Source organism: Pipistrellus kuhlii, unplaced genomic scaffold, assembly GCF_014108245.1.
Source record: "Pipistrellus kuhlii isolate mPipKuh1 unplaced genomic scaffold, mPipKuh1.p scaffold_m20_p_3, whole genome shotgun sequence".
NCBI lineage: Eukaryota > Metazoa > Chordata > Mammalia > Chiroptera > Vespertilionidae > Pipistrellus > Pipistrellus kuhlii.
Window position 1 is genome coordinate 41,309,918 of NW_023425529.1, and position 243,992 is coordinate 41,553,909.

At 42.4% G+C, this 243,992-nt stretch overlaps 10 protein-coding genes, 2 long non-coding RNA genes, 4 other non-coding genes and 4 pseudogenes across 34 annotated transcripts; 9 read left to right on the forward strand and 11 right to left on the reverse strand.

Moving 5' to 3' along the window:
- Window positions 1-9,290: 9,290 nt before the first annotated feature.
- LOC118730160 (olfactory receptor 8S1) lies at window positions 9,291-11,006 on the reverse strand. The gene has a single exon (XM_036457914.2). The coding sequence runs from the start codon at window positions 10,847-10,849 to the stop codon at window positions 9,908-9,910; it is 942 nt and encodes a 313-aa protein (XP_036313807.1). The 5' UTR covers window positions 10,850-11,006; the 3' UTR covers window positions 9,291-9,907.
- Window positions 11,007-12,139: 1,133 nt separating this feature from the next.
- Window positions 12,140-24,016, reverse strand: LOC118730159 (condensin-2 complex subunit G2). Of its 2 annotated transcripts, XM_045589011.1 has the most exons (3): window positions 21,394-24,016; window position 20,790; window positions 12,140-13,150 (listed from the first exon to the last, which is right to left on the reverse strand). In XM_045589011.1, exons 1-3 carry the CDS (start codon window positions 23,979-23,981, stop codon window positions 12,458-12,460), a joined length of 3,282 nt encoding a protein of 1,093 aa, XP_045444967.1. In that variant the 5' UTR covers window positions 23,982-24,016; the 3' UTR covers window positions 12,140-12,457. The 2 variants fall into 2 exon arrangements, with proteins under 2 accessions (XP_045444967.1, XP_045444966.1); XM_045589010.1 differs by lacking the exon at window position 20,790 and having other exon boundaries at window positions 12,818-13,152.
- Window positions 24,017-36,529: 12,513 nt separating this feature from the next.
- CUNH12orf54 (chromosome unknown C12orf54 homolog) lies at window positions 36,530-47,877 on the forward strand. Its single transcript, XM_036455621.1, is given in 8 exon segments — window positions 36,530-36,594; window positions 40,656-40,686; window positions 41,168-41,206; window positions 44,195-44,227; window positions 46,067-46,115; window positions 46,299-46,422; window positions 47,761-47,831; window positions 47,834-47,877. Coding segments are annotated over 8 exon segments (456 nt in total).
- Window positions 47,878-52,476: 4,599 nt separating this feature from the next.
- On the forward strand, window positions 52,477-55,711 carry LOC118728784 (olfactory receptor 8S1). The gene is made up of 2 exons (XM_036455622.1): window positions 52,477-53,249; window positions 55,549-55,711. Exons 1-2 carry the CDS (start codon window positions 52,477-52,479, stop codon window positions 55,709-55,711), a joined length of 936 nt encoding a protein of 311 aa, XP_036311515.1.
- A 3,331-nt stretch (window positions 55,712-59,042) lies between these two features.
- On the reverse strand, window positions 59,043-61,932 carry LALBA (lactalbumin alpha). The gene is made up of 4 exons (XM_036459311.2): window positions 61,037-61,932; window positions 60,568-60,723; window positions 60,060-60,135; window positions 59,043-59,329 (listed from the first exon to the last, which is right to left on the reverse strand). Exons 1-4 carry the CDS (start codon window positions 61,167-61,169, stop codon window positions 59,269-59,271), a joined length of 426 nt encoding a protein of 141 aa, XP_036315204.1. The 5' UTR covers window positions 61,170-61,932; the 3' UTR covers window positions 59,043-59,268.
- Window positions 61,933-80,962: 19,030 nt separating this feature from the next.
- Window positions 80,963-81,087, forward strand: LOC118731099. The gene has a single exon (XR_004991793.1). It is a non-coding gene; the product is annotated as a small nucleolar RNA SNORA77 (small nucleolar RNA).
- A 3,432-nt stretch (window positions 81,088-84,519) lies between these two features.
- Window positions 84,520-87,277, forward strand: LOC118730614 (lysozyme C, milk isozyme-like). Its single transcript, XM_036458661.2, has 4 exons — window positions 84,520-84,756; window positions 86,050-86,211; window positions 86,780-86,858; window positions 87,211-87,277. The coding sequence occupies exons 1-4, from the start codon at window positions 84,618-84,620 to the stop codon at window positions 87,275-87,277; spliced, it is 447 nt and encodes a 148-aa protein (XP_036314554.1). The 5' UTR covers window positions 84,520-84,617.
- A 17,078-nt stretch (window positions 87,278-104,355) lies between these two features.
- On the reverse strand, window positions 104,356-127,549 carry KANSL2 (KAT8 regulatory NSL complex subunit 2). 7 transcript variants are annotated; one of them, XM_036458014.2, is made up of 10 exons: window positions 127,413-127,549; window positions 126,361-126,619; window positions 124,886-125,064; window positions 124,341-124,455; window positions 116,723-116,886; window positions 116,341-116,507; window positions 115,478-115,574; window positions 110,882-111,135; window positions 105,723-105,842; window positions 104,356-105,053 (listed from the first exon to the last, which is right to left on the reverse strand). In XM_036458014.2, exons 2-10 carry the CDS (start codon window positions 126,609-126,611, stop codon window positions 104,922-104,924), a joined length of 1,479 nt encoding a protein of 492 aa, XP_036313907.1. In that variant the 5' UTR covers window positions 126,612-126,619; window positions 127,413-127,549; the 3' UTR covers window positions 104,356-104,921. The 7 variants fall into 7 exon arrangements, 5 of the variants coding, with proteins under 5 accessions (XP_036313907.1, XP_036313908.1, XP_036313905.1 ...); XM_036458015.2 differs by lacking the exon at window positions 127,413-127,549 and adding an exon at window positions 127,087-127,406; XM_036458012.1 differs by lacking the exon at window positions 127,413-127,549 and having other exon boundaries at window positions 110,984-111,135.
- Window positions 105,252-105,388, reverse strand: LOC118731061. Its single transcript, XR_004991760.1, has one exon. It is a non-coding gene; the product is annotated as a small nucleolar RNA SNORA2/SNORA34 family (small nucleolar RNA).
- LOC123653296 lies at window positions 106,071-108,441 on the reverse strand. Its single transcript, XR_006743028.1, has 3 exons — window positions 107,848-108,441; window positions 106,383-107,551; window positions 106,071-106,339 (listed from the first exon to the last, which is right to left on the reverse strand). It is a non-coding gene; the product is annotated as an uncharacterized LOC123653296 (long non-coding RNA).
- LOC118731060 lies at window positions 106,405-106,538 on the reverse strand. Its single transcript, XR_004991759.1, has one exon. It is a non-coding gene; the product is annotated as a small nucleolar RNA SNORA2/SNORA34 family (small nucleolar RNA).
- On the forward strand, window positions 107,322-107,784 carry LOC123653297. Its single transcript, XR_006743029.1, has 2 exons — window positions 107,322-107,465; window positions 107,713-107,784. It is a non-coding gene; the product is annotated as an uncharacterized LOC123653297 (long non-coding RNA).
- LOC118731059 lies at window positions 115,252-115,388 on the reverse strand. The gene has a single exon (XR_004991758.1). It is a non-coding gene; the product is annotated as a small nucleolar RNA SNORA2/SNORA34 family (small nucleolar RNA).
- Window positions 127,550-127,552: 3 nt separating the features above from the next.
- Window positions 127,553-178,021, reverse strand: CCNT1 (cyclin T1). 8 transcript variants are annotated; one of them, XM_045589014.1, is made up of 9 exons: window positions 177,648-177,907; window positions 170,957-171,038; window positions 155,381-155,509; window positions 147,663-147,723; window positions 145,406-145,468; window positions 144,160-144,205; window positions 142,991-143,154; window positions 142,757-142,827; window positions 127,553-127,773 (listed from the first exon to the last, which is right to left on the reverse strand). In XM_045589014.1, exons 1-9 carry the CDS (start codon window positions 177,803-177,805, stop codon window positions 127,558-127,560), a joined length of 990 nt encoding a protein of 329 aa, XP_045444970.1. In that variant the 5' UTR covers window positions 177,806-177,907; the 3' UTR covers window positions 127,553-127,557. The 8 variants fall into 8 exon arrangements, 6 of the variants coding, with proteins under 6 accessions (XP_045444970.1, XP_036313900.1, XP_036313902.1 ...); XM_036458007.2 differs by lacking the exon at window positions 127,553-127,773 and adding an exon at window positions 136,892-139,989 and having other exon boundaries at window positions 177,648-178,021; XM_036458011.2 differs by lacking the exon at window positions 127,553-127,773 and adding an exon at window positions 142,386-142,673 and having other exon boundaries at window positions 142,709-142,827; window positions 177,648-177,905.
- LOC118728414 lies at window positions 172,167-175,429 on the forward strand (annotated as a pseudogene).
- On the forward strand, window positions 175,926-176,304 carry LOC118728415 (annotated as a pseudogene).
- Window positions 178,022-183,063: 5,042 nt separating the features above from the next.
- On the forward strand, window positions 183,064-209,316 carry TEX49 (testis expressed 49). The gene is made up of 4 exons (XM_036458016.2): window positions 183,064-183,142; window positions 205,292-205,414; window positions 208,518-208,662; window positions 209,124-209,316. Exons 1-4 carry the CDS (start codon window positions 183,064-183,066, stop codon window positions 209,170-209,172), a joined length of 396 nt encoding a protein of 131 aa, XP_036313909.1. The 3' UTR covers window positions 209,173-209,316.
- Window positions 190,733-191,474, forward strand: LOC118728416 (annotated as a pseudogene).
- Window positions 206,149-206,239, reverse strand: LOC118731015 (annotated as a pseudogene).
- A 415-nt stretch (window positions 209,317-209,731) lies between the features above and the next one.
- ADCY6 (adenylate cyclase 6) lies at window positions 209,732-233,364 on the reverse strand. 5 transcript variants are annotated; one of them, XM_045588995.1, is made up of 22 exons: window positions 233,347-233,364; window positions 227,664-228,522; window positions 223,450-223,599; window positions 222,950-223,071; window positions 222,738-222,849; window positions 222,445-222,572; window positions 221,775-221,933; window positions 221,557-221,698; window positions 221,326-221,454; window positions 218,209-218,234; window positions 217,838-217,985; window positions 217,514-217,611; window positions 217,215-217,302; window positions 216,935-217,051; window positions 216,573-216,731; window positions 216,093-216,271; window positions 215,221-215,256; window positions 215,008-215,137; window positions 214,449-214,712; window positions 213,489-213,693; window positions 212,371-212,495; window positions 209,732-212,164 (listed from the first exon to the last, which is right to left on the reverse strand). In XM_045588995.1, exons 2-22 carry the CDS (start codon window positions 228,519-228,521, stop codon window positions 212,039-212,041), a joined length of 3,501 nt encoding a protein of 1,166 aa, XP_045444951.1. In that variant the 5' UTR covers window position 228,522; window positions 233,347-233,364; the 3' UTR covers window positions 209,732-212,038. The 5 variants fall into 5 exon arrangements, with proteins under 5 accessions (XP_045444951.1, XP_036313894.1, XP_045444954.1 ...); XM_036458001.2 differs by lacking the exon at window positions 233,347-233,364 and adding an exon at window positions 232,529-232,679; XM_045588998.1 differs by lacking the exon at window positions 233,347-233,364 and adding an exon at window positions 229,012-229,269.
- Between the last annotated feature and the right edge of the window lie 10,628 nt (window positions 233,365-243,992).

Here is a 243,992-nt window from a genome sequence, read left to right on the forward strand (position 1 = left end):
ACCCCATCGCCCATGCCACACTGGCCATGGCAGTGCAGAGACCTGTTCATGACCATGGTGTAGAGAAGCAGGTAGCAGACAGCAGCATAGGAGTCCTAAGCATGGGAGAGAGAAGATGGGTTTCAACACACCCAAATAGAGAAAAAGGATACTTCCAAGCAGGCCTCACTAATTCTGTCAGTGCAGTTTCTCAGGAGACTCTGAGATACCTTTTGTATGAGGCAGGAAGTTCTATAGCATTTGGGGCATAATAACTGAAAGTAGATATCTAGGATGGACAGGTGGGCAAAGAAGAAATACATGGGTATTGTTGTGGGGTCAAACCCTGGGTTCAAAATAAGACCACCGGAGGCTGATTAATTAACTAAAAAGAGGAGGCAAGGATTTATTGAACTGGCCAGGACAGCCGCGAGAGCACCACACGCAGGTGGTCTCACAGGGCTGCACCGTTTCAGGGGTAGGCAGTCCCTTTTAAAGGTTCAAATCACAGGAATTTTCCTTTGTTCTAAATCCTAAATCCTAAAGACTAAATTCTAAAAACTGGGGATAGCCCGCAGGGTTGGTTCCCAGTCATATCCTGTTGGACATTGGAATGTGGCCCTATCTTGTGATAGCCAATAACACAGAAGCAGAGCTCAGTGGTTAGTCTCTAAAGGTTATCTACAGTTTCTATCCCTGAAGCTACTGAGTCAGTGGGAATTAATCTCCTGTGGTCCTGGTCCCAGGCAAGGGAAAATTGCCTTAGCCTCCAGGTCTCCACCTGGAAGCTGAGGTAAGTACCCAGTATTTTTTTTTTTTTTTAATAAGTTTTTATTGTTCATATTATTACAAATGTTCCTTTTTCCCCCCCCCACCATTGCTCTCCTCCACCAGGTTCCCACCCCACCCTCTGCCCTTTCCCCTCTCCCCATTGTCCTCATCCATAGGTGCACAGTTTATGTTCAGTCTCTTCCCACGCCCCCCTCTCCCCTTTTCCCCAAGAATCGTCAGTTCACTCCCCTTCCATACCTCTGATTCTATTATATTCAACAGTTAATATTGTTCATCAGATTTTTTTTTAATTTCCTTGGTTTTTAGATTCACTTGTTGATAGTTACGTATTTGTTGTTCATAATTTTTATCTTTGTTTACCTTCTCTTCTGAAAGAACCCCCTTCAGCAATTCATATAATTCTGGTTTGGCAGTGATGAACTCCATTAGCTTTTTTTTATTAGTGAAGCTCTTTATCTGGTCTTCGATTCTGAGTGATAGCTTTGCTGGGTAGATTATTTTTGGCTGTAGGTTCTCGCTATTCATCACCTTGAATATTTCTTGCCATTCCCTTCTGGCCTGCATGGTTTCTGTTGAGAAGTCAGCTGACAATCGTATAGGTGCTCCTTTATAGGTTACTACCTTCTTTGCTCTTGCTTCTTTTAATATTCTCTCTTTGTCTTTTGCTCTTGGAATTTTAATAATGATGTGTCTCGGTGTGGTCCTCTTTGGATTCCTTTTGTTTGGAGTTCTGTGCGCTTCCTGGACTTGTAAGTCTAATTCTTTCACCAGATGGGGGAAGTTTTCTATCACTATTTCTTTCAGTATGTTTTCGATATCTTGCTCTCTCTCATCTTCTGGGACCCCCATAATTCTGATGTTGGTTTGCTTGAAGTTGTCCCAGAGGTTTCTTACATTATCTTCAATTTTCTGGATTCTCTTGCCTTCTAGCTTCTGTGGAGGAGTGTCTTCTGGCTCTTTATGTTCCAAATCTTTGACTTGATTCTTGCGATCTTCCCTTCTGTTTTTAGGACTCTGTAAAATATTTTTTATTTCAGACAATGTATTCTTTATTTCTTGTTGATCCCTTATCATTTCTTGTTGACTCCTTATTAATTCTAGTTGATCTCTTTTCATATCCTCATAGGCCTTATCCATCTTTTCTAGGAAATTCTTGAAAAACCTTGTAAGCGTAGATTTGAACTCTATATCCAGACGCTTTTTGTCCTCCATTTCTTTCATTTGTGATCTATTTTGTTGTCGCATTTCGCAGTTACAGATGGGGCGGGGTTTCAGGGTGGAGCCTACAGCCTTGGCTTCTGTCAGCCCCGCCCTATGCGGAGTACCCAGTGTTTTAATCAGATGCAAGAGCCAGACTTAGCAGGGTTAAAATTCAAACAGCAGTTTTTACCAAAGTATGGTTGCCACTATATTTCAGATATGTGGAGGTGATAGTCCCCTCTGATCACCAGGATCAATGTCAGCAGGTAAAACCCTAGGAGCAGCACAAAGAGCAGAGCCTGGATGAGGAAGGAGGTAAATGTGGCACTCAATGCCTTCCATAACCACATCAAAATTACAACTGAAACACAGAACAACATCATTCAGAAATACCTGAAATCCAGCTGAAAGGAGGCAGGGATGAAGTTGAGGAGCCAGCTGGGCAAGCGAGGACACACACACACACACACACACACACACACACACGTGGTGGTTTAAAATCTGGAGGGATAGCTTGACTGTGGAGGTTTTCCTGAGGAGCGAGGGGTCCCAGCCCCACACCAAGGCCCCCAGCCCAGGGTTCCAGTTTTGGGAAGAGAAGTCCCCACAACTTCTGGCTGTAAAAACCAGCAATATTTGTGGCTGAGTGGCACAGAGACTGCTGGAGCCCTAGGCTGCTCCTCTTAAAGGGTTCTCACACCATTTCCCTCCCTCAGAGCTCTACCACTGAGGAAGCAGCTTGAAAGGAACATGGGACATCTGGGAAGGAATTAACTTGTCTGGAAACAGAATGAGAGCTATAAGGGCAGCTTTCTCCCAGACAGAAGTGCTAGCAGAGGCCATTGTTCCTTTGCTGAGCCCTCCCCACCACAGAGGCAACAGGCATTGCCATATATGAATCTTCATCAAATTGGCTCATACTTTTCACCCCACCTTAGTGGGTCCCTGAAACCCTGTCCCTCGCTACTTGTAGGCTCAACCAAGCCATTTTCAGTGTCTTTTCCATAAAATCTGTCTCTCTTGCCTCATGCTTCAGACTTTCCTAAAAATCTCTCAAACAAGCAGGAGCCAGCTCCAGCATGCCCCAGACCTCTCAATAAGTGGCCCAGCCCCAGCACTATTGGCAGCGTGCTTTGGTCCACAGCTTGGCCTCTCCTGAGCACCCCCAAGCCCAACACAAGAAGCAGCCATCTGCAGATTGCTTTGTAGTTCATACTAGGTATCCCTGAGCAAGTCAATGGGAGTGACTGACTTTACACCTTCCAGGAGACTCCAGAGTCAGTGCACCTGGTGGTCAGCTTTGACCATGCCAAACTACAACCTACCACCTTCATGAGTGACACACTCAAGAGGCGAACTCAGTGAGCACCAAAGTTCCACTCAAGCAAGTCCTACTCCATAGGGTCAGCTCCTGCACAGCAGTTCTTCTGCTATAGTTGTAGACAATCTTTTTAACCTGGAGATCAATCCCTCCTAGTCATGACAATATCAAACAAGGCTCAACTTTAATAGGACTGCACTCAGCTCACACATGGGTGCACCTGAAGCACCCAACTCACAAAGGGGTGCACCTGGAGCACCCAGCTCAGATGACTGAGGAGGCTGAGCCCCTGGGCCTTATAGGATACTTTCTACACAAGGCTACTCCATCAAGTTCTGGAGACATCACAGATCTACCTAACACATAGAAGCAAACACAGGGAAGCAGCCAAAATGCAGAGACAAAGAAATGTTTTACAAATGAAAGAACAGTAGAAATCTTTAGAAAAAGAACTAAATAAAATGGAAGCAAAAAAAAAAAAAAAAACAACAAAAAAAAAACCCTACCATATACAGAGTTCAAAATAATGGTTATAAGGATGACCAAGGAACTTACTGAGTACTTCAAGGAACTTAGTGAGAACTTTAAGGAACTTAGTGAGAACATCAACAATATAAAAAAGGACCTGTCAGAAATGAAGGATACACTAACTGAAATAAAGAATAATTTACAACCCTAACCAGTTTGGCTCAGTGAATAGACCATTGGCCTGCAGACTGATGTTTGAGTCCAGTCAGAGGCATGTACCTTGATTGTGGGCACATCACCAATAGGGGGTGTGCAGGAGGCAGCTGATCGATGTTTCTCTCTCATTGATATTTCTAACTCTATTTCTCTCTGTAAAAAATCAATAAAATAAATAAAAAAGAAAAAGAATAATTTACAGGGAATCAACAGTAGAATAGAAGGTTCTAAGAATCAAAGGGAGAATTCGGAATATATGGAAGTAAAGCACACCCAATCAGAACAGCAAAAATAAAAAAAAGGAATCCAAAAATATGAAGATAGTGTAAGGAGCCTCTGGAATAACTTAAGAATACCAATATTTGCATAATAAGGCAGGGGAATGCCAGAAAGGAAAAAGGAGGGACCAAAAAATTGAAAACCTATTTGAAAAAATAATTTCAGAAAACCTCCTATACCTGGTGAAAGAAATAGAGATGCAAGTCCAGGAAGCACAGAGATTCCAAAAAATAAAAAAAGATGAATCCAAAGAGGCCCACACCAAGACACATCATAATTAAAATGCCAAAGGTTAATGACAAAGAGAGACTCTTAAAAGCAGCAAGAGAGCTTTAACCGGTTTGGCTCAGTGGATAGAGTGTCGGCCTGTGGACTGAAAGTCAAGGGCATATACCTGGGCACATTCCCAGTAGGAGGTGTGCAAGGGCAGCTGTTTGATGTTTCTCTCTCATCAAAGTTTCTCTATCCCTCTCCCTTCCTCTCTGTAAAAAATCAACAAAATATATATATGTTTTTAAAGAGCAGCAAGAGAAAAGCAGTTAATTATCTACAAGGGAGTGCCCATATGATGCCAGCTGATTTCTCAACAGGAACTTTACAGGCCAGAAGGAGTGGCAAGAAATATTTAAACTGATGAAAAGCAATAATAACCTATAACCAATATTATTCTACTCAATACAGCTATCATTTAGAATTGAAGGTCAGCTAAAGAGCTTCCAGACAAGGAAAAGGAGTTCACCACACCAAACCAGTATTATATGAAATGTTAAAGGATCTTCTAGAAGAAGGAAAAGGAGGTGGAGGAGGAAGGGGGCCGGGGGGAGGGGAGGGGCACAGAGATGAAATGGGAAAAGGAAGAGGAGCAGGATGAGAAGGAGAAAAGGAAGACAAAATGGGAAGAGGAGGAGGAGAATAAGAAAAAGAAGCAGAAGACACAAAAAGTATGAACAATAAAATGGCAATAAATACATATCTATCAACAATTGAATCTAAAAATCAAAATAAATAAACAAGCACAACAGAACCAGACTCATAGATACAGAGAACATTTTGACATTTTTTAGATAGGAGGGGGTGGGAAGATGGGTGAAAAAGGAGAAGGGATTTGGCAATACAAATTAGTCATAGCTCATGGACACAGATAATAGACAGGTGAAGGCCTGGGATGGGTGAGAGATAAGTGCAGGGGGCCAAGGGAGAAAAATGGGGGACACGTGTAATACTCTCAACAATAAAATAAGATTTAAAAAATATCAATGAAGTTTAACACATTATATGAATAATAGACAAAAATTACAAATAACTAAAATTTATTCATGAACAAATATCAAACCCAAATATAACACTAATCATTAAAGGAATTAAGTTGTCAATCAAAATTTTCCCTACACAACAACAAAAGACAAGAAGTATTCAAAATTTTATAGATGAGTTTTATAAAGCCTTGAAGGAAATAACCCATTTTTACTGAAAATATTTGAAGGAAACACAAAGATGAAGTAACATACTATTGATGTCAAGGTCAGATGTCTGAAATGAGCAAATCTACAGTATATGGGCAAAATACAGATTAGTGATTGCTGAGGGGGAGGGTTTGGAGTGTTACTGCCTTTAGTTATGGGGATGATGAAAATAATTTGGGATTGGCTTGTGGTGATGTTTGCACACTCTGTGAATGTGCTAAAGACCATGGCATTGAATTGAACAGATAAACTCTGTGATGTATGAAACATAATTTCAATAAGCTGTTAAAAAGAAAAGATCAGATGAATGCAAGAAAAAATTATACTATCTCACCTATGAACATAAATAGGAAATTCTTAAGTTAAATATTGATGAAAGTTAATTCACTTTTTACTATTCTAAGTAGCATTATTTCTTTCTTTTTTTAAAATCAATCTTTATTGTTCATATTACAAAAGATCCTCATTTTTCCCCCCTCCACCAGTTCCCATCCCACCCTTTACCCTTTCCCACCCCCCATTGTCCTCATCCATAGGTGCACAGTTTATGTTCAGTCTCCTTCCGCACCCACCATTCCCCTTTTCCCCGAGAATTGTCAGTCCACTCCCCTCCCATATCTCTGATTCTATTATAATCAACAGTTAATATTGTTCATCAGGTTTTTTAATTTCCTTGGTTTTTTTTAATTAATAAACTTTTATATTTTTAAGAATAAATTTTAAAATCTAATAATTTTAAACCTTGTTTTTTCTGCTCTGGGAACTGAAAAGCAAACTTGTTTACACTTAAACTTGCCCTTGGGCTATCAAAAGGCATAGCTATTCAAATGTAAATGAACACGTTGTTTAAAGATAACTGCTGGCTGGAATTGGATTACCTGTTCTGGGTGGGAAGGGCATGTCCTCCCCTTTCTCCATTAAAATTAAGGTGTTAGCTTTAAAACCTCTTTTTGGCAAAAGACCTTAAACTTTCAGAACTTTAAATTTTTCAGGTAGCAAATCAATTACTTAGCATTTTCTCAAATCAATAATACCTCCACATTCCCAAGTATACACTTCAAACAAAAGACACATCCAAATAGATCAACCAACCTCATCCAGACCCCACACAAGGCACTCACAGATCAACACCCCAGCGCTACAACAACTCAAACACATCCAGATCTAAGCCTTCATCACTTGATTCAGCAGACCCTCAAGTTCCCCCAAAAGTTTCCAGTCAGGTCTGAGAAGCAGCCCTGGGGTGGGGGCAGGCAAGGAGCAAGCTGTTCCGGCCTGGTTGCTCCGGGTCTGGCCGCTGTTGCTCTGGGCCTGGTTGCTGCCACTCCGGGCCTGGATGCTGCTGCTGCTCTGGGCCTGGCCGCTGCTGCTCCGGGCCCTGCTGCTGCCATTCCAGGCCTGGCTGCTGAGTAGCATTATTTCAAGAATGCAGCAATTGTTCAACCAGAACACCTACTGTAACAATTTATTATTTTAAAAATCAAATAATAAGAACCATATGACTATTTTGATAAAATTTTTTTATTAAACAGGTATTTATTCCATGCTTAATATGTATAGACACTATATATTAGTAAACAAAAAAGAAAAAGTTCCGGTAATCAATAGAAATAAAAAACACACATATGAGCCCACCTGGTGTCACTCAGTGGTTGAGCATCTACCTATGAACAGAAGGTCCCGGTTCATTCCTAGTCAAGGCACATGCCCAGTTTTCAGACTCAATCCCCAGTAAAGGGTGTGCAGGAGGCAGCCAATCAATTATTCTCTTTCATCACTGATGTTTCTCTATCTCCCTCACCCTTCTTCTCTGAAATCAATAAAAAATATATATATTCTTAAAAAATAAAAACAACACATTTGATAAAATTTTACATCAGTTCTCATGTACTAAGTCAACAGTATTGATCAAAACCAGAACAAACATTCTTAATGCTGAAACATGAGAAGTTTTCTCACTAACCCAATAAAAAAGATGTCCATATTATAGACTGATGTCCAATAAATTAACTTTACAATATGAAACATAAAAATTGGGATGAAAAATAAATTATTTTCCTTATTTAAGGTAAAATAATTAGACTATATTTTAAGATAAAAAATTAAAATGTAATTTTCCTTTATTTATTATGAAGTAATTAAAAACCCAATAGTATCTTAAGCCATTAGAACTAAGAAAATAATTCAACAAACTTGACAGGTACAAGATCAGTGTACAAACCACCAAGCAATCCTACATACTAGAAATAACAAAGTAATCACTGTAGTTGAATTTTAATTCATAATGAGAACAAAAATTAGAATGTATTTGGTAATATAGCTAACAAAGTAGTGTATGACCTTTATCAAAATAAAATTCTTCAGTAGCAACAGCAGAACATCCTTCATGCATGAAAATCTTGTTGAACTTTTGCATAACCACCACATTGCCCAGCCATGACCAAACTGTGAGTCCATAGCCCAGAACTAGGCTCACAAGGAAGGAAGAGATTTGCATTCACATAGTAGGCTATTCTACTCATATAATTATTTCCAACTTCTTTGGCAGTGAGGTCCCTCTGGTGAGACTCCATCCTAGATATATTCTCATTTCTTTGCTCATAATTGACATATTCAACATTTATTTATTGTACAGCAAGCATATTTTTTAAAAAATTATTATTAAAAATGTAGTGCGGGTGCCAAAAAATGTCCTTGATCTCTTTGAGTTTATATTCTCTGCAGCTGAGAATGCAAATCGAAGGGAACAATGACAGTTGATAGGTTGTAAATAAGCAAAAACCAAAGATAATTTCAAAAAGAAATAATAATTAATTTTTACCACAATTTTCACCCACACATCTCTCACAAACTTCCTTTTCACTAATTCTCCAACTGTGTTTCATGATCTAAGAGACCTCTGCTGAAATTCTGTTGGCTGCTTTTTGAAGTTGCTACAGGCCTTGTGCAGCAGTTGCTCTGCTATTGATGCTCTCCTGTTCTGCCATTTCTACCGCATCACTGGGCTGAGTGCCAGAGCAGGTTGTCGAGCAGTGCACACGAGCTGGGGAATCTTTTTTTTTCTTCCTTTTATCATGGGGCCCTCACAAGATTTTTGGCTATTATTAATTGGCTTGAAGAGGATAAACAAATGTGCTATTTGTGGTCTTTATTGGACATGCATAAAGTCAACAATCACTTTCAAATTCTCCATTGTCTATACCTGCAATGCCATCCATGCTGGCACCAATATATGTCTTTTAGGTCATTTCCTTGCAAATGACAGAATATAATTCTGACTTGCTTAAACAATGAAAATTAAGACAACAACAATAATTAAAGAGGGAATTCATGAATTTGGTTTGGGGTAGCTCACAGCATCCAGGGGAGAGTCAGAGTGGCAAGTTGGTAAAAAAAAAAAAAAAAAAAATAGACTTGGTGTAAGTCCATTTGGTTCTAAATTCCAACCCCACCACATAGCCCTCTGAGTCAGTTTCTTCCCTCTTTTTAAAATAATGATAACTGAAGCCTTTACATAAAGCACTTGTGGCTAAATACACATCATGTACATAAAATGCTTGGCACATTCCCTGACATCATACAAATATCTGATCATGTGTTCTTATTACAATTCATGTTTATGTCTGCCTTGAAAAGGAAGAAGCTAGGATAACACTAGTGATCTTATCAGTGGGCCGCGGGGATTGGCTGTCAGAGTACTGCAAACAGAATGGCTGACCTCTGCCTCTCTGAATCTCTCCTCATTAAAATTCCTACAGAGTGAATGGTTTGACATTGACCATATACTAGACACTGTGCCAGGAAGAATGAACGAATAATGAGCAGGGACAGGGAGAACTAGGGGTCACCATGGTTAACAAAATCTATAATTAACAGTCTCTCTGGAACCATATTGATCAAGTGGAATTTAGCTGCTAGAAGCATGGCAAAGATAGACGGAGTATAATAAAAATGTGTACCATACTGTGTGTAATATTTTAAATATTTTTCTAGGAAAAATACCTAGGACCACTTATCTCTGACTCAGACTCAACTGATAACATTCTAAGAAACTTAACTCCACCTCTGCTTAAGTATTCTTAAGAAAAGCTGTAGGGAACCTTGCAGATCCTGACATCAGAAAATTCTTCTGAATATCCAGGCACTACTTATTGCACTTCTACCAAGAATCCTCATCATTCTGGTGCTATTATTTGAAGCACCAGAAACATTTCCTCAACATTCTTTTCACAGCGTCCTTCATCTCCTTGTTCTTCAGGCTGTAGATGAGGGGATTCAGCATGGGGGTGATCACACTGTACTGCAAGGAGAAGAATAACTCTCGAGTGGATCCAGAATTGGGCATGAGATAACGGAGAAGTCCCGAACCGTAAAAGAAGATCACTGCAGTGAGGTGGGAGGAGCAGGTAGAGAAGGCCTTGCTTCTGCCTGTGGTGGAGCTGATGGCCAGGATGGTGGACAAAATGCGAACGTAGGAGAAAAATATCAGGAGAAAATTTCCAAAGAAATGCAGGATGCTGGAGCAGAGCAGGGCTGTAAAACTTGCAGTCACATCAGAGCAGGACAAAGGGTAGAGAGAGGGCAGCTCACAGCAGAAGTGGTGGATATTTTGAGCCTCACAGAAGTCTAAATTGAGAGCTACAAGGATATTGATGAGAGCATCCAGAAAAGCCAAACCCCATGAGGCCCACACTAGCCCCATACAGAGCTGTCTGTTCATCACCTGGCCATAGAGCAGAGGAGACCTAATGGCAACATAGCGGTCATACGCCATCACGGTGAGTAGGCAGGACTCAGTGCCCCCAGAGGCAAACAGAAAGAAGACCTGAGCCAGGCAGCCTTCTACTGAGACAGTTTTCTCCTCAGACAGCAGATTCTCCAACAGCTTGGGCACAGTGACAGAGGAGTGGCAGAGATCGAGGAAGGACAGCTGCCTCAGGAAAAAGTACATGGGGATGTGAAGATGAGAGTCAAACCCAATCACCAGCAGCAACATCAGATTGCCCATCAGGGTCAGGAGGTAAATAACAAGGAACAGCACAAAGAGCAGAGCCTGGGTCTGGGGGTCCGCAGACAGCCCCATGAGGATGAACTCAGAGATGACACTGTGGTTCCTCATTGCCTTCAGCATGTTCCTGGGAATGTCAGAAATAAACTGGGGGAAGCCTCTGCTAATGTCTGATATCTCAGTGTTTTAACCCTATTCTCCATTCACAAAGTTTCATGCCTACTCAAAAGTGTATTTCTGAAATGCTAAGTCTCTAGATTTCCTAAAACCTGTTATAATCTTTTCTATCGAATCCCAATGATAGATCAACTTCCTGTCCACACTTATTGTTCTTTCTGTAAAGTCTTAGAGTTAATTTGTTGTTGTTTTATTATTAAATCTACAGAGGGATGTTTGTAAACAGTTGATAATAATCCAGCAGAAAAAGAAATTCCAGGAGGAATGAGATACAATTGCAGAAATGTCTATGAGAGCAGCTGGGTTTCAGAGCAGAAACAGCATGGATGGTCTTAGGTGAGAGTGGGTTTACTTCATCCACAAAACATTCATGAAGTCAGTAGATTTGGTGTTAGGAAGGAAGCGCTTCTCATCTGATTGCTTTTGTTATTCACTGAGATCACTAATGGAAAGTGAAGAGGGGTAGTGGCTGGACATTTGCCCAGTGAGGAGAAATGGGGTTAATTAGAGACAAAGCAGCACAGAGCTATTCCAGATACTATGTAATTTATCACACAAAAAAACACACACATAAAAAACTGCTGACGGATTTGAAAACATACTCTGGTCATAATCTCCATGCCCCGTTTGTGTGATCTATTCAGAATCAGCTCTTGTCAGAGCCTTCATGCCACTTGTAAATATAGACTACACTCTAACTTTCAAAAGCTTGACCCTTTTTACCATCTGACAACCCAGATTGCAACTATCAGCTCAGGATAACCCTTCAACACTATTAACACACCATCTTGACCCTAATGTGTTCATACTACAAGACCGGCACATTCGGTTTCTCAAAAGCCATGATTTTTTCCCACTGTTTTTGTTTTGTTTTGTTTTGTTTTTAAGGTATTATATGTGTACATATCTTTCCATTGCCCCCTTTCCCCACTGTTTATCCAAACAACACACAGCACTAAAGCTGCTCTTAAAAAACAATTCCACATTACCTGCATTTCTTGCCTCATTGAGCAATAACTAACACTGAGTTAAAGAAAAACCTTTGAAAATCCAGTAGTCCAGAAGATTTAAATATCAGTGTGAGAATATTATATTAAGGTGGAGTTTAAAAATTCCTGTTGATATAGATCTCCTCCTTGATTTCTAAAAGAGGAAAATACATGGATAAATTGTAAAAGCCTAAATACTTCCAGTCATCTGGCAATTGCATTATCTTTTTTTTTTTTTTTAGATGTTTTCTTTGCTTTATTACAGTTTGCAAGCAATAGTATATATACACATATATATGTGGCATTTTAAAACAACCAGGTGTGCTAGAAAGGTGTCTTTTTCTTTGCACCCGGATTTCCTGAGCCCTTTATATTAACTGTATTATTGGGCAGGCACTAGGCAAACATTTAAAAACCTTTGAGCTTCCTACTCACACTTCCCCAAATCCCACCTTCTCCATTACATGAGATATTAATATTAAAAACACGAGGGAAATACATATTCATCTCATTTCCTGTAAGTTCCTTTTCTCTGTTTTTTACATAACCAAAGATGATGGCTCGGTTATGAATTCAAAAATGCTCCCAACGTTCTTGATGATGATTCGTAGAGAAATCTTTCCCTGCTGTCCTCTTCCAAAGTGATCTCCATGAATGTCTGCAGTTTCCTGTGAACGGCAGCTGCAACATCCTTCACTCGGGAGCTTTTATGCTTACCTTTATTGATAACCAAAATAATATGCATAACAGCCGTGAGACACACAATTCCTTCAATATCGTCAGAAGTAACACACATCTTTAACTCATCTAAAAATGACCTGACCACATTCGGAGATTTTATGATTATTCCTATTAAACACCTTGAAAATGGGGGCAGGTCTGAAAGATACTCTGGGGGGGAAAGGTCTTCTACATCAGAAACCCGCAGGCCTTCTTCCGGTTTCTTCTTAAAGCTCCAGGCCATACACTCCAACATTTTCTGAAAGACTTTCTGGATCATATCAAACAGCGTTGCAACTTCTTCGTCTGAATCTGTTTTCTGCTTTAAGGAACTTTCAGTTACCTCTTTTAGAATGCCAAGAAGTAATGAAACATAAAAGAATCCCTTCACTGTGTGCATGATTCTGAGACTCCAATGTAAAAGCTGTATCTGAAACTTGCCATCTCCAAGGCCGACCATCACCACATCTTTGCCCACAGTCAGGTAGGTCTGGATGATCTGCTGATAAATAAGCCGATGGCGTTTCAGATAGTCTTCCTCTTTGTGGGATCCCTTAACACGACCCGCGTGGTTCAGGGCCCACTCAGGGTCCGGTTTCTGGAGAAGGCCGCACACTAAAATGAAGAGAGAGACTGGAAAAGAGTTAATTTGGGAAAATGGGGGCCAGGCGGGAAGTCTACCTCTAGTGGGAAGACTAACCGCTCTTTGGCCTTTTACCATTCCTTTTATTGAGATTCTGAAACAAAGATATCTCTTAAGGAGGAAGTTCTAACAGCAGAAAATCAACTTACATTTACATATGATTAACAGATTAAAGTTGCCTCAAGCACTACTATCTCAACTATACAAAGAGTTAATGCCTCTGACCATTCAGAGCCATCAAGGTCGCATAGCTCTTTTTACATTTTATCTCCAATGACAATGCTAGGTTTTGGTTCCCTGTTCCTGGTTCCTGGTTCCAGGTTCCCGGCATCTCCCCCCAATTCCTTCCTTTAAAAAATCTTGCATTTATGTACCAGGAATAAAACATATAAGAACAAAAATTGTTTATGAGTCCCAATTTCAAAGTTCAAGAGTTCTAAGTCTAAGTTTCAATGTCTAAAAGTTTTGAGTCCAGGCTTCAATGTCCAAAAGTTCTGAGTCCAAAAGTTCTTCACGTGTACATGTCACCAATGGTATCTGCATGGTGGACAAATGGTGGTGATACAGGTCTGATCGTCTCTAGTTTGGTCCTGGACATCCTGCAGGACACACAGCTGCTGACTGCTGGCATGGCAAGGTGTAGTCAGCATCTTCCATGTCTGGACTGTTTCTCCTCCTGTCTTCATGGCTGGAGCATTCCTGCTAATTACTCTGTTGCAGGAATCCACATGGTCTTGGAGTTTTCTGAAAATATACAAACATATCTCGACCAAAATTAATAAAGGAATCTTTTCTATAAATTTTACTTGGGATCCTTTTAATTTTTTGCCCAAACAATTTTTCTTTGACTTATTTTGATACTATGTGTATTTTTCATGGCTGTCTTACTGTTATCATTACAAATGAAAATTGGTTTTCAAAAGAAGAAAAATTTTTCTAGATGTAATTTACTCACAGGACATTTTTTCTTACATGGTATTTTCCACTATCCCCCTTTTTTCTATTTAATTGTTAGGAGGCTTTTGAAAAAATTTTTATAATGCTGTTTTGATAACTTTTAAATTTTAATTCTTTGTACAAAAACTATGACTGCTTTAGGGTTTATTGTATGTTAAACAATTTTACCATGAAATGGACTACCAATAGAAATTTTGGTTAATACTTTAGGAACAGCCTGTTGTACAATTAAATTTTCTTGAATATTAACTCATTTCATTTAACCAATTTAAATTAATCTGAAAACTTGACTATTTTACTGTAACAACAATTTTAGTAATTACTCTGTAAATATTAATGGAAAAGATTATATGCATCCTTGAGGAAGCCCTGAGCACTCATAGATTTAGGCTGGATTTAGATGTAGGACAGTCGCCATCAGCCACTTCTCTGTTGCTTGGGTCTCAATATGAGCTGTGCTAAGTCTCTTGTTTGTAGCTGGGTCTCAATCTGAGCTGGACCAAATCTGTTTGTTGCCTGGGTTCCAATCTGAGCTGGGTATGGGAAGCATGAAGCAGCCATGGGGCAGGAGACATCCCTCAAAAGGGCAAGTGTTCAGCGTTGGGGGGGTGAGGATCTGTGCCCCACCTCTGTTGGCCCCCAAGTCCTCTCCTGATGGCCCTCTGCGGCTGTGCCTGTCTTAGGTTGTCCCTCCCTTGAGGAATCTTACCCGTCATTGGCTAACCAGCCATCCTCCGGGGCCAAGCAGGGTGATGTGAGGTTCAATTCTGTCTCCTTGGTAGCCTATGCCCTTATGGCCTCCATGCCCAGTATCTGCCTTGGGATCCCCTCACCTGCTGGCGGGGCCCCGGCATTGATCACATATCTTGGGGAACCCAGGTTTCTTCTCCAGGGAGGTCCCAGCTCACGCCATTGTGCGAGAGACGGATCCATGGTACCAGCCACCACGAGGCTTTAACCTCAGCATGAACTGAAAAACTCAAGCAACAGCTGTGGGCGACTGGATTGTGACAAGAGGGTCCCTCCTTGCAAATAAGGCAAGAAAGGCCAATATAGAATCCTCAAGTGCCTTCCCAGTGAGGCTTTCCACACAGTGGAAGGGATTAAATCTTTTCATGTCCTTTTAAATTGCTGCCAAACATTCAAAAATTAGATTTTTAATTTTGTTTGGAATAATTGTACAATATGCTGTTGTAAAATATCAAAAATTATAAATGACATTGTAGAATAATACCATGCAAGGATATTCTTTGCTCGAAGCCAATGGCAATTCAAATTCAAACTGGCTGTCAATTTCTTTTTGTATAGACAAGGTCTTAGTTACATTCTCTGCACCTCTCCCAGGAGCAAGTACTGATATTCCTAATTATACTTCCTTGCCCCACCCATTTTCTTCCTGGATGACCAACGTGCTTAGTATTATTGGTGACTACATTGGCAAGGGATCAGCCCACATAAGGGCTTTTACCCATGAAGGATCAGGAACATAAGTCCTAAACACTTCCACATTTGTCCCAGGTAATATTACTGTACAGATGATTACCGCTAACATGGCAAGAAAGACATTCTCAGGGGTCAGGCATCTATACCGTCTTCTTTACCATGCCCCAGGTGTTCTCCGGGCTGTTTGCTGTCCGGCTCGTCCTCCTGCTCATCTTCAGTGGACTGCTTGGAGTCACTGCCCTCTGTAGCTGGAGTAGTTGATTGTCTGCAGCTGCATGGTGTGGCTCCAGACGCAAGGTCCTTATTAGTCTGGCTAGTTTCTCTCCTGGATCCCTGTTGCAGTTTAATATTTCTAGCAGGAATCCACACTGGTTTGGAAAAATTTTCTGGGAATATACAAGCATACCCTCTGCCAAACGTTAACAATGGATCAGGTCCCTTCCATAAACCAGATTCGGGATCCTTCCATTTAACTAGACCATTTTCTTTTGTTTTACTCTGATGCCAATGTATTTCCATAGGCGTCCTTCCTTCATCATCACAAGTGAAAAAGTTTAAAGTAATTAAGGCTTGGTGCAGCCTACCTGCAGGTGATTTCTCCATCATCCCACCTTTTTGTTTTTCAAGTTGGGATTTTAGCCGCTGATGCTGTCGTTCAATAATGGCCTGTCCTTGGGAATTATATGGTATTCCTGTAATATGCTGAATTTTCCACCTTTTACAAAATTCCTGGAATTGACAGCTTGTGTAAGCAGGCCCATTATCAGTTTTAATAATTTTTGGAATTCCCATGACGGCAAAAGCAGCTAGGCAATGATTAATAACCTGTTTTGCCGTTTCTCCTGTAGCTGCAGTAGCCCATAGGACTTTTGAAAAGGTATCTACGGAGACATGTAATGCCCCAAGGCGTCCAAAGGAATTATAATGTGTTACATCCATTTGCCAGATATGGTCTTTTAGCAAACCTCTGGGGTTGACTCCTGTGTTAGGTCCTTGAGGTAGATGTAACATGCAAGTTGGACACTCCTTAATAATCTGTTTTGCCTGTTGTCGAGTGATTGAGAATTGTTTAGACAACATTTTGGCAGGCTGATGTAAAAGCTAATGAGATTCTAAAGCTTCTTTCAATAAAGCAACCAGTTGATCAGCCTGTGCATTTCCTTTTGTTAAAGGACCAGGTAAGACACTATGAGCCCTGATATGAGTGATATAAAAAGGATATTGTCTCTGTTGTACAATCTGCTGAACTTGTTTGAATAGTAAAAATAAACTTTGGTTACTAAGCCATTTCAATCTGGCAGTTTCAATTCTATTCACTAAGTTTGCAGCATAAAAGGAATCAGAGACAATATTAAGAGGTTCTTGGAAATCCTGCAATGCAGCCTTAATAGCTTCTAGTTCAATTCTTTGTACAGAAGTATGACTGGTCAGTATGACTCGGTCTGAATCTATTGTATGATAGGCAGCTTTCCCATTTGATGATCCATCAGTAAAAACAGTTAAAGCTCCAGGAATAGGTTCCTGCCTAGTATTTTTTGGTATAATGATGGAGGTATTATATAAAAATTGTAATAATTTATCTTTTAATAGATGACAACTAAGTTCCCCTGAATATCCACTTAACCCAATTTGCCAATTTATATCAGTCTGAAATAACATTTCTAATTGCTTCCCAGAGAGGGGGAGGTAGATACACTGGGGCTCATCTCTTCTAAGCTGTTTACAACGTTTCCTAATTTGAAATAATAATTGGGACAATAATTCTACATATGTAACTGCAGTTTTAGAGGATTGATGTCCTAGGTGGACCCATTCAATAATGGCAGGAGAATTTTTATTTTGAAAGATGACTCCAGTGGGACTATTTGCAGTGGGGTTAATTTGTCCCAATAAAGGCAATTCGGGCTGTACCCGTGCTACTTGAGCTGAGGAAATTGCCTGCTCAACCCTTAGCAATTTATTCCTAGCTTCATCAGTTAAAGTTCGGGGAGAAGAAAGATTAGAATCACCTCTGAGTAAACTAAATAAATTTGTCATTTCTCCTGTAGATATCTTCAGATAAGGTCTTAACCAGTTAATGTCTCCTAATAATTTCTGAAAGTCGTTTAAAGTTTTAAGACAACTTTTTCTTATCTCCACCTTCTGAGGCCTAATGCTTTGGTTTTCAATTATGGTTCCCAGATATTGGAAAGGCACTTCTTTTTGTACCTTCTCTGGAACGATTCTTAAGCCCCATTTAGGGAGCTCCTCTTCTAACTGGGAGAACATGGCCAAGGTCTGTTCCTCCTGTGGGCTTGCTAAGAGCAAGTCATCCATGTAATGAATAATGTAACACTGGGAATATTTGTCTCTTAAAGGCTGAACAGCTTGAGCCACATATTTTTGACACAAAGTAGGGCTATTGGCCATTCCTTGAGGTAAAACCTTCCATTGATATCTTTTCATAGGCTCTATATTATTAATAGATGGCACTGAAAATGCAAATCTCTTTTTATCTTGAGGTGCCAAGGGAATTGTGAAAAAACAATCCTTAAGATCTACTACTATGAGGGACCAATTTAAAGGGATTTGTGAAGGCGCTGGAAGTCCAGGTTGTAAGGCTCCCATGGTATGCATAGTAGCATTAACAGCTCTAAGATCATGTAACAATCACCATTTTCCTGTTGCCTTTTTAGGGATTGTAAATATAGGCGTATTCCAGGGACTATTGGAAGGTTCTATGTGGCCAGCCTCTATTTGTTCTTGTATTAATTCCTGAATTTTACTTAATTTCTCCTTGGTTAATGGCCACTGATCCACCCATACAGGTCTATCATCTTTCCACTGTATAGGATCAGCATGAGGGTGAAGAGACTGAGCAGTGACCACTCCTAAAAAGGTTGATATCCTATTTGAGTTACGAGCTTCTTTCCTTTGCCAGTAACAATACATGCTTGTAAACCTTCTAAAATATCTCGGCCCCATAAGTTGACTGCAATTCCAGAGATGACGTAGGGCTGAAACCATCCTGTCTGTCCTTCCTCATCTTGCCACCTTAACACTGCTGCACTACGTTGTGTGTCATTAGGAATTCCTACCCCCTTAACTGAGCCCATAGCTTCTACCGTAGACCAACTTGGAGGCCAGAACTCTTTGCTGATAACACTTACATCAGCTCCAGTGTCCACTAGACCCTTAAATTGTTTTTCCTCTATCCTTAAATTAATCATAGGACGGTTTTTGCTAATTTCATGTATCCAATAGATGTCTGAACTTGCCAATCCTTGCATTCCTCTTTTTCTATTTAAAGCCTCACCTTGCTGAACATAAGGTAGAAGTAATATCTGAGCAATTCTTTGTCCTACAGTAATTTGCACAACATGATTACATTCTAATATAACTTTAACTTCTCCTTTATAGTCTGAATCAATGACTCCAGGCAGGACAGTTAGTCCTTTTAGAGTGTTTCCACTCCTCCCTAAGATTAATCCTAAAGTTCCCAGTGGTACAGGTCCCCAAATTCCTGTAGGAATAGCTTGCCGAGCCATGTCAGGGGTCAAAGTGACCGCTATAGTGCTGTTAAGATCCAGGCTTGGGCTTCCTGGGGTTGCTCGGATGAGGGAATCCACTGTGGGCCTTGCAGGGCAGATTTCCCCTATTGATGACGGGGCTGGGGGTCGCCCCTCTGGCCGTTTCCCGGTAATTGACCATGCCCTCTATCTTGATCTAGAGGCTGCCCGTTTCGATGAAATTTTGATCTACACTGACTGGCCCAGTGGTTCCCTTTCTGACATCTAGGACACCGAGAGACTGAATCTGGAGGCTGAGTGTTTATGCCTCTCCCAAGCCTTCTCGGCTGCCTACATTCCTTCTGAAGATGTCCTCCTTTTCCACATTTATAACACCTCTTATTTCCACTTGTTACTGCAGCAGCAAGTAAATTCGCTTGAAAAGTGCTTGATCCTACATTCTGACATGCTTGGATCATTTCTGTAATGGTACTATTTTTTTCTCAAAGGCATCAGGCATTTTTTACAATCAGCATTGGCATTTTCATAAGCTAATTGTTGAATTAAAATATCTCCTGCAGCCTCATGTTGAATCTGTCGTTTCACTGCTAGAGTGAGACGAGCCACAAAATCAGAAAATGGCTCTAAAGGTCCTTGCATACATTTAGTAAAAGATCCCTGTGGATCTCCTTTTGTTGGTAAAGCATACCAGGCTTTTCTACCACAAAGTCTAATTTGCTCATACGCCTGTTGCACATAATGTAGCTGACTTTGTATATCCATATACTGTCCCAGTCCTGCCAGCATTTCATGAGTTATTTGAGCATTTGGCCCTCCGTTTGCGCGGGCTTGCTCTTGACATTGTTCCAAAAATTCTCCTTTCCATAGTAAATAATCTCCTCCATCCAGAGTTGCACGAGCCAGAGAATACCAATCATAAGGAGCTAAGAATGCTTCAGAAATACTATTCACAATTTCTCTTGTAAAAGGAGCCGTTGGACCATTTTGAACAACACTTTCTCGCAAAGCCTTTATCATTTTAAAGTCAATTTTTTCATGGTATCTTATTATCTGATTTTGGACCTGTGGGTCAGCTACTTGTACAACAGGAAAAGCAAGCCTTTCTTCCACAGACATGTCCTTCATTCCTTTTCTGATGGCTCTCTGTATAGATGATTCTATTGGTGGTGAATTAAATGTTCCAGGATTAGGACATGGAGGTGAAGGGGGCCGTAAAGGCCATTCCTTCAAGTTTTCTTCCTTCTCCTCTCTAGGAGGAGCAGAGGGAAGCAGGCGAGGAGCTTCCTCCTCAGCCTTTCTAAAAAGCTCTAATAATCTAGATACTGCGTTCCCCATGGAAAAACAGTTTTTCTGAGGTGCCTTTTTTCCTGCTGCTAAGCCCCTTTTCTTCAAATTTTTTTTTTTTACCACCTTTTGCTAAACACTCAAGATCTAATGTACCTTCTTCAGCAAACAAAGGGTTATATTCTAAAACAAAAACTATAAAAGAATACCTTCTGAAACTTTTAATTCTTTAAGCATACAAATCAAAATTTTATAATAAAACTTACTTTAAATTTATAACCTAATTCTTCCCCATTAGCCTGGTTAAAAAGGACGTTCCCACCCTACTTACAGTTCGCGACTCTGCAGCTGGCCGTGGGCTTTTGAGTGCGGTGAATTTCCCTCACCTTTTTCTGGTGAATTTCCCTCACCTTTCCTCGGTGAATTTTCCACACCTTTTCTCGGTGTATTTTTCCTTCTTCGCTCTAGGCGAAAAATACCTTCTCCTCCAGAAGTCCCGCGTTGAAGGCGCCAGATGTGGGATCCCTTAACACGACCCGCGTGGTTCAGGGCCCACTCAGGGTCCGGTTTCTGGAGAAGGCCGCACACTAAAATGAAGAGAGAGACTGGAAAAGAGTTAATTTGGGAAAATGGGGGCCAGGCGGGAAGTCTACCTCTAGTGGGAAGACTAACCGCTCTTTGGCCTTTTACCATTCCTTTTATTGAGATTCTGAAACAAAGATATCTCTTAAGGAGGAAGTTCTAACAGCAGAAAATCAACTACATTTACATATGATTAACAGATTAAAGTTGCCTCAAGCACTACTATCTCAACTATACAAAGAGTTAATGCCTCTGACCATTCAGAGCCATCAAGGTCGCATAGCTCTTTTTACATTTTATCTCCAATGACAATGCTAGGTTTTGGTTCCCTGTTCCTGGTTCCTGGTTCCAGGTTCCCGGCACTCTTGATCATGAATAAAAGATAAAACCTTGCTTTCTAACCAAAACCCAGTGTCTTCCAAAGTAGTCAGGTAAACTTTTCCTTCTGTGCAGAACTTGTGCTGAAGGTGGATGCTCAGCCGGCAGTGCAGGCTGAAGGCTCGCAGGGCAGCCGTTTCACCGAAGTACTCAGCTTTCCCACCAGGCGGCTGAAGAATTGATTCCAGATCCATCTTGGACATTCCAAGTGCTCTCAGAAGGTGGCTTAGCTTCTTCCGGGGCGCAGAGAGCAGGCATTCTCGGTTCTTTGGGTGGGTCAGCAAGTACTCTATGTAAACCAATGCCAATTCGGGCTTCAAGGGGCGTGGGTCATGGATTTGAACCTTCCGCTTAGATGCTGAGTTAGTCTTTCCCTGGGGGGGCTCCTCTGGCAGCCAGTCGCAGACCAGTTCCAGAACGTGCCCGACGTGTCCCCAGGAGCAGAGACAGTCCAGCAGCGTGCAGTAGCTCCTGTCCGCAGCCCCCTGCTCTTGGTTTCTCAGGGTGGAAATCACGCCGCAGCTGAAGGCGGACACGGAGGAAGGCGGCATGAAGGACATCAGCATGAAGAGAGGGATCTTGCAGCGGTCATCCTGGAACACCTTCAGGTACTCAGGGAGCACAGAGGCGAACTTGTCGATGGTGTAGAGTCTGGCCTCTTTGTTCTTCTCCATGCTTCTGTGAATGCTCTTCCAGAGAATCACGATGATTTCTAGCAAACCTGCCATGGAGGCAGCATCGCTAACGGACAGGGTTTTATCCAGAACACTCACGTTCTCCTTCTCCCGCTCCTCGTCCTCCTCCTGGCGCTCTCGGATTGTCTTCCGGATGCAGGCATTTAAGCAATGGCGAATCACATGAATCAGCTTTGCTATGTTGGTGCAGGCGGTGTGCTCGTGGGCGTACTGGTAGAACCTCCTGGCAGCAGCGTGGTTCATCTGCAGCAGCGTGACGCAGCGCTCACACCACACCTCCTCCGGCAGGTTCACGGGCAGGAAAGAGTTAAAGATGAGGCTCACCAGGCGCCGACACACAGGCCTGGAATCTGATTCCAGACGAACCAAAATATGCTCCATGGGGCATATCTTCCAAAACTTGGCAGCCCTTACGGCTTTAACTTTCAAGAGCATTTCCACAAAAGCCACTCTCACTTTCTCCGAATTGTCATGGAGACTGTATTTTAGGGCTGGCAAAAGCTGTTCTAATAATGGGTGGCTTAATTTGTTATCCAAAATTATCGGTAGACACTTAAAGACAGAACAACGCACATCGGCTGAGCTTGCATCAAACGCCAGATCCCCCATCACTTTCTTGAGGAGGTCAATGAGAATTGTCGGAGGCATCATCTCCCAGTATCTGGAAGTTATCTTACAAACTCCAAGGATCCCTGCGGATCGGACCATTGGATATGGATCTTCTAAAAGGCTATAGAGCTCTTCAAACTGCTTCTGAATTTCACTGTCCATTTCAATAGCATTGAAGTTTGGATCCCTAATAGAAAATGCTTCCACGAACAGCAGTGCAGCATTGGAGCGAACCTCTGAGTTCCTGGCCTTCAGGCCTCTCCAGAGGATGGGCTTGTACAGCCGGTAGAGCATCTCCTCCACGCCTTGCCGAACTCTCTTCTGATGGTGAAAGTAACTCAGCACCTCCCGCACTCTGGCGTGCACTGGAGACCTCCGCGGGAGGTGAATCCCGTGGTACATGAAGACCTGGATGCAGTCACTTTCGATCGTCTCCAATATCTTCCCGGAAGCCTTTCTCCAAGCTCTGAAATAGACTTCTGCAATGTGTACCATCAAGGATTTCTGTAATCCCTGTAACTGATTTTTAATGGTTCCATGGATCATTTTAATAAAATTTGAATTCCAACTGAAGAGAGAACTAAGAAATCTTCTTCCCTCTTCTTTCTTGATATAATTAACACTTATGAAGCACTCAAGTAGCATATTTTTAATTTCTCTACTTTCCTCCAAATTATAATCAAAGCAATACAAAGCTTGATGAACATGCCAAAGCCGACTTATGTCTGCACCGGTTTTCGTCTGGAGGCTCTTCCTGAGCAGCAAGGTGAAAGCGGTCTTCCCCATGTCCTCTTTGGCAGGCAGGCCCTTCTCCCACCACGTCACGCACAAGCCCTGGATGGAGCTCTGCAGCTTTCGTTCCGATTCAGGTAGTGCATACAAAATACCATTCAGTATAACAGCACACTCCAGCAAGGCCTCATAGTTCTCACTCTCATTGATGACAGACACAGAAGCAAGAATCACAGATGTAATTGCATGGGTTATTTCTAGGGTTTTTTTCATTTTTGAATGGCGGTCTGTTTCCATACTGCCTTCCCCCTGGGCTTCCAGGGCCCCCCATCCCTCCACGGGGCTTTCTAGCAGCACATCTGTTAACAGAGTCTTGAGCCTCTTCCAGAGCTCCTCTTTCTGTTTCCTTGATAATTCATCTAGTAATTCATTTAGGCTGAAAGGGTCAGAAGCATCTTCATCAAGTTGAATGAATTGCAAAAATTCTCCAATCAGCTCCTTAGACACAGCATGCACAAATATTTCACGTTTTTCCATGACAGATGAAACGGCGCATTTATTCTGTGACCCTGCCCCTCTCGCGAGAGCCTCGCATTATCTTTTGTTATTATTTTATTTTTCTTCTTTTACTCACCACTCATGTTCTAGCTACGTGACTGGATTCATCCGGAGAACAGTATGCCAGTGGCAGAAAATGCTGGAAAAACAAGGAATCAAACCATGAAATACAGACAGAGAACCGCCTGTTATCATTTCAGAGGGCACAGAAAGCAAGCTCCCCTCTGTTCTACTCATCTCCAAATGGGGCCCCACTACTAGCACTAGAAATTCCCTGAACTCTAAGGAAATGTCCCCTCTTAGAAATAAAGGACAAAGCAGGAAACTCTTGCAGAGGATAAACCTGGAATTGCATCCTGTCGGGCCAGACTCCCTCATAGGTAGAGGTGGACTATATTAGCTGTTGGAGGGGCCACAGAAGTAAATGAAATCATCACTTTCACCTGCTGCTACAATTTTACTGTTCTTGATGCTTCTTACTCAGACTGGTGAGTCCGGGTGTGGAATGGAAACAGCTCTGAGAATGCTGCCACTTTATGTTTTCAGTTCCTGTCACAATTAGGTGGAGTTAGCTGACTAGGTCATTTCCAAAGAAAAGCTTCCCAAGAGGAGTTCATCTCAGAATGAGAAATGTAGAAGCACCTAAAATTGTAACTGCCTCAAAAGAGTTGCTCAAAAGTGTTGTTTAAAAACAGAGTGAATTTGTGCACGAGTAAGGGAATGGAAGAGACTCAGGAGGAGAGGAGTCACAAAGATCTGATTAGAAACCAGGAAGGGACTTGGATACCCTAGACTCCCATGAAATGAGATGTAGAAAGGGTACTGAATAAAATGTTAACCACTGGAAAGGTTTGCCCCAATGCTGTGTCTTTTGCCCTGTTCTGAACTTCCACATACCACAGAATACATAATTAGGGGGGATAACTATGACTAAAGTATCTAATATGTTTCTGGACCCTATATGCTTGAAGTGCTTGGAGAGGGTTATTTTTTAGTCACGAGGTGCCCGAAAGCTATCACTGATATTCTGATCTCCTCCCAACTCCTACAGACAGTTCTCAGCAATCGGCCTCCCCAAATGGCCAGATTTCTGGTATAATGTGGGCTTTCAGCACCAAAAACAAGGAATATAGCAAAAAGACTTGCCTCAATTGTCCCATGTATAAAATGAAGACTAAAAATAATTACCTTGGAAAGTTGTGAGTTCTTAACTTAGTGCTGAAGACAACTGAGGTGCCAAAGAATTATTAGATTTTCTTGTGCTCACCCCCAATCCAAGTGTGTAATTTTCCCAAAAGGAGAAAAAGAAGTGGTTTTGAGGAGCAGTCCAAAACATTTAAGGTAACAGAAACAAATACTCTGTCAGAGAGAAATGTTCTCCTCCTCCAGACCAGGAGAATAAAGGTAAGTTGAGAGGACTGAGGGGGAACCGAGTGCCTGATGAGGAATGACGAGAAGTGGTGGGAATGAGGGTGAAGGGGTGCTACAGGGAACACAGAGAAAACCATCAGAGAACAGAGAAAACATTACCTGGTTTCTGTCTTTTCCTGTCACTGAGTGCGTCTTGTTTTTCCAGTTGGTGGACATGACTCTGAGCTCAGGAGAAATTCACAAGACAGAAAATGTTCCACAACATTGAATCATGTGAACTGACATTGCTTTCTCTATGGGAGACTTTTTGTGCAAAAATAGAAATATGTAAGCACAGTTCTCAAAAGCCTCTGCAAATAAAAACTTCAGCAAGCTCTTCTAAACTTTGACAGCATTTTTACCCTTATCCCCTCATGTCTCCACAAACTGACAAAGAAAAGCTTGAAAATTTCAAATGACTAGCAAGTAGTACAGCAACTCTTTCATACCTCCTCCAGCACAATCACACAGTCTGAGACTGTTACTGCATTGCTGAAAGCACCTTCCTAAGAAAGGCGGCTCAGGTGTAGCCATTCATACGGGCTTGCGGTGAAGGTGCCCAATAGGTTGGCAAGGTAAGACCTGAAAGCCCAGGGGAGGTCTAGGTCCATCCTGATTGCTGGGAAGCTCAGCCAAAGCACACTTTGTGCTCATTAGCCAAAAATGAGTGCTGGAAGATCCCAGTGCGAATTCCCACTGAAACTCAGTGACTCACAGCTTACTTTTAGATCATCTTGCTAATGTTTGTCATGAGTTTAATTATTATATACAGTAAAGACATGTATTATTATTAGAAACACTATCAGGTAAACAGTAATTTAAATTTTTCTACATATTTGACTTTGTTGCTCAGGTTTTTTTTTCCATCTGCAATTGCAAATTCAAAAGCTGAAACTAGATGTCAATGAATGAGTTTAACACAAGTTAGACAGACTTAAAAAGTATTAGTGAATCAGAAAAGTATTAGCGATAGATCAGAAGAAAGTAAGAGCCTCCATCGGAGAGCATTTTCTTTCTCCTTTAAGAGCTCTTTTTCATTATTCCTTTAGTGAAAGTCTTCTGATATATTTATCTCACCTTTATTCTTAAAGGACATAAAATCTTAATTTGTTTAAATCCAGTGCTTTAAAGATAATATTTCACTGTCCTCTGTCTCTTTGTTCATCCAATGTTTCTCCTGAAGTCAACTATTAGTCTAATTCAGTGATTTTCAACTGATGTGCTGTAGCACACTGGTGTGCTGCAAGAATTTTGAAACTAGCAATACCTGACTATTTAGTCAAGGGCACTGACCTTTTTTCCCTTAGATTATCAAATAAGAAAATGACAACAATAGCCATCCAGCGTGAATGAGTAAAATTATATTAATTATTTGTCAGATTGGCAAAAAATATAATAATTTAGAGGCTCAGTGCATGGATTCATGCACTGGTGGAGTCTCTTGGCCTGGCCTGTGCCCTCTCAGAGGATGTCTTATAGCTGGTTTCAGCCTGATCCAGACAGAAGGGAGCCTGATCCCTTCAGACCCAATCCAGACAGGGAGGCAGCCCAATCCTGTACATTGAACATGTGTTTCCTGATGGTCAGTGTGCATCATAGCAGCGGGTTGTTCAGTCATTTGGTTACTTAGACTTTTATATATATAGATGTTCTATGTGCTACAAGATGAAAAGGGTTGAAAAATCTCTGGTCTAATTGTACTTTTCTGGAGTTGTCTTTTTTTTCTTGCCACTTTCAGTATTAATGTCCTTTGATTTAGTAATTTTATTATGATGTGAAAATGTGTGGTTTTCTTTTTATTTATCATATTTGGAATTTATTTATAGGACTTCTAGCATTTGTAATTGACATATAGTATGTCCCAAAAATCTATACACACACTTTGAATAATTAAAAAGGCAGCATTTATTAAAATACACTTTATTTTTTTATTAAAATACATTTTTAAATTGAGCTATCAGCTGTTAAAGTATGTATATATTTTTGGGGACACCCTGTATTTTTTTTCAGTTTAGAAAAATTTCACCCATTATCTTATATATTGCCCCATTTTCTCATCCATTACTCATTCTTTCTCTCTTCCTTGGAATTCCACTTACACGATGGGTATGACTCTGATCTCAGGAAAAATTCACAAGACAGAAAATGCATTCTATACATTATGTATGTCATACTGTATTTTTTTAAAATTTTCTCTATGCCTTGCTGTACTTATTTTCTTCTTACCTATCTTACATGTCACTAGCATACTCCCAACAATGTCTAATCTCCTTTAAATGTATACATTGAGATATTAATTTCAGCCATTGAGTTATTTCTAGAATTTTCACTTAGATATTTTTATGGTTTCCAAAAATAATATGCTAAAATTCTCAATCTGTTTTCAACCTCCATAAATAGTTTAAACTTTAAAGTAGTTTATCTGGATCTGTTTCCAATGACTCTAGTTTTTGTTTCCCATAATCTTGTTTAATTTTTTTCTATTGAGAACAGGATATTAGTATGAAATTATGGAAATTAATCAAGACTCTGGATTGCAGTTTCTTCTTCCAGAGCAAATTTTCATTTGACATGGATATCATCAATTCTGGATCATTATTTGTAACTTCAGGGGCTGAGATGAAGCTGGGTTTCAGCCCATGCCAAGTCAGCCAGCTTCCAATCCATTTGTACTTCAGGGTGTTGTCCTTTGAGTTTCCAACCCATACCTTTGGTGGTCCCTGAAATCCATTTTTTTCCATTAACTTTAGGTTTATATAATTAGGTTTACATGAGGTCATAGGAGTGGGTCCCTCATCATGGGATTATCTCCCTTACAAGAAGAGACCAGAGAAGTTGCTTTCTGTCAATCTTCACCACCCAGTCTATGGTATTTTTTATGGCAGCCTGAGCTAATGCACTACAGGAGATGTTCCTTCTCAGTCCAAGACAAATGCCTTCATCTATGCTTTAGATATTATTTCATTCTGCTTCCTCTGAGACCTAGCGTCTTCAAACTTGTTATTTCTCCAGTTGATATTTTTCTTCTTCCTTTGTGTTTTGCATTTAATAATTAGCACATTCAAACTATTTGCTCCATTTGTGTGTATCATAACATTTTTTTTTTCTAAAAAGACTTTCCCATGCCCTAGCTGGTTTGGCTCAGTGGGTCTGCGGACTGAAGGATTCAAGGTTCAATTCCGGTCAAGGGCACATGCCTGAGTTGAGGGCTCAATCCCCAGTGGGAGAGTGTGCAGAAGGCAGCCAATCAATGATTCTCTCTCATCATTGATGTTTCTGTCTCTCCCTCTTCCTTCCTCTCTGAAATAAATATATTAATTAATTAATTAATTAAAATAAAAATACTTTCCCAGTCCCACATACCCTTGTAGCTTCTGACTAAATTATCTCATTTTCTCACACCTAAGTATATTAAAGTAATAATTGTATTACCTGGCTATCATTTTTGCATCAACCACTCTACTGAAGCATCTCTATGGTTTACTAATGATCTCTGAAACCAGTATGAATTTGCTCTCAACCCTGAGATTTATAAAACAGCATTTTCTATATTTCCCAATGTTTTTGTTGTTTATTTTTAAAAAGTTTTTATATTATGTAATTTTTCAAACATGCATAAAGACTTGAAAATATAAAGAACCTCCATTATACCATGCATACTTAACAATCTTAACTTTTACCATATTTGCTTTAAATTCCTTTAAAAAAAATAGGACAGTATAGAATTGTATTCTTGAGAGCTTGTTTTGAGGTTCTGACAGGGGAGCACAACTACCTGTATATGCTTGACTGAAGACTGGTCTTCTTCTCTGGGGGTAAGGTAATCCTCTTCGACATGCTGAGTGAGCAGCTTTGGGAGGAACACACATGGATCAGCGAAGGAGGAGAGGGAACACCTGGCGAGCCAGCCAGATCAGCCTAATAAACCCTGGCAATCAGTGGGGTGACAGATGTCACAGCCAGATCACCCTCACATCCTGAAGTTTTCTTTATACTATTCCCTGCCTGTACCCATGGAAAGCCACTACCTTAAAGTGGGAACATAGCCTTCTATGACAGGCCGAATGGCTCCGTAAGGATGCCCACTCCCTAATCTTTGGAGCCTGTGAATATGTCACTTTACATGGCAAAAGGGACTCTGTAATGTCGTCAAGGTTACAGACTTTTAAAAATGGGAAATTATCTTGGATTATCCAAATAGACCCAACTTAATCACATGAGCCCTTAGAAGCAGAGAACTCCCATTGGTGTGAGAGAGATGTGGCAGAAATGGAAGTCAAAGAGATTCAAAATATGAGACTTGATCCATAGTTGCTTGAAGAAGGAAATACAGAAAACATGAGAAGTCATGCAACCAGCTTCTAGGAGCAAAGCCCAAACAACAAATGATAGGCAACAAAGAAACAGGGACTTCAGTCCTACAATTTCTTTTTAATTATTTATTTGTTTGTTTGATATTTAAATCTTTATTGTTGAAAATATTACAGATGTTCTTTTCTCCCCTCAATGACCTTCTAGCCTGCATCCACCCCCGCCCCAGACCTTCACCCTGGATTATTCATATATGCATCAAGGTCTTAGGTTAACCTCTTCCCTCCCACCCACCCCTGCATTCCCTCTGCGATTCTGCAGTCTGTTCCATGCTTCAGTGTTTCTGGATCTATTTTGTTCATCAGCTTATTTTGTTCTTTAGATTCCAGGTATGAATGAGATCATGTGATATTTGTCTTTCTCTGACTGGTTTATTTTGCTTAGCATAATGCTCTCCAGGTCCCTCCATGATGTCTCAAAGGGTAAGAGATCCTTATTTTTTACTGCTGCATAGTATCCCATGGAGTAAATGTACCTCAGCTTTTTTTTACCCACTTATCTACTGATGGGCACTTGGGCTCTTTCCAGATCTTAGTTATTGTAAATTGTGCTGCTACATTATTTCTGATTGGCATTTTGGGTTTCTTAGGATATATTCTAAGAAGTGGTATCACTAGGTCAAAGAGAAGTTCCATATTTAATTTTTTGAGGACCCTCCATACTATTTTCCATAATGGCTGCACCAATCTGAATTCCCAGCAGCAATGCACGAGGGTTCCCTTTTCTCCACATCCTCGCCAGAATTTGTCATTTGTTAATTTGTTGATCGTAGCTATTCTGACAGATATGAGGTAATACATCATTTTTATGTTTTATTTTGCATCTCTCTCTAATGCTTAGTAACTTTCAGCATTTTCTTTCATATGTTTCTTGGCCATCTGTATGTCCACTTTGGAAAAGTGTCTATTTAGGTCCTTTGCCCGTTTTTTAAAATGGGTTGTTTGTCTTCTTTTTGTTAAGTTGTGTGAGTCCTTTATATATTTTGGATATTAATCCTTTAGCAGATGTATCATTGCCAAATATGTTCTCCTAGACAGTGGGCTCCCTTTCATTTTGTTGATGGTTTCTTTTTGCTGTGCAGAAGCCTTTTATCTTGATATAGTCCCATTTGTTTATTTTCTCTTTTGTTTCCCTTGCCTTAGGAGATGCATTGGTAAACATATTGCTATATGGTCTGAGATTTTGCTGCCTATAGTTTCTTCTAGGATTTTTATGGTTGCACGACTGACATTTAAGTTTTTTGTGGGTTTTTTTTTTTTTAATCCATTTTGAGTTTATTCTTCTGAATGGTGTAAGTTTGTGGTCTAGTTTCATTTCTTTGCATATTTCTGTCCAATTTTCCCAGCACCATTTATTGAAGAGACTATCTTGACTCCACTGTATGCTCTTGCCTCCTTTGTCAAATATTAATTGAGCGTAATGGCTTAGTAGATTTCTGGGGTCTCTGTTCTGTTCCATTGACCTATATGTCTGTTCTTATGCCAGTACCAGGCTGTTTTGATTCCAGTGTTTTTGTAGTACAACTTGATATCTGGTATTGTGATTCTTCCATGCTTGTTCTTCTTTCTCAGGATGGCTGTGTAGGGGGTGGCTATAGGGCTAAGCCTAGGACTGACCTGTTGGCAAAGTCACAAACAAGTCACAGCTTAGAGGGCACAGTCCTCTTAGCATAATTAAGCTTGACCTTTTGACACTCCCTAGATCCTTCCTGGGTAATTAATGGGCTGTGGGAGGTGCAGCAAGTGCTGTCAAAACAAGTATAACTCACAAGAACATTGTAACTATGTTGACCACCAGCTTGTTTACCTTTGACTATAAAATAAAGGCTCAGCTTGCCTTCTGGATCTTTTCTCTGTGGCCTTAGCCAAGCATAGGAGATCCAACTATATCCAGCTTATTCTCTTTGTCTATCTTTTCCACATCCTTCGCTGCCCTCCCTCAGGCTCGCCGAACCCTTGGCTGTGCTGGCACAGCATATGGCTGTAGCTATTTGGGGGATTTTGGGTTCCATATATCTCTGAAGTATACAGTTGGTATTTTAATAGTAATCACATTGAACCTATAGATTGCTTTGGGTAGTATGGACAATTTAATTATGTTAATTCTACCAATACATGAACATAGTATATTCTTCTACTTGTTTATATCTTCTAACTGACCTTGCCTGGAGGGTAGAAAGTTGCTACTCCCTCCCCCTCCTGGAGCTGAAGGCCAAATCAACAGTCTGGGTTAGTCAAGGCTGAAGATATCAGAACAAACCAAGAAGGGAGATTAGGCCATCTGGCCGAGAAACTAATCAGCTTCAGCCCCGTGGACCTCCACCCCCCCCCCCCCCCCCCCTTGTTTGGAATGTGCTTGTTTGAAGAATGCTTAAAAAGGAGACCGCTTTGTAACGGCTGCTGCTTCTGGCTGCGCCATTGCCGCCGCGGCAGCCCAGATTCGAATCTGCAATAAAGTTTGTTATTTGACTCCGCAATTGGCTAATTGGAGTTATTTCCTGGGTAGGGGTCTCTGCCTCTTGGGTGGTTTCGTCTCCATTCAACATCTTCCTCTATCTCTTTTTTCAATGTCCTGTAGTTTTCCAAGTATAAGTCTTTTACTTCCTTGGCTAAATTTATTCCTAAGTATCTTAATTTTTTTGTTGTTGTTGCAATGGTAAATGGGATTGGCTTTTTCATTTCTTTTTTTGAGAATTCATTATTGGTGTATAAAAATGCCATCCATTTCTGGGTGTTAATTTTGAATCCTGATACATTGCCAAATTTATTTATTAAATCTAGTCATTTTTTGGTGGAGTCTTTAAGATTTTCTACATACAATGCCATATCATCTGAGAATAATGAGAGTTTTACTTCCTCCTTTCCAGTTTTGATGCTTTTATGTTTTCTTCTTGTCTGATCACTGTGGCTAAGACTTTCAGTGCTATCCTATATAATAAAAGGGTAATATACAAATTGACCCTAATGGTAGAATGACCAGAACGACCACTTGACTAATCATTATGAGGTTCACTGATTATGAGGTCCTTTCCCCGGCCTGCAGACTCTGATCACCCAATGGTGAACGAGGAACTGAGGTGGTGGTGGGTGGCGAGGCTGGCGAGTGGACGGGGATGGCCAACATCTCAGTCCCTTTGCCCGGCCATCAGACTCTGATCACCGGATGGCTTACAGGGAACTGGGGTGGGTGGTGGCAGGGGATGGAGCCAGCTGCACGCCACTGGGGAAGATGGCCCTGATCGCAGGCTAGGCCTAGGGACCATAACCATACACGAATTTCGTGTGCTAGGCCTCTATTGTGGAATAAGAGTGGTGAAAGTAGAAATCCTTGCCTTGTTCCTATTCCTAAGGGAAATGCTTTTAGCTTTTGCCAATTGAGTGTGATGTTGGCTGTATATTGTCATATCTGGACTCTTTATGTTGCTGAGAGATTTTAGAAAAAATGGGTGTTGGATTTTGTCAAATGCTTTTTCTATATTTATTGATATGATCATGTGATTTTTGTCTTTGAATTCGTTTATGTGATGTATCACATTAATTGACTTGCAAATATTATATCAGCCTTGCATCCCTAGAATAAATCCCACTTGGTCATGGTGTATGATTTTTTTTAATATATTGCTGGATCTAATTTGCTAATATTTGTTGAAGATTTTAGCATCTATGTATACCAGGGATATTGACCTGAAATTCCCTTTCTTTATAGTGTCTTTATCTGGTTTTGAAATTAGGATAATGCTGGCCTCATAGAAAGAACTTGTTAGTGTTCCTTCCTCTTAGATTTTTTTTTTTAATAGTTTGAGGAAGATAGGTGTTAGTTCTTCTTTGAATGTTTGCAAAACTCCCCTGTGAAGCCATACTGACTAGGGCTTTGTTTGCTAGGAGGCTTTTTTTTTTTTTTTTAATTGCTGCTTCGATTTCATCAGTTATTATTGGCCTATTCATGATTTCTGATTCTTCCTGATGATGTGTCTGTGTATGGGCCTGTTTGGGTTCTTTTTTCTTGGGGCTCTCTGTGCTCTCTGAACTTGTGTGACTTTTTTCTTCACCAGGTTAGGAAAGTGTTCTGCCACTATTTCTTCAAGCAGGTTTTCTATCTATTGCTCACTTTATTTACCCTCTGATATATAGTTAGGTTTCATGTTGTCCCACAGCTTCCTAAAGCTGTCCTCCTGTTTTTTAATTGTCTTCTCTTTTTGGTTCTCTGGTTAAGTGATTTTTTTCTACCTTGTCTTGTAATTCACTTATCCTATCCTCAGATTCTCCTAATCTGCTGTGTGTTCATTCCAATGTGTTCTTTATTAATACTATGTCATTCTTCATTTCTAACTGGTCATTTTTTTAATAGTTTCTGTATCTTTTTCTTTGCTGTTGAACATCCTTGTAATCATTATTCTGAACTCTATATCTATCATATTCTTAACTTCATTTCATTTAACTCTTCTTCTGAGAATTCTTTGCTATTTCATTTGGGACTTGTTGTTTTTGTCTCCCCATTTTGACTGCCTGTTTGGATTTCTGTCTGTGTATTAGGTAGATCTGCAACAACTCCCAGTCTCTGATGCAGGACAATTTCAGATGCTGTTTTTGACTGGCCTTGAGTACCATATAGAGCTATCAGCAATCTACAGCTTGTGGCTCTGTATGTCTTCTGGGTCTGGGTGCCTTTGGAAAGGACCAAGATGTGCAACAAGGTCTGCTTTTCCTTGTCCCTGACCCCAAATTAGATCAAGCAAAGACTCAAAACCTCTAGAGACCTGCCTTTGCTTCCTATCTGATTATTATTCAGTCTTGATTAGCCTCAAGCTATCTACTACAGCAAGGTTTAGACTCCACAGGGTGGGGTGAGAGGTTTTCCAAGCGGGTGGGGAAATTGCTTCCCCACAGGCAAACACTGCCTGGATGGTAAAGATCTACTGGAGAAAGAAGTCTTCTGTAGTATGAGGGAATGATTCAGCACAGGAATCCAGGGTGGCTGCTTTCTGAGCTTTAACCCCAGAGGTACCAAACCTACTTTACCTTCACACAGCTCAGTCCACTCTCCCAAATGTGAGTGGCTTCATATAAAATTTTGAGTGTTGGCCCTCTAAGACAATGTCTGAATTTCCAGCCATCTCTTCCTGGCAGACAACTAGATGTTATGTGGGAATCTCTCTTAGTTCTGGTGCTCTGGGCTGGGGAAACCAGCTTGGAGTTTAGATCCCAGAGTCCTTTGTGGGAACCTCCCCACACACACACACAGCTGAAATGTTTCTCTGGAACTTCACTTCTGTCTCTCTGTGGTCTCTGCTTTCTATACTTGGTTATCAGGGTTCTCTCCAGCTAGTCTTCCTTGATAATTCAGGATGGCTTTGCTGTATGTTAGTTTAATTCCAGTTTGGTCCTGGAAGAGTGTCAGTGTAGCCTCCACTTAATCTGCTGCCATTTTGGAACCTGTCTCAGTCCTACAATTTCAAGAAACTGAATTATCCTGTCAATCTGAGCTCGGAAGTAGACTCCTCCACCAGAACCTCAAGAAAGGAATGCAGCCCTGCTGACACCACAATTTCTTTCAGTTGAGACTCTAACTGACTTACAGAACCTTGAGATAACAAATAGGTGTTGTTTATTGTTTCAATTTGCTAAATTTGCAGTAATTTTTTAGACATAAAGCCAATTTTTTGGTACCCTGTTTTGAAATCCAAAGTAAAAAATTGGTTCTTTTTCTGGGCTTATTCCTACTGTGTCACAGAAGCAGTGTGTGTCTAACACAATGGGTGGAGGTCAGTGAAGCAGCAAACATTTCCAGAAATTAACATTTCATAACATTATCTCATTATTTTACCGTTATCATTTGGATTGAATGGAGCCTGGCCTGAGAGAGTGGGAGGGAGAACCAGTTGTTCAAATCTATGAGGTCACAGTTGAAATCACAGAAGAGTTGAAAAGGGCAAAGTTGATAGGGAGCAAATGAGATGGGGCTGTTGTGAGATGTGACTCAAAGAGAAGTTCTAGGGGGAAAGGGATGGGGTTCAGTGGGATGGGGCACCTAACTGGTTAAGTTTCTAGGCATAATTGCTTAATTTGTGACGGGTTTGAAGGTGGGGAAGGACTGGAGGAGGAAACTGGGAGGCAACTTCTCATATGTCACTGCTTTGACCTCTCAACCTCGTGGGTTTTTGACAGTCAACTATGGGGTTTCTCTCCTCTCCACAAAGCACTTGAAAGCTGGAGCTAACATCCATCAGCCTGTAGTACTACACTTAATTGACCATGAAGATTCTGTGCAGTGAGACAGGATGGGGCATTTGTCATTGTGACTTCATTATACTCTGTTTCCATTCCTTGCCAGACAGCCCTCCTCCACCTCAAGGAGCCTTCGGCTGACTCCCTAGCCCCAGTCTCAGCCAGCTATTATTTTTTACTTAAGATTCTCTCTTTTTTTTTTCACCCAGTACCTTCTCACTGGAATTTCTGTTCTTACTGAAAAATAGGACTAAGACTTCACCTGGGGCAAACACTTTCTTCTCTCACCCTATTTTTCTTTACATATATATACACACACACACACACACACACACACACACACACATATTCAAAACACAGATGCTTCCTGAACTACTGAGACATCAGTCCTGGTAATTCTCCTGTGGGTAAGTGCTTCTCTTTTTACTATTAACCTTCCCTCTCCCTATTCATTTATGCCTCCCCAGGGTCTGGAGGCACCTCTATCTTTAGCTCCAGAGTCTGGTTTCTGCTCAAGGACAAATGGCACAGTATCCTTTCCATGATTGAGAACAAAAAGCAGGAAGGACATTCAAGCAACAGATTAGGTAAATGGGCTATTATTACCTTCAAATGTCCTTAGATTTGGATATGCTTTATGGAAGAAAAAACTAGAGTCACCTGTTTCCCATCCTCTTCCAGCTACACCTAATTCCTGGATGAGTAAGGTGGGGTCTTTCATGTGTCCTCTATCCTCTCCACCTCCTCAATGGAAGGGACAATAGAGAATATTTATCATTCTAATTTAGAGGGTGGGCATCAATCTGAAATTCCTCTAAGAGTTAGTTGAATATACAACCCAGGAACATTTGTTTATCTGAGGGTCAACTTTCTAAGAAGTCCTTATGTCCTCTACAGTATAAATCAACGCCAGCAGTCCCAAACCATGCTTCCTTTGGACCAGTTGGAGAGGGGGACCAGAATCTGTTGCTTGAAACTGAATAGTAGACCCAGACAGTGTTATCCATAAACCAGAAAAATGGGCTTACTATGAGCTTATAGGACAGGAAAGTTTCTGAAAGGAATTGGGACTTTGCTTGAGGTTTTGGAGTATGCAGTATGTTCTAAGAGTTTATAGGAATTCAGGAATAAAGAGTTAGGAAAATCAGAGGAGCTGAAAAAAAGCCTAAGGTATGGAGACATGCTGCGCGCCCGCACGCATGTGCGCGCGCGCGGAGAGGTAGCAGCCGGAGAGGAGGAGAGGGCTGGGTGCTGCCTGGCGTTCCCTAGCAGGAAGGAAATAAAACCCCCAGCCTGGGCTGAACCCCCGAACCGGCAGCGCTGAGCCCCAGTTATGGGCCAGACACTGGGGACCCAGGCTCGGGCCGGGGGAGATGGGGCTGTGAGGCAGAATCCCAGGGGAGCGACAAAAAGCAGGGCCCCCGGAGTCGCGTGCACATTGCGCGCAGAGGACGGAATGTTGACTCTGATGCTGGATTACCCTGGAGGGAAGGAAACAGCAGCCCCGGCCGTGTTGGGCCCCAGTTTCAACTGCTCTGAACCCCAGTCCGAGGCCAGACCCTGGGGACCCAGGCTCAGGCAGGGGGAGACGGGGCTGTGAGGCGGAATCCCAGGGGTGCGGCGAAAAGCGGAGACCCCAGAGTCACACACACTGTGCACAGAGGACAGTCTGTTGACTCTGATCCTAGACTCCCCTAGCGGGAAGGAGGAAAAAAGCTCCAGATTGGAGGAACGCGACGAGGAGCAGGAGCCCCTGCCGGACACTGGCCAGCCGGGCACCAGCAAGGAGCCGGGCGACGGGGCCCCCAGGAGGGGGGGTGCCCCTGAGCCTTCGACTGCTGAGCACGGGCAATGGAGCCAAGGCCGGGGGCTGCTTCCTGGGCGGCGCCGACCCCGGCAACAGGCTGAAGCAGCGCAGGAGCCCGCGGAGAACAAAGGGGTGCCACAGGCCAACCTGCTGAGCTCCCAGGACAAGGAGGAAGAAACCAAAGAAGTTCTCAATGTGAATTAATCAAGTGAGAGCAAAAGATAGTAAAATTACTTAAGAAAGAATACAAAGAAGATCTTGAAAAATCAAAGACTAAGTCAGAACTCAATGTTGCCAACATTGCAACATAAATGCTTTAAAAAAAAAAAAAAAAAAAAAAAAAAGGACAGAATGTTGGAACAGCGGCGGCCAAGCCTAGAGTGGCCAGGCACAAGGCAGTGGCAGCCAGGCCTGGAGCAGCAACGGCCAGGCCCCAGAGCAGCAGCAGCCAGAACCAGAGCATCAACAGCCAGCACTGGAGCAGCCAGACTCGGGGCAGTGGCAGCCAGGCCTGAGGCAGAGGCGGCCAAGCCCAGGGTCACCAGTCCAGGAACACCCAGACCCGGAGTGGCCGGGCCCGGAGAAGCCGGGCCCAGAGCAGCCAGGTTGGGAGCAGCCAGGCCCAGATCAGCAGTAGCCAAGCCCGGAGCATCCAGGCTGGGAGCGGCCAGACTTGGAGCGGCCGGGCCCGGGGCAGCCAGGCCCAGAGCAACCGGGTCGGGTGTGGCCAGGCCCGGAGCAGCAGCTGCCAGGCTGGGAGCGGCCAGGCCCGGAGCAGCGGCTGCCAGGCTGGGAGCAGCCAGGCCCGGAGTAGTGGCTGCCAGGCTGGGAGCGGCCAAGCCCGGAGCAGCCGGGTCTGGTGCGGTCAGGCCCAGAACAGCAGCTGCCAGGCTGGGAGCGGCCAAGCCCGGGAGCAGCGGCTGCCAGGCTGGGAGCAGCCTGGCCCGGAGCAGCCGGGTCGGGTACGGCCAGGCCCGGAGCAGCAGCTGTCAGGCTGGGAGCGGCCAGGCCCGGAGCAGCCGGGTCGTGTGCGGCCAGGCCCGGAGCAGCAGCTGCCAGGCTGGGAGCGGCCAGGCCCGGAGAAGCAGCAGCCAAGTCCAGAGCAACTAGGTCGCGAGCGGCAGTGACCAGACCCAGAGCAGCTGGTTGTGGAACGAACCAGAGCAACAGAGGCCAGGCCCGGAGCAGCCAGGCCCTGAACAGCTCGCTCCTCGCCTGCCCCTGCTCCACAGCTGCCTCTCAGACATGGCTGGAAACTTTTGTGGGAACTTGAGGGTCTGCTGAATCAAGTGATGAAGGCTTAGATCTGGATGTGTTGAGTTAGTATAGCGCTGGGGTGTTGATCTGTGAGTGCCTTGGGTGGTGCCTGGATGAGGCTGGTTGACCTATTTGGAAATGTCTTTTGTGTGAAATGTATCATTGAGCATGTGGTGGTATTATTGATATGAGAAAATGCTAAGTAACTGATTTACTATCTGAAAAGGGATTTACTATCGGGGAAAAGGAGGGAGGAAGAGACTGAACATAAACTGTGCACCTATGGATGAGGACAATGGGGGAGCGGGAGGGGGCGGAGGGTGGGGTGGGAACCTGGTGGAGGGGGGAAGAAATGAGGAACCTTTGTAATAATATGAACAATAAAGATTGATTTTTTAAAAAAAGTATATTTCTTCCTTAAGTTTTGCTAATACAGGGTGGAGCAAAAGTGGGTTTACAGTTGTTTGTATAGAAAAATAATACAATGATTAATAAATAATAATGCAAGAATAGACTGTTTCATACACCTAAACTGTAAACCTACTTTTGCCTCATCCTGTGTTCCAATATTGGGTGTATATATTTTTAGAATTTAAACCATCAGTTTGTTCTCTGTAGCTATGAATTTGTTTCTGTTTTGTTTATTTTGTTTTTTAGATTCCACTTATAGGTGAAATAATATGGTTTTTGTCTTTGCCTAATTTATTTCACTTAGCATAATACTCTTAAGGTCCATCCATATTGTCAAAAATGGTAAGAGTTCATTCTTTTTCATGGCCAAATAATATTTCATTGTATATATGCACCACATCTCTTCATCCATTTATCTTTTGATTGGAGCATTTAATCCATTTGCATTTAAAGTAATACATTAAGTATATATAATAGTTATTACCATTTTATTGTTTTCTGATTATTTTTATAGTTTTTCTCTGTCCCTTTCTTATTCTCTTGTAGTGTTGACTTTCTATAGTGTTGTGTTTAGATTCCTTTCTCTTTATTTTTTTGTGTACTCCATGGAGTTCATGGGCGGGCCTCTTGGTGGAATCTGCAAACCAGCTAATAGAATCTGCAGCTCGTTTCTAAGATCCATGTAGTGGTTGCTATGAGTGCCTACACCCTTTTCTCTGCTGCCAGCTCCCCTCTATGATTATTCAGCTGTGCTGATCACCTCTGTGATCTGAATAGGGTGAGGCAAAAGTGGGTCTCTTGGGCAATGTCTTAATAGGCTGGGAAGCAGGGTGTTCTTTTCACTCTCACTTTCCCTCAGGGGAGAACCACTGGCTGAGAGGTTCTCTCTTGGCACTGAGCCATGCTGCCTCTGAGGAGGGATGACATGGGTAAAGTGAAACTGTTCATTCTTACCCTCTCCAATGCATCTATTCATGGACAATTTTGCTTAAACGAGGTGATTGGATTTCTTCACTGGACTCCTGATTTCCTACACAGGTATTCCCATCCACAAATAGTTGTCAAAATTAATGTTTCCATGGGGAATATGAAGATTGTAACCTCCTTTTCTGCCATCTTGCTGATGTCACTCACTCAGTGCCTCATCAGAATTATATCGTCCTTTCTTTCCAGAAAATCCACAGAAGGAACAATGGAGCCAAAGGTTGGTAAGACTTCCAAATACACTGGTTCCTTTGGGGCTGATTCCTAGGGAAAATGGAGGAGAAGAAGCTGTGACTAGAAGGCAGGAAAGCTGCCTAATAAGGACTATGTATTGAAGGACTTGGGCACTGTAATTTGAAGTGCTTTTGACTAGCTGGTGGGTCACTGGCTACAAAGACTAGTAATATCTTCAATGCCCCTACACTAGAATCCATGAGAAGACAGGCTATGTGGATATTGATAAGGTAGGTAAATATATGAATCTTTTTCTATCTGTCATCCACCAGATAGATCAAGAGATGACAAGAGATGTGGGCTGAAATTGACCCAGTTGGGCTTGAAGGAGTCTTGGGGCTACCTGACAAATGAGGTTTCTATCTCAATTCGAAAAATGCCTTGTATTCTATCAGTTTCACATGTCTCAGTTCAGATTCTGGGAGAATTAAAGTAATATTACCAAGATTTGTCTCTTATTTTAATAGGAAATATAGGTAACGCTCACCGAAACCCTGTGGAACCAGGTGAGTACAGCTGTCACCAGCTTGAAAGCATGGTGAGAAATGGGAGGAGGGAGAAAGGGCTTAAGAAAGGAGCAAGTTTCTTTCTCTCCCCTTGAGTAATTCACTGACTGATGGTGAAGAATTACCATACTTTGTCCCATCTTGTTCTATTACTCATCCAGTCTCAGAGATTCCTAGTGTCTACAACTCAGCACCCCTTCTTGACATCTACCAGTCCATTAGATATTTCCCTGTCAAGCATGTTTTCTCTGCCAGCCTTTTAAAAAACACTGTATAATAAAAAATAAATAAATCTGACCCACTAGCCAAGTACCTTAGGGCACGTACCAAGAAAGCATCTATTGTACTTTAACTCTTAGATGAGAAGGCAAAGTTACAATTTTGTTATGAAAAGTAAAGACCTTAATTCCATTTCTTATTGGAAAGAAAGTTATTTTACCTCTGGTGCCATTAAAATTGTCTGAAAAATACTTGGCTGTGATTCTTGATTCCTGCATCCTAAGACATAATTTTCTGAAAGATTTCATCCCTCCAGAATGAGTTAGCTTCAAAATAAAGCTCTCAAAAAAGAAATGAATCAACCTAAAGAGTAGACGTATTTAATTTCATCCATTTGGATACCAAATAAGTTGATAAAAATTATCAATTTTTGTTTAATTGCTAGTGAATTGTTGTTTCTAACAGTAATATGCCAAACAGTCCCTTTGCTTCTGAAAGTCTTGCCTGGGACCTGATTAGGATCCTGTCATTAGCACAGAGGAGAATTGTTTTCTTTCACTGGCTATAGCTGACAGTCTCTATCAAGACATTAAAAGACATAAAAATTGGATTAAGTTATTCAGATATAATTCCAGCATAATTTTAATAGTTGGAACACCATTCTGCTTTGCATTATTTATAATGGGAAATTGTTTTGTTAACAAGGCATTTCTATCTATCTGAATTTCTTCAGGGTATTTTAATGAAGATTCTGAATGGGCATAAATGCCATATTTCCTCTGTGGCATCACAGGTTGCCAACAACGTTTTTTAAGTGCTTCAAGATATCCTACATCTTCCCAAATTTATTGACAACAGTTTAAATGAGAATAACAGCTAACAGTATAAAGTATGGCTTGGGTTTCCTGTTCTTTAATTTATTAGGTTTGAGAGACTCAGAACTGCTATTTGTTGGAGAGTCCTAAGTGTTGAGAAGAAAATAAAAGAATAATAATAATCTGTACTTTGGATATAAAGAATTGTCCTTCCTGTGGTTAAGAAAAATATAAAATTTTAATTTCAAGGAAATTAGATTAAATCATTTAAATTGGTTTAAAGAAACCTAGTTCCAAAAAAAAGTCTTCCTTTGCAGAAGACAGTTAAATTAGATGTTTGATAATGAATAAAATTGTTGAATCCTATCAAGAGAGTATTCTGAGATCTGAAAAACTGAGTTGAAAATGAAAAATAGATTCATTAGGTCACCAATGGGAATTTGTTACCTTCAGACATCTAACTAAAGCAATACTATGAGAAGTAAACTTCATAATCTATATGATTAAACCGTGCTTTTTGAAATTGTTTTAAAATACACAAATTTAATGAATTTGAAATTAGCTTCTTTTAATTCTATAAAAACTGATCTTTTACATTTTGACAAAATGTCCTTGGTTTTCCAGGTACCTGAAAATGACAAAGTAGCCAACTCTCAAACATGAAAATGCCTGATTTCACTTATTTTAATGGTATATCAATGCAGAAGCTAGTTATGCCCATAAAATAACCAAAGCAAAGTGTTGCGAATTTTCACAACACAGACATTTACTTAGTTTCTGAAGCCTTTCCCAAAACATTAGCTACTTCAACTTCTCAATCTTAGCATTTTCATTGCATGTACATTTAAACTCTTGGGTAAGAGTAAACAAGAAATACATTATAACTGATCACTTCTGAACCCACAATATCAATTTCCCACATGGAGTCAAGCAAGGAAAGTCCGTTTATTAAATCAATTACTACAATTTTTTATTAAAGATGAGGGAAAGTCTCCACAGCCACTCCTGCAAGCCCTCATTGAACAATACTATATGAAATGAGTAATGTACTTCTTAATTTTCTGTGATTTTCAATGACTCTTCCTATAAGTTTTATAGCAGAAAATAGTCTTCTTAATTAAAATGCTATATTAGAATAACTATTTAATGGTCTTATAATTATTTTATTAGCTAAAGAGTGAATTGCTTATGTAAGGGTCAGAAAACCATTCTTTTGGGAATCAGCACATAATTGGACACTTATGACATAATAAAGGGTGGATATGATATAACAGAGTGAACGAAAGGTGGCGGAGAGGCAATAAACTGATAACTGATACTGTCTACCCCACTGACTATTCTTCCATATGCACCCTTATACACATTAAAACTCCTGAATATCAACAAAAATAACTCTATTTCCACCAAAGAAGATACAGCTATCTGTCTTAAAGTCCTCATCTTTTCCTCAATGAGGCAACTGAGGTTTCCAAATGTCACTGTTTTCATATTTTGTTTTACAAGAGACTGCCAGAGCTTCTCCCAGAGTGATCATACAATTCTACACTCCTCCCAATCGTGTATCAGAGCTCTAGCTACTCTATATCCTTGCCAACATTTGGTGTCTTCTTGTATATTATACTCGAAATACAAATATGTCTTTAATAGCTATGTTTAGCTTCAGAACAAGAACCAATTAAACAGAAGTGAAATATAATAGTGGGTTTCATTTACATTCCCTTTACAACTCAGCCCTCTTTAAACAACTTTCTGTATTTCACCCATTTCTCACATGAAGAAATGGTGGCCCAGAAACACATGTAGAGTGAAAGTCAATGGGATTTACTGCTAGGAAGCCATAGTCTCTGGGCATTCACACTCTATAACCTAATGACTGGGAAATTCTATTATCTAGAGTCCCTTTGTAAGAAAGTCTATAATATTAATTTTTCCATTATATTTTGTCTTCTTTCAGGTAATGGTGGCTTTTAGGGATATACAAAAGGAGGTAAGATTAAATATCAATTCTCTAACTTCACTTTCCTTTGCTCCCGTTTTTTTCCATTACCTACTGTGATGTTGACTCTGATCAGGTTTTCATGTCTTCGTCCAGTCCAGGAAGTTGAGGCAAGAAGATGCCTAAGCATTCCCTTGTGGAAACATGATCACATAGAGAGAAAACTGTTTCTACCAGAAATCCTCTCAGCAAGAATACCCTATGTGGTTATAGGAAATGCTGATAAGTGACTGAGTTGGGAGGAGTCCCCAGGTGGCATGGTAAATTGCCTTATTAAGAGAGTACATCTGTTACCTGCAGGGAAGTGCAAATTAAAAGCCAGAGCTAAATTTCTTTGCTAAACAGAAACAACCCTCCTCCTTCTGCTGCTCCTCCATACAGATTTCAGTCTTTCTTCTATATAAATCCTGATAAAATATTTTAAAATATAGTCAAACATGCACTAGATTACTGGCCTGCCCAAGCACTGAGTTATAATATTAGCTTGCTCACGGTATTGCTATATCTTGGTCCTATCAAGTCTTGCCTTTTTCTTTTTCTGTTTGGTACAGTGGAGAGCAACAGGCACTTTCTATACAATGGGCTTGTATTTTATACAAAACTTAGAGCAAGTACTAGTATCATAAAATGGGAAACATCTGCACAGATTTCTTCACTTGTGTTCCTCTGAATAAAAATATAGCTTCATTTAAATTAAAATATAATATAAGCCTCTTGTGGTCTTAAAAACAGTAGTCCCCTCTTCCTGATTGGGGAAAATGATAGATAAAGAGATTGAGAAGCCACTGAAAATAAACTCCACTATTTCACTATCTCAATCACTCTTGGCCTTACACCTGCATCCCTTTCTAAAGTTCAAGAAGCCATGTCATTGTATCCTGTTACTGTGTCTGGGACTTACTCTAGGAAAAATTATAGCAGCCTTCTCTCCATATGGCTGCAGGTAAGAGTGCAGTAGGTAGCGATCAGAAGCTTCATATTTCACCCAAGTTTTACCTTGGGGTTAGGCCACCTCCAATCTACCCAGCACTTTAGTCCCCTGAGTCATGAGTCTCCTCCAGGAAGGACTTGAACTAGTGGAACTTGGGTGTGTTTGATTCCTATCCTCAGGGCTTATGTAGCAATGAAAAGTCCCATCTGGCATCCTCAGTGCTGAAGCGATCTTCTGGTGCTGTTTCATAGAGTCCATCAGATACAACCTCTACCCTCATAGGTCCTCCAGGCAGGTGCAGACAAAATAGACACCCCAACCCAGACTTATAAGGGCAATTTTGTACTTAAATACTAAAAGAATGGAAAGCAAAAGATAGCAGGGAGAGGCAAGTACTTTCTTTCTGATGATGTAAACATTAAGACCCAGCTCCAGAGCACTGCTATATAGAAAGACCATCCAGCTGGCTCCTGAGAGCTAGGGGTCCCAAAGTGTCTCATAAACAGCAATGTATTGGGATGAGTAAGAAGGATTTTTTAAAAGGTCCTTCACAGATACTTAAAGCTTCGCCTCAGAGAACCACTGGAGACCCAACGGGGAGGGTAAAAGGGCCAGAGTGTCTCCTGCCCCTGAAGAGGCCAGGGCTCATCCCATTTCTTTATCCATCATTCAACAAACTTTCTGACCATATGCTGTATACAGGGCATTATGTCAAGTGGTTTGGTGCGAGAGAAGCAAAACAACACAAATTCTGCTTTCTGGAAACAAGAATTTAATTCCCTTCCCAGGAAGCCCATATCTCCCACACAGACACCTCTGTGTCTAACCAAGTCTATAGCCAGAGGAAAATGGCCCCTGAGTCTCTGACTGACCTCCTCTGAATTCTCATTATTTTTCAGCTACAAGATGCTCGGACTCGAGGTATTAATAAAAAGGCAGAATTTCAAGGTTTGGATTAACCAGGAGTGGTGGGAAGATATAAGGAGGAGTTCATCCCAAAGTATCATCATTAGACCTTCCACTAGGCTGAGAGCTAGAGTCCAGGTCCACTTTTCCTTTCCCCCTTTAACTAAGCTTGACATTGGCTTTCCTTGATCTTTCATGATCACTGCCAGTCTCTCTTATGTCCAGGCCAACTAGACAGGCACAGCAAGAACCCTTTCTCCCTTGGGATGGCTGTTGAGGACCTGGGGACACTCTCAGCCTTCAGTCAGACACGGGCTTTTTCAGTAGAGGCAAGGGAGCAAACACAGAGGTGAGCAGCTTCCCAGCTCTGCTATAAGGACTGAGCAGAGCTGGCATAGGGACTGAATAGTGGGAAGGTCACAATGGAATGATTATTCAAGATGGCCAAGTTATAGTTCTCAAATGCCCAAATGCAAATTCTAGTGTTTCAGGGATATACTCAAAATACCCAGGAGCCTACAAGGTCATAGTTGTATCACCTTCCTTCACCCACCGAAGAAGGTACTTATAAATCAGGGCTTTTCAAACTTTTGTATGTATACAAATCCAGTTAGGGTGGATTTCTAAAGGGGCAGGAGTTGGCCTTCCATCACTCTGAACAAATAAACTACAGAGCCAGGGCTTCCTCCTCCAGCCTCATCCCCAACAAAAATCCCTGGAATTGTAGAATCAGTCCTGGATTTCACCATAATAAATACTGGGAGATCCTCTTCATTCAAGTCAGAGAATAATGGAATAAAAAATGATGGATGAGAAAAGAAAAGCCATGAAAATGGAGTTAAACATCAGGGACTTAGAAGAAGAAAATCAATAAAATGAGAGTCCAGTGCCCCAACATTGGGAGATGTTTATTTATTTACCATAAGAAAAAAGACTAAAAGAAGATCAGGCTACAACACTAAAGATTTAATTTAGACATTAGAAATGACTTTCCCATTAGTGACTACTGAGAAGCAGAGGTCTGGGTAGTCCAGAAAGATAGAAACACCACGTTCTGCAGAGGACTTTGGGAACAGTTTTTTTAAATCCCTTTGATGTGTTTCAGGAATGGTCCCACCTGAACCAGGAAATGGAGAAGGTGAATTCCCTAGACCCCTGTTGGAACCAAATTTGATCCTATCTTAGAGAGTTGGCCCTACTAAAATAAAATCCATCCCTCATAAAGAGATAAACCTTTATACTATATTTAAATTGATCAGTGTTGAAATCATCAAAAGAATGATGACAGAAAAATGTCATATTTACATAAATTTTTAATTTAATTACTGTAAACCTTTGCATTTGAGGAACACTTTTGATTGCTTAAACTATATTAGATTTATGCTTTTACTTAATTTTAATATTCCTCTGAGGCAAGCATTAGAAATATTCCTGACTTTCCTCATGAAAACACAGGAAATTACTTTTCCTCTGAAAAGCAATGACACTATGTCTCCCAACACTCAGCAAGAGCTCTTTCCTTCGGGCCACATGATTATCAGGGAATTGCAGCTCCCAGAGCCAGTAATGCAATTCCAGGTAGAGAGTGATAACAAGATTCCTAAGGACAGGGGAGGCAAGGCAGGGGAGCCCCAGTGGTGGGGTCTCTCTCCTTCATACACTCACAACCTCCTCTTCTTTGGTACAGAAGCATCAGGCCTCCAGGTTCCTGGACATCCCAAAATTTGAGAATGTTACCGCCCAGCACTGAAGAACAGCCATAGAAGTCCAGGCCCACAACCTGAAAAGCCAGCACTCTGATTAACCAGCTTGCTACCCTGGACCCTAATCATACAATAAAGGAAGAAGACCTCCTTGGCTTCTGCCAGGTGTTTCACCCCGATGACCTGTCCCCTGAGCTCCAGTCTGCCCCACCTACTGTAGTCAGGAACCCAGGCTCCTTGGATCATCACTCCAACTTGGTAGAACAGCACCACCAAGCAGGTAGGATCCAATACAAGGAGTGAAAAGATGGAAGAATGAGGGCAGGGCCACGCCAGGATCTTTAGGGCTCTGGGATCAAGGCAGAGAGCCAAGCGAGAGTGTCAGCTGTGGATAGTTCTGTATAGGGAGGAGCATTCAGGAATCAGAGAGAGACAATTATGGGATAGAAAGATGAAAAGGTAGAAATTTTAAAAACACACTAAGAGCTGTGTGGCCATTATTCCCTTCTGGAAAGTGTTCTGGAAACTTACATTACCCGTGGGGCTTAATTCAGAATCAAGAGTCAAACACAATAGGTTCATAATAAACTCCATTGTCAGAATTTTCATTAATACAGTACTTGAATGTGCTGCTCTCAGAGTAAGTGATGCGCTATTTCTTCCATCTTTTTATTAGGTCTAGTAATAATTAATGTCGTTTTCTAATACTTTTTTAAATCGAATTTATTTAAACAATACAACAAAATTTAATCAACAATATAGTTGCCGTTGTTTTCTACTACTTGTGCCCAATGCAAGGAAGCATTTTAATCCCCCTGTTGAAAAATTCTTGTGATTTTGATGCAAAAAATTCGGTCAATGCATTTTTGAGGCATTCTTCATTATTAAATTTTTTTCCAAAAAGAAAGTTTTGCAAAGAGAAACAAATGGTAATCGGAAGGGGCAATATCAGGAGAATATGCAGGTTGAGGGAGAACTTCCCATTCCAACTGGCGCAGTTTTTCAGCAGTGATTCTTGCAGTATGCGGTCGTGCGTTATCGTGGTGAAGAATTACGCCCTTCCGATTAATCAGCGCGGGTTCTTTTTCTATTAAAGCTTGGGCTAACCTTTCCAATTGGGCACTATACACTGCACTTGTAATGGTTTGGTTAGATGGTAAAAGTTCATAATGAAGAATTCCTTTAAAATTCCACCAAACACACAACATCACTTTTTTCGCATGCAAGTCAGGTTTTGGCGTGGGCTGCGGAGTCTCATTTTTGTCCAACCATTGAGGCCGCCTTTTCAAATTAACATACAGTACCCATTTTTCATCTCCAGTAACAATTTGCTCTAAAAACGGCAAACGGTTTTGACGAGAGAGGAGCGAACTGCAAATTGTGACTCTTTGATTACAGTTGTTGTCGGTCAACTCATGAGGAACCCATTTTCCAAACTTTTGGACTTTGCCAAGTGCACGCAATTGATTGGAAATTGTTTTTTGTGAACAATTTAAAGTTGTCGCAAGCTCTTGGGTAATTTGAGGATTATGCACCAAAAGAGCTTGAAGAGCTTCTTGATCAAAATTGGACACACGGCCTCGACCATTCTTGTCATCTAATGAAAAATTTCCCTCTCGAAATTTCTCAAACCAACGCTGGCATTTTCTGGCGCTAACTGCATCTTGACCAAGAGCACTTGACCAAGATGTTTTTTGCAGCCTCACTTGCTTTTCTTCCTAATTGAAACTCGTAAAGCATGCAGTGCCGAATATGCTCTTCATCCGCCATCTTCTTAGCCCTAGTTTTGCAACAAAAACCAAACCAAACACAAACTTTTTCAAGCAAAACTTGTTAATTGCACTTCACACGTTCTGTAGATACCACGTGTTTGAAGGTTATGTCAATACAAGTCAACGCCAAGCAAGATTTTAAACGAATGTTTAAAAACGACATTAATTGTTACTAGACCCGATATATAAAGGTTGGTTAAATACTGAATGGCTAAGTTTCCAAGCAAAGTATCTGCAGTGTTATGGTCTGTGAAAAGAGAACAAGTAATCAGCAAAACCTTTAAAATAGTCAAGGTGGTACTCCAGTTATATTTAATCAATTCCCTGACTGTTGATGTTGCAGATAAATTCTGGAGAGAAAAATAACCTTTGGTGACTTACATGCATAATTGGATGAAAATGTAATATCCAGAAAATACACACCACTTACATATACTTTCTACTTCTGTATATATCTAAATTTGTTCATAATAAAAAGTTTTTAACCACAATAAAAATTTTGTTTTAAAGTTTTTAATGTATTTGGATTTTATTTGAATTGCAATAAATTATGCCACATTTTTATTTTCTCCTTTTATCATTAAAGTATATTTAATATTTTTTTTTAGGTTTAAAGTATCTTCATTAACTTTTTTTCATGTTTGTCTTTTATCATTATCTTATTTTTATAATGACAGATATAAATTTAAAACATAAGAAAATGGGAAGGGAAAAGGGAGAAAAGAAGAGAGGAAGGAAGGGAGACAGGTAAAGAAGGTGGGGCCAAAACTGGTTTGGCTCAGTAGTAGAGCATTGGTCTGTAGACTGAAAGGTCCCAGGTTCGATTCCGATCAAGGGCATGCACATTAGTTGTGGGCACATCCCCAATAGGGGGTGTGCAAGAGGCAGCTGGTCAATGTTTCTCTCTCATTGACATTTCTGTCTCTCTATCTCTCTCCCTTCCTCCTCTCTGTAAAATATCAATAAAATATATTTTAAAAATAAAAAAATAATAATTTTTAAAAAAAGAAGGTGGGGAGGGAAATTCAACCTTTAGAACTAAAAGGCCTTAGAATACTATATTCTTATCTTTAGAAATTACTGGCCATCCCAGGGCCCCAGTTATATGATGCAACCCACTGAAACGAGAGTGATACAGGAGAGGAATGGCCCTGGAGAACTCATTCAGACTCAGATCAGACCTCCTGCTAAAAGCCTCTCCAGGGACCTCCCAGACTCCCTAGATCAAGTCCCTCCGGCCATTGTTATTTGGGCAGCAGTCTAAAAGGCTTCCCTTTGGCTTTCACCCTGCTCAGAAGTTCCTCTCCGCATCTTCTAAGGAAGGACAAGGTCAGGAAAGCTGCAGCGCTCTGACCACTTCTCTGGCTTTGGTTCCGGTGTTGGAACAGATACCATTCAGGTACCCTCCGCTGAGAGCAGCTCTGGTTGGTCTGTGAAGACAAATCTCCATCTCACTGAATGCATCTTCTTCCAAAACTACCCACTCTGGGAACCTGTGAGTGCACAATTCATGACCAGAAATCAGATGCTCGCTTATCATCTTCCTGTTATCTCTCAGGAAGGGAGGGGTGACCAGTTTACCTCCCTCTGATTTAGACTAAATCCCATAACTGTACGTTTTTCCAGGTGTCCTGGGAGTTCTTTTTATGTTTTGTCTCTCCTTTTTTATTTTGGCTTTACCAGCCCTGTGATGTGGAGGAAAGGGTCCAAGTTTGGCTTGGCTCTATCCAAATCTCCTGATACCAACTCAGAGAATAACCCAATCTTTGTGGACCCTCATGTTAAATCCTGAGATTACAGTGCAAACAGTGGACGTTGTAATTTCACAGAAACTCTGACAGGAAGCCTTGGAGTAAGTGATGTGCACAGCCCTCGTTTCCACTCTGAGGATTCCTTCATGCCGGGCTTCCATGAAACCAGCAAGCACCCCCGTGTGCCACTTCTGCTTGGGTTGACACGGAAGGGGAGAAGGCATTTCTACTTTTATGTTTCTTTTTTTTAAAATATATTTTATTGATTTTGTACAGAGAGGAAGGGAGAGAGATAGAGAGAAACATTGATGAGAGAGAGAGTCATCAATCCGCTGCCTCTTGCACACCCCCTCCTGGGGATGTGCCCGCAACCAAGGTACATGCCCTTGACCTGAATCGAACCCGGGACCTTTCAGTCCCCAAGCCAACGCTCTATTCATTGAGCCAAACCGGTTTCGGCTCATTGATGTTTCTAACTCTCTATCTCTCTCCCTTCCTCTTCGTACAAAATCAATAAAATATATATATTTTTTAAAAATCATTACTTAGTACCAGAAATACACAAGAAGACCATTCCTCAGTGGTTAGGATTTCTAAGCTGAAATGGACTTTAGAAACCACATGGTTCTCCCAGATTGTTTTTTATTTTTTATTTTTATTTAGTGAGGCTATTTTGTTGTTTTTTAATTCACAAATTGTGGCAGGAAAGGTCTTGTACCATCATCAGGTATCCAAATGCCGCAGCAATCATTCAAACATTCATCATGGTCTGTCAGCCGGATGCCAGCCAAATGTTTATTACTGACTCACTGTGCCAGCCAAGCCCTCCTGTGGTTCGAACGCGGTTCCTTTAGGAGTGGGAGAATAGCACTTCCCAGTTCTTGGGCATCTGTTCCCAACTCCCTTCCTTTCCTTTTCCAGTCTGGATAATCGCTGCTCTCTTCTCTTTCCTTCCCAGGTCTGATTCTCTACACGCCTCCTCCCCACCTCTCCACCTTAGGCTGGGAAGGGCTGATGAGATCTCACTCGGCAGGGTTGCCTTTGCTGCACGGTCTGTTCTGTGTTAGCCAAGAGGCTTTACTCACAATGCCTCACCACCAGGCATGTTCCGGGACTGGTAAGCAGATTCAGCATTCGTTTCCGTTCTTGTCCCTCTAAAGGAAAACTTGACTGCTCCATGGAAATTGGCAACATAACCACAGTCACCGAGTTTGTTCTCCTAGGACTGTCCCACAACCCCCAGATCCAGGAAGTGCTCTTTGTGCTGTTCCTGGTGGTTTACCTCCTGACCCTCACAGAGAACCTGCTGCTGCTGCTGGTGATCAGAGCTGATTCCCACCTCCACACCCCCATGTACTTCTTCCTGGGTCACCTCTCCTTCCTGGACGCTTTCTATTCCTCAGTCATCGTGCCTAAACTGCTGGAGAACCTTCTTTCCAAGTGGAAGACTATATCCCTTCTTGGGTGTTTCACCCAGATTTTCTTGGTCATATTTTCTGGAGCCGCTGAAGCTTGCCTCCTTTCAGTCATGGCCTACGACCGGTTCCAGGCTGTGTGCCACCCGCTGCTGTACATGGTGACTATGGACAGGAAGGTGTGTACTGGCCTGGTGGCAGCATCCTGGGCCGTGGGAATGGGGAGCAGCCTCGTTAACACTCTTCTCCTGGCTCAACAGAACTTCTGTGGCCCCAACTTCATCCACAGTTTTGTCTGCGAGCTTCCTCCAGTGCTCCTCTTGGCCTGTTCTGACTCCTACGTCAGCATCGCCTCCATCCTGACAACCGTGGGGGTCCTGGGCTTTGGCACCCTGGTCCTATTGCTGGGTTCCTACACCTGTATCATCATGACAGCCCTGAGGATCAACTCTGCCACGGGTCGGAGCAAGATCTTCTCCACCTGCTCTTCTCACGTTCTTGTGGTCACCGTCTTTTACGGTTCAGGAGTTTTCAGGTATGTCATACTCTATCACCTGAATAGAAATGCAGGATATTCCATGTGGCCTTGGTCTGTAGAACAAGCATTGCAAAAATAGCAGGGTAATAATCGTGATGTGATTAAGAAGTCTGGGCTCTAGTCCTGGTTCTGCTGTGAACAAACCATATGAATTATGAAAAATCCATTTTCTTTTTGAGTCCCCAATGGCCTACGCTGAAAAATGAGCTTATTCAAGGACTAATCCATGTTCCTAATTACTTTAACCTATGATCTGGGAGTTCTCAAAGGGAAATCAGGGAGCCTTTTGTAGATTTTTATTCAAAAAATGAAAACATATTCTTGAAACAGATCCCATCTTTCTTTCCTGCTGAAAAGTGATGTCTCCAATGCTTATTTATGTTATAACTATGTATTAGGCACCTACAAGACACAGGGTGCTTTACATGATTTTGGGCATGTATCATACTACAAGAAAAATATTGGTATCTCCATTTTTATATAAAAAACCCAAGTTCCTTGGAGTAACCAGGTAATTTCTCAAAGGCCCCAGAACAAGTTAGTCAGGGAGCCGCAATTTAACACAAGTCTCCCTGACTTCAAGCCTCATGCTGTTTCCTACCATGCTTCTCTCAAACATGAACAGCTACAGCTGATGAGTCCTTACTTATGGGAGACACAGTAAGGACAGCCTGAGCTCTCTGTTAGTGAAATGCAGATGAGTTTGCACAAATGGCTCTGTACTCGACTCACCTGTTTGTGACTTGGAGAGAAACCAGAGGTGGGGGGAAAAAATGATAAAGAATCATCTAGGAGAGCTCACCTGAGCCTGTGGACAAATCTCCTCATTTCTCTCTGTCTCTGTATCCTCATGTGCTGTAAGAGGACAATAAGATTTCTCCTGCCTTCCTCACAGAAACGTCAGGAGAGATAAAGTAGGTGATGAAAATCATAGTAAAACAAATGCCTTTTTTAACCAAGCATACCAGAACTCACAAAGAACATTTCAATGATGATGGTACCGTTGCTTAAAAATAATAATAATAATAATAATAATTAATGCTATTGTGGGGAATACTCCCAGTGGCACTTTAACAGGATACAGCCAAATTTTTAATCTTGTTATTTTAAACTTATATATTGTGCTTAACACATTTTTATCCTCCACTTTATGTACCAAGCTTGGGAATGTTGGGAACAACCACAGTTTTATTGGATTAAGCTTACAATTTTGCAAGAAACAATGATCACAGGATGAGAACATGTTCAGGCAGTCCTCGGGTTACGGTGGACTCAATGCATGTCGTTTCGAGGTTACATCACCATCTCCCATTTATTTATTTTAAAAGAAAAAGTTCCAACATTTCATAGTATGTACATATGTGCTTTATGTTTTTTATTATTTATTTACCACAAGTAAAGGTCAGGAATTGTTCTCTTTCTTTTAATTTTTTTTTTTTTTTTTTTTACTGTTTCACTTCATTACTGCTGTGTTTGTGCTCCATGTGAGTGATGTATGTGCTTTGGTAGGTAGATTTCGATTTACGGTGAAAATCATGTTACATTGGGCCCCGCCTTAGGAACGGATCTCCGATGAAACCCGAGGACCTACTTTAGTTGTATATATAGGGAAGAGAAGATAAAAATTCCTCACATTATCATCACAGCTATTAAAGAAGGCTGCTTTGGGGAGTATGAAGTGCTATGGAAATGCATGCAATTGTCATTAGTTCTACTCTAACCTGCAGCACTTGATCTGCTGCAGAACTTTTTTGCCCAGGGCAGTTCCTGCAATATTCTGCATAAGATCACTCATATTTGGCCCTGGCTAGTGTGCTAAATGGTTAGAGCATCAGCCCACACACTTAAGGGTCATGGGTTCGATTCCTGGTCAAGGGCAAGTTTGATCCTCAACCCTGGTCAGGGCACTTGCAGGTGGCAATTGATGGATGGTTATTTCTCCCCCCCTCCTCTGTCTTTCTCCCTCTTTCCTTTTCCCCCTTCCTCTCTCCCTCCCTCCTTTCCTTCTTTCCTCCCTCTTTCTACTTTCTTTCTCTCAGAAATCAATGGAAAAAATATCCTCAGTTGAGGATTAATAAAAAAAAGATCACTCGTGTTTGAAGGCATTCGAAGGCAGAAATGCTCAACTTCTCACTCACTGACCATACAGTTATTTCTAGGTGCTGCCACCAGTGACAGTTGGCTCAGCCCGGAGGACCCTTTTCACAGCGCCTCAGGGGTGGGATAGACGGTGGCTGCCAACAGTGCCGTGACCATTGTCCTGAGCTGTTTATCCCTTTGTGCACTTGCCTTCCAGGTACATGACCCCAGCCTCTGGTTCAGTCCTGGAGCAGGTGCTCTCCCTGCAGTACAGTGTGGTGACGCCTCTGCTCAACCCCCTCATCTACAGCCTGAAGAACCAGGAGGTGAAGGCAGCTCTGAAGAGGATGCTGGCCAGGCAGCCCAGGCTGACCTTCTAACCCGGGCCCCGCCGCCTCACCCGGAGGAAAGGTCATGGGAGAGAAGAGGAGGCAAAAGAGCTGCCACCACTCAGTGATCTCAGCATTCATTTTTTTCCAAAACAGAAGTCTGCGCTTTTCTCACCCCAGTGCCCTCCCCAGGCAAGCGAGTTTGGGAAACTTCCACAAACCAGAAGACACCATCCACAGGGGCCCAGTCACCACACCAGAAAGTGCTCACCACTTCACTGGCCATTTCTACAATGACCACTTTCCCCTCTCAATTCTTGTCCTTTCTACCCCTCCCCTCTCTGTTTCTTCCTCACTCTTTAGTTCACAGGCTGATGCTCTAGCCACTGAGCCAAACTGGTAAGAACTCTTCCTCATTCTTTTATTTTTGTCTATGCACAAAGTGTAAATCAACCTAGCTGGCCACCAGCAAACATCCCACTGCATTCTGGGGAAGTCCAGTCTTGGAACTGTGAGACCCACCTTCTCCTTTGTTCCCTTCCCACAAAATTCCTGGCAAGATCTACAGCTCCATAATAACTCAGAAAGAAAGAAATAAAATACATGCACCTCCTCTTGTCTTTGTTCTTAACTGACATCTAGAGTAAAGCCTAAAAAAAATAATAATAATAAAGCCCAGCAAATAACAAATCCTCAATAACTACTTGTTGACAATTTAAGGAATGAAGGTTAAGTTCGTCTGAGGAGTCCTTTCTCTTAAATGACCCTTGAAAATGGGAGGAGGTGAATATTGTCCTCTGACATGTAAGTCTTGAGAGCAAAGCTCCTGTCTAATAGTTTCTGTATCCTCGGTGTCTAGAATAGTCCTGTCATCTAATAGATGTTCAGTTAGCATTAGATAAGTGGGGGAGATGAATGAATGAAAGAGAAGGGGGAGTGAGATAAGGAACATATTAAAAAGAATATTTAATTTTATTCAGTAAAATTCTTGCATTCGCAACAATATAGATATCAGAGGAAAAGTAGCAGAGAGAAAAAAAATTGGGATAAAAAGAGAGGAAAAATAATCCATATTGCTGAAATTGGTTTGGCTCAGTGGATAGAGTGTTGGCCTACGGACTGAAAGGTCCCAGGTTCGATTCCAGTCAAGGGCATGTACCTTGATTGCGGGCACATCCCCAGTCGGGGGTGTGCAGGAGGCAGATGATAGATGTTTCTCTCTCGTCGATGTTTCTAACTCTCTATTCCTCTCTGTAAAAAAATCAATAAAATATATGTATTTTTTAAAAGAATCCATATTTTGGGCCATTGTCCTGAGTCCTCCTCACATAGAGCTCTGTGAATGGCATGCACAGTGACAGCCCTGCCCTGAGCCTCTTCACAGCCCCCCATAGCCTGGACCACTTCAGCTCCCTGCCTCTTCAAGACATCCCAGCCTAAAGGAATGAGAAGGAGTTGGAGAGAGCTGAGCAAATGCTCAGCTGCCATCCCATCTCCCATTCAGCTAGCAAGAAAGTTCTCAGGAAGAGAACAATAGCTGTTTCCCTCTTGTTTCTACCTAAAAGTCAAAATTTCTACATCAGTCCAGACTACCTCCATGCCAGCTCCGTCCTTGACCCTCTGACCCCAGGCTAAGAGCCTCTCTGAAAATAAATGTATTGTCAGTTTCTTTCTGCAAAGGCCTCTGAAGATTGTGGCCTTATATATAGTAAACCCACAAGTGAGATTTCTTAATATAAGGAAAATATAAGGGCCAAGGCTATGGGGCTGAGCCAGCCTCAGTTTTAGTTGTATTTCTGCTCTGACCACTTGATGGAGCTGGGCCCTTATATTTTCAAGAGCATATGGCTCCCTGAGCATGTAACTGAGGCAGAGTAATAAGTAAGTAGATGTGTGAGCTCAATGGGAGGAATGGACATCCAATCCTGCCCTTACATATACCCATACATAGGGATTATTCCTAAAACTCTGTATACTTGGGGGAAAGTTTTTGTCCCATAATTAGGAGGAAAATAACATGCAATGCATTGGAAGATTCATCACATTGTATTTAAATTTACACAAAAACTTGATATGAAGAGTATCAGGTTATTTTCTGAGAGCTTGTTTTCATTAAGTATAGAGGAGGGATGGTCTCCCCACCCCTGCTTAGCCCCATAGGTCCCTAAGTAGGCCTATTATGGAGCTGTAGATCTTGCCAGGAATTTTGTGGGAAGGGAACAAAGGAGAAGGTGGGTCTCACAGTTCCTCATTTGGAAGCTGCTAGTCTTTGAGATAAGTGAAGTCAGATTGCCTAAAGCCCAGTGGGTAGAGGGGGTGGAGGCAGTATAATTATTAGATATCGGAGGAAAGCAGGAAGAAGAAGACAGGAATTAGAAGATAACTCAGCTAATTCAAAACTGTGGTAGATTAAATTGGAGTTTTGGAATGTTGGATTGTCAAAGAAGGAAGAGATTTCTAAAAAAACCACCGAGGTCAAAACCCTCATTTTAAGAGAGGAACTTGGGATACAGAGGACAGAGGTAACCTGCCCAGATTTGAACCATCAATGAGCAGCACAAACAGACATTAGTACTCAAATCTCCTGATTTTCCTTCTTTCACATTTCTCATAATCATTGGCATAAATAAAGTTCTGTGAAAATCCTCCTTAAAAACAAGTGAAGCGGCAAGGAGGGGTAATGGAAAGCAGGGTCCAAACCCAAAGGCCCCGGTGTCGATTCTTCTATTACTGAGCTGACTGTAAGGGTCCTCTGTTTTTAGCTCTAGTTTCCAGAAAGACTTCCTCTCAGCTCTTTGTGAAGAGGATTTCCTTCTCTCAAATACAAAGAAATCCCTCAACCCTTTTCAGATGCTTGAAGCCCCTGCCCTTGCTGTCTTTTTCCCACCCCACATTTCCATCTGTCAAAATCCCACCCACATACAAAGCCAACTCAAATGCTACTCCTTTCATGAATCCTTCCTTGATCCTTTTTCCCATACATACCCTCAAATATAAATGATCTTTCCTTTTATGGATAAAAGGGCACATTTTAGGGCACATTTCTAACCTTACCCATGATGTTCATGATACTATTCCTTGTATATTATTATTTATTAGTGTTTATTCCATCTCTCTTACTAGTTCTTTTAGCCAATTTTGGATCCCCTCTATAGTTCCTTGAATATTCTAGGTGATCCATAGAAGTTTTTTGACTGAGTTGGCACAGAAAGTAAATCCATCTTTCTGTTATAAGTGCAGCCTATTTCTTTTTCGGCAGAGAAAGAAGGTAGCTATGATCTATGGCTTCAGTATCCACCCAACACCCTAGTCCCTCTCCCTCCAGGAAGAAAATACAGCCAGCCATTCAAAATCAGACCCTTTATTTAGGACAGAGGTAGAATCCATTCTTGTAGTGAAAGTGCCACCAGGGGCATTCAGCATGGGACAAAAGTCTAGTGCACCAGTCACATATCCCTAGAGAACTGTCCTCACGTGTCCAATGGTGTTACTACCAGGCCCAGGTCTCAAAGACAAATTAGCTTCAAGTTGAGTACAAAGATGCAAACTGGGGTATCTATGAGGAGTTCCAGGAGCAGAATAAAAACAGAAGCAAGGACAGTCGGTGTTCACAACTTCTTGCAGAGCCACTGTTCCAGCTTCTCAGAGCAGAGTGGCTTATGCGGCAACCTGATAATGGAAAGGAGACAGAGCAAGTTGGCTGAATGGGTCTTAGCTTAACCTTCCATCTAGCTTTATCCCCAGGAGAGCTAAGATATAACAGTATGAGTGAAAATTACAGAAAGACTTTTCTAGCCAGATGAGTCACCTTGTAGAATAGAGTATATTTTTAAAACTAAAAACAATAAAATAAAATAAAAAACTTCAGGGCTAGAAAAGGTATACAGAGGTACTGAGGGTTCACTTCAGGGTCAAGGACTATACAAGTCAAATCAGATGTGCAAGTCTAGCTGACAGGAGGTTGGGTCTCAGCCTTCTATGGGGAATTCCTATTAGAACAATTGCCAAACAGGAGTGGAGTGATGGAGGCTTAAAATTTGGAAACCTGAATCTGCTCGATGAGTGTTGCTTTGGAGACTATAGTCTATTAGGGGTGTCGAACTCAATCAGAGAAGGGGCCAAAATCTAAAATCCAGCCTAAATCGCGGGCTGAATAGTTTACTGAACAGTCATAAACTGTCATTGTGATGGAAACGCAGCGGAGTGCAGTGATGACAGCGCGGTGCGGGCCACATTGCAAGGCCTGGCGGGGCAGATTTGGCCCGCGGGCCTTGTGTTTGACACATGTGGAGCCTCTAGATTAAATGGCCAGAAGATAGAGAGGGGAGAAGTGGTGCAGGAGCTAAAGGGGTGAGAAAAAGAAAGGGAATGGGGAGTAGAAAATAGAATAGGGGCTCACCAGTAGTCAATTCCTTCACTATCCAGGATCTTCTTGGCACACATCATGTCATCAGTAAGGTCATCATCCAAGAATTCTGGAAATAGTTAGAGGGAACAAAAAGAGAGCTGAGTATTATCCAGAAAAGTAGTAAGTGTTTCTCTTCCCTGTATCTAGTAGGTCTGGTCCTTCTCTGGAGGCTTATGCCTATTTCCTTTCTACATAAGAAACCCAATACAGAAATCCAATGCCTCCCCTAGTCTGGAGGAATTATCAACCTCATCAACTGACTTACTCTGAAAATGTTAGGTATCAGACTTCAAGACTCCCAGACAGCTCAGATCATCTACCCATAAACTTGATGGGACTGTTCGGGGATTTGATGATGATGAAAATTTTTAGCAGCCTCCTACATAGTATTCTCAATCCAAGTCCCCAAAGTTGATGTGGAGTCCAAGGCAGTGAATCCAGAGATCATAAAGGAGGAGGCTCAGAAAAACAGAGAAATGGGATAAAAGAGGCTACTCACTATCACAGGAGATGTCACAGATGTTCTTTGACTGTATCTGATTGTCCCTGCACCAAAGTTTATTATTGATCTGGAAGAGTCCATATTCTGTCTTGCCATTGTTATTGACTATGGTTTGTGTGTCGAAACCACTGACATGAAATATGTTACAGATCCCTGGTAAAAGAAGAGAAAGGTATCACAAGAATGTCCAGGCATCGCATAAATGAGGACCTGTATTCCTAGAGAGAAAATGGCTCTCCAGCAAGTTCCCAAATATGGCAAAGCAACAGAGTATCTTGATGAGATAAAAAGAAACGTTCCAAAAAGATCAGACAATGGGATAAAGAAAATATAGGAGAATAATGTATTAAACATGTAAATAGATCAACAATAGGGTTATTAGTTTGATGAAAGTAAGGATAAAGGAGTGAGAATAGAGAAGAGAAACTGATGAAGAATAGGATGAAGCAAGGCAGCAAAAACTCACATTCAGGTAGAGTGACTCCTCCATAGCCATCCATGTCTTTCAGCACCTGGGACAGCTCACATTTTGTAAATTCCTTGGCCTGAAGGGTAGGGAACAGAATGCCCAGCAGGAGCAGAGACGCGAAGGACATCATGTTGGCTTCCCCTAATAATTTGAAGTGGACGCACCACTCGTTCTCCACCTCCTTTTATTCGCGGAGAAAGCCTGGCACCAAGCCCTACTTCTAGGAAAAGGTTGAAGAACAATGAGTTGTGCCACACAGAAACACTGAACCTGCCAACTTCCTTCCGTAATTTCACCCCACTTTTCCTTCCCCTTCCCTAATCTCTAGTCCATACCACGTATTGTTTTTCCTCTGTCCAGAGAGAGTTCCAAGCATGATCCTGTTCCCCAGTTGGCTTTATTTATACTTTTGTTTCTTGTGGGGTTGGTTCTAGGAAGGAGGATGTCCCCAGCCAACCTCAAGAACAAAGGAGACCTCACAGGTATTATGAGTGAGGCAATCAGAACACGGGATAAAAGTCCATGGCCAATGCCACTTTCCCTCCACAGACATACAGAGTAAGTAAAAGGAGTATATGTTAATATACGCCATGGTCCCAGGATTAGAACTCGCACTTGTCCAGTCCACCCAGTACAAAGCCAAGGAAGAATCCCTTGGTGTAGTGATTTATGGCTGAGGGCTCAGGAATGGTTATAAAATATGGCAACACAGACTTTAAGAATCAGATATGACTCGGATCTAGAGACTTACTACTTCAGGAAAACAGAGAACTTGAAAAGTGTGTGTGACGGTACATATTTATATATCCTATGCACTATTATCAGGCTCCCACCTCCAATCCCCAAACCTGATTCTGCACTGAAAATAATTGAAACATTATGTAAATCCAAAACTAATAACTTGTAGCAGATTTGTTCATGGGTATACTAGTAGAAACTTGTAGACACCCTCAGAATTGGCTTCTGTAGATTAAAAATAGAGTGACCCAAGCCAATAAAAAAAATTTAAAAAATTAAAAAAAAAACTGAACTTTAGTCAAAATCGGTTTGGCTCAGAGGATAAAGAGTCAGCCTGCAGACTGAAAGGTCCTGGGTTCGATTCCAGTCAAGGGCATGTACATTGGTTGCGGGCACATCCCCGATAGGGGGTGTGCAGGAGGCAGCTGGTCAATGTTTCTCTCTCATCAATGTTTCTGGCTCTCTATCCCTCTCCTTTCTTCTCTGTAAAAAAATCAATAAAATATATATTTTTAAAAAACTGAACTTTAATCACTTTAAGATTAGGCTAGGATATAAATGGATCCTATAAAACCAGATTCTACGTCTGAGCTTTAAGATCAGTGCCTCTGAGCAAGTGGAGGTGATGGTACTAACTCTGAATAATTCCTTCAACTTGTTGGCAACAAGCTTCATGTGCCAATAGCTGTTAGCCTCCTTCATGCCATGGCTCATCCTCTAAACATACTTTCTTATATTGCAGAGAGGTATCCTTCCCAACTAAACTAGTTAAAGACTTCCAAACTTAAGGCACTGCAAACTGTTATATTCTACAACTCTTCAGAATCAGGGAAACTCTTCTTGGTTTTATTCCATTTCTGTACATGGATAACCAGTATACGAAGTAGCAGAGTGAAATGAGTATGGAAATCTTGGAGTGCCAAGAGAGAGGAGGAGAAAGTCCTGATAGCAAAGAGATACATTTTCAGAAACAGAAGAAATGCTGCTACTGAATTTCTCCTCCACTCCACCCAAAGGCATTGGGGGAGGTACATGAAGGACAGGAACAGGAATTCTATACACTAGTAAGCAAGTATGGTTGAGAATGTGACTGGGAATGAGAGGATGTGTGATAGGGACTCATTTAAAAAGCTAGTCCTGCCCTGCTGGTATGGCTCAGGTCACGGTTCGATTCCCAGGCAGGCACATGCCCAGGTTGCAGGCTCGATCCCCATTGTGGAGTGTGCAGGGGACAGCGGATCAATGATTCTCTCTAATTGTTGATGTTTCTATCTCTCTCTCCCTCTCCCTTCCTCTATGAAATCAATAAAAATAAATTAAAAATTTTTAATTTTTAAAATCTAGTTCTGAGGACTAGTCTTTCCAATAGTGGAGTCTAGTGTAAAATGCCTTCTGTCCTGGGCAATGAACTAAGTACTTGCGATAGAATAAACAAGTGGGTCAGGAATCACAGGGACTTTCTACACATCTAGTCAAGTCAAGACTTATGGCAGTAGCCTGCTTGCCTATAATTTGACTAGAGCCTGGTGCACAAAATTCATGCATAGGTGAAGTCCCTACACCTGGCTGGCAATCAAAGCATAACCATCTGGAGTGAAAGGGCAGGTGCCAGCTGACCTCTGGGCCCTGAGCAGTACACTCTGAGTGTGACCGGACACTGTGGGCTGGGGCACAGCGTGGGCCTCTGGGCCACCCAGCAATGCCACACGGAAGCCAGGTGGGCAGTGAGCTCTCTCCGGGCCAACCTTGCAGACCAGCTCCTGCGTGAACTCACAGGGAGCCCGACCAGCCCCTGCAGTCCTGACAGCTGTGGACCAGACTCACTCAGAAGAGGCCGTGTGGGTGTGGGGTGGGCTCCGCATAGGTGCCTGGCACCTGAGCATAGGGGCTTCCCCAGCACTCGAGGCCTGGCATCCCGGGGGCAGGGGGAAGTAGCAGAGGGAGTGAAAGCAAGCTCTGCAGACACCCTGCATTCTCACCACACCTTCGTCCCCATCACTCCCACCACCAGGTAGCCGGTGAGAGATTGCAGTGCATCACCGACACCCACCATGTTCCACGCCACCGCCTGGTGGTCAGCACACATCATAGCAAGTGGTCGAATGACTGCCCACAGGAACAATTTGCATATTAGGCTTTTATTACATAGGATTACCTCTGTCCTTTCCTATGAGCAATAAAAAGCAGTGTTCAGATCAGAAATCACAGCCAAGTGCAGGGGGGTAAAATATGACTCAGATAAGAGGAACCATTACTTTCCTAGAAATGTTTATACAATAGTGTTTCTTGAGGTCATCTGGAAAAGATCGATATCTAATGGCTACAGTCACATTCAGAGAAAGATGTAGATTCTTAGAAGTAGACCAAAGAAGGACAGCAAACAATGATCGCAGCCCTGGAAGAGAGAGTGTATGGCATGATGTGCACAGGTCGTGGAGAAAAGCTCCTGCTAAAATCTCCCTCTCCAGAGAGGCTGAGTGAGGTGGTCTGCTTGCAGGCTGAGATCTGAGTCAAGGCAGTGAAGGGGCATTTACAACACACCAGATTTTTCAGAAACACACTAGGAAGCTATGCGCAGTCTCTCAGGGGCTACAGTAAAAACCAGGGTTTCTCAAACTGTCCCTTTTAGAGAATGTCTGGAGATGAAGGAATCAGAAGCATCTATTTCAAAGGACATCTGGCAGTAGCCATCCGAAACTATGGTTTGTAGGTGAGCAGTAGTTTAGAGACAGAACCAAGGACAACCCTTTGGAAGGACACCCTTGGAGCCACAATGGTATTGAACATGACTTCTTCTAGTTAATATTCTCACCTTGGTCTACTTCCTCTCATAATTCAAGTAAATTATCACTAGATGAATAAAGCTAGATCTTGAATTTAAAATCCAAATTTCGGACAAAATCTTACATTAGAGAGTTATTTAAATTAAAGAGTTATTTAAGAGTCTCATGCTCTACCGACTGAGCTAGCCGGGCACCTAAATTAAAGAGTTATTTAAAGCAAATAAAATGTGCAGAGGGGGTGCTCTCTACTGGCACTTTCTGACCTGGTTTCTTAATCAAATGTCCTTGCAAAGTCCCTTAGCACTATTGATTCACATCCTATACCCACACCAAAGGTCTGCTCTCCATTTACATGGAATTATTTTAAATTGTTGTGCTGCATTACTATATCTATACCTGCTTTTTTGCTTATATGAACCATTAATTAATTTATTTTTTATTATTTTGTGTGTGTATGTTTTAATTCGCACCTGTGAATATTTTTTCATTGATTTTTAGGGAGAGTGGAAGAGAGAGGGAAAGACCAAAAGAAATATGGATGTGAGAGAAACACATGAACTGGTTGTCTTCTGCATGAGCCCCAACCAGGGCCCGGGACAGGGAGGAGCCCGCAACCAAAATCTGTGTCTTTGACAGGAACTGAACCTGAAACTCTTTGGTCCACAGGCTGATATTCTATCCACTAAGCCAGACCGGCTAGGGCCATTAATTTATTTTTTGGATTGAGAATACTATCAACAAAAAATGCAAATATACAAATGTAAATCAAAACACAAATGATTTTCAAATGCTAATTAAAATTACCTTTTAATTTAATATTAGCTTAAAGAAATTGATATGCATGTAATTACCAAAATGTAGTAAAATATCTATACATATATCAATAGATTTTTCATTCTTAATTTACAAAATTTCTATTTTTAAATAAACAAATATTTATATAACTACATCAACACTTTTGATAGAATCTTATATCCTGCTTTTTGTTAATATGGTTCTTGTTCTTCTTTCATTTTTTGGATTGGTTTTATCTCCTTTCATATCCTCCCTGCCACACATTGTCCCATTAATGTGTATTAACAGGTTACCATATACCCACCCATATTTTTATCAATTATTGTACATATATATATATATATATATATGTTTTGCTGTTCATTTTTAAACTATTAGCCCATCTGAAATTATATCTGGGTTCTCTCTTCCATTCAACTTACCATATTTGTATATTCTGACATAAATACCTGTTGTTTTCATTGTAGTGGCTTTTTGGTATGTTCTGATATCTGGTATGACAAGACTTCCTTCTTATTCTCTCTCTTTTAGGAAATTAATCAAACTTTTTAGTTTCAAAAAGAATTCAAACCTATATAAAGTTGTAAAAATAGGTATTTTCAATATCCTTTTTAAAGGGTTAATGTAATTCAAGGAAAAGTAGACATTTAAATTGCTGATAATATAAGCATTTAATGCCACACATTCTCTTCTAAGCGCTGCATTTTAATTTACATACAATTAAATGACTTATTTTAATGTTATATTTTTATTTAGTTCAAAATATTTCTTAATTTTCTTTAAGATATCTTCTTTGACCAGTTGGCTATTTAAAAGTATGTTCTCTAATTTCAGAATATTTGGGGGGATTTTTCATACATCTTTCTGTTATTTTTTAAGTTTGATTCTACTATAATATTTTAATTCTATCTTTGCTTACATGTAAGTTTATTATTCTATTTTGTTTCTGTTGAAATTTATAGAATATATTTTTATTTTTATTAGTCAAACTGAAAATATTACTAATACATTTTAAATAAAGTTAATTAATATCTTTTTAAAATATATATATTTTATTGATTTTTTTACAGAGAGAAAGGGAGAGGGATAAAGTTAGAAACATAGATCAGCTGCCTCCTGCACACCCACTACTGGGGATGTGCCTGCCGGCAACCAAGGTACATGCTCTTGACCGGAATCAGTCCGCAGGCCGACGCTTTATCCGATAATTTTAGTTTTGAATAGCTAACCGGACAGACTAAATGTTGTTATTATTATTTTTTGTTACAGGTCAGGTTCCCTAGGAAACAGCGTCTGAAATGGAGATTGATACGCAGGAAGTTAAGGGAGAGTGCTTTTGTGTGTGCATATGTTGGGGTGGGGCGAGATGGGAAGCAGTAGGGAGGAGGATAGATCAGAGGGACAAGCCGAACTGTGGTGCAGTCACAACAAAGGGTTCTGCCAAATTCATGGGAAGTTGGAGCTGAAATGGCCCTGAGTTCCTATTCTTAGAAGTGATAAGAGCATCTTTAAGAATTGCCAGGCTGGTGTGGGTCAGTGGGTGAATGTTGACCCATATACCAAGAGGTCACCTCTGAAAACAGCACCCAGTAAGGGATTAGTTGCAATAGTGCTCTCCTGAGGACATTCTGAGAATAGCACTCTAGGGGTTCAATTCCAGGGAGGGCACATGTCGGGGTTTTGGGTTTTATGCCCAGCAGAGGGAGTACTGGAGGCAGACAATCTATGTTGATGTCTCTCCTCCCTTCTCTCTAAAATCAATAAGAACGTATTTTTAAAAAAGAATAAATAACAGTGATAGCTCTGACAGGTCAACTTTTCCTCTATCCAGAAGACCCTACCATACATTGGCAAATACTTTCATTGAGGGAAAATTTACATACAATTAAGTGACTTATTTTAAGTGTACAGTTTGACAAGTATTAATAAATATATACTACACCCATGTAACACCACAATCAAAATACAAAATATTTTTCTCACTCCAAAATTCTCTCATATCCTTAGCAGTCAGTGCCTCCTCCCCAGCACCAGGTAAACTTTAATATTATTTCTATAACTACCGTGTTTCCCCGAAAATAAGACATCCTTCGAAAATAAGACTTACTTACAGGTTTCCTTCTGAGTGAAATATAAGGCATCCCTCGAAAATAAGGCCCCCCTAGGCTAAACATGGGAGATTCGGTCCACTGATTCTGACAGAAATGGAGTCACAAGAAATTCACCAGGAAATTCAGGAATTAGATTGTTATGATGATGTTCCAGAAAATGATGACATGATTGTCATTGAATAAATGAGTAAAGTCTTGATACTGTAGGATTCACAGTTTGTCTGGTTTGTGTTGACAACTACCATACTACCGTACCATATACAGGTAATAAATTTCCTTTATTTTCATTTAACAATAAATGTGCACCGTATTCTTCTTCATGGAAAAATAAGACATCCCCTGAAAATAAGACCTAGCGCATCTTTGGGAGCAAAAATTAATATAAGACACTGTCTTATTTTTGGGGAAATAGGGTAGAAGTGGGCTTGCCTATTCTAGAAATTAACATAAATTGAATCATACAATATTATGTTTGGTGCCTAGCTTTCTTTTTTTATTATTTTTATTGATTTTTAGAGAGGAAGGGAGAGGGATAGAGATAGAAATATCAATGATGAGGAAGAATCATTGATCAGCTGCCTCCTGCACACTTCCCACCCCCACTGGGGATCGAGCCCACAATCCAAGCATGTGCCCTTGGCCGGAATCGAACCTGGGATCCTTCAGTCCACAAGCTGATGCTCTATCCACTGAGCCAAACTGGCCAGGGTGGTGCTAGCTTTCTTTACTCAGTATATGTTTTATATCCATCAATGTTACCATGTGTAATTATAGTTCATTCCTTTTTACTACTGAGTAGTTTTCCATTATATGAACATGCACAAATATTATTTACTTGATGGTGGACATATGAGTTATTTCCACCATGGGCTACTATAAACAAGGCTGATTTGTACATTCGAGTGCAAATCCCACTGTGAACTTATGCTTTCATTTCTCTTGGATCAATACCTAGGAATGAAGTTAATGTGACATTTGAAAGTATATGATTAGTGGGGAAAGGGCAGAGGGTGGGGTGGGAACCTGGTGGAGGGGAGCAATGGAGTGGGGGGAAATGAGGAACATTTGTAATAATATGAACAATAAAGATTTATTTTTTTAAAAAGTGTATGATTAATTTATTTTTAAATGTCAGACATTTTTGTCCAAATGCTGACTCATCTTTGCATCCCATCAACAATGAATGAGAATTGCCATTGCTCCACATGCTCAGCAATGCTTGGTATTATCAGTCTCTGATTTTGACTGCTCTATATAATGACATCTCACTGCTCCTGAATATCTCTATATGTAACAACTGGCTGATCCTAAATCATCTTTTGTAAAACTCCTGTTCAAATCTGTTGTCTATTTTTCATTATATTTTCTATTTATCTTTTTTTTTTAAATCCTCAACCTAGAGGATTTTTTTTCCCATTGATTTTTTTTTTTTAGAAAGTGAAAGGAAGAGGGGAGAGGGAGTAAGAGGAGAGAAACATTGATGTCAGAGAGACACATCCATTAGTTGCCTCACACATACCCCAACCAGGGCCATGAATCGAACCTGCAACCTTCTGGTGCACAGGCTGGCGCTCTAACCAATGAGAAACACCCAGCCAGGGCTGTGTATTTGTCATTATGTTGTCAACTCTTTCAAAGTTAGAGAGTTTTTTGTATATAATAGATACAAATTATATTTCAGATACATTTATTGTAAATATTTTCTCTCAATCTATGGCTTGCCTTTTTTTATTTATAGTAGCTTATGAGTAGCTTAATTTTTTTTTTCTTGCATAATGAGAAATCTAGAAGCAAATAGTGCAGATTTGGTGCTTTGAATAACAACCAAAGGCTAAATTGTGTGAAACGTCAGATTTGAATTCTGACTCCACAGTTTAATAACTGTATAACCCTGGCCAGTGTATTTGCCCTCTCTGTGCTGTAGTTGCCCGATACAGATATAAATTGTAGATCATGATAATAACTACCTCCTAGGATTCTTGTGAGGCTGCAGTGAGATAATTTTATAAAACTCTTATATCAGAGTGCCTAGCAGAGTGCATATTCAGCAAATGGTCTCTTTTGAATTGTTATTTTACTACATCCTCTTCTTTATAGCCTCTCCATTCATTCTTTTTTTTGGGGGGGGGGGGGGGAGGTGAAAACATTTATTGATGAACAAGGTGAAGCAGGGTTCAGAGGCATCAGATATTAGCTGCAGGAATATGGCCCAGGTTCAAGGTCAACAACAAGTGGAAAGTTTAGAGTCAGCTAAGAAGATGGTTCCAACAGTCTCTGGGGGGAAGTGGGGATTCACAGGACATGTGTGGAATCAGCTGGATGACTGTAGGACTGTAGCTGGGTCTCCAGAAACAGCCCAACTATAGCTGGGATGCTAGAAAGTGTTGTACAATTGTAGCTGAGTCTCTGAAAACTGCTAGGCAACAGTGGCTGGGTCTCTGGAAACAAGTGTTGTATGAGTGCTCCAAGGAGCTGGTGGATTGTAGGAGGGGCCACCTGGTTAATGAACCTCCTCAGTGTTGCGTAGGGGTCCCCAGACTCCAGCTCTTGCCTCCAGGAGAAATGAAGAGATGACTGTCAAGAAGGGGATGATTCCACGGGGAGGCCCTCCTAGTGGTGCTTCAAGCCTTTGCAAGAGTGCCTTGTGTTGGGAGTGGGGGTGGCTGGGGAGAGGTCATTGGGGGAGGGGGAGGAAACTTATGTAATACTTTAAACAATAAAGAATTTACTTTTATTTTTTTATTTTATTTTATTTTTATTTTTAGAAGGAAATTTCTTTATTGTTGTAAAGTTACTTATTTCAAACCCAGGCCATCTCCCCCACCTACTTTTATTTTTTAAAAGAGTGACTTGTGTCTCTACCCTGTTTCCCCGAAAATAAGACAGTGTCTTATATTAATTTTTTTCTCCCAAAGTTGCGCTAGGTCTTATTTTAAGGGGATGTCTTATCTTTCCATGGGCTAGGTCTTATTTTCGGAGGATATCTTATTTTCGGGGAAACATGGTAGTTGCAGAGGCCAGGTGGTCCCGAGTCAGCGTCTGGGAAGTTCTGCGTATGTGCTGGCATCAGCTGAGGGCTCCGTGGGCTGAGGGGACACAGCTTGGGCTGCTCTGAGGGTGAGGGCCGGCTGGTCCAGCTGAGGATATGTCACCTCCAGGGCGTCACCTGCAGCAGGGCTTGGGCCCTGCATCTCCCTCTCTTTCTCAGGAAGTGCACAGACTGTGGCCTCATCTGGTGGGCTCCCTGTGATGGCAGCAGCCGGGCTGAGCCTCTCCTGGGGCCTCTGCTCCTCGCCTTTGCTGTGGAAGGACTCGTGTTTTCTCTGATGCTGACGATGGACTTGGATGCAGGCTTCGCATCCCCTTATGCCCCCTCCAGCGGCCCGGGCCCTGGTCCTGGCTTGTGTAGGAGGTAACCAATTAGTGTGTTTCTCTCACATCGTTATTTCTCTGTCTCTCCCTCTTTCTTACATTCTCCCTAAAAATCAAAGGAAAAATATCCTCTGGTGAGGATTAACACAAGAAAAGAAAAAAAGATTGCTCTGTCATTTCATTTCAAGCAAGCTTTTATACAGGGTTGGGGGATGCAGTAAAAAGCTCCTGGGAAGGCATATGACAATAATTTCTTTAATTATTCTCAGGGGAATCCAGTGGCGTTGGCAAAGCCATGTCCTGGAAACACACTTTGCCAAAAGGCAAGAGTATTGTCAGCTTGACCTTCAGCCCATGTGCCAGAGGGTGAGTTTTGTCATTTAAGTCCAGCCAAGCACCAGGAATGAGTATGACTCAGGCCCACCCAAGAATGCACATAAGAGAGAGGAGACAAGATGGCAACCGAACAGACGGACTTGTTCTGACCCTGGTCCCAGAACAGATAAAAGCAGCGTCTGAGTCGCTCAGGGAATATTGATTGGCAGCTAAGGGGCAGCGGAACTCTAAAGGAAGGTAAGGAAGAGTCCGCTGGACAGGATTTCCTGACCAAGCAGCCAGCACTGCGGTGGCGGAGACCTCTCCCGGAGCTACGGGCTCAGAGGGAAGGCTGCGCCATCTTACCAGGAAAGGAGGATCTTCTCTGAGGCCTGGAGTGCCCACAGCGGAGGAGACTATCGAGCAGCTGTGATGCCCCAATCGGCGCAAACACGTGGATTCAGGGGAGTTCTTCCGTCACCCACGGAAAGGTCAGAGTTTGCGGGGATAGTGTGAGGGTTCTGGGTCCCCGCTGCACCAGCAGCAACTGCAGCCGTTGTGCGCCTGAGCGGCCCCCACGCCGAGCTGCCAAAGAAAGGCTGCGGCTGCAGCGAGAATCCTGCCCTGCAAAACCCAGTGCTGGGTTTGACGTAATCTTCCCCAGAAGCGGGACTTTTTTTAAAACGCCAAGGGACACGGGACAGATTGTTAAGAATCGGGGCTGTCCCACCAAAGGCAGAACATCTGGACACCTTGGTGTCTGATCCCCTTCACCCCCTTGCTTCTGAATACTAGGGAAGGACTGCTCAGTTGGGCATATCCTGGGGACTGCAAGGGGAAATTGCCTTCCTGGAAATGGGGGATCGGAGCCAGAAGAGATAGTCTGAGAGCCAGCCGGCACCCTGGCAGCTAGAGCCATAGAGAAAGAAGGCCAGAGCAACTAAAAAGACTGGGAGGTCAAACCAGAAACACTGCCACCTAGGGGCTGAATTACAAACTGCCTTTTTTTGTGTTTTTTTATTTTTACTTTTAATTAATCAAAAATAAATGGACACAAATAACTAAGATATAGCCTACTTAAAATTAAGGACTACCTTACAAAACTGAGGTGCAGTGGAATGCTGGGAACTGCAAGACTGTCTGGTCCGAGAATCAGGCGTACCAAATACAATAACAGGAAGTGAATGACCACTACTGGACATTTTTATGCTAATTTTACTATTCTTTATTTTATTTTCATTTTTTACATCTTTTACTTAAGAAACAATTTTTTTTCTTTTTTCCTTACTTGATTTTACCTTTTCAATTATTACATTTTTCAATCTCAATCATCACTATTACTACTGCTATTTTGCATTTTTTGTTTCTTTTTTCTTCTTTTTTTTTTCTCCAGTACCATTTTATTTTCTCTTTATTTTACATTGGGATTAGTCTTCATTCTATTTTAATCTCTACAATAGCATCGTTCAACCCTATCTCTACTCGACCTTTACATCATCACTCTCTTAATAACCTTTACCTTTTTTGTCTCCTGTTTATCCTATCCCTTTCAGGCTTTAGTTTTTCCCGTATTCTTTATGTATACCCCTGCTAAAGCTCTCACCATACTTATAGATCTAATTTCCAACCCCCTGATCAAGTGTATAAATACCACTCTCTTCACTATATTAACTAGTTTAAAAAAAACAAAAAACTGTTCTCCTCTCTATTTTTTTGTCATTGTTTGCATGAATGTTGATTATAGTGAATTTTTATGCTTTTTAGTGAAATTGTTTTGCTTATTCTTGTGTTCTTATTGTTGCTTTGTATTTTTTAAAAATCCTTTGTTTTTGTTTGTTTTTTACTTCTGTATATCATAGCCTTACTTAATAATAGTGGATATTGTAGTTTGTATTAATATCCAAGTATTGTTGCTGGCATTGGCTGGGATTAGTGGTTGTTCTAGGGGAATTTTCTCCACATATATATATAGTTTGTTTCCCCTTTCTCTCTTAGTCTGCCTTCTCTCTCTCTCTCTCTCTCTCTCTCTCTCTCTCTCTCTCTCTCTCTTCTTTTCTTTTTCCCCTGTTTTCCAACTTCATTTTGTCATTACTTATTTTCTTCTTTTTCTATCTCTTTATTTATCCCTCTTCTTTTTATTTTTTTTATTTTTCTTTATTTTATTTTTACCTTTCTTCCTTCTCTCCTATCCCCTAATTTGCCTTTCTCTAGTGGTCACCTTTATTAGAGGTTATTAATATCGTAAATACATTCCTGTTAAGTGCCTCTTGTGTTGTACCTGGTAGTGTTGTATTTTGTGCCTTTAAATCAATGCAGGAGAAGGAGTACCACATAACCAGAAAAGAGAGGCCATGGGGAGACAAAGAAATAGCCCGCACATGAAAGAAAAGCAGGCATCACCAGAAAAAAGAAGTAAACGACTTAGTGGCAAGCAACCTACCAGAGCAAGAATTCAGAGTAATGATCATCGGATGGCTAAAAAGAATGGAAGAAAAATTTGACAATAACCAAAAAGAAATGAAGAAGAACCATGAGGAATTGAAGAAGAACCAAGAGGAATTGAAGAAGAACCAAGAGGAAATGAAGATGAACCAAGAAGAAATGAAAAATGACATCGCTACCATGAAGAACTCAATAGAAAGCATCAAGAGTAGACTAGATGAAGCAGAGGACCGCATCAGTGAGCTAGAAGACAAGATGGAAAAAAATACCCAATTAGAGCAGCTTCGAGAAAAAAAAAAATTAAAAAGCAGGCGGAGAGCCTATGGGAGCTTTGGGACAATACAAAACAAAACAATATTCGAATAATAGGGGTTCCATAAGGAAAGGAAACTGAGGGAGACATGGAAAAAGTATTTCAAGAAATAATGACAGAAAACTTTCCTGAGATAGAGAAGAAAAAACCCACACAAATCCAAGATGCTCACAGAGTACCAAGCAAAATGAATCCCAGAAGACCAATGCCAAGGCACATTATAATTAAATTGGCAAACACCAACGACAAAGTAAGAATCTTAAAAGCAGCCAGAGACAAAAAGTTACATACAAAGGAACCCCCATCAGACTAGCAACTGATTTCTCAACAGAAACTTATCAGGCCAGAAGGGAATGGGATGAAATATACAAAGTCATGCAAAGGAAGGGTCTGAATCCAAGAATACTGTACCCAGCAAGGCTATCGATCAAAATAGAAGGGAAAATTAGGAGCTTCACAGACAAAAAAAGACTGAAGGAATTTATCTCCACCAAACCAGCAATGCAAGAAATGCTAAAGGGTCTACTGTAAAAATAAAGAAATAGGAAGCAAAGAAGGAACACAGGGGTATAGAATAAAAATGGCGTCAAATGAGTACCTGTCAATAATAACATTAAATGTAAATGGATTAAATGCTCCAATCAAAAGACAAAGGGTAACAGATTGGATAAGAAAACAAGACCCATACATCTGTTGTCTACAAGAAACCCACCTCAGAAAAAAAGATGCACACAGACTGAGGGTGAAGGGATGGAAAAAGGTTTTCCAGGCGAATGGAAATGAAAAAAAAGCTGGGGTAGCAATACTTATATCTGACAAATTAGATCTCAGAGTGGAGGACATAACAAGAGATAATGAAGGCCACTTCATAATACTAAAGGGAGCAATCCAATAAGAATAAATAACCCTGATAAATATATATGCACCCAATACGGGAGCACCCAAATACATTAAAAATAAAAAATAAAAAATAAATAAAAAATAAAAAAACCTGCTGGAGGACATTAAGGGAGAGATTAATAGCAATACAATCATAGTAGATTTTAATACCCCACTGTCACCCTTGGACAAATCATTTAAACAAAAAATCAGCAAAGAAATATCAATCCTGCCGAAACCGGTTTGGCTCAGTGGTGGAGTGTCGGTCTGCAGACTGAAAGATCCCGGGTTCAATTCCGGTCAGGGGCATGTACGTTGGTTGCGGGCACATCCCCAGTGGGGGGCGTGCAAGAGGCAGCTGGTTGACGTTCCTAGCTCTCTATCCCTCTCTCTTCCTCTCTGTAAAAAATCAATAAAATATATATTTTTAAAAAAAAAAAGAAAAGAAAAAAAAAGAAATATCAATCCTAAATGACTCACTAGACCAGATGGAATTAATCGACATCTTCAAAACATTCCACCCCAAAGCCACAGAATATACATTCTTATCAAGTGCACAAGGGACATTCTCAAAGATAGACCACATTTTGGGACATAGGCAAAGTCTCTTCAAGTTCAAGAAGATAGAAATCATATCAAGCATCTTCTCAGATCATAGTGGCATAAAACTGGAAATTAACTACAATAAAAATAACCCAAAGAAATCAAACACATGGAGACTAAACAACATGTTATTAAACAAGGACTGGGTTACCAGAGAAATCAAGGAAGAAATTAAAAACATCCTAGAAACAAATGACAAGGAAAACACAACAATCCAAAATCTATGGGACACAGCAAAAGCAGTTTTGAGAGGGAAGTTCATATCTCTACAAGCCTATTGCAAAAAACAAGAAAAAATGGTAACAAATTATCTAACTCTACAACTCAAAGAGTTAGAAAAAGAGCAACAAGAAAAGCCCAGTATAACCAGAAGGAAGGAAATAACAAAAATCAGAGAGGAGATAAACGACATAGAGACCAAAGAAACAATACATAAGATCAAAAAAACCAAGAGCTGGTTCTTTGAAAGGTTAATCCAGATAGATGAACCTCTAGCCAGGCTAACCAAGAAACAAAGAGAGAGGACTCAAATAAACAAAATCAGAAACGAAAGAGGTGAAATAACAAAAGACCCCACCGAAATACAACGGATTGTTACAAAATACTACAAACAACTCTATTCCAACAAAATGAACAACCTGGAGGAAATGGACATATTCCTAGAAAAATACAAACTTCCAAAACTCAATCAGGAAGAACCTAAAAATCTCAATAGACCAGTGACTTGGGAAGTCATCAAAAAGCTTCCAACAAACAAAAGCCCAGGGCCAGATGACTTCACAGGAGAGTTTTGCCAAACATTCAAGGAAAAACTAAAACCTATCCTCCTCAGACTATTCCAAAAAATTCAAGAGGAAGGAACACTTCCAAACTCCTTCTATGAAGCCAGCATCACCCTAATACCAAAACCAGATAAAGACAACTCAATGAAAGAGAATTACAGGCCAATATCCCTCATGAACATAGATGCCAAAATCCTCAACAAAATCCTAGCAAATCGGCTCCAGCAGAGCATCACAAAGATCATACACCATGACCAAGTAGGATTTATTCCAGGAATGCAAGGATGGTACAATATCAGCAAATCAATAAACGTGATACATCACATAAACAAATTGAAAGATAAAAATCATATAGTCATATCAATTGATGCAGAAAAAGCATTTGATAAAATCCAACACCCTTTCCTGATAAAAACTTTCAACAAGGTGGGAGTACAAGGATCATACCTCAACATAATAAAAGCTATATATGATAAACCCACAGCCAACATCATACTCAATGGGCAAAAACTAAAACCATTCCCTCTAAGAACAGGAACAAGACAGGGATGCCCACTCTCACCATTCCTGTTTGACATAGTACTAGAAGTACAAGCCATTGCAATTAGACAAGAAGAGAAAATAAAAGGCATCCAAATTGGAAAAGAAGAAGTAAAGTTATCCTTATTTGCAGATGACATGATATTGTACATAAAAAAACCAAAAGACTCCATTAAAAAACTAATTGACTTAATAAATGAATTTGGCAATGTAGCAGGATACAAAATTAACACCAAGAAATCCATGGCATTTCTATACATCAACAGTGAAATTACAGAAACAGAGACTAAAAAAGCAATTCCATTTACATCGCACCAAAAAAATTAAGATACCTAGGAATAAATTTAACTAAGGAAGTAAAGGACCTATATGCGGAAAACTACACGACACTGAAAAAAGAGATAGAGGAAGACATAAACAGATGGAAGAACATACCATGTTCATGGATTGGTAGAATCAACATCATCAAAATGTCCATACTTCCTAAAACAATCTATAGGTTCAATGCACTCCTCATTAAAATACCAACGGCATATTTCACTGACCTAGAAAGAACTCTCCAAAAGTTCATTTGGAACAATAAAAGACCCCGAATAGCCACAGCAATCCTGAGAAAGAAGAGTAAAGTATGAGGAATCTCAATACCAGACTTCAAGCTGTATTACAAAGCCACTGTTCTCAAAACAGCCTGGTACTGGCACAAGAACAGACATATAGATCAATGAAATTGAATCGAGAACCCAGATATCAACCCAAATCACTATGCTCAATTAATATTTGACAAAGGAGCACGAATATACAATGGAGTCAAGACAGTCTCTTCAATAAATGGTGTTGGGAAAATTGGACAGATACATGCAAAAGAATGAAACTAGATCACCAACTTACACAATACACAAAAATAAACTCAAAATGGATACAGGACTTAAACATCAGACGGGAAAACATAAAAATACTAGAAGCATCCACAGGCAGCAAAATCTCAGACGTATGCCAAAAGAACTTCTTCACTGATACTGCCTCTAGGGCAAGGGAAGCTAAAGAGAAAATAAACAAATGGGACTACATCAAAATTAAAAGCTATTTTACAGCAAAAGAAACCATCAACAAAACAACAAAAAAGCCCACTGTGTGGGAGAACATATTTGCAAACATTACCACTGATAAAGGTTTAATCTCCAACATCTACAGACAGCTTATACAACTAAATAAAAGGAAGATGAATGATCCAATTAAAAAATGGGCAATGAACCTAAATAGAATATTTTCAAAAGAAGACAGAAGGAAGGCCAAAAGGCACATGAAAACATGCTCAAAGTCACTAATTATGCAAGAGATGCAAATCTAAACAACAATGCGGTACCATCTCACACCTGTCAGAACAGCTAACATCAACAAATCAACAAACGACAAGTGTTGGCGAGGTTGCGGAGAAAAAGGAACCCTCGTGCATGCTGGTGGGAATGCAGACTGGTGCAACCACTGTGGAGAAGAGTGTGGAGTTTCCTCAAAAAACTGAAAATGGAACTCCCATTTGACCTAGTAATCCCACTCCTAAGAATATATCCCAAGAAACTAGAAACACCAATCAAAAAGAATATATGCACCCCTATATTCATAGCAGCACAATCTATTGTACAATAGCCAGAATTTGGAAACAGCCTAGGTGCCCCTGAGCAGATGATTGGATCAAAAAACTTTGCTACATCTACACAATGGAATACTATGCTGCCATAAAAAAGAAGGAAATCTCATAATTTGCAGCAACCTGGATGGAATTGGAGAACATCATGCTGAGTGAAATAAGCCAGTCAATGAAAGAGAAACACCACATGACCTCACTCATTTATGAATAATATAGAACATTATAAACTGATGAACCAAAAGATAGATAATAGAGACAGTAAAGCAACAAGCAGACTGTCAAATTATAGGAGGTAGGGTAGGGAGATCTGGGGGAGATAATAGATCAACCGAAGGACTTGTATACATGCATATAAGTACAACCAATGGACATAAAACTCCGGGGAGCGAGACAATGTATCAGGGTGGGGGGAGAGGGGGGGTGGGCAATGTTAAAATGTGTACACAGATAATAATTTAATAAAAAATGTAAATAAATAAATAAAATAAAATAAAAGAAGCACCCTGCGCCATATGACTTGGAGATAAAACTCATTAAGGTCCCTTTTCACTTATAATGAGGCCCGATACAGAACACTTAATCATTAGTTATGTCTCAATAAAGATGAACTGTGCTCTTTGCCTCCACTGATCAATCACAATAAAAGTCTTACAAGTAAACCTTAAGAAAAGAATGCACATAATCTCCTTTGTCTTGACTTTTAGTAAAACTTCCTGGTTTGGGGGGGGGGGGGTTTGCTGTAGAAAATAAACATGCTGTGTTGGCTCGGGGTCACTGTTCCTGTCCCTGTCCATGTCAGAGGACAGTGGCCCCACCGGCCCAAGCTTTTTCCTTCGAACTGTGTCTGTCTCTTTTTTTTCTTTTCTTTTTTTTTCATTTTCTCAATCCCCAGCTGCCCCTACTCAGGAACTGGATGGTTCTCTAGCTTCGATGGACGAAGAAAAGAGAAAAATATTTATTGGGGGGGGGGAGGGGGAATCTACAGTTGGTGATTTCCCAGGTTCTGCCTTCTTTCATTGCCCTTTTAAAGATCTCCATTCATTCTTGATGCTTATACCAGTGAGTTGGAGATGAGGATACAAGAAGCTAGTTCTATGAAGGTGAATTTTTTCCCCAGGCAGGATTTTTGCATTCAGAAAAGCCAGCTCTGAATGAAGGGGGTATCTGATCATGGTAATATGGACCCTTCATTAAGATATGGATAACTGAAAGTAGTAGATAGATAACTCTACTAACCAAATTTTGTTTTTTCACTGCTATATTCCTACCTAGAGTCTAGACCAGTGTCTGACAGGTTATAAATCTTGATAAATATTTCTTTTTTGCCGGGACCGGTTTGGCTCAATGAATAGAGCGTCGGCTTGGGGACTGAAGGGACCCGGGTTCGATTCCGGTCAAGGGCATGTACCTTGGTTGCGGGCATATCCCCAGTAGGGGTGTGCAAGAGGCAACTGATCGATGACTCTCTCTCATCGATGTTTCTAACTCTCTATCTCTCTCCCTTCCTCTCTGTACAAAATCAATAAAATATATTTTTAAAAAAATATATTTCCTTTTTTTCTGATCCTCACCTGAGAATATGTTTATTGATTTTTTTAGAGAAAGGGGAAGGGACAGAAACATTGATATGAGAAAGAAACATTGATCAGTTGCCTCCTTTACATGCCCCAACCGGTAATCAAATCCACAACCTAGGTATATGCCCTGACTGGGAATCAAACCTGTAACCTTTTTGGTGTACAGGATGATGCTCCAACCAACTGAGCCACCCAGCCAGGGTGATAAATGTTTCTTAAATTAAGGTCATGGCACATTTTTATACAAAAACTAGAGGCCCGGTGCATGAATTTGTGCATGAGGGTGGCCATCAGGGTTGGGCCTAATGGAGGCCATCGGGGCTGGGCAGGCTGGGGGGGAGGGGCTACTGTTGGGCAGGGGAGGGCCAATCAGGGCCCCCATCAGGCCAGTTGGCCACTGCAGTATAAGTCATTGCAACCGGTTGTTCTGGTGCTCTTGTCACTTTGTGTGTGTGTGTGTTGTGTGTGTGTGTGTGTGTGTATACACTTAAAATATATATAAAACTTAATACCAAATATATATATATCACTTCCTTTAAATTCACAGATACCTCAGGAAAAAAGCTAAAATTTAAACAAATTTTTAAACACAAGTTGGATATTTTTATTACTATTATCATAAACTCTAAGTCAGTAAACACTGGCTTTCCTTTCTACCTAGAAAAAAACTTTTATTCTTCCCTTTCTTATCTATTATCTCACCCAGGCTCTTTACACAATCCAAGACCTAGGCAGCCATATTTTATTCTCAGCTACTGCCTCAAAATGAGTAACTTCATTTTTTCTAGTTGGAATGGAGTAGGGATCAAAAATTGTATGCCTGGTATAGTGCTTAAGTACTATAGGCACTCCATAAATATTAGTTGAAAAATGGGTTAAGTAAATAATACTGAAAAGAATGCAAGAGGGAGCAGAGCATAACACGAAGTGGGGAACAGTTGCAAACCATTCATCTAAGGTGGCAAGGACTGAGGCTGGCAGATTGAGAAAGGAGGGCTAGGGAGATGGTAATAAGAAGCATTAAGACTGCAGACTCACTCTGCACCCGGCTGCAGTCCCAGGCGGGTGCTTTTTCTGTCTGCCACAGAAACATTCCGGGGGCTGCGACCACCTTGCCCTGTGTAGGGTGATGCAGCTGCCTGGGGACATGGTAAAAAATAAAAATTTAAAAATTTAAAAAAATAAAAAAAAAAAAAAAGAAGCATTAAGAGTCGAAGCCGGTTTGGCTCAGTGGTAGAGCATCGGGTCTGCAGACTGAAAGGTCCTGGGTTCAATTCTGGTCAAGGGCATGTACCTTGATTGCGGGCACATCCCCGGTAGAGGGTGTGCAAGAGGCAGCTGGTCGATGTTTCTCATCGACATTTCTAGCTCTCTAGCTCTCTCCCTTCCTCTCTGTAAAAAATCAATAAAATATATTTAAAAAAAAAAAAGAAGAAGAAGAAGAAGCATTAAGAATTAAGGTATCTTTACCTGACTGGTTTGGTTCAGTGGATAGAGCATCGGCCTGTGGACTGAAGGGTCCCAGGTTCGATTCTGGTCAAGAGCATGTACCTTGGTTGCGGGCGCATCCCTAGTGGGGGGTGTGCAGAAAGCAGCTGGTCCATGTTTCTCTCTCATTGATGTTTTTATTGATTTTCTTACATAGAGAAAGGGAGAGGGATAGCCCTCTCCCTTTCTCTATGTAAGAAAATCAATAAAAATATATTTTTTTTAAATTACGGTATCTCAAGAAACCTTTGACAAAACAACCAGAAAGACTGCTGCATGGGAGTACATTTTTGCCAATATTATCTCCGATAAGGGTTTTATCTCCAAAGTTTACAAGGAACTCATAACAAAAGTAAGATAAATAATCCAATCAAAAAATGGGCTGAAACTGGTTTGGCTCAGTGGATATAGCGTCAGCTGGGGGGTTCCGGGTTGGTTCCGGACAAGTGCATGTACCTTGGTTGTGGGCACTTCCCTAGTGGGGGGTGTGCAGGAGGCAGCTGATCCAATGGTTCTCTCTCACCGATGTTTCTAATTATCTCTCTCCCTTCCTCTGTGTAAAAAAATCAATAAAATATATTTTTTTAAATGGGCAAAGGACCTAAATAGACACTTTTTGAAAGAGGACATACGGAATGCCAAGAGACATATGAAAACATGCTCAAAGTCACTAATCATCTGAGAGATGAAAATAAAAATGACAATGAGTTCAGAATGGCTATCATCAACAAGTCAACCAACAACAAGTGCTGGAGAGGATTTGGATAAAAAGGAACCCTTGTGCACTGTTGGTGGAAATGCAGATGGGTGCAGCCACTGTGGAAGACAGTATGGAGTTTCCTCAAAAAATTAAAAATTTAACTCCTATTTGACCCAGTAATCCCACTTCTAGGAATATATCCCAAGACATCAGAAACACCAATCAGAAAGGATATATGCATCTCTATGTTCATAGCAGCACAATTTAATAGTTAAGATTAGAAAACATGCTAAGTGCCCATCAACAGATGAGTGGATCAAAAAACTATGGTACATCTACACAATGGAACACTATGCTGATATAAAAAAAAAAGAAGAAACTTTTGCCATTTGCAACAGCATGGATGGACCTGGAGAGCATATGCTAAGTGAAATAAGCCAGTGGGAGAAAGATAAATACCACATGACCTCACTCATTTATGGATAATAAATAACATTATAAACTGATGAACCAAAAGATAGATATGGAGACAGTAAAGCAACAAGCAGACTGTCAAATTACAGCAGCTAGGGTAGGGAGATCTGGGGGAGATAATAGATCAACCGAAGGACTTGTATACATGCATATAAGTACAACCAAATGGACACAAAACTCTGGGGAGGGAGAGTGTGTACGGGGAGGGGGTGGTCAGGCAATGTTAAAATATGCACACAGATAATAATTTAATAAAAAATGTAAAAGAAAAAATAAAATAAAATAAAAGAAGCACCCTGCCCCATATGACTTAGAGATAAAACTCATTAAGGTCCCTTTTCACTTATAATGAGGCCCGATACAGAACATTTAATCATTATTTATGTCTCAATAAAGATGAACTGTGCTCTTTGCCTCCACTGATCAATCACAATAAAAGTCTTACAAGTAAACCTTAAGAAAAGAATGCACATAATCTCCTTTGTCTTGACTTTTAGTAAAACTTCCTGGTTTGGGGGGGGGGGGGGTTGCTGTAGAAAATAAACATGCTGTGTTGGCTCGGGGTCACTGTTCCTGTCCCTGTCCATGTCAGAGGACAGTGGCCCCACCGGCCCAAGCTTTTTCCTTCGAACTGTGTCTGTCTCTTTTTTTTTCTTTTTTTTTTCATTTTCTCAATCCCCAGCCGCCCCTACTCAGGAACTGGACGGTTCTCTAGCTTCGATGGACGAAGAAAAGAGAAAAATATTTAGGGGGGAGGGGAGTATCTACAGTTGGTGATTTCCCAGGTTCTGCCTTCTTTCATTGCCCTTTTAAAGATCTCCATTCATTCTTGATATCAGTGAGTTGGAGATGAGGATACAAGAAGCTAGTTCTATGAAGGTGAATTTTTTCCCCAGGCAGGATTTTTGCATTCAGAAAAGCAAGCTCTGAATGAAGGGGGTATCTGATCATGGTAATATGGACCCTTCCTTAAGATATGGATAACTGAAAGTAGTAGATAGATAACTCTACTAACCAAATTTTGTTTTTTCACTGCTATATACCTACCTAGAGTCTACACCAGTGTCTGACAGGTTATAAATCATGACCATGTTGGCAAGAGAGGGCAGTTAGGGACAACCAAGGGAGGGCAATTGGGGGCGATCAGGCCAGCAGGGGAGAGCAGATGGGGGCAACCAGGCCAGCAGGGGAGGGCTGTTGGGGGCAACCAGACTGGCAGAGGAGGGTAGTTCGGGGTGACCAGGCCTGCAAGGGAGGGCAGTTGGGGGAGATCAGACCAGCTGGGAGTGACCAAGCCACCAGGGGAGCAGTTAGGCATCAATCAGGCCAGCAGGGGAGTGGTTAGGGTGCAATTAGGCTGGCAAGTCGAAGCAGTTAGGGGCAATCAGGCAAGCAAGTGAGCAGTTATGAGCCAGCAGTCCCGGATTGTGAGAGGGATGTCCGACTGCTGGTTTAGGCCTGACCCCTAAACCAGCAGTCGGACATCCCCCAAGAGGCCCCAGATTTGAGAGGGTGCAGGCCAGGCTCTCCTCCCCTCCCCCCAACTGTGCACAGATTTCCCGCACCAGGCCTCTAGTGTGATATAAATGACAGAGAATTCAAAATGCAACAAAATGTGAAACGATACAGACAGGCAAAGTTCCACAAAGCATGTATAATAGGACAACCTCCTTTGGGGACACTCCAACAAAATACAAGCCTTGAAAATCACACTTCTTTCTCTTATCATCTCCTTCTTTCCCCTTTCCACCCCCACCCCTTACCACCCTGCACTGGCCCAAATCTAGGACTGCCTGCTTCCCCATTGAAACTTTATTTATGGTACCATTCTTGGTTACATTCCCTTCCTTGAAATTCACACTGGCAAGATCAGCTTGGGTAATTAGCCTTGGCAGCCAAGTCTTTCTTCCTGGCACAGATGCCAGCACAACTGTTCACTCAGAGACACCTTTGTGTCTACAAGGTATAAGAGATAAGAGTGCCCTGGACATACCAGTTCTTGGGTTGCACTAGCTGCAAAAATGAGCGCAATCCTGATCATCTCTCTCTTCAGCTGCTTCTTTGCGGCTTACAATGCCAAAGGCTTCTCCAAATGTCAGATGGCCCACCAGCTGAAGGCTCATGGAATGAATGGCTACTATGGCTATAGCTTAGCAGACTGTGAGTATGAAGTATTCATTCATCGCCCCCAAGTGCCCTCTTTTGCAGGCCCGGTCACCCCCTACTGCCCTCCCCTGCTGGTCTGGTCACTCCCAACTGCCCTTCCCTTCTGTCTCTGTTCAAAGTGGCTCTCTTCTCCAACCCAGCAAACTTTTCCCAAACCAGCTTTCTCCCACTACCCTGTCTGTTCTTCTTGTCTCTATCTCCTCTGTCTTGTAATTCCTATTTGGTTCTCCTTTTCTCTCTTTCTACCAGGAGTTATCCTATCATATATTTTCTTTAGCTTCTCCCCCAAATCACCTTCGCACCCAATGGCTTGGAATATTTCCTTGGACATACGCAAAACCTAACCTACCTACTTTTAGTTTTGCAGCCATCATCTTTGCTTTCCCCTGCATTCATTTTAGTCCAAGTCATTGTAGCACAATAGGTGTTGCCTCCCACCCTCTCCTCTACCAAAAATAACCTACATCTGCTGGGTTTATCTAAGGTTGTTCTATTAGTGTCACAAGGGAGTTAAATGGGGATCATGAGAATAGAAGGCGAGGCAATGAAAAGGATTGAGAATCATCACATTGAGAATCATCAACTATTTTACCTTCTCTTGAATAGCTTCAATTTTCTCCATGCCAAACCTTTTCTTTCTTATTACCCCCAAATATAGTCTGTCTAGAATTCCTTCCTATACCTCTTCTCTTGCATATACCTTGGGATATAGAGCAAAAGTGCATATACATGACAAGAATTAGATATTTGGCTGGAAGGTGAGGCTGGAAAGGTTAGATTGTGGAACAGACCGTGATTAATGATTGGGCATTCCAAATATTTAACAAATTGTTATTACATGCTTACCATGGCCTCATTATTGCTTAAGCCTGGGGATACACCTGGATTACAAATGACCTCTAACATTGAGGGTCTCATAGTCTTTGCATTTCAGTCTTTTAAAAAAAAAAATATATATATATATATATATATTATTGATTTTTTTACAGAGAGGAAGGGAGAGGAATAGAGAGTCAGAAACATCGATGAGAGAGAAACATTGATCAGTTGCCTCCTTCACACACCCCCGCTGGGGATGTGCCCACAACCAAGATACATGCCCTTTACCGGAATCGAACCTGGGGCCTTTCAGTCCGCAGGCCGATGCTTTATCCATTGTGCCAAATCGGTTTAGGCTGCATTTCAGTCTTAATGGACTTTTCTTTCTGGTAGCTCTAGTAAAGCACAAGTTGAATCTTATTATGGAGATCTCTTTTTTATCCACATCTTTTGCTCTCTCTAACACAGGGGTCTGCATGGCCGAGTATGCGAGTAACCTCAACACCCTGGCTTTTTATGGAACAAACTCCAATGGCAGTCGTGACTATGGGATCTTCCAGCTGAACAACCAGAGGTGGTGCCAAGACAAGAACTATCCCTCAAAAAACGGCTGCAACATAAAGTGCAGCGGTAAGGACACTATCCCCTCTGAGGGCCGGGTGGAGCGGGGGCAGATCAAATAAGTGCCAAATTCAATGCACTACTCCCTCACACCTGACCCTCAGCATGCACTGTGGGAGCTGAGTATACAAAATAAAAGGGCCCTGAGTAGTCCTCACACTAAAACAGGATTCCACAGAGACCCTTCTGCTGAAAAGCGGGGAGGGAGATACACTGACCCTTGACTAAGCCTCGCCTTCATGAGTCCCCATCTCTCAAGATATGCTACCCCACTCCTGACAGGACACTCTGCACCACCATTCCACAAATGCACATAGCACCCGGGACACACTAAGCAGATGCCTGAAGCAACGTCTCTCTCTGGTCCACCAAGTCCTGGATGCCTTCTGGAGAGAACAGGACCAAAAAACCCAGATTCTTAGCAAAGGCACCAGATCCCGGCAAATGAAAGGCAAACCCTCTGAAAGGGTTTCTGAATCTCAAGTTTCCTTTGGGACTCTTCGAAAAATGATTAATGATGAAAACAGGAAAAGGGATTTTTCTCTCTCTCTCTGCACTCATCCCCTTTTCCTTTCAGAACTTGTGGATGATGACATCAGTGATGACATCAACTGTGTCAAGAGGATTGTGAGCGAATCCAAGGGGATGCCTGCTTGGTAAGGAGACTGTGCAGGGCAGAGACCTGCCCTTCTGCCGAGGATGGGTCCGCACTGTGTCTAGGATGCTGATGTGAGCAGCATCTCTGTGGTAGGGTTTTCCCTGGGCTTTGTAAGGAGTCGGGACTATTCTGCTGAGGTGAAATGAGGCAGAATAATATTGTGATGTTTTCACCCCAGGTATCCCTGCAGCACCCACCCACTTGTGCCTCAGGTGGGCATGCCTTCAATGCCTAGGACTCTCCCACAGCATAAACAGACTCCAGCCTGCAGGCCCTGCATTCCCTCTCCATCGAGCCCTTACAGACTTCTGACTCTGGCTTTGATCTATGTCTTATTTCTCTATCCTTAGGATGCCCTGGGAAAAGAACTGCAAAAATAAGGATTTATCCAAATACCTGGCCAAATGTGCGCTGTGAGACTGTCCTTGAACGTGGCTCATGGAGAAGGTGGCCCAGAAGGCAGGGCAATTCTTCAAGGTCCTAGGAAGCTGTGAATGTTCCCCCATCTTTGCATCCAAAATAAAAAATTACTGAAATTCAGCTGTCTTTCAAGTAGCTATGTTTAAAGGCTCGGTCATGATGGAGATTTGCTACATGGAAATCCTGTTCTCTCTAAGCCCACCATATCTCCTCTGGAAAGATACTTGAGGGAAAATCCTCGCCTGAGAAATGGGTTACCCATCTAAGCGAATTGACAGCTGAATATAACATTCTAGATGCCAGCTTCTTTGAAATTCATTTAGTAGAGGTGGCTAATCTTATTCTCCATAACCATGAAGGGAAGTTCAAGATAAAACAGAAGAGAATTGTGGGAGAGATTTGGTTTAGACATGGGGAAGAATTGGCAGAACGTCAGGATGATTATGTTGGCTAGGGTAAATGACCAAGCTATTATAATAGAGTCCCAAAAATATGATCCTCTCACAAAATAGCCCAAGATCGGTAGAAAAGCTCCCTTGTCCCACACAAGACATTCAGAAACCCAGATTTTTTTCCCCCTGCATCTCCACCGTACTCTGCAGTGGTACACCTCCAAGTGTGGTCTGAGGACTAGCAGTATGAGCTTCACTTGGGAGCTAGAAATGCAAATTGTTGAGTCCACTGAAGACCTACTGAATCCTAGTTTTAACCTCTGTTTTATTGAACTCCCTGGGTGATTCTTATGCAGAGAAACATTTGAGAAGCACTGCCCTGGGGTAATATCTTTACCTACTTGAACAAAGCTGGATTGAAGGCACTCCCTACTCTAAATTTCAGGAAGAGGAATAAGTGTGGAGAAACACATATGCTATGTTTTAAGGCCTAGAAAAGGCACATGTCACTTCCATTTATAGAATTTAATCACATGCCATTCCTAGCTGCAAGGGGGCCTGGAAAACATAGTATCTACATAAGTACTACTTTTGTTCTACTGCAGTGGACAATTAGCAATTTCTGCCATAGTAACTAATAAATCACTTAATAAAGTAAATCATAATCACATTCCAGTAATGTGTTTCAAATATTCAGTCTGATTCATGGGATATAACCATATAAGAGCATTTTTTTTTATTTTTGTCCCATCAGACCTTTGCATTTATTCTGTGGGGTGGGTTCCTCTCTTGCCTCTGGATTAAAAACTCAGGCAACTACCATGGCTTCTCCAGTCACCCTCAGATCATGAAAGTACATGAACTCTGCCTCAGGAAGCCATCCCTCTTCTCTCCAGCACTTTTCCTTAACTCTCCCACATCTTTTATAAACTGACAGTGGAATATCAACTAAAGATGCAAAAGTATCTTTCTCTACTCTCCTTTTGTAAATATGTGTGGTCTTCCATTTCGCTTTGAAATGTGGCATGTATTGTCTTAAGGCTTCAGCTGAAACTAAAACGAAGAGTCTCCCATTTAATCTCCTATATAGTGTCTTTTAACCATTTACAAAGTATTTTGGAGACTGCTTATTTGGCCACACTCTGTGTTATGGGAAGCAGGACCCTGAGGTCTCATTCTCTGATTGCCTCTGCCATGGCCTTGCTGCTCCTGCGGTCGCCGGCTCTCTGAATGGATAGCCACACTCCTGCAGCTGTTGCTACAGCTGCTGGCTGGACCCCATTCCTTGTCTGATTGGCATCACCATGGCTGAGCCCCAGTTGAAGAGTGCTAGGTAGGAGAAGAAGGGAACAGAGGAACAGGAAGGTACAGCGAGGAGGAAATAGAGAGGCCAGCTTGTGTCCTGGCGCCAGTATAACACAGCTCCTTATCAGGACTCATCCTCCCCCAGTTTCTTTTGGAGCAAGTTCTCTGTCCCTCCACTTCCCAAGAGGCGGCAAGGTAAGTCCTCACAACCACCCAAGAACCCTGTGGCTTCCTGAGGTAGAGTGAATTACGCCTTCATCTGTCATGTGATCTTCCAGAGCACTGCAGTGGACAAGGATTATTTCCCCACCACATGGATGTTGAAATTGGCCATGGAACTTGCTTTGCCAATGGGATGTTAGCCCGTGTGACAGAGTAGACGCTAAAAATGTGCTTGCATAGTCTTCTTTGGCATCTTGTGCTCCAGTTATTGTCAGAAGAGAGCATGCCCCGGGTAGCCCTGCACCTCCACCCCCGGGCTCCAGAATGAAACATATGGAACAGATTCGAACCCTGTCTAAGTCCTGGCTGCTAAAGTAGATCCTCCCACCCATTTAGTCAACCGACAATCCACCAGCCCCAGGAGCACGTACCAGGTTCAATCCCTGTTGGGGAGCATGTGGGAGGCAACCAATTAATGTGTCCCTCTCACATCAATGTTTCTCTGTCTTTACCCCCTCCCTTCCACTCTCTCTAAAAATCAGTGGAAAATGTCTTCAAATGAGTACCACACACACACACACAAAAAGGAGAACAAACTATTGATACAAACAATAATATGGTTGAAGCTCAAAATAATTATACTGAATGAAAGCCAGGCAAAAAACAAAACAAAAAAAATAGAGTACATACTGTATAATTCCATTTATATAAAACTTTAGAAAATACAAACTAATCTACATATAGCAAAGAAAGCAGATCAGTGTTGTTTGGTGTGGTTTAGTGTTTGGGCATTGTCCTATGAACCAGTTTGATTCCCAGTCAGAGCACATACCCAGGTTGCAAGCTCGATCCCAGTGGAGGGGTGGGGGGTGGGGGGGTGCAATGTGCAGGAAGCAGCCAACCAATGATTCTCTCTCATCATTGATGTTTCCATCTCTCTCTCCCCTTCCTTCCTCTATGAAATCAATAAAAATATTTCTTTAAAAAGAAAGGAATGTGGGGGTAGCAGGAATGGGAAGGAGGCACTTCACAGGAATACAAGGGAAGTTTCCATAGTACTAAAGATGCTTACTGTATTGAGGTTCCATGAATTTATACATATGCCAAAGTCTACAGGGGACTCTTTCTGCCCCCCCAGATGGGAGTCCGTACTTGTTCTTCAATAAATTTCCACCTTTGCTACAAAAAAATCTACAAAATTTCATACTTTAAATATGTACAAAATATTGAACATCAGTTAAGCCTCATTAAAGCTGTTTAAAAAATAAGACTGGTAAGGGTCAACCATAAGCAAAACAACAATATAAATCACTATAAACTACACTCTCCTAAAAGAAAAGTTCAACTAAAATTTAGAGTTATATCCAATGCATGTGAGATAAATGCATTATAAGAATACAGACTAGCCGAAGCCGGTTTGGCTCAGTGGTAGAGAGTCAGTCTGCGGACTGAAAGGTCCCAGGTTCAATTCCAACCCATGATGGATGGAAGTCTCTGGGACTAGCCCAACCCATGATGGATGGAAGTCTCTGGGACTAGCCCAACGTTGGTTGTGGGCACATCCCCGGTGGGGGGTGTGCAAGAGGCAGCTAGTCGGTATTTCTCTCTCATCGACGTTTCTGGCTCTCTATCTCTCTCCCTTCCTCTCTGTAAAAAATCAATAAAAAATATATTTAAAAAAAGAAAAAAAGAAAAAAGAATACAGGCTTGTTTAGGGCACCAAGTAAAGGGTTCTTGCACCAGCTCTGACACTAATTACTTGGTGTTAATCGATTGAATTTTGACCTCCCAGAAAAATACGTTGATGTCATAACTCTCAGAATGTGAGCTAATTTGGAAGTTGGGTCATTGGAGATGTAATTAGTTGAGGTTATGACGTTGCAAGCGAAGAAATACCAAAAATTCCTGATAAACCTTCAGAAGCTAGGAAGAATCAAGGAAGGAATTCTTCCCTTCAGGTTTTAAAGGGAGCGTGGCCCTGCAAACATGAACGTAGTGATTACTTATGACCACCAGAAGGCACTAGAGAGACAGTGTGAGCTTCCTTTTCAATAGTGAAGAGGTGAAAATGGAAAGGGGAGGGAAAAGGGAAGAAAGCAGTCAAGTGGAAGTGTGGAGAAGGAACAGAACCCATGATGGATGGAAGTCTCTGGGACTAGCCCAACTTCATCAGCACTTTTCTATCCATTTCTTACCAAGTTTATAGTCATTCTAATTCATGACACTATCTCATCTCACCTGAAAGACTACAATACCTTTTCATTGTCTCCTTATGGCCATGCCTATCTATCCCCTTGTCTATTTTTCACACTGCCACCCAGGGAATCTTCAAAAAATGGAAAACTTATTACTCCTTCACTAAAAATTCAAAATTTAAAAAGCCTCAGAAACTCTTCCTCGGACTTAGGGTAAAGACCATACTCCTCACTTTGGGCTACAGTGGCTACACATTTGTACCACCTTCCCTCTGCTCCCGGGCTTTGCATATGTCTTCCTTCTGCCTGACATGTTTCCTCCAACTTCTCTTCAATGCTCTCATTCTTAGTTAACTTCTCCTTGTCCTGCAGATCTCATCTCACTTCCCCAGGGAGGAGGCATCCCTGAGCAGTGGGATGGGTTCTGTCTTTGTCTCTGTAACAACCTCACAATTGTAGTGTGAGTGTTTGTGAGTGTATTTAATCTTTTTTTTCTTTCTTTCTTTTTTTGTGTATTTAATCTTTTTCTCCCCTTTTAGACTCTAGACCACACATGTCAAACACAAGGCCCGCGGGCCAAATCCGCACCGCGCTGTCATCACTGCACTCCGCTGCGTTCCATCACAATGACGCTCGGTGACATAGGAGGCTTGTGATCTCGCCAGCTGCCTCGCCGGCCGCCGTACTTGCTATCTATTACGCATGCGCATAGATAACAAGTCACGCGAGATTCAGGAGGCGTGACCTATAGTCCGGCATCCGATGTGGTTGTGCGGGTGGCAGAGCAGAGGAGAGAGTGAGTGTGCGGGCATAAAAAATACACAGCAGAAGCTGCCAGTTCCTGGCATAAAGTGCAGGCATAAAAATCGCAACAGAATCTGCTATCTTACCCAGTCAGGCATTTATTGACTGACTTTTTTTTTTCTCCACTCCATCTGCCAAATCAAGCTATCCCTGTGCAGTTTTCAACTTTTTCCTTCTAACGCAGATTTCCAATAAACTACATCTTTTACTGCCAATATTGATCCCAAAATGTCCAGGAAAAGAAAAGTTGATGGTGAAGGCAGACAATTTAATGACAAATGGGAAAATGAATACATGTTTGTGCTTAGAGAGGGCAAACCAGTGTGTATATTGTGTTATGAGACAGTGTCGGTGATGAAAGAGTACAATATACGTCGTCATTTTGACACCAAACATAATGTTAAGTATGGCAAATATACTTTGGAAGAAAAGCATAAAATTGTTAAAGAACTAAAAGGCAAACTACAATCACAGCAGCAAATGTTTACAAAGGCTACAGCGAAAAATGATGCTGCAGTGAAAGCAAGCTTTATAGTGGCTGAAGAAATTGCCCGTACTTCAAGGTGTTTTTCAGAGGGTGCCTTTTTGAAGCAATGCATGCTAAAAGTGTGTGAGCAAGTATGCCCAGACCAGATACAGAGTTTTCAAAATGTCAGTTTGTCAAGAAACACCATTGCAGATAGAGTTCAAGAACTCTCAGGAAATCTATCATCACAGCTGGCCGAACAGGCATGCAGTTATCTTGCTTTTTCACTTGCTATCGATGAAAGCACAGACAACACTGATACAGCGCAGCTGTCCATCTTTATACGTGCTACGAAGACCGACCTCTCTGTCACTGAGGAACTTTTGGATGTAGCTGCCATGCATGGGACGACAACTGGTAGAGATATATTTGAGGCTGTGGAGAAATCTATAAATAATTTTAAATTACCCTGGGAAAAGTTGGTGGGGCTAACTACCGATGGCGCACCTTCAATGTGCAGAGAAAAGAAAGGCTTGATTGGACTAATGAAGGAAAAAATGCAAAAAAGTCACTGCCACACACCCTTGATCATTGCATTATCCACCAAGAGGCTATGTGTGGAAAAGTTCTGGACATGAATGACATAATAACCACAGTCATTAAAACTATTAACTTTATACGGGCACGTGGCCTGAATCATCGCCAGTTCCAGCAGTTTTTACAGGAGGTGGGTGCAGAGCATGGAAACATGCCATACCACACAGAAGTAAGATGGCTGAGCAAGAGCGCAGTCCTCAAAAGATTTTTTGAGCTCAGAGAACAAATTGCTCTTTTCATGGAAAGTAAAGGAAAGCCCTTGCCTGAACTGTCGGATCCCACCTGGCTATGTGATTTTGCTATGATGTGTGACATATGCGAGCATCTCGCCCAACTGAATCTGAAGCTGCAGGGACGCAAACAAGTCATCACGAAGATGTCTGACATGATCACAGCATTCCAGCATAAACTTCAACTATGGAAGTCCCAACTGGAACAGGACAATCTTGCCCACTTTCCCGTTTGTTTGAGTATCTCAACCACTATTTCTGGTACTTTTCCTTGCAGTCGGCTGGCTACCAAAGTTAGCCGTTTACTAAGTGAATTTGAGCGGCGCTTCTCTGACTTTAGAACACAGCACTCAGGCTTTGACATCTTTGCCAATCCTTTTACAGTTGATGTCAACAATGTGCCCCATCACCTTCAGATGGAGATAATCGAGCTTCAGTCTGACAGTGGCCTGAAATCAAGGTTTCAGGATGTTGAAACTGAGGACTTCTACCCTCTACTGCCCCCTTACTCAATGCCAGAGCTCCGACTTCATGCTGCCCGTATTCTATCCATGTTCGGGAGCACCTATCTTTGTGAACAGATGTTTTCAATAATGAATCTGAACAAAAACAAGCACAGATCACGCATTACCGATAACAACCTCCATGCTGTTTTGCGGGTTGCTACAGCTCAAGAAATAAAACCGAACATTGACTCATTGATCCGGGGAAAACGGTGTCAGACATCTAGCCAGAAAACAAAACAATGAGCATTTTAGGTACATTCCAATATTACTGTTTTGCTTGATACCAATATTACTGTTTTGCTTGATAGCATGTGAGTTGGTTAACAGCACTGTTAAGGAAAAGATTGTTCCACTCATTTTAAATTCACATTTCTGGTTAACATTGTCAGTTTATGACTGTTCAGTAAACCATTCGGCCCGCGATTTAGGCTGGATTTTAGATTTTGGCCCCTTCTCTGATTGAGTTCGACACCCCTACTCTAGACTGTAAGAATAGGGATTGTTTCTGTTTAACTCACTGCTATATTCCTACCCCTCCATAGTGCCTAGAGTTTATCTGCATTTGATAAGTAACTCCTATTACCAGGAAAAGTGAGTAAAAGTGGGTGGCACTAGGAGTCCCCAGGTAGTGGCTGGAACCTGGGTGGGAGGTAGTGTTCTGATTCCTAAAGGGGAATTGCCAGGGTTGAGATAGACTTACAGTGACATATAAAGCATTAGAGGGGATGGGAGGATCCATTACTCTAAGGATAACCCTTCCTATCTCTGTCTGACCCTTTGTCACAGCAAGTTAGGAATTCGTTTGGCTTATTCTGCCCTCACACCTGCTAAGTTCTCTTTCTAGAATTCATTGGATACTTAAATCCCAAATCCTTTGAGTTTGGTTATGCACCATAGACTGCAGAAATGGGAGAATTAATACCGAGAAAAAAAGAAAGACTGCATTGTTAACCAGTAACAAAAATTAAAAAAGAGAATCACTAAATACAATTCAGTCTTCAAGTAAAGATTATAGTATAAACAACTTTGTAATAAATTTGAAGATTTATGTGAAAGGAAAAATTCCTAGAAAAAATATAACTTACCAAAACTGACACAAGAAACAATAAAGTATAACAATCAGATACCATTAAATAAATTGAATCAGAGCCTAAACCGGTTTGGCTCAGTGGATAGAGCGTGAGCCTGTGGACTGAAAAGTCCAAGGTTCAATTCCGGTCAAGGGCATGTACCTTGGTTGCGGGCACATCCCCAGTAGGGAGTGTGCAGGAGGCAGCTGATTGATGATTCTCTCTCATCGATGTTTCTAACTCTCTATTCCTCTCTCTTCTTCTCTGTAAAAAATCAATAAAATATAATAAAACAAAAAAAAACAAAATATATTATAAAAAAAATAAATAAATTGAGTCAGGAAACAAAAATAAAAATAAAAACACCCTCCAGCCCCATATGACTCCATAGGCAAATTTTATAAATATTCATTGAAGAAATAACTTTAATCTTACACTAGTCCAAAGAATGGAAAGAGATGATAGAAATTCAAGTTATTTTCTGAGAATAGCATAACCATGACAACAAAACAATAAAAGAAAATTACTGGCCAATTTCACTTGATAAACCCAGATGCAAAAATCCCAATAAATACATACATTTACAAAATTGGGAAATAGGTTTACATATAATACAAATAAATAATGCAATAATAAGTACTAATACAAGAATAAATTCTAGCCAAGACTGGTTTGGCTCAATGGATAGAGCGCGGCTTGGGAACTGAAGGGTCCCGGGTTCGATTCCAGTCAAGGGCATGTACTTTGGTTGCAGGCATATCCCCAGTAGGGGGTGTGCAGGAGGCGGCTGATGAATGACTCTCTCTCATCAATGTTTCTAACTCTCTATCTCTCTCCCTTCCTCTCTGTACAAAATCAATAAAAATATACTTTTTAAAAAAAGAATAAATTCTATTTCATATACTCATAACTGTAAATCTACTTTTATTCAACCCTGTATATTACTTATACAACTAGCGGCCCAATGCATGAAAATTCATGCACTGGAGGGAGGGGGTCCCTCAGCCCGCTTGTCCCCTCTCACAGTCCTAAAGTCCTCAGGGGTGGGAGGTGACCCAGGGATCAGGGGAAGACAACGCCCCCATCACATCTCTGCTGCTGCCACTGACAACAGCGCAAGCTTTGGCCAGCCCTGGTTACCTGAGTCTCAGGCAGCCCTGGGCAGCTGGGCAGCCACCATCTGAGGCTTGTCTGCACGTTGGGCATTGGCTGAGCAGTCGCCATATGAGGCTTGTCTGTGCCTTGGGCTAGCTCTGAGTGGCTAGGGGGCTGAGGGGCCTGGGCGCCACCAACTTGTGGCTATGGGCCCCACCATCTTTAAGGGTGTGACAGTCAATTAGCATATTCTTTCCTCATTGGCTGTGGGCATCGCCATCTTTTTGATGGCATGAGGATCAATTAACATATTCCCTCTTTATTAGATAGAATAAAGCAACTATGCAATTAGATTATTTTTTAAATAAATATTTATTGCTCAGATTATTACAATTGTTTCTATTTTTCCCCCCATAGCTCCCTTCCACCCAGTTCCCATCCCACCCTCTGCCCTTACCTCCCCCCACATTGTCCTCAACCATAGGTGTATGATTTTAATCCAGTCTCTTTCTGCACCCCCACACCCCTTTCCCCCTGATAATTATCAATCCACTCCCTTTCTTTGCCCTGCTTCTATTATATTCACCAGTTTATTCTGTTCCTCAGATTTCTAATTCACTTGATTTTTAGATTCACTTGTTGATATATATGTATTTGTTGATCATAATTTTTATCTTTTTTTCGTCTTCTTCCTCTTCTTAAATAATACCTTTCAGCATTTCATATAATACTCGTTTGGTGGTGATGAACTCCTTTAGTTTTTTCTTATCTGTGAAGCTCTTTATCTGCCCTTCAATTCTGAATGATAACTTTGCTGGATACAGTAATCTTGGTTGTAGGTTCTCGGTATTCATCACTTTGAATATTTCTTGCCTCTCCCTTCTGGCCTGCATAGTTTCTGTTGAGAAATCAGCTAATAGTCATATGGGTGCTCCCTTATAGGTAACCAACTGCTTTTCTCTTGCTGCTTGTAAGATCTTCTTTTTGTCTTTTGCCCTTAGCATTTTAATTATGATGTGTCTTGGTGTTGTCCTCTTTGGATTCCTCTTGTTTGGGGTTCTGTACTCTTCCTGTACCTGTAAGTCTATTTCTTTCACCAGGTGGGGGAAGTTTTCTGTCACTATTTCTTCAAATAGGTTTTCAGTATCTTGCACTCTCTCTTCTTCTGACATCCCCATAATTCTGATGTTGGTACGCTTGAAGTTGTCCCAGAGGCTCCTTACACTATCTTCAACTTTCTGGATTCTCTTTTCTTCTTGCTTTTCCAGAGGAGTGTCTCTTGGCTCTTTGTATTCCAACTCTTTGACCTGATTCTTGTGTTCCTCCATTCTGCTGTTGTATCTCTGCATAATATTTTCCAATTTAGTCAGTTTATGTTTAATTTTTAGTTGGGTCTCATGAAATTAATCGACCTTTTCTAGGAAATTCTTGCATAACCTTAAAACCATGGTTTTGAACTCATATCCTCCATCTCTTTCGTTTGAGATCTATTTCCTTTTGTCGGCATTTTCGCTGCTTCCCAGAGTTGGTAGGATGGCTTTGTGTGTTTGGTGTCCTATGTGGCCCAGTGGGTCAGCCTCCTCAGTTACCTGAGGTAGACACTCTTGGTGCTCCCCTTTGTGGACTGCATATACAGCCTTGTTGTAGTTAAGACTTGATTGTTGTTGGTATCTCTGAGAGGAATTGACCTCCAGGCCAACTGGATGTATCAGTTGCATCTACTCTGGAATACCTTCTGTATTGGAGACAGTTTTATAGGATCAGACTTGCAAAGTTTCAGAAGCCTCTGTGCTCAGCTTGGATGGAGAGGAGTCTCAGAGCTGAGCTGACAGTCTTGGCTTCCCGTCAGCCCTGCCCTCGTGCGCGCACCTGTTACGTTAAGGTCAGGGCCTGATTGGAAAAACTTGGAACTCTAATATACGGGATAAAAACATCGGAGTGGAAGCCCCTAAGAATATTGGCACTGCAGACCTTCCTGAACTCTTATAGTCTGCAGGGTGTCCCAAAGTGCCAGCACTAACCCCATGTAGGAATTCACTAAGCATGTGCTGTAATGAATTCCTCAGTTCTTACCATTTACTTTTATGACTGTATACTGAGGGAAAGGAAATAGTCTTTTCAAGGATTATTGGATACTAGAGGCCTGGTGCATGGGGGTGGGGTGGGGAGGGGTCCCCCTCAGCCCAGCCTGCACCCTCTCCAAACTGGAACCCCTCAAGGGATGTCTGACTGCTCGTTTAGGCCCGATCCTGGCAGAATCAGGTCTAAATGGGCAGTTGGACATCCCTCTCACAATCCCAACTGCTCACCTGCCTGCCTTCCTGATTGCCCCTAACTGCTTCTGCCTGCCAGCCTGATCACCCCTATCCACTCTCCTGCTAGCCTGATTGCCCCTAACTGCCCTCCCCTGCAGGCCTGGTCACCCCTAACTGCCCTCCCCTGTAGGCTTGATAGTCCCCCAACTGCTCTCCCCTGCCCTCTCCTGGTCCCTCCCAACTGCCCTCTCCTGCTGGCTATCTTGTGGCAGCCATATTGTGTCCACATGGGGACAGCCACCTTTGACCACATGGGGGCAGCCATCTTGTGTGTTGGAGTGATGGTCAATTTGCATATTACTCTTTTCTGGGTTGACCCTGAAGTATCATCATGGTCCCACATCATACTGGGGGCCCTTTCACGAGCTCATTGAAGATGGGTACCCATAAGACTAATTGAAGGAGAAAAATACCCAGCCTGAGCTCCTAATAAGGCACTATTCCTCAACTGCTTCAATGTCTTCTTGTTAGCAAGTAGTTTATAATTATATTAGGTGACTTCCATCCTAGAAGAGTGAGGCGTAGATACATCCTCACAGGGATGCCTATTTCAGGTACAGGTTTCACCTTTCCTGTTCACAGAACAGGCATGAGATTTCACACAACATAGCACCTGACCAGCAATTCACTGCACAGCAAAGGAGGTCCACATGCATCCTCCCGAAGCAGTAGGCCTCAGAGAGCCCTGGAACAACCCACTGACAGTACAGCTGAAACACCTGCTTGGAAGAAATACTTTGCAAGGATGAGTGCCATCCCTTAGGACACAGTGCATGCACTCAATCAGAACTCTCTATAAAGTGCTAATTTCCATTCATTAGAAAGAATAAATGGGTTTAGAACCAAAGGCTGAAAGCAGAGAAGACCTATTTATCACACCCAGTGACCAAATGGGGTATCCCACCTCACAACTTTAGGCTCTGCAAGGTCAAGGTCCTAAATGGGTGCACTGTTGCCAGGAGACATAGCAAGGACCCAGTTGAACTCTAAGCTACAGCTGTTAAGAGGCCATTTTACATTGTGTCCAGGAACTAGCAGAAAAGAACCTCCATTTTTGTTTCTTTTTTTAAAAAAATATAATTTTTATTGATTTTTTTTTTTTTTACAGCGAGGAAGGGAGAGGGATAGAGTTAGAAACATCAATCAACTGCCTCCTGCACACCCCCTAATGGGAATGTGCCCACAACCAAGATACATGCCCTTGACCGGAACTGAACCTGGGACCTTTCAGTCCACAGGCTAATGCTCTATCCACTGAGCCAAACTGGTTAGGGCAGAACCTAAATTTTCATAGGGTAACTGATCAACAGAAGTATGGCTTCTTTTATACAAAAAAAAAAAAAAAAAAAAAAAAAAAAAAAGGAAAACCCCAGGTCATCAACTTGGGTGTGATATTGGTTTTCTGTTGCTGCCATAACCAATTACCATGAACTTATGGCTTTAAAAAACCAATGTATTATCTCAACTCTATGTTACAAGTCCAGTACAGGTCTCTCCAAGCCAAAATTAAGATATGGGTAGGTTGTAGTCCTCTCTGCAGGCTCTGGGACAGCCTGTTTCCTCAGGTGTTGGCAGAATTCAGTCTCTTGCAATATAGGACTGAGCAGGCTGTCAGCTGGGAACAATATTTAGAAACTAGAGACCTCTCCCCAGTCCCCCTGCATGTCAAAACCACCATTATCCTTCTCACACTGTCATTTTTCTCTGATGACAGCTGAGAAACACTTTTAAGGACTTGACATCAGCTTGGCCCCACTGGAATAATCCAGGATACTTTCTTTTCCCATCCAAAGATTTTAACCATAACCATGTCTGTACAATCCCTTTTGCCAAGTAAGGTAGCATGTTCACATGACCCAGGGATTAGGACATGGACATCTTGGGAGATGTTTATTCTTTCTACCATAGGAACAGCTTAGCACTACACTGTCTACTGTAACGGGGCAGGCGTGGCAACCCTGGCCTGAGAAAGGTGTGATTACCAAAGGCTCAAGACAGGAATGAGTTAGGTTCATACCATCAAGCTACATGATAACCAACGATGAAGGGAATTGATCAATTTTAGTGAAGGGAGGTGACAAAGTTGTGGCCCAAAGACGAACTGCAGCATTGGGGATTATAACTTGCCACCCTAAGCTATCTTAAGAAGCCCCTCAGGAATTGTGAACATACATGGAGAAATGAATCTGGCACAAGGCAGAATGCAGTGGCCATTAGAGTATGCCACCCAAATCTCGAGAGCATGAACTGCAGTTAACAGCCCCCAGCTCCCTCACCTTTAGGTGTCACACTAAGGCCACACTTCCCTCAGGCTGCTACATGACTGAAAACAGAAGGGATTCTAAGTCATTACTTCCAACAGGGAAACGTCACCTAGAACTCATCAGCACTCTTATATAGATAGGATGCAGTCTGAGGCTCTTCCTACAAATCCTTTTCCTTGTGCCTAACAGAACCCAAGTCCTTGGAATGGCAACTATGTGTGGCCTTCTCAAAACTCAGCCTTGTTGCTGGGTTTCCAAGAGTGACCATCAAAAATTTCTAGAGTATTAATTCCTTGGCCTCCACTTCCCCTCCCCTATCCCAGAAAAGTGCTCATGGGCCTGTTAATTTACTATCATCTGGAGTGATGGGTGGGTGCTAATGGTTTGTATATCACTTCTTTAAAAAACAGGAATTCGATAGTCTAATCTTGTTGCAAAATCATATTCTTGTTTATGGCTGCATAAATGCTTCTCCTGTGTTATGAGTATACTACAGGACCTATTAAAGATGGCAAAAATAAATTCGATGGGCCTTCTGAGCTACTTTCACATTCTCTGGATGTAACTTAAACTACTGTGTTTCCCCGAAAATAAGACCTACTTACAGGTTTCCTTCTGAGTGAAATATAAGGCATCCCCAAAAAATAAGGCCCCCCCTAAGCTAAACATGAGATTTGGTCCACTGATTCTGAAAGAAATGGAGTCACAAGAAATTCACCAGGAAATTCAGGAATTGGATTGTTATGATGATGTTCCAGAAGATGATGACATGATTGTCATTGAATAAATCAGTAAATTCTTGATACTGTAGGATTCAGTTTGTCTGGTTTGTGTTGACAACTACCGTACTACCGTACCATATACAGGTTAATCAATTTCCTTTATTTTCATTTAACAATAAACATGTACCATATTCTTCTCCATGGAAAAATAAGACATCCCCTGAAAATAAGACCTAGCGCATCTTTGGGAGCAAAAATTAATATGAGACTGTCTTATTTTTGGGGAAACAGGGTAGTGCCAAAGTGATAGAATAACTCAGCTACAGTATTTTGGACCAAAATAAAAATTTATCCTACTACAAGAATTTTTATTTATTTATTTTTAATATATTTTATTGGCCGAAACCGGTTTGGCTCAGTGGATAGAACTTCGGCCTGCGGACTGAAAGGTCCCGGGTTTGATTCCGGTCAAGGGCATGTACCTTGGTTACGGGCACATCCCCAGTAGAGGGTGTGCAACAGGCAGCTGATGGATGTCTCTCTCTCATCGATGTTTCTAGCTCTCTATCCCTCTCTTCCTCTCTGTAAAAAATCAATAAAATATAATTTAAAAAATAATTATATATATATTAAAAATAATTATATATATAATTTTATTGGTTTTTTAGAGAGGAAGGGAAAGGGATAGAGAGCCAGAAACATCGATGAGAATCATCGACCAGCTGCCTCCTGCACACCTCCTATTGGGGATGTGTCCGCAACCAAGGTACATGCCCTTGACCAGAATTGAACCCGGGACCCTTCAGTCCCCAAGTCGACGCTCTATCCATTGAGCCAAACCAGTTCCGGCTCTTTAATTCAGTTCTTATAGTTGATCATTTAGCCTCCTTGTCATAATGCATCTCAATAAACAATTTCTAGCATAGGTAACTTAACCCTAAATTTTTATCTTAACTCTACTCTTTCAGATTCATCAAAATGATCTTGATAGCCTTGGCAGGTGTGGCTCAGTTGATTGGGCACCATCCTGTGCACAAGGTTGCTGGTTCCATTTCCAGTCAAGGCATATGCCTGGGTTGTGGGCTCTATCCCAGGTAGGGGGTGTGCAGGAGGTAGCTGACTGATGTTCCACTCTCACATCAATGTTTCCCTTTCCTCATTCCCTCTCCTTTCCCCTCTCTAAAAAAATAAAGTAACTTTTAAAAGATCTGGACAACTCTGTGATCCAGTACCAGACCCAACTTCTCTGGGAGTTTTATGTGTTTACATATATCGGGTCTAGTAATAATTAATGTCGTTTTTAACATTCGTTTAAAATCTTGCTTGGCGTTGACTTGTATTGACATAACCTTCAAACACGTGGTATCTACAGAACGTGTGAAGTGCAATTAACAAGTTTTGCTTGAAAAAGTTTGTGTTTGGTTTGGTTTTTGTTGCAAAACTAGGGCTAAGAAGATGGCGGATGAAGAGCATATTCGGCACTGCATGCTTTACGAGTTCCAATTAGGAAGAAAAGCAAGTGAGGCTGCAAAAAACATCTGTAGTGCTCTTGGTCAAGATGCAGTTAGCGCCAGAAAATGCCAGCGTTGGTTTGAGAAATTTTGCGAGGGAAATTTTTTGTTAGATGACAAGAGTGGTCGAGGCCGTGTGTCCAATTTTGATCAAGAAGCTCTTCAAGCTCTTTTGGTGCAAAATCCTCAAATTACCCAAGAGCTTGCAACAACTTTAAATTGTTCACAAAAAACAATTTCCAATCAATTGCGTGCACTTGGCAAAGTCCAAAAGTTTGGAAAATGGGTTCCTCATGAGTTGACCGACAACAACCGTAATCAGAGTCACAATTTGCAGTTCGCTCCTCTCTCGTCAAAACCGTTTGCCGTTTTTAGAGCAAATTGTTACCGGAGATGAAAGATGGGTGCTGTATGTTATTTTGAAAAGGCGGCCTCAATGGTTGGACAAAAATGAGGCTCCGCAGCCCACGCCAAAACCTGACTTGCATGCGAAAAAAAGTAATGTTGTGTGTTTGGTGGAATTTTAAAGGAATTCTTCATTATGAACTTTTACCATCTAACCAAACCATTACAAGTGCAGTGTATAGTGCCCAATTGGAAAGGTTAGCCCAAGCTTTAAGAGAAAAAGAACCCGCGCTGATTAATCTGAAGGGTGTAATTTTTCACCGCAATAACGCACGACCGCATACTGCAAGAATCACTGCTGAAAAACTGCGCCAGTTGGAATGGGAAGTTCTCCCTCAACCTGCATATTCTCCTGATATTGCCCCTTCCGATTATTATTTGTTTCGTTCTTTGCAAAACTTTCTTCTTGGAAAAAAAATTTAATAATGAAGAATGCCTCAAAAATGCATTGACTGAATTTTTTGCATCAAAATCACAAGAATTTTACAACAGAGGGATTAAAATGCTTCCTGAGCGTTGGGCACAAGTAGTAGAAAACAACGGCAACTATATTGTTGATTAAATTTTGTTGTATTGTTTAAATAAATTCGATTTTAAAAAGTATTAGAAAACGACATTATTACTAGACCTAATACATATGCAATTTACATACAGAAATTGACATAGAAGACAGATGGTTAAAGATACGTATTTATGGATATACATTCCTAGTCCTAGAGAATTTTAAAATGATAGTCAGGCATTGTGAGGGAGAAATGGGAGAAGTAGGGGGCACAGAGGAGTGAAAAGGAAAATATCTGGAACTGGTAAGCTTTAATAGGGAGGTCCTACTCCTTTCCGTTTACTTCTAACAAATCTTTATCTTATCCTGCAAACCAAAACTAAAGTATGTTACTGAAAGTATATTTACTTCTTGGGATGGAAATATATCTTGTCCTATTTTCCCTTTCCCATAAGAAACAGCTCCCTAAGGATCACCACCCAAATGTGTGTGTGTGTGCACTCTCAAATACAAATAACACATACATTCAAGTGATTTATATTTTCATAACATTTTAACATTTAATAGAAACTATATACAATAACTTTTTATGGCATCTTACATTAGGATAGTCACTGCAGAAATTTACATAGTTTGAAGATGGACAGTTGAGGACCCAGTCCTGTGGGCTTATTTTCTGAAGTTACAGTAGAAGGGAGTTCAGATTCCCCAGTTAGGTGAGAGGTGAGAAAAGGCTAAAACACAAGCTGCTAGATAGCAATGGCCAAACATTGGGTCCATCAATATCCACTTAAAGACTTTGGAAACCCCCTTACCAAGATGTCTCTCCTCAGAGCACAGAGTCCCAAATACTTGCTCGATCTCAGCAGCTCTGACAAGTATCACCTATCTTTCTTACTTGCCCAGAGTGGGAAGACACAACTTTTAGACACTACTACTGGTCCCTTCCCCCAAAGTTTGGTGTATGTTTGACTATAGCACTCAGTAACCCAGAAGGAAAACATAGTAGTCTAGGTTGTCCTTTAGAGAGGTCAGAAATACTTGTTTAAATAACAAGAAATTCAAATCCTCCAAAGTCAAATGGTTCCCAAAACAAACTATCAACTCATAGAACTGTGTTCTGGCTTCCCATTTGCAGTAGTCACTCCACTCTGAGGCAATGGTGCAGAGGCTTTTTCAGAGTTTCGAGATCCCTGCAATCTGCACCCATCTCCAGCCATCTGCATCTGGCCCTGTTAAAAGAAAGTTACTTTGGTTACAAATCCATTTGTTGTGATCTGAAAAGCATGAATCTGACTTATCAATGCCCATATATCATAGCAACAAGAACAAGACAGCAGAAATAAAATAATACTGGGCAGTTGCTCTTCCCCATACTTGTCATTACTTGAAGCATTCCTAAGATTCTCCCAATGGGAGGGAGAGCTGTGGGTTGTTTCTTCCAAGTGAAACAGCCATTCTGTGCTGAATTTCCAGAACAGCCAACATATCAAAGGAAGATGGTCCTTTGGGCCTCTGCTTGAAACCAACAGCTATAGTGTAAGTGCTGGTCTTCAGTCAGGGCCACTTGTATCCCACCCAAGGCCCAGAGAAAGAAACCAAATCACATTACTCATCCTTACCCTATGATGAAAACAATTCCAGTGCTGAACTCTGCCTTAAAAGGAACAATGTACCTAGATTCCTTGTCAAGCTAATTAACTGTGTGTCCTGCTCTGAGATATGAGCACCAGAGGTTCTAAGAGCCTATCTAGAGAACCATCTGGGACACCTTTACAGTCTCCGTGTGATGACAACCCTACTCACGCTCTGGCGGTACATGTCAGCACAGCCAGCGGGGAAACCTCTGCCTGGCTACATGGCTACATGGGGGAAGCCTGGCCGGGTTATTCTTCACTTGCCAAAGTATCCACTGGGCCTTCAGCATTGTCTTTGACTGAATGATCTTCAAGGGTTAGTGAAGGATCAAAAAGCAAGGGTGAAGGAGGACACTGCATACCATCACCCACAACATCCAAGTCCTAGGAAAAGAAAGAGAAATGCCTATCAGCAATATCAAATGAACCAATTAGCTAGTTAGCATATTTTTCAGCAAACCTTAAAGCACTTCTCCCACACTTCCCTTACCCCTTGCCTACCTTAAGTCAAAAAAACTTTCCCAAAACGTCCAACAAATGGGATAAGATCCAAAAGCACTAAAATTTTTTCTTTGCTGCCAAGTATAAAGCAGGGACCACCAGTTACTTAAAAAGGAGTATTTTTCAATCAGTCTAATTAAAAATTAAACTGAAATACTGCCTTAAAATATTGGGTAATATGAGATTGTTTTATTAATGTCCTCACAACCACAAAGCAAGTCAGTGAGCAAAAGAGGGAAGGGAGAAAAGAGAAATGAATAAGTAAAGAAACTCAAAGTCTCTCTTAACAGCTACAAAATACTATTTTGGTTAAGTCCTTATCCCCACAGAATTATTGAGTTCCTGATTCTTAAACCTAACAACTAAATGTAAACAAACATCTGTATAAAAATCAATAAAATATATTTTTAAATGTAAACAAACAAAAAAATATTATATTTACAGACTATGTTTCTTCCAATTGAATTGGCTATTCCCACTGGGTCCTGAATGGCCAACAAACCACAGGAAGGCATTGCTCTTGGCTCCTGTTTGAAACCAACAACTACAAAAAAACCACTGGTCTTGATTCAGGGCCTAAAGCATTGCAAAGGCTCAGACGAGGTGTCAAACAGACTTGCATGTCACCCCTTTCTAAGAGGCTATCCCTAACTTCTCCTAAGAGTGAAAATTACCCAAGGGTTTGTACTCCCTTATGTCCAAACCACTCTATAGAGGCTCTATGCTTTCAGTAATCTAATTTCACAAGAAGCACACTTAGTTCTATGCTCTTAAACAGGTCTTAGCGAGTCCAAAATTATTTCCCTTTCTTTGGTGTGTGTGTCACAAAAAACAAGAATCACATCTTCAAAATAATTAAGGTTGAAAAAAGTAAGTAAAGAACATTGGACTTAAAGCTGGTTAATTTAAGCAGAAACACAGAGAAGAGGATAGTCAGATACCTAAAAGGATATATTCACTTCAAATATGTAATATCCACAGAAACCAGTGTTCTCATATGGTTAAGACAACAGACTATTTTCTTCAATTCTTTTACTATGCACATTTATTATACAAATAATTAACTTGGAATTTAAAAATACCCATTTAAGTAGTGAGGCAAAAGGTTTCCAAGTCTCAAGAATGAACAAGAACTAAATTTGGAGAAAGGAACCTAAAATAAGAGGAGGGGGGAAGAATCAGCAGGAAAGCCTACCATAACAAGAATATTTAATCGCAAAGTATCAAACATTGAGAGAACCCATTTTTGTTCTAATCTCAAAACCACAAACAAACAGAGAAAACTCAAAATAGGAATAAGTTATGAGGTTATTATTTGCAAAACATCTTTGGATCAAAAAAAACATAGAAAACAGACAAGTGTAATACCCAGAATGACAGGCTCATCGTGCCTTAGCCTTTTGTGCAGAATTTTTACCCATATTAACAGCTCATACCTGGCCCTCCCCTGAATTAAGTTATAAAAAGTTATTAGTAATTTATAGAAATTTATCTAAAACAATACAGGTGCTGAAACTGGTTTGGCTCAGTGAATAGAGCGTCGGCCTGTGGGCCGAAAGGTCCCGGGTTCGATTCCGGTCAAGGGCATGTACCTTGGTTGCGGGCATATCCCCAGTACAAGGTGTGCAGGAGGCAACTGATCAATTATTCTCTCCCATCGATGTTTCTAACTCTCTATCCCTCTCCCTTCCTCTCTGTAAAAAATCAATAAAATATATATATTAAAAAAAAAAAAAAGTTTAAAACAATACAGGTAACAAAACTGTTTAGTGAAACTCATATAATTAAGAAATCATTTTTTGCCCTAGCCAGTTTGGCTCAGTGATAAAGCACCAACCGGCCTGTGGACCAAAGGGTACTGGGTTCAATTCCGGTCAAGGGCACATACCTCAGTTGCATGATCCTCTCTGGCCCGGGGCCCTGGTTAGGGTGCGTGCAGGAGGCAACCAATAGATGTGTTTCTCTCACATCAATATTTCCGTGTTTCCCTCTCTTCCCCTCTCTAAAAATCAATGGAAAAATATCCTCCGGTGAGGATTTAAAAAAAAAAAAATCATTTTCCCCCCAGCAAAAGTTTATACTAATATATCCAGAATTTGTGGGAAGACAAATTATTTTCTAAAACTGCATTTTATTTCAAATTTTCTGGAAAACTTATGTCTAAAGATTAAAAATAATAACCACATTGTCTAGTGCACCAAATCTATTATGAACACAATAGATTATCAATTACAAATAGCTATCTTAAAAACACACTGGGATTCTCAAAAGTAAAGTTTTTTTTAATATATTCTTTAAGAAATCTGTGCCAAATATAAAGATGGACAGATCTGATGGCATATATTAATATCTTTTAAAATTAAGATTTCTTAACTATCAGGTTTTTCCTACCATCACATCTTACAATATTTTTTTTTTTTTTTTTTATTCATTTCAGAGAGGAAGAGAGAGGGGGACAGAGAGAAACATCTATGACGAGAGAGAATCATGGATAGGCTGCCTCCTGCACACCCCTCCACTGGGATGGAGCCTGTAATCCAGGCATGTGCCCTTGACGGGAATCACACCCAGAACCCTTCAGTCCATAGGCTGCCTGCCACTGTATCCACTGAGCCACATCTTTAATATTTTGTTCTCACATTTCATGGATCTGTGTGAAATTTTTTCTTTTTAAAGAGCAATTATAGCTGAAACCGGTTTGGCTCAGTGGTAGAGCGTCAGTCTGCGGACTGAAAGGTCCCAGGTTCGATTCCGGTCAAGGGCATGTACCTTGGTTGCGGGCACATCCCCGGTAGGGGGTGTGCAAGAGGCAGCTGGTTGATGTTTCTCTCTCATCAACGTTTCTAGCTCTCTATCCCCCTCTCCTCCTCTATGTAAAAAATCAATAAAATATATTTAATAAATAAATAAATAAATAAATAAATAGCAATTATAATCAGGATTATAACAAAAATATTATTATAAATGAAATAATAAAAACCATGTTTACTACACCTATTGACAGAATATAATTCCAAAAAGGAAGAGAAATTATGGAGAAAAAAATTGCAATCAGTTTCTTTTCTTTTTTTTCTTTTTTTAATATATTTTATTGATTTTGTATAGAGAGGAAGGGAGAGAGATAGAGAGTTAGAAACATCGATGAGAGAGTCATCGATCAGCGGCCTCTTGCACACCCCCTACTGGGGATATGCCCGCAACCAAGGTACATGCCCTTGACCAGAATCAAACCCGGAACCCTTCAGTCCCCAAGCCGAAGCTCTATCCATTGAGCCAAACCGGTTTCGGCCAGTTTATTCTTTTTATATATATATATATATATATTTCCCCCTCCCCCCCAATTGATTTCAGAGAGGAAGCAAGAGGGAAGACAGAAACATCAGAGAGAACCACTGACTGGCTTCCTCCTGCACACCCCCTACTTAGGATCAAGCCCACAACTGGGGCATGTGCCTTGACTGGGAACTGAACCAATAACCTCTTGGTTCCTAGGCCAGTGGCTCAACCCCTAAGCCACCCCAGCCAGGTCATTTTATTCTTAATGCTATTCCCCCCCTTCACATATTATCTAGTGTATCTTTTTTAGTAAATTTGGAGGCTATCCAAACCTTACTTCCACCTAATTTTCCATTTAAATTTGTCCCCTTAAACATGCCATGGTTAGACACAAGACACCTTTATTATGAAATTCAAAAAACTTTCTTTAATAATGAGGATCTTTATCCAGAAGGCTAAAAATTAATAAGCAAAGTGCCAAGAGAGAGGTGGAATGTTAACTGCTCCCTAAAGTCAAATAGTAGGATACTGCTAACTAGGGAAACAAAATCTGAGCCGGATTTATGTCCTATGGCCAATCAAACAAGCTGAAAAAGTGTACATATTTCAAAGGATATATAAAAGTAAATACTCAGCCCTGACCAGTTTGGCTCAGTGGATAGAGTGTCAGCCTGCAGACTGAAGGTTCCCAGGTTCGATTCCGGTCAAGGGCACGTACCTTGGGTGCAAGCACATCCCCAGTGGGAGGTGTGCAGGAGGCAGCTGATCGATATCTCTCTCCCATCGATGTTTCTAACTCTATCCCTCTCCCTTCCTCTCTGTAAAAAAATCAATAAATAAAGTATTACTGTTCTAGTCCATTCACAACAGGATTATGTAATAACATCAAATTTGAAAAAACAGTAACCAAGTTTACAGTAATTTCTTGTGATACACATTAATCTGAAAATGAAACTCTTACTATGGAGCCAAAACACAAGTTCACAATGTCAGGAGTAGATTATCAGAACTCAGTATTAAGATGCTGGTGAATCCACTCACCTTGTATAATAGATGGGTAGCATATTTCCTGCTACACTAAATCCAACCATAATCTTGACTTTCTAACTTCCCTTAGTTTACAATTTTCCTTACTATTCCCTCAGAAAAATTTCTGCCAATCTAAACTGTCTCTAAATGAACATACAACCATGCATATATCATTTCAAAAACTTTATCAACTCTCCTGAGCACAAAGGTCTAACCTATACTCAACATCCTATATAAAGAAAGCCTAATATGCAAATGGCAGAGCGACCGAACAGCAAAATGGCTGGTTGGCAGAACCAGCAAGCAGGCAGGTGCCAGCGGGTAGAGGGAGGGGACAGCGACAGGTGGAATTGGAGGGGCAATTGGGGGTCCATGCCATCCCCTGATCACTCCAATGGTCACCTCCTACAGAAGGAGGCCAGACTGCAGCTTAGGCCCGCTCTCTGCCATCAGTCGGACTTCCCCAAGGGCTCCTGTTCTGCAAAAGGGCGCAGGCCAGACTGAGGGACTGCCCCTCCCACCCCCACCTGAGTGCATGAATTTCTGTGTACCAGGCCTCTAGTTAATAAATAAGGCCTTGCCTCAAAGGCCAACCAGAGTAGACTTCTCTAACTTACATCACTGAACTCCAGAGGTAAACTCTCAGTGGGCTGAAGCTCAGCAGCACTCAAGTACAGATCCATGGGGCCGGCTTCCAGATCGTCTGGCACAGACAGTACCTGCTCGGGCTTATACATCTGAGGAGGCAACTGGAAATGCAGTGGGCAGCAGGGATCTTCAGAGAGGCTTACAGGAACTGGTTTGTTGCAGGGTACCTCTTCAGACCCCTGGCAGCATTTGAAGAGAACCTGATTCGTGTCCTGACAAATATCTGCAGAAAAATGGTCAAGGGAAATAAAATGGACCTATGGGAGGTACAAAATACAGGTAGCTGCCATGTAAAACTCAAGGTCTGCACTACAAGATAATTGGTTACATTTGACACAGAACAAAATGCAGTTAGCAATTTTTCTAATTCTAGCTCTATCAGTAATTTAAAACTAGTCCCCAACCTCCATTTTAAGATCCTAGCCATTTAAACTAATCTTGTTTTCCCATATAAGACATCTAAAAACACAGTGCTGAGCAAACAGCAATAACAATCCTAGGAATCTACCCTTACTCAGAAGAGACAAATGTAAACAGTCTGCAGAGGCCTCTACCAACCCCTTCCAAGACTCGTGAGACAAAGCTGTTTCTGCTCCATTAAGATGGATAAAGCCGAAACCGGTTTGGCTCAGTGGTAGAGCGTCGGTCTGCGGACTGAAAGGTCCCGGGTTCGATTCTGGTCAAGGGCACGTTGTGGGCACATCCCCGGTAGGGGGTGCGCAAGAGGCAACTGGTCGATGTTTCTCTCTCATTGACGTTTCTATCTCTCTCTCTCCCTTCCTCTCTGTAAAAAATCAATAATATATATATATATATATATATATAAAAAAAAGATGGATAAAGTTTTTAAACTTTATTTCCAAAATGCTTACAAAATGCTTTGTTTAAAGCAGCAGAGTACTGGAACTGGAGAAAATGGAAGCAAAATAATAGTGACTAGCTATTATATCCTGGAAGTAAAAATATATTTCCATACCCCCTTTTTTTTGGGAAGGGGGGGGGGGAGGGTAGGTAGTGCTGGGGAATCCTTTTATTATCCCAAAGAGAAGAGATGATAATTTTAGGAAAGGCCGGAAAGAAAGTAATCTAGGAATGCTCCTAGGAGCTCTAACAGGACAGTCAATGTTAAGGCTAAAAGCAGAAAAGGATTATTATTTCCAAGTTGACAAAGAAACTCTGTAGGATGAATCAAAATTGAAATCATATCAGATAAAATTCCAGTTCAAGTTACTCTAGAAAGCACATTTTACACAAGTGTTATCATTTCTGAAAATCCTAACTGTATGGTTATTCTCCTATTATTTTAAATTTAGACTTATTTTTTGCCGAGACCGGTTTGGCTCAATGGATAGAGCATCGGCTTGGGGACTGAAGGGTCCCGGGTTCGATTCCGGTCAAGGGCATGTACCTTGGTTTCGGGCATATCCCCAGTAGGGGGTGTGCAAGAGGCAGCTGATTGATGACTCTTTCTCATCGATGTTTCTAACTCTCTATCTCTCTCCCTTCCTCTCTGTACAAAATCAATAAAATATATTGTATTAAAAAAAAAGAAAAAAAAGAAAAGAAAAAGAAAACATAAATTTAGACTTATTTTTAAGAAAGCAAGCACAATTTTCTATAAACTGATTGTATCCAGGATTATTGAATGTCAAGTGTAATTAATAAATTGGGGGGAAAATATTAAGGTAATTTTTAAAAACTAAAAAATGTAATGCACATTGTAATTTTTAAAACAAAAACTTTTAAATAAAGCCATTTCTTTCATTATGCTAAGACAGGATTTCACAATCTTGGCACTAATGACATCACTGGCTGTTCTGGGCATTGTAGAGTGTTCAGCAGCATTCTTGGCCTCTACCCACTAGATGTCAGTAGCACCTCCATCTGAGTCATGACAAGCAAAATGCCTCCACACATTGCCAAATGGGTCAAATGACACCCCCCCCCCCCCCCAACAATCTCTACTCTAAAGGAATAATGGTACAAAATAAATATTAAATGAAAATTATTAAATGAACAAACAAATGAATCTAATGGGAACAGACTTGCAGCCTCTATGTGCTTCAGAAAAACCCAATCTAATTTAAATTATTAATATTTATAATGTTAATCCATTAAATGCTTTAATCACAATATTTTTCATGGAACTTAAAGGACTTTCATAAGTCTCTTATTTAATACCACATATCCTAGGAAGATCCTTCCCCCATCCTCATCCACCCCCCTTCCTTTCAGCTGGGGACAACAAAGACAAAGAGAAGGGAATGGTTGACCTATCTCCTTCACTTTCATCCAGGGCTGTATCCATTAGACCAGGGTAAAGACTTAACAGGTCACCAAGGCAGTCGCATCTTTCTCTGGAATAAGGACTTAAGGAAGGGTAAGTGACTTAGGCAACTATGAAATGAAAAAGAACACAAAAGAAAAAATACTTTCCTTCTCTTTTCAAATACATTTCATTTTCAACTTTAAAATATTAATATTCTAATAAACTATGAGTATAGTACTATAACGAGTGGGGAGCGTCCGGTCCACAGGCCATAAAAGGCCCACGAAAACATTTGGTCTGGCCCTGCCAAGGCATTAGGGGTGAGTTAATTATATACTTGACCAAATATAGCAGGCAAATTTTTAAGTTGATAATTTTATATAGCCCATGAATGATGTTATAAATATACAAATAACCCTTAGCAGACAAAAGGTTCCCCATGCCTGTATTATTATACAAGAAAAATCTAAACTACTTTAATACCTGTAAATTGGCTTTTTGCCTTATAATCAAACTCACTGAAGAAAGCCTGAGAAGTATAAAGCAGAGGGAAAAGGGCATTCATAACCCCACCATCCAAAAAGTCACATTTCTATTAAACTTCCTCCTAGTATTTAGTTCCATGTAGTTAAAACACTCTACAGAATCTTATATTCTATTTTTGTTATCAAATGTTTTCTCATATCATTCATAAAGTTTATTAAATGTTTAATGACAACATATTACTATTTATGTTGTATCATAATTTTCTCCTCCCCATCTCTGAAAAATTTAAGCCTCAAAGTACAGAAATTTTATGGAATACTGGTCCTATATTTAATTATCTCCTTAAGTAAGTTCACAGAGGTGATAGTAACATAGTAAAGAATATAAATAGTCAAACTGCTTTCTAAAAAGCCTGTAACACTTTATATTCCCACTAGCAGTATTTAGAGGGTCCATTTCACCACAATGTCACCAACTTTTGAGATTCACTCATTAAAAATATATATTAGCATCAAATTTATGGATTAAAACATGTTTTATTTCCTATTTCATTTATTTTCAGTAATAGCACTATTAAACTATCAGCTATTTCTTTTTAAATCTGACCAGATTGCCTTTATTTTTTTTAATTTACTTATTATTTTTTAAATATGTTTTTGATTTTTTTTTACAGAGAGGAAGGGAGAGAGATAGAGAGTTAGAAACATCAATGAGAGAGTCATCAATCAGCTGCCTCTTGCACACCCCCTACTGGGGATGCACCCGCAACCAAGGTACATGCCCTTGACCTTTCAGTCCCCAAGCCGACACTCTATCCATTAAGCCAAACCGGTTTTGGCCAGATTGCCTTTAACCAACTAAGTGTTGAGCATTTAATTTCATTTATTAATTACTTTGCACAAGCATTTTACATTAAGGACAACAATTCTTTAGCAGATATTTGTTGTTGCAATAATTAATAAATTGGTAAAAGATTTGACAAAAAGAACAGAAGTCAGTTTTCCTTTCAAAAGACCAGGGAAGGTTCTCTTCTTCCTATTGAAAAAATATTTTACTTTCCAATATTTTTTCTTTTGTCAGGGAACTGAAATCCAGCAAGATTTATGCTTTTCATCTACTAAACATCATAATACTTAACAAAGGCTTTTATAGTAAAAGGCACTTTCTCAATCAATGTTCATATAAAGATGTACTTGCACAATAAACAGTTCAAAGTTTAGTAGCCTGATAAATATAGTCCAATAGCAGAATCAAAAGATGCTCTGATGGTTCAAAGGCAAATTAACTGGAGAGTAATTATCCCATTTTTGGAAACAGTTAAGTTTCCAGTTTAAGTTTCCAATTTGAAAATACAAGTTAAGAGCACTAACCGTACAAAAGGGTAATACTCAAAGGAAGCTCACATTTCAGAACTGTCCTTGTTACTGGTAGAAAACACACAACTTTTTTTTTTTTTTTTTTTTTTTTTGTAACTAGATTTAACAATATAATTCTAATAAACAAGTTAAATCAGGAACTTCTTATATCTGGAACCCCAGTGTTGACTACAAATAAATATTAGCCCACATCTATCACCAATTACTCAGATGTTTCTTTCTAATGAATTGACCATTACATTTCCTAAGTTCTGAAATGGCCAACAGACCATAGAAAGACATTTCTTTAGGCTCCTGCTTGAAACCAGCAGCTTCAGCAAACTGCTGGCCTTGATTCAGGGCCAAAGGATAACAAAGACCTCAATTAAGCAACTATCAGTGTCTCCCACTAGCCTTTCGGTCTAGCTAGCAAACTGAACAAAGTAAAAAGATACGAGTAATGCAGTGTCTGGTCATTGGAAGAGACTGATTAGAACAACGAACATCATCCACAAAGGCCAAGCACCTCTGACTGGAACGAGTGGTATGGGCCTAAAATGGGGAAAAACAGATTAAGTAAAAAAACACAACCAATACGCCCACAAAAGAACGTACAACCAATTATGTATGGGAGTACTTAGTTATAAAATATATGGTACATCTTTAAAAGTTAAATATTCAACATTTATATGTATACTCCAATGCTATGTAAAAATCTCATGTACAAATGAATCAACTCTAATTTGAATCTTATCCCTCCATATTATGAAAGTGCAATGTAAACTAATAATTTTCAAACTATTTTATCTTTCAGCCTTCTCGAAATTGTAAACTTATGTGAAACTTCAACAAATAAAACAAAAAATAAAATTAATCTTATTGAAGCAGAGACCAAGGGCCTGAGAAAAAAATTTAGTGATCACTTACTTCTCCTATCAACCTTTCTTCCCAACATTCATTGTTCCTATTATTCTACCTATTTTCCTGCCTTCTAAAAGAGGATTCCCAAGAAAAATGGGCTTAACCTGTACCTATTTCTGAACCGATGAACTTCTGAACCAAAGAATGCGGCAACCCCTCAATTTGCAGATGGGAATAGAGGCCCAGGGAGGCTATCAGTGCAGGCACAGTACTAGTCAGAAGAAAACCGAGGCTGGAACCTCTGTCTATGGACTTTCAGGTAAGTGCTCTTTTCAATATACCCCACGTCCAGTCAGTCAGATATCAGAGCCAAGACTACACAACAGTGCTTGGACAATTACCCTAACTTTACAAAGAAAGCAAATTTATAAATCTTAGGAATTTATGCACAAATTACCTGTTGGGCAGCACCATCTGTGGCGAGCATTCTACGTTCCTTCAGCTGCCTATGTAGTAGGGCTTCTACTCCATAGCGCTGACGATACCTCCGAAGACATTTTAGACGCTTTAAGTTATCTCGTTCTTTGGCCATCAGTCCCTCTGGGCCAGTCAGGAGACTACTACCTGTAGAGTCACAACATCCAAGATGTTATCTGACAAGCAACCAAACAAGGGCTAGCCTCAAAATTAACAAGTAAACAGAAAAATATTGGGCCATAAGATAGGCAGTTTCAAAAGCAAACTCTCCTCCACTCCAGATATCAACAGAGATAAATGTAGCTACTACTACCAACATGTAGGTTCACATGTTGAACCTACAATAGGTTGTTGCAACTTGCCTAGAGCTTCATGTTCCACTTTCCGATTATGTAAGTAACGTCGCTTCTTCTCTTTGAGCAGATGCTGAAGTCGTTTAAACTGATCAATGTACAAAGACTGTAAACGAATTAGTTTCTCACGCATAATCAGGGCCACTTCTTCGGCTGTGTAGACACCAGCATGTCTGGAATAGAAAATTCCCAGCAATGCATAAAAAAGCACAATAATAAAACCCAAGTTTAAAAGGAGAAAAGGCTAGATACTAGACAATATTTAATAAGCAATCAGTGTTTTTATAATCTTTTTTAAAAATATATATTTTATTGATTTTTTTACAGAAAGGGAGAGAGATAGAGAGCCAGAAATGTCGATGAGAGACACCGACCAGCCGCCTCCTGCACACCCCCCACCGGGGATGTGCCCGCAACCAATGTACATGCCCTTGACCAGAATCGAACCGGGGACCTTTCAGTCCGCAAACCAACGCTCTACCACTGAGCCAAACCGGTTTCGGCAGCAATCAGTGTTGAGACAATCACCTTATTAGTAGAAATCTCTTTATACATTTTACCATTCAAGTTGTTACATAAAAAAATAATCTCCAAGAATGGACACTAATGTATGATCTAGCATGATCTCACCATATGAGGAAGGGAAGAGGTTTCATTATTTTCCCCAGTTATTTGTATTATGTTTAAAAAGTAGGTACAGCTGGGACCGGTTTGGCTCAATGGATAGAGCGTCGGCTTGGGGACTGAAGGGTCCCGGGTTCGATTCCAGTCGAGGGCATGTACCTTGGTTGCGGGCATATCCCCAGTAGGGGGTGTGCAGGAGGCAGCTGATCGATGACTCTCTCTCATCGATGTTTCTAACTCTCTATCTCTCTCCTTTCCTCTCTGTATAAAATCAATAAAAAACATATTAAAAAAAAAAGAGTAGGTACAGAATGCTCAAAATTTATTAATCTACATTCTTATTCCATCTAACAATATGGAAAAACCTCTTAATAGGACAACCTAAAAGTGCTCAATTTGTTGTAAAATGATCTTAATATATTTTAATTAGAGTACAAAAAATAGGGAGAAACCAAGATGGCAGCATGGGTAAACACCTAAACTACCTCCCATAACTATTTATTTTTTTTTTGCTTTTAAATAATTTTTATTGTTCATATTATTACAAATGTTCCTTTCCCCCCTTCTCACCCCACCCTCTGCCCTTTCCCCCCCCCATTGTCCTCATCCATAGGTGCACAGTTTATGTTCAGTCTCTTCCCACATCCCCCTCTCCCCTTTTCCCCAAGAATAAACAGTTCGCTCCCCTTCCATACCTCTGATTCTATTATATTCAATAGTTAATATTGTTCCTCAGATTTTTTTTTTTTAGTTTCCTTGGTTTTTAGATTCACTTGTTGATAGTTACGTATTTGTTGTTCACAATTTTTATCTTTATTTACTTTCGCTTCTGAAAGAACCCCCTTCAGCAATTCATATAATTCTGGTTTGGTGGTGATGAACTCCTTTAGCTTTTTTTTTATTAGTGAAGCTCTTTATCTGACCTTCGAATCTGAGTGATAGCTTTGCTGGATAGATTATCTTTGGCTGTAGGTTCTTGCTACTCATCACCTTGAATATTTCTTGCCATTCCCGTCTGGCCTGCATGGTTTCTGTTGAGAAATCAGCTGACAATCGTATAGGTGCTCCTTTATAGGTAACTACCTTCTTTGCTCTTGCTTCTTTTAATATTCTCTCTTTGTCTTTTGGTCTTGGAATCTTAATTATGATTTGTCTTGGTGTGGTCCTCTTTGGATTCCTTTTGTTTGGAGTTCTGTGTGCTTCCTGGACTTGTAAGTCTAATTCTTTCACCAGGTGGGGAAAGTTTTCTGTCACTATTTCTTTCAGTATATTTTCGATATCTTGCTCTCTCTCATCTTCTGGGACCCCCATAATTCTGATGTTGGTTCGCTTGAAGTTGTCCCAGAGGTTTCTTACATTATCTTCAACTTTCTGGATTCTCTGGCCTTCTTGCGTCTGCGGAGGAGTGTCTTCTGGCTCTTTATGTTCCAAATCTTTGACTTGATTCTTGCCATCTTCCATTCTGTTTTTAGGACTCCATAAAATATTTTTTATTTCAGACAATGTATTCTTTATTTCTTGTTGATCCCTTATTATTTCTAGTAGATCCCTTTTCATATCCTCATAGGTCTTGTTTATTTTATCGGCCTTTTCTAGGAGATTCTTGAACAACCTTATAAGTGTGGTTTTGAACTCTATATCCAGTTGCTTTTTGTCCTCCATTTCTTTCGTTTGTGATCTATTTGGTTTAGGCATTTTCGCAGGCAGCTTTCCTGATGGGGCGGGGTTTCAGGGTGGAGCCCACAGCCTTGGCTTCCGTCAGCCCCGCCCTATGCAACTCCTGAGACTCAGGGTCCTTCAGTACTTGTTGCGAGCGCCTCTGAGAGAAAGGTGCCCTCGATTTTCGCCTGCTGCCAAACTGTCTATGCTCTCCCCCTATGAGTCCGGTATTGGGGTTCAGTTCAGTTGGTAATGGGATTGGAGGTGGCGTTCAGAGCAGTCTGGAGCCCCTGTCTCCTTCCCATCAGGGCAATCCCTCAGCACAGCCAGCCGGCCCTTCTCTGCGCGCAGTGTGCACGCCTCAGGGACCTCCTTTCGCCGCTTCCCCGGAGTCCCGCCTTACAGCCCGGCTCCCTATGGATGAGCCTGGGTCCCCGGGGTCTGGCCTAGAATTGGGGTTCAGAGCAGTTGGAGCTGGGCCCAGCACAGTCGGAGCTTTTCTCTCCTTCCCGCTTGGGACCGCCAGCCAGGCACTCGGCCTCCCTCCTCTCCGGCTCTGTCCTCTCCGCGCGCGCCGCGTGTCTCCGTACCTTGGGCTTTTACAGCTCCTCCGCGCTTCCTTCTGGTTTTCTCCTTGCTTCTTGTTGTAGAATTTCCAGTCAGTCGACTTTCCTGTAGTTCTGGGTAATGTCCATTTTATATTTTAGTTGTATTTTGTTGAAATTGTTGTGTGCGGCTGCGGCTAGTTGCCTACCCGAGCAGCCATCTTGGATTCTCCCCCACAACAATTTCAAAACTACAACTAAAAGACAAAATTAACATCATCCAGAACCACAGGAAAGCTGCCTGACTAGAAATCCTACAACTATCATAGAATTAAAGAGGAAAGCACACAAAGACTCAGAGGAGCTGCAAAAGGCTGAGGTTCGGAGATACAAGTGCAGGCAGCTGAGGGCCTGGCTGGCTTTCTCTAGCAGGAAGAAGACAAAAGCTCCTGACTGCGCTGAACCCCAGTTCTGACTGCACTGAACCCCAGTTCCAGGCGACATCCTGGAACCCAGGCTTATAGGGGGGGAATATGGACTGTCAAGCGGAAACTCAGGGGTGCCACAAAAGGCAGAGGTCTGGAGTCGCACGACTGACTGCTGAGTGCACTGCTGGCTTTCTCTAGTGGGTGGGAAATGGAAGGTCCCCACTACGCTGAACTCCAGTACCAGGCGAGAATCTGGGAATCCAGATTCATTGGGAAAGAAACTGAACTCTCTGGCAGCAGGCGAAACTCGAGGGTGGCTTCCTCTTAGAGGTGCTTGCAGCGATGACCAAGGGACACTGAGACCCAGGGGCCTCATAGGGCAGGGCTGACAGGAAGCCAATACTGTCTGCTCAGCACTGAGACTCTGCCCCATCCAAGCTGAGCCCAGAGGTTTTTGCAATTTTGCAAGTCTGATCCTATAAGACTGTCTCCAATACAGAAGGTATCCCAGAGTAGACACAGCTGATACTTACATCTAATGGGCCTGGAGGTCAATTCCTCCCAGTGATACCAACAACAATCAAGTCTTAATTACAACAAGACTGTTCACGCAGTCCACGAAGGAGAGCACCAAGAGTGTCTACCTCAGGTAACTGAGGAGGCTGACCCACTGGGCCATGTAGGACACCAAGCATACAAAGAGATCCTACCAACTCTGGGAAGCAGCAAAAATGCGGAGACAATTCAGAATTGAAGGTCAGATAAAGAGCTTCACAAGTAAGAGAAAGCTAAAGGAGTTCATCAACACCAAAGCAGTATTATATGCTGAAAAGGTATTAAGAAAAGGAAGAAAAAGGTAAAGATAAAAATTATGAATAACAAATGCATATATACCAACTATAAGGTTCTCCCTCCACCCAACTGGTGGGCAGAGTTATGACACTACTGGCACCTGTCACAGAGACATCTCCAAGACATTGAGCCATCAATCAGCGCCTGCTAAAGTGCCCTGGAGCCCACCCTTTCCTATTCTGCCCTGGGTCCAACCCTCTTCTGTTCCTCCCCTTAAAAGGACCCCCAGACCAGCTACCTGCTGCTGATCCTCCATGTCCAGGTGGCAGCCCGGCTGGGTCCATCTCCCCTCCCAATTCCTTCAATTCTGACTTCTCTACCTCCATAATGAGTCCCGCTCATTACTGGGGAATAAACTTTACTTTAAAACTCCTTGGTGATCAGTTTCCTGCGCCTCAAACCTTACACCAACTAGAGAATTAAAAATCTGAGGAACAGAATAAACTGGTGAATATAATAGAATCAGGGGCATAGAAAGGAAGTGGACTGAAAATTCTAAGGGGAAAGGAGTGTGGGGGGTGCGGGAAGAGACTGGACAAAAATCGTACTCCTATGGATGAGGACAGTGGGGGGAGGTAAGGGCAGAGGGTGGGGTGGGAACTAGGTGGGAGGGGAGCTATGGGGGGGAGGGGGGGAAAGAGGAACAATTGTAATAATCTGAACAATAAAGATTTATTAAATTAAAAAAAATAAAGTACAAAAGATAAACAATTTTAACTTCTAACTTAAAAATACATTCCTAAAAGAGCTCTAAATTTGTGAATAGAAAGAAAAGCCTGGACCCTTTGCCTTTCAAGGATATTGTGGTACATAAAAGGCAAAGTTTGTGGTGAATGAGAGCAGCTAAATTGAGGTCAGACTTGCTTTTGTAACGTGGAATTAAAATAATAATAATTAAAAACAAACATTCCTGCCCTAGCTGGTTTTGCTCAGTGGATAGAGCACTGGCCTGTGAAATAAAGGTTTCCAGATTCAATTCCAGTAAAGAGCACCTGCCAAGGTTTCAGACTTGATCCCCAGTAGGGGGCGTGCAGGAGGCAGCCGATCAATGACTGTCTCATCATTATTGATATTTCAATCTCTCTCTCCCCCTCTCCCTTCCCTTCTGAAATCAATAAAAGTATATTTTTTATATAAAGACATTCCTGCCATGGCTGAGAAGTTCAGTTGGTTGGAGTGTTGTTCTATACATCAAAAGGTTGCAGGTTTGATTTTTGGTCAGGGCGAGTACCTAGGTTGCACATATTTTAATGAGCCTAAAACTTATTTTGGATAATGTTCCTCACAGAACTTAAAAAAAAAAAAACCTTGTCCTATCTGGTTTGGCTCAGTGGATAGAGCACTGGCCTGTGGACTGAAAGGTCCCAAGTTCGATTCGGTCAAGGGCACAAGCCCGAGTTTTGGGCTCAATACCTAGTAGGTGGTAGCCGATCAATGACTTTTTCATCATTGATGTTTCTCTCTCTCTCTACCTCTCCCTTCCTCTCTGAAATCAATAAAAATATATATATTTTTAAAAGCCTTATATTTCATCGCCTAATCGCTGCCCTGACCTTTGGATGTTCCTTTTAGGATAAACTAACTTTGAGTGTCTAGTCCTTTTAACACTTATATTTCTCATATAACTGATATTTTGGTTGCTATAGTAGTCTCTTGTAAGTTATATTCATATGACTGTAGTATCCCCTAGACACTGATCTCAATTACTAATAATAAAATCAAGTTTCTGGACCTTTAAAAAAAATTGTGACCCGCCCTAATCGGTAGAGCTTTGACCTGCGGACTCAAGGGTCCCAGGTTCGATTCCGATCAAGAACATGTACCTTTGTTGCGGGCACATCCCCAGTAGGGGGTGTGCAAAAGGCAGCTGATCGATGTTTCTCTTTCATCTATGTTTCTAACTCTCTGTCCCTCTCCCTTCCTTTCTGTAAAAGATCAATAAAATGTATTAAAAAAAAAAAAAATTGTGACCCTACAGAGCACACACCTCTTCAATGCAACAAGTTTGGCATTTGTAGAAGTACAATGAAAAATAAAATTAACCCTTTGCACTCCAAACCATTCTGGACATTGGCTACCAGCTACTCGACGCTAACGGCGGAAACGTGCGTTGAATTAACTCAATTCCCCGTAATCACTAATAAACTGCAATGTCCCCTGAGAGGGGACATCCGAGTGACATGCTAGAATTCCGATGTCCCCTGAGAGGGAACAGCGGAGTGCAAAGGGTTAAAAATATGCTTGATATAAAATTACTGTGAAAGAATCTTGCTAGAAAACAAATATTCCTTCTCAAACTACCAAGATGGACTTTCCAAAAAAGTATTTTAGAGTTGCTAACTATACTGAAATTACTCAAGAGAAATAGATTAAAATCTACTTAGAAAAATTTAACCTTAAATTAAAATAAACCTCAGAATCCAAGGTAATGAAGAAAATTCTAAGAATTGAAGTTCAACACACTCTAGTCTAGAAATTCCTTACTCTATTATTTACATCCTTCTACCTAAATTGTCAGTGGAAGTGCTAAGAGACACAAGTCAGAGAGAAGGAAAAAAAAAATGCAAACTAAACTAAACCATGAAACATAGCAATATGAGACTTAGGAGTAGCAATGCTTAACGGTTTTTGTTTCTACAACTCCTAACATGAATATGGGTTCCATAAAGAGAGAAACCACAAGATATAATTAGGCCGATTACTCACTCTTTGGTTTCTATTATAAATCAGTTTCTTTCTCCTAGACATGAAACCAAAGGATATTCTTGAAATATCTTTTATTTTTCTTTAAAAAAATAAAAAACCCTGATGTAACTTTGCAAAGGTAGTTTTTTAAATACAATCACTTTATTATTCCTGAGTTTTATGCCAAGAATGCATCCATGCCCTCGTCAGTTTGGCTCAGTGAATAGAGCGTTAGCCTGCGAACTGAAAAGTCCCAGGTTCGATTCCGGTCAAGGGCAACATGCCAGGATTGTGGACTTGCTCCCCCCTGAGGGACTTGTAGGAGGCAGCCGATCCATGATTCTCTCTCATCATGGATGTTTCTATCTCTCTCCCTCTTCCTTCCTCTCTGAAACCAATAAAAATATATTTTAACAAAAGAATGCATTCACATTAATTACTTCTTCTCTAATTGATTTAAGCATTTCTCAACCCTCCTATGTCCAACAAATTTCCTATTTTCTCTCCTATACTTACTCAGGTGTAGAATTAAACATACAAACGTTTTCCCAAAGTACAAGACTTCTAAAAAAAGAATCAGATCCCTATGGGGGGGGGGGGGGGGGGAGTTAAAATATGTACACAGATAATAATAAATAAATAAAAAGAAGCAGATCCTGCCTCAAAGTGAAATGATGAATAATCATAACCCTTTTACAGAATCTCTTTCTGCTCACAAACAGCTAAGCTTTCTTCAACCCTTTTAGGTTATTAATTTTATAACAGTACACAGTACTACATTCCACATACTAACTACATAAAATATTTAAAAGCCTCTGTGAAATTACAACTTACTTCAAGGGATCTTCTTGATCACTGTCTATGCTATCAGCTTCACTGTCAGGGTCACCTCTCCATGTCTGATCCACAGTAATGGGTTCCTGCTCCCCATCACTCCAGCTGTCTTCATCTGAGGCAAGGAAGGGACAGCAGCCATTAAGACTTCCCACCTCTGTACCTTCACCACACAAAACTAGGTTACTTAACAAATCAACCCAAATCTTAAAACTGAGTCAACCATGCTCTCAAAAGGACATGGTCCAATTCAAAATTATTTTTGTTTCCTAAAATTACCTTCCATAGCAAAGATAGTATTATAAAAACAGCAATGAAGAAAACAGTCATAAACTCAGGCAAGTAAACCTAAGCACACACTATATTTCAAACTGAAAAGAATTGATAAACATAGCAATCCTGGAATCTCAACAATTTGCCAATGAATTAATAGTATTGTATTATCAAGTACCATATACTGGTATGTTCAAAGCACTGTGCTAAAACCAGCAAGTACTTTGTTACCTTTCCTCCTCCTTTTTCATTCTAGGAGAGAATATCCTTACCCAGAATTCGGCTGGCTTCACTGCGACTACTTTCTGGAGTCTGAGACCCCAGCTCTGACTTAGCATACGAGCTCAGCTGGCACAAGAGTGTTTCTCCCATCGGCCCTGGAGTGGTCTTCTTCATTTGAGCATGCAGTGCCAGTGCATTCCTACGGGCATGTTCAGCACAGAAGGACACCCTAAGGAGACAAATAATTAACATTTTATTTATTTATTTTTAAATATATTTTATTGGTTTTTTTTTTACACAGAGGAAGGGAAAGGGATAGAGAGCTAGAAACATCAATGAGAAAGAAACGTCGACCAGCTGCCTCTTGCACACCCCCTAATGGGGATATGCCCGCAACCAATGTACATGCCCTTGACCGGAATCGAACCCGGGACCTTTCAGTCAGCAGGCTGACGCTCTATCCACTGAGCCAAACCGGTTTCGGCAAATAATTAACATTTCATATTCAGATAAGTTCTTTCTGGAAAAAGTTCAATAACTTTCATTACTCGCTGATCTTTAGATCACTTTTAGGAAATTAAAATAACCGTTATCTCATCCTAGCTAGTTTGGCTCAGTGGACAGAGCTTCGGCCTGCGGTCTGAAAGGTCCTGGGTTCGATTCCAATCAAAGGCACATGCCCAAGTTACAGGCTTAATTCCCAGTAAAGGGCGGGCAGGAGGCAGCCAATCAATTTTTTACTTTTATCATTGATGTTTCAATCTCTATCTCCCTCTCCTTCCTCTCTGAAATAAAAATATATTTTAAAAAATAAATAAAATAAATAACCATTATCTTCCTTTACAAATATTTAAAAGTAAGGTGAAGCAGAGTAATTTATCTGGTCCAAGATCAACTCATTTGGTTTTACTGAAGGGAAATGCAGGTAGCATAATCTAGTGCTCTATCCACCAAACAAAACATCCTGACTACAAAATGCTGACATCTCAACAAATCAAAAAAATCCACTTTTATCTTTCAAAATTGGTTCTGGAAGGCAACTCTACATTTTACTTCAATATTACACATATTAGGTAATAAGATGTCGCACACAATTTTAAAAAGGTATATGAAGAATTTTCTACCCACGTTATACTCTACATGGATATCTTTGTATGTAATGAAAGCTATGAAGCCTTTCCCAGAATACACATTTTACATGTTATTTAATAAGGTTCAAAAATGGCCAAGAGTCAGGGACCCCAGGTTAAGAAAAATCTAGATTATCCCTTTAAAGATAAGAGCAAAAGATCCAAAGAGAAGATCTGAGTGATCCAATGGAAAATAGTATCATCCCAATTTTCACCAATTTGTCCCAGTTTCTACCAATTTTTTTTTTCTTTTCCAAGGATATATTATTCATAATCCCAATTCTGGAAGCATGTGGGCTTAAAAACTCAGTAGCTACATCCCAGCCCACATGATACCGCATTCCACCCCAACTTTAAAACTGAAAGAACAAACAAAAATATCTATACATATATACCCATCTTTCTTCTCAGGCTTTGGGGCAGCACTGGGGCATCTTTTTCCATTCTTCGTCGATATGTAACTACATTGCTTGAAAGGTGCATTCTTGTCTTCAAGGATATGCTTAATGCAGAACTCCTGTCCCTCCAGGCGAGGTTGCGAGCACGGGCGGGGAGTGAAGGAACAAGAGAGGGACTCCTGAGACCTGGGAACTGGGGTGATCCTCCCTCGATTGGTCGGCAAGACGTGGATCCGAATCCTGTTCATACCAAACCCTGCAGGATCACACAGAAGATCAAAAGGCCCTTACTCTTGTCAAAAATTCCTCCTCCACAATGGCGGGGCGGACCGCGAGGAACTTTCTAAAGGACAGACAGGAGACACTCTCCCTCTCTCTCCTCAGGCAATAGGGAGTCAGCCTCACCTCCTCTTCTCCCTCTACCCCATCCCAGCCACACCCCTACCCCACCACCACCCCTCCTACCCCTACCCCCACCCCTACCCCTAGCCTCACTCCCACCCCCACCACCACCCTACTCCATCGCCATCACCACCTCTACCCCATCACTACCACCCCTACCCCCCACCCCTACCCACCACCATCTCTACCCCACCACCCCCACCTCTACCCCATCACTACCGCCGCCCCTGCCCCCTCACCGCACCCCCGCCCCCACCCCTGCCCCACCGCCGCCGCCCCCGCCCCTCACCGCCATGCTAAAAGCAGTGCAGGGACTCGCACCTCCGCAGCACGAGGGGGAAGCCTCAGCGCTGGCCCCCAGCGGCGGCAGCCACGCCACAGAGCCGCGTCCCTCCTCCGCCTCCCTCCACGCCGTCTTTGTCCCGACCCGCCTCAGAGCTCGTCCTGTTCCAGCCCGTCCTCGGCAGCCCGGGAGAGCGCCATTTTGTACTAAGGTTCCGGGCACCGGAGCATCTGGGTCCGGGAAGCCTGTAGGAGGAGAGCCACCCCGACGCTGACAGAGTGAGAGGAGCAGCCCGGAGGGGGCAGAAGGGGCAAGGCCGCAACCTAACTGCGAAGACCTAACGTGAGCACCGCCGCCATCTTACCTCCGCCTCCGCGCCGCACCGTGCCGCGCGCCCTTCTGGCCCCGTCAGCTACTCTAGCTCAGCCCCGCGCCTTTCCGGGCTCCCAGCCGCTGATTGGCTAGCGCTCCTACGGCGGTGTGCCGCCATTGGCCAAAGTCACTACCTATCACGCCTGGGGGCGGGGCCCCAAGAAAATGTGCGGCTGAGGTAGGAGAGACGACCTGTCTGTCAGCAGCTCCGCCCCGCCCCGCCCCGGGGAGCGTGAGGCGGCCGTGGGGAGCGTAGAGCTGTAGTTCCACCTCAGAGCGGAGCGGGATTCAGGCCGTTTTGGGGCGCTCTGCCCGTGGTCTTTGCTTGTCGCTACCCCAGCACATCTACATAACTAGCAAAAAAATCAGACATTTGACGCTTTAGGAAAAGGCCTTAGTTTTCTTTTGTGAACAGTTTACTTACTGAAACACTTTCTGAGTATTTACTGAGTCTGAGCGATTACATACATAAACATTTAATTTCCCAAGCAACCCTATGAGGTAGAGGCTATTACCTCCATTTTACAGATAACTTAGAAACAGAATGGCTAAATGAGGGAGAGAGGCAAATCTGAAACCAGCCCTCATTCTAATTATCACCCCCTTTTGCCTCTCAGAGAGGAAAGAGCATGGGACGGAGAATAAGGAAATACTACAATAGTTGTGGTTGAGACCCTGACTGAAATTCTCTATCGTTCCTAAATAACGCGGGTATATAGAAAGAGCACACACAATCCCAATTTTATAATCCTTTAAGGATTTTTTTTTTTTTTTTTTTTTTTTTTTGTAGTTGAAAGCATCTCTTTTTTTCCCTTCTTGTGGAAATGAACTAACATCTTCCACATAAACTTCCTGGATCTTTTTTGCACCCAACCTCCCCAAGCACTCTTATCTGCTATCAGTTTAAATTTAAATAAGAGATTTCTCCACTGCCAAAACCGTTTTGGCTCAGTGGATAGAGCCTCGGCCTGGGGACTCAATTCCGGTCAAGGGCATGTACATTGGTTGCGGGCACATCCCTAGTAGGAGGTGTGCAGGAGGCAGCTGATCGATGTTTCTCTCTCATCGATGTTTCTAGCTCTCTATCCCTCTCTCTTCCTCTCTGTAAAAAATCAATAAAAATATTTTTTTTAAAAAAGAGAGATTTCTCCACTACCAACGAGGAGGTGAGCATAGAGAATCCACAAGAACAGCAGTTTAGCCACAAGAAATTATTAAAACAAAAATTGGAGAGTGGTGGGACAGGTGAAATGCTGTTTCCAGAGAGTAGGGTAGCCCTGAAATGTATTCAACAAATTATTTACTGAACACCTAAGTGCCAGACACTAGAGAACAAGGAAGACAACCCTGCTTTTTTGTTTTTTTTGTTTGTTTGTTTGTTTTTAAATATATTTTATTGATTTTGTACAGAGAGGAAGGGAGAGAGATAGAGAGCCAGAAACATCGATGTGAGAGAGTCATCAATCAGCTGCCTCTTGCACACCCCCCACCGGGGATATGCCCACAACCAAGGCACATGCCCTTGACCGGAATCGAACCCGGGACCCTTCAGTCCCCAAGCCGACGCTCTATCCATTGAGCCAAACCGGTCCTGGCAACCCTGCTTTTTTGAAGTAAACATTCTAGAGTAGCTTGGATTGTGGATGCAATACTAACATATGATTTATATACACTCCAATCCTCAAAGGGTACAAAGAAGACATGTTATAAATACCCTATAACTCGCTGACCGGCTCAATGGATAGAGGGTCAGCCTGCAGATTAAAAGGTCCCAGATTCGATTTCAGTTATGGGCATATACTTTGGTTGTGGGCACATCCCCAGTATGGGATGTGCAGGAGGCAGCTGATTGATGTTTCTTTCTCTCTCCCTTCCTCTCTGTAAAAAAATCAATAAAATATACTCAAAAAATATAAAAGTGGCAGTGTTCACTTATTAAAATAAATAAATAAATAAATATACCCTGTAGCTGAAACCGGTTTGGCTCAGTAGATAGAGCGTCAGTCTGCGGACTGAAAGGTTCCGGATTTGATTCCTGTCAAGGGCATGTACCTTGGTTGCAGACACATCCCCAGTAGGGGGTGTGCAAGAGGCAGCTGATCCATGTTTCTGTCATTGATGTTTCTAACTAACTCTCTGTCCCTCTCCCTTCCTCTCTGTAAAAAAATCAATAAAATATATATATTAAAAAAAAAAATACCCTGTAACTCAAAACTAGCCAGAGGCAGTCACATTACAGAAAAGTTTGGAATCAGAATCTGCAATCAAATGTGGCCATATAAAAAAGGGAGTATTGCCAAAACCGGTTTGTCTCAGTGGATGGAGCTTCGGCCTGAGGACTGAAAGGTCCCGGGTTCGATTCCGGTCAGGGGCTTGTACCTTGGTTGTGGGCTCATCCCCGGTAGGAGGTGTGCAGGAGGCAGCTGGTCGATGTCCTCTCTCATCGATGTTTCTAGCTCTCTCTCTCTTTTCCTCTCTGTAAAAAATCAATAAAATATATTTAAAAAATAAAATATAAAATAAAAAATAAAAAAAACATTGAGGTTCTCGATATTAAAAATAAAGAAGTAAAGGAGTATTAAAACTATAATTGGAACAGTGTAAAGAGGAATTAAGAACTAGATAGAGATGCAACAAAGATTTTGTTTAATTAGAAGGTTTTAGTTAAAAAGAAAAAAAAGATACTTCTGCTGAGCCCAGAACAGACAAAAAATCCTATTTAGAACCACTTCCCTCTAAATTGAAGAGGGGACAGATTTTATTTATGGGTCAAGATAACAAAATTTTTGTGCTGTTTAACAAAGTAGATGGCTGTTTTTAATCCATTGCACTCTTTGTTAGCTATTGAATAGGTTAAAGTGGACTGAGGGTGTTTGTTGAGGTTGGGAAAGATGAATTCTTTTCTTTTTTATTATTAAGAGTACCTTTTTAAAGCTAGGGACAGTGAAATAAAGCAGGGCTTAGGAGAGAAGCAACAAGAGAAAACTGGGACCTTTCAGTCCACAGACAGACGCTCTACCACTGAGCCAAACCGGCTTTGGCGAATGTCAAACTCTTGCTCTTTAATGTTTTTTTATTTTAGAGAAAGGGAGAGGGATAGAGAGGTAGAGACATCACTTGGCTGCCTCCTGCATGTCCTCCCCCGCTGGAGATTGAGCCCACAACCCGGGCATGTGCCCTGACCAGGAATCGAGCAGAACCTCTTGGTTCATGGGTCAATGCTCAGCATTAAGCTAGACCAAACTCTTGCATTTTCTATAATCCTCTTCATCTCAGTATATGACAACTCCATCCTTCCAGTGGGTCAGGGCAAACAAGTGGCAGTCATCCTTGACTTCTTTTTCTTCTAACCTTATAGCAAACACTACAGGTTCCAACTTTAAGATATGTAATTTCTCATTATCTTTAGCACTTCCAACCTGATTCAAGCCACTCTTTTCTCTCAATTATTGTGAGCCTCTTTACCCTTGATTCCTACAATCCATTTTGAACAGAAGCCCAAATGAACATTTAAAAAATTTTTTTCCAAATGAACATTTTAAAACCTAAGCTAGAGCATGTCACTTCTCTGCACAAAATGTTTCATTGGTGCCCTATTTCACTCTCTCTATAATGGCTTACAAGACCCTACAATATCTAGCCTTTTATTTCCCCTCTAACCACATATTCTACTTTCTCCTCTCCTCACTTATTTTCATACTGGCTTCCTTGCTCTACTACCTCAGAACCTTTGCCATTTGTTTCCTGGAATGCTCTTACCCCAACTATTTCCATGGCTTGCTCCCTCACCTCTTCAGATCTTTGCTGAATTGTAATTTCATGAGACCTTCCTCCCTAGCCATCTTTCCAATTTCAACACTCTACTTACCTGCTTGCTCTCTCTCTACCTGCTTGGTTGCGCGCGCTGTGTGTGTGTGTGTGTGTGTGTGTGTGTGTGTGTGTGTGTACGCGCGCGCTCCCCTCCTTCCCTGCTTTACATTCTCCAAAGTACTTATTATTGAATTGTTTTACTTGTCTTCCTACCACTAGAATATAAGTTCTACAAGGACAGGATGTTTTTGTTTGTTTACTGCCATACTCCCTAGAAGAGAGTACACAGTACTTGGTAGGTACTATTTTCTAGTGAAGGAATAAATGAAAGGTAAGGAAGTGCCTGAAACTATTTTTCAGAAAAGATGTCTCTAGTACAGCAGGTCCTTCAATTAATTTCCTTGTGTTCAACATCGGTTATAACTTTGAGAACAAATCCCTTCCCCACCAAGGCCACTGTGTGGAGTTTGCACTTTCTTCCCATGTCTGTGTGGGCTTTCTCCAGGCACTCCCACAGCCCAAAGATGTGGAGTTAGTTTTGTGTCAAGTATCCGAGTATGGGTGTGTGATGAGTCCTGATGGGTATCCTGTCCATGGTGGGTTGAAAAATCATTATCTTACTTGTTTCTATTAATCTTGCTTAAGTGAATGTATAGTTCACATCTATTTCAGTGTTTAATATTAGGTTTGGGGTCTTTATTTACAAGTTTGGTAACTTTTTTTTCTCACCGGAAATATGCTATAGCAGTGGTTGGCAAACTCATTAGTCAACAGAGCCAAATATCAGCAGTACATCGATTGAGATTTCTTTTGAGAGCCAAACTTCTTAAACTTCTAACGCCACGTCTTCAAAACAGACTCACCCAGGCCATGGTATTTTGTGGAAGAGCCACACTCAAGGGGCCAAAGAGACGTATGTGGCTCGTGAGCCACGGTTTACCGACCACTGTGCTATAGGAACTTAATCTTGTTAATGTCTATTAGCTTATAGTAAAATTGGTTTCCTTACCCATCGTTTCACTTAAAATGTCAGTTTCCAAGAATCTATCAATGACATTAAGACTTACTATATTTTTTTTAAGAATGCTTTTACTTGCTTTTAGAGAGAATGGGGAGAAACATGGATCAATTGCCTCCCTCACACACCCCAACCAGGGGTCAAACTCACAACCTTTTGGTGTACAGGATGTTCCAACTGAGCCACCTGACAAATACTATATTCAAGTTTTACTTGTTTTCATTATCTGTTGGTTTTGAGTATTACGTGAAACAATACTTATCTCCCTACCCTGAGATTCCACAGTGCAAAAAGGTAGAACAAGGACATGTGACAATCCACACATCAAATTAATTCAGTAGACCTTAGAGCTAATAAATACAGGATGGGGCAAAAGTAGGTTTATAGCTGTATGTGAAAGTTTACTCTTATATTATTTACTATTGTATTCTTTTCCATCTTAACAATTGTAGATCTACTTTTGCCCCACCTTGTATAAATTTCTGATGGAATCCACAGAAGTCATAGAAAAGGTTTCAAACTTTCTAAAGAAAGTTGAATGATAAGGATCAAACGAATTTATTTAGGTCTCAAAAGTGTGATGAGCTCTGGCCAGTGTAGCTCAGTTGGTTAGAGCATCATCCTGTACACCAAAAGATGGAAGGTTTGATTCCTAGTCAGGGCACATGCCCAGGTTTTTGGTTCAATCCCCAGTCGGGGTACATGCAGGGGGCAACCAATTGATGTTTCTCTCTTACATAGATGTTTCATTCTCTCTAAAAGTAAAAAAAAAAAATTTAAAGTGTGAGGAAAACTTATAAGCCTACCTCTGCATCAGTTAGCTTAACGAACCCTTTAATTGAGGGTACAATTGTACGCAACCTTTATATTGATTTGTCTCCATCTATTCCCAAGGATGATACAATTGATATTAACTCTATTAAAAAAGGCAAATCACTGTTTTTTTATTCTTCCATTCAACCTGACCAGAATTCCTAAAATGTCAGCAACTTACAGAAGTTTCAAATGTGCACAGTAAACAAAACTCTTGTCTTAATTTTTAAAAATGGAATGAACAGAACTCAAATGATTTTTCAGAAACATAAATAATTCTGCTCAATTTATTTTTTTCCTTTTAGAGCTTTTAAACTATAACTATTGCTAACTGTATTATAATTCTGGAGTACTTTAGCATAAAAATTATTTCCCTTTAAATGTGTAATGAACAAGATTTACCTGTGTATATGGTCTTTATTATATCCCAGGAAAAGAGTATTCACTATTAATTTTTCCAGGTACCACCAAGAATGCTATTATTTTTTCCTTTCAAATGCACTCCTTACCTATCCCATTTCATTTTTTTCAAAACCACATATAAAATTATGAATCACGTTTATAGTGCTTGCTAGATTAAGGAGTACATGTTGCTACCATCTGTTAGAGCTATATATTTTTTGTGTAGCAGTTACTCTCCCAAGTATCCACACAATATTAAATGAGGGTTTACTACATCATACTTTATACTCTCAGTTCATGTGATGACCAAATTTTAGGCCTTTCCAATGGACTCAATTCCCATAGGATCTTGTGTAGTAAGAACTAGCAAAAGTAAAACAAAACTATTATACAGTAAGAGCAATAAAATGACAGTTAAAGACTAACTGAAGACTCAATATGCAAAAATAACAATGAGTGTTTTATAATTAACATTTATTGATGGGATGGATAAATACAGATTGAGAAACATACTTGACAGCAATATATCAAACTGATAGCCAGACTATAAAATGTATACAACATCCTTTTTTTAAATTTAAAAAAACAATTTTTTATTTTTTTTACAAAGAGCCCTTACTGTAATGGTCACTTACATCCTATCATTCACATAACAACAATAGAGATACCAGGGGTAGCATCCAGAAGTGAGATGCCCCAAGGAGGGAAGAGGCAACAGCAGAATAATATGCTGCGAAAGAATTCTTAAGAGCAATACAAAGAAAACAGACAAAAATATCACCACAAAATTGTACCTGAGTGACATAGATTGGTAAAGTGTTTTACTTTTCTTTTTCATTCTTTGCTCTTTGGTCTGGTAAGAAAACGGACAATTTTAGGTGTGTGGAGTTCAGGTGGGAAAAAGGTCAGTTTCAAATCAGAAATCTAAGTTAACACTAAATTAGGCTGCTGCATTCTTTTCTTTGAGAGCTTAACCCAGCCAGCATCTCCATCTTGTAATCAATTTCAAAGTGATTAACCACTAATCAGTTAGGTCCTCAGCTTTCAAATGAAGACTTCCTGATAACCTGATGAATACATATTTGCTCTGGCTTCAATTAGCATGCTGTCAAGCATCCCTCTCCACACTTAACATGACAAAAACTCAATAATCTTTCTCTTCGTTTCATTCAACCATGAATACACACACTCATAAAGGGGGAGAGTAGACACAACTTTTTAATAAACATTCTTTTTCTTTTCATCCCTTTCCAATGCCAAGTTTATATTAAATACTTTAGAAACATTAAAATGGAAAGCACTCCCATTAAAAAATAATTATCATCCTAGACCATTCTATCAGGCAGGATTACAGTACCATGCTTGTTTAAAACTCACATCCAGAAGTATAAAAAGATAAAATAAAACTTGACAGGGTGATACCACATAACAGTTCCTAAACCATCAGGAGCAAGTAGTTAAAAGCTGTGTGTTAGTTAACAAGCAGCAACATGAGAAATTTGGGGAGGTATCAAAATCACTGAAGGTTTAAATGGGACTGCAGAGGACTTATTTCTCCACATGTGAGGGGTTGCATAGACTGCTAAAATTCTCCCAAACCCAAGAGAATAGTATTTGTATTCTAACTTCAAGATGGTCTAGAATTTCCCTTTTCCTAGCATTAGTATCAAAACAATTCATCAACGAAAGAATAATCCTCTTAAAAAATGATTTCCCAAGGTCCCAGGTTTCTGTGGGGAACACAGATGTGTTTAAAATCCAACCGTTCTGGGATAAGACCACCCCTCTAGTTGCCTTTGTCCAAGAAGCAAGGTGTCAGGGGTATGCCATTTCCAATATGGGGAATTAGATAGCATAGGCTTAAGGAAATCCAGCACTAATGTTACCATGATTTTATTTCTGTATCCTAATCCAATGCTGTTTCTAACTGGAAATTTTATTTCTATTTGCTCAGGTGAAGCCAGTAATACCAAATTATAAAAAAGAATGCATTAAATCAAAACACTAAAATCATTTTTTTAAAAAGAAAAAGAAGCCGAGGGTCTCAGATATGGAAACACATTGATTCATGAGTGAAAAGACTAAACTAATTCATAAGTGTTTTCTAAACCCAAAAGCATAACTGATACTTCAGAAGACCAATTTAGCTTTAGATTAATGCTTCATTAAGAGTTCAGCTAAGAGCAACACAGGTATTGATTAACAACCTTAAGGACAATCCACAGGTATTTGTTTTTACCAACATGAGACTCAATCCAAGTTTAGGAATGAGATTTATAGAACTTGAGGTTCTAGGCCTGCTTACTACCACTTATCCTTGATAGTTTACATTAAAGGGGGGTGAGGAGAAACCATGTTTACTGGACTAACTTTAATGTATAAATCTCATTTCTCACCCTTTGAAAGTGTGAGGGGAGAGAAGAAATCACACAACCCTCTGAAGCCTAAGTTTGCGAGAATTTGGATAATATGCATGCTACTTCACAGGCACACTGCTAATCCAAAGACAATGCAACAGCTTCATGCACAGCCCATAAGCTGGTTCATGACATATAAATAGATCTAAAAGCAGACATGGTAGGTATCTTAAAACAGTATCAGGAGGCATTAATGTAGAAAAGTCTCTAAACTGATCTATACCAGCAATGATCTAGTAGTGCATAAGCCAGACTACACAGCATAAAGCAGCTCTTAGGCTTCAGTAAGCACTTTTTTCTAGTTCACTCCTGACAAAGTTTTAAGGAACTAAGTAGGCTGCCATAGGGAATTGCAAATGAAGCCAAGCGGATATGTATGTTCTGTGGTGAAGGAGTACATGTGATTAGAAAATATGCAACATTTGATGAGAAAAATCAAAAGTTGGAGAAGACATTTTCATAATTAAGTCAGTGATAATCAATTCCACAAAGACACAGAACCAAACTAAATAGCCTTCTTGGAAGGCCAAGAAGGAAAGCAGAATCCACCAAACAAAATCTAAACAAATAGCCTATATTTAGTAAAGACACCACACATCTACCAATTAGCACAACATACACTGTATGAAGGAGAGAGAGGAAAATGTCATCTATAAAAGTGAAGTGACATTCCATGTAAAAAAATACTAATTTATAGACTGGCAGAGAGCTCATTTTACACAGTAATGGCAGGCACTCTAGACAGTTCAAATATGACAAGATGCTGGATACTAATGCACCTTCGGTTAAGTATACTGTACAAATAAATTCCTTCCTACATTAGGTCAGTGCACCGTCAATTCCAACTGCTTCAGTATTCTCCCCAATCTGTTCCTGGCAAGCAGCAGCACATGTACAACTCCTGTCTCCCCATGATTTCCAATAAAAACATTTCAATTTGTCCATAAGGAATATTTGGTATGAAGGAAGCTCCATTAAAAAACAAGACAAATTCAAATTGTATCTTTTTTCCACAGCAAAAAATAAAAATAAAAATGCCACAAAGACCAAAGAATATCACATCAAATTATCTATAGCTAGGTGGCATTTTCAGTTAGACAACTTGGTTTATTAGAATTCTTCTAGTCTCTTAAAAGATTTCTTTCCTCAACAAAAACGTTCACTCTTAAAATCTGGGAGAATCAAGCACCCATAAGAACAGACACCTGGTCCATTTTTTAAAAGGATTCTTAGAAGTCTGAAGAACTTCTGCCTAGCATCTAAAGTCACCAAGAATGGACTATCTACACGTAACAGTATATGTGGGCTAGGCTTGCTCACTCTCATGGCACCAGTACTGTTAATTCACAAGCTCCAATCTCTGAAGACATATAGGCTACAAAAAAAATGAGGATGCAGCGGTTCCCCTTCAGCTATACAGATAAAAAGCAAGTCTCACATTTATAATATAATTTAAAATACAATGTCCTAACAATTCCCAAATCACAATTTCACTGTTTTCAGGATCCTCTAGCTCCATGGCTTTTCCCAGAACTATTCTCACATATGGTCTGGGCTTTCACAGGTAGGATGTACAGCACATACCCCTTCCCATCTGAGACCCTGAGACTGCTCTCACTTGAACACTTTCCCAAAGGCCCAACTTGGAAAAAGACACACCCAATTCCATACAGCAGAAGCCAGCTTTGCTCTCCAAACCTTCTTCCTCAACCCCACCTTGGTTCTGATCAAAAGAAAAGGGGGTTAAAAGGAAGTTTTTATAATGGAGTCCAAAATCAGGCCATTGGCTGCACTTGCCCAACTTGAATTTAGAAGGCTACAACTCAATGACAGCATAAAGAAAGGGGTTAAATATCATGTCAAATACATGCATCTTCCTTTATGTTCTAAAGGCCACACCGTAGTCTCTCTAGTAGACTGTTGGGAAGTGAAAAATGGAGAGGGATAGGGAGGGAAAAAGAGAAAACATGATACTTAAACACACACACTCTTAAAAACATACATACCCACACTTGCATACACACTTACAGGTCTCAACACTTCAAGTGGCCAAAGTCTATCTCAGAGATCAAGGCCAAAAAAAGCCTACCCTCCCGACCCCCTTCACACCCTCCACCCTCCAATCCCACCCCCAGGATTCATTGCTATGTATTTCATACACACAGCAAAATCCCTATCCCTTTCCCAATTATATATAAAAAAAAGAAAAACTAAACAGATAACTTACTTTCTTTAAATTATTTTTTAAAGTCTCTTAAAAGATTTTGACGTTTAAATACTTCCTCTCTTCTGACATATTAAACACCAAAAAGATCCACAACTGTCTGATATAACAAACCCTCCATATTTCAGTCCTGGCAAGAAGAGGGAAGATATCAACTCTAATTTACCTAATTAAGAGGTGGAGAGGCCAAGAATAGAGAAAGTATTATTTTTCTTTCACAGCTTCAACATCTTCTCACTTTTCTAATACCAATAAAAACTATAAAATAGTTACATTTCTGAGGCAGCAGTTACAATAACCAAGGCCCTCTACCATCCTCCCACTTATGTCTCAATATTAATTTATTCCCTAGTCCAAGAAGGGAGACATATTTCATTAGGGAAGTAATTTTCTTAGTTCAGAATCAGTAGTTTAAAAAAAAACCAAAAAAACCAAAAACAAAAAAATGCGTTTTTAGTTTTTCTTCTCTTTTTTTTCTTTTTCATTTAGGAAGGGGTGGAAGTGGTGGAGGAGGTTCTGAAGGTAGAGGTGGTAGTCGGGGTTTGTCCGTATTGCCAGATCTGGAGGACATTCCACCAGCCCGTGGATTTAGATATTCACCGTAAGAATGAACAAATTCAAATGCAGGTGGCGGAGTGGGCTGAACACCCTGGGCACTGAGAAGGGAATGAAGCATATTCACAGTATCTTGATAGTCTATTGTCTGGGTTGTATTGTGACCATTGGCCCCAGCAGGGCCCTTATCCAGTTTCATATGAGGAACTCGAGTTTTACAGCTAGGCTGTGAAAAATGAAGGCCACTTGTGTCTGAGCTATGCCCAGGCAACTGGGCCATTGCAGGAAGAGGAGGGAAGGAGAAATTTATGGAAGAGGATTTAGTACTCTTGGCAATCTTTGCCGGATGATCAAGCACTGCTCCTCCAATCTCTTCAGGGGGACCCCTTTTACGAGCAGAACTGGAAGAGGAGAAAGAACTAGACAAACTATAGGCTTTGTGTCCTAGGGAGCTTGCCTGGCTACTATGTTTTGGATCACCTGGCCGTTTGTTCCCAGTACCAGCTGGAAGCTGTGAGTGAGAGTGCTTGTGTGAGTGGTGATTATGATGATGATGATGATTAGATGGATGAGTCTTGTGCTTTTCTTTGTGCTCTCTGCTTTTTGTGATACTATCATCCACAGAATTGTGCTTGTCAGATGCTGCGTGGACTTTAATGCGCATTTTTATCTCCTCAGGTTTCAAAGAGGCAGCTTTATCTCCACTTGCCACTGGAATTCTCATTTTGAGAGCTGTTTTGTCAGCCTTTTCCAAAAAAGGCCGCTCAGGATTTTCTGAGCCCTCTATGGGCATTTTCAGAATGACTGAAGAATGGCTATCATGTTGAGACAGGAGATTCTGGGCAGCATATGCATACTGTGACTTCACATTGGCCTCCATGTTCTCCAGTTGCCTCTTCTGGGCAGCCAACTCTTCTGCATGCTTTGCACGGTATTCTTTCAGTGATACTTTAGCTGATGGCACGCTCTTACTGTTCTGCTTCTGAGAAATAAATGCATTTGAACTATCCTGTTGCAAGGAATGATCAGCTCCTGTAAGTGCTACATTCTCACTAGTCCGATGACCCTGAGCAGGTTCCAGTTTAAAAGGTTGGGAGGACAGCCAACGCTCGCCCTGCAATATATCCACATTGCTTATGTTGCTGGATGACTCTTCAGTGGCTGGAAGGGAAGGCACTGAACTTGTGGTAGAAGAAGTTGACATGCTCATTAAACCGGCAATAGTTGTGTCTGAAGAGCTTTGGGAAATCATATTGAGGATTGTCTGCTCGGAAGTGTTTGCCTCTGCTCCTCGGTCTGCTGCCTTTGTTTTCGTGGCAGCCGGGCATGCCTAGAATGAAGCAAATGATATCTCTTCACTTCAGGTAATTTATTATATGGAAAAACCACTGAAATGAATAGACTGTGCTTGCTTTGACATTGAATCTTTTCGTAACCCATAACCAAGAGACTACTGTAACATGAGATTGATAATTACCATCAGGAGACATAAGATTTTAAAAACCTTCAATCAAGAGTCATGCAAACAGGATCTCAAAGAGATATCTGAACTCCCATGTTCATTGAAGCATTATTCACAATAACTAAGACATAAAAGCAACCCAAGTTTCTATCTATGAATGGATTTTAAAAATGTGATATATGAACTATTATTTAGTACTTAAAAAAGAGGAGAAGATTTTGGGAAGATTACAGAGTAGAAGCACCAGTAATCTATCTCCCCACCAAACATCTGCACTGGCAGAATCTGTCTGATGGTAACTATTTTGGAACTCTAGAGTCTTTTGAAGGCTTGCAACTTCCATGGTAAGCCTGGAATAGAAATTGGGGTTAATTTCCATCAATTTCATTTCTCAGCACAGTAGAAACCAGCCATTGCCGACCTCCAGCCAGCAGCTGTGTATCCATTTCTGGTGTAGTTTCACAAACCTTGGGAAGTTTGGGTTAGCAAAAATGATTCCATCCTTCAAATACTGGACATCTGTGCTATGATCAATGAATGCTGCTTCAGATCACAGAAGCACAAGCCAAGAAACAGGCAGTCATTGTTGTTGCACTTCCCTCCATTGTTTCAAGTCCCTCCTCCCGCCTCTGGCTGAAACAACTTCCAGGGGATTTAAAAGACCACCATTCCCCCCTATCACTTTTTTGTTTTTCCCCCTTATAGGAGCCAGACATTAAAGAATAGCACATTCAAAAACAACTCCATATACAAGGAAAATTAGAAAATGACCATCTATATCCAGGGAAAGGCTCTGAATGTGGTGGCAGGGGGGGCCAATCAGGGGTCAGTGGCTGGGGGAGGGGCCATGAGAGGTTGGCTGGTCAGCCCCACTCCCGATTGGTGCAGGGGCAAGCGATCAGGGGCAGAGCTGGCTGGGGGGAGGGGCCGCGGGCAATCAGGGTGGTGGTGGCTCACTGGGGGCAGGATCGGCCAGGGGAAGGGATCGCAGGCAGTTGGCTCGCTGGCCCTGCCCCTGATCAGGGTTGGAGGGCTAATCTGGTGTGGGGTCAGGTGGGGGGAGGGACTGCAGGAGGTTGGCCAGCTGGCCCCACCCCCCAATCAGGCCAGTTTGCCAGCCGCAGTGGGTTTCATAGCAACTGGTTGTTCTGGTCATTATGGTGTTCTGATTGCTGGCTTTTTATATATTTAGATTTAAAAATGACCTACATGCTCTCCAGCACTTAAAAAACATTTTTTAAAAATATATATATTTTATTGATGTTTTACAGAGAGGAAGGGAGAGGGATAGAAAGTTAGAAACATATTATAGATGAGAAAGGGACATCGATCAGCTGCCTCTTGCACACTTCCCACTGGGAATGTGCCCGCAACCATGGCACATGCCCTTGACCGGAATCGAACCCAGGACCTCTCAGTCCGCAGGCCAAAGCTCTATCCACTGAGCCAAACCTGTCCTGGCTTAAAAAACATTTTAATAACGTACTAACGTCTGTAACCTGAAGTCAAAACTTCTTGGTAAGGGTAATGCCTTACGCAGTGGTCGGCAAACTCATTAGTCAACAGAGAGGCAAACCACGCTCGTGAGCTGCAGTTTGCCAACCAGTGCCCTAGGCAAACTCATTTTCTGCAACTTATTCAACTCAAAAGAAAATTAAGCTTATCAGTCTGGATTTCTGAGAAATGCAGGTAATATTTTGCTTTTGTTTTTTGTTTGTTTGTGTGTGTGTTTGTGTTTTAAGTATTTTTATTGAATTTGAGAGGAAGAGGAAGAGAGAAAGAAAAACACCTCTGCTGCTTCCTGCACATCCTCTACCAGAAATCGAACTGGCAACCTGGGTATCTGCTGACTCAGAATCAAACCAATAACCTTTGGGTATACGGGACAAGACCAACCGAGTCACACCAGCCAGGTCAGGAATGTGTTCCATTTGTTTTTTAAATTTGTTTTTGTTGATTTCAGAGAGAGGAAGGGAAAGGGAGAAAAAGATAGAACATCAATGAGAAAGAATCACTGATCAGCTGCCTCCTGCATGCCCCATACTGGGGATCGAGCCTGAAACCCGGACATGTGCACTGCCCAGGAATCAAACCGTGACCTCCTGGTTCATAGGTCAATGCTCAACCACTGAGTCATGCTGGCTAGACTCAGGAATGTTTTTAAATAAACTTTCTGACACTGGATAAAAAGAGGTATTATTTCATTATTCATAAGACTTTGAAAAATATTTGAAAGACAACATAAAAACAAAGTTCTAAAATCCATTGCAAAAGTAGGTAAAATAAAAACAAAGTTATGGTATCAGCTCTAACCTTGTAGAGCTCTATCAGAAGTCAACATTCTATGACTCAGAGAAGCCATGTTTCTCCCCTTAACAGTCTCCACACAGAAGATACTCAACCAATGTTGCTTACCAAATGACTGTATCACAAGAGTTGTAAAACAAAAGAAATTCTACTATCACCAACCGTCATTACCTCTGGGCCAGTACCCCAAGATATGAAGTTGGAGTTATGATAGCTGCATAACTACAAAAAGGGAAATTCCAAACCTAGGGTATATATCCACTTCTGGTGCAGTCAAAAGAAGAAAATAGTTTGTCCTGTTCCATAAGCTGACAGCAATAATTCTTACCCTCCAATTCCGAATTCGTTTGAGCCTGTTGGGGGTTTTCTCCAGAATCTGTAGAAATTCATGTGTCAGTTCTACAAATGAAATAGAGCATTTAAGAAAAACTCACAGAGAGACAAAGTAATGAAACAAGATTTACCTCAACTAACTATTTTCATCTGAATCAAGTCACCTTTGGCCAAATATGTGACAGATCAAGATGAAGTGCTTTTCAAGGACCCTTACTCTAAAACTTACCATCTAAAAGTTCCAAGGTCACAGTGGCGTCAACATACTCCCACCAGTGCTTCCCATCAGTTGAGACTGGGATCTCCCAGTTGGACCACTTGCAAGCCAGATGAATGCAGACACAGGCCACTACAGGAGGTGTGTACTGCAGGCTAAATGTGGTCAAATGCAGGCTGACATCAGAGGGAAGGAAACAAGAGAGTATCATGAGCTCTCAATTCTGAACCCAAAGTTAAAACTCTCCATTATTGAAAAAAAAGTAAAAAACAAAAAAACAAAAAAAAAACCACCACTGGCAAGCAAGTAGGGTAAGAAATATCCAGTGCTCTGATTCAGCACTAAACATTATTTTCCATTAACCCACCTGCTCAGTTAACATTTATAAATTTTCTGACTACACATCATTCAATTCACATAACTGATGGACTAAAAACAAAAATAAAAATCTAAAACAAACTGTGTACTAAATTTTTTAAAACAAGCATCAATTATTCTGAAAATAAGCTCAGAACTTAAGGAAAATGATAAGATTTTTGATATGTATAATTTCTAAATCAAATACCTAAGAAAATATCCTAAAAATTATCTTGTCTTTTGCCAATCGTACGTCAGGTCTATTTAAAAGAAAAATAGACAATCAGTCTCTCAAGTGTGAATATGCTCAACTGCTGCTTTATTTTTAAAATTTCTCTTATCAGTCTATTAAAATGAACTTCTTAGCCCTGACAGTCATTAGGAATATCTTTGGTTTCCATGAACAACCAATAGATTGGAGATAAGAATGAGTAAGTCATTTGATAATACAAGTTATGTATTAATTTTTTCTTTAAAAAGAAAAAGTATTAAAATTCTTTACACATATATATGACTATTTATCTGGGAGTATGAGAAAAAACAAAGTCTTTTAAAATCCTTCAACTCATATTTTCAATCACTATCAATGAATTCCAAGTTTACCAACTTTCAGAACTATGCTCTTGGATATTTTAAAGCTAAGTAACATGCAGAATTAAAAATGTTATCAATTAGTAGTATACAATTACATCAACTTAGCAAATTATTCTAGTTTACTAAGTGCCAGACCTGCCATCTTTCCTTATGCCCTTCAAAAAAGTGACAATCCCAACTCAAGTAAAGTCCTATCCCAAAAATATAAAGGAAAATATTAAAATATAAACCTGTTGGTTGCCATGAAGTAAGAAGTCTGTGCTAAGTCCTTGCTTGCTAAAAAAAAAAAAAAAAAAAAAAAAAAGTGAGGGGGGAAGGAAAAAATTATTAGTTCCATTTATTCTCAACAATAAATTAGTAAGCATTTAATATTTGCAAGGTAAATAATATAATGGTAAATGAAGTTGACATGGTCCCTGTACACCTGAAGTTTACATTCTATCAAAAACAGATTAGCAATTTTTAATTATAAATAACTGGATTGCTTCCAGACCTAAGAATTCAAGCTTTATCCTTTACACTAAGTATCTGACACTTGTTTAAAATGCAATCTCTGGACATCCTCCTTAGAGTTTTGACCAGTATGTTTGAAGAAGGACACAAACATTTTTAACAAGTACTCAGATTCTGATGCGATGGTTCACTGAGAAATACTAAATAAACTAGAGGATGAACTAATGTGGAGGCAAGATCAGAATTTAAAAGACCTTGATATGTTTTGGGAAAATGATTTGTGCTTTAAAATAATAAGTTTAAATTAAGTAACCTGTGATTTAATCCTAAAATAATCAAATAACAAGTTATTTAATATATTACCAAAAGAAAGTTCCTTCTTCCAAAACAAAAAAAACTGCTCTGAATGACAAAACAAATTTTAATATTCCTTAGATTAAATATTAGCATATATCCATCTCTAAGCCTATCCTTGCTCAACACAAGCCATTTAATGCTTTCAAAATATCAAAAACTCAGGGGAAATTTTTGGTATTTTCAGATAAAACACACATAAGCAAAATTCAAAATAAGCTAATTATCAGTTTGACCTACACAAAAGGTACTGAAGTGCACAATGATACGTTGGTATTCCTGAAACTATTTAAACTGAGTAAGAGAAACTAGGTTCCATGCAATTATCGATATTCAAGTTAAAAAGGACTGTCAATCAAGGAAATAATTTCAAATAACTTCTAAATAACCCTCTGGGTGGTCTTAAAGAATGCATAGGACAATCAATCGTACAATCAAATTAAGAGAGCCTACTCCCAAAATATCCTTAAAATTGCTATTAGTTATGATTTGATGACTTTTCAAAATCTACCCCCAGCTTTCACAACTAACCCTCAAGAGACTGACTCTTTAAATGGATATCACCTAAACACATTAATTAGCAGCTGTGTTACGTATTTGTCTACAGTAATTTGAGCCTCTAAATGGTAAAACAATTTTAGAGCACTGTCTCAAGCTGGGATTCCTTACCTCGAACAAGTTGAGTGCACTTTACCACATGTGTATGTGGGTGATCAATTGTTAGTTCAAAGCCTAAAAAAAGGTAACGCATTAAAAACAAAACTAAAGACATTTTGTACATCTGTTATCTGAGTCATCATTTAAGGCCTCCCTTGTTTTCCTTCCCAAATTACTGTTCAGAGGCTAATCCCACAGAACAGGCAGCACACTCCTCTCTAAGAAACATTGTCTCCAATGCTGCTTATAATATTTAGAGCTAGAAGATACCATTAAGATAGTAAAACTAATGCAATCTCAAGACCCTTGAAAACCAATAACCTCTAAACATAAAACACATTTTAGGTACAACAGAATGTAATAATATATGGTTGAAAGATATGGTTGAAAGGAGCAGTTTTAATCAAGTGTTGACATTTTAAAACCTATTCTCTTACCTCAATTTTGTTCCTTTTCATCATTTTAATTAAAAAAAATATATATGTATTTTATTGATTTTTTCTACAGAGAAGAAGGGAGATAGATAGTTAGAAATGTCGATGAGAGAAACATCAACCAGCTGCCTCTTGCACACCCCCTACTGGTGATGTGCCCGCAACCAATGTACATGCCCTTGACCGGAATTGAACCTGGGACCTTTCAGTCCGCAGACCGATGCTCTACCACTGAGCCAAACCGGCTTCGGCCATCATTTTAATTTTAATAGGTACTAATCATTTCATCCAACCCTAATGATCTTTATTAAAACTACTTGAGAAGGATCAGTGTTGTCCATAAAAATTTTCTGAGTTGATGAGACAAAAAAAATTTTAGATCAAGAAATTCTATTGAGAAATTTACATGATGTAAATTATTCTATGCAAGTACATATACATTTTTGGGAAGTGTGTGTGTGTGGGTGTATGTGTGGGGGGGGTGTGTGTGTGTGGTGTGGTAAGCAATAAAATCTTTATTTTCCATATTTGCTTATAAACTTTTTAAGGCAATATCTCTGATGAAAATAATAATACTAGATTAATAACAAAGTATCACCAGGATTTCCAATGAACTGCTATACAGCAGATCCTCAAGTAACTTTGTTTTGTTCAATGTCATCTATCTATATATATAAAAGCCAAGCAATCAGAACGATGGAATGACTGGATGACTAGAACCAGATCTCTATGACATGCACTGCAACAGCCAACTGGCCCGATGGGGCCCCAATCAGCACCCTCAACTGGCAGCAGCTCCTCCCGCCCCTGCTGGCACCCATTGGGACAAGACAGCCAAATCCCATCCATGCACAAATTCATGCCCTGGGACTCTAGTTTCATTATAATGTTGATGAGAAAAAGAAAAAAAATTGATTCCCAGCTGGGGCCACTGTCTATGTAGAGTTTGCACATCCTCCCCATGTCTGCATGGGTTTTCTCCAGGTAATCCAGTTCCCTCCTAAAGCCCAAAGATGTGCACATTATGTGAATTGGTGTGTCTAAACTATCTCAGTCTGAGTAAGTGTGAGCACGCCCAGCATGGAAGGCACCTTGTCAGGGTGTTCCTGCCTTGTGCTTTGAGCTGTCGGAATAGTTTTTCAGCCACCCTCAACTCTTGAGCTAAAATACTTGGATTGAAAAATAATTATCTTACTTGGCTTTTTTAATTAATCTTTCTTAAATGTATGCAGAGCTCACATTTATTTCAATGTGTAATATTAGAAGTATTTGGATCTTTATTTACAAGTTTGGTGATGTTTTTGTGACCAGAACTATGCAATATGAACTTGACTTTTATTTATATCAATTAGCCTATGATAAAATTAGTTTCATAATATATAGTTTCACTAAAGCCAGTTTCTAAGAACCTATTGATGAAGTGAGGACTTAATGTAGCTTGAATTCTTCCACCTACACTCTGCCATTCTAAACTCTGATTTCCAATTTAAAAACAAATGTTGTTATCTAAATATGATAGACTATAAAAATCCATGGAAGGAAAAGAGTCCTTTAAATAGTTGCTGCCATTAGTTATCAAAAAATTAAAAACCGCCAAACCTTAAAAAGCAAATCATGAATCCCAGAATGAGGAGGGGAAAAGGACTGCTAACTGCTATTTCAGAGGTCAGTGTGTCTTTATCATTTCTTCTATATAGGTAAAACTGGGCTCAATAACCTCTAAATTTGCAAAACCTTTCCAAAAATTTGTCCTCCTGTTTCCTATTTTGCAAAAGTTAAAAACATATCATATTATATGAATGTTTCTTTAATGTGTTAAAGGGAAATAAACTTACCTAAAGTCTGCAGAATTATGCTTTCTAATATCACCAGATCTTGAACTTGTTGCAGGTAAGCCTGCAGGTGAGAAGACACGTAAGGTACAATATAGTAGCATAAAGTATAAACAATTCTTTTTTTTCTTTAAATATATTTTATTGATTTTTTACAGAGAGGCAGGGAGAGGGACTGAGAGTTAGAAACATAGATGACAGAGGAACATCGATCAGCTGCCTCTTGCACACCTCCTACTGGGGATGTGCCTGCAACCAAGGTATAACATATGCCCTTACCCAGAATCGAATACGAGACCCTGGAGTCCGCAGGCCGATGCTCTATCCACTGAGCCAAACCAGTTAGGGCTAAAGTATAAACAATATTAACACCCCTCCCAGAGAAAAAAACCCACAGAAGACAGGGGTGGAGTTATGAAATAGAGTAAGAATTGAAATTAATCTTTATCCCTATTCAGTACAGATTCTCCTTTTAAAAGAAAACAAAAAAAGGAGTATACTGAGAGAAAACACTTTATTCATAAATAGCTACAGAAAAAGCACATGAGATTTGGTTCATTTTCAGACTGACATTTTAGGTTTTATAGATCATTTGATATAACTTCAAGAAAATTAAAAATACAGCTTCTTCAACATCATCAGAATACATTTGCAGAGCCTTCTTATAGGCCAGCGTTTTTCAACCGCTGTTCCGTGGCACACTAGTGTGCCGCGAGATGTTGCCTGGTGTGCCGTAGGTGCAGACAAGAATTTTATAATTTTTCACTATTTTGTTTACTTAATATTTCATAATAAAGTAATTATAAAATACTTTCTTTGTGTTTATTTGATTCCTATTCAAGAGAATTACTTTATATATAGTCAATATAGGCACAGAGTTAAATTTTTTAACATTTTCTAATGGTGGTGTGCCTTGTGATTTTTTTTCATGAAACAAGTGTGCCTTTGCCCAAAAAAGGTTGAAAAACACTGTTATAGGCAATGTCAAACATTTGACTCCTGTTAAAACTTCCCCTTTGGGCCGAAACCGGTTTGGCTCAGTGGATAGAGCGCCAGCCTATGGACTGAAAGGTCCCAGGTTCAATTCCGGTCAAGGGCATGTACCTTGGTTGCAGGCACATCCCCAGTAGGGAGTGTGCAAGAGCAGCTGATCGATGATTCTCTCTCATCGATGTTTCTAATTCTCTATCCCTCTCTCTTACTCTCTGTAAAAAAATAAATATATTTAAAAAAAAAAAAAAAAAAAAAAAACTTCCCCTTTGGGGTAATGCTAGATTTCTAAAACTTCATAGGAGAGTTCAAAGAAGAGGGAGCAAACAATAATGGAAGCAACCTCACTAATAATGTTTTAATATTGATTATATGCTAAAATAACACTTATGATTAAATAATTATACAAAATATATTGAAATTGTTTTTCAACTAGTGGTAGTGGGGGAGGGGGTGTCCCTCAGCATGGCCTGCATCCTCTCCAATCTGGGACCCTTTGGGGGATGTCTGATTGCTGGTTTAGGCCCAATCCCACAGGCACTTGGACATCCCTCTCACAATTCGGGACTACTGGCTCCTAACTGCTCACCTGTCTGCCTGTCTAATTGCCCCTAACCACTCTACCTGTTGGCCTGCTTGCCCCCAACTGCCCCTCTCCCCACTGCTGGCCTGCTCACCCTCAAGTGCACCCCATCCCACTGGCCTGATCAATCTCAACTGCCCTGCCCTCCTGGCCCAATCACCCATAACCACCTCTGCCTCAGTCCAGCCACCATGGTTTTGTCCTGAAAGACATCAAAAAGGTCTCCCAGAAGGTCTCCTGGTCTAATTAGCATATTACCCTTTTATTAGTATAGCAGAGGCCTGGTGCATGGGTAGGGGCTTGCTGGTCTGCCCTGAAGGGGGTCCCAGATAAGGGTGGGGGTCCCCTTGGGGGGTGGGCCAGCCTGAGCGAAGGGCCTGGGGTGGTTTGAAAGCTGGCCAAGCCCCAGGCTTGGTCCAGAAGGTCTCCCAGTCTAATTAGCATATTACTTTTTTATTAGTACAGTGGTGCCTCACACAACGAACTTAATTCGTTCCAGGAGCAAGTTTGTTATGCAAAAAGTTCGTTATGTGAAACGCGTTTTCCCATAACAATACATGTTAAAAAAAATAATTCGTTCTGTAGCATAAAATATGCTAAGATGACATAAAAAAGATAAATTTTTTGTTATTATTTTTACTTAGATACATCTAAAAACATAATTTTTTTTAAAAAAAACACACATTTTTTTAATTTTAAGACAGACTAAGTAGAGTCTACCGAATCTTGCACATCTTCATCCATTTTCTGCTTTTTGGCCGATGGTTTCATGAAAAACCTGTCCAAAGTCGTTTGTTTTTCTCTTTTCTCCAACATCTGCCGGAAATAACAGACAAGAGTATCGGAGTAAAGATCGTTGATCCTGTTTGCTTCAGCTGAATCCGGATAGTGGGCATTGGTAAACTCCTGAACTGCTTTCCATTTGACCAGGATGTTCTTGATGTCAGCAGTTGGGATTGGTTGTTTGATTGTTGCTCCTCGTTATCAGATGACGCTTCCCTTTGAGCATTGTCCTGTTGCTAGACCAGAAGTGCTTGGAGCTCTTCAGTTGTCAGCTCTTCTTCGTGTTCCTCAATAAGCTCCTCTACATCCTCTTCCTCTACCTCTAATTCCAACCTTTGGACCACTGTGATGATGTCCTTCACCACTTCTGTGTCATCAACTACTGCTTCTTCCTGGGTCCACGAAGGCACAAGCATCTTCCAAGCAGAAATGAGGGTCCTTTGTGACACTTCTTCCCAGGCCTTCTGTATAAGTTGTATTGCCATAAGGACATCAAATTTCTCCTTCCAAAACTTTCGGACAGTCATATTGTCTTCACCAAACTCGCATTCTTCAAACACCTTATTAAAGAGGGCTCTAGTGTAGAGTTTTTTAAAGTTCGCAATAACTTGCTGATCCATTGGCTGAAGAATGGATGTGTTGTTTGGTGGCAAATACTGCACCTTGATAAAAGGGTAATTTTCCTGCAATATTTCCTCTAGGTCTTTTGGGTGAGAAGGGACATTGTCAAGTATCAGAAGGGCTTTGAGCGGCAGTTCTTTTTCCAGCAAGAATTTCTTCACGGCAGGAGCAAAGGTTTCCAGAATCCATTCGTTGAAGATAGTAACTTGGGTCACCCAGGCTTTTTGATTGGACTTCCAATGGACGGGCAGTTTGGACTTAATAACGTTATTTTTCTTGAAAATTCTTGGATTTTCAGAGTGATAAACCAATAGAGGTTTGATCTTGAGGTCTCCGCTGGCATTAGACGAAAACATAAGGGTAAGTCTGTCCTTCATGGCTTTGTGTCCTGGCAATTTCTTCTCCTCTTTTGTAATGAAGGTTCTGCTCGGCATTCTTTTCCAGAAAAGACCCGTTTCATCGGCATTGAACACTTGTTGTGAGCAGTATCCTTCATCCTTAATACATTTTTGAAAGTTAATAGAGAACTTTTCTGCTTCTTTCTTGTCAGCACTGCCAGCCTCACCATGCATAGTAACGCTGTGGATTCCACACCTTTTCTTAAATCTAAAAAACCAGCCCCTGCTGGCTTTGAATTCTTCTTCATTATCTTGATTGCTGCTACTTCCAGGGACGTTTTTCTTTAGATCGTCATAAATTCTCTTGGCTTTGTGACAGATAATATCTTGGGTTGTTACTCACCTTTCACCTGCCTGTCCTTAATCCAAATCGCTAATAGCCTCTCCATTTCCTCGTGGATTGAAGACCTATGTTTTTCATGAAATAGTTTTGATACTTCTTTGGCTACCTTGGCTGATTTGATTGCATCCTTATTTGTCAAAATGGTGAAAATGGTGGTCTTGCTGAGGCCAAACTCTTTGACGAGGTCACACTGTTTTACCCCACATTCACTCCTTCTAATTATTTCCTGTTTCATTTCAACAGAAATCACTTTCCTGCTTTTTTTAGAAGCCATGATATAAAAAAAATATTGAGTTTAACTTAAAAGGACTGCCGTGATACGTGCGTGATTTAATTCGTAATGAAGAACGATTGCTGCGATACGTGCTTAAGTTAAGCGCAGTGACTAATGACTGCCTGCAGTGCCTGCGCGGAAGGATGCAATACATCGGCAGCGATCGTGGAAGCTCGGGCGAAGCAGTCGTGGAAGCTCGGGCAAAGCGGTCGTGGAAGCTCGGGCGACTTCGTTGTGTGAAACGAAGTTCGTTGTATGAATCATGAAATGAAGTTCGTTGTGTGCAGCGTTCGCTGTGCGAGGCGTTCTTTATGCGAGGCACCACTGTATAGTTTAAAAGTTTTAAATGAAGTTAAAATATTTTAGCTCTCTTCCGACATGCTGTCGGCGTGAGTGGGACAGAGCCCATGCTCTCATGGAAGAGGCTCTTTTGTTTATTGCATCGGACTCGGCTCTCTGGTGGTCCTTGGGGATCACCAAGTCTGGGCATAACATTTGGGGGCTCATCCGGGCACCCCAAGACCCTGAGGGACTCTGATCAGGAGAGCCTGACTGGCCGCGGTAAGTGTGTGTATCTGTGCTTGTGTTAGCACTCTGGAGGAATGAGGAAACCCCTCGTGTCGGTAGTGCCCAAAGAGGTCTAGATGGACGCATTGCTGGAAGACCATGGGCCGGAGGATTCAGATGTTCCGACCTCCCAGGAGAGCCCCTCACAGGCAGGAGAGACGTGGAATCCTCTCCTAGAGGGCCCCTCACATGTGGGAGAGGGATGGAAACCTCTCCCGGGATGAGGTGAACAGCGTGAGCGGATGTCTCAGAGGCAGGAGAGAAGTGGACCTCTCCCAGGATGAGGCGAGTTGCATGAGCTGACGTCTCACAGGCAGGAGATGTGGAATCCTCTCCCAGTTTTAAGTTGAAATGTTGATGTTGGGCACCCTCTTGTTGGTTGTGATTTTCTGTGTTGTGGAGGTTCAAAAGGACCAATGGCAGAGTTGTTGTTTTAGTGAGTGGCCAGCTTTCAATGTTGGAGGGCCACTAGTTGGCATGAGGCAGTCGTTTGGTTTTGCTTCCACAGTTGGAAGACTGTTCTCAGGAGCCCTCTGTCTGATTCTTGTTCTTTGTTTGTATGTTTGTTTCAGTTTGCTCTGGTTTGTAAATTTGCTACTCTCTCCCCTCAGAGCAGGCAGGAGGTGGGGGAGGGGAAACACGTGGCAAAGCCACTCCCCAAGAAAGTTTTTATGCATCGGGGATTTCTGTGCTCATGTAAAGCAAAAAGGCCAGTTCAAAACAAGTGTGCATAGTTTTGGGCTGTGCTTAAACTCTTTTCTGTGTACAGAATGAGCTTCAAAGATGGTGGAGATGAACTGGGAGATAAATTAAAGCTGGTTTCCCAAGGCATTTTAAGCAGCTTTTGAAATTTCCCCCCTGAGGCAAGTAACCAGTAGGAAGTAAATAACTGTTTATTTAAGTGTTGATCTAAGTATGCCTTGCATGATTTTTTTTAAATTGATTTTTTACAGAGAGGTAGGGAGAGAGATAGAGAGCTAGAAACATCGATGAGAGAGAAACATCGACCAGCTGCCTCTTGCACACCCTCTACTGGGGATGTGCCCGCAACCAATGTACATGCCCTTGACCGGAATCGAACCCGGGACCTTTCAGTCCACAGACCGATGCTCTACCGCTGAGCCAAACCGGTTTCTTCTGAGAAACACTGAAGTGAGAGTGCAACACTGACCAGCCACCTCCACTTTCATCCCCACAATGGGGGATCAGACCTGCAATCTGACATGTGCTAGGACCAAGAATCGAACCTGCAACCCTTCAGTGCATGGGATGTCCAAACAACTGAGCCACACCAGCCAGGGCTTTCTGTTTTATTTTGTTAAAATAAAATTGTCTTTTTTTTTTGTCAATTCTATAGACAAATGACATTTAGTAATTAGTCTCAAACCTAAATGAAAGTTCAGAGCAATAACTCTTTTCAATAGGAACTACTGGTGTAGCCCAAAGAGAAAATGAAGGAAGTCAAATTCACCTAATTAGGGACTATTGTCAACACACACAAAATAAATATCCCCCCTCCAAAATCCCTTTTTCCAATGAGAACACAAAATTCTATTTTATCTATTTGATAAATGATGACTCATGTATCCACTGTAAGGGACTTAAATAATTTAGCAAAAGTAATCCATAATTTTTCTGCAAGCACTTACAAATGTCAGACCTCTCCAATTTTCACAACTCACCACACCCTAGTCACTGACTTATAAAGCCAAGAGAGTTTTCCCTTTATTAAGAAAAGCAAGGAAGGATGGGAGAGAGAAAAAAAGCTGTACATATATGCATAGGATAAAAGTTTAAAAGAATATGCCTTGACTGGGTGGGTCAGCTGGTTGGAGCATCATCCCATACCAAAAGGTTTGATTCCTAGTCAGCACACATACCTAGTTGAGGGGGAATAGGGGAGGCAACCAATCAATATTTCTCTCTCACACTGATGTTTGTTTCTCTCCGCCTCCTTCTGCTCCGTCCCCCACACACAAAAATCTAAAAGAATATAGTATACCGAACTGTAACCAGCAGTCTCTTCCTAGGAGGAGGAGAGGAGATGCTTTAACTTTCACTTTAAATGATTGTTTCGATTCTCTTATAATGAACATATAAAACTTTTGTAGTTTCTTAGAAAGTTCTCTTAGAAACAGCAAATGATTAAAATACACACACACACACACACACACACACACACACACACACACGTATATAATGAAATATTACATTTAAAGCAAGTAGAAAATTGTCCTAGCCGGTTTGGCTTACTGAATACTGTTGACCTGCAGACTGAAGGGTCCTGGGTTGGATTCTGGTCAAGAGCTTGTACTTCAGTTGCAGACTCCTCCCCAGCCCAGACCATGGTCAGAGTGCACAGGAGGGAACCAATCAATATCTCTTTCTCACATCAATATCTCTCTCTCTCTGTCTTTCCCCCTTCCACTCTCTCTAAAAAATCAATGGAAAAATATCCACAGTGAGGATTAAAGCAAGTGGAAAATTTAAAAAATGGAAAAATATTTGGGATTTAGTAAGTAAAAAACACGCAACATCTTATATAATAAAAGCCTAATATGCAAATCGACCAAATGGCAGAATGACTGGCGGAATGACCAGTCACTATGATACGCACTGACTTCCAGAGGGCAGATGCTCAATGCAGGAGCTGCCCCCAGCCTGCAGGCCCCAAATGGTGGCAGCAGCGGGGAGGGAGCGGGAAGCTGCGGCCTGTGAGCGGGGCTGTGCCAGGCCAGCCATGGTGGGTGCCAGCGGCCAACCCCTCTCCCCCAATCGCCCTGCTGGTTGCCCTACAAAATGGCCCTGATCACCAGCCAGTTATAGGAACCCTACCGGTGCAGGAATTTCCTGCACTGGGCCTCTAGTACATACATATGCAGCTACTCAGAAAAGAAGCTGGAAATAATGATGGTTAACTTATAGATCTGTGGTCCAAATTATAACTAAGTGATATATTTTCTTCTGTTTTTCTACATTTTCCAATTTTACTACAATGAATACAATTAACTTCTGCCATAAAATTTCCATGTTTTTGTTAAGGAAAAAACAAAAACTAAAAGATTCCTTTAATAGCCCCCATTAGGACTTCAATAAATCAAAGTTATAAAACTAAGTTATAATGAAATTTAAGAAAAAACATATGTGTAATTAATCCCTTACCTCACTCCTGGTATCGGGAAGTGAGTCCTGTGGATGGAGACAAGCATGTGCTACTTTGATGACGTGTTCCAATTTTTTTGGCTGCTCCTCTACTTTAGCTGCTAGAAACAAGGCCGCTGGAGCCACAGACTAGATGGAAAAAAATAAATCATATTTACCATTTGTTTATTTCTAGATCAAGGTACAGATCTAAAAATGAACTAAGTCTCAAGCCAAGTTCTTTGCTTACCTCGACTGCATCATCTCGTTTATACTTTTTCCTGTACTTAAAAGTCCTCCCCTTGCCTATCCATTAATCCATATCCACTTCTAAAAACTGATCCTGCAACAAACTCTCATTAAAAGCTACCTATTCAAGAAGCTACTAAATATAAATAGAGAGCTTTCTTTATTAAGTTTGTATTAAAACAGTGAAATGTCCAGAAAAGGTAAGTCCATACAGAAAAAAATAGATTGGTTGCCAGGAGCTGGGAGGAGAAAGGAATGAGGGACTGCTAAAGTGTGAAGAGTTTCTTTTTCTGGGGTGATGTAAATGTTCTGGAATTAGATTGTGGTGGTAATGGCAAAAGACTGAATATACTATCAATATAAAGTGAATTGTACACTTTAAGATCATTTTATTGTATGAGAATTATCTCAATTATACTTATACTAAAGGCCCGGTGCACGAATTCATGCACAAATGGGGTCCCTCAGTGATTGGGCAGGCCGGCTAGGGGGAGGGACTGGGGGAGGTTGGCCGGCTGCGGGAAGTTGGCTGTGGGAGTGCTCTTGCCATCAGGGGGCTGCTCCTGCGTTGAGCATCAGCCCCCTGGTTGTCAGTGCACATCATAGCTACTGAGCATTCATCCGGTTGAAACAGTTGCTTAGGCTTTTATATATATAAACTAGTGGCCCGGTGCACAAAACTTGTGCCCGGGGTAGTGGGGGATGTCCCTCAGGCTGGCCTGCATCCTTTCCAATCTGGGACATCCCTCTCACAATTCAGGACCACTGGCTCCTAACTGCTCACCTGCCTGCCTGATTGATCACCCCCAACCACTCTGCCTGCTGGCCTGTTCGCCCCAAACTGACCCCCTCAACCCGCGCCAGCCTGTTTTCCCCCAACTATCCCCCCCCACTGGCCTGATAGCCTTTAACCGCCTCTGCCTTGGCCCCACCACCATGGCTTTTTCCGGAAGGTCTCCCGGTCTAATTAGCATATTACCCTTTTATTAGTATAGATATGGAGGATAAATTTTTTTAAAAAAAGTAATTCAAAGCATAATAGTATATTGAACAGGTTATGGAAGGCACTTAAAGGGGGGAAATGCCTTAGCTGGATTGGTTCAGTGGTAGAGCTTCAGCCTGCATCTTGGTTACACCTCGGTCAGGGCGCATGCAGGAGGCAACCCATCGATGCTCCTCTCTGTCTTTCCCTCTCTCTTCTAAGCTCTCTAAAAGATCAATAGAAAAATATCCTTGAGTGAGGATTAATCTAAATAAGTAAATGAGGGGAATTCACAAGTAGATATCAAACACTGACACTAATACAAGAGATCAGAGCAATATGACATACATGTAGCCTGCTGATCTAGGGAACCTCAGGAAGTAGAGCATCTCTAGAATCTTAAGACTATTTCAATGAATCAAAGATGGGAATGATAAGAGCTAGAATTCACCAGGAATAAAAAATTTTATAGAGTTGAAATACCTACTTCACTATAATAAATATTTTGCATTCTAATACAAAAATCCACCATTATAATCAGGGGATACATTCCAAGACTTCCAATTGATGCCTAAAACTTAGAATAGTATGATTTTTCCTTGCATACATACCTATGATAAAGTTTAATTTATAAGTTAGGCACAATAAGATTAATAACATTAACATAATAAAACAAAATAATTATAACAATATATCAAAATAAAAGTTATTGTGAATATGGTCTGGCTCCTTTGCTTCTTCCCTCCTTCCCTCCATTTCTTTCTCTTTTATAACTGAGATGGCTACTCAGGCAAGACTGCAAAAGGTTTTATGTTACTCAAAACAATGTGCAATTTAAAACTTAGCAATTGTTGCCCTGGATGGTATTTCTGTGGTTAAGTGTCAGTCTGAGCACTGAAAGGCTTAAGGTTCAATCCCTGGCGCCAATTGAGGCATGAAGGTGAGACAAACAATTGATGTCTCTCTCTCTCACATTAATGTTCCTCCCCATCTCCCCTCCCTCCTGCCTCTCCACTTTCTCTAAAATTGAATGGGGGGAGGGGGGAGGAATCCTTGGGTAAGGATTAACAACAACAAAAAATGATCAGTTGTTTATTACAAGAATTTTCCATTTAATAATTTCAACCACAACCACTGAAAACACTGAAAGCAAAAACTTTGATGAAGGGGAAATACTGTGTATTCCTGCTGTTCTGTTAGACTTTGATATGAGACTTTTCTCCACAATTCAATTCATATCTATTTCAGTTGTATATGGAACTTTGCTACATGTACATTCCTAGAGTTTAGGGTAAGGACAGAACTAGAGGAAAATGGGGATGAACAAAGGAATGGGGTATCAGGGCATGAAGCACATTTTGAATACTAAAGTGAGTAGGTTAAGTGATACAGATAACTTAACTAAAAATTATTGACAGTATTACAGATGTCTCCCATTTCTCCCTTACTTTGGCCCCACCATCAAGCCCCCACCCCACCCCAAGTCTTCACCACACTATTGGCTGTATCCATGTGCTATGCATGTAAGTTCTTGGGTTAATCTCTTCCCATCCCTCCCACTCCCTGAGATGTGTTATTCTGCCCCATGAATCCATGCTTTTAGACCTATTTTGTTTGTCAGTTTATTTTGTTCATTGGATTCCATAGTTAAGTGACATCTCATATTTGTCTTTCTCTAACTGGCTTATTTTACTTAGCATAATAATCTTCAGGTCCATCCTTGCTTGCAAAGGGTAAGAGCCCCATCTTTTTGACAGCCATATAATATTCTGTGTAAATGTACCACAGGATTTTTACCCACTAATATACTAATAGGCTGTTTCCAGCTTTTAGATATCTTACCTAATAAAAGAGCAATATGCAAATTAACCATCACTCCACTGCGCCCACCAGTCACTCAGAGCAAGTATGCAAATTAACCCCAACCAAGATGGCTGTGGCCACAGAGAGCAGGAGGAAGGTTTGGGTTTCTCTGGCAATGGAAGAGGCAAGCTTTCCACCTGCCCTAGCCAGCCTAAGCCTCCACTCAAAGCTACAAAGTTTCAATTATAGAAAGTAAACAAATCCAAATAGAAATGGCAGCAGCCACAGTGTAAACAGAAGGCTTGGCTCCGCTCCAGGCTACAAAGTTTCAATTGTAGAAGGCAAATAAATTCCAGATACCAGAACCTCTGCTTGGGTCACCAGGGGGCATGGCCAGCCTGCAAACCACCACAGGCCCTTCACCAGGCTGCCCCATGCCCCAAGGGAACCCTCACCCTGATCCAGGACACCCTTCAGGACAAACCAGCTAGCCCTCACCCATGCACCAGGCCTCTATCCTATCTAATGAGTTAATATGCAGATTGACCATCACTCCAACACACAAGATCAAGATAGCTGCCCCATTGTGGTCAAAGATCCTGCCCCATGTGGACACAAGATGGCTAGCAGGGGAGGGTAGTTGGGAGGGACCAAACCTGCAAGGGAGGGCAGTTGGGGCTGATCAACCCTGCAGGGGAGGGCAGTTAGGGGTGACCAGGCCAGCAGAGGAGGGAAGTTGGGGGCAAACAGGCATCAGTTAAGCTGGCATGGGAGTGGTTAGAGGGTGATCAGGCTGGCAGGCAGAAGGGATTAGGGGCAATCAGGAAGGCCGGCAGGTGAGCAGTCGGGAGCCAGCAGTTGACATCCCTCGAGGGATCCCAGATTGGAGAGGGTGCAGGCTGGTCTGAGGGACACCACCCGCCTCCCCACCCCGCACCAATTTCGTGCACCAGGCCTCTAGTTGTAAATAATGCTGCTATGAATAGGGGTGCATATATTCTTTCTGACTGGTGTTTCAAGTTTTCTTAGGACATATTCCCAGAAGTGGGATCACTGGGTCAAATAGCAGTTCCATTCTTAAATTTTTGAGGAAATTCCAGTTTTCCATAGTAGCTGCACCAGTCTGCATTCCCACAAGTAGTGTACTAGAGTCCCTTTTCTCTACATCAGCGTTTTTCAACCGCTGTTCCGCGAGAGATGTTGCCTGGTGTGCCATAGGTGCAGACAAGACAAGAATTTTATAATTTTTCACTATTTTGTTTACTTAATATTTCACAATAAAGTAATTATAAAATACTTTCTTTGTGTTTATTTGATTCCTATTCAAGAGAATTACTTTATATATAGTCAATATAGGCACAGAGTTAAATTTTTTAACATTTTCTAATGGTGGTGTGCCTCGTGATTTTTTTCATGAAACAAGTGTGCCTTTGCCAAAAAAAAGGTTGAAAAACACTGCTCTACATCCTCACCAGCACTTGTTGATTATTGATGGTAGCCATTCTGGCAGCTGTGAGGTGATACCTGATTGTAGTTTTAATCTGCATCTCTCTGATTAGTGACATTGAGCATTTTCTCATAATTGGCCATCTGCATGTCCTACCTGCAGATGTGTCTATTCAGGTCCTCAGCCCATTTTTTAATTGAATTATCTTCTTGGTGTTGAGTTGTAGGAGTCCTTTGCATATTTTGAAAATTAATCCCTTACCAGATGTATCATTAGGAAACCCAATAGTGGGTTTCCTTTCCATTTTGTTGACAGTTTCTTTTGCTGTGCAGCTTATTTTGATATAGTTCCATTTGTTTTTGTTTCTCTTGCTCTAGGAGATGTATCAGCAAAAATACTGCTACATGACATGAAATTTTATTGCCTGTTTTCTAAGATTTATATGGCTTCATGACTTACATTTAAGTCTTTTATTCATTTTGAGTTTATTCTTGTGTATGGTATAAGTTGGCGATCTAGTTTCATTTTTTTGGTGTGTACCTGTCCAACTTTCCCAACACTATTTATTGAAGAGACAATCTTTACTCCATTTTATATTCTTACATCTTTTGTCAAATATTAATTGACCATAATGGTGTGGATCCACTTCTGGGGTCTCTGTTCCATTGGCCTATAACCTGCTCTTGGTCAGGCTGTTTTGATTACAATGGCTTTATAGTACAGTCTGATATCTGATGCTGTGATCTCTCCAACTTTGTTCTTCTTTCTCAAGATTGCTGAGGCTATTTTGTTTTTTTTTAGTTCCATATAAATTTTTGGAATATTTGTTCCAGATCTATGAAATATGCCAAATGGTATTTGATTTTCTTTTTAAGCCTTCACCCAAGGATATTTTTTCCATTGATTTTCAGAGAGGGGGGAAGGAGAGATACATTAATTAGTTGCCTCCTTTAAGCACTCCAACTGGGGCCAGGGATTGAACTTGCAACCAATGTACATGCCCTTGATTGGGAATTGAACCCTTTTGTGCCTAGGTCAACGCTCTAACCACTGAACCACATCGGCCAAGGCACCAATGGTGTTTTTTTAAGAATATATTTTATTGATTTTTTTTTTTTTTTTACATAGATGAAGGGGGAGGGATAGAGAGTTAGAAACATCAGATGAGAAAGGAACATCTATCAGTTGTCCCCTGTATACTCTCTACTGGGGATGTGTCCACAACCAAGGTACATGACCTTGATTGGAATTGAACCTGGGACCCTTCAGTCCAGAGGCCAATGCTCTATCTACTGAGCCAAACTGGTTAATACCATTGGTATTTTAATGGAGATTACACTGAATCTGTAGATTGCTTCAGGTAGTACAGACATGTTCAATTATCTTAATTCTTCCAATCCATGTAGTACATGGTATATGTTTCCACTTGTTTCTATCTTCCTCTTTTTCCAATGTCCTATAGTTTTATGAATAGTTCTTTTAGCTCCTTAGTGAAGTTTATTCCCATGTATCTTATATTTTTTTGTTATTGCAATGGTAAATAGGATTTTTTTTAGTTTCTCTTTCTGAGAGTTCATTATTGGTATATAAAAATGCCATCAAGTCTGGATGTTAATTTTGTATCCTGCTACTTTGCCAAAGTCATTTATTAAATCTGGCAGTTCTTTCGAAGAGTCTTTGGATTTTTCTATGTATATGTCACCTGGAGTTTGTCCATTTCACCCAAGTTGTCCAGTTTGTTGGCATAATTATTCATATTATTTTCTTGCAACCCTCTGTATTTCTGTGATGCAGTTGTTTCTTCATCTCTTTCATTTCTGATTTTATTTGGGTGCTCCTTGTTTCTTGATGAACCTGGCTAAAGGTTCAGCAATCTTGTTTATCTTTTCAAGAAACCGATTCTTGGTTTCACTGATCTGGTGAATTATTAAAGTCTTTATGTCATTTATTTATGCTATCCTTTATTATTTTCTTCCTTCTTTCATTCTTACTATGAGCTTTTCTTGTTCTCTTTCTAATTCTTTTAGTGGTAGGATTAGACTGTTTATTTGAACATTTTCTTGTTTCTTGAAATAGTTCTGTAATACTATGAACTTCCCTCAGAATTGCTTTCTGTGACCCATAGATTTGGAGTTGTGTGTTCATTTTCATTTTTTTCCAGGAAGTTGTTTATTGCTTTCTTGATCTCATTGGTAATCCATTCATCTTACCTAATAATAAACAAACATGTAAATGGACCATACCTCCGCTATACCCACCAGCCAATCAGGAGTGATATGCAAATTAAACCAACAAAAATGGCGGTTAATTTGCATACACAGCACTGAGGAATTGGGAAGCTTGCATCAGCAACAATGCAGGCATTTAACCCCACTCCTGGTCTCTCAGGGCATCTGGGCAGCATGTAAAGGTGGGGCTGGAGCAGAAATAGGCAGCTCAGGGGCTAGGCTGGAGTGGAAAAGCGGTGCCGGCAGCCAGGGAAAGAAAGGCCCATTCTAGCACGAATCTTCATGCATCAGACTTCTAGTTATTTAATAACATGCTACTTGAATTTTTTTGTTTTTTAATGTAGTTGACTTCTATTTTCATCATTATGATCCAAAAAGATGATTGAGTTTTTCCAATCTTGAATTTGTGGGACACAAAAGAAAGAGGGTTTTTTTTTTTTTTTTTTTTTTTTTTTTTTTTTATTGATTTTGTACAGAGAGGAAGAGAGAGAGATAGAGAGCTAGAAACATCAATGAGAGAGTCATCAATCAGCTACCTCTTGCACACCCCCTACTGGGGATATGCCCGCAACCAAGGTACATGCCCTTGACCGGAATCGAACCCGGGTCCCTTCAGTCCCCAAGCCGACGCTCTATCCATTGAGCCAAACCAGTCTCGGCAAGAAAGAGGTTTAACAAGAGTGACACTTCAGATTTTAGAAAAATATGAAAATAAATAAATGTTTAGAAAGTTTAGTCCAGTGGTATGTGGAACTAAAAGAAAAAAAGGATAGAATATATTTTAAGCTATTTTTTAAAATATATTTTATTGTTTTTACAGAGAGGAAGAGAGAGGGATAGAGAGCCAGAAACATCGATAAGAGAGAAACATCAATCAGCTGCCTCTTGCACACCTCCTATTTGATTCCAGTCAAGGGGTACATGCCCTTGACTGGAATTAAATCTGGGACCTTTCAGTCTACAGGCTGACGCTCTATCCACCGAGCCAAACCAGTTTTGGCTATTTTAAGCTCTTTTTTAAAAAGAAAATATTGAGCCCTAAACAGTTTGGCTCAGTGGATAGAGTGCCAGTCTGAGGACTCAAGAGTCCCAAGTTCGATTCCGGTCAAGGGCATGTACCTTGGTTGTGGTCACATCCCCAGTAGGGGGTGTGCAGGAGGCAGCTGATTGATGTTCCTCTCTCATATGATGTTTCTAACTCTCCCTTTCCCTTCCTCTCTATAAAAAAAATCAATAAAATATATTTTTTAAAAACAATATTGAATAACTCAGGCATTAGAAGTAAAATTTAGAGTAGATACTAGCAGTAGAAATAGGAGAAAAATACAGATATCACTTGGAAAACTAATAGAGCTTCACTAAATATATGTATGTATTTTCATGTAGAGAAAAAAATTCTAATGAGATATACTCTAAAACGTTAACAGGATTATCTCTGAACAGTATGCTATAACAAAATTATCATTTTCTCTTTTATTCTGTCTTCTTTTAATTTTATGATGGTAATATACATTTATAAGGAGAGAAAAACCAGTTAACAGTATAAAAAGTAAAAGAACTTTAAAATTGAATAGACAGAGTGGAAAAAGAAAAAGGACAACTCAGAGACAACACTAAGATTTTTAAGCCTCAAATTTGTCTTTGAGGGGCTAAATATGTGTTTGAAAGGAGATAACTAAATATGGTATACAAACAATGTCTAACAAGGCAAGATAATACCTCAGTCAGTAAAAGCCTGCAAAAGTTAAATTTTAATCTGAGCCAGGACCGGTTTGGCTCAGTGGATAGAGCGTCCAGCCTGCGGACTGAAAGGTCCCGAGTTCAATTCCGGTCAAGGGCATGTAGCATGGTTGCGGGCACATCCCCAGTAGGGGGTGTGCAAGAGACAGCTGATCGATGATTCTCTCTCATCGATGTTTCTAACTCTCTATCCCTCTCTCTTCCTCTCTGAAAAATCAATAAAAGATATTAAAAAAAAATTTTTTTTAATCTGATTACTTACCAAGCTGGCTTATTGAAACATTTTCTTATCAAAGGCAGTTTCTCAAAGAAATTTTTAAAAATATGATTTTAGGAAGGGAGAGAAATATAGAAACATCAATGGTTGAGCATCAATCTATGAACCAGTTTGATTCCAGGTCTGGTCACTTGCCCAGGTTTTGGACTCAATCCCTAGTGTGAGACTTGCAAGAGGCAGCCAATCAATGATTCTCTCTCATTATTGATGTTTCTCTCTCTTTCCTCCCTCTCTAAAATCAATACAAATATATTTAAAGAAAAAACATCAATGAGAAACATCGATTGGCTGTGTCTCCTGACACCTTCTACTAGAGATAAAGCCCGAAACCCTGGGATCCTTTAGTTTCTAGGATGACGCTCAATCCACTGAGCCACACTGGCAGAGCCTCAGAGTAATTCTTATAAGATTTTACTTCATTTTAAAAGAATAATAATGCCAGCTAATATTTGTTTGCTATGTGAAGACACTCTATAAATGAATCATTTAAATCCTATTAACTACTCTATGAGGTAGGCACTAATATTGACTCCAAATAGATGAGAAAACTGAAGCTTAAGGTAACTTCCCAAAGCAATACACCAAGGATCCAAATCTAGACATTTCTGACTCCAAAGCCCATTCTCCTAACCTCTAAGAGTCAACTAATGAGAGTAAAATGTACCTAATTAAAATAAAAATTTGTACTTTTAAATATTTAAATATAGCATAGCCATAGCTGGTTTGGCTCAGTGGATAGAGTGTCGGCCTGCGGACTGAAAGATTCCGGGTTCGATTCCGGGCAAGGGCATGTACCTTGGTTGTAGGCACATCCCCAGTGGGGGGTGTGCAACAGGCAGCTGATCGATGATTCTCTCTCATTGATGTTTCTAACTCTCTATCACTCTCTCTTCCTCTCTGTGAAAATCAATTGTATATATGTAAAAGACGCCAAAACTTAAAAGAAAAAAAAATTCAGAAATTTTAATCATATTCAGTAAAGTTATAAAATTTATTTCAGTCAAAAGGCAAGTTCGCTACCTTCACTGAAAATATACTGTATCTGGATCTGAACAGTGGTTACATATCTACACTAACAAAAAAGTTATGTAAATTGACTGTACTCCCATGACACCCACCAGCCAATCAGGAGAGAATATGCAAATTAGCAGGACAAAGATGAGGGCAGCTGGGCAGGATGCCTGCTAAGGAAGGGAGTGTGGGGGGGTGGAGGGGCAGAGCCAGAGCAAAGCAAAGATTCCAGCTGAAGTCAGCGAGAAGCCTGCAGACTTCCACTAGAGTGAAGGCAGAAGGTGGCGGCCAGAGCCAAGGCCTGGGTCCTGGATGCCAGAGGAAAACCGGTGCTGGCGGCCAAATGAAGGAAAGCCTATTGCACAAATCTTTGTGCAATGGGCCTTAATATATAATAATGCAAAAAGTAATTGAGTTGGACATTTTTTTGTGCTTTACTGTATGTTATAGGGCATTAAAAATAGTATCTACAAAAGAGTAAAATGCAAATTAACCACTCCGCTACACCCACAAGCCATGCCCACCAGCCAATCAGAGCAAGTGCAAATTAACCCCAACCAAGATGGCTGCAGCCAGAGAGAGCAGGAGAGAGGCTTGCGTTTCCCTGGCAATGGAGGAAGCCAAGCTTTCCACCTGCCCTTGCCTGCCTAGGCTTCCACTCAAGACTACAAAGTTTCAATTATAGAAGGTAAACACATCCAAACAGAAGTGGCGGCAGCCACTGAGCTGGAAAGAGAGGGAGGATAGAGTTGCCACAGGCAATGGAGGAAGCCAAGCTTTCCGCACACTCTGGCAGGCCCAGGCCTCCACTCCAGCTACAAAGTTTCACTTAGAGAAGGTGCATAAGTCCCAGAAGAAATGGCTGCTGCAGGGAGCAAGCAGGAGGCTTGGCTCCCCCCCAGGCTACAATGTTTCGATTGTGGAAGGTAAATAAATTCCAGATACCAGGGCCTCTGCTTGGGTCCACAGGGGGTGTGGCTGCTCTGCAAACCACCACAGGCCCCTCACTCAGGCTGCCCCATACCCCAAGGGAACCCCCACCCTGATCCAGCACACCCTTCAGGGCAAACTAGATGACCCTCACCCATGCACCAGGCTTCTATTCTATCTAATAAAATAGTAATATGTAGATTGACCATCACTCCAACACATAAGATGGCTGTTCCCATGTGGTCAAAGATCCTGTTCCTATGTGAACACAAGATGGCCACCACAGGAGGGCCATCAGAGGAGGGCAGTTGGGAGGGACCAGGCCGGCAGAGGAGGGAAGTTAGGGGTGACCAGTCATGCAGGGAAGGGTAGATGGGGGAGACCCAGGCCTGCAATGGAGAGCAGTTGGTGGGGACCAGGCCTGCAGGGGAGGGCAGTTAGGGATCACCAGGCCTACAGGGGAGGTCAGTAAGGAGCAAACAGGCTGGCAGGGGAGCAGTTAGGCATCAATCAGGCTGGCAGGGGAGTGGTTAGGGGGTGATCAGGCTGGCAGGCAGAAGCAGGATCCCTCAAGGGATCCCAGATTGGAGAGGGTGCAGGCTGGGCTGAGTGACATCTCCCTCTCCCTCCCTGCACCGGGCCTCTAGTAAATAATAAAACAAACAAACAAACAAACAAATAAGGAAGAGTTCTAGGCTCCTAAACACTGTCAGTGAAGAGATACAACTAAATGAGAAAAGTATTCACAACATGTGACATACAGATTTCATGCATAAAAGTGCTCATATAAATAAAACAAAAATAAAACGAATAGACAATTTTTAAATATATTATTCAATTTCCTGAGAACAATAGCCAATAGTCATGAGCAGCTTAACCTAATTGAAGAAATGTAAATTAAAAAAAAAAATAATTTAAGACTTCCTATATCTTGTTCAACACTGTATCCCCACTGCTTCACAAGTACTTAGAACTTAGTATTTCCTGAAGTAACAAATATTTGTTGTTGGTAAGGATGTAGTGAAAAGGACCCTCTTCTACAGTGCTGGAAACAACGTATACTGATGTAATCTTTCAGTAGGACAAATTGACAAAACATAACATTTTTAAACACATGTTCTTTGGCACAACAATTCCACCTAAAGGAATTTATATTAAAATAGTCATATGAAGCCTAAACCGGTTTGGCTCAGTGGATAGAGTGTCAGCCTGTGAACAGAAGGGTCCCAGGTTCGATTCTGGTCAAGGGCATGTACCTTGGTTGTAGGCACATCCCCGGTAGGTGTGCAGGAGGCAGCTGATCGATGTTTCTCTCTCACTGATGTTTCTAGCTCTCTATCCCTCTCCTTTCCTTTCTGTAGGAACTCAATAAAATATTTATTTAAAAAAATAGTTATATGAATGCATTATATCTGTACCAGACTATCTTACCTAACGTTATTTATAATATGATAAATTACAAACTACCCAAATACCCACTTAACAGGGAGCTGATGAAATAAATTATAGCAAAAACACAAAGAAACTGGGGGAGAAGGTATCAATCGGGTGGAAAGGAGACATATAAAACTTTAGACAATAAATTAAAACTCTCACACAAAGAAATATTATGTGGTCATTTAAAATAATGAGAAACCAATATGAAAAGATGTCCAATTTATACTGGTAAGTAATAAAGGCAAGTTGTCTAAGAGTAGTATAGTAAGAAGTGATTTTTATAATACATAAATGTTAGTATATGCACAGAAAAATGTCTAGGACACCATATGCTTAAACATTTATCAATGGTTACCTCTGTAAGGTGGGATTACATTTCTGTATTATACATATTTATATTGTTTTCATTTTTAATACAAGCATTTATTACCTTTGTGATAATAAAAAAAGAAACACATCTATCCAGTGTAACTCAGTGGTTGAGCATCGACCTATGAACTAGAAGGTTATGGTTCGATTCCCAGGCAGGGCACATGTCCAGGTTGCAGGGCTTGATCTCCAGTGTGGGGTATGCTGGAGGCAGACAACCAATGATTCTCTCATTACTGATATTTCTATTTCTCTCTCCCTCTCCCTTCCTCTCTAAAATCAATAAAAATATATTTTTAAAAAATGCATGAGAGCCTGATAGGACATGTAACATATAAATGCCACAATAATGTATTAAGTCCCCTTAAATATGAGTTTGAATTTACCACAGCCAAAATCTTCAAATTAGCATACTAAAGGTGAAATATTGTATTTTTGATCTGTTAATTCTAAAATGTGCCCTAAATCAGTTCTCTAGATCAGTGTTTCCCAAAGTGTGGTACTCGTACTCCCAGGGGTACGGGAAGAGTTTGGTGGGGGTATGCGTTGCACCGGAGTTTGGTGGGGATATGCACTGCGCCGTGCTTAGCTGTGCCTAATTCTACATTCTCATGAGTACAAGGGGTACTCAGCATTATGAAAATTATAGAAGGGGTACACATATGTCAAAAGTTTGGAAAACACTGCCCTAGATGATCAATAATCCCAAATTAAAAGTCACTTGTTTTGAAAAAGGTCACAATATCACAAAGAATTTCTCTATACCAGATTATCACCATTCTTTCATTCAAGAAGTTTACTGAAGGTTCTTTGGAGGATACACAGAAAAGTGAGTTTCTGTCCTTCCTAAGTTTAATACATAGGAAATAAGGAAGGATAATTTAGTAACAAATTGATTTGAAATTTTATTTCACCCTGGTTTTCAAATCTTTACCATAATAGTACTGAATAGTTTCCATCTTCGCAGCACCCCTAGTGGGGATTCCTGTTGGCACTGAATTGGTTGGCATAATGGAAGCCAGACAAAAAGATGACAGTGAATAATTTTATTTATATGAAATGTCCAGAACTGAGAAATCAATAAACATGGAGTAGATTAATGGTAGCCTATAGCTAGTGAGATGGGAGAATGGTGGGGTGAGACATAAGGAGCATAGGGTTTCCTTTTGAGGTAATGAAATGTTCTAAAATTGACTGCAGTGATGTCTGCCTTCATCTGTGAATATACCATATACCAAAAATCATCAAATTGTGTAATTGTATGGTATGAGAATTATATCTCAATAAATGTTCAAAGAAAAAAATCTTTACCATAACAAAAGGGAAGAAATGCAGAAAACTTTCAGAACTGGCGAAATAACTATGGATTTCCTCTTTGTTCTTTATCCATTACCTTCTATTCTAGAGCTCTCAGATACCCTCACTAAATGCTTCTCTCTCCCACCCTAGCCAATTCTGCTCAGAGGTTAGAGTAGGGGTGTCGAACTCAATCAGAGGAGAGGCCAAAATCTAAAATCCAGCCTAAATCGAGGGCCGAATGGTTTACTGAACAGTCATAAACTGTCATTGTGATGGAAACGTAGCGGAGTGCAGTGATGACAGCGCGGTGCGGGCCACATTGCAAGGCCTGGCGGGACGGATTTGGCCCGCGGGCCTTGTGTTTGACACATGTGGGTTAGAGTGTCGACCCACATACTGAGGGGTCTAGGGTTCCATTCCAATCAAGGGCATGTATCTTGGTTGTAGGCTTGACCCTAGCCCCGGTGGGGGCACATGTGGGAGGCAACCAATCAATGTGTATCTCTCTCACATACGGTAGATGTTTCTCTGTCTCTTCCCCTTCCTTCCACTTTCTAAAAATTAAAAAAAAAAAATTTTTTTAAATCAATGAGAAAAATATCCTCGGGTAAAGATTAATAAAAAAAACTGCAGCTTCCCTCTCTTAATAAGGGTCTGCTCCTTGCCATCAGAGATAGAGCATAGCTGGAGGTAAGGAGAGTAACAGTAGGAGAAAGCCAAACTGATTGGATAATGAACAAAATTTGGGAATACAGTACTTAATCCACAAATCCAAAGGATTTCCTGTGCAATTATTCCCAATACTGAGTCCATAGATATCTTACAAGAACAATATCTAGCTTCACAGAGCCTTTTCCTATGGCATTAGGGGGGAAAAACCTCAAAATCCATCATCCTAAGTCTGAAACACCTTTCCTCAAAACAATCTAAAAAAGAAAAAAGAAATATGTAACTCACAAATCCAAATGTGTTAATCAAGTTTAGCCTAATTACCCGTGAGTTTACTAAACAAGTATAGTTTTACCTACAACTGAGATATCACTACGAATTCGCTTTCAAGTCACTTATAAATAATGCTAAATAAGGCCGTTTCAGGAAAACAGCACTAATTTACAATTCTGTTCAGAAAAGAAAAATCGCTTTATTACTTTATTTTCTTTTTCCTGTCTTATACAGGAAATCCTCAAGTCATCACATAACGTACCTGTACCTTCCTCCTCCAACCTGTCATTGACTGAAATTTTATCAAAGGCTTTAAATACATCTAAATAACTTATATTCATTTGTTTTCCTATGACCTTATTATTTACCACTTCAAAAATTACGGTCCTGGCCATGTGGCTCAGTTTGTTGAGCATCGTCCCTGCACCAAGAGGTCACTGGTTCAACTCCCCATCAGGACACACATCCTGGTTCCGGGCTCAATCCCCAGTAGTGGGTGTGCGGGAACCAGCAAATGGATGTTTCTCTTTCCCTCTCTCTTAATCTCTCTCTCAAATCAGTAAAAACATTTTTTTTTAAATTACACTTAAAATTAAACAGTTTTCCTTTAATTCTATTCTCCCAACCCAAATGTTAAATGTTCAATAACCTACTTCTTTACTAAAGATTTCACCTATTCTAAGGATGCACTGAACCTACTAAATAGACAATTCAAAGGAAATTTGAAAGGCTGGATTCAGAATAGTAGTACGGCACATAATGAAAGTGACCAACCCTAAATTCTAAACTTCAAATCACAGTTCAGCAGCAAAGATCAACCACAAAAGAAAAATTAAGTTGGAATTAATCATAAAAGGATTAGACCATATAAAAAAATACTTACATATCGATGGAACTGTGTGAAGGACTGAATCATGTAGAATCGATGCATATATACTATAGCAGTGTTGATAGTCAATTGTGAGCTTAAATATTCAAGTTAAGGCCCCAAACCAGGCAGGCAGTACAATTCCCCAAAATACAAAATCTATATCTTCCCAGAATAAGCTGAGCATAGCAGATGCTCCCAAATAAAATCATATTTACGTCTCCACCAAATTATTAACTACCAATTAACGACCAATTAGCATACCTATACATAAGTTATTCATTACAAATTTACTAAATAAACAAGCAAGCTTCTTAGCATGTGTGAATAAAGAAGGAACATAAACAGAATTATCCAAGTCCTAAACCCATCACTTGCCTACTGAAAATCCTGCAACGGTGATTCATTAGCTCAGGATCTCTACTCGAATGATTTGTAATACTCTCCCTGCCTTAGCCCTAGAAATGTCTCAACTTCTTAACTTTAGCAATCAATTTTTCAGTTCTACTTCTCTCTGCCAACCAAGCCTTCTCATAAGGTGATCCTTGGGACCAAAAACAGTGTGGAATGATTTTATATTCAATCAATGACAAAATATGTTAAATACCTTATTTCTAAAGACCTAAGAAGACAATGTGGGATATACAGAATGAGGCCATCTCATAATGGCAACTACCTTAATAACAACACACATATAAAAAAGGTAAGGGCTAGGATGCAATGAGACAGAATTTCAAACAAAATGATTAACTCAGTACACTGACTGGGTGCTTAAAAACACACTGCATATTGGCAAGAAAGAGAACACCTCTTTTGAAGTGAGCACTTAAAACATTTTATTTTTATTTTTTAAAATATATTTTAATGATTTTTTATTAAAAGGAAAGGAGAAGGATAGAAAGTTAGAAACATCAATGAGAGAAAATCATCGATCAGCTGCCTCCTGCACATCCCCAGTAGTGCAACCAAGGTAAATGCCCTTGACCAGAATCGAACCTGGGACCTTTCAGTCTGCAGACAGATGCTCTATCCACTGAGCCAAACCGGTTTCGGCTCAGCAACACATTTAAATGGAAGGTGTACCCAAGGACAATTTTTCACTTTCAGAATGAAAAGAACTTTAAAAGTATTTTAGCGTTTTCTGCTGCAAATGAGTATATTTTCTGACAAAAATGCTAGAATTGACTCATTCTTTTTGGGCGCATCCCTGCACAAGGCCCTACCCATGGACCAGGTGGCCATAGCAAAGGTGCACGCTGGTACTAGCACCTTCATTTGCACCGTGGTGGCAGGGGTGGTGCTGACCCAGTACATATTCACCTTCAAGAGGAAGACAGGGCAGATGGCCAAGATCAAGATGCCTAGACCCAAGCACTGCATCTCTGGATATTGCTTACCACCTATGCTATTGTTCTAGACCAGTGGTCTGCAAACTGCGGCTCGCGAGCCACATGTGGCTCTTTGGCCCTTTGAGTGTTCTAACGCGACTCCTTCAAAATAGACTCGCCCAGGCCGAAAACCGACTTCTGTGCATGAGCCACGAAGTTTCAATCGCACTGTATATGCACACCCGCACGTGGTATTTTGTGGAAGAGCCACACTCAAGTGGCCAAAGAGCCACGTGACTCACAAGCAGCTGTTTGCCAACCACTGTTCTAGACGAATTCAAAGACAGAAAAACTCAAGAATGTCCTAAGACTGGGTAACGAAGAAATGATTAAGATTCTGCTACACATGTGAAAATGATGCCAGAATTCTTGAAAAGTTCAGTTCATGTGAAGACCCCTACAAGAGTAGAAGAAAATTCCAGAAGCCAGTGTATTTAGTAGTCAGTGTGAGACACCAGATTTCAACTCCTCACATTCATAAGTGACACATTTGAGAGGTAGACTCAGTAAGCACCAAATCCCCACTGAAACAAGGCCTCCTCCATAAGTGTGTCTCCAGCACAGCAGTTCTTCCATTATATACACAGCGGGTCCTCACAGCCAATTGGCCTGGAGGTCAATTCCTTCCAGTGTACCAACCGCAGTCAAGGCTTAACTACACCAAGACTTTGCACTCAGCCCACAAATAAGTGCACCCAGAGCAACCACTTTAAGTGATTGGGGAAGCTGAGCTACTGTCCCCTTTGGTCACCTACCACACAAAGCCATTCCATCAACACAGAGAGTCAACAGAAGCATGTCTCGAATGGGAGAGATGGAGGAAAATAAACTACTGGACAACACAGAGTTCAGAATCACATTTATAAGGTAACTCAAGAATCTTCTAAAACCCGCTGAAAAACTTGAAGAGACCTTCAAGGACCTTAAGAATACAAAAAAAAAAAAAAATGGAAAAGGACCAGTCAGAAATTAAGCATACACTGTCTGAAATAAAGAATATACAGGTGTCAAAACCGGTTTGGCTCAGTGGATAGAGCATCGGCCTGCGGACTGAAAAATCCCAGGTTCGATTCCGGTCAAGGGCATGTACCTTGGTTGTGGGCACATCCCCAGTGGGGGGTGTGCAGGAGGCAGCTGATCGGTGTTTCTCTCTCATAGATGTTTCTAATTCTCTATCCCTCTCCCTTCCTCTCTGTAAAAAAACAATAAAATATATATTTTTAAAAAAGAATATACAGAAACTCAACTGAAGATCAACATACCCCAAGAGTCAAACCAAAGATCTGAAATATGAGAAACAAAAATACCCAACCAGAGAGGCAGAAAGAAAGAAGAATCCAAAAGTATGAGGATAGTGTAAGGAGCCTCTGGGACAACTTCAAGCATACCAACATCTGGATTTTTGGGGTACCAGAAGGAGAGAGAGAGCAGGATATTGAAAGCCTATTGAAAGAAATAACAGAAAACTTTCCCTACCTGGTGAAAGAAATAGACTTACAAGTCTAGGAAGCACACAGAACCCCAAACAAAAGGAATCCAAAGAGGACCACACCAAGACACATCATAATTAAAATGCCAAGGGCAAAAGACAAAGAGAGAATATTAAAAGCAGCAAGAGAAAAACAGTTGATTACCTATAAGGGAGTACCCATATGACTGTCAGCTGATTTCTCAACAGAAACTATGCAGGCCAGACAGGAGTGGCAAGAAATATTCAAAGTGATGAACAGGAAGAACCTACAACCAAGATTACTCTACCCAGCAAAGCTATCATTCAGAATTGAAGGTCAGATAAAGAGCTTCACAGACAAGAAAAAGCTAAAGGAGTTCATTACCACCAAACCAGGATTACATGAAATGCTGAAGGGTATTCTTTAAGAAGAGGAAGAAGAAAAGGTAAAAGTAAAAACTATGAACAAAAAAAAGACATCAAATACATACCTACAACAAATCAATCTAAAAATCAAGTGAATAAAAAATCTGAAGAACGGACTGATGAATATAATAGAATCAGGAACATAGAAAGGGAGTGGACTGACAATTCGCAGGAGGAAGGGGATCTGAGGGGTGCGGGAAGAGTTTGGACAAAAATCTTACACCTATGAATGAAGGCAGTGGCAGAGGGTAAGGGCATGAGTGGAGTAGGTAATCCGGTGGAGGGGAGCTATGGGGGGGGAAAAAGAGAAACACCTGTAATAATCTGAATAAAGATTTATTATATTAATGACAACTGCTAGCTGGTTTCAGATGAATGTCGAAAGTTACTGTAACTAGAGAAAATGTTATGCTATTGATCTTGTTCTGCCCAGCCTGCTTGGCTCAGTGGTTGAGCATTGACCTATGAACCAGGAGGTCAAGGTTCAATTCCTAGTGAAGGCACATACAGGCTCAATCTCCAGTGTGGGACGTGTAGGAGGCATTCAATCAATGATTCTCATTATTGATGTTTCTCTCCCTCTCCCTTCCTCTCTGAAATCAATAAAAATATATTTAAAATAAAAAGAAAAATTGATCCTGTTCTTACCATAGTAGAGTAATAACCTTATGTTATAGAATGGTAAACTAAATGACATGATTTGTTTGTGTAACATGTTTCATCAAAACATAAACTGTGACTGATATTGTACTCAAAGAACATGAAAATTTCTCTAATAAGCTTCAACATAATATACCTGTGTCCATATTTTTGGCTGATATCAGTATGTTCTAAAGATTATTCATCAAGTTGGTGTTTATTATCCAAATGTGAAACTAGTGCCCAACTTCATGGATTTTAATGACAATGGGGTACTCAAAGGATTTAAAGGAGAATGAATTCATGTACTTAACAAATATGTCTTCAATTCAGAATATTTCAATTAAAAGACAATAGCAATATAATTTGTGTGAGAGACTCTCAGGGACACTTAAGGCAGATAGGTAGCCAATGTTGAATACATTCTGAAAAATGGATTATCTAGTGGATGCACTTTTAGAAAAGCACGTGGGCTCTGATGATATTGTACCAATAGAAGATAAATCATTAGAGGGGGCCAACTCCAACTTACAAAAAGATTCTGTAAATAAACATTCTTCAAGAAGACCTCTTTCCTCTGGATGAAACTGATGCAAGAACTGTTCATTTGTTCACCTTGCTGAAAGATTTTTATTTATAATATATTCTTGCTCTACAAGTTTTTCCTCTACATTACTGAGTTATTTTCAAACATGTGGAATCCCAACAACTGGAAGCTCCTTTTTCTCCACTTCTCTCTACACTAGTGGTTCTCAACCTTCCCAATGAATGTTGCGACCCTTTAAAACAGTTCCTCATGTTGTGGTGACCCCCAACCATAAAATTATTTTCGTTGCTACTTCATAAATGTAATTTTGCTACTGTTATGAATCGTAATGTAAATATCGGTGTTTTCCAATGGTCTTAGGCGACCCTGCTAGTGGTTCTCAACCTGTGGGTCGTGACTGTAGAGCATTAGAAAGGTTGAGAACCACTACTCTACACACCCCTCACCATATTTTTAACATTAAAAAAAAAAAAAAATCTTCCTTTTTGTCTGACATCTTAGCAGCCTTGTAACAGTTGGTCTTCAAGTTTGGCTATGCCACCCAAGGTCAACAATAAAGATACTGGAAAGTCAGCCAAGAAAGACAAAAACCCAATGAAAAAAATCTGGGGGCAAGGCCAAAATTAGACGGGTCTAAAGGCAAAGTTCAGGACAAGTTCAATAACCTAATCTAGTCTGACAAAGCAACATTATAACAAACTCTGTAAGGAAGTTCCCAACTATAAGCTTATAACCCCAAGTGTTTCCCCTAAGAGACTGAAGATCCACGGTTATGAAGTAGCAAGTTCCCTGGCCAGGGCAGCCTTTCAAAAGCTCCTTAGTAAAGGACTTATTAAACTAGTTTCAAAGCACAGAGCTGAAGTAATTCAGAAACACCAAAGTTGGGGACGCCTCAGTTGTTGAAGATGCATAAACAACAGGTCCCAGCGGCTTGTGTATTTTGAAAAATAAGCTATTAAATCAGGGAAATGGGATATCTTAAAGTAAATATTTTAAAAAGAACTCTCTATTTCCAAAGAGTATTTTGTGGTTAATGTTATGATGCTTTTAAGGAATCTCTCTACACTGGGAAAGTTTGTAGAAGTTTAGAAAGTTTTATGAAATGGTGAAATAATGTGTATTATTTTTAAGGATAGCCATTTTTGTAATTTGTGTGAATTATGCTGATGGTATCTCCATCTACTAAAATTGTGTTATTTTGGTTAATCTGTTTTAGGAAAATTGATAATTACCAAAAAATACTGATACTTGATGTTTGAAAAAACTGTTATCCACATGTCACTAATTATGATTAAATGTTTTGTAGTGAAGTACTGATTATAAACATGAAATGAAAAGCCAAAAAATGCTTGGAGAAAAAAAGATCACTCTATTACCTCATCTTTGAAATATGAGAAAAACAAATACAACTTTTTTTTTAATCTCTTGAGAATTTTTATAAGAATTTGAGCCAGGAAGTAAGATCTCAACGAGACTCAGAAAAATTGTTTCCAAAACCCAGTATTTTTCAACGTTTTTTAAACCGTTAGATCATTAAGTCTACATCCCTACAAATCTAAACTGGCATCCCCTTCCTCTAAAATTCTATGAAACTCTAACTGAATTCCATGAAACTACTGAATTCTAAGAAACTGAATACTATGAAACTCTAACTGAATTCTATGAAACTCTAATTGAATTCTAGTGAAGTATTGTGTGGGCCATTGAAATTAAACGCAAGAAGTATCACCCCATTTTACAGAGAACACCAAGAATTTGACAGCTTTCTTAGATAATAACTGGGAAGAAGGAACTTTGAACCAAAGTTGGGCATTAATTCTAGGCCATCCTTTATGGTAATGAAGTTCTCAAAATTCTCTATACACTAAATTCAAGACGCAGTCATCAACGCTAAAACCTCCACTAGGGACTAGGACATAGCAGAACAGCATAATCTCAAAGTCACCAGAACAGACGATCATTAACACACTGAAAATGGCCTAATATTAAGAACGATCGGTTAAAACATAAAGCCGGGAAGCATACGAATTACCGGCAAGGTTGGTGGCACCGGTGAGCGAGCGGGAAATTAATTCCGCCTCGCCTCCCTCGCGCGAACACTGAACTTTTAGCCGGCCCCACCGCAGTCTCTCCCACCCGACATCCAGCCTCTGCCCACCCTCTTCCCCACTTCCGTCCCCTCAGAGAGCCTGCGGCCTGGACGCGAGAGCAAGGCGGGACTGATTCCAAGACCGAAGGCCTAGGCCGCAAGGATACACGTAAAGACGTTGGCCCATGTCCTGGAGCAGATTGGCCGCCTGCTGACGATAAGAAAGTTCTTTATCTGGGTCCAGCCCAAAGCGACGGGATGGGCTATTTTCCAGCTGTTCTCGAGTAAAATACCACCGTTTGTTGTTCTTCCTCTCTTCCTCCATAGTGCTTCAACCAGAAGGCAGCGGCGAAGGCTGCAAGCGCTTCCCAGCGTCACTTAAGCGGCGACACACATCCGCTGTGCGGAGGAAACTGCGCCGTGACGAACTTCCGCTAAGGGTGGGCGGGTAGGTTGTGACACGCTTCCGCTGAGGAGGATAGTTGAAGGGTCTACTTCCGTAATGGATCACGCGACAGCCAGTAGCCAAATAAATAGCCAATAGGCGAGCAGGAAAGACCTTGGGTTGGGGGACGCGAGTGCCCGTCACGTGACTCTTGGAGGTAGGGTGAGGTTAAAAGTTTTCGTTCAAAACCACGTCCCCTCTCGCGAGAACTAGGCTGAACATTCGCGCCCTGCGCGAGAGGGTGAGGCAATGTTTGTGGCGGGATTAGGCGCCCGCCCACGCGCCGCTCGGCGGCTTCTGGGAGAATTTCGTTTGTGGCCGGAGGTGGCGATATAAAATGGGGCAGATGGAGGGCTTAACAGAGAAAAAATAGGTGAGACTGACAAAAACTGTAAAAAAGTAATCGTAGTGGCCCTATCGTACATATATCGTGACGTGAAGCCACTAGAAGCTCTCACATTATTGATAATGTAGATTTCGCATTTGAGAAGCTAAAGCCTTGAATGCATTCCTAGCTTCTCCACAGTGATCCAACTTAAAGGAATAAAGTGAAATTAATAACATTAATTTAGTGCTTAATACGTTCCAGGCACAATACTGACTCTTAATTTACTATTTAATTTAATGGGCACAACCCCAACAGGTAGTAATATTTTAATTACTTTTTTGCGAAGGTGAACTAAAACTGCGCCTTCAGTGTGGGGAGCTTTACCACCACCCTGCGCATGCAAAAATTTGTAAATTCCTGCTCCAATGCTTGATGGTTCTTTGATCCAGGGCAGGATACTTCTCTGTACCTCTTATACAAATGTAGATTATAAAAAATACCTACGTATTAGATTGTAAGAAGAATCTTAAATGAAGATGTAATGAGTTAAAAACAATAGCAGCTGACACAGAAGACATTCAGTAGATGTTATTGTTGTTATCAGATTATATTGATACCGAGGTTGTATCCCTAGCACCTACCTAATACAGTACTGGCTCTAGTAGTTAATAAATGTGAAATAAATGTTCACAATACCCTACAATAAAGAATCTGAGAGTCAGGGAGATTAAGTAGTTGACCCTACAATGTACAGCTTATAACGGTAGATTTTAAAAATAAGTCTAATTGTTTTTTGCATTTTAGCAAACTGTAGTCTTGCTTTTCTGGAACACTCAGTTTACCTTGATTAAGAGTGAGTAATAGTAGAATCATTTATCTTTTATAATGTAATAGAACTAAATAATCAGTTTTTCTGATTCCATCTTGCTTCGACCTGACATGTCATTTTAGCTACTTCTGCTTAGTTCTGAAGGTAGATAATGCTAATCATTAGAGGAATCTAACATACATCCAAGAAATTACTGAAACAACCTCCCTGCTCAAAAGTACCTCCCCAAAAATATAAGGAAAGTGTGTACAAAAATAATGAATTATAGGAACTTCCTGACTGAGTTTGAAGGTTCCCCTTTGGATCCTTGCTGATGTCCAGATGGCTGCAGTCATTAGTCACCTCCTATCCTCACACCTCTGCTGTTCCTCCCTTCCCCTGACATAAAAGAAGTATAAACTCTGTACTTTCTCAAGATGGTTCGTTAGAACGCTCATCTGCTATCTTCTCTGCTTGCTGGCTTTCTGAATAAAGTCACTTTCCTTGCATCAATTCCTGTAACTCATTGGCTGTCATGTAGCAACGCAGAACTAGTTTTCATTCAATTACAATAATACTTTGAGTTTTGTTTATTTCTAGATATAGCTGTTCCAATGCATTAAATTTAGTTCATTCTCAGAATTATTTCCTTCCATTTCAGGCCCTGTCTGCCATATACTGCCTATAGTAAGCTTTAGCTCGGTTTTATTCCAGAGAAATTGAGGTTCAGAAAGATGTAAATTATTATATATCAGGTTATATAACATTCAAGAAAATAATTATTTCAGACTCCTTTCATCATATACTTTTTTCTTTTAATAGAATAAGCACTTTTCCAATTATGTAGTCATGTATGTTATTTTTTTTAAAGTCAAATTTATTTCTTCCAGATCCCTCTTGCCTATTTCTCTGACCTGTGTTTGGTTCTCCACTTAACCTTTTGGATCACTGATTTTCAAATGATATGTTGCAAGAATCTTTAAAACATGCAATACATGCACTGGCTGCTTTTCCCTTATATTGTTAACTAAGAGAATGACAACAGCTAACACAACAATAGCCATCTGGTGTAAATGAATCAATTATACCTTTTTTGTTAGATCAGCCAAAAATATTTTTTTGGTGTGCTACAGTCAATAAAACAACAAATTAAATCTTTGTCCGTAGCATTTGCCAGTTTCTGTAGTGTTATCTCCCACCATGGCCAATTTCAAGCTACCAGTGTTACATCACTGATCATGAAATTGGAAAGATAGGAACACACAATTGCATAGTATACTCACCATGCAGGTAAAATAGGCAGGGACTTCTCGTTTCTAGTCTGACATGTTAAGAGCTTGGAAATCACAACCAAACAAAAAGGCTGAACTGCAAATCAATAAATCTTAAATGCATCAAAGAATTGAAGTAATAGGCAACCTCTACCACAAAAAGTGGAGACACAGGCAGAATCAGCAGGCAGAACAGAGAATCGTGGCTCACTAGGAGCAAAAAATACTTCTGGAACCAGCAACTGGTAGGAATACTTAAAGGGGAATTGACCAATTGCTGATAAATGAAATTGGACTATTGAAAGATTTTTAAAAATCTCCTGGGGCCCTGTGCATTTTTGTGCATTTTACCTCCAGGAGCCCCATATGTCTTACTATGCAGATTGGAAAAAGTTATCCTCATCCTTCTGGCAAGAAAAGGGAAAGTAACCATTCTGAAATACAGAGCATTCAGTTCTTTATTTATTTATTGAGTTTGGGAAGGGAGAGAGAAGAAGCATCAATCTGTTGTTCATTGGTTGATTCTTTTCTCCCCATAGGTTGATTCTTGTATGTGCCCTGATCAGAGATTGAACCCACAACCTTGGCATATTGGGATGACACTCTAACCCAGTGTTTTTCAACCTTTTTTGGGCAAAGGCACACTTGTTTCATGAAAAAAATCACGAGGCACACCACCATTAGAAAATGTTAAAAAAATTTAACTCTGTGCCTATATTGACTATATATAAAGTAATTCTCTTGAATAGGAATCAAATAAACACAAAGAACGTATTTTATAATTACTTTATTATGAAATATTAAGTAAACAAAATAGTGAAAAATTATAAAATTCTTGTCTTGTCTGCACCTCCGGCACACCAGGCAACATCTCGTGCGCGGAACAGCGGTTGAAAAACGCTGCTCTAACCAACTGAACTATCCGGCCAGGGCCAGAGCATTCATTTCTTGACAAAGATCAATCCTCAAGGAAAACTAAGAGCCTAATCAATGTGGGAGAAGGAAAACAACCAACTCCAGTCTCCTCTAGCTTGTTTCATCTAGGAAGAAAAAAAACAAGCATTTGTGAAGGTCAAAATCCAGGAATACAAGCTCATTGAAAAACTGAGTCCTAATAGAATTAGAGAATACTTCTCCCTTCTCACCCCATCATTTTACCAACACATCAGTAGGGATCCTCTGTAATAAAAGGGCATTACAACTTGGAAGAACTACAAGCTCAGATTATTTAAGGAGTCACTAGGGAAACCCAAAGACAAGGAAATTTATCCTCTGGCACCTATAGCTATAGCACATGGAAAACAACCTAATTCCCAGACAGATAAACATAAAATCTCAGTTTCTTTTACCCAGTATATTATACCTTTCTACAAAAAATTACAAGGCATGCTAAAAGACAGAAGAAGAAGAAGAAGGAAAAAAAAAACAGTCTAAAGAGGCAAGACAAGCATCAGAACCAAACTCACGGCAGAAATTTTGGAATTATCAAACCAGGAATTTAAAATAACCGGGATAGCCAGGGTTCCAGTGGCGCAATCGGTTAGCACGCGGTACTTATAAAATAACCAAGATTAATATGTTAAGGCCTCTAAAGGGAAAAGTTCACATGTACAAAATCAGATGAGTAATGTAGGCAAAAAGGTGAAAACTCTGTAAGAATCAAAAGCAAGTGCTAGAAATCAAAAGCACTAGCAGAAATGAAGAATGCCTTTGATGGACTTGGTAGATTGATCACAATCAAGGAAAGAATCAGTAAATTTGAAGATATGCTGATAGAAACTTTCCAAGCTGAAAAGAAAAACAGAAGAGAATATCCAGATAGAATAGTTGTAAATAACCTCAGGAACAAATGAAATAATAAAATGTAAGAGAAATGTTTTTTAGTATTTACTACTTTTACATTTTTAATGTAATTATTGTAATTTTTAGAATAATAGTTGTTTAAAAATCAGCTCAAAAAATTGCTTGGCTGGCCATTGTGGCTCAGTGCTTGAGCATCACAGTTTATAGAACCAAGAGGTCACAGTTTAATTCCTGTTCAGGGCACATATCTGCATTGTGGGTTACACCCCTAGTGGGGGATACGCAGGAGGCAGCTGATCAATGATTCCCTCTCATCCTTGATGTTTCTATGTCTCTCCCACTCCTGTCCTCTCTCTGAAATCAATAAAAACATATATATATTTTTAATTCCTGAAAGTTTAGCAAGTGGTTCTCAAAAGTAAATATGAACTGGCACAGCACTGCCTGAAATGAAGACTCATTGGATGTACCATCTTCAGATTTAAATACTGTTTGCTAAGGTTCCATTATATGCTGAACATCCTGCTAAGGAAATTTGCATACATTATTATCTCATTTAATTCTCATACCTCTCCATTTTTTTTAAGTTAAAAAACAAACAAACACAGAATTATTATATTCAAAGTCAGGTGCTTAGGATATAGTGAAACTAAGATTTGAGCCCAGGTCAGTGCTCTTTCTACCCATTGCCTTCTGAAGCTTACAGTATAATAAAACTAGGCGCAAATAAAAAGATAACTGCCACTTGATTACTCCATTTTCCTGAAGTTCTGTAGCCAAATCCAGTTCCACTATGAACCCATAAACCATATGCCTCTTTAGACAAAAGGAATGTCAGTCATCATAATTCTTCAGAACATTGCCATGATTACCAAACAGTTTGGTGCTCCAGCCTGGACATTCCAGAAGAGAACAGGGAAGAGCTAAGATGGCCTTCTTCAACTTGTATCTACTTGGATATCAAAATTCCTTTCAGCACAAGAAAAGGGACACAACTGAAGAAACAGGTAAGGGGAATATACAGTAAAGGATTAGAAGGTCCACTTGTTAGCCATTTACTTTTCCTACCTTGGGTTAGAGATTTATCCCCCAACATTAACAATTACACTAGTAAAAAGTAATGGAGTAGGCAGGGTATCCATTCATGTCCCACTTCTGTCATTTAATAGCCTTTTTTTAAGATACCAAATTTGTTCAAATAAATGTATTCATTTGCTCATTTAGCCAACATTTAAGCACCAACTTTATGCCAGGCTTTATCTTGGTGACTGGGGTTACAAAGATAGATAGAATAAGGTCTCTGCCATAAAGTGGTTGACTAGCAAATGAAAATAGGTATGCAAACAAATAATGTGCAATATTGTATGAGATTAAATTAAATATGGAATGCTATGTAGACACAAAAGAGGTAGTATCTGATACAGTTGGAATAGGGGGATACTTTAGAGCAGCGTTTTTCAACCGCTGTTCCACGGCACACTAGCGTGCCGCGAGATGTTGCCTGGTGTGCCGTAGGTGCAGACAAGACAAGAATTTTATAATTTTTCACTATTTTGTTTACTTAATATTTCATAATAAAGTAATTATAAAATACTTTCTTTGTGTTTATTTGATTCCTATTCAAGAGAATTACTTTATATATAGTCAATATAGGCACAGAGTTAAATTTTTTAACATTTTCTAATGGTGGTGTGCCTCGTGATTTTTTTCATGAAACAAGTGTGCCTTTGCCCAAAAAAGGTTGAAAAACACTGCTTTAGAGAAGACCTCATACACAAAATGCTTCCAGAAATGAGTGTTAAAGGATGGTTGAAGTTAAGTAGACAAGAAGGGAATATAGCACAGACAAAGGAACAAACTTGAGAGAGAGAGAGCCAAATTAAGTGAGCACTCAAGTCCTTGGGTACAGATAGGTGGTAAAATAAACAAATGCTGGGGAGCAGGCCTGAAAACTAGGCAGGGGCCAGATAATTAAAGATTATGTTAGTCGTGCTAAGCATTTTTCCCCTTTAAATATACATACATATACAGATATATGTATGTGTGTGTATATATACACTGAGTGGCCAGATTATTATCTCTGAACACATAATAATCTGGCCACTCAATGTATATCCTATATAATAAAAGGCTAATATGCAAATTGTCCCTTCAACCAGGAGTTTGACCAGCAGGCAGACGGGCCAACTCTCCCATGTCCTCTCTCCCTGGCCAGACCCCACCCATGCACGAATTCATGCACCAGGCCTCTGTGTGTGTGTGTGTGTGTGTGTGTGTGTGTGTGTGTGTGTGTATATATGTATATTTATATATATTTATACTGAGTGGCCATGTGTTCAAAGATCATAATAACCTGGCCACTCAGTGTCTATATCAGCATATATATATATATATATATATTATATATACACATACACACACACACACACACACTAGAGGCCTGATGCATGAAGATTCATGCAAGAACGGGCCTTCCTTCCCCTGGCTGCTGGCACCACCTTCACTCTGGCTGGAACTGCCTTTCCACTCTGGCCCAGAGCCACCTTTCTGCCTTCCCATGCTGCCCAGAGGCCCAGAGTGGCTGGGGGCAGTGCCGAATGCCTGGATTGTTGCCATGGTTAATTTGCATACTTGCTCCTGATTGGCTGGTGGGCATCTCAAAGGTACAGTCAATTAACATGTTACTCTTTTATTAAGTAGATATAAAATTATTTTTTTATTTTTTTAAAATATTTTTTATTGATTTTTTACAAAGAGGAAGAGAGAAGGATAGAGAGTTAGAAATATCAATGAAATAGAATCATCGATCAGCTGCCTCTTGCACACCCCCCACTGGGGATGTGCCCACAACCAAGGTACATGCCCTTGACCAGAATTGAAACTGGGACCTTTCAGTCCACAGGCTGACGCTCTATCCACTGAGCCAAACCGGTTTCAGCCGTAGATATAAAATTATTGATAGTATTGCAGATGTCTCCCATTTATCCCCCTCCTCCCAGTCTCTACCCACCCACCCCCAAGTCTTCACCACCCTATTGCCCACAGCTATGCATATAAGCATGCTAAGCATTTTATTATAGAGGGAGACATGGAAGGATTTTTAGTTGGCAGTGAGTACTTATCAGATTTGTACTATATTCACAATGCCTAGCAGTGCCTTATACATAATAGAGGTTTAATAAATACATATTTGTAGGGTAAACGAATGAATAAATAATATAGAATAACTAACCAAAACAAGTTAGGGGAGGCTTTAAAGGAGATGTGACAATTAAGATCTTAAAAGGTGACTTGTTTGAAAGCACAGAAGTGGAGAAGGCTTTTCTGGGCCAAATAGCACATGAAGGAAATTAAATATAGGCAAGTACTAAAGCAAAAGTAATGTTGAGGTAAGTGATGGGGATTACCGGAAAAGTATAAAGCACAAGTTAAGACTGTGAAGGATTGATCTTCATTGGACACTCAGTCCTCTTTCTAATTCCATCATTGAAACTGTTTTACATATCCAGCTTTCAGGTAAGACTTCTACAAAGGATCCCACTGATGGGCTCTAGGAATCCCTTAATAGCGCTACACCAGCCCTCCTCACTTGCCCCCAACCATTTGAGTCCCAACATTATCCCATGGGGCTATTATTGTCTCGAAATAACTTTTTCATCCTCTCTCAGAGAAACAAATTTCCCTTGTTCCAGGCCAAGAGCAGGCCTTTCCTGCCTGCCCCTACTAGAAGGACTTCTCACCATGAGATAATTAAGCTTCAAGCCTGGGATTTTCCTACCCAAATAGCCACTTAAACACTGGTGGACAAGACTCAGTTCCAAAAAGGCCTGGGTCTCACTACTGATGAATTACTTTGTAGGCTAGCCGGCAAGATTTCACTTTATAAAAACTGAAGTCCCCTGTGGGATGATAGGGAAGCATCCTGATATCATCTGCTTACCCAAATTTTTCATTCCAATGGCAGGAGGCTTGACTAGCCTGTTGGCCTAAAATGTAGAGGGAAGACTGGACATCAAATTTGCCTCCCCTTAGCCTCCACTTGGTTCCCTCACCCCATTCAATTTTATACCCTCTGGTTATCTCTCAAGATTTGGATAGAGGAGGTCTACTTGCTAAATTAAAATTCCTAATTATGTTGATTCAGGCATTTAAAAATAACTTTAGCATGTACTGTGTTCCAGGCATTGTACTGAGAACTCTATGTGCATAATTTCATTTAATACTGTCAACATTCCTGTGAAGTAGAAGTTACTATTCTTTTATCAATAAGGAAACAGACTCAAAGAGGTCAACTTACTTAACCAAGGTCACAGTGATAGAAGTTAACTTACCCAAGGTCACAGTGATAGAGCCAGAGTTTGATTCCAAATTGTCAAACACCTATGCCTGTGCTCATTTTTTAAATATTTCTATTAATTTCAGAGAGAAAGGAGAAGGGATAGATAGAAACATCAATGATGAGAGAATCATTGGTTGACTGCCTCCTGAAGATTCCCCCACTGGGAATTGATCCCACAACCCAGGCATGTGCTCTGACCAGGAATCGAACTGTGACCTCCTGATTCACAGATTAACACTCAACCACTCAACCACACCAGCCGGGCCCTGTGCTCATTTTTAGACAGTTATATGGGCAGACCACTGTACAAATGATTGATAGTCAGCCTTTTGCTGTGGGCAGACCACTGTACAAATGATTGATAGTCAGCCTTTCTATGAAAATCTATTAATCTCTAAGCCCTGAAGTTCAAATATCAGGTTGGCTTTACCTATAGTTACTTATTCTCTGTTCCACAACAGGTGGTTCCCACGAGTGTCAGGAGCCACCATTCACTGGAGCTGAGTGGTAACTTTCAGCCAGAATTGCTGCCTTGAGGACTTCTTTATGGAGTCAACACCTATAACCTTCTCCTAGAGCCCTTGGACAACTTCCCAAGAGAGTTACAACATTCTACAACTTCACAGTAGTGTTCTGCAAGCCCAGAAAAAAAGTAACTGGGTTAGTTCCTTCTGACATTTTTTAAAAAAACACACACATATGCATATTCACTACCGAATCATTATTACTATGTGATCTATCTATTTCATGCAGGTACCAAAACAATAATTTGATTTTGTTTTCTGTACTTAAAACTCAAACTTTGCTTGAATTATTGGTGGAAATGCAATGCTAACAGGTCAATTATATTTTATTTCTTCAAATAAAACTAGGCAGTTTCATTTCCAGGACAAGAATTTAGTGAAATCACTATTTGACAAGGCAACCGGTTACCATGGATCCCATTTTTCTAGGAGGAATCTTGAAGTTAATGTGTCCCATCGGACCCTGGAGTGTGGCTAACCTAATACCACAAACTCCTAACCACCAAGTAGGAATCCCTGGTATAAACCAGCCACTAGACATCAAGCTAGCATGCTTGGATCAATTAATAAGTCCTATATAATGAAAGTTGAATGTAATTACAGTAGAATCTTATCAGACAAATAGTTGGTTAGTTAATTTAAAGGAAGAGTACATTGGAAAATTGAATGTAATTACAGTAGAATCTTAGACAAATAGTTAATTTAAAGGAAGATTACATTGTAAATTAGGGATTCAAGAAAAGGTACATTCCTTATATTTTTTAGTTTTACTTAATACTCACCAATTTTTTATACAGTGCCAATTCCTTTTCCTTGAAAATGTGTTCAGAGAAACATCGGACAGTCAAACCTCATAGGGAAGGCAGGGGAGGGGAAGAGGAGGTAGAGATCAACCAAAAGGCTTGTATGCATCCATATAAGCATAACCAATGGACACAGACACAAGAGGAGTGAGGGCATGTGTGTGTGGGGGGGGGAAGGAAGGGAGGGAAGGGCAATGGAGGGAAAGGAGACATATGTAATACCTTAAAGAATTGGAAAACATATTAAAAATGGAGAGAAAAATCAATTTTAATATGCAGAAGGAACCTATATTTGCCATTATAATTAATGAAAAACACAAGAATCATGATTTTTTTTTCTCTATAAGTGATATACTTGTAATAGCCTCATTTAATAAATTTTTCTCTTGGTTTAACAAAAACAATAAATTATTGGCCAAGAAGAAATGTTGAAGCAAAAATAAAAGCATTAGATAACATGTTAAAAATGAAAATTACATACATGCATATAAGAACAACCAATGGACATAAAACTCTGGGAAGGGAGGGTATGTATGGAAGGGAGGGAGGGGGGCAAAAAAAATCAATAAAATATATATTTTTTTAAAAAGTAAAGCATTCAAAAAAAATAAAAATAAAAAAATAAAAAACACACAAGCACAAAAATGCAAGGCAAAAAAAAAAACTACAATAAAATCACCTTATCAAATAAAAAAAATGAAAATTACAGAGATACAGTAGCCAACTTCTATAATAATTGTCATTATTAGGGTTTTATATATGAATTAGTGGCTATGAAAATAGTATACTGGTGATGTGTAGTATAAAAAAATATTTGGAGCCCTGACAGGTTTGGCTCAATGGATAGAGCATTGGCCTGCAGACTCAAGGGTCCCAGGTTCGATTCCAGTCAAGGGTATGTACCTTGGTTGCAGGCACATCCCCAGTAGGTGGTGTGCAGGAGGCAGCTGATGGATGACTCTCTCTCATCGATGTTTCTATTTCTCTCCCTTCCTCTCTGTACAAAATCAATAAAATATATTTTTTTTAAAAAAAGAAAAGTTACAGTTTAATAAAATATTCAGCATAGCTATTTAAAAATAAATAAATAAATAAATAAATAAATAAATAAATAAATAAAATGAGATAAAGTATCAACCTCCTAATATTGTATTAGGTTTAATTGAGATAATGCAGTTAGCAGATGTCTAGCCCTTTATAGGAGCTCAATAGATAAAAGATGAAAGGATGTCTGTTAACTAGAATGGAACATTTATAGTTATAATAATAAAAAAAGTAAGTGATTCTCTGTCTATATGTTAAAAAAAAAAAAAAGGGGGGGGGGGAGAAGAAACAATGTGTCTCTTGATGATTTTCCCCCTTTATGCATCATCTACAATTTCCATTTGGGTTTATTTAAAGTAGATTCAAAAGTGGATCTGACTAAGTAGCTCTATTGGTTAGAGAATCATCCAAATATGCCAAGGTTGCGGGTTTGATCCCAGTCAGGGATAATACATACAAGAAGCAACCAGTAAATACACAAATAAGTGGCACAAAAAATTGATGTTTCTCTCTCCCTCTGTCTAAAATAAAAATTTAGAAAATAATAAAAAGAAAGTAGATTTGCAAAGCAAACTTATTTTTTAATGATTTTTCTCAAATCTTTTAGTTGTCCCCCTCATGTCTAATCAAGATATATCTAATAGTTATTATTTACTTTTTTCAAAGTATTAAATATAAAGAATAGTGCTAAAAAAGGCTTATAATGAAAAATAAGTTTCCTGCCTAACCCTCTCATCTCCACTCTTCAGAGATAATCATGTTCAGTTATTGTTTCTTTTGTTACTTACCTTCCTACTTCTAAAGGAAAAGTTTACATGCATGTATTGATTTATCCATTTGTGGTTATTATATGTTGCCTTCCTATTTAAGACAGTTGAGAATTTTTTTTAATATATATTTTATTGATTTTTTTTTATTTTTTATTTTTTACAAAGAGGAAGGGAGAGAGAGAGCTAGAAACATCGATGAGAGAGAAACATCAACCAGCTGCTTCTTGCACACCCCCTACTGGGGATGTGCCTGCAACCAAGGTACATGCCCTTGACCGGAATCGAACCCGGGACCTTTCAGTCCACAGACCGATGCTCTACCACTGAGCCAAACCGGTTTTGGCTAAACTGTTCACTCTTTAAGCCTTGTGTATAGCTCTTGTTCTGAAGCTTGCTTTTGCCTCTAAGGATTTATTCCCTGTTTCCTAGAACCCATGTTTTCTTGCTTAGTTTATTCCCTTTCTTTCCTGGTATATATTTTCAAATTGCTTTCTAAGAATGTGTAGGACAAGCATGTCAAACTCAAAGGCTAACATGGGTCAATAAACAAGGTTTAAGTTTATGTGGGCTGCAAAAAAACCAAAAGCTTCGATTTTCTAGAAACATAAGTTTATTTAGATAGAGACATGCTGAATACAAAGGGCTGAAATAACTGAGTAATTGTTAACATAAAATATTAGAACATTTTGATAAAAATATTTTTTCTTGAACAGCAACTTACCAGACACTGAATAACTGCACAAATTAATAAGCATTATACAAATAAACCTATTTTTCTTGTTCTCCGAAAGCGAAATATGTCCTGTTGTGCACATCAAACAAGTCAGTACAAGACTAATGATGTGGCAACCTGCTGCTAAAATATTCGCTGCTAGTATTAGTGGAGAGAAATGGTGCACCTGTGCATAAGGCGCGTAAGGGAAATGAATGCAGCACGATTATAGTAATCGGTCATTAGTGAACGTTGTAATTCGTTATTAATAATTATATATAACAGGATGTTATAAAAATTAAGTTACAAATTTTTTATTAAAACGTTTCTTACATCCATTATATTGGTTGGGCCAGAGAAATATTCATTGTGGGCTGCATGCAGCCCAAGGGCCACGAGTTTGACATGCTTGGTGTAGGAGGATATCATCACATAAAATCTTAGGAAAAGGAAAGATCACCCTACCAGGAGTGAAGAAAGCTCTGGGCAATTATGGCCCTGCTAATGTGGCAAACACCACAGGACCTGGAGCTTACAAATAGTAAAGATGACGATGACATTGATCTCTTTGGATCCGATGAGTAGGAGGAAAGCAAAGAAGCTAATAGAAGAACACCTTGACAGTATGAATCAAATAAATTTAAAAAACAACAACACTGCACTTATTGCCATCTTCCATCTTATTAGATGTGAAACCTTGGGATGATGAGATGGATATGGCAAAATTAGAGGAATGTGTTAGAAGCATTCCAGCAGATAGCTTGATCTGGGACTCTTCTAAACTGGTTCCAGTGGGTATTGAATTTTAAAACTTCAAATATAGTCTGTCGTAGAAGATGATAAAATTGGAACAAACATGCTGGAGAAATGAATCGCTACTTTTGAGGACTATGTGCAATCCATGGGCAAGGCTGCTTTCAACCATGGGTCACCATCCTTAAATAAAAGCTTGAAAGATTTTTTAAAAAAACAAAACAAAAAAAAATGTGTAGGAGGTATATTTTTGAGTCCAGAATGGTTTTATATTACCCTCACACTTTACTGTCAGTTTTCTGGACATGTAATTCTAGGTTGAAAATAATTATCTGAGAATTTAGAAGGTGTGTCTTGATTGCCTTTTAGCTTCCAGTTGGATTCCTATATGTAACTTACTTCACTCTGGAAGCTTCTTAAAAAATATATTTTTATTGATTTCAGAAAGGAAGAGAGAAGGAAAGGGAGATAGAAACATCAACGATGAGAGATAAATATTGATCAGCTGCCTTCTGCATGCCCCAAGCTGGGGATGGACCCCGAAATCCAGGCATGTGCCCTGACCAGAATCGAACTGTGACCTCTTGGTTCAAAGGTCAACACTCAAACTCTGAGTCACACTGGCTGGGCTCTCTAGAAGCTTTCAGTTTTTTTGTTTCCTAGTTTTCTGAAATTTCATAATGATGGAACTTGCTGTAGGTCTTTTTTTATTCATTATGGTAGATAATCCATGAGCTTTCTCAATCTGGAAATTTGTGCCCTTCATTTCTGAGAATTTTTATTTTTTTTAATTAACTTATTCTCTATTTTCTCTCTTCTCTCTTTTTGGAAATTCCATTTGTCGACTATAAAACTTCCTGAACTGATCCTTTAACTTACTATTCATTTTTCTTTATATTTTCTTTGTTTTTAAATTTTTACTCTGGGGGAGTCTTCAATTCTATCTTCTAACCTTCCATTGTCTATTGCTGTGTAACAAATTACCCTAAAACATAGAGGCTTAAAACAACAAACATTTATTACCTCACAGTCTCTGTGAATCAGGAATCCAGGAGCTGCTTAGCTAGGTGTGGATCTGGGTCTTTCTTCAGTGCGGTTGTGGGCAGCATGCCCAGCAGGGGCTGCAGTCATCTGGTGGCTGAAGCCTTAGTTCATCTCTGACTATTGAAAACACCTCAGTTTCTCGCCATATGGGCCTCTCCATAAGCTGCATGAGTGTTGTTCTCACATGCTCTGAGTTTTTCCTCAGAGCAGGTGATCTGAGAGAGAGGGAAAAGGAAGACACAGTGCCTTTTTATGACCTAGACTCTACAGTGACTGTCACTTCTACTTTTTTCTATTTGTTAGAAGAGAATCACTACCAGTCCACACTCAAGGTGAGGGGAAATAAGCTCTATTTCTTGAAGAAAGGAAATAGCAAACTGTGGACATATGTGAAACCACATACACTTTGTTTTGGGTTACTATATTATTTCCAATGGCAATTTTTGATCCTCTGGTTTTCCCTTTGCATAACCTCTCTCTTTTTTTTAATATATATATATATATATATATATATATATATATATATATGTATATATTATTGATTTTGTACAGAGAGGAAGGGAGAGAGATAAAGTTAGAAACATCGATGAGAGAGAGTCATCGATCAGCTGCCTCTTGCACACCCCCTACTGAGGATATGCCTGCAACCAAGGTACATGCCCTTGACCGGAATCGAACCCGGGACCTTTCAGTCCCCAAGCCGACGCTCTATCCATTGAGCCAAACCGGTTTTGGCCATAACCTCTCTTTTATTCGGGGTTATTATACATTATTTAATGTTCTGTTCTGTTCCCTGCATTAGTTCTTTTTCTTCTGGGTCCTTTTTCCTCTGAGTTTATTCTAGTCTCTATTTTTCTTTTTCTTCACATTTATTTTTTTTAATGAATCTTTATTGTTAAGATTATTATACTTTTTCCTCTTTTTCTCACCCTTATCTCCCTTCCACCCGGTTCCCACCTCACCCTCTGCCCTTATCCACATCTCCACACTGTCCTCATCCATAGGTGTATGATTTTTATCCAGTCTCTTCCTGCATTCCCCACTCCTTTCTCCTCCAAGAATTGTCAGTCCACTCCCTTTCTATACCCCTGATTCTTTTTTTTAAAATACATTTTATTGATTTTGTACAGAGAGGAAGGGAGAGAGATAGTTAGAAACATCGATGACAGAGTCATCGATCAGCTGCCTCTTGCACACCCCCTACTGGGGATCTGCCCACAACCAAGGTACATGCCCTTGACCGGAATCGAACCCGGAACCCTTCAGTCTCCAAGCTGACGCTCTATCCATTGAGCCAAACTGGTCCCGGCTATACCCCTGGTTCTATTATGTTCACCAGTTAATACTGTTCATCAGATTTTTTTTTATTCCCTTAGGTTTTAGATTCACTTGTTGATAGATACGTATTTGTTGTTCATAATTTTTATCTTTATTTTTTTCTTCTTCTTCCTCTTCTTAAAGAATACTTTTCAGCATTTCATATAATTCTGGTTTGGTGGTGATGAACTCCTTTAGCTTTTTCTTGTCTGTGAAGCTCTTTATCTGACCTTCAATTCTGAATGATAGCTTTGCTGGGTAGAGTAATCTTGGTTGTAGGTTCTTGCTATTCATCACTTTGAATATTTCTTGCCATTCCTATCTGGCCTGCATAGTTTCTGTTAAGAAATCAACTGATAATCATATGGGTGCTTCCTTGTAGGTAACTGTTTTTCTCTTGCTGCTTTTAATATTCTCTCTTTGTTTTTTGCTCTTGGCATTTTAATTATGATATGTATTGGTGTGATCCTCTTTGGATACCTTTTGTTTGGGGTTCTGTGTGCTTCCTGGATTTGTAAGTATATTTATTTTGCCAGGTGGGGGAAAGTTTTCTGTCATTATTTCTTCAAATAGGTTTTCAGTATCTTGCTCTCTGGCACCCCCATAATTCGGATGTTGAAGTAGTGCCAGAGGCTTCTTACACTATCTTCATATGTTTTTTTTTCTTTTTTCTTTTCCTGTTGGGTGTTTTTTGCCTTTTTATATTTCAAATCTTTGACTTGATTCTTGCAATCCTCTAGTCTGCTGTTGGACCTCTGTATATTATTCTTTATTTCAATCACTGTATGCTTAATTTCTAGTTGGTCCTTTTTCATATCCTCGAGGGTCTCACTAAATTTATCTGCCTAATATAGAACATTCTTGAAAAACCTTATTACCGTGGTTTTGAACTCTGTATTCAGTCTTTGCTTTCCTCCATTTCTTTCATTTGTGACCTGTTTCTTTGCCTCGGCATTTTGGCTGCTTCCCTGAGTTGATAGACTGGCTTTGTGTACTAGGTGTCCTATAGGGCCCAGTGGCTCAGCCTCCCCAGTTACCTGAGATGGACACTCCTGATGGACCCCTTTGTGGACTGTGTTTACAGTCTTGTTGTAGTTAAGCCTTGATTGTTGTTGGTATCACTGGGAGGAATTGAACTCCATACCAATTGGCTGTGAGGATCAGCTTTGTCTGCACTGGGAGAACTTCTGTGCTGGAGACACCCTTACAAGATAAGATTTGCAAAAGCCTCTGTGCTCAGCTTGCATGGGGCAGAGTCTCAGGGTGGAGCAGACAGCAATGGCTTCCTGTCAGCCCTGCCCTAAGAGGCCCCTGGTTCTCAGTGTCCCTTGATAATTGCTGCAAGCACCTCTGAGAGAAGGCTGCCTTCGAGTTTTGCCTGCTGCCAGACAGTCCAGTCTCTCCCTAAATGAGTCTGGATCCCCAGAGTCTCACCTGGAATTGGAGTTCAGAGCAGTCGGGAGCTTTTGTTTCCCTCCCGGTTGAAAAAGCCAGCCGCATACTCAGTTGCCAGTCTTCTCCACACTTGGGTCTCTGAACTTCTGCCTTTTGCAGTTCCTGAGTCTCAGTGTGCTTTTCTCTTTCCTGACAGTCCAATTTCTCTCCGTATGAGTCTGGGTCCCCAGAGTCTTGTCTGGAACTGGAGTTCAGAGCAGCCGGGAGCTTATGTCTCCCTCCTGATTGAGAAAACCAGTTACGTACTCAGTTGCCAGCCTTCTCCACGTGCTCACTTTCATATCTCTGCCTTCTAAAGCTCCTCTGAGTCTCAGAGTGCTTTTCTCTTTCCTTCTAGTTGTAGAATTTACATTCAACCAGCCTTCCTGTGGATCTGGATGATGTCCGTTTTGTTTTTTAGTTGTAGTTTTGAAATTGTTGTTTGAGACAGCAGTTTAGGTGTTTACCTATGCCGCCATCTTGGTTTCTCCCTCCACCTCCCACTTTAATGCATTGCTTTTACTGCATCCCAACCAGATGCATTGCTTTTACTGCATCCCAGAAGTGGAACTTATCTCCCACTTCTGACATGCCATTTCATTGTGCTCACCTGAAGTATCTATGCACTCTGTTCATCATCCCATTACCTTAGAACAATATTTCTGATCATACTATCCTTTCCACAAAGATAGCCAAACAAGTTGGCTACCTTCTGTGAAATTCGATTGCAACTATGTCATTGAGACTTTCACCTGAACATTCCATTCAATAGAAATGAGAAACACCACAATGGGAAATGTCTCATATGTATCTATTACTTCAGAACTGGTTTGAGAAATTCACAAGGAGGGTGGGGAAATTATGGATAAAAGACAGCATTTTATTTAACTCCTGGCAAGGCCACATATATTTTACCCATCTTTCTAATTTCTACATTCATCTACTCAATTTCTACATTCATAAGTTCAAGGAACACACAGTTCCTAATTCTACACTCACCCTTAGTTATACAACCCAAATAATCTTGCAGGATGATTGTCTTGGAATGATTCTCTGGCCCCACTCTCTGTCTGGCTGATTTCACCTTGTTAATACAATTACTCAAGTGGTTTGACCCTTTTTTGTCCACCAGTGCTAGCACTTCAACTTGTTCTCTGTGCTCAAATCAACCACACTCTCACATAGCTCCACCTAAGGCTTTAACAGCAACCATAAAATGAACCTGTTAATACAGACATTCTTAACATTCTTACTATAATGATATTTTGAATTCACAATTTTTCTTTGAAGATAGGTTTTTTTTTATTTCAGTAGGTGTGAGTGTATTAACATTCAACTCAAAAAAAGCCCACTCAAGCTTTCCTTTATTATAGTCATAATGAAAACTCATAGAGGTGAGTCACTACATGTAACTAAATATTCTGCCAGTCCCTGCCTCCTTTTCTTTTTTTCCCTAATAAAGAACCAAAATAGAAAAACCAAAGAGGAAAACTGGGTGTGGGAAGCATACTTTGGTCTATCATCAACTTAAGAAACTCAGTTTTATCAGGTATCCAAAGTTGTTCAGATTCAGAGGCTAAGTCACAGTAAGTAAATTCAGAGTGCTTCCATTTCCTTATGTACAGATGGACATAATAATGCCTTTATCATAGATTTGCTGTGGAAATTAACTAAAATAATGTGTTTAATACTTCTAAGACCTAGCACATCAAACTCTACAATAGATGATTGAAAGAAAAATTATAAATCATAATATGTAAGTTCCTATTTACATGTGGAATATATATATACATATATATATATGTATATATATACATATATATATATGTGTGTATATATATATATATACATCTTTCCTATGACTGGAATTTTGTTGTCTACTTCTCAAGACATACTTACCAGGATAAACCTTGGAAGCAGTATTTTTAACCATGATATTCCTGAAGAAAATTATGCTGGCTGGCTTCAAAGTATATTTCTTTTAAAATATATATATTTTATTATTTTTTACAGAGAGAAAGGAGAGGGATAGAGAGCTAGAAACATTGATGAGAGAGAATCATCGACCAGCTACCTCTTGCACACACACACACACACACACCCCACTGGGGATGTGCCCACAACCAATGTACATGCCCTTAACCAGAATCAAACTTGGGACCTTTCAGTCCGCAGACCAATGCTCTATCCACTGAGCCAAACTGGTTTCGGCTTCAAAGTATATTTCATCCAGGCCCTGAAAAAGTCTGGTGGCTACAGCTACCACAGAAGAGCACCCCTAACCATTGACTAGAACTCTCATGTCTACCAATCAGTGGATTTCTCCTCCTCCCAGACTCATTCTTCCTGATCCTAACACTGGTTACTCCTGCAAATTCAGCCTAGCTTCCGGAGTTTATTCACCTTATGCCCATATTTCTTATATGTAAGCTTTCCCTTCTTTGTCTTGGTTTCAGACATATTAACTCTTATCTGGCCCTTTGCTGAAACAACTCCCTTGCCTTGTTTACATGAAACCCTAGTTCAATATAGACCTTATCATAACACAAATCGACACTCACTGTTCATTGACAGAAATTTCAGAGGCAAATTGATGGGGTTGGGTGGTAAGAGAAATTATGCTTGTTCTTGTCGAGAGACAAATGACCTTCCCCTGCCAGACTCTCCAGTGACAGCCCTCTAGCCACAGACACAATGACATCCACGCTGTGCACATCCAAAGGACCTCCCTGCATCTTCCTCCTTTATTATTCCTCCTCCCATAGGAGTTCACTAACTAGTCCTCAGAGTTGCTCTTATTTCCAATTCCAAATGAATCTCTTCAAAGAAAGACTACATCTCAAGTCTTTGGTAAAAACTGAGCACATCTTATTTGCACTGTCATTTTCTGGATCCTGTCAGAGGATGTAATAGGTAGTTTTCACCACCGTGGCTGGAATGTCCTCTTCTCAATCTCCTAGGTCTCCTGTTCTCTCCAGCTGCCTGTTCCATCACTCATCTGCTGGGAAACAGATGTGGTGTCATGCTTAGACTCCAGCAGAGGGCACTCTAGTTCTTGATTTTCAAAGTTTCTGCCTGAAACTAGAGGGGAGATGATACTCAAGCTGCTCATAACTGCAATCATCCAAAACCTAGGGAATGGGCACCTCTAAGGTGGGTGGCTGTGCTGCAGCAGACAGCCACTTTTTGAACATTGGCCCAGCCTTTCCCCGGTGGTCTTCCCCACTGAAACTGACCCAGTCCACTGCAAAGCAACCACCAAACTGCAGTAACCTTCCCCCATGTTGGCCATAGGAAATTATATTCCACATTTCAGTGGAGCTCAGGAAGCCAGGACTCTGCCTCTGGATCAAGGTAACTATCATTTCCCCCACACACTCCTCAAGACTGACACCCTCGACAAGACTCCCAACGAGCTGTATATAAATTTTCTGTTTATAGATTCAACGCACTCCCCATCAAAATACCAATGGCATATTTCACAGACCTAGAACAAACTCTCCAAAAGTTCATCTGGAATAAAAAAGATCCCAAATAGCTGCAGCAATCCTGAGAAAGAAGAAAAAGTAGGTGGGATCTCAATATCAGATATCAAGCTATATTACAAAGTCAGTGTTCTCAAAACTGCCAAGTACTGGCACAAGAACATACACACAGACTAATGGAATAGAATAGAGAGTCCAATCAACCCAAACCACTATGCTTAATTAATATTTTATACAAAAGAGGCAAGAGCATACAATGGAGTCAAGACAGTCTCTTCAATAAATTGTGTTGGGAAAATTGGATAGATACATGCAAAAAAATGAATCCAATTAAAAAATGGGTAATGGACCTACATAGATACTTTTTGAAAGAGGACATAAGGAAGGCCAAGAGACATATGAAAACAATCATCTGAGAGATGCAAATCAAAACGACAATGAGGTACTATCTCACACCTGTCAGAATGGCTATCATCAACAAACGACAAGTGCTGGCAAGCATGGGGAGAAAAAGGAACCCTCATGCACTGCTTGTAGGAGTGCACTGCAGACTGGTGCAGCCACTGTGGAAAACAGTATGGAGTTTCCTCAGAAAACTAAAAATGGAACTCCCATTTGACCCAGTGATCCCACTTCTAGGAATATATCCCAAGAAACTAGAAACACCAGTCAGAAAGGATATATGCACCCCTATGTTCATAGCAGCACAATTTATAATAGCTAGGATTTGGAAACAGCCTAAGCGCCCATCAGCAGATGAGTGGATTAAAAAACTGTGGTACATCTACACAATGGAATACTACACTGCCATAAAAAGAAACTCCTACCATTTGCAACAGCATGGATGAACCTGGAGAGCATTATGCTAAGCAAAATAAGTCAGTTGGAGAAAGATAAATATCATATGATCTCACTCATTTGTGGAATATAGTGAATAACATAAACTGGTAAACAAAAACAGATCCAGAGACAGAGAAGCACTGATCAGATCATCAAACCTCAAGGGGAAGGCAGGGGAGTGTGGGAGGAAGGGGTAGAGATCAACCAAAGGATTTGTATGCATGCATATAAGCATCACCAATGGACACAGACACTAGGGGGATGAGGGCATGAGTGGAGGGTTGGGGGGGGTAATGGGGGAATAAGGACACATATGTTATACCTTAATAAAGAAAAGAGAAAAAGGATAGTTCTGCCTAACTGGTGTGGCTCAGTGGTTGAGTGTCGACACTTGAACCAGGAGGTCATGGTACGATTCCTGGACAGGGCACATGCCCAGGTTGCAGGTTTAATCCCCAGTAGAAGGTGTGCAGGAGGCAGGTGATCAATGATTCTCTCTCATCATTGATGTTTAACCTATCCCTTTCCCTTCCTTTCTGAAATCAGTAAAAACACATAATTTTTAAAAAGAGGCTAGTTCTATCAGTCGACATTTTTCCTTAGTCCTTGGTCTTTCCTGGATGTTCTGATTAGATTATTTCAAGTCAGTTTGGTGTGGTGTGTTAAGAGCATAGGCCAAACTGCTTGGGTTAAACTCATGTCTCTTCCATACATTAATTATGTGACCTTGGGGAAATTTATTAAACTTCTCTGGGCTTCTGTTTCCCTGTTTGTAAAGTAAGATGATAGTACCTACCTTTTATAGTTCTGCTGAGCACAGTCACTAAGTATTAGCTCTTTTTGTTGTTACCTCTCTAGAAGATCTACATGATCCACTTTATGTCAGCAGTCTGCAACCAGGACTAAGCCTTTCTGTTACCTCATGCTCACCTTCTTCCCCTCTGTCCGGGATCCTGAGCAAGTGCACCATATTGAGGAAGATATTTCTGGACATGGAAGCAAAGGAACTCCCACCACATGTGAAATGTGTCCTGTGGATTTGTCTGGTTCCCTGGGCTCATGTTCCTGTTCACTTCCTCCTGAAGCACTGGCAATTTCCTTGTATCAGGGAAGACAATAAGTCATAGTATGATAGCCTTCCAAACACAAATCAGCCCATTTCAGTCAGTTTTAATGCCCCAGCCAACTTCAAGAAGTTAATACCCAGCATTGGGTATTACCTTCTGGGCAGGAGTCATTTGTTATGTACAGTAGTAAGTACCACGGTATTTTTCTCAAGCTGATCTTAGATGATTTTCTAGTCAAGGTTGGTATTACTCTGCTAGAAGTAACACCAAGTCTAAGACAACTGCAAGTAATGAATGTTAGATATTATCACCGCTGTGTAGTAAGCATCTGGAACAGGCATGCAAGAACCACAACCTGGAAATCAGAATTCTTTGAGCCTCTGAGGCACACACATTCTAAAAATTCTTCAACCTGAAAATATTGTGGCAAATCAGCCCCAGTTCCAACTAACCAAGAGGCAATGAGCAAAGTAGTGGATAACTAAAAATGTTGCAAAAAAAAAAAAAAAAAAGTTGCAACAACTTCATTGGCCCTGGGAAGCTTATAATATTGTGAAATTTGTAATATTAAATTGGATAAAGATTCATCCATGTACTTTTGCATCACCCCAGAAGTCCTTTTCAGTCCATTCCAACTATTAAAGGTGTTCTTATGGTAACTCCCATTTTGTGGCCCATTTCTAGAATAAACTGTCCAGGGTACTCGATATCTATTTAGCCCCCAAACCATATGAAGCATGGTTATTAACTGGGTGGATGAAGAACCTCCTCTGTTTACCTTCTACCAACAAAATGATGTAGTCTACTACCTTGCCACAGTGACGCTTGCTTATAAAGAGCTCGTTGCATCCCTCTACCTTAGGGGTGTCGAACTCAATCAGAGAAGGGGCCAAAATCTAAAATCCAGCCTAAATCACGGGCCGAATGGTTTACTGAACAGTCATAAACTGTCATTGTGATGGAAACGCAGTGGAGTGCAGTGAAGACAGTGCGGTGCGGGCCACATTGTAAGGCCTGGCGGGACGGATTTGGCCCGCGGGCCGTGTGTTTGACACATGTGCTCTACCTGAAACATGCCCACGCCTTCTCACAGTCTGTGGCATGATTCTTACCTACCCGTCACCACTCTTCACCTCAGGTGGCTTTCAAACTTGGAAGCTTCGAGAAACTAGTTACCCAAAATATCTTCCAGCCTGCAAAGACTGATGTGAGGAGTACGTCAGTGGGTGCTTGATTCAGGAAGGCACCCATATGGGTGATATTGTCCAGCACATCTCCAAGCACATTATAACCATCCATATGGGAACTTGGGAATCTACTATTTGGAAACCTATAATAGAGAATATCATCTGGCTGTACCCTTAAGGAAGATCCGTCTGAGGCCTTAGGACCAGATGAAGAGCTCCCACTTGTCACCTGCATCCAGACCAATAGTTACTACAGCCCAGATCCCATTGCTCACTAGCAATACGTTCCTGCTCTTTCTCTCCAGTTTACATCTGCTTACTCCCATTCCCTACTCTCCCAAAGTCAAACCACCAAACTCAAATGACACTGCTCCCATGAACTAGCCCCTCTCATTGCTGTCAACTGTGATGAAGCACAGATCAGCACCCTGGGCAGCCCAGGCTTCCAGAACTCTAGAGAGGGGATTCAGACAGTGTCCCACCCTGGCTGTGTTATCATCTCAGAGAATAATAGAGGCACTTCCATAGGAGTGCAAAAGGGAGGGAGGAGAGGCAGAGTAGATGGAGTGGGGCCAAGCCATGATGAAGGGGGAAAGCAGGAGCGGGGGAAGAACTTCAGAAAAGAAGTGGCATCCTCACCCTCCACCAGAGGTGAGGCAGCAATCTCAACAATTTTCAGAGAGAATGGTCATTTTCATCCAGTTCCTGACGGCTCAGGATTCAGAAGGGTAAGCCAAAGTCTACTTAAGCAGAACATGAATTTGTTAAAAGAGTATTGGTGGGATTATATCAAACGAAAAAGCTTCTGCATGGCAAATAAACAACAAAATGGAAAGACAACCTGCAGATGAGAGAATATTTGAAAACCATGTATTTTGATAAAGGGTTAATACCAAAAAAAAAAAAATAAATAAGAAACTCTTATAACTTTAGGAGGGAAATCTGATTATTATAAAAAATGGGCAAAGGAATTCAAAAGACATTTCTCCAGCGAAGACACAGAAATGGCCAACAAGCATTTTATTTTTTTTAAATATATTTTATTGATTTTTTTACAGAGAGGAAGGGAGAGGGATAGGGAGTTAGAAACATCAATGAGAGAGAGTCATCGATCAGCTGCCTCTTGCACACCCCCTACTGGGGATATGCCAGCAACCAAGGTACATGCCCTTGACCGGAATCGAACCCGGGTCCTTTCAGTCCCCAAGCCGACGCTCTATCCATTGAGCCAAACCGGTTTCGGCCCAACAAGCATTTTAAAAGTTCATTAATCATAAAAAAAAAAAAATGCAAAATAAAACCACAATAAAATAACACTTCACATGTTTAAAAACAAACAAACATGAAAGATAAGTGTTGGTGAAGATGTGGAGAAAAGGGAACTCCCGTACACTGTTGGTGGGAATGCAAATTGGTGAAGCCATTATAGAAAACAGTAAGTTCCTCCAAAAATTAAAAATAGAATTACCATATGATCCAGCAATTCTATTTCTGGGTATATAGACAAAGGAATTAAAATCAGGATTTCAAGTTGATTTATGCACTCCCATATTCACTGCAATGTTATTCACAATACCCAAGACATGGAAGCAACATAAATGTCCACAATGCATGAACAGATCAAAAAAATGCAGTGTATGTATACAGTGGAAATCTGCCATTTGCAATAACATGGATGAACCTGGAAGACACAGAAGGCCAAATTCTACATGATACCATTTATATGAGGAACTTAAAATTATCAAACTCAGAAGCAGAGTAGGATGGTGTTGCCAGAGGCTAGGCCAAAGGACATGGGGGTGGGGGGGGGGCAGTAGTCAAAGGTTCCAGTTCCAGCTCTACAAGATGAGTAGTAAGCCCTGGAGATCTAAGCAGCACAGAGCTTGTAGTTCCATTGTATTACAGATTTAAAAGTTTGCTCAGAGGGTAAATCTTGTTCAATGTTCTTATCGCAAAATAACACTAAAGAGGGTGTGAGGAAATCTCTGGAAGGAGTATAAATGTTTATGGTATAGATTTTAGTGATGATTTCATGGGTGTGTACTTACCTCCAAACTCATTAAGTTGTATAAAATATGTACAACTTTTTATGTCAATTACACAACACAGTTTAAAAAAAATAGTTTTTTAAAAGTATTTGAAAATAAAAATATATTTTTAATTTTAAAAAGAAGCAAAGAATATTGGGAAGCACATAAAAGCTGTAGAAGGAACAGAGAACCAAGCCTGATGGGTAGTAACCAGGAACACTGTTCCAAATCATGCTGCAGACCTGGCGGGGCACAACTACTGCACTCAACGCTAGGGTCAGCACCGCTGGCACCAAGGACTCTGAGCCCTCCATGCTGCTGCTGCAGACAAGCCCTTTCACTGCTGCAACTTCCCATCCATAGAGAAAGGCTTTACATACCCCTGCTTTTTTGCAACTTCATCTTTGATTCAAAATATGGAACAGATGTATTTGATTGGCCTAGCCAAACCCTCTGCCCAGGCCCTAGCTGTAAGAGCGGCTAAGTACCGTAGCCCAGCGATTTTCAACCTTGTTCGTCTCATGGCACACAGAAATTACTAAACACCTGCGACACACCAAAAAATGTATTTTTTTGCTGATCTGACAAAAAAAAAATGTATAATTTTGATTCATTCACAACAAACAGCTATTGTTGTGTTGGCTGTTATCATTTTTGTATTGGACAATCTAAGGGAAAAGAGGTCAATGGCCCCGACTAAATAGTCAGGTATTGCATGTTTTACAAACTCTTGCAGCACACCAGTGTGCCTCGTGTCCCCCAGCACACTGGTTGAAAATCAGTGTCTTAGTCTGTTCAGGATGCTATAACAAAATACCATAGACTGGGTGGCTTATAAACAACTGAAATTTATTTCTCATTCTTATGGAGGCTGAAGTCCAAGAACGGGGTGCCAGCATGGTCGGGTGAGGGTCCTCTTCCAGGTCGCAGACTTTACTTTGTGTCCTCACATGGCGGGAGGGGTGAGGGAACTCTCTCAGGCCTCTTTTATAAGGACACTAATCCCACTGATGAAGGCTCTGTCCTCATGACCTAATCACCTCCCAAAGACCCCACCTCCAAATACCATCACTTTGGGCATTAAATTTTCAAAGTATAAATTTGGAGAACACAAACATTCAGGCCATTAGCACTGGGTAAGGAAGATCTGGTCTTTTCAGCTTAGTGATATATAGGTTTTGCCTTATAGGGGATTCCCAAGCCCTCATAAGAATACTGGATCTACACTCTACTACTCTGTCCTACCCCCGCCCCCCCTACTCTCCACTAGCCCCATCCTGCCCTTTCCACTATACTCAGCACGAATCAGGCTCCAAATCAATAGCAAGCTGAGCTCTCTCTCATACTTTTAACACTTGCTGTCCTGCTGCCTAAAATGTTCTTTCTGATTCTACCATGTCTCACAGACTCCTCCTTACCCTCCAAGACTCAGCTCAAACAAAGCTTTCCCTATAAAGCAAATAAAGCTCTGCAAATACGCCAGTCCCCAAAACGGACTGTCTAGCCAGATTAAGTGCCTTTTTCACCTGCACTAATCCTAAATATCTATACCTTGATTCCAGCAGGAAGCCACTCAGAGCCCAGGAGATAGGGAGGAGCAAGAAAGTGGGGAAGAAGGTCTCTTTATCTCAGGATTCTCTCACCCTCCCCTCTGTCATGGGCATTGTGACTTGACTCCTGAGATGACAAAAATGGAGAATCGGATGTGTGTGGCTGGGAGAGAACCCTGCCATGTGTGTGGATGGCATGGAGAGTAGAGGCTCAGAGAATCAAATAGTCCCATTTGTCAAATCTGATCTCGTTTCAGACCACAAGGAACTGGTGCCCACAAAGCTTCCCCCGATTATTTCAAAAGATGGGAATTATTCTGTGCACCAGAATAGCCACACAAAGTACCACGAAGCTGTGCGGAAGGTGTTGCTAAAGACATGTAAGTATCCCTGGGTGGGCTACGTCTTAAGTTCCTAAAAAATGGTCGGGATGAGGTGGGGCATGTTATAAGGCAGGGAATAAAAAGAACCAAGGTGAGAGACTGAGAAGATGAGGGAGAAAGTAGATCTGAGTGGTGGAGTGAGCAAGATAAAATAAAAATTGAATCAGACTTGAAGGCAGAAGGTCCAGGTTTGAGTCCAGTTCTGCCTCTCTTAAATGTCTCAACTTGAATAGTCACTTATTCTTAAGTAACCTGTTTTCTCATTCATAAAAAAAAAAAAAAAAAAAAAAAAAAAAAAAAACCACCACAAGAAACGGAAAATACCTGCTCTACTAATCTTACAGAATTGCTATGAGGATCAAACCAAAAGTGTGACAATTTAGGAATAGTAGTTGTATATTATTATGTGCTATGCCTCCGAGGAGTGGTAGACCAAGCTCTAGCTTTGGAATCTGAACTGAGTTGAAGTTCCAAACAAGTTGTGTAACCTTGAGAAAATTCTTTTAAACATTTAACTGCTCCAAATCATCTGGAAATGGGAACAATACTCTAGCACTGTGTGAAAGTTAGAAAAGATGTACACTTCAAAAAGCATCTAGAACAAACTACTGATACATTTGATAACTTGTAGGAATCTCCAGAAAATTATGCTATGTAAAGAAAGGTGATCCCTGAAAGAGCACATACTGTAGGATGCTGATTACATGAAATTCTTTTTTTCTTTCTTTCTTAAAAATATGGAATGCTTCACAAATTTGCATGTCATGCTTGCTAATCTCTATATCATTCCAATTTCAGTATTTATGCTGTGGAAGCGAGCACTGTAACATTCTTTTAAAAAATATATTTGTAGCTGAAACTGGTTGGCTCAGTGGATAGAGCATTGGCCTGCGGACTGAAGGGTCCCAGGTTCGATTCCGGTCAAGGGCATGTACCTTGGTTGCAGGCACATCCCCAGTGGGGGGGTGTGCAGGAGGCAGCTGATCGATGTTTCTAGATCTGTCCTTCTCCCTTCCTCTCTGTAAAAATAAAAAAAAAAAAAAATCAATAAAAAATATTTTAAAAAAATAAAATAAAATAAATTTGTATTGATTTCAGAGAGGAGGGGAGAGAGGAGATAGAAACATCAGTAATGAGCGCCGAAACCGGTTTGGCTCAATGGATAGAGCGTCGGCTTGGGGACTGAAAGGTCCCGGGTTCGATTCCGGTCAAGGGCATGTATCTTGCTTGTGAGCATATCCCCAGTAGGGGGTGTGCAAGAGGCAGCTGATCGATGACTCTCTCATCTATGTTTCTAACTCTCTATCTCTCTCCCTTCCTCTCTGTACAAAATCAATAAAATATATATTATAAAAAAAAAAAAAAAAGAAACATCAGTAATGAGAGAGAATCACTGATTGGTTGCCTCCTGCACACCTCACACTGGAGGCTGAGCCCGCATTCAGGGAGCAACCTGGGCATATGCCGACCAGGAACCAAACCATGACCTCCTGGTTCATGTTGATGCCCAACCACTGAGCCACACCGGCCAGGCAAGCACTATAACATTCTTTTAAAAATTACGTAAATGAAGAAAAGATCATTGATTACCAATGTCGGGGGTCTGGAGGTGGAGGATGTGGCTATACAAGGGCAACTTCAGGATCATGTAGTGTTATATTATGTTAATACCATGGCTGTGATATTGTACTAGATCGTTTTGCAAGATGTTACTATTGGGGGGCAATGGGTAAAGGATACACAGGATCACTGTGTATCGTTTCTTCCAACTATGTGAGTCTATAATTATTTCCAAATTAACATCTAATTTAAAAAACTGTAAAGCTTTCAGAAATTAAAAAGGACATCCATGGCTGGTATAGCTTAGTTGGTTGGGCATTGTCCCATGCACTGAAGGATTGTCAGTCTGATTTCTGGTCAGGGCACACGCCAGGTTTCAAGCTTGATCCCTGGTAGGGCATGTGCAGGAGGCAACTGAAAATGTTACATTCTCACACTGATGTTTCTCTTTCTCTTTCTTTCTCTCTTTCCCCCTCTCTTCCTCTCTCTTTAAAAACCAATAGGAACCAAATTATTTTAATGACATACATGGCCCAGCCAGCATAGTTCAATGGTTGAACATCGAACTATGAAACAGGAAGTCACAGTTTAATTCCCGGTAGGTTGCAGGCTTGATCCCCAGTAGGAGGCATACAGGAGGCAGCCGATCAATAGTTCTCTCTCATCATTGATGTTTCTATTCCTCTCTCCCTGTTCCTTCCTCTCTCTGAAATCAATAAAAATTTCTAATAGCAAAACTTTTAAAAAGCTTATTACAATTAATAGGAAAAGAATTAAGTAAAAAATGTAACATCTACTCAATGGTATATTAGCAATTTTTTAAAATGATTATAAAGACTATATACTCATAATATTAGGTTACAATTCTAATTTTTTAATATATAATTTATACACTAGTATAATTAGAGTTATCCAATAGTGGAAATACTCCCAAAAATCTAAATAGGTCTGACATCCTTTCAAAATTTTAAGAGCACCTCTAATATGACATTTACAACATGATAGTTGATAAATGATACCTATTAGCAGTATGATCTATTAGCAGTATGAAAACTTGAGGTAACATAATTGCTAAAGTTCAGAGAATTACCTGGAATGAACAAAGAAAGGAACTATTTCAGAGAAGAAGGAAGGGAATGAGGATGATTAAGCATTTAAGAAAAAACAAAAACAAAAAAAACCCTGGCCACTTAATCAGTGGTTCGAGCATGTTTGCAGACTGAAGGGTCGAGGGTTTGAACCTGTGGACCTATCCTGCGTATTTCCCAAGTGGGCTGACCACCTGCTTTTCCACTATCTTAGCACGTGGGGGAAGCTCTCTAAGAGATGGGCTTAGTAGCAACAGGAAGAACCAAAACTGATTCAACTGACCATGAAGGGTGTGAGATGCTGGAATCCGGAAGTAAAGCTGGGTGTGGTGACCAAACTCCTAGGACTTCTCCGCACCTGGTCAGGCCCAGCGCTTGTGCTGCCCTGAGCCACGGAAGGGAGTACAGAACTAAAAGAAATCGGATAACGTGTGCTTCCCAAAACCTTTCAGTCCCCAATCAAGTCTTTAGAGTCCCCTTGACTGATGCTCAGAACTTCAGCTTCTGGAGGTCCCACGATCCAGGAGTGCGCCCGGAAGAAACCATGCCGTGGATCCGGAGCCCTCGTCACTGCCTCATTAAAAGCCCAATGACCAGGTCAGAAGGAGAGGGGGGAGGAGGGAGGGGGGAGGGGGAGACTATTCCCTCCACTCAAATCCTTAGGGACTGTTTCATCGCTATTCAGAGTTAGGGAATAGAAGAGGTATTTTGAGTCCTACCAGGGAAAGTAAGACTCAAAAATTGGGCAGTGGTGGCATTCAAAGGAGGTAAAGATTTGTCTGTCTTTGTTTCGCCATGTGGATATGACTTCTGAGCAGGCACAAGACAACTGTCTTTAGCATTCCTGAGGGAACCCTCCCTCTGTTGCTGTCTCCCGCCCTCCAGCCACCATCCATCGGCAGTAATCCTACTTCCTCATCACTGCCCCTGCCCATTCTGCCGAGGCAGTCTTGAGCTATATTTAAGAACCCCCACCACACACACACACACACACACACACACACACAGATGCACATTCCGGCCTAGCCTGACTGAATACGAGACCCTCTCTTTTCCAGGTTTATGGATCACTCTCTCCTCAGTGACAGACTATTCAGTCTGTATTGAGCAAGATGTGCTTGCAGAAAGACAGGATGGTCCGTGGAAGGAGGACAAAGAAGGGGAAAGAGGAAAAAGGTGCCCTGGCCCTGATGGCTGACTAATGGGAGGAGGAGATTGAAAAAGTGGAGTAAATTTTAGATTGGACCAGAAGTCACTTCTATGCTCTGAACGAGAGGGGGAGGGAAGTTAATGATCTCAGTGCCCAAATTCCTGAGGTCAGGTATGTGAGAAGTTCTTGAAGCAGCCAGAACGTGGTGCTTGCTTTGGGAAGACCACCACAGGGGGTCCTAACCCCACCCGCAGAAGAGGTCAGAGTTACAGATCTGGGAAGTCTCACGGGTCCTCACGATGCTCAGGGCCTGGAGTAGTTATGCTCTCGGAAGACACTGCGGCCTCACTGTGTGTGTTGGGGGCGGTGGGGGGAAGGGGAGCAGAGGAAGTCCTCTGACCACAGGCAACCGAGGTCCACCCAGCCTTCAGGCAGGAGGCTGCCTCCACACCAGGCTCTGCTGATTCTGACCCAACCTGGGGGCCCAGGGCCCGGAACAGCAGCAGAGAACAGGGATTTTACAAAGAGTTTGATTTTATTGATATTTAAATATATTAAATATTTCACTGAAATACATGGTACATCCCCCTCCCCCTCCCACAGTGGTTACAGTATAAAACCAAGTCCCTGGGCCTCCTTTCCCCTGGTTTCTCCCACCAACCAGTGAGGAGGGGACAGGATAGCCCGGGAGAAGAGCATGGCTGGCACTGTGGTACAGGGAGCCGGGGAGTGGACAGGCCCTTCCCGCCAAGCAAGAAGCAGAGACAAGTCACCCAAGACTGCGGTCTTCCCACCCTGGTCTCCTTACACCCTCACCCCCACCCCTTGTCTCCAAGCAGTCCCTTCCTATCCAGGGATATGGCTGGACGGAGGGAGGCTGACATTCTGTCTGGACCAACTGGTCTTTCCCCCTCTTCCTGCCTTGTCCTAACTAAGTGCCTAATGGCCTGTTTGGTTGATGCATGGAGAGTCCCCAGAGGCAGGCAGTTCAAATCAGAAACCGGGCCTCTACCAGGGGCTAGAGACAGAAAGCGCATCAAGAAGGGAACTTGCCCTTTCTACTCCCAACCCGGCAACTCTGGAACCCACTCTCCTTTGCCTCTGATCACCGCCAAGGCAAAGCAGTCTTTAAGCAAAATTCAGGCTTAAATAGGTACAGACAGAGAAACCAAGGCACCAACTAATTCGGGCCAGAGGCAAGAGGTTGCAGGGAAAGGGATAAAAAGAAGGCAGGGATAGGACAGGGATAGAGAATCCAGCCTCCTCACCCTCCTGCCAGCCCTTGCGGGCTTCGTGGGGGTTGGGGAGCCAGAAACATGCTCAACTTTGGGCTGAAGGCCGGGGAAGGCCAACTTCCAGGTTCCCCTCCCCCACCCCCTAGTACCAGTATCCGGGTCCTCAGAAGGATCCCATGTTACCCCAGTACCAAAGCACACCTCACCCCAGGACACCAGCTGGGAAACCCAGGAGAGCCCTGAGCCTCTGCCCACCAGACCCCAGACAGCTCAGGCTGGCCTCTGCCCAGGCAGGGAGATGGTTATGCTGCACACATGGCCCCAAATGGCACTTAGGGATTTGGCACAAAAAGGACTCTTCTCCCCAGGGACCCCTTCTCTTGCCAGGACACCAAGTCCACTCCTGTGCAGCCCGGGTGTCTCTCTCCATCCTTTGAAACCCGACACGCCGCCTTTTCCCAGAAGACAGAGGCCCGCAGGAGAGAGGCAGCCTGGGTGGAGAGCTGAGGAACGGGAGCACGAAGGACACAGTCCTGGACGACAAACACGCACACGAAGACCGACATGCACACACACGGCACAGACACACAGGCCCTCCCAGTGCCAAAGGCTTGGGAGGACAGTTTGGGATCAAGGTCATCTTCCTCCACGCCCCGGCCCTTTCCTAACTTGGCAATGGACGTGGTGGAGACGCTCCAGCCCCCCTTGCCAGCAGGCAGCGAGAGAGCACAGGGGCAGGGTGACCTGGTCCTGACCGCTGGGCCCTCAGACCAGAGTCCGGCCCCACCCCCCTCCCTGGCCAGCCGGCTCTCTTTGGCACCTGCAGGTGAATTTCCAGGCCCTGCTCTGACATCCCCACACACATGCCTGCTCTCTGGCCGGGCATTTTCACAGTACCAGTGAGGCCAGACGCCCCTTTCCCTGACGCTTTGCAGGAACTGGGGCTACGTCTGAGCTGTCAGAAGTCCCTTTGTTCCCCTTTGGGGACAGATCGTGGGACTAGGATTTGGCAAATGGAAACATTCCCCTGAAATATGGACAGAACTGGGTTCTGAGAGCATCTCCCTTCTCTGCCTGTGCCTAGGAGGGAGACCTGGCTGGGGTCAGGGGGCCCCAGGACCGTGCTGGGGGTGCAGGCATAGCAAAGGCAAGCATGGAATAGGCACTCTTCACACCTGCCCCAGTCTTCGTACAAAGTATTCCCGGGAAAAAGGGAAAAAAGGGCCCAGCCCTGAGCCCACTGCCCAGACGGGGAAAGGGAGGCACGGTAAGCTGTCATTTCCACCTTTCCGGCAGGAGGGCTCCCACCGCTCCCCGCTCCCCTGCTCCCAAAAGCTGGAAGAAAGGAGAGAGAGCAGCCCTGCCTCAATTTAAAAAGAAAGTTACTTACAAAACCCTCTTGGTATCCCCTCATTCTCCAGCCGGAGGGCAAATGAGCATGGTCCAAGCACAGCCTGCTGGGTGTTCCCTTTTGTGGTCAGCAGGGCCTTGAGGTACAGCGCCCCCTGCCACAGCTTCATCCAGCAAGCACAGAGTCCACTCAGATGCCCACCTTGGTCCCTTCAGCTAAACTAGTAGCTGGGCCCTGCTAACTGCTGGGGCCCCCATTGAGGAAGTAAGTGGTCATCTCTCCTTTGCCTTTCACCTTGACCACGCCTCGACACTCCAGCTGGTAGCCCTTGGCAGCTAGAACCTGGTATAGGTCCGTGGTCACCTAGGAGGAGGGGAAGTGAGACTGCTTAGCTGGGATCCTTCCTGCTACGTTTGTAGGGGCCCAGGGGTCCTCTCATCACACCAGCTGTCCTCCCTCAACCCCCACCCCACCAACCACCCTATCCCTGTCCTAAGGATTGCAGAAAAGGACCCACAGACGCCCCCTGGACCCATACCTGACCAAGCCTCTGCTCACATGCCCCTCACCTGGATCCGGTCAGGAACCCCTGTGCTGTCCATCCGGCTAGAGACGTTCACTGTGTTCCCCCAGATGTCATACTGTGGCTTCCGAGCCCCAATGACGCCTGCCACGACAGGGCCCATGTTCAGACCTGGGGTGGAGAGAGCAGGAAGACATTTGAGATGAGTGGCTTTCCAGGGTCAGCCAGGAGTCATGTCACCTCCTGGCACCTTTAGAAGGACCCAGAGAAGCAAAGGGACAAGTGTCCTGGTTGTAAAGAATGGTCCTGTCAGGTGAGGAGCTCCCCGGAGGCAGGACGGCCCTGCTGGGACAGCAGCTCACCCACTGAAGGTGCGCTCTGTGCCAGCCACTCTGGTAAGCATTTCCATTAGTAAACACTAATGGAAATCCTCTCAAAAGCCCTCAAAGGTAGGTATCAGAATCCCCACTTTCCAGATAAGGCAAGTGAAGCTAAGAGAAGGTGGATGACTTGCTAAATAAGCCAGGAAGTGAAATATCCAGAATTCAAACCAGACAGTCTGACTACAGGACCTATGCTATTAACCACTGCCATCCTCAGTTCATCACACTGGCGGTAGGGAAGGGCACAGGTACTGGAGTCGACATAAACCTGGTTTGGAATCCCAGTTCAACCACTGACTAATTTCTTAATCTCTGAGAGTCAATTTCTTTATCTGTAAAAGGGGATGACAATGTGAGGATTAAAGTGTGGAAACGGCCGGGACCGGTTTGGCTCAGTGGATAGAGCGTCGGCCTGCAGACTGAAAGGTCCCGGGTTCGATTCCGGGCAAGGGCATGTACCTTGGTTGCGGGCACGTCCCCAGTTGGGGGCTGTGCAAGAGGCAGCCGATCGATGATTCTCTCTTATCGATGTTTCTAACTCTCTATCCCTCTCTCTTCCTCTCTGTGAAAAATCAATAAAATATATATTAAAAAAAAAAAAAAGTGTGAAAACGGCACATAGTTGGCCCTCCATGAATGGTTTTTGTCCTTCATATCAGTCAATGAAGAGAAAGGAAACTGACAGGTGTCCCGATGGGGGATCTGTGATGCATCCTGCCTGGTCCCTAGGCTTTCCCCAGAACCAGCCCTGGGAATCCCCCCAGCCACCAGGCGCCCTCACCAATCTTCATCTGGAAATTGTTGAAGGAGTGCTCATTGATGTGCTTCATCTGCTCCATCAGCCGCATGGCGTAGTCTGCGAGGGCAGTGATGTGGGAGCGGCCCACCTGGTCGTAGGTGCTGGCGTTCAGCCCCGAGGCAGCCATGTAGGTGCTGCCAATCGTCTTGATCTTCTCCAGCTGCCGGAACCGCTCCTCACTGATGATCTGGACAGCACAGGGGACCCCAGTGCCAAAGAGGGTCAAAACCAGCCCTGCCCCCAGTGCCCATTCCTGCCCCCAGTGCCCTTCCCCACTGCCCTGTCTCATCAGCTCCCCTCTTTTAGTGAGAGAGCCTCCCTCGCAGCTGCTGGTCTCGGAGCAGGACTGAGGGGCCAGGAAGGCCGGCCCCCTCACCAGGCAGCCATCAGAAAGAACCCAGGCCCGGGCTTGAGCGCTCAGCTTCAGGTCCACTCAACAGCTCCCTCACAGAATCCAGACCACAGAGGGGGTATCAGGCATCAATTATTCCAACCCTGACCTCGGGGAAACCGAGTCCCCGAGTGGGGAAGCGTCTCCCCTCCAGAAGAGGGGAAAGCCCGCCCCTGGCCTGGGTGTTAGGACACTTCCTCATATTTTGCTTCTATTTCCTCCATTTAGGGGACCATCTTGCTTACTTGGCCTCATCGGGCTCTGTCCATAGACTCTTGCTTTCCTCTTCAATGACCTTCACCTGGTTCCTATCCTGACTCCTCCAGATCCTCCTGTCCTCCTTTGCTCCCTAACAGTGATGATCCTACCCCACAGGGGCTCCCCTCTATGCCGCCTCGTAACACTTCATGGGTCCCTATCTTCCCTCCATGCTACCCCTAACATCTCTGGGTCCCATAAAACCTCCCTCCCTTCTCCAGCCACCCTGCCAACCCAGCCTTCTCAACCAGAGTCCCTCCCACTCTGCCAGCACCAGCCGACTAGACAAGCACCTCATCGAAGTCAGCGATGATCTCGTTGAGCAGCCGCAGGCACTCCACGCCCTCGTTGTTGGCCTCCAGCTCCACGTAGAACTCGGAGAAGTTGGCGATGGAGGCGAACATGACAGCCACGCACTCGCAGGACTGGTAGTAGAGCTCATCGTTCCGGCGCTCCCGGGCCAGGAAGTGGGCGGCCACGTCCTTGGGCAGGATGTTGTGCAGCAGCCGCCGGTTGTAGGCCTGGAGCTCCTCCATATCCTCCTTCTCCCCGGTTGCCTGTGGACACCACACCCATCACCCAGTGCCCACCATTCACAGGGGGCGGGCGCAGCAGCCAATGCCTGAAGGTGGGCATAAGAGGGAACCATGTGGGAGAAGGAAGGCACGGACAGATGAGGCCTAAAGAACAGGCAAAGGGGTGAAGAAGGCAGGAACAGAGAGACAGAGGAGGCAAGGAGCCAAGGTGGCCTTGGGGCGGCCAGAGCCTTCACCAGCTAAGGAGATGCATTTCTGGTTTGGCCCAGGCTCTGTCCCCCAAAGCCTCCCCCTTTCCCCGGGCCCATGCAGTCACCTGCAGTTTCCAGAGGAAGTCCAGGCGGGCAGTCGATTCCACCTGCTGAGCGTGCAGATACAGCGCCAGTGCAAACACCAGCAGAATCACGGGGGTCATGTATTTGAGTGCCACCCTCCCTGCAGCTGGGCTGTGGGTAAGCAGAGGCATGCTCAGTGTCTGAAGGAGGTGTCTGGCAGCCCTACCCTTCACGGCCTCAGAGCCCTTACTCACCAGTCCAGCCCATCGATAGTTTCATTGGAAGCAGCCCTGGCAGGAAGACACAAGAGACAAAGTCATCGGTTCTCCCTGGGATACTGAGGAGGGGCAGGGAAGGGGAGACAGAAACTGCATCTACTGAGCACAGACTGCAAACCAGATAATGGGCCAGGGCTCTCCTTACAGTCACTCATTAAGAGGTCCCACTCCTGGCTCCTCCACGTACCAGCTATGGGACCTCGTACAAGCTGCCTAACTCCCCAAGCCTGTTTCCTCATCAACAAAAGAGGGATGAGATCTAAATAATGCACGCACAAGGCTTAGCATGACAGTGTTAGTTACTGCCACCTTCACAACCTCCCTGGGATACAGGTGTCATTCTCATTTAACAGGAGGAAACTGGGGTGCAGAAAAGTTAGTCACCCGTTCAAGGTCACACAGCTAATGATCGGCAGAGCAGGGATTCAAACGCAGTGGACTCTGGGGCTTTTTCAACTCCACCAAACTATGGCCACACATCACAGGGGGTGGGGTTTTACAGAGGAAAAGCCAGAGTGGTGTCCCAGGCAAAGCCCTCAGACAGGAGTCAGAAGTTTTGGTTCCTAGCCACGGCTCTGCTACCAAGCAGCTGAGTGACACAAAAGTGGACATGAAAGCATGCGAATTCGAAAGGGGATTTTTTTGTTTTTTAATGTCTAACCTAGACACAGGGATTTCCCAGCCCCGGTGTTCCCCTGGGGTGACAGTCTGGGGTTATATGCTGGGAGCTCCCCCCACCGCCTCCTTTCCCTGCACTGATGAGGGTGTGTGGTGGCATTCCAAGGGCACAAGGGGCCTGGGCACCAGAGAGAATTCTGGGGGATGAAAGGGCCTGAGGAGGAACTCACAAGCCATGGACGCCAAGCAGCAGATCATAGTTGTCAAAGATGGTGGCTGGGGGGCCCAGCAGAAGCAGCACCAGATAGATGAGCCCCAGGACGAAGATCATGGCCAACTTCCCGATGCTACTGATGTGCAGGAAGACAGAGCTGGCCAACAGACTCAGCAGCATGTTCCCGACGAAGTACTGGGGGCGACAGCGGAGGAGGTGTTGGGTGAAGGCAGGAGCCAAGGTGCCCCCTGCAGAGAGAGGGGCCTCTCCCTGCCTCACCTGAGCTCCCCTGCCTCTCCTGAGCTCCCCTCCACAGCCTCAACTCCGAACCTCTTCCACCCTCCAGTCATCCCCTCAGCACACCAGGGCCCTGGCTGCTCCTGAGTTGGTGACTTTGGTGAGATCCCAGTGCCCGTCACCAGGTCTGGCACCAGGTCAATAAGCGGTGCTAATCAGGAGGCCCCTCCCCCTGCCTGGCTAAGCACAGCGTGGTCACCTCAGGGAAGCTGCAGGCGGGGGCGGTGCCCTCACACAGGGGAGTGTCAAGACCCAGGGAGTAATTGAGCTGCTGCAGGTGGCAGGCGGTGATGTCGGCAGGTGTCACGTTCAGCATCCTCGCCGCGCAGGTTCGTATGGGGGTGTGGTTGCAGGTGAACTGTGGAAGTGGGAAGAGGTGTATCAGGGTAACCAAGGCACAAGGGCCCAAGTTCTCCCTGAGGGATGACACGATGGGGAGATCAAGGACGGAGGACTGGAATCGGCCTCAACCCCTCCTTGCGGCAAACAGGCTCCCTGAGGGCAGGAGAGGTGCCCCAGAGCCCGGAGCAGGGTTTGCCATGCAGGAGGGAGGACCTTTACCATGTTGGCGATGGCGGTGGTGAACACAAGCAGGACTGAGAAGATGCCCACTGCGGTGCTGTGAGCCCGCGAGCGGACAATGCTGCGTGACAGGCGTCGCAGGGCCTCGGGGAAAAGCTGCGGGTAGGAGACAGAGGAGTTGGAGGCCATATCAGCCGGGGGGTACGGCCGCCCAGGGTGGGGCCCAATGAAGAGACACGACCTTCTCCTCCCTCTCCCCATGTGACCACCCCTGGCCCAGCCTGCCCTCTCGCTCCAGCCCTGGGAGGCCCCTACTCACAGAGCCACAGGAGTACACGGCGCAAATCAGCACGGTGATCAGCAGCAGCAGGAAGATCCCGATGTAGATCCCAAGCATCAGCGTTGAGCTGGGACAGGCGAGAGCCCACGAAAACGTTACTCTGGAGGGAGGGGTGTCCTTGTCCCACTCCCCGCTCCCCAGCTGGGCAGGGCTTGGGCTCCCGGGACTGTGGGCTTCTGCAGATGTTTGTTGGGTGTTCAGGAAGGTTTGGGAGGTGCTGGAGGGGAGGGAGGTGCTGGAGGGGAGGGAGGCTGAGCAAGGAGGGGCAGGGCTCTCACTGTGGGAAGACGAGGAGCTGGATGAAGCAGATGAAGCAGAAGACCAACAGGGCACAGGCCACGTAGGCTCCGAAACGGGGATCCACTTTCTGCGAATACTGAGGGGGAGGAGGCTGAGCTGGCACTGGGCTCTGCCCTCGGGAGGAGCATGCTACCAGGCCTCAAGGGGGAGAAGCCGTTGGCCCAGTTGATAGGAATCCCCACCGTGACCTGTGGTCACCTCCCCATTCCCCCAAACCCTCTCCTGTTCCCTCACCTGTGCTTAGACTTCCCTGCCAGGAGCTGCCTCCTCCCCCTGCCCTCCTCCTCCCGCATCCCCCAAACCTTCTTCTCAAGATCCTCCCTCTGGAAGGTGAGCAGGAACCGGCGCACGTGGTCCTTGCGCAGCTGGTCGATGCTGCGGGCGTCGATGGCGCGGCCCAGGAACTCGTCCACCTCGTCCTCGGGGTTCAGAGCGTCTTGAGCTCCTCGGCTGAGGGCAGAGGACATGGCTTCACCAGTGCTTGGGCATGGCCATTGAGAGGCCATGCAAAGAGAAGGACACGGGCAGCACCCAGACTGAGTGTGAGCAAGTGTGTGGCACCTGCTCTCACACAAAACATTTAAGGCCCAGGAGAGGGGGACCTCTGCTCCCCACAACCCTGTCCCAGGTGCAAATGCTGCCCCCCACCCTCCTCCTCGGTCACCAAACTTACTTGTCTTTGCTGGAATCATCAATGCCCTAGAGAAAGAGACAGTGTGCAAGTGAAGAAAAAGCTGTCTGCCCTGCTTCCCCCTCCCCAACACTGCTGAGAGTTTCCCCCCCATATTCTTTGGGAATCTTGGGACCCCTGGGATGATATCATCTCTCCCACCCCCAATACCAGAAATCATTCATAGTGATGGCAGTTACAACAAGGCAGGAAGAAGAGGGAAGGGGGACACAGAGTATTAAGGGAGACAAGAAAATGAGGCCTAATTCTATGAAGCCAGCATCACCTTAATACCAAAACTAGATAAAGACAACATAAAGAAAGAGAATTACAGGTCAATATCCCTCATGAACATAGATGCCAAAATCCTTAACAAAATTCTAGCAAATTGAATCCAGCACTACATCAGAAAAATCATAAACCATGACCAAGTAGGATTTACCCCAGGCATGCAAGGATGGTACAATATCCGCAAATAAATAAATGTGATACATCCCATACACATATTGAGAGAGAAAAACCACAGAATCCTTTTTACAAAGATGACGTCAAAAGCGAAGAAGGAAGCCCCTGCCCCTCCCAAAGCCGAAGCCAAAGCAAAGGCTTTGAAGGCAAAGAAAGCCGTGTTGAAAGGCGTCCCCAGCCACACAAAGAAGGAGATCCGCACGTCACCCACCTTCCGACAGCCAAAGGCACTAAGGCTCCGGAAACAGCCTAAATATCCTCAGAAGAGCGCATCCGGGAGAAACAAGCTTGACCACTATGCCATCATCAAGTTCCCCCTGACTACCGAGTCAGCCATGAAGAAATAGAAGACAATAATGCACTTGTGTTCTTTGTGGATGTCAAGGCCAACAAGCACCAGATCAAACAGGCTGTGAAGAAGTTCTACAACATTGATGTGGCCAAGGTCAACACCCTGATCAGGCCTGATGGCGAGAAGAAGGCATATGTTCAACTGGCTCCTGACTATGATGCTTTGAATGGTATTGGGGGTGGGAGAGATGAAAGACATGGGCAGCACTCAGACTGAGTCCTTCATCTCTCCCACCCCCAAAATTGGAATCATCTAAACTGAGTCCAGCTGCCTAATTCTAAATATAAAAATCTTACACTATAAAACAACAACAACAAAAACACAGTCATATCAATTGTGCAGAAAAAGTATTTGACAAAATCCAATACCCTTTCTTGATAAAAACCTTCAACAAAGTGGGAATATAATAAAAGCCTTATATGATAAACCTACAGCCAACATCAGATTCAATGGGCAAAAACCTAAAACCATCTCACCTAAGAACAGGAGCAAGACAGGAATGCCCATTTTCACCACTTCTGTTAGACATAGTACTGGAAATGCTAGCCATAGCAATTAGACAAGAAGAAGAAATAAAAGGTATCCAAATTGGAAAAGAAAACTGCCATTATTTGCAGATGACATGATACTGTACATAGAAAACCCTAAAGACTCCATCAAAAAATTATTAGACTTAATTAATTTGGCAATGTAGCAGGATACATAATTAACATAAAGAAATCTATGGCATTTCTATATACCAATAGTCAACTTACAGAAAGAGAGATTAAAAAACAATCCCATTTACCATTACACCAAAAAAATTTAAAAAGCTAGAAATAAACTTAGCGAAGGAGGTAAAAGACCTATACTCGGAAAAACCACAGGACACTGAAAAAAGAGATAGAGGAAGACATAAACAGATGGAAGAACATACCGTGTTCATGGATTGGTAGAATCAACATCATTAAACTGTCCATACTACCCAAAGCAATCTACAGATTCAATGCATTCCCCATTAAAATACCAACAGCATACTTCACAGATCTAGAACAAACTCTTCAACAATTCATCTGGAATAAAAAAAAAAAAAAGACCCCGAATAGCCACAGCAATCCTGAGAAAGAAGAACAAAGTAGATGGGATCTCAATACCAGATATAAAGCTGTATTACAAAGCCAGTGTTCTCAAAACTGCTTGGTACTGGCACAAGAACAGACATATAGACCAATGGAATAGAATAGAGAACCCAAAAATTGACCCAAACCACTATGCTCAATTAATATTTGACAAAGGAGGCAAGAACATACAATGGAGTCAAGACAGTCTCTTCAATAAATTGTGTTGGGAAAATTAGACAGATACATGCAAAAAAAAATGAAACTAGACCACCAACTTATACCATACACAAAAATAAACTCAAAATGGATAAAGGACTTAAACGTAAGAAGGGAAACCATAAAAATCTTAGAGGAATCTATAGGCAGCAAAATCTCAGACATGTGCCGAAGCAATATCTTCACCAATACAGCTCCTAGGGCAATGAAACTAAAGAGAAAATAAACAAATGGGACTACATCAAAATAAAAAAACTTTTGCATAGCAAAAGAAACCAACAAAACAAGAAAGTCCACTGCATGGGAGAACATAATTGCCAATGTTATATCCGATAAGGGCTTAATCTCCAACATTGAGAGGGAACTCTTATAACTTAACAAAAGGAAGATAAGCAACCTGATCAAAAAATGGGCAAAGGATCTAAATAGATACTTTTCGAAAAAGGACATAAGGAAGGCCAAGAGGTATATGAAAACATGTTCAAAGTCACTAATCATCTGAGAGATGCAAATCAAAACGACAATGCAGTACCATCTCACACTGGCCAGAATGACTATCATCAACAAATCAACAACAAGTGCTGACCAGGGTGTGGAGAAAAAGGAACCCTCGTGCACTGCTGGTAGGAGTGCCCTGAAGACTGGTGCAGCCACTGTGGAGAACAGAATGGAGTTCCCTCATAAAACTAAAAATGAAACTCCCATTTGACCCAGTGATCCCACTTCTAGGAATATATCCCAAGAAACTAGTAGAAACATCAGTCAGGAAGGATATATGCACCCCTATGTTCATAGCAGCACAATTCACCATGGCTAAGATTTAGAAGCAGCATCACCAATGGACACAGACACCAGAGGGGTGAGGACATGAGTGGGCGGGGACAGGGGGGCAATGGGGCGATAAGGACACATATGTAATACCTTAATCAATAAAGAAAATAAATAAACGTTTTTTAAAAAAAAAATGAGGCCTAGGTGGGCCCTCACCATCTGGCGGAAAGCCTTGGAGTCCTTGGTCCGGGAGAAGGCTCGGTCGGGCACCCAGCGTGGCACCAGCCCCTCCATGGAGTTGGCCCGTGTCCGCTGCAGCTTGGCCAGCATGGCCTTCTCCTCTTTCTGTGTGGGCAGCATGGGCACAGGCTTAGGAGAGGGGCCCAAAGAAGGCCTCTGCCTGTCCCTCTCCCCGCCTGTCCCTCCCCTGACCCACCCTGGCCTGACCCGTTTCTGGCTGGTGCCCAGGATGAGGAAGGTCTCGATGTGCTGCTCCTTAAGGTACGCGTTGCGCTCGCCGCCGTGGCCTGGCTCCACCTCGTAGTCCCCGTTCAGGTACTGCAGCGTGGCCCGGGTGATGTGGATGCGGCTGTGCGGGTACGAGAGGGTGAGACCTGGGCCCTCCCACCGTGCTCCCATCCTCACCACCTGGACCCAAAACTCACCCGGCCCGGCCCCCCGCCTCCATGTGGTTGGCCAGAGTCACGTCATTGGACCACACATCGAATTGCCATTTCCGCAGGCCAAGGACACCGCAGTGCACGCGCCCGCTGTGGATGCCCACGCGCATGTTCACGTTCACACCTGTCACCTCACGCACCAGCCTGGGAGGAGGTGGCTCTGGCTCAGCTCCTGGCATGGTCTTCCCTACGCCCATCCCAGAGCCCAGGCCTTCTGCTCCCCTCGGGGCCAGGCGGGCAAGGACAGGCCCGACACAGGGCGAAGGAGCACAGCCGTGGCTGGTTGTGGGTAGAGAACTGAATGGGGCTCAAGGACAAATGTTTGAGAACTGGGTTCACCAGCAGGGGTCCAGCAGCATCGGTGGAACTGAGCTAGGAGAGGAGGGATCACGGTTCTCCCCCGGGGCCTGTTCAGCTGGCATTCTCTCCAGCCCTCGACCCCCTCCCCTTGGGTCCCGCTACCCCATCCTCACTGGCCAGAGTCTCAGGGGCCTCCACAGGAGCTGGAGAAAGACCCATCCTCCTCCCCAGGGATGGATCGATCTCAAAGACAGAAACTGGCCCACACTAAGGAGAAACCCTGAGAGCACATCAAAGGGTAGCAGCAGTCTGGGGCACCTTCGGTCCCAGGAAGCCTGGGAGGGGTGCTGCTTACGAGATGGCCTCGATCATGTCCACCCCCATCTCCACACAGCAGTGGGCGTGGTCTGTCCGGGCCTCGGGCAATCCTGACACGCAGTAGTAACAGTCCCCTAAGATCTTGATCCTCAGGCAGTGATTTTCCTAAAAGAGAACAGAGTTGGGGGAGAGTTACCTTACCCTCCTGCCCACCCCGCCTCAGGCCCACCGCCCTCCCGGCAGTCTCTATCTGCCTCCACGCCCCAGGCTGCTGCCAGCCAGGCTGTGCTCCCACCACAGGCCACCTGCCCCAAGCCCCAGCACCCTCACCGCAGCCAGCTTGTCAAACCGGGCAAAGAGCTCATTCAGGGTCATGACCAGCTCCTGCGCAGTGCACTGGGATGCCAGGCTGGTGAAACCTTCGATGTCCGCAAACAGGATGCTGTGGACGATGGGGGAAGACAGGAGGTGCCACATGACCCTCCCAGACTCCCAGACACACACCCCCTCCCTTTTCCTGGCAACCTTCCACCCCACCCTACCTGACGTTGTCATGCTTCTGGATGTAGATCTTATGGAACATCATGTCTTCTTTCTTTGTGTTAATGTCTTCTTTCATCTCCATGGCAACGTGCTGGGGCAACACTGATAGCAGTAGCCGCTCCTAGACCGGTGGTTTTGACAGGGCACCACTGTTTTCCTGGCCTCGCTTTTTTAATCCCTCCTGGTTCCACCACCGTCCCAGAGCCCTCCAAGACTTCTCTGTAGACCTGCGCTTCTCCTCTGGATGGTAAGCCTGCCCATCCTCCGACACAGCCCTCAGCAGACGGACAACCCAGCCCTCTCCGACCACCCTCATTCAACCACACCTCAGACTGCTCCCCTCCACCCTCAGGACGGACACCCCAGGGTCACAGGGCCTCTGAGACACACAGCCATAGAACCATTCACACTGTCCACAGAGCTGTGTGGGGCAGCAGGTCCAACCTGCACGTTATGCAGGTGGAGGTGGGGGAAGGCCCCTCGGGGAGGACAGTCCCACCTGCTGCCGGTTCTCATGCTGCAGGTGCAACCGGGCTTGGATGTAGCCGCGCGTCTCCTGAAAGGCCTGTCGCTGAGACACCTCCGCCGGGTAGTGCGTGCAGATGCCGATGACGTTGGTGCAGAGGAACAGCAGCATGTTGGCACCGAGCTGCAGGAGGGCACAGGGGCCTGGTGACCACCCTGCTCACGCACGGGGGTGACTAGGTTCTGCAGATGAACTCCCTTGGGGAGGAAGGCAGGCATCCTGTGCCATCTGTCCCTAAACTGTCCCCACCCTGCGATACATCTGCCCTACTCACCCCTCCCTTTCTGGATCACTGCGTGGCTAGAAATGAGACCATTACACAGCTCCTGGGAGTGGACGCACAAACCTGGGCAGGCAGATCACGGGACTGAGCCCAGCACACTACGCTTTCCTACCCCACAAAAGTCCTAATCAAAAGACAAATGCTGCCGGGACCGGTTTGGCTCAGTGGATAGAGCGTCGGCTTGGGGACTGAAGGGCCCCGGGTTCGATTCTAGTCAAGGGCATGTACCTTGGTTGCGAGCATATCCCCAGTAGGGGGTGTGCAAGAGGCAGCTGATCGATGACTCTCATTGATATTTCTAACTCCCTATCCCTCTCCCTTCCTCTCTGTACAAAAATCAATAAATATATTAAAAAAAAAAAAAAGACAAATGCTGCTGCTGCTGCACCTGTTTCTCCCTGCAGGACAACGCCCAGGAGGCTGAGCCCTCCATCCTTCAGTGAGTGCCCAGGACCATCCTCTCCTCTCTCCGGGCCTCTGTCTGCTCATACAGAACCCGGAGAGGGAGAAGAGGAAGATCTCTAAGGCCCCTCCTGGCCCTGACAGAATAGTAATCACTGTTATTGTTACAGGAGCTCATTTGTTTGCTACCTACAATGTGCCTAGATATGTGTCTTCTATACATCGACATATGTATTTCTTACAACTCTATAAAGTAACAACACTATAATACTTCATGTGAAAGGTGAGGGACTGAGGCACAAAGAAGCTAAGTATCTTGCCCAAGATCACACAGCTGGTAGTGACTGGTGTGGGACTTGAGTCCAGGGCAGTCAAGACTCAAAAGCTTCTGTCCTAACCCTACTGTACAGTCCAGTCCCAGTGTCCAAGGTTCCCCCTCACTCCATCTACCCAAGCTCTTGAGTCCCAGCCTCAAAGTCCAGGCTTGGAAGTCATGGATTCTACAGACACAAAAAACCCTTCCTAACTGGGATGGGGCGCCACCACGCCCAGCCACCCCCAACACTTGGCCCCATAACCTAGGGCCCCAATCTCAGCATGTCCAACCCTCAACCAGCTTTAGCAGCACGGATTGGAAGCTGGTCTCGGTGCTTCTGGAAATTCAGGGGTTAACCTGGCATTTGCGGCTCCACCCGAGAGTTGGCTGAGACAGGGCTCTGGTTTGGGGCGAAGGGAGGGAAAGAGCACCAACTGGAGGCCGCAAGCAGACCTAGTCTTGCAAACTGGGCAGGTCACTTAATCTCTGGGGCCGCAGTTTCACTTTTCTTGGGTCAGATGGAGGAGGGTCTGGCTAACCCCTGAGCCATTTCCAGCTCTGACCCTCTGCCATTGGCCTCCTGGTCTCCCTTCCCAGTGCAGATTCCAAGCCCGCCCCCTCCCAGCTGCAGGGGTGAAGAGGGGGGCACACTATCTCCCTCAGGGGTTTCTAAGAATAGCCCCTAGTGGAGGAGAAGTAAAGGGGGGGGCCCCCCCACAAACCAAGCAACTTCCCTTCCTGGCCCCAGGAGCCCAAGAGGAAAATGTGAGTCATGATAGAGGGAAGGGGAAGGGGGACGAGAGACCGAAATAGATCTGTACACAGACCCCTATCGAACTGTGAGAAGAAATGGATGCCAGGGCACTGCAGGAGACGCCAAGTGGGGCGGAGTTAACTGGGTGAAACTCTCAGTGTGTCTGAGTGAGGGGGTCAGAGACTCAAGGCTTCTTCCCGGGACTATGAGCGAGGCTGGATCTGGGAAAGGGTTTCCTAAGAGCCTAGAAAGGAGGCCACATCCCCACCCTACTCAGAACCCACAGCCAACTGGGTGCAGGGAACGGGCCTCAGCTCACAGAGGAGGTAGGGAAACCCTAGCCCTGGCACCAGCACAGGGGCAGGGCGCCTTTCTCCACTCCCCCGAAGAATGTGCTCGCTGGGCCCCCCGGGTGAGGCTGCAGCCAGGTGCCCCTGCGGAGGCCGGCGGGAGGCTGGCATAGTCCTGGCCTTCATGGGACTGGGCCTCCCCAGTCAGGCTCTGGGCACCAGTCCAGCTGAGAGCAGAAAAGAGGCACCCACCCACCCAGAGATGGGTGGGAGGGGAAGGGAGGCACCACCTCCGAGCTCCTCCTCCCCCAGAAGGCAGTCCAAGTCCAACGCTATCTTGGAGGGAAGTAGGGGGCTAGGAGGGGCACAAGGACCCTGGCCCTTTAAGAGGCCTGACAGTGCCCTGCAGGCACATGCTCCACAAACAAAAGGGCTATAAAGTTACTTTTAAAAAGGTACACTCTGTTCTGGGAGGCAGGCTAGGCTGGGAAGGGCATCAGGCCAGAGCACCCAGCTTCTCACCCTGGGAACCCCAGGCAACTTCCTCTTTGTGGGTGGGGCTTAGGGTGGGCTACGGGCCACAAGCCCTGGGCCAGGTGGAGGCCGACTCCCTCACACCTTGAACACAGAGGTCTCCACCATCAAAATCAGGGTGCCAACGGCAGGGTCACGAGGTGTGCTGGCTGGGGGGCTGTGCCCATAGCAGCCCCTTGAAGGATCACCTGGCAAGACCGCCTGGTCTACTCCCTGGTCAAGGGGACGGCACGAGACGGCCGATTCCGCACGCTCACGTCTCTCTGACAGGGACTTCCTGGATGCCCCTTCGCCGGGTCCCCGCACCTGAGGCGTGCCCCACACCTCCGTGCCCCACGTGAGAAAGCTGAGCCGCCCTGCCCTGCCGTTAGAGTCACTCTGGGAGAGGGTGGGGCCCGAGCAGCAACACCATGAGGCAGACACTATTTTTATCCCTGTCTTATGGACTGGGAAACGAAGGCCGGGAGCGGCACGGTTAGCTGTCCAGGATCTCACAGAGAAGAATGACCAGGTCCTCCTGCAGCCAAGCCTTTCTCACTCAACTCCATGTCAAGCCCACCTCATCGACCGCTCAACTCCGAGGCAGCAGCCAGCACAGGGGGAAAACCTGAAGGCAGAGCCGCCAGACCCTTGGTGCCCAGTGGGAAAGGGAGGGCGAGAGGAGCTCAGACCCTCACACCTCTCTTCTCCAGTCCAACCCCATTCAGACCACCCCAGCCCAGGAGCTAGCTGACCCACTCTTCACCTTCCCTGTCCCCCCAGAGAGCCCTGGTCCGGGAGAGGGGCAACTCCGCCCTTGCTAACTCCATCAAAACCTGCCCGCTTCCTCCAGATCGCCACCTGGAGCTACATTTCGGAGATGGCACCAGGGACTGAGTCTCAGGTGTCAACTGGGAGCCAGACATGTCAACGCCCGGATGGTCACCTACACTGGCCTCCGGGCCTGAAACAGCTCCCCTCGAGCCTCCCATTATGTCACTATGGGCTACGTTACACTGTTTCAAGGGCCTTAGCCAAAGAGCTGTAGACTGGGGCCCACAAAGAGAATACAGGCTTGGGTATGGGAGGCCTCCCTCCTCTCAAGACTGGCCTCTTGCCCTAACCGGTTTGGCTCAGTGGATAAAGCGTCGGCCTGTGGACTGAAGGGTCCCAGGCTCGATTCCGGTCAAGGGCATGAACCTTGGTTGCGGGCACATCCGCAGTAGGGAGTTTGCAGGAGGCAGCTGGTCAATGTTTCTCTCTCATCGATGTTTCTATCTCTCTATCCCTCTTCTTCTCCCTTCCTCTCTGTAAAAAAAAAAAAAATCAATAAAATATATTTTTTTAAATGTGGTATATATTTTAAAAATATCTGGCTGCCTTGGAGGACAAACTTCCTTGTCAGCTCTCTTAACAGAAGTTTATTTAAATAAAAAAAGAGTGCCCTCTGCCCCAGATCACAAGGGAGGCCAACCCCTGAAGCTTGACCTCCCATCACTCGCCCATCTTCCCAGACGTAGCCAGACATCCCTGTGCCCCACCGCCACCCATGACTCACCCACCCGCGGTTACCAGACCCCTTCTCATTCTCAGCCTGGTGCCCCCATACCTGTCTTCCCGGCCACCCACCTGCTTCCAGAGGAAGGCGTCACCACGGTTGAGTTGCCAAGCCAAGATCAAATGCAAGACGGAGAGGCCCAGGCCACTGAAGACAGCTGCCCGCATGCGGATGGGCAGGAGCGTGTAGGTGATGTAGACGAAGAACACGGGGCACCAGAGGCCCGCGGACGGGCTGTGGGGGTTGGCTGCCAAGGCGCCCCCAACCTGCACGGCCGCCAGGATGCCCAGCACCACGTAGCTCACCACCCACATGGAGTCCTGGCGGAAGCTGTGCTGGTTGCACACCACCATGAGCACCACGAAGAGGACGGCCGCGCAGGCCAGCAGGGCCACGTAGGCAGGCTGAGGGCGGGCGGGCGCAGCGTGGAAGGCCAGCAGCACGGCGGTGAGCAGCACGAGCACCGCCATCAGCAGCGTGAGGCTGCTCTGGTTCATCTGGAAGAAGTACCGCTGGTACAGGCGCTCCAGCTTGGCCGAGCGGAACTGCTTGGACTGGAACACCTGCACCAGCCGGCGCCAGCAGGACCGCCTGCTCCTGGGTGCTCCCTCGGGCGCCACCTCGGCCGCCCCGACCGCCACGGTCGTCTCAGGGTCCTCAAAGCCCAGGGCCACGGCCCGCAGCCCCAGCTCAGTGCCCTTGCCGGGGCCACCCCTCGGGATAAAGGGCTCCTCCTGCCAGGGGCACTGGGGCGGGGCTGCGGGGGGCGGGCTGGGCGGCTGTGCATCCCGGAGGCAGCTCATGTAGCGGGGTGCGCAGAGGCCACCGGTCCGAGTCCTGTGACGAGGGCGCTTCTGCCCATTGCGTTCCCCCCAGGCCGTTTTCCGTTCGTCCACTTTGGGGACCAGAAGGCCGCTAAACCATGACATGCTGCGGGGAGGAAAAGAACGGGACAGTGTTAACACCATCATCACGGCCAGCCACCACCAGAAGCTGTGATTAACCGAGCATTTCCCATTGCCAAGGGCAGTGCTTCAGACACACCATCCTCACAAACTGACCCGGAGGGAGACCTCGGTATCCCCCCTCAACAGGAAGAGAACGGAGACAGAGGGAGGTGCGGTCACTTGCCACATCAAGTGTGAGGACTAAGATTGTAACCCAAATCTGTCTGATTCCAAAGCAGTGCGTTCACCTCTTCCCTAAAAGGCACAGATTTCCTGGTGATTACAAATGGCAGCGCCCGTGTCAGCGAGCAAAGCTACCCTGGGCCCGGGGACAAGCACCAGCCACACCAGCACCATGTGGCCCGTGGCGTCCCAGTGGAGCCTATCCCAATTTTTTCAACAGAAGCTGAAAACAAGCATGTGGATTTCAATGAGAAATCTCCTGATTTTTAAATGTTGGCAAGTAACTCACATTTTTCAATGCAGCAAACCAAATAAATCAAGTCCATGGAATGGGTTCCGCCTGGGAGCTGCCCGTCGGTGTGACCTCTGTACAAAAGGGAATCTCTCCACATCCTTCCCCATCGCCCTCATGCACACACTCGCGCACACAGAGGCACACCTCGCCGAGCGGAATCCAGCTTCACCCTCAGGTCACGGCTTACATGGGACTTCCCCAGGAAAGATGTCCCAGCTGAGTTTGGTTCCCTGTTCACCCTCCGTGCATTTCCTCCATGCTCCTTGTCGCAATTGTAATTAAATCACCCTTTAACGTGTGTATCCTCTGACGATACATAGAGCGCATCTACTTTGCTCAGTGTTTTAGCCCCAACACCAAGTGCTACCCTTGGCTCGTAGGAGGGACTCAATAAATGGATGTTGAAAAGATAGAAAGCTCAAAGGCTTTGGTAGAGAGCAGCTGACGTGAAATAATGATAATATTATGATCCTTCATCTCCCTCACGCACTCCAGCCCTCTGAGCTGGTCCCCGGTACACGACGCACAGGCCAGCCTGGGACCTTGCTGCTTGCTGTTCCCTCTGCCCGGGATGAGAGCTCCTCGGCTCACAGCTCAAATGTTCCCTTATCATGAGTGTTCCCTGACCACTCTATTAAAATAGCAACCCCCTTCCCGGAGCCCCTATCTCTCTTCCTAGCTTTATGCCTTATTTTTCTCGGCAGCGCTTATCAGCAACTGCCACTCTATACACTCCTCTTATGTGCTTGTCTGCAACCTCCCAGGGTCCAAATACATGTTCGTTGAGTAGGTGAATGGGCGGGTGGGTGGATTGGGTAACACTCCCATGCACTTTCTCTGTGCCTTAAACTTTTCAGGGTCCTTTTTATAGCCCTAATTCCATCTCATCTTCACCAAAACCCTATGAAGCTGCCCTGTGGCCACCTGGGCACAGGACAGATTTGACAGGGGGAAAACTAAGTCCCACTGCAGTTCTATAGGGCTGGCCCACGTTACAGAGATCGTGAGTAACCAAATCAGCCCCCGAGCTCAGGTCTCCTGGAGTGAAGTGTCTTAACCTGGGTAGGAGGACTCCATGCCAACCCCCTCCACGTGTCTCCCAGCTGAGCCTGGCTCCAGAGGTGAGGATGAAAGCACTGCCATGCAGGATGCCTGTGTGCCCACCAGTGCTACATCCTCCATGCCCACAGGGCACCCGGGGAGTCCTTGAACTTAAACCTGCCATCAGCAGCAGGAGATTTGTACTCACGAGGGGACTGACACAGGGAGAGTGCCCAGGGCTGGCCCTCGGTGGCCACAGGACCGGCCCCTCCAGCCAGACAAGCTGTGCTCCAATCAGACACCCAGGGGCCCACAAAGCAGAATGCAAACTGCGATCTCTCTGCACAGAGGACACCCCCACCTCTGGCTCACCCTCAGCCCAGTGTTCTTGCATCCCTTCTCCCACACCCCACAAGCGCGCGGCGCACTCCTTAACATCACCAGCAGCACCGTATGGAGAGGCAGTCAGAGACCCAAGACTTCCGATCGGGGTGTTATTCGCAAAAGGTCACCAAAGCCTAGCTCTCCGAGGCACTTCATGAGAAGCGTGATCTTTGGAGAGAGACCAGGTTTCGGACCTTATTGCGATTAATTGCTATCTTCACCGCCTCTGGCAAGTTGCTTAATCTCCCTGGCTCAGTTTCTTCCTCAGTGCAATGGGAACGGCTTGAGTTGTGAGGAAAGACTCTAACAGTACCTGTCACGTAGCACACACTCAACAAATAGTTCTCCTCTCGCCCCACGCCGCTTTGAACCCAAAACACCCCGTGTTCGACAGACGGAATGGCAGGAAAGTCATGAACAAGAACACCCATCTCCCCAGCCAGTCAGACGCCCGGTTCTGTCCGTCCCTGTGACCCCAGCTGTCAGTCCCCGGAGCTGCTGGAGACAGAGCCCAGAGTGAGCAGGTTTCCCACCCCACCCCACCCCATGATCCTTTGCCTTCGTCTCCTCCCCCTCACCCAGTCCCTTGACCTGTGACTATCCCCACCAGCACCGCGGGCCCAGAACTCTGCTCCCAAAGGACCTGCTGCTGGCCGCCTTCCCAGCCCCTGGAAGCGCATCCTCACATCTGCTCACCCCCCGGGGGACAGGGCAGAGGCTGTCCAGGGGAACACATGACCCTCCCCAGCACACACTGCCTCCCGCGAGGGGAGAGCTTCGGAGCTCTGTAATTGTCCAACTGCAACCATCCCGCCCCGGCTCCGCTCCAGGCACTGCCCATCTTGGAGAACTCGCCCCGTGTCAGGCTGGCATGGCAGGGAACAGGGGAGGGCACTGTTTAAAGCCACAAAACTTCCCTATATGGTCCCTCCGTCCTCCTTGTCCAGGAACCCATCACGATGAGCCACAGACCACCTCCCTGTTCCCCAGAGACAGGCTCCTGAGCGTGTGCCAGCAACGTCCTCCTCCCCTGGCTCTTCACGCTTACAGATCTGCCGCTCCAGGCACCGTGGGCTCCCACACGTCCATTCAGCCCCGCGGGCAGAGGCCCAGTGCTTCCCATACCTCAGGTCCCTCCCAAACCTTGATCCGCCAGCCTGAAACTCAAAGTCTACAGTGGGCCAAGGCCCAGCCCCAAGGATGGCTCTCTGTTCACCGCTTTGCCCAAACCTTCTCCCCGGCCACTTCCTGTCCACCCTCTCTCCAGGGCCCCTCTGCCCCTGCCCTCCTTGGCAAAAGGAGGCCCCAAGGGAGTTCATATGACTTCAGAAAGTTCATGGCAGAAGGCACTGCCCGGGCAGGGCCCTCCAGGGCCAGCACCACCCACCATGCTGGGACATGGGCCTCAATTCCAGGCCTTTCCAGATGGAGAGGAGCAGGAGGTCCAGCATTGCCTCCGCCTTGCTTCCCCAGCCCTTGGTCTCCCTAAAGACTGCAGAAGGCTCCCACCTCCACTCCCAACCCCACCAGCCGACCCAGCGGCCCCACCTCGCAGGACAGTCTGGTGTGGGGAGAGCCCCACCGCCTGACCGGCTCTAGCTTTGCACTAAGGCCCCAGAGCCGGCTCTCCGGTCCGCTCGGGGCCCTCGGTGCAGCGGCCCGGGCACCTCCCCTCCCTTGCATTCCAAGATCTGGGGGGAGAAGAGGGAGTCTTTGCAGACCGAGGCATCCCTCCCTCCGCCCAGGCTGCCTCTCCTTCCCCGAAAACCCGAACTCGGAGGCTCGCCGCGCCGCTCCAGCCTCCGGACGGCGCCTCCCCAGCACGCCTCTCCCCGGCCGGGAACCGGCTCCGGTGGAGGAGGAAGGGACGCGTGCGGCGGGGTGTGGGGGCCGCGAAGCCGGAGCCCCCCATCTCCTCCCCGGCCGCCTTCCGCCCGCCCCCCGCGGGCTCCGGGCTCCCCGCAAACACTCCGACGTCCGACCACCCGCTTCCGCGCCCCCCGAGACACTCGGGGAGCCGCCGCGCGGGAGTCCCCCCGCCGCCGCCGAGCGCCGCTGCCCCCGCGCCCCGGCGGGCGCGCCTCACCTGCCGGCCGGGGTCGGCGCCTCCCCCGGGCCCCCGCCCCGCCGCCCCCGCGGGCTCCGGCCGGCGGGCGGGGCGCCCCGCGGTCCTGCTCCGAGCCCGCGCGTCCCGGCCGTCCCTCCGGCCGCCAGCCGCCCGCACGGCCCGCGCCCCCTCCGCGCTGTCCAGCGCGGCCGCCCTCTACCCCGGATCCAGAAGTCCCCTCCCCGCCGCGCCCGGCTCCCGCCTTAAAGGCGCAGCGCCTTTTGTCTGGCTCCCCTCCCCCCCAGACGCCGGGCCGGCGGCCGCACCGGCTCCCGGGAGCGGGGAAGGGGCGGTACCGACCGAAGGAGGCGCCCCGGCCTCCCGCGCGCCCCCTCCTCGCCTCTCCTCTGCTCGCTCCCTCCCCCGGTCCCCGGAGAACAAGCGGCCTCTGTTCTGGGATCAAGACCCCGGGGGGCAGGGGGCCGGCTGGCTCCCGGCTGCTTCCACCCACCAGGGGCTGCATTCTGCAGCCAGCCTTCTCCCGCCACCCTCACTCGCCCCTGGGGTCTCCCCGAGCCCGCACACACACACCCGCGCAGCGATCCCTTCCCCGCCCCCCTGCCCCTGCCCTGCACAAGGGGGGTCGGCTTCTGGGCTATCGGGGACCCTTGGGCCTGCACCGGCACTGGGCGCCCACCCCTCACCCCATCCCACCGGCCTCCCCTGCCGAGCCCCCACCCCCACCCCCACCCCCGCCGGCCGCGGCCCCGCTCCCTCCCGCGGGAACTCTGTTTAATAATTAATTAAGATTTCATTCCACTAGGCGCCAGGTGTGCGCAGTCTGCTTCCCCGCTCACCGCTTTCTCCCTCCTCCCCCAGCTCCCTGGGGCACCGGCCGCCGAGCGAACCCACTGCGCCCAGGGCCCAGCAGGGGGACTGAGGGACTGGGCACTCTCCGAGCTGCCCGCCCGCGGGCTGCACTCAGTCTGCGGAGCTTCTCCTGGCACCTGGCAACCTGCATCGTCCCTCCCCCAGCACTTTTTACCCAAAGGGTAGTGCTCCCCTGCTTGGGGGAGGGTGCGGGGGGAGAGGAGTGAAGAGAGGGTGGTGAAAGGCTCGGGAACTGAGAAATTGTTTGGGACTTTATTTTCCACGTTTCCAAGCACGGAGGAGTAACCCAAGTTACCTGGGTGATGGGGAAATCTTGTGCAAGCTGCTTTAACCCTTTGAAGGTTAAACCAGATGTGGGAAGAGGGTTGCATTCGCGGGATGTAGGTAAGTCTGACACGGTAGAGGGGGTGCCATGCTGCCAGAGCTGGGAAGGGGGCAGCTTTCCTGACATTCCTTGAAGACCACTACCATCACCCCTTTGTCTCAGCCGGACCTGTAGCTCCTCCCCTGGGAGTCCCTTCCCCACCCAAGGTCACACAACCTAGATATCTCAGGAGATTGCCTCCTCAGACCCAGCTCTCCCTACATTCTTGTCCTTCAAAGTCCAGTACCCATGTCCAATACCCACTGGGATTCTTAAACCCAGGACACAGCTTAAGGCAAGCAAGAGGGGGAAAGAATTAGGAAAATGCATTTCCCTCAATGAGCAGGCATATACTGTATAACTGCCTACTGTATACACTTACTCTCTTGGAGACTGGTCTATGACATGGGGCTGAAACTACCTGCCTCGTCTTTCTTACAGGATTTTGAGGAATCGACTAGAAAAGCGTTGGTTAGAAAGTTTGAGAGAGGGATCAGTTATTCTACCATGTATGGTTCTCAGTTGTGCAATTTATTTATTTATTTTTTAAATATATTTTATTGATTTTTTTTTTTTTACAGAGAGGAAGGGAGAGAGAGATAGAGAGCTAGAAACATCGATGAGAGAGAAACAGCGACCAGCTGCCTCTTGCACACCTCTTACCAGGGATGTGCCCGCAACCAATGTACATGCCCTTGACCGGAATCGAACCTGGGACCTTTCAGTTCGCAAATCGACGCTCTACCACTGAGCCAAACTGGCTTCGGCATCAGTTGTGCATTTTAACCTTTGGGGCCTTTTTGCCTGACTTCTTCCTTCAAGTGGCCAGTGCTCTCACCGCTATTAAAATGTCCTCCCTAAGCTGAATCCAGTATCTGCCATTTACCTCTTAGAGTAGAGGTGTCAAACTCAATCAGAGAAGGGGCCAAAATCTAAAATCCAGCCTAAATCCCGGGCCGAATGGTTTACTGAACAGTCATAAACTGTCATTGTGATGGAAACGCAGCGGAGTGCAGTGATGACAGCGCGGTGCGGGCCACATTGCAAGGCCTGGCGGGACGGATTTGGCCCGTGGGCCTTGTGTTTGACACATGTGTCTTAGAGACTTAGACTAATGTGTTTATGGGCCATATGGGGGAAATGCAGTAGACAATTAAGAAAAAGAAATGTGTGCCCTGTGACATTTATGTTTTGGAAAGGAAGGATCAGTCCTTTGTTTATTTTAGAATGAAAAACATTTTGGACGCCACTCAAGTAAGCTGGATAAATAAATATGTTAGGGGTCCACCTCTGAGCAATTTAAATCACACTGGCTTCTTCTACCTTAGAGTAGGTGTGAGTCCTGTCTCTTGAATTCCATTTCCCGTTACTGAAGGGCAAACACCATGGGGACCTTACCCTATTGGCGGTTCGGGCCTTAAAAATGATTCTAGTCTCTTACTTCATTGATGGTGCTAGGCACATCGGAAATACTCAATTACTGAATCTTTAAGTGTATAGGATATTAGAGCCGAAGAGGTCATAAAAATGACCTAATTCCGCTGCTATGCGATTGGTAATTATATAGCATGTCCTATGTGCTGAGTATTATTCTAAGTCCTCCTAATTCAGCTTCACAATACTATTATTATCACCCTCCTCAGGGATGGGAAAAGGGAGGCACAGAGAGGGTCAATAGTTTCTCCAAGGTCAGAGAGGAAGTGGTAGGTTCAGATTCTGAACGCTGCAGTCTCGCTTCAGAGTCTGTGTTTATGACCACTATGCTAAACCGAATAAGGAAAACCAAGTCCCTGAGTTGGGGGTGACGTGCCCAGGTCACATAGCTGGAAGGTAGCAGAAGCAGGACCAAAACTCATAGCCACTCACCCAACTCACTCTCTTTCCACTCTGCCTCACTATGTGTCTGTATATATCACAGACATGAGTTGTGCCAGGCCTTCCCTGACGTCTCCTCAGAAGCACATTCTTCTGCCGGTGGGAGGACTTTATCCCCATTTTGCTGTGGGGAGTGTGTACATTGAAGGATGGGGACAATGGGCCCTGGATCTCCAGCTTCATGACCTAAATACTGGGAGTACTGCTGCTACTTACCAATTGCAAAGGGCCAATCCCCTCGAAAAGTATAAGCCTCCCCCCGCCCCCTCCATGATGGAGAATTGCACACGGGGAACATATTCAATATTTCACTCAAGTCATCTACCTCTGAAATGTAGCCAGGCTGTTTAAAAAAGCTCCCAGGTGAGTAGCTTGGTGGGAAACATAGACTCTCTGAGAAACAGACGTACTCTAAGTCCCTAAAAAAAAAGGTACACTTAGCAGAACATCATGAAATATTAATATATTAAAATAACTAAATACAAAATGTTGTGCTATGCCAGAGCTAATAGAGGCTAGAATAGCAGGCACCAAAGTTTTAGGGAAGAAAAAAAAAAATATATATATATATATATATATATATATATATATATATATATATATATATATATTATATATATATATATATATAGTAAAAGCCTTAAAAATTGAGAAAATCCTATCTTTTTATTTTTCTTTGAAGTGGGACAACCTGGCTATTACTCAATTTTCATGGCAGAACACCTTGATCCAGCTTGTGGCACACCAGCCCTGCTTAGTTTGAGAACCACTACAATAAGTAAAATATTCAGAAAGAACCTCGTTATCCCAGCATAGAAAATAAACAGCAAGGCAGGGATCAACTGGAAGGTGTTAACTCTGACCAACGAGAAGAAAAAAGAGAGAGCGAGGCAGCTGGCCTGAACTATTTCTGTTTCTCCAAGTCTAACTTGGTCTCGGTGACCTTGGTTTTTCTAATACAGACCACAGTCACAGAGAGATGCAGTCTCAACCCCTCATTTTCAGGAAGAGGAAATTCCTACCAGGAGAGTGTATTATATGTAAATGCAAGTTCCATATAGCCCTAAGTGCATCTGGACAACACTATAAATATCCAGTGCTGGAAACACCCTGAAGCGTAACAGAGGGACAGGCCTGAGTCCCCTGAGCCTTCCCCGGGTTGTTTGGGAAACAGCTAAGCGAGCCTCTGCCTTCTCCCTTTACAGAGCAAGGATCCTTTTACAGTGCACAGAACCACTTCCTAGCTTTCCTGTCTTAAAGATCAGATTTCTGCAGATTACATTTTCTCAAAGTAGGAAAGATGTGTAAAGACAGCTCACATCCATTCAATCCGGCAATTGTACACTGTCTGCTTCATCGTCCCTAACACGGCTGCTGCTCCCACCGCTGCCCACAGACCCATGCTTCCTCTAGGTCCCAGGGGTAGAGCGAGTGTGGGCCACCACCAGTCCCACAACCACCAACACCCACAGGAGTGGAATTACTGACTGCAGACTCCAGAGAGATACAAACTTCCCTCTCCGTTCCTTAGTTCCCTGTCATTCATCCATTCATTCTTTCCACAAATGTTTATTGAGCGCCTGCAATGTGCCAGGTACTGTTCTATCAGCAGGTGCTTGGGATACGGTCATTGAACTCAGCAGACTGGCTTCCTAGTCTCATGGAGCTTGTCTTCTAGTGGGAGGAGACAAGAAAAAGGGAATAGTTGAAAAGATAGTTGATAGTGATAAATGCAATGATGACAACTAGAAGTGAGGACGGATAGAAAATGACTAGGGGAGAAACCTAGGTTCGGTTGTCCAGAGGCCTCTCTAAAGAAGCGACATTTACAAAGAGACCTAAATGACAAGGAATCGGTCATGCAAAGAACCTGGGTAAAGAACATTCCAGGCAGCCGGGACCGGTTTGGCTCAATGGATAGAGCATCGGCTTGGGGACTGAAAGGTCCCAGGTTCGATTCCCGTCAAGGGCATGTACCTTGGTTGCGGGCACATCCCCAGTAGGGAGTGTGCAAGAGGCAGCTGATCGATGACTCTCTCTCATTGATGTTTCTGACTCTCTATCTCTCTCCCTTCCTCTCTGTACAAAATCAATAAAATATATTTTTTTAAAAAGAAAAAAAAAAGAATGAGTTAGGGAAGTAGTTTCCTGCTCTTAAGCAGGACAACCAATTAAAAAAAAAACATTTAAAAAATAAAAAATAAATAAATAAAATAAATAAATAAATAAATAAGAACATTCCAGGCAGAGGCGACAGCTCTTGCAAAAGCACTAAGGCAACAGGCAAGCCCACTGTGTGCAAGAAACAAAGAAAGTCCGGGAGGCTGAAGCCCGAGTGTGTTGGTGGCAGATGAGGTCAGAGAAGGAGGCATGCCCGAGCTAGTGCACTGCTCAGAGGCCAGGGTGAGGAGTTTGGATTTCATTCAATGTGAAAGGACAAAGCTTTAAAAGATGCTAAGCTCGGAAGTCACATAATCTGATTAATGATTTTAAAAGCTCATGTTGGCTGCTGGGTGGACAATAAATCCAGGGATCAAGAGATGCAAGGGAGACCACTTAGGTATTACAATATAATGGTCCGGGTAGAAAGAGGATGACAATAGGGGACTGATGAGAAGTAGGATTCAGGAAATATTTTGTAGTTGGAATAACCTAATGACTGACATTGGTTCCCTCGGCATGGCTCATCTATATCAAATAATTCTAGAAAACTGACAATATTTATCGAGCACCTACTGTATGCTAGGCATTGGAAGTTACAGAAGACAAACACCAACTCCTCTTGCCCTACTGCCATAGGGAGCTCTAAGTTGGGGAAACTACTGCCCGTTCCAACCCCGCCCCATTTTCAGGGCCAGAGGCACACCCTTCACCCCTCTGCACTCTACTCCACTGCAGAGCTGCGGTTGATGGTGTCTGAGGAGTGTTTACAGCTGGAGAATTGATGCCATAAAAAAAAGAGTCCAAAGTTCTCCCAACATCTCAGAGCGAAAACCAGGGTAGCCCAAAGCTCTAACACTGGGGAGATGGTGCCGCAGAGCCTCAAGGACGAGAGAAACCTGTTGGTGCCCGCACCACTGTCCATCTTTTTCTGGGTGTCCAGAGACTCGCCTGCCAGAGCTCCAGACAAGCCAGACTTCCTCTACTACCCTGTCTTCATGCAATTCCCCCAAGCTTCCTGCATCGATTTCTGGGTCTCGTGTGCCCTCTGATGGCACCTCCCTGACACTGCAGCCCATTGTTAATCTCAGCTTTTCACTACTCAGTCTGCAAATCTCTCTGGCTACATGCTCCCAGGAGCCATATGGGGAATTCCAGAACTTGTCAGGAGGGCTGGAAATGCCATTAAGGCAAAGGGCCACATAAGTTTCTGAGTCTTTAAAAAAATTTTTATTGATTTTTTACAGAGAGGAAGGGAGAGGAATAGAGAGCCAGAAACATCGATGAGAGAGAAACATCGACCAGCTGCCTCCTGCACATCCCCCACCAGGGATGTGCCCACAACCAATGTACATGCCCTTGACCGGAATTGAACCTGAGACCCTTCAGTTCGCAGGCCGATGCTCTATCCACTGAGCCAAACCGGTTTTGTCGGTTTCTGAGTCTTAGAGGCATGAGCTAGCTTTCCATCTATTACCAGGTTCATCTTTTGCTTGTGAGTTAAACAATTTTTGAGCACCTATTGTGGGCTGATCCCAGACAACATGTGCAAAGCTCAGAGCTTTAAGTCACCAGGGCTTTGAGTCTGGTGGTGGTAAAGTAAAGGAGCTAGAGCAATTTAAAATTCATTCTATATCGTCAAGGGCAGTGTATCCAGTGACAGTGGCCCCAAATCAGACTTATCCATGGTTCCGGCTGCCTAATTTCCCTTTGTTCCCGCCCTTTCTTAGAGCCTGATACTTTGGCCTTTTTTTTTTTCTTTTTTTTAATATATTTTATTGATTTTGTACAGAGAGGAAGGGAGAGAGAAACATCGATGAGAGAGAGTCATCGATCAGCTGCCTCTTGCACACCCCCTACTGGGGATATGCCCGCAACCAAGGTACATGCCCTTGACCGGAATCGAACCCGGGACCTTTCAGTCCCCAAGCCGACGCTCTATCCATTGAGCCAAACCGGTTTCGGCTACTCTGGCCTTTCTATCAACTACGTGAGCAACTATCCTTCCAATACATGTCTTTTCTGCTTGAATTAGTTGGAGTCTGTTTCTGCAATCAAAAAAATCACTGGTACATTGAACAGTTGATCAAATTTCTCTGAACCTTAGCTTCCTCCTCAGCAAAATGGGTTGATAACAATGACTTCCATGTGCAAAGCTGTTTATTATATGTGTATTAATTATCTATTGCTGCATAACAAATTACCATACATTTGGCCGCTTAAAACAGCACACAATTTCTATGGATCAGGAGTCTGAGCATGGCTTGGCTAGGTGCTCAGGATCCCACAAAGCTGCCATCAAGGTGTCAGGCAAGGTTGAAGTCTCATCTGAAGCTCGCATGAGGAAGAATAACTTCTAAACTCAGGTGGTTATTGACAGGACTCAGTACCTGCAGGATGTTGGACTGAGGATCTCAGCTTCTTGCCACATGGGTCTCTCCAACACAGCAGTTCACTTCATCAAAGCCATCAAGGGAGAGTCTTGCTGGCACGATGAAAGTCACAATCTCTGGTAACCTAATCACAGAAATGTCATTCCATCTAGTTCATAGAACTTATGCTGCGGTCTATGAATTAGAAGCAAGTCACAAGGTCAGCCCATAGGTAAGAGGAGGGGATTACCCAAGGGCATGAATACCCAATGATAGGGATCATTGGGTGTAGGGAGTGGCTATAGGGTTAAGCCTCGGATTGACCTGTGGCAGGGCCACAAACAAGTCCCAGCTGGGAGGGCAGAGCCCTCCTAGCATATTTAAGCCTGACCTTATAGTCCTCCCTAGTTCCTTTCTAGGTGGCTAATGGGCTGTGGGAGGTGCAGCAAGTGCTGCCAAACAAGGTGAAACTCAGAAGAACATTGTAAACATGTTGACCACTTCCCTTATTTTGCTTTGTGTGCTTTGACTATAAAATAAAGCTTCAGCTTGCAGGGTGGGTCTCTCTGTGTCCTCATCCAGGCACAAGAGATCCACCTAGCCCCAGCTGTATTCTCTTGTCTTCTTTAATCCTTCACTGCCCCTCCTCAGGCTCACCAAACCTGGCTGGGCTGAGTGTGGTTCAATTGGGACTATCTTGAAGTCAGCCTGCCTCAGGAGATAACTGTTAGTCATCATTCAAGACCTTGTTCAAAATCTCACTTTCTTCCTGAGGGCTTTTCAAGTCTCTCCTCAATCCAAGCCCCTCTTACAAATGGGGAAACTTGAAAATGTACTGGTTATTAAATGAGATTTTTTTTTTTAATTGTGTTAGGAGGGATGGTGTTAATTTGGTGCTGTGTGACATTCTTTTCAAGAAATACTAGTGGGAGAGCTCTGGCTAGTATGGCTCAGTTGGTGTCACCTGGACACCAAAAGGTGGTGGTTTCAATTCCTGGTCAGAGTACATACTCAGGTTGGGGATTCAATCCCTAGTTGGGGCATGAGTGAGAGGCAACCAATTGATGTTTCTCTCTCATGTTGATGTTTCTTTCTCTCCCTTTCTCTTTCTAACATAAAAATTAATTATTATTATAATAAATATTTTTTAAAATATATTTTATTGATTTTGTACAGAGAGGAAGGGAGAGAGATAGCAAGTTAGAAACATCGATGAGAGAGAGTCATCGATCAGCTGCCTCTTGCACACCCCCTACTAGGGATGTGCCTGCAACCAAGGTACATGCCCTTGACCGGATTCGAACCCAGGACCCTTCAGTTCTCAGACTGATGCTCTATCCACTGAGCCAAACTGGTTAGGATGGTGCTCACTTAAAAAAAAATACTTTAGAGTAGTAAAGAGAGAGTCATAGGTCATTCTTCCTTTTTTTCCCAATCCCCATGACTAAGTAATTGCCATGGAAAAAGTTGCTTTTGCTCTTACCAAAATTGTTCAGGAAGCCAACGTAAGGGGTGAGCTGAACTGAAAGGAATAATATTTAACAAATATCATACTCCCTCATCTCAGGTTTAGAGGGCTCCCATTTTAGGGTTGTGTCCACAGATATATAATTCAAGAAAGGTCTTCCGCCACCCCTGAACAAAGACTGTGGGTGGAGATGGTTGTCGTTGATTATTGTCATCAATAAAAAAGTGGTATTCAATATGTGGCATTTCCCCTTCAGATCAGGAAGAGAAAGGATCCAGAGAAATCCCAGGGTGGAGAACCAACTCCCAGAAATTGGTTACCACCTTGCTCGTTGCCAGCCCCATCACAGAGACATGGGGGACCGACCCTCAGAACCAAAATTCTCTTTTTTCTTTTTTTTCCCCTTATTTTTTTTTATTAAGGTATAATATGTGTACATACCTTACCAGTCCCACCCCACCCTCACTCCCATACATGCCCACCCTCCCCAGAGTTTTTTGTCCATTGCTTATACTTACATGCTTGCATACAAGACCTTCGGTTGATCTCTTATCTCCCCCATATCTCCCTCCCTCCCCGCAAGATTCTCTTTTGAATTGGTTTTGATTCAGGTGGATCTCAGCCCTTAGTTCAAGACTTGGGTTTAGGAGGAGAAGGAAAGGGAGTAGAGTCAAACGCTATGGGCTTGGCTCAGGCTGGATCCAAGACTCATGAGCTCTGGGGCAGGAACAGACAGCACCTAGTTGCTTCATGCATTCTTGGCTCCAGGAAAAAAGATGACCAACCAGAACTTTCCTTTCTGAGCCTCATCTCTTTGGTCTTCTCCATTTTCCTTCCAGCTCTCCTCATTTCTCTCCTCCTTTCTAAAGTAACATCCTCCCCAGTCAAGAAAAATGCCATGAACACCACTTTAACCAAATAACCAAATTTAAGCTCACCCAAAACGGTACAAACTGACGATTATACGCCCCCAGTCAGATGCATTGGAAGGATGGACACAATGCACCTAGGTAATAATCTTAACAAAAAATGTTTAAACTGAATCTAATCACAAGGAAACAAACTGAGGTGCATTTCTAGAAACAATTGGTGCCGAAACCCATTTGGCTCAGTGGATAGAGCATCCGCCTGCGCACTGAAGGGTCCCGTGTTCGATTCTGGCCAAAGGCATGTACCTTGGTTGTGGGACATCCCCAGTGGGGAGGTGGGGTGCAGGAGGCAGCTGGTTGATGTTTCTAACTCTCTATCCCTCTCTCTTTCTCTCTGTAAAAAATCAATAAAATGTATATTATTAAAAATAGATAAATAAATAAGTAGCTAGACATCCCTGCCAAGGATCTCACAGAGGAAGGCGTCACCACGGTTGAGTTGCATTCTTCAAAAATATCAATATTATGAAAGAAAAAACCAGCTGGGAAACTGATATAATTTTAAGGAAACTGGACAGACATAACTAAATGTAACACATGATACTTAATTGAGTCCCAGAAATTTATTTTTTTAAGTCATAAGGGCGTTGTTGGGGCAATCAGGGAAATTTGAAATGGGCCATATATTAGAAATATTGCATAAATGTTAAATTCCCTGAGTGTGATCATGTTTTGTGATTAAGTAGAAATGCCTCTGATCTTAGTAAATACATGATGAAATATTTAGTAATGAAGTTGATGTCTGTAACTAACTCTCAAATGGCTCAGTAAAAAAACACACATCTACATAGAGATAAAGCAAATGAGGGGAAATATTAATAACCAGTGAAACTAGGGGGAAGGTATATAAATTCACTGTATTATAGTTCTTGTAACTTTAAACCTAACAAAAGGCGTAAAATTGTTCAAGATAAAAATTTGGGGAAATGCCAAACCTTCATAGTTTTAATGCCAGCAGAAAAATACTCCCGATGAGGGAAGTGGCAAGGTACTGTGGTTCCCCTAAATTTCCCACAGAGGTGAGGGTGAGGGTGTACAACAGTAGGCACACTGGGTGCTAGATGCCAGCAAAGCAGGAGCACTGAAAAAAATTTATTTGGAAATAATTTGGTATTTTTCCCAAAACATCAAATTTGTCATGGAAAATTTCAGAATTTTCCTTTTTTTTTTTTTTTTAACATTGAATTGTTTTTCACTGTGCAGGGATTGTCACAATCTTTTTTATACTTAAGGTGTCTAACGTCTTAAAGTGCCTCCACCCACCCACCAAGGCAAACAGGCTGGGAGCCAGCAGGCAGGGGAACCAGGAAGGGGACTGAACTATTATAAAAACCCCTTTGGAATTAGGTAGCCCAAGTCTGGGAACCCAGTGATAAAGCTAGCTGTAACGAGGATAGAAGCTTTATACTTCAGTTCGTCCTCGACTGTTTTAGGGGTCATTGTT

Coding starts and splice junctions, on each gene's coding strand:
- LOC118730160 (XM_036457914.2), bottom strand. CDS start 10,849: ATGCTGAAGGCAATGAGGAACCACAGTGTCATCTCTGAGTTCATCCTC.
- LOC118730159 (XM_045589011.1), bottom strand. CDS start 23,981: ATGGAAAAACGTGAAATATTTGTGCATGCTGTGTCTAAGGAGCTGATT.
- LOC118728784 (XM_036455622.1), top strand. CDS start 52,477: ATGGAAATTGGCAACATAACCACAGTCACCGAGTTTGTTCTCCTAGGA. Junction 53,250..55,548: donor TACGGTTCAGGAGTTTTCAG/GTATGTCATACT, acceptor CTTGCCTTCCAG/GTACATGACCCCAGCCTCTG.
- LALBA (XM_036459311.2), bottom strand. CDS start 61,169: ATGATGTCCTTCGCGTCTCTGCTCCTGCTGGGCATTCTGTTCCCTACC. Junction 60,724..61,036: donor AGGAGTCACTCTACCTGAAT/GTGAGTTTTTGC, acceptor TTCTTTTACCAG/GGATCTGTAACATATTTCAT. Junction 60,136..60,567: donor CTGTGACATCTCCTGTGATA/GTGAGTAGCCTC, acceptor AACTATTTCCAG/AATTCTTGGATGATGACCTT.
- LOC118730614 (XM_036458661.2), top strand. CDS start 84,618: ATGAGCGCAATCCTGATCATCTCTCTCTTCAGCTGCTTCTTTGCGGCT. Junction 84,757..86,049: donor TGGCTATAGCTTAGCAGACT/GTGAGTATGAAG, acceptor TCTCTAACACAG/GGGTCTGCATGGCCGAGTAT. Junction 86,859..87,210: donor TCCAAGGGGATGCCTGCTTG/GTAAGGAGACTG, acceptor CTCTATCCTTAG/GATGCCCTGGGAAAAGAACT.
- KANSL2 (XM_036458014.2), bottom strand. CDS start 126,611: ATGAACAGGATTCGGATCCACGTCTTGCCGACCAATCGAGGGAGGATC. Junction 105,843..110,881: donor TACCTCTGGAGTTCAGTGAT/GTAAGTTAGAGA, acceptor TTCTTTTCCTAG/GACTTGGATGTTGTGGGTGA. Junction 105,054..105,722: donor AAGGCCCAGTGGATACTTTG/GCAAGTGAAGAA, acceptor TTCTTTTAACAG/GGCCAGATGCAGATGGCTGG.
- CCNT1 (XM_036458007.2), bottom strand. CDS start 177,805: ATGGAGGAAGAGAGGAAGAACAACAAACGGTGGTATTTTACTCGAGAA. Junction 142,828..142,990: donor GACCTTGGAACTTTTAGATG/GTAAGTTTTAGA, acceptor TTTCATTTGTAG/AACTGACACATGAATTTCTA. Junction 139,990..142,756: donor AACGAATTCGGAATTGGAGG/GTAAGAATTATT, acceptor GCTTCATTCTAG/GCATGCCCGGCTGCCACGAA.
- TEX49 (XM_036458016.2), top strand. CDS start 183,064: ATGGCCTTCTTCAACTTGTATCTACTTGGATATCAAAATTCCTTTCAG. Junction 183,143..205,291: donor GGACACAACTGAAGAAACAG/GTAAGGGGAATA, acceptor ATCTCGTTTCAG/ACCACAAGGAACTGGTGCCC. Junction 205,415..208,517: donor GAAGGTGTTGCTAAAGACAT/GTAAGTATCCCT, acceptor AAAACCTTTCAG/TCCCCAATCAAGTCTTTAGA.
- ADCY6 (XM_045588995.1), bottom strand. CDS start 228,521: ATGTCATGGTTTAGCGGCCTTCTGGTCCCCAAAGTGGACGAACGGAAA. Junction 217,612..217,837: donor GGGAGGATCTTGAGAAGAAG/GTTTGGGGGATG, acceptor CCTCCCCCTCAG/TATTCGCAGAAAGTGGATCC. Junction 217,303..217,513: donor CAGCTCCTCGTCTTCCCACA/GTGAGAGCCCTG, acceptor CGCCTGTCCCAG/CTCAACGCTGATGCTTGGGA.